At 43.2% G+C, this 257,323-nt stretch overlaps 1 protein-coding gene across 1 annotated transcript; it reads right to left on the minus strand.

Annotated features, from left to right (window-relative positions):
• Positions 1 to 23,982: 23,982 nt before the first annotated feature.
• Positions 23,983 to 239,995, minus strand: FBN1 (fibrillin 1). Its single transcript, XM_053366046.1, is given in 67 exon segments — positions 23,983 to 25,270; positions 28,996 to 29,173; positions 29,888 to 30,119; positions 33,112 to 33,231; positions 33,635 to 33,763; positions 36,238 to 36,354; positions 37,070 to 37,192; positions 38,300 to 38,425; positions 39,800 to 40,006; positions 40,555 to 40,680; positions 43,231 to 43,362; positions 44,250 to 44,372; positions 46,227 to 46,346; positions 46,753 to 46,869; positions 48,113 to 48,178; positions 49,170 to 49,319; positions 53,785 to 53,910; positions 55,326 to 55,445; positions 56,515 to 56,643; positions 60,202 to 60,318; positions 61,288 to 61,413; positions 63,918 to 64,040; positions 66,682 to 66,807; positions 67,562 to 67,633; positions 68,741 to 68,899; positions 71,533 to 71,655; positions 73,332 to 73,457; positions 73,581 to 73,649; positions 74,420 to 74,584; positions 75,675 to 75,797; positions 77,186 to 77,308; positions 78,839 to 78,964; positions 79,734 to 79,856; positions 80,637 to 80,759; positions 89,978 to 90,103; positions 92,418 to 92,543; positions 95,654 to 95,776; positions 96,729 to 96,854; positions 99,988 to 100,113; positions 101,817 to 101,945; positions 102,197 to 102,322; positions 103,922 to 104,149; positions 105,694 to 105,819; positions 109,357 to 109,407; positions 111,958 to 112,095; positions 113,276 to 113,395; positions 114,674 to 114,799; positions 117,746 to 117,871; positions 118,805 to 118,858; positions 121,386 to 121,538; positions 122,582 to 122,704; positions 129,723 to 129,845; positions 132,726 to 132,851; positions 137,236 to 137,355; positions 138,018 to 138,167; positions 139,643 to 139,801; positions 141,649 to 141,807; positions 147,996 to 148,121; positions 153,931 to 154,056; positions 157,923 to 158,120; positions 199,807 to 199,902; positions 202,404 to 202,499; positions 209,531 to 209,629; positions 212,091 to 212,173; positions 239,059 to 239,391; positions 239,393 to 239,454; positions 239,808 to 239,995. Coding segments are annotated over 67 exon segments (8,931 nt in total). The 5' UTR covers positions 239,901 to 239,995; the 3' UTR covers positions 23,983 to 24,880.
• Between the last annotated feature and the right edge of the window lie 17,328 nt (positions 239,996 to 257,323).

Raw genomic sequence — 257,323 nt, forward strand, 5'->3', positions numbered from 1 at the left:
CCCTCCGTGCTTTAGCACACAGACCATTCAATAGGCTGCCCTTGTGCTGGTCCTCTCATGGCTAGGTTTTCACTTTCCTAGCAGAGATTGTGCACTTAGGGGCCTCAAGGTGCAAAGTCTATGTGGATGTCAGAATACAAGGCATGGAAAGGTCTCTAGATGAATGAGCCTTCTGGGATGCACCATATTTGGTCTTCCAACAAGCACTTAGTACAGTGGATTGGTAGAAGACTGGTGGCTACGCTTTATGAGAAGCCCCTCTACTGTATTTTGCGGCCCCTCTAGCACTTGGAAAATATAATGCAGTGGGTTTCTCAGTCATTACAGGGTTCACAAAAAATAATAAAGACCTGGATACCTGGATATTTTTATTTAGTCTAGCTGCCTTGTAAAGTGCCTGCTCTGGAATTTTCCCTTGATTCAGGCACATCTGCAGTGGGAAATGGAATTTTCTCGGTGGCCTTGTCCTTTCAGATGGTCATGCAAGACCCATCTGTTTAGAAAGGGGTTTAGTTGAGAATGTGTGCAGTTACCTGGCTACAGTTGACTATTGATGCTACTGTTGTTTGCATTTAAAATTTGTTGATTCATTAGTGTGTTTTTTTCCATTGCTTAATTAGAATTAAAAACAATATACATTAAACAGTTCAAGAATCCTGGAACAGCATGATAAAAATGTCAGCAACTAAATGACCCAGTTAACAACTGAAGCTGGCATGTTTTGAAGTGAAGCAAATGTGTCTCTTGATTGCTGTTGATTGTGGTGAAATTGGACAAAACAAAATATAATGAAAACTGAACAATCATAAAAATCACTTCAGTGGATTCTTCTAACATGAGTATCTTGTGGTTTACAGATTTGTAGCCAGAGTAAAGAAGAAAAAGGAAAGGCTGTCTCTAATTGTGCAAGACAAAATAACCATGTGTCTTAGATGGATGAAAAGCTCTTCATTTCCTTTTCAGCCAGTCAGATTCAGCCAATGCACTTTAGACCCTACTGTGCCATCTGTGCTTGGACCATACCTCCACAAACCATTCTTGTGTCAGATTGTAGGGTAGTTTCTGATAATATAGGCATTTACTTCCAAGAAGAAAAAGAGACAGGCCATGGTGTGGATCTCACATTTTATTCCTTCACCCCTAGACCATCTGCCATATTCTCTGAATGGGAGGCAAGTTATTTATTGTCAAGCAAAAATCAAGATTGCCAACTAGCCGCAATTTCATCATCCTGACTAGATGCCAAACAGAAGGCCATAAAGCCATGGTTCCCTTACTTTTCTGGGCTGCCGCCGCCACCTTGGTTCCATAAACTCACCCCCAGTGCCCCCCACCCTACGAAAAGCGTTATTCAGAATAGCAGTTTGCATGACCCACTAAGAAAGATTAAACAATAAAATTCAAAACAGTAACAAGCTATTGAACATTTATTCAAAATCCAATTAAAGCTATTCAACAAAATTGATACACTTGATCCAGTGATACCAGCTTCTCAAAGTCTAATAGTCATTTACACCTCCAGCACCCCCTGTTACCCTTGCTTCTAAGTGCTCCACCCTGGTAATTCCACCACCTCCCCATGGGGCAGTACTCCATGCGTGTGTGTGTGTGTGTGTGTGTAAGTGTGTAAAAGAGAGAGTGTGTGTGTGTTGGAGCAGAAGAGGATGTCTGGCATTTTATTTCGTTTAAAATGTACCTTTCAGAGGAGCAAATTTACTCAGATGGTAAGGCTGTGGACATATGGAGGACAGAAGAAGGGAAGAATAAGGAATATACTGTATTTTTTGCTCTATAAGACTCACTTTTTCACTCCTAAAAAGTGAGGGGAAATGTGTGTGCATCTTATGGAGTGAATGCAGGCTGCGCAGCTATCCCAGAAGCCAGAACAGCAAGAGGGATTGCTGCTTTCACTGCACAGCGATCCCTCTTGCTGTTCTGGCTTTCGAGATTCAGAATATTATTTTTCTTGTTTTCCTCCTCCAAAAACTAGGTGCGTCCTGTGGTCTGGTGCGTCTTATAGAGCGAAAAATACGGTAACTAATGGGTTGGGGATGAGTTGGGAAACAGCAGTTCAGCTATTTCTATAAAATTTGAGATACATATTATTAATTGCTTTTTACATTAGTGTCAAGATGATTTGCAAACATTTAATAAAAACCTAGTTTGACAATATGCCCTTAGAGTTGGCAGAACTACCGTAGTTCAGTCATCAATCTTCTGGAAGCCAAAACGACCACCTCACCCACATACTCCACTTCCTTTAACTCTGTAAAATGTATTTCTATCAGTCTGACAGATTTGCAATGTCTGACCATATTATTTCAAATTGCATTGCAACAATACCGATTTATTTGTACATCTGTCTAATGAAATCCAGGGTTGCTAGAACAGATTAAATATGTAGTATGGAATATATGTGATGGACTGGAATGCAGTTGTGTCAGAGCTGCACTGAGGGCTGTTCCTGGCAGAGCTAGGCATGTTTATTTTCGTTTAACCTCTTTTCTCCAACTTAATGACTGCTGCAAGAGGTCATTCTCATGCTTTGTTCAACACTGCTGCTAAGCAATATCCCAGAGAGCGTACAGGACAATGATGCATCAGAGTTTGTTCTATCTGTGCCAAATTCTTGACATATGGGACACACCCAAGCAGTTTGGGAATTCTTCCAGAAACCAGAGTTCCCACATAACTACGTATTAGGCTGTGATCGGGTTTTGGGGTTAGCCACAATTCAATTAATATAATGTTCATAGATGTTAGTGGAGTTGAAAATGGAGTCTTAAATTTGCAAGAACGGGTGATTATCCTTCAGTGTTAATAATGCTTCAGCTAGCAACCATCTTTCTCCACACACTGAAAAAACGCTGTGGAATCCTCTGCAAAATAGCAAGAAAACCGTATTTTTGATAATGTGGATGTAGCTGTTAGGGTCCGCGGTTTATACGGGATTGGCAGAACATTGAATTAGAGTTGGGGATGCCTTAATATTAGCCTAAATGGAACCTTCATGTTCAGAGGCAGGGCAAAGAATTGGGGAAGGCTGTAACCTATATCTTGCTTATGAGTTCCCCAGATACATCTTACTAAGTACCAATGGAAACTACTGGATTGCATGGGCTTATGGCCTAATCCATGATGGTAGTGTTTGCATTACCAGGGCTAAGGAAGTGGCGATTCTCTGCTACAGACTCCCACCACTCCCACCTCCATAGAAACAGCAGTTTACTTAACAACAATTTTTAAATTCAATTGTTATTTGATAACATTTATATTTTCTATATCTCACCACACTTACAATTTTTCGGCAATTCTCAAAAAAGCCCTGTAGAGCAAGTCTCTACTAATATCCTTTTATTTATTTTAGATGGGAATCTGAGAGAATAGTGGTTTGTCAAAAGACTAGTGAATTTGTAGCTGAAGGGCAATTTAAACCATCCTCTTCCCAGTTTACACTCATGGCCCGGATATTGCACCAACCCCCACAGTAGTTTTCTTACCTTCAACGAAGAATCTAAGGAAAGGAGACTGTATTTGACTGGCACATGAAATGTTTCTGCTCACAGCTGGTCACTTCTCTAGTAAGGACCTAAGCTACTTTTCCATGGGATCATCAGCACCAATGGACGGATCACTTGGGGGAATCTAGGGTCACAGTTATGGGACTTTTTAACCTTCAGTTGAAGACCAGCCCTAAAAGCCCATGGGCAAGGCCAGAACTCCCTTGCAGTAAATTGAGAACATTCCTCTTTAGTAGATAATTTTTCTGTCAGCATTCAAGTCCAGGGAGAATTATTTCAGAGTAAAAGCAACAGTTTTAGAAGCGGAGGGTTCAGGATCTCAGCCCTTTAAGCAACGTGCAGGACAGTACTTTCTCCACTGGAATGTACTGTGCCAAAAGGACAGTATATCTCTCAGGGGGATATCTCCTTTTTGGGTTTCCCCCCTCCCCACAATATGCAGCTCCTCGTTGTATGTTGCCACCTCTCAGCCACCCGCTCCAATTTTCTCTGTTACTATAGAAGCCAGTTGTTGATCCTGGATTCATTCTCTGATTTTTATTCTCCCTCTGTCATCTTTCCCATGAACTAATAAGCCACAGTGGATTTGAAAGCATGAGCAAATGCGAATAATGCACCAAAAACTTTCATGTTCCATTGACATTTGCTTCCCACCCTAATAATTTAGAGTTGTTAACATACCAAAAAGAAAAGAAATTATTCTCCTTCCCATCACTTTCATTACAAAGTATGAACCAACAAGAACCATGAGTAATAGAGTTATTGTTTGCTGAATAACACATGGTCTCAATTATAGGGATAAGAAGCATATAAAGCAACGATGAGGTAGGGATGGGTTAGTTGTATGGGTTTTCCATTCAAAATGCACATTTTGCATTAGAATCATATATACATTCTGTACCATGATTTATCATTTCATTGATGGGGTTCCTTACAATTCAGCTTGAAGCCAGCCGGCATTCTTAGTGAGAGCTGAGTACATATTTTTGAAGGAAACATAGAAAACTGACAGCCCCATTTCCTATGGCTAATGGACACTTGAGAAAACTGTCCTGTGATAGCAAAAAATGATTGTTAGTCTGATTCCCAGTTGTCTGGCAGCAGGGATTTCAGGGAATGGAGTCATCACCACGCCTGCTAGAAGTGAAACATAATCAAGACCTTTTAATGCATGTGTTCTTTAATCTGAAGCAAGCTGATTGAAGTAAAATATATCCTATTCACCCAGCCTACCCCCATAATGGTAGCTGTATCAGCACAGCAGCATGCATAAAGAGTAAAAAAACCAACCTTGGTTCTTAACAGAGATTTCTTTTCATTGTGTTCAGAAGACACAATATCATATAGCCATCATCACGTCTAAACATGACAGATAGCAAACTTAGTACTAAACTGACATACCCCCAATAATTTGCAGCCAGCTGGCTTTAATATCACAACCCCTGCCAGGAATGTGCCATCTTTTTGAGTTATTTTCTTCGGGCTTTGTGACATTACATTTGACCTATATATTGAAATCAATGTCACTCTAGTGAGGAATTTGAGTGCATGAGATAGAGCCAGAAGATAATGTTGCAGTGGTCATGGAACTGTCACTGAAATTGATCTCAGTGACAACTGATTTCTCTCCCATTTATATGGTATAGAGCAGGAGTTGCCAACCTGGTGCCATCCAAATGGCTTAGACTACAGCTCCAATCATCACTGATAATTGACAACACGCATAGGCAAACTCGGCCCTCCAGATGTTTTGGGACTACAACTCCCATCATCCCTAGCTAACAGGACTAGTGATCAGGGATGATGGGAATTGTAGTCTCAAAACATCTGGAGGGCCAAGTTTGCCTATGCGTGGACAACACACTGCTTGGGGATAATAGGAGTTGCAATTCAAACCATCTCAACACCACCAGGTTGACTACCCCTGGTGTAAAATCATCACAAAACGTTGCAGAGTGCTTCTGATCAGGGTGCCAGCCAGAATGCTCCATTCTAGACTTTCCTTAACAGATTCCCAGTGATCCATGGCCACTAAGGATGCACAGTTGTCATATGACAGTTTTTGTGGGATAACCAGCTTCATACAGCTAACATGATTAAGTTAATGAATACACTAAGGGGTTAATACCACTGAGTAAGCCTATCCTGCTAGGCTTAGCTATGTTGACTTCCCTTACCTTGGGAGGAAAGGAGTAATCAAGCCTATTGTTCCTCTAAATCTACCTGATGGAGCTCAGCTGTGTGAAGAGGCTTCAGCTGCTTGCTCCAGCTTAGCTGCATGGCTCTCACAAACCTTTCTGGTGCTCCTATACCAATAAATTAAGGAGCTTTTGCCACTTTGCAACTAAACCAAGTTTTACTGCCTGTGCAGCTTGTCTGACTGATGCATGAACCGGACATCTGAAAAGTTTGTAAGTAAACAAATTTTTATCTTGCCAAACGTGGTCTTTCCATGCTAAGGGAAGTGGAAAACTTTGTAAGGAACTTGCAAGGCCTGTTTTAGAGGCCTAACAACCTATATTTTCATGCTTTACTTTGTTGCGTATTTTGTGATTTTTAATCTCTGCTAGGGTTGTCTCACCAAAGAGTACTTGCCCCAAACTTGGATCTTGGCAACCAGGAATTCCTTTTGCACTAACAGTTTTTGGGACCACCCCATTTAGGACCCCCCCCTAAAGCTTATTATATAGTTCAACAAACCTTAAGATTTCCCCAAACCTTCTGATACAAACTGTTTTGTGCAGGAATTGTGCATTTTGGCTACATAAGGATCAGCACTAGGAAAATGAGTTTCTCTTTGTTGTTGTTGTTGTTGTTTAGTCGTTTAGTCATGTCCGACTCTTCGTGACCCCATGGACCAGAGAACGCCAGACACTCCTGTCCTCCACTGCCTCCCGCAGTTTGGTCAAACTCATGCTGGTAGCTTCGAGAACACTATCCAACCATCTCTTCCTCTGTCGCCCCCTTCTCCTTGTGCCCTCCATCTTTCCCAACATCAGGGTCTTCTCCAGGGAGTCTTCTCTTCTCATGAGGTGGCCAAAGTACAAAGTTTCTCATTAGTATATACTATATAGCAGGAGTTGCTAACCCTGACCGTGGAACCCAACCTGGCACTCTAAGCAATGTTTTTCCACTTCCCCAGGACCCCACAGGTTTTGGGAGTGGCAAAAAGAAAGAAAAAATAGACACAGTACTGGGGTGCTCACTGCCTTGATGGAGGTTCAAACTGCCTGCTCCCCAGTCCTCAGATGAGCAGGGAGAGGGCCACCTCCTCAGCTGATCTGCAGAGATCAGCCTCTCCATGTTTACCTCTCTGTTTGGGTGTCTGTAGGCACACCTGTCTTTGATCAGAGTGTGAGGTGGCTACAGCTGGTGGGCCAGCCAAGGTGAATGCAGCTGAGCAACAGTTTATAGGCTATGAAGCTTTTTATTCAAGCCCACGTGATTTCTGGCACGTCAAATTGTGATGGCAATTGGTTTGGACACTGGTGGGTCCATGCTTTCAGCTTTATATATGAAATGCAAGGCAGATGATGACAGCAGGTTGAAAGCTGCACAAGTCATCAGATAGATGTCTCACTCAGGGCCAATTCACAGAAGACAAAAATTTCCTGCAGACACAATTTCAGTTTAGGAAAGAATTCTATGTGTAGTTGGCCACACGCGAGAGAATGCGCACAAGTCTATTTCCAAACATCTATCCAAGCTGCATGCAGGATTCATGCAAATTATTGCATGGGAATAATTTGCTGTAGGGAGTTAATTTCCCTTAGCTTTCTGGCGCCTGCTTTTGAGTTCATCGGGCCATTTTCCTTTCAGGTTTCAAACTCAAAAACCAAAGGGAAAACGCTGCCAACAACTCATTGGGTTCAGGCTGAAACTAAGCGAAGCCTCCAAGGCTTGTACTGTTTCTACCTCACAGCAAAAATATTTCCTGATTCACCTGAACTTTATTCAAAATTGACTCCAAGCTTGGCCCCATCTTTCCTGGAAAACAGTCCAATATTTATTGAAAATGAGCCCAGTTTCAAGAAGAGGTTCATGAACCTTGACAAAGCTGGCTATTCTGGTGGATTTGAATTGAAATCCAAAACTTGTTTTTGCCTGTTTTAGGTTACTGCTTTAGGGTTTTATGATGATTGACACACTTCAGGTTAACATATCTTCTTTCATACACTATACTAATGCGAAGTCAGTTTCCTGCTAGGCAAAGCTTGGCTTGCTATTATGAAATTTCATAGTTGTTTCATGCTCTAGCCTGATCCAGCGACAGAGGGCTATGTAGTATGGTGCCAGATTTTAGTAATAATTTTCATCACGTACTTAACGGTATTTGATAGGATCTCTTGACAATTTAAGAAGTGCTTTTGTCATACTTTCACATTATTTGGCAGGTTCGATTTTTAGCTTCTTTTCCCCCTAAAACACACCTGCATCCCATTGGCTGCGAATGATTGCCTTCCTTTTGAAAGTTAGATGTTTTAAGAGTAAGATGGAGAACCTCAAACTTACCATAGTCATATGTAGATTTCTAGGTAATATGGTGCCCCCAACAATCTCATTACCTTTTTCCAACTTTTCTCCATTTATAGGGAACTATCCTCTGTAAAATAAATTGGGTTTATGTTCCTGGATGCACTTCTCAGTTCCTATATACCAGTGGTGGTGAACCTTGGCACTCCAGATGTTTTGGAACAACAACTCCCATCATCCCTGACCCCTGGTCCTGTTAGCTAGGGATGATGGGAATTGTAGTTCCAAAACATCTGGGGTGCCAAGGTTTACCACCACTGCTATATACCCACCAGTCATCACATGTTCATGAGCTCAAAGCAGCCTTGGCAAAATAATCAGTGGAGGCTTTCCCTGGCCTGGGCTGGCTCCCTTCCAGAGTTCTGGAATAATTTGAGCCAATGGCTGCTGCTGTTCTAACTCTTAAGGTGTGTGTGTGTGTGTGTGTGTGTGTGTGTGTGCGCACGCGCGCTGATGTATGGACATGAGCCATAGGCATTACTTTCACTCTGGCTGATGTTTCAGCTACAGCAGCATTGTTCTGTTTTCATATTTTAATAGCAAGTTTTCAAAAGGAAGGAAGGAAGGAAAGTGGCGAGTTTTAGAAAATTTGGAGGTTTTGTGTTTTACACAAGCACATGCATTGTATCTCCAGGGAGCAGATAGAAAGGTGTAGCTCCCACAGTGCTGTGTCCCATAGTGTGGTTGGTTTGCGAAGTTAATGGCAGACATAGGAGCCAACTCCTAGGAACTGCGGTCCCTTTGCCCCCCCCCCCTAAAATATTTGAGGGCCTCCAAATTTATGGGCATTGGCATTCAAATGGTGTGTGCATTGTGTCTTGTGGTTGATTATGCAAGGCAGGGCTTACCTGGGTCCCCCCAATATTTTATTCAAGTTGGCACCCTTGATGGCAGATATAGCACACAGTGCTACCCCACATAAGTTACAACAGCAGATCAGGTGAATTGTGTACTGGCACCTCGGGGCTTGGGTATTGCTGGGATGGGAGCTACAGAAAAAGTAGTATAAACCAGCTACTGTTTAGGATTAGCCATGATCAGACAGATAAGAAATCTGGATGGGTTCTGCCTCAGCCCATGAGGAAGATGTTCCATAGGCTGTTATAAGGATGCTTATACCTAGATCCACAGACTAATTAATTAATGTGGAAGTGAGAAAAGTATCACACTTTGGCAACAATTTAACATGAAGCTATGTGCTCCTGCCAACCTAGCAGTTTGAAAGCACATCAAAGTGCAAGTAGATAAATAGGTACCGCTCCGGCGGGAAGGTAAACGGCGTTTCCGTGCGCTGCTCTGGTTCTCCAGAAGCGGCTTAGTCATGCTGGCCACATGACCCAGAAAAACTGTCTGCGGACAAACGCCAGCTCCCTTGGCCTGTAAAGCGAGATGAGCGCCGCAACCCCAGAGTCATTCGCAACTGGACTTAACTGCCAGGGGTCCTTTACCTTTATGTGTTCTGAAAATCAATGAACTTAATGACCGTAAGTGTGCCTCTGCACTGATTGTAGTTGCCGCCTTGATCTATTAAAAGGTATTGAAGATTTATTAAAACTTAATAAAATATTATTTTTTAAAAAAATTAAAAAATGAAGATTTAGCAGCCAGCAGCACTTTCAGATTCTCATGTGAATACAATTATTACATGATCATGCTGTGTAATCTCCAGTTAAAATGCAAGCATTAGCCTGTAGTTTAAGAAATAGAGATTGAACATGCTCTATGCAAACAAGTGGTAAATGTTAATATACTGAGGGTAAAACTAGTGAAGCATAATGTGTTGTCTTTTTAACCACAGGATTTTGTACTGCCACAATTTCTTTTCCTATTTGGGCTCTGTTTCATGCAGGTTCAGTAGTGGGAAGGTGTCAGTGGATGAACAGGACAATGGACAAAATTACCTTTTCACACTGTTCCACTGAAAGCCTGGATGTTAAAGGCTTGACTACTGTGCAGAAATTATATATTCATTTAAAAATAGTTTATTTGCCACAAACATTCTCGTAATCTTAAAAACCATAAAATAACGCATCATGTGCTCCAGTCTCATTGGAAAAAATACATTATATCTGCAACAAAGGTTAAAATGTATACTTCAAGAATTCCAAACTCTGTTACCCACCCCAAACACTACTCCCCAATATGCCTCACTACCTGTGTGTTCAATAAAATCGCCCCATACTGCATAGAAGTTATCGTTTTTCTTTTGGCCTCTTGCTACCTGCAGTTTCTATGTTAGCTTTTCCAACAAAGATGTCTGCCAGACTGCTTCATATCACTTATCCATAGTCAACAGTTGCAATGTTTTCCATGTTCTGGCTATGGTCATTCTCTCCAGGGTCAATAAATGGGTTATAAGATCTTTATTTCTAAGTCTTGGTGAGTCCTGAAAGTACAAATTAAGCAATGCCATTCCCGGGGACATAGGTACTGTCTGCCTTGTAATCATAGATATCTCTGCAAAGACATTTCCCCAGAATTTCACTCCCACCACATATGTGTGTATGTCCCAATAGTGGGACACCCTCTCTGATGCATAGGAGAGCTGTTGGGTTTTATATAAGCTAGGGGTCTAGGTGTTAAATACTGTGTGTTATTTGGAGGGCTTTTTCTTGTCATTTCCGAAATAGATTTATACGGGGCTTTAATCTACAGTCTATTCCATGCCTCTTCATCAATTTCTATATCCCAATTTGATTCCCATTCTCTCATATTATTCTGGGGAGGGAAATATGCCTCTATAGTTGGTTTATACAGGGATGATATTAATCCTTTCGTTGCTATAATTTTTTCTTCTATTATTTTTTCGTATGATGTTAATTGTTGGCTTTAGTTTTAATCTCAGAGTTTATTAGAAATGACATTAGTTGATGTCCTAATAGCCTTTTGAGGGTTTCCCAATTGGGTTTGTATCTCATTAATGGTCCGTTTTTGTAAAAATCTTTCAGGTAGTATAATTGTTTTTCTTTCCACCCTTCTATGTTATAGGTTTTATATTTATTTGTAAAGATTGGGTGCAACTGTATTGGCATTATGGGTGATGTGCCTGGGACAAAGAGCTTTGCCCATTTTGTCCAAATTTTAAAAGTTGTGTAAGTAAATGTGTTTTTGAATCTGTGTAGGGAATTTAGTTTATCTTTTAAAAGAGGTATTACTTTTATAGGGATACCGTCTATTTCCACATTCTCCAACTTCTTCTATTGCAGGCATAGGCAAACTCTGGCCCTCCAGATGTTTTGAGACTACAACTCCCATCATCCTGTTGGTTAGGGATGATGGGAGTTGTAGTCCCAAAACATTTGGAGGGCCGGAGTTTGCCTATGCCCATTCCATTGCATTCCTTCATTACCAGACATTAGGTCTATCGTATTGCTAAGCTGACACACATTGTAATAGCTGTTAATAATAATAGTAATAATAATAATTTATTATTTATTATTTATACGCCGCCCATCTGGCTGGGTTTCCCCAGCCACTCTGGGCTGCTTCTAACAAAATATTAAAATACAATAGTCTGTTAAACATTAAAAAGCTTCCCTAAACAGGGCTGCCTTCAGATGTCTTCTAAAAGTCTAGTAGTAGTTTTTCTCCTTGACATCTGGTGGAAGGGCGTTCCACAGGGCAGGTGCCACTACCAAGAAGGCCCTCTGCCTGGTTCCCTGTAACTTGGCTTCTCGCGACAAGGGAACCACCAGAAGGCCCTTGGCACTGGAGTTCAGTGTCTGGGCAGAACGATGGGGGTGGAGACGCTCCTTCAGGTATACTGGACCGAGGCCGTTTAAGTTTGCAAGTCCCTATCCTCAAGCAGTTGGGTGCTGATACAGCACGGATTTTGTAATGAGGGCTCTATCTGATTGAAATGTGAATTTATTAATTTTTCTTTGCCATTTAGACATGTGGGCTGGTGGGATCCACACTGGTAGGGTTTGGAATAAAAATAATAACTTTGGAACAATCATCATTTTGGTTGTGGCAACTTGGTGCAAGTTACATTTCCTCCCAGCTCCTCATATCCGTGTTTATTGTTTTCCATAATTTGCCGTAATTTGTCTGATATAACTTATTTAAATTGTGAGTAATCAGAACACCTAGGTATCTGAAGAAACTTCTTAGTTATTGGGATTTGTAACATTATAGAGAAGGTTTTTTTGAAGCTGGGGGGGACATATGAAAGAACATTACTTCTGAAATTTTGAAAATTTACTCTGTCCAGAAATATTGGAGAAGTTCTCCAATTCCAGACTCAGCAGTTTTCTGGTGTTGATTAGCTCTGATGTGCATAAAACAATATCATCTGCATACAGTCCCAGAATATATTCCTTTCCATTGATGATTATGCCCTATCGTGCCAGAATTTGGTGCAGTCTAATTGCCAAGGGTTCCAAGATTATATCAAATAATAAAGGCGACAGTGGGCATCCTTGCTTTGTCCCACAGTCAATTTGACATTTTTGTGAGTATGTATCATTTACCTTAATTGTAGTAAATGTGGTGCCATAAATGTTCTCTAACAGTCCAATGAATTTTGGGCCAAATCCAAACTTATCACTTCAATTAAATACCTGGGTTCTACACAATCAAATATATCCAATGACAAGCTAATGTTGAAGTTGCCTGCTTGCTGTGGTATATTAAGTTCAGTAATCTTCTAATTAGGTCTATAATTTTGCGTCCTGGAACAAACCCTGCTTGGTCCAGGTGGATGTATTTCCCAATAAATGTTTTCATTCTATTAACCACTATTGTTGTAAAGATTTTATAGTCAAGATTAAATAGAGAAAGTGGGCGATAAGATTCCACCAGAGAATGATCTTTGTGTGGTTTAGGAAATTATATATTGGCCAAGCTACGCTGTTATCAGCACCAGATATGCTTTCAAAACTCCAGGCACAAAATTCAATGCCCATTATATCCTTTATTGCCTTCCAGCAATTTCATTCCTTCCTCATAATCTCAGCCTTGTTTTCCAAACATTTCTCTCTAGATAGGTGCCTTCAAAATTTCTTTGAAATCTGTCTGTGCCTGATCACATTTTTTTTTATCACCTAAGGCACTCAGAAAATGAGAGAGGAGATAAAACTCTGAGCATCAGCAGAATGCCACTTCCTTTTAGTACCCCAATCACTTATGAAAATAAAATGACTTCTTAATCACAGAAGCAAGGCTTGAATGTTGCCTTCAACTGTCTGCAGGAGACCCCAGCCTTTTGGGGTCCGTGGGCACATTTGCAAATGGTAGAAACCGTTATGTGCACATTGCAATCAAGCACACACCATAACCTATTCCATTGGCTACAATAGAATACTTTCAGAGTTAATTTCAGCAGATGGAAGGACATGTACCTGTATGCTGTGTTGGCACCCACTGCCACACAGGAAATTACACTGGTTTACATTCATACTGTTACCACTTCCCCTGCCTTGCTCACCCCTGCCTCCATTATTTCCTCACTGTGAAGTTTGGATTGTAAGCTCCTTGGTGCAGAGACTGATCTTTCCAGCTTTCCGGGTCACAATTTTGCACCAGAGCATGGCCTCCCAAAACGGGATGCCTCAGTTAAATCAGGACAGTTGAAGGGTATGATGCCTCAGTCGGCCAGTAGAGCATGAGACTTTTTATCTCAGAGTCGTGGGTTCCAGCCGCACGTTGAGCAAAAGATTCCAGCATTTCTGGGGGTTGGACTAGATGACCCTACCATCCCAGTACGGGCCACATGATCTCCTGCAATGATTTTGCAAAGTTTTTTGCAGATAAAGTCGCTCAGATTCGGGAAGAGGTAGACTCCACCGTGGGAGCAGAGCCGGGGCGGGAGAGTGCTAGAGTCTTGTCTAGTCAAGTTGCATGGGATCAATTCCAATCTGTTACCTCCGAGGATGTGGACAGGCTGCTGGGACGAGTGAAACCAACCACCTGTCTCCTTGATCCTTGCCCATCCTGGCTTATAAAAGCTAGCCGGGAAGAGCTGGGCGATGGGCTTCGCGGGGTGGTGAATGCTTCTCTCTGTGAGGGAGCCTTCCTTGACCCGCTGAAAGAGGCGGTTATTAAACTGCTTCTTTAAAAACCACCTTTAGATGCGGCCACGATGGCCAACTATTGCCCAGTCTCAAATCTTTCATTCTTGGGCAAGGTGATTGAGTGAGTGGTTGCCGAACAACTCCAGGCACGCCTGGAAGAAGCGGACCATTTGGATCCCTTCCAGTCGGGATTCAGGTCTCATCATGGGACTGAAACTGCCTTGGTTGCAATGGTCGATGACTGGACTTAACTGTCAGGGGTCCTTTACCTTTACTTTTTAAGAAGAAAGTAAGCATCAGGAGTACGATTTCTCAACCTCAGCACAAGTGCGAGACATCCTTGCCTCTTTGCCAGATCTGGCTGCCAGTGGGCTTGTGGATGGCAGTTTCACTTGCATAAACTGGAGTTCAGTGAAGGGAAGAAACAGAAGTATTTATTTCTTATGCCTCAGTGCAATAGAGATAAATACTGTTTTTCTGCCAAGCCCTCTGCAATTTGTTTGAGGACTTGGGGAAAAGGTTGAGTTTTCTCTCACCCTGCAGAATATTAGTGTGAGAAACTTATGCTATGATTCCCCCCCCCAAAATCCTAATCAAGCTGCAATGTGAGTCTTTCCTGCTATTTCTGCCATTCACCAACTGCAGTGTAAATGCCTAGCTCTTCTGGAGATGGGAGCTTTACATTGAGATTTGAATAGGAAAAGAAACAGGAAATTTCTTATCTGAACCAGAGTTAAGGGAAAGCCCATAGGAAGCTACTGGGCATACTTCTGGCAAAAGGCACTTGCCCATGGTGAGTTGACAAGTAGATTTCTGGATGCCTAATATCAGAACATCTTAAAAATTGATCAGGAAGACAGAGTCACTTCATAAATTATTAGGTTTGGTGCCACGATCTAGCAATGCCCCCAAGCTTGTGCAAGTTTAACGCCCTCCCACCAGATGTCAAAGAGAACAACAACTACCAGACTTTTAGAAGACATCTGAAAGCAGCCCTCTTTAGGGAAGCTCTTAATGTTTAATAGATTATAGTATTTTAATATTCTGTTGGAAGCCACCCAGAGTTCCTGGGGAAACCCAGCAAGATGGGCGGGGTATAAAAAATTATTATTATTATTATTATTATTATTATTATTATTATTATTATTATTACTATTATTATTATTATTTATTACACAGTAGCATGAAAGGCAAACAAAATTTATCCACAGACGCTTATGCAGAACGCATTTCCAAAGCACAATCTTGTGAGACAGCTTCCTCAATGCTGATCAGCAGCCTTGGTGGCTTCTAGTGGATTAAAAGACAGAATAGAATTAATCATCATCGTCATCTTTTATTTATATCCCGCCCTTCCCGGCCAAAGTGGGGCTCAGGGCGGCTAACTTATATATAACATTAGTATAAAATCAAACAATAATTAAATTACCTCATAAAAACAGGGCAAATCAAAGTCTAATTAGATGGCTTTCCGCAGGGTTAGGGTTGGGAACTGTAAGTGCTCATCGGCCCAATTGTACTAAATAAATCTGTAGTGCTATTGGGATTGTAAAAAAAAAGACTGTGCAAAATAAATCAAGGAACAGCCATTAATTACAGAGGGAAGTTCTTTTTCCCCCCATACTGCAAGTATAACATATCAAAAATTCAGCACTATTGATAATTCCAACTGCCTGCACTGCTTCTCGAAACTGGTTCTGACAAAAGTATTTTATTATGACTTCAACTAAACCATTAAGTTGAAATGCCTTTGCCAAGCCATTTTCATATTTGTTTGAGCTTCAACTGCAAAACACTGGCTTTAAAAAATATATTGAACCCTATGCTTGGTGAGCAATTGTTAGATCTCATGAGACAGAATTTCATTTTACTTTGACAGTTAGCTATTTCACCTTCACGTGTATTGCTTTCTTAAACTTATATGATACATGTTAAGCTAACTTCTTTTGTTATAAACTAGCTTATGGGCCAGCAATAATATACCATTTGTGAGAAAATGATGTGTGTTCCTGTAAAGCCCACAGCAGGGATGCTGGAGCTCAAATAATGTTTTCTAGTATTGTCATATTATACCCATTTACTACATCTCATATAATTAAATGTAAATCATTGAGCGCTAAGCCAGTGTCACATGAGCCAGCTCTCTTGGTCATTCAGGCCTTAGTAACATCCAGATTAGCCTACTGTAATGCATTTACATGGGGCTGTCTTTGGAAAGTATACAGGAACCTCAGCACAGAATGTCATGCCAGATTACTAATGGGCTCCTCTGATCAAGCATATTACTTCCACATTATGTCAATTACACTGGTTGTCTGTTTATGCCCAAGTTCTAGTCAGAGTGTTCTACTTCCCACCAAAAAGCCAGGATGTCTTAAGCAGACTTTCTTCACATAAGTGCTGCTGCATGCTTAGAGCAATATCAAAGGGACTGCTTTGCGTTCCAATTGTCTGAAGTGCAGCAGGTGGTAGGTAAAGGGACCCCTGACCATTAGGTCCAGTCGTGGCCAACTCTGGGGTTGCGGCGCTCATCTCGCTTTATTGCCTGAGGGAGCCGGCATTCAGCTTCCGGGTCATGTGGCCAGCATGACTAAGCCGCTTCTGGCGAACCAGAGCAGCGCACGGAAACGCCGTTTACCTTCCCGCCGGAGCAGTACCTATTTATCTACTTGTACTTTGACGTGCTTTTGAACTGCTAGGTTGGCAGGAGCAGGGACTGAGCTGCGGGAACTGACCCCGTCGCAGGGATTCGAACCGTCAACCTTCTGATCGGCAAGTCCTAGGCTCTGTGGTTTAACCCACAGCGCCATGGGTAGGGAGAGGCAAAGCCTCTTCTGTCCCTAGAATCCACACACCCCCTGGAGGCCTGCCTGGTCCCTTCATTGCTCTGCTTTTGCCAGTTGGTGGAAATGTATGGGACTTCAGAATGGATCTGTAAGTCATCCACTTAGTTTCGCAGTCAGATTTGGCTTGGAAAGGGGGCGGGCTTTTCTTCATAGCTTCTGTGTAAACTCACATATACATTCTGCACATGTGCAGAGCCCCATTCAGGAAACATCTGAGGCTAGGTTAGAGTTTTGGCAGGTGTACTGTCCTCCCTTTAATGCACAGGCATCAAAGGGGCGTGGCTCAGGAATTATTTGAGCTCTATAGTAGTAGCAGGGACGTGGGTGGCGCTGTGGTCTAAACCACAGAGCCTAGGACTTGCCGATCATAAGGTCAGCAATTTGAATCCCTGCGACGGGGTGAGCTCCCATTGTTCGGTCCCTGCTCCTGCCAACCTAGCAGTTTGAAAGCACGTCACAGTACAAGTAGATAAATAGGTACCGCTCCAGCGGGAAGGTAAATGGCATTTCCGTGCGCTGCTCTGGTTCGCCAGAAGCGGCTTAGTCATGCTGGCCACATGACCCGGAAGCTGTACGCCAGCTCCCTTGGCCAATAAAGCGAGATGAGCGCCGCAACCCCAGAGTCGCTCGCAACTGGACCTAACAGTCGGGGGTCCTTTTACCTTTTTATAGTAGTAGCAACTTTGGCATATTCACTGCATGTGATGAGGGGATGGGGCTTTTTATCTGTTTCTTTTACTGTATCTTTTGCATTGGATTTTAAGTGGTTTTAGTGATATTGGTAGTGTTCTTACGTGATTTTTCAGTGTTTACTGTCTCTGATTTCCTTTTCATTAGAAAAGTGGGGTATACATATTCTAATAAGCATGTACATAAAACACAGCTTTATTAACATATCTCTACCATGGCTTTCCTTTCTTGACATATATTGGAGAGACAGCTGAAATGAAAGCACCATAAGTGGATCTGGGGGTTTCATAGGTTACGCTACATTACACATGGAGCTGTTATTTAATAATCCAAATGTTTGAAACTTAAAATTCACACAGCCAAATTTCCACCATAGCATCCAACAATGAAAGCTAAGCTGGGAGGCAAGTTAAAACGTACTGGGAGCCAATGCAGATCTCTCAGGACCAGTGTGATATGGTCTTGGCAGCCGCTCCCAGTCACCAGTCTAGCTGCCGTGTTCTGGATTAATTGCAGTTTCCGGGTCACCTTCAAAGGTAGCCCCATGTAGAGCGCATTGCAGTAGTCCAAGCGGGAGATAACTAGAGCATGCACCAATCTGGCAAGACAGACTGCGGGCAGATAGGGTCTCAGCCTGCATACCAGGTGGAGCTGGTACTATTTTCTATTGGTAGAAAAGATGATACAGCTCTCCATGTCAGCTTATTTTGTGCAGATATTGCAGGAGGATTTTTAGTGATGTACTATCATGCAAAAAAAGAGACAACGAGCTTGAAATAGTTTTCATGTTGATTCAGCATTTTTGTAATGTGTAATTCGGGATTCTTCCTAAAGGAGTGTTGTTTTTTAAGGACTATGTCTATAATTCCCACATGCATACTGCTGGGGCAACACCTTTTCCTGTAAATAACAGTGAGGCATCTTGGAAGAAGAAAATGCAAGTAGACAAGGACAAATAATCATGTGCAGAGTATGTGCTATACATTCAGTGTATATTTCAAAATTGTAAGTGGACAAAGTAGGTATTTTCTACGCCATCCATGTCAAATATTTAAAATTCAGGGGGCATGGCTCTGGCTGGCCATAGCTGTTTACTGACAATTTTCTTTGCCAATAATAATAGACCAACAGAAGCTGAAATTGCCAGTCATTGTAAAATATGGAAGGTCCATGTGCAGCACAGGAAGGAATTCATAATACATTTTAGACTTCCTCATGATGACTGAAGGGGTGCTCAGATGACGCTGTGTTTCAAGAAAATGTTCATGCACAAAGGCTTGCTGTATTCTGCAAGCACAAAGCATTCCTACCTTGGCAGAATGTGGCAGCCTTTGCACATGTACAATTCCTTAGTGTTTAAACTGGATCCCTCCTCCTCCCTTTGCAGCACTGGCTTTCAGATAGTGGCAGCCTGATGCATCACAAGGGCTTCTGAGGGCTGGCTCTCACACACTCCTCACTTTATGAGAGTTACATCAAGTGATGACTTGCATTTGAAAACGGGCCCTGGCTGATATAAAGACTGCATACAGAATTTACATCAGCTCTTCAACTCGAATGCCATGCTCTTCAATGGAGTTAGTTCCCACATCCATGAAATGTACAGTTAACAAGTACAGAGAAATCAAGTTATATGTATGCCGGTTTCATCATTAGGCAAACATGCCCTTTGACAAACGCAGTACAGTATAAGCAGTTAGAACCATATCAAAATAAGGTGTGCATACCTGTGAGACAAACATGTGCTAAATGACGCTCAGTTATTTCTCACTACCTGCTGCAATGATACAGGAAATTTTAATTTGTAAACATGGTATGGAAAATGTGTTTTTCACAGTTCTAGCATTATAACAAATACAAGCCACATATATCTATATATGCCTCCTGTATGTATATATTTTTATACTATACATATCTCCCAGATATAACAGATCCCCTTCATACTATCATATTTGTTACATCGAACAATACATTAAATAATATATTATTCTTGGAAATAATAGGCTGAATTATTAGAGAATATCTCCACACCACAAATTGCTGTGGAATGGAATTAATACAAGAACACTGCAATTTTATAGATTTGTTCTGATGTGGTTTGAGCAGTAAAATCTGATGCTTTGTTTGGGGATAACAAAATATTTTCCCTTTTGCATATCTCTTTCTTTAAAGACCTAAGTGCTGGCGCCATCACATTGCATAGTTCGCAGTAAGACAATGTTAGTTTGAAGTTGGTTTTAATATTAGATTATCCCTCCACAATCAGCCTCAGTGTATCAGGCAATAAATACTAGGCATAGAATGAACTGGAGCACCTTGAAAGCGGTTTTAATATGCAATTCATTTGAAATGAAATATGCATGCTTTTCAAAACATCTTCATCGTGTATCTTATTCATCTGAATTGTTGTTTCTCAGAGTTAATCAGTTTAAATAACTGAAATACCTCTGAAATTACCTATTCATTTCACATTATTCCACATCACTAAATCAAGCGGTGCTGCCATGTCTCCCTGTAGTCAAAATGAGTAATGCATACATTACAGTACATTAAAGTCTGTCTACTGTCTGTTATGATGACTTTTGGAAACTTTGAAATGTTTGTTTACAGAGACGGTAAATGATTAAAGCGAGTGAATGGTTGATAGAACTGGAATTCCCAACATCAGTGAAAAGCCATCACCAAATTCTGAACACACACATTGTTAACTTCTGAAATCACTTATCTGGAATCCATTTACATTATAAGGCCCACAATTACATTCATCCTAGGCTGTAGGAAGGCTTGCTTGGTGCCAACCATGTCTCCATTTCATTTTTGTTTTCTTGGACATTTGGGCGGTACCAATGATATTATATTGTTAATTTTAGTTTTATATACATTTCGGTAATTTTATTGTGTTTTTTACTTGTTTGTAAATCAGTCTTTACTGGGAAGTGACATATTAACTTACTAAAACTCAAAATCAATGTACCGTATTTTTTGCACCATAACACTCACTTTTTTCCTCCTAAAAAGTAAGGGGAAATGTCTGTGCGTGTTATGGAGGGAATGCCTACGGGTGGCATACCTACGGATTTTCCTCCTCTAAAAACTACGTGCGTGTTATGGTCGGGTGCGTGTTATAGAGCGAAAAATACGGTAAATGTCACAGCTTGATTATGATTCTGTTTATGTGCTTTGCCCAAAGTTAAGCTGTTTGGGTTTGGAAGACAATCTTGATTTTTCATTATTACAAATTATTCTTAAATGTTGATCTCATCTTTCCAATGTTAGGAGTACCTATATTTCGCTTTATGATGTTAGCGTATTTATAGAAAATACAGAATCATCTACTGAGGGAGACAATGATAACTTGGTTCATTAAAATGCCATTTAAAAGATGTGTCTGATTGATGTGGGAGATCTTAAGATTTATAACTAGAGGAGATATGGATAGATTGATATGTAGGTACCGTCTTTTTCGCTCTATAAGACGCACCAGACCACAAGACGCACCTAGTTTTTGGAGGAGGAAAACAAGAAAAAAATATTCTGACTCTCAGAAGCCAGAACAGCAAGAGGGATCACTGCGCAGTGAAAGCAGCAATCCCTCTTGCTGTTCTGGCTTCTGGGATAGCCGCGCAGCCTGCATTCGCTCCATAAGACGCACACACATTTCCCCTTACTTTTTAGGAGGGAAAAAGTGAGTCTTATAGAGCAAAAAATACGGTATATATACACTACTAGTGTTTATATTGCAAAGCAAAATGTACACTGGGCGTCTGTACAAATCAACCCCCCATTTAATTTCCAGCAATAGATTTGAGGCAAAAAAAAAAGTCTTCATCCTGACTTGTCTTGCTGTCCCTCCCCTAGACCAAGCACTTGTGAAGCAGCTGATCAGAGGGAAGAGCAAGCCAAATGACTAACAGTTGACTATCATTATTTGCAGACACCCCTCGATCTTCCCCAGTTCACACCAGACACAGAGGTGTGTCCCTGTTGGAGGGTGGGGAAATGAGCTTATGAGAGAAATTTTATCGGCATTTAGGAAGAAAGGCTGCTCATAAATACAAACCTCCCCATTTATAGTGGATCTCCTCATGCAGACAGATAGCCGTTACAAGAACAGAATACCGCAAAGGGTGCTGTATGCCCAATTCCCATGTAAGCACCCAAGTCCAGCCCCCAAAGCTTTAAGCCCAGTTCCAGTCACTGGACTGGGACCATCCAGTCAGTTCCAGCATAGATTTAGTGTTGCCAATTTTGGCAGTATCAGTCACCAATTTGGAGTGGGTGGTGAGCAGAATGAAAAAAAGGCTCTCTTCTCCTTTCAGCCGATAGCTGGTCTTGCAAACATTTTGCAAGATTTGATAAGCAGGTCTTGCAAAGCCCTTTGCTCAGACCTTTGAAAGCACCACTAATCAGCCTGGAAACTCCATTTGGCTGAGCCAGGCCTTTAGCCCCACATCTGATATCATATATGTAGGCATGGCTTGACTGATATGACTTCATGGGCCAAACGGGGAGGCCTGGTGGACCAAATTAGGCTTGCAGGCCAGATGTTCCCTACCACTGCAATGGGTGATTGTCCAATTGTTTGTCAGCTTTGATCATTCCAGAGACATTGGTGCAAATCCTTGCATGCTGTTGTATTTGAAGATTTTTTAGTTCAGGGATGAAGGAACAGACTGGTAAATTGCTCTTGTTGCAACTGAACCCTGGTAGATAGGAGGATGGAGAAGCAATATCCAAAAAACAGTTACTGATGATCTGGAATATTGCAACAAAATGAAAAAAAAAATCCTTCCAGTAGCACCTTAGAGACCGACTAAGTTTGTTATTGGTATGAGCTTTCGTGTGCATGCACACTTCTTCAGATACTTATCTGAACTACGGCAGACCAACACTGCTACCTACCTGTAACTGGAATATTGCAAGCATGATACTGTTTTGAGGGGGTCTTTTTTGGTGGGGGTTAGGCTATATGTCTGAGTCCCTCTTCTAATTCCTGGATCCAACACGGATTCCATTGCTGGAATACCCAGGCCAGTCTGGTAACACCTGCTAAGCATGGGTTGTTAAAGTAACAAATGGAGTGGCTCTGGGGCTAGAGGACAAATGGGTGGGTCTTCCCTCCCCTGTTATATGAGCTAGAAGTTGGAAACAAAACTGCAGGCTGCAAAGACAAGGAGAGAGCCATGTCTGATTTCTGCTGGATTCCAAGGCTGTGGCTATGGGAGAAGCAAGACTCTGTTGGGGTTCAGGTAGGTAGCCATGTTGGTCTGATGCAGTAGAAATATATGTAAAGAATAAAAAAATTGTCCAGTAGCACCTTAGAGACCAACTAAGTTTGTTATGAAAGCTCATACCAAGAACAAACTTAGTTGGTCTCTGCTCCTGCCAACCTAGCAGTTCGAAAGCACGTCAAAGTGCAAGTAGATAAATAGGTACCGCTCCGGCGGGAAGGTAAATGGCGTTTCCGTGTGTTGCTCTAGTTCACCAGAAGCGGTTTAGTCATGCTGGCCACATGACCTGGAAGCTGTACGCCGGCTCCCTTGGCCAATAAAGCGAGATGAGCGCCGCAACCCCAGAGTCGGCCACGACTGGACCTAATGGTCAGGGGTTACCTTTAAGGTGCTACTGGACAATTTTTTTATTCTTTACATATATTTCTATTGGGGTGTTAATGCTGTGAATTACTCCATCACAGGCTCAGGTTGTATATATGTGTAAAAAACACACACCATATATCCTAGATACCAGAGGCTCTGCTGTACCTCATTCCAAAGCAAACGTGAACCTGTCGTAAGAGCCTGGAACCCCTGGAATGTTGCACCACTCAGAGATTGGGGTAGCATGCGACCGTACAATTAGCAGCACATTTTACAGTTGGAGAAGGTACATCAGTTGACTTTAAACTCTTGTAGAAATAATAGAAATTATAATGTGATTGTCTCTAATGAACTTGAAATAGGCCAACCTCAATTATTTAAACTATGATGAGGATGAATAAGTTCTTAACATAATTGTTTTCTGGAGAGGGAAAACACTGGCATACACTTTGGAGCAACAAGGCTACCCTTGAATTTGTCTAAATATTTTTGGGATTAATAGTTATATTTATTCCAACTGCTAATGATTCAGTTCTAGAGATAAATGATTCTTTTGTACTTTTTAGAGAGATTATTGGTTTACAGGTTATTTTGGTAAATGCAGCATTCGCAGTACACTACTCTCCCCCACCAAACTGCAAACTGAATTGTCCATGTGGATTTTGTAGCTTTTATTAATAGTTGTCTTCAATTTAAACATAAAAATGAATATTAGGATGCACATGAATCTAGCTTTTCATATGGTTTTCTGTAACTTTAGCAAGAACATGAAGCCACAGAATGAACTAAAAAAAACTGTTTTATTGTGACATTTGACAATGAACCCTTGTTGATATGAATGATGGTAGGTACTCTTTGACATGTTACATTATGTCATGGTGTAACTATGGATGGCACTGTGTCATGTGACTTCTGAGAATGTTTAATGGTCGCCATTGACCCCAGTGCATTTTGATTGTCACAGAAATGTTATCACCAGATTTGTGTATACAGTTAAGTAGTTGATCTTATAAGCACCATTATAAACCCTCACATGAAGGGTGTTATTATTCTAGTTTACAAATGCTTCATGGATAAAAATAGCATGGTTACAGTATACACACACTTAATTTACATGTACTGTATTATAGGTATAACAGAGATAAACTACTGAGCTAAACTTTGGTTGATTGATGTATTTAGGTGGAATAATTGCAATTTCTTTGGCTTCTAAGTTGTGTATATATTACAGTGCATTTATAAAATCTAGGTTGGACATTTTCTAGCACCAATTTGATATCATAAACGGCTGACCTAGTAAGATGTAGCTGGAGAAGCGGATTTTAAGATTTTTTTAAAAACAAACAAAACATAAGAATCCGTTGATTGAGCTTGTTTTCTTGCATCGCTGCTGACAGGATATTGCCTCGGCATCAGTGGCCAACTTCCAACAGCAGTCCTGGTATTCAAGATTCAGCATATCAAGGTAAGTATACTTACTTACAAGAAGCCTGAGAAAGTGGTTGTTGTGAGCTACAGTTTTCTTCCTGTACCTTGCTTACATCAAAATGGAATAGTGCTCACATGTTCAAATGTATTCATGAGGGATTGTACCTGTGATATGGAGAACCTTATTGGGAAATAAAACATTCAAGTCTCACCTAGCTATCTTTGGCTTTAATTATTTGGTCTCTCGTGAATTAATGAAGCAAAATTTCAATTTTCATTTTCAGGTTGTCTCCTAGCTCACCGCTGAGGTAGTCTTTGTCATGTTTATCTTCAAGCTGATTGAGTTCCTTCTTTTTGTAGAGCGGAATACTACTGATATGTAATGAGTAGGTTCCAGGCACTGGCTTCTTCTTTGTTAAGTGAAGGAAGCTTACTCCTTCTTTCTGATTTATCCTAAAGAAACCACCTTCATTCCCATGGTCTATTAAATATCGGTTGTGATTTGTCAGTGTTGTGAGAGCAGGGATCAGTTTCAAGATGCGATCTTTGTTATTAAGATCGGAGATGTTGAAAGAAAGGGTGGCTGGTTTTTCAATATCCCAGCTGGCAAGGTTAACTGCTGTCTCCATCTCAGGCTGATCCTGTGAAAGAACAGAGTGCTTTAATATATTTCTTCTTGCTTTTCCATACATGCATAATAACATCCCAGCTATTCAGATAGCATGTGGGATGCCTACAATATTTTGCTACTCAGAATATTTCCTAGGGTACCGAGTCGGGCTTTGGCTCCACCTGCCGGACACCAAACTGTTCAGGAAGTAGGCGGCTCCTGGCAGGCCCATGCAGAGCTTGCCTGAGACTTGGGGCAGGAGTCTTGTTAGAATGAAGTTATAAACTGAAACATAAAATCAGGCTGTCCCTGATGGGGGTCTCAGGTATGGAGCTACTCACCACACACATGGGCCTCGCTCGCAGCCAGTTTTTTGCTTCTTCCTGAACAAAGCGGGCATGGCTCTCTTGCGAGTGCCTGCTTTCTTCTTCTACAGGCCATTATTTCCTTTTGTTTCAGCTTAATCATCTCTATTGCCTTCTCCTTTGTTCCTGAAGCCCCTCTCCCCCGAAGCAATAGCTTCTTCCTCCTTTCTCCTATGTCTAAGTCTACTCCCACCAGAGTGGTTAATAACCTCTTGAACATCCACAGCAAGATGGAATCCGCAAGATACTCCTTAAGCTGTCCAGATCAGCAGCCTTTGTTGCAGATGTTACCTTGCCCGCAACCGAGTTCACAGCACACACCATGCCAGCAGAAGTGGTTGCCTGCAGAATGTTATGGCTGAAACAGTGGAAAGCGGACACAGCATCTAAAATCAACCAAGCCACAGCAGGCTTCGGAGGACACCCTTAAGGATATCCTTGTTGAGTCAAAGCATAAATGGAAGGTCCTGCTCAAACAAGAAAAGGAAAAACACTGCTCAAGATGCTACTCCCACTACCAATCCACCGTTTCTTTTGGAACTATAGCTCCAAGGACAGATAACACAACTACTGACCAAAGTGGGACAAACTTTGTCATGCCTCTAAGTCCTTGCAAGGTAATAATTTTGGATCCTCCACCCCATCCCGCCATAACACCCATCAACAGAACCAATGACTACCTGGCTACCACCAGGCAAGTGGGGGGGGCAGATTAAAGTCCTCCTTTGCCTCCTGGAAAGAGACAATGACAGATTGCTGGACCCCAACACCACTTCTCAGGGATACTGGATAGAGTTCCTTGCCCTGCCACAATCCCACTTCGTTCCAGCCCCAGGGGCCAAACTAAGAACCAAATCGTATGGGAGAGTGTGCAACATCTTCTCAACATGTCCATTGAACCAGTTCTTTGACATCTACTGCATCTTTCATTGTGGTGCCAAAAAAGGACTGCAAAGCTTGGCAATGGTCCTGGACTTCAAATTCCCAAAGTGATGAGTGATTTACAAAAAAAATTCAGGATCAATCAGGGAATCCACCATGACAACTTCCTCACATCAGTCGACCTCTGGGTTGCCTATCTCCATCTTCATCCAGCCCGCCCACCATAAATACCTCAGCTTTCCAATAGGACCTCACCACTTTCAGTACAAGACTCTCCTGTTCAGCCTGATCCCTTCTCACAGAGTATTCACCAATATCATGCTTGCTGTGTTGACTCACCTCTGCCTCCAGGGTAACCATATCCACTTGTACCTTGATGAACCAACCCCATTTGGTCACCAAGCCTGGAAGAGGCACACCAGCACCTCTCCAACACCATGATGGTCCTAGAGACTAATGGTTTCATAATCCCAAGAGCCACCTTGTTCCAATGCCACAACTGATTTATCTTGTTACACTCATAGATACATATCACTGCCTGGCCTCTCTCTCACCCCAGATTGCATCACAAAGATAAAAGCAGCTGCCAAGCTACTAATGACTTCCGAAAAGTAAGACATCAAACTGATGACATGAATCCCAGGACTGTGCATGCCGACCTCCCCAATAACCACATGGTCCAAGCATCACACCCAGTCGTCACCACAGATGCAAGTCTGAAGGGCTCATGAGCCCACTGCAATCATCTTTAGCAAAAGCCCCAAAAGATAATCATCTTTAGCAAAAGCCCCAAAAGCATTAACTGGCTGGAAGTCCAGACAGCATGGCTGACCATCCAACATTTCACCATGCGCCTCCAGCTCACTCACACCCTCTTTGTGAACCGACAACACAAACATGAAGGCTTCAGATTTCCAGAACTGCCAGAGGAGCCCATAAGCAATTATACTTTTAAAGTGCTATGGTATTCTGCAATAGTTGTTGCATTTGTCACTTTTCTGTACCAGTTAGCACTTTCTGCTTCTTTGATCCCTCTTCATCGGAACAAGGATGAGATAATTTAGATCAGAGCAAAAGATGAGTCCCAAAGTACATATACAGTTCTTGAAATACAATTAAAGGAAATGCAGGCCTTTGGCTAATGGTTGTTAGAACAACTGGAGAAATACACCATCTTCCAACAGGCTGATTACTATGCTTGGTTCTCAGAAGCTGTGATAAGGATCAGTTTGAGGCGCCTGTAAAGTTTGCATCTGATTATATTGTTTAAAGAACTGGAAAGTCAGAAGAGCTTCCGCAGGAAAATCTCCCAAAAATTGCTTTATTCTGCAAAACTGTCAAATGATTTTTATTACTATCATTTGGCAAAATAAGATACTGGGGAGAAAAGGGAACTGCTTGAGTGCTGTAGCAGATTTTTCTCTACAGTATTTATTTTCTGATTCTAATTATTTGTCACCTAAACTCTGCTGCTCTTTCCAATTATCTCATGGTGAGTTCCTGCCGGTCTGAGCTTCCAGGCCATGCTGAGCTGAATTTGGTACTTGGCTTCCAGCCAAAATGCATCTTATTTGAGGAAGGAAATGTCTTTGGGGGACAGAAGAAGCACCCTCATTGCACATGCCCACGACAAAAACTATTTAAAAGACCAAACAGGTTGCTTGAATGCATGAGCTACATGCTAGTATCTCATACAATGGAGCTTTCTTGCTCCAAAGCTGGGTGGCACTTTTAGTGCTGACACTGCACAGGAAATGAGCATGTAAGTGAAAGCCTACGAAAGCTGACCCCTCTCAAAGCTGGCAACGACATCAGAAGACCCCCACTGATAGATGCAGCTGCCACAGCATCTGAGCTTCGTTTTCACATAAACATACCCCTTCCAAGTGTTTGGAAGTCATATTGGCTTAATGTGACATGAGCTTTTATAGACCACAGCAAAATCAGTGCATCCAAGGAACTAGGCTTCGGCTAATGAATTGTCACACAACAGCTAGCCAATTAGGCTGCACCTGTATAAACATGAATCTCAGGTTAGATGCACAACAACCCTGTGTTATCTACACTACATATCTAAGTGGCGAGAGGGACCAGTGGTATGACTCATATATGAGGCTCATGATTTCTTTTGCACTAAGAAACCACTGTTGCTAGCCTGCCTTAAACCATTGTTTGTTGTCAGCTTAGCAGTTGTGATGATCCAGGGAGGAAGGTATCATGCTAATGAACTATCTCCTTCATGGATCATGCTCATCCAAAGGGAGGAATGAAGGGTAGAGTGCTCAGCTTATGAGCACTAGCACGCATCCGTATGGCTTACTACACCAAGCATTATGTGTGAATATGACCATTGTGAAAGCAAATTCAAAACTTTAACCAGATGAACCTAAAGTGGTAAAGTCACCTCATGTGATAATGCTGAAAGGTTAATGAAGGAACTGGGCTCAGAAAGACTCTTCTGAAGTTACACAAACCCTACCCATCCCAGGAATGGTGAATGGTAAGTTACCTCTGCATCGACTGCATCCGTTTCATTTGTGCTTCGTCGCTTCCTTCCCCTCTTAGGATAGCCATTGATCTTACAGTCATAGCATGCTTCTGGAGAAAGTGAATTGTCATCTACTTCACTGCTGGCGGATAGATCCTGGCCGTGACCCTTACCTAGCCCCATTCCAGAAACACAATGTCTAAGAAATGGAAAGGACAGAAAGACGTCAGCCACAACACTTTCAGTACAATCTGTAGCAAAACATTAGGAACAAAATCTACACACACACACACTCATGGTTGGGGAAGGGGATTTGTAAACAGTGAGGTCAGACGACAATGAAATGAAGAAAAGTGGGGGCAGTGTGATGAACAGCAGCCAATGACAATGATGTATTGGTCACTGACTCTATATTCTTCTTGCATCTCCTTTCCCTCTGGCCTCACTGTTTACAACCCACTCAAATCCAGACCATGTATGGATGGATGTATATGCATGCATTGTGTGTGTGTGTGTGTGTGTACACACACACCTACATACACACACACACACACAGAGAGACATGATACACATGCAGAATAACACTTCATGCATCAACCATCTGCCAAAACATAGTTTTAAACAGAGGCAGCTCACACATTTACCTGCGAGTCATTAAGTGCTGAGTAATCAATTGATGAAAGATCATGCATACATTCGTGAACCAACCATATTATACAAATTCTTTTGTTTGCCTCATGACTGCTTCACCACTGCTGCGGATACAACTTTTGGAAAAGAATGGGAGCCTTATAGCCTCCTTGGCTCACTCACCCGCAGCATCTGCTGGTCTAAAATGAACTCAGATAAATGCTTATAGATCTCCTGCTACTGCATTTAGAACCTGTGCATTTCAAAGTAAGAATCCTCTTACCCTTGTCCTATTCGGAAATACCCAGGTGGGCATCCACAGACGTAACCACCTTCTGTGTTTGAGCAACCGTAGCTGCATGGGGCTTGTGAAGAGCCACACTCATTGACATCTTGGCAACCTCCACCGAACTGTTCAAACTGATATCCAGTAGGGCACATGCATTTATAGCTCCCCAGAGTGTTGTGACAAGATGCTCCACCACAGATATGGGCACTGAGGCATTCGTTTTCATCTGCAACCAAAGCAGATTAGACATTCAGATTTATATTATTGTGAAGCACATCTCTCTCACAAAGCAACTGTAGCCGATATGGAGTTTTCTGGTAAAGAAGGTGGAGCCAAAAATACTAGAAATCACAATGGTCTAGATTGGGTGGAGCAGCTAAATCATTACAGTGAACTAACATGTACTGTAATCCAAGCCTGAATTAAGAGTTTGCTATTCTAATTATTTACAAATTAATCTTATGTGCCAACTGATTCCAGTGCATACAAATATAATCTCTACACAACCGAACATGTTTTTAAGTCAACTTTTCAAATAGCACTTCATTAAAATTATTACGTCTTATGAAAAGAAAAAAATAATCAACCAATTCACCAATTAATTAAGGATGCAACCCAATGGCAGTTCAGCCATCATATCCAAAGCCCTGCTGAGCTTAAGCTGGCAGGGTGGACAGGTGGGCACAGTGTGTGGCAGAGGTATGATCTGAACCAGGGACTCTTTAGCTTAGACTCTAACCTACTACATCAGGCCTAGGCAAACTTGGCCCTCCAGATGTTTTGGGACTACAACTCCCATCATCCCTAGCTAACAGGACCAGTGGTCAGGGGTGATGTGAGTTGTAATCCTAAAACATCTGGAGGGCCGAGTTTGCCTATGCTTGTACTACATTATACTAGGTCTAATTCTAGATCAACATTCATGGGTAGCAAAAAGAGCACCAACAGCCACAGCAATCAGGGAAGCTAAATTCATTTTAATTTCCCTTGATTTTTATGACTTAAGTATATGTATTTGAGAGTGAAGGCAAATGTGAGCAAGGACAGAAAACTGAAAAAGATGATAGCAGTGAAGCTAACCATACAGATACATACTTGTATCTGATTTTAAAACTGACAAAAGCATCACCAACTTTTTTTTCAGCTACATAAAGGGTCTAACAGTACCATCCTGGAAAACATCAGGTTCATTTGAAAGAACAGAAGAATTTTGAACTTTCCAAAATAACTTGAGATACACACTATACCCGCTTGTCTTTGGGGCTACCCCATTCCCAACAATATTAAAATCAGAAAAGCTTGAAAGAGCAAATTAAATTTTTAATTTAAATCATATGTCCCCTCCTAATCCAATCTTTCCAGAATGAAAGCAACTTTTGAGTAATTGTCAAATTCCCTTGTTGGAGCTGAAACATCTACATTCCCAAATGGAAGATTGTGTAAAAATGTCAGCAAGTTTTCCTAAGCATAATTAAAACCAGAGACCTCCCTTAGAGCAGTGCAATGATAACAAGGAAAGGCATTTTTATATGCTTTTGAAAGCAAACAATGGCAGGCACATGGTTGATTCTCACAGTATGAGTCACCATACATATCTCCAGGAAAGAACTGCAACTCAGATGGACCAATTGAATTAGATACTAGAAATACCTCTAGATGGATTTCCTAATAAAAATTGGAATTAGAACATTCATGCTACACTGCAGTAATATAATGAAAATAAGAAAGTGGTTTCCCATGACTTTGAAAACACATAAAGACCCAACCCTCCCTCCCTACAACAGAAGTAATCAGTAACTTTCTCCATGAGCAATTTTACTGGCTGGGCTGCAGAGGCACAGATCACCACCAAAGGTTTCTTAAGGAACAAAAATGCCTTTGGTTTGAACAGATGAATTTGTTTGTTACCACAGTTTCTTTAAAAGCAAACCACACACACAATTCAAAGGGCATTTGGAAACAGCAATGGATTGTTTGTGAAGTCCATAGGAAGCTTTTCCTGACAGGTATTAATGCGTCTGTTGATCACTGACAGATCTACTTGCATTTATGCATAGCTGTCGAACGTCTCGCTTTTTTTTAAGGGAAATTCCCTTATTCCGAATAGGATTCCTCGCAAGAAAAGGGGAAAGTTGACAGCTATGCATTTACGTGATGTCAACATAAGATCCACAAAAATCAAGTTAACTTTTAAATGGAGACCTCACTCACGGTAAGCAATCCATCTATTGCCTTGAAGTGGTGGATTAATCAAAGTTGTTATTCACAAGAACACCAAAATGAAAAACATCAAGTCCTTAAAAATCATTTCATGATTGAATTCTGTCAACTAATTCTCCCTAGGGCCTGAGTGGGGAAGGGCCAAATGTCGCTTAGTAGCAGAGCATCAGTTTTGCATGCAGAACGTCCCAGCTTCAATTATGGTATCCCCAGGCAGGGCTGGAAAGCACTCTGTCTGAAACACTGGAGAGCCACTCTGCCAGTCAGTGTAGACAATGTAGAGTTAGATGGACCAATGGTCTGATTCGGTATAAGGAACCTTCCTAGGTGTATCTATATTACATTGGATGACCTTCACGGTGCCCACCGGCTGTATATTGGATGCACAAATAGCCTATGCAATCTAATGCAGATGAGCACCATTCTGGGCTGAAATTATGGCGCTTCTGTATGCACTCTGTCCGAAGCATTTTGGGGTTAGCTCATTGACAAATGTATGTACTGTCACCAAAATAGTTCCTCTAATGGCATCAATGGCAAAGTTCACATAAATGGCTAAGGAGTGAGTGACAGATAACTAATGGTGCACTGGGCTTTTCAGGTGAGTAAAGGAGCTTGTTCTGTAACATTCAACTACTCACAAGGACATGTAGACCCATTGTGGACTTTTATAGGACTGCACACAGCAAGGGTTGCCACAGATACACATGCACTAGCAGAGGGATTCCCTGGCACCCAGTGTCCCTCCCCAAAAATTATGCTTGAAAGAAGCATTCTGTTATAGGCAATAGAACAGGCTGCAGTGTGTGTGGGGGGGGGGTGCCCATGAGAGTTTCTTAATTTGCACATGTGCCCCTGGGCCCCCCAAAATTGCTGACCCACAGTGTGCAGAAATTTCATCTGAACCTACTAAATTAAGACGCAAACAACAATGAACAATACTGCAATCTAACATCATAACTATCTTGTCTCCTCTGACAATAAGAAAAGAGACTTGCCGACACACTGGTTCCACTGGTAATGCTGGAGATATCCTTGTGGGCAACTGCACCTGTATCCTCCAATTATGTTCTGGCAACCATGTTGGCATCGATGATTCCCATCACACTCATCAACATCTGTGAAATGAAAGTACATTTTTGAATTATTTCTCTAGTCACTAGGAAAACCTGTATCATAACCAACTCCACAAATATTTGCTTGTATCTGTGGGTATGCATTATAGCGTAAGAGTTACAGCTTTCCCCGCATGCATTGATTTAACTCACAATGGGCAGTATCATCCTTTAAATGGAAAACAGCTGTCATTTAATGACAGGGTGTCATGCCTTTCCCACTAAAGGCAACTTAACCAATTTTCTACAAGGGAAGCCCCTGCCGTGATTTCAAAATGTTTTGTGTAAGCCCAAGAGACCCCCAGTTGCTCTTAGGGATTACATCTACTGCCTATTTACATGGGACGCATTAATCACACAGTAACAGATAAAAGAATAGTAGACCACATGTGTCCAACATCTGTACCTTCACAGCTGGCTCCAGTCTGGTCAAGGGCAAAGCCACGCTGGCATTCACAACTAAAGCTTCCAGGTGTGTTTTGACAAACACCTTTAGACCCACAAAGATTGACATCCGTGGCACATTCATTGTTATCTAAAAGGAAAATAGGTGGAGAAATCAGCTGGTTTGCTCAATTTTTGTTCATCTTGAAAATGACTACAAAAGAACCTCTGTTGTGAAAAGCTCTCATCTCAGAATACAGACTCGTTATTCGTCTTTCATATTCAAACCATGGAAAACAAGGTAAGTGTACAAGATTTATAACAAGTATGATCTGAGAAGATATTTTCATTGGATCTTTACAATGACAGCAACACAAGCCAGATATATGTCACATATTTGAAGCACATTCAATGCACGTTTAAAGCACATGGTTCCCCCGAAGAATGTTGAGAACTGCAATTTATTAAAGGTGATAGAAATTGTTCTGTGAAGGAGGGACAGCTACAGTTCCCATAATTATTTTGTGGAAAGTCATGTGCTTTTAATGTGCATTGATTGTGTTTTAAATGCAGTGGGGAAATGTTTGGATCTGATGAGCATGAGGCTGGATTCAAGATCCATCTTAGAATATTGTGTGAAATTCAGGGAGAAACACCTGTGCATTATATTTAAGGGTATACATAGAAAACCAGTGTTTAGAATTCATATTTTACAAGTGGAATGCTGCACTTAAGTTGAAAAAAGTATGATAATATGTAAATGAAGATGTGGAATACTTAATGTATTGGATTTCCATCGGTTGAGTATCATTGCGATTATGTCTCTTTAAGAATGTTCAATTCTAATTGCCTGCAACTATATAAGCATAGTTTTAATGGTTATTGACATTGAGTGTCTTTGACTGGCAACTTCTGCGTTCCTGAGGACTACTTTCTACTTTTGGCTGAAAAACCCACTGAGGAATTTCCTGGAAACCTTGTCGCTGAGGAAGCCCAATGGGCAAAACAAAGGTGTATCCTGAGAACTATTCTACCATTAGCTGCCTTTTGTTACTAATTAGTTCCGTTTGTCACACTTTCAGACATAGGACGATGCAGAAGGTAGTTTTGCTTGTTACATTTTTAAGACGTAGGACGATGCAGAAGGAGGATATCAGCATGAAATGGCATTGCCAATAGGAACTGCATTGTAATCTTTGGACTTGACAATCCTTGGAGTTTACGATACCAATACATATAGAAGATATGATATGTTGCCATCAGGAACTGTGCTTTTTGATATGACGATTAAAATTACAGTTTTATTACATATCATGTTATGTTACTTTACAGCTAGTTATGTATGTGTTGTGGTGTTCAAAAGATGGTTCACGTAATGAGGCAATAGTGGTGTTTGTTGACTTATTCTATAAGTGGCAAATTACAAAATGTTGCAGCGTGCAGTGCTTCTGTTCAGGGTTCAGCCAGATGGCCATGTTTTTTCCCCATTTATCCCTTTCCCCAGTTTTCCACCCCCTCCCCCAACAGCATCCTGTGGCCAGTTGGGAGCCTGTGGTCAAATCTTCCCTGTGGACAACTGACAGTTGAATCATAGAACTAGCACGTCGGAAGGGGCATGGTGGGTCATTTAGTCCAAAACCCTGCAATGCAGGAATCTCAACCAAAGCATCCATGACAGGTGGCCATCCAAGGTCTGCTTAAAAACCTCCAAGGAAGGGGAGTCCACCATCTTCCAAAGGAGTCTGTTCCACTGCTGAACAGCTCTTACTGTCAGAAAGTTCTTCCTGATGTTTAGTCAAAATCTCCTTTCTTGTCCTACCCTCTGGAGCAGTAGAAAACAAGCTTGCTCCATCTTCCATGTGACAACTCCTTAGATATTTGAAGATGGCTATTATATCTCCTCTTGGTCTGCAATTCATCTATGACTAGGGTTTCTCAAATCAACTTGACATTCTGCCCATGGCAACTAACCATATCCTGGACTAAGCTCCTCTCCCATCCTCTGGATACTCAACACAGTGACAACAATTTGAGTTTTACAGAAGCCACTGGAGTGCATTGTTTCTGCCTCCCAACATAAAAGCAGATTATGCTTTCCATTTCGTACGTTCTCTGCAGTTCCCTGAGACTTTGTGGGGGAAGGTTTCCCCAAGTGCTCTGCATGTGCCACCAGAACTGGAGGTGGGACCACAAATTTGTGGTGACCACAAATAATGTCTGGCTACTTAGGCAAGCCCAAATTGTGGACCTCTGGCTATGCCTTTGCCTACAAAAAGTATAAATCCTCAATAGCATCCATTCAAGTGGCTGTAGGAAGTGAAAACTGTCAGATGCATTTGAGTTGTATCATCACAAACACTTCTTTCTTCCTTGATAGGTCAAGTGATGGAGAAAGATCCAGACCAGTAATCAGTCATGAATATATGAATATAATAGAGGAAATATGTAATGGGGAAATGCAGAAAGGTCTTGGCCTTTCAACCATGTAGTCTGCTCTAGATTGGTGTTGTAGCCAATCTAGTTGTCAGCCATTGTCATATATTATGATATTGTAGTGTGTGCAGCAGCAATGATTGCGAGACAGAAAAAAACCACAAATAAATCTCAATATTCTTTGTTACTCACCAATACACGCTGAATGATGTTGAGTAAATCCAGGGGGGCATTTACAAGTAAAGCCCCCGATGGTGTTGACACAAAGGAACTGGCAGTTGTGCTGCTTGGTTGCACACTCATCAAGATCTAAAAGGGAAATATACACTTTTCAATTTCTCTTCTTCATAAAGGCAAAGGAGCAGAGTGAACCATAAGATATAAATCCAGCCAAGCAGAAAGTATCAAGGAACATTGCCCTTGTCACTTTTGATGGAACATTCTTTCTATTCTTCTGGACCTGGTCGAATTTATTTATTTCTTTATATAACATTTTTGTGCCATTGTTCAACTCTAAAAAGAGCCCCCAGGGTGGTTTACAACAGTGAAGTATCAATACAATTGAACAGAAAATTCAAAGCCAAAGCAATTCACTGCCACATTTATCTCAGGAGTGTGCATTTGATTAGTTGCGAGTGCATTCACATTCAAGATTGCTTCATATTATCCTCTTAGAATGCACTCAACTATGAGCATGTTAGGGGAACAATTCTGTCTTTCACTAATGCAGAAAAGGTGTTTGTTTTCCACAACACAAATTCTGCATGTGCTTGGGTTGTTTCTTGTTTATGCTTAGGGCCTGCAACTGGGTAACCCAAGGTAAAATCGAGGCCAATGACAGGCTCTATCTGTTCCCTTACTTGCCAATTTAAGAAAAAAAGAGGCAAGGAAGCTGGCAAGAGAGCTTATGGTCAGCCACTTTATCCCTTTATTCCTTCTCAAAATAGCCTTGCAAGTAAACTAGCTCTTTACCACACATATAGATACACCTTTCAAATAATATCCACATACGGGCAACATTTACCTTTGCAGCTTCTCCCATCCTCCAGCAAAATGTACCCTTTTGGACATGAGCACTGATAACTGCCCTCTGTATTTTTGCAGATAAAATTGCAAGGCTTTGGAGACAGGTTGCACTCATTCAGATCTAAAGTAAAACAAGACAAACACTTTTCATTTATATTAATAGCGTTGTGGTATTAATAATTACTGCCCCACCCCAAGTGACTGATTAAATTTACCGGGTATATGCTGCACTTCAGTGTACTAGGAGGTCAATTTACAAAATATAAACAAGGATCATCAAAATACAGTAATAACTGCCAACATATGTCCAGATTTTCCTGGATATTTTCCCGATTTCTGCCCAGACACTGCTGCCAACTGCAGTATTCCGGATAAGTCTGGGAAAATCTGGACGTATGGCAACCCTACTTCTACTAATTCTTCTAGGATTTGCATTTTACCCCTCAGGAGCTGCATGGCGAAGTGATGATTGGATTGCATGAAACATTATTTTCATTACTTTTTCTTCCCTGCTTTGTAAATCACTACAAGTTCAGCTGCTACTGGCTTCTTCTGGGCTTTTCACTCTTTTTTTCTTGACTACTTTATATCCTCCTGCTATGTCACCTAGGCAGGATGCAACCTTCTAATTTGGGGTGGGAAGCTTCTGGTTCTCCAGATGTTGCTGGACCATAATGCTCATCATCCATCAATGGCAATGCTGCCTAGGACTGATAGCTACACCTGGAAGGACAGTCTTCCCCACCCTAATCTAGACAATTCCTTCTACTCCATAAAACACTTCTTTTATAGAGGCTTTTCTCAATCACCATTCTCGTGCATATTTTGAAAACAGCTATCAGCCCCTTTATCCTCATGATCCCCCATGTTGACTACACTACAGCTTTCTCGGGCCTTTAAGGCCATCACTTGAGAGCCACCTTAAAATTTAAGCATCTGTGAGGTTACCCACACAGATTTGAGCACGGCAAAAGTTGAGAGAACAGGTTTATGGTGGCTTGGTGAAAAGCACCTAAGCTACATGGCAAGGCCCTCAAAATTCATTTACCAAGGAACCTGTGACCTCCCAAAGGAGGTTGAATTCCAGCTTCCATCAGTCCCAGCCAGAATGGCCAATGATCGGGGTGATGGAAGTCACTGTACAGCAACATAGTTCCTCACCCGTCTTTAACAGAAAGGAAAGATAAATAAAATGATTATGTCTGCATATAAAATAAGAGAAACCTACCTATACAAAGTGTGCCTGTTATATCTGTAGTATAGCCCTCTTTGCAATTACAGCGGTATGATCCTCTCTCGTTGACGCATTCTCCATTCCGGCAAACATCATGAATAACCTTGCACTCGTCAATATCTGAAATTCAATAAATAGGACTATAGAGAAGGCAAAACAAAAGGGAAAAAACGGCATACCTGGGTTCAGTGCTACTCTTGTGCTTTTGCAGGAGACAAAAGTAACTTATCAGTGAAGAGAAAAACATTGATCCTACAATTTAGGAGGATTGTATATATAAAAAAAGGAAAACTGGCGATTTCATGCAATTTCACAATGAAGGAAGAAACCTCAAAATGAGATGGAACTAATGGAGCAACAGCAGACCTAGGAGTTGTCAATTAAAGTTTAGCAAATGCTGACCTTTCCACTTGGCTCGCGACCCAAGTACTGTATTGAGCCATAGTCATTACATTTCTTCTCCCAGCTAGATGTGGGAATCACATAGTGTGCTTTATGACCATGTTCTGACCCTTAGGTCATATTTTCACTTCCTCCTGCCAGTCTGAACAGCAGGAAGGCAGGGGAGGGGGAAATGTGCAAATAACATTATTGTAAGGGACATTCCTGCATAGACACTGTTGGACATACCAGTGGATAAACAGTCGAAGCAATAGAAAAGACCAACACCTATGTGAGCTAGATACCCCCAACACAAACACATGCACTTACTTTCTCAGCAATGGTCATCATCCCCCAAAGTCTGCTACTCTATCTGGCTCACACATACCCTCCTCTGCTACTCCTTCACGTTACACTGCCTATTGCTCGACTGTTTCTTTGTTTCTGCAGCACTGGATCTTCTATTTTTCCCTTGGCCTTTGCTGTTCCTGAACTACAACAGCATGTGGGAAGGGAAAGCTTTTTGGTTGGCTGCTTTGGTTGGTACATAACAGGGAGGCTAGATCCTGAAAGAGAAATTGCCATTTCCACGGTTTGTTTGGTTTGGGGGGGGGGGTTTCCCCCCCTAAGAACAGCTCGGATTGCATGGAAGAAGCAGTCTTGCGTCTGCCCCAATCCTCATTCACTTGAGTCTCAAATACCAGGGCTCATCTCTCAATGGGCAGGCAATGCTTAACCCCAGAAATTATTTCATGGCTTGTGTTTTGGTACTTTAGTCAATGAAACCTGCTACAACTTGGGCCAGCCTACATGTTACATACAAGTGTGTGGTGACCTTTCAATTAAATAAAAATAAATGAAAAGCCACTTCAGGAGGCAATTTAGGGTGGCTAAACTGCTGCCATGGGAAGGGTCAAGTGCACCCTTGGCTTCATTGTTCTCAGCTAGACCTTCTCAAAACAGTTGTTTTTTTTAAAAAAGGCTGATGTGCTACTGTCCTATGAACTTCAGGGCCCTATGAACTTCAGGCATGTGGTCCATGCCACCTAGCTACAAATTAAATGTCTAGTCGAATCGATATTTTTGGTGCTTAAGTTTCTTAAACAGTCATACCGTCGCCACTGGTTGTAAATCCACGGCCAAGAGGACAAAGTTTTTTAAAAGCTACAGTGCCCAGGAAGGGGCAGATCTCACAGTTGGGTCCCCATCCACGCCCGCCATCACAGCAGCATTCAGATTTGGTCACAGGGTTCCTGTTGCTCGATCCAATCTGGCACATGCTCTGTAAGACTTCAGTGAAGCAGTAGCCTTCTCTCTTGTCTGCAAAGCAAATGAACGTCTTTTGCAAAACGCAGACAAAGAGACTCTGATTTTGGGGAGCAGGACAGAGGGAGACAGGGACTGAAGCAGGAATATAAGAGAAAGAAGGGCATACTTAGCCATATTTAGCAACAGGGAGAATTAAAACCAGGCAGCAATAAGAAAGAGGACATTAAGTCTGGAAGAAAGAAAGAAAAGTCATTGAGTGAAGAATCCAAAGAAAGAAATAATCAGAGTTAGAATATTCCAAAGAATTGTTAGGTAACAACAGAACAATTCAATGCTTGATAACATAAAAACAGAAGCAGATTAATAGCTAGATTCACACAATTCTGGTGCTCCTAAAGTTGTGTAGATAAATATTTGAAGTAATGTACCCAGTAGTTCCCTATAATGACAGCTGAACAGCCAACACAGTAAATTTCAGCTGAATTGAACATGCTCAGTTAACAGATTTTGTGATAGTAGGAGATCTCACTAATAAGAGATAAAAAAATATTTACTGCTCTGACCCATTCTACTGCACTTTTATCTGGCCCCACACCTACCTATGCATTCATTCTGAGCTTCGTTGACGGTGAAACCATCATGGCATTCACATTTGTAACTTCCTTGTGTGTTTACGCATCGCCCATGTTCACACAATCCAGGTTTGGTTTGACATTCATTCTCATCTGTATATTTTTAAGAATATGCGACAAAATTATCACCATTAGTATTTCCACACCTACCTGAAGATGCACATAACTGTTAACTTGATTCGAAAGCAATATATATTTATAGGGAGATTTTTAAAATGCAACAAAAATACCAGACTTTTCATTTAAACTATATTCACCATGAGTGTTCAAAAATGGATCGAAATATACAATTACATTTGTTTCCTATGAGTTTCCGCAGGACAATATGTATTGATGCTTTATTATCTTAGGGTCAAACCAGATGAATTATTGACAATCTGTGGTCAGATCTCTTGTCTCTTTTAATTTATTTTAAAAGCAGATGGGTGGCGGCTGAACTGGATCAATCCAGTTGCAGGCCCAGATATCGTGCTCCCCAATTCCCCAACCCTCTGGAAATTAAAAGACAACTGAGACTTGTTTGGATCGAAACAGGCCACAACTTTATTGAATACAGATGAAAGAGGTTTGGCTTGGGCATGGGGCAATCAAAATACTTCTGGTCCGTCTGCCAGAAGTGACGCATAGGTCAATCTGAGCAGGGGTTCCCAAGGCTTACATCAAATAGGGTGACCCCCACAGGGACCACTGTCTAGGGGAGCATCATTGGCCATGGTCCCCAACTGGGTGTGAGGACATGGCAACTCCCCCCAGACCCCTTTAACAGGATACCCCAGCATGTGGAGGTGCAGGCAGAGAGTACAACCTCCCCTCCATCCATGACAAGGATTGCCCCAATGCACAACCTAGTTGTGATGATTCCCAGGAGGTAGGCAAAACCACTGGAGCCAATTTGCCTAGTGGACAAATTCCTACCCAAAATATGGCAACCACCGTAGCCACAGCAAGGTCATTGACCAGCAGCTTGAACCAAGGGAGGGTGGGGAAACTGACAAAGGTAAGGGCTCCAGGTGCGGGCCTGGAGGAGGAGCCAGGGAGCGGACCTGAAGGAAGCCTTCCTGCTCTGTCAGCTCTGCCCCTTGGTCCAGCCCGTATCCAAGCCTGCATCCCCATTTGCCAATCCTGAGTGCAGGCTAGGATCTGGCTCCTGACAGGTGGCGCAGGCTATGCCCACGCCTCCTATCCGGACAGGATGCTGATCCTGAGATCCCTCGCCGGGGCCTTGGAGGAGCCTTTGCTGTCCCGCAATGCCACAGCACCAAGAGGGTGAGCGGACTTAACACACTACCATATTATTCAAAGTAATATGAAGAGATATGGTAGATTCAGCTGCAGATTTCCAGCACTTAATCTAGTTTTGCCCTTGGATGGCTAAGGATCTTAACTTATTATCTGGTGCTTTCATGGCACATTACAATACATATTTTCTGCTCTTATGAGCTTTACTAGGCACTGCACTGTTGTGCTTTAAAATGCTTCTTTCCACACTGTAAGGACAATAAACTAAGCTAAGGGTTTATCCTACGCCTCCACTTTCCTTACTGCTTCCCCCCCAGGGAAATCCAATCTTTAGTGCTGAATCGGAACAAATGGCAATCGGGTTTTCCACAGACTGCTGTTTGTTCTGATTTAGTGCTAAAGAGCAGATTTTTTTGGAAGAAAGTGCAAACACACTGGGACCTGTGCCTAGAAAGCACAGAACAAGCAGAAAACCACTCAGGCCTGTGCTTTTTGGCAGGAGACAAGCAGAAGTATGGAAAAACCCTACGGTTCATGCTAAATGACAGATCACTCACATGGGAGAGGAAGTGTCACCCAAGCTCTGGGTACACTTTTCAATTGTGATTTCTTGAGCTGCCTGCTACCCAAGTATCAAAGGATGACATGTTCACAAGTATAGCAAGGAACAAATCAGAAATATGAACAAACCATACATAATATTTGCATTTACGAGGAATTATCCTCTGGAAATCCAATTACAGAAACTGGTCATTTAGGCTTCATTAAACATTAAACACTATGTGCTGTATTCCAGATGAAGTTAGTTGCTCTTAGTTCCCACTGAAATCACTGGGATAGGTAGTCATAACTTAAGTCCTGTTGCTTTAGTTAGTCTAACTATTTTAAAGGTAAAGGGACCCCTGACCATTAGGTCCAGTCATGACCGACTCTGGGGTTGCGACGCTCATCTCGCTTTATTGGCCGAGGGAGCCGGCGTACAGCTTCCAGGTCATGTGGCCAGCATGACTAAACCACTTCTGGCAAACCAGAGCAGCACACGGAAACGCCGTTTACCTTCCCGCTGGAGCGGTACCTATTTATCTACTTGCACTTTGACGTGCTTTCGAACTGCTAGGTTGGCAGGAGCAGGGACCGAGCAATGGGAGCTCACCCCGTCGCAGGGATTCGAACCGCCAACCTTCTGATCGGCAAGTCCTTGGCTCTGTGGTTTAACCCACAGCGCCACCTGCGTCCCTAATTTATTTTATTTTAACTATTTTTGCTTGGTTCTAATCCCTGTCTCTATATAGCCAGACAGAAAAAAAATTCCGGAATCTATTATAGTTGTCATGTTTCTACCTAGACATTAATCTGAAATCACCATCTGCCATTAGAATTTCTAGGAGATTCATCGTCACTTACCCATGCAGCCTTCACCATCTGGTCTGCGCTGAAATCCTGGCCCACATATGCACATGTATGTGCCTATCAGGTTTTTGCAGATCATTTGCTTCGAATCACAGTCGTGAATTCCATTTTCGCACTCATTCTGATCTGAAAGATATATGCATCGTTGGCAGAAGGTTGGTGAAAGATCAAAATAGCTCATTCTTACTTTTCAAAAAGCAAAAATGTAAGAACAACCAGTGACTCTGTCTCTGTAACCTTTTGGGAATACAGTGGTGCCTCGCAAGACGAAATTAATCCGTTCCGCGAGTCTCTTTGTCTTGCGGTTTTTTCGTCTTGCGAAGCACGGCTATTAGCGGCTTAGCGGCGCTTAGTGGCTATTAACGGCTTAGCGGCTTAGCGGCTATTAACGGCTTAGCGGCTTTAAGAAAAAGGAAACAAACTCGCAAGAACTTGCAAGACGTTTCGTCTTGCGAAGCAAGCCCATAGGGAAATTCGTCTTGCGGAACGACTCAAAAAACGGAAAACCCTTTCGTCTAGCGAGTTTTTCATCTTGCGAGGCATTCGTCTTGTGGGGCACCACTGTAAGTGTGTACATCAGAAAAAAGCGGATAATCTGTGTTCAAGCTCTGTGTTATCATTTTTATGCCGCTGAATCTGAATAGAGGTAGTTACACTCCTCTCTTTAGATCAGATTTATTTGTGGGATGTGGCCATCTCAAAGACACTTTCATAATATTTGTTTATCAGTGGTACTAATGATCCAGGTTTTTTGAAAACCGGGTGGGGGAGAAATATGTATACCACACTGAGCTTCTTGGAGGAAAGCTGGGATATAAACGAAATGTATGTATGTATGTATGTATGTATGTATGTAATGTATTAGTGTTCTACTCTCCTTTTAAGAAGAAACTTTTTATGATTATGCCAAAACAGGTCTGGAAGGTGAAAGTAATTAATCTTCACCCCCGCCCCCCGAGAGGAGACTTTGACTGACAGTATTGTATAATTAACAGAATTTCCAGGAATCCTACCTTTGCACATTCGCTTGTCTTCTCTGAGGATGTAGCCTGCAGGACATTTGCATTCATATGATCCAAACGTGTTCACACATCGGAAGGCACAAAGAAGAGGATTCTGTGCACATTCATTTACATCTGTATAAACAAACATAAAAACCAGATCCAAAATAAACAATTATTTTTTTTTAAAGCACCTAAAAATGGCTTTACTCCTTTATGCCTACTCTCCTGCAATTAAGAAACAAAACAGATTTTAATGTTTCTACCAAGGGACCTTAAGGGCTCCCTCTTCTTAATCCTTTTCAGAAAAGCATGGATTTGGGCTCATGCTGTTCCTTTCTCCTGGCTCAATGTGCCCTCTAGGGCACCCAGTAAGTTTTCAAACTTGCAAGGTATTGATGCTACTCATTTTTATTTTTTTCTGCATCTCTGCTTTCTTAAGATTGTCTTTGCCCAAACATTATATCTATCCTCACTCATCTCTCTCTCTCTCTCTCTCTCTCTCTCTCTCTCTCTCTCTCACACACACACACACACACACACACACACATAAATTCCTATGGTCATATCACCAGGCTCCTATTAAAGAACATGTAAAAACACATCACAATTTGAAAACTTATTAAGTCTAGCACCTTACTTTTCTAGAAAAAAGCACTGCATATTAGCATTTACAGTGGGATTGTCAGTTAGTGCAAGATTTTTGAGATTTAATTTTGACAGAAATGACAAATATGACTAAAGAAACTATTGCTTGTTGTCCAAAATTATTGCTACTGAATATTTTTGATGATACCAATGTAAATATATTGTCAAAAGAATTGGTCCTATATATGATCTTGGTTCTACTCGGAGTAGGACAAGTGCTGGATACAACCTCAAGTCATTTCCCCAAGGTGTTATTCTATGCCTCAGAAGATAAACCAAGATTTTGCATACTCATGGAAATCAGGTTCCTGGAAGTTTCATGTCCAAATTGGGATACTGATGTAAGCATGCATATTACAGCATCCCAGATACAAAGGAGCCTTGAGAGATGCCATTTCCAGGGTGACTGATGTTCCTGAGTACTCATGAATGCTGCTAAGCTGTATGTCTCAGAGTCCCTGCAGAAAGGCCCTAATTGCCACTGAAGAGTTTAGTTAGGGGTAAAAGGAAGAGACTGATGGGAGCTTGCAAGCGTGTTTGGGTGGTAACAGAGGATGTTTGGGGCTCATTATGCTGAGATCTCATCAGAAAGGCAATTGAGTTGTTGAATTTTGGAACTGGGCTCAGGGTGTGGGGGGGAAGGAGCTATTAACTGAGTCCAAATCCCAATCAAGCTCCTCAGAGTATGCCTATCAGTACCATTAAGGACTAAAACACTTCTCAACACTGGCTCCGGCCTGGTGGAAAGCTCTGCCTCATGAGACCAGGGCCCTGCAGGATCTGATCTCTTTCCGCAGGGCCTGTAAGACAGAGTTGTTCCACCTGGCCTTTGGCTTGGAGTCAATTTGATTCCCTCTCCCTCTTTCTTTTTCCTTTCTCCTCCTATGAAGAGATTGCTCCCTAATTGTTTTAATGTTGTATCTTAATCTTTTAAATTGTATTTTAATCAACTTGTTTTTATTATTGGTTGTTAGCCGCCCTGAGCCTGGTCTTGGCTGGGGAGGGCGGGGTATAAATAAATTATTATTATTATTATTATTATTATTATTATTATTATTATTATTATTAAAAATATGAAGAAATCCCAACACTCAGCTTGCACCTTTTCCTCTTTCCTCCTTTCAACTCATGAATCTGCTGTCTTTATTTCATTCTAAACTCAAGCAGCCGTGGCTTTGCCCTATGCCTAGAACAAAATATTGGACTTACTCACTACTTGGTTATCTCACTCCTTCTCACTAATGAGAACAACAGCCTACTGAAAAGCTTGGGTGTCAGGACTGAGCATGCCTTCTGAAGAAGTCCACTCAGTCCTTTCTGCAAGGAGTCAGTGGCACTCACCTTCGCATGTCACCATCGGTCCTGGCTCAAACCCTTCCTCGCAAGAACATTCGAAACTTCCAATAATATTCGTACAAGTTCCGTTTCCACATGGGTTTCCTACAGAGCATTCATCAGCATCTGGAAACATGAAAAACAAATTCACAGTATGTCATAAAATAGTCTGAAGCCTGCAACTCCAGCAACCTGCCAGATTTTGAGACTCACAGAGGACAGGATTCAATTAAGTTGTTATGCATGCAGAACTGGGTCTGTTGATGCAAGGGAACTTCTCTACCTCTCCTCCCACTGTGTCCCCTAAATCTGCTCTGGAGCGTTAGGAGGAAACTTAGAAAATATTGAGGGGAGTTTGTGGGGATGAGAAGAGGGAAAAGTCCTGATGCCCAAGTGGACCTCAATTCCCGCAAGCACACACCTACCCAAATATTCATTTGAGAACAGCAAAAGGCATTTTACATTGGATTTACTTGTGACCTGGCAGCTTAGGAATTCCAACAGCAGAATAAATACTTGTGCCATGACTTACCTATGCATTCAGTTCCTTGAAGGTTGTAACCAAATGGGCACTCGCAGCGGTAGGAGCCGTCTGTGTTGATACACTGCCCATTTTTACATCTATCTGGATCCTTACACTCATCCGCATCTTAGCCCCAAAATTAACCAAGCAGAAAAGGAAAAGAAACATTTACTGATGAATCCTGTACGGAATTGCATTCTATTTGTTAATAAATGCAAGGCAAGGAGTGGTTGATTTATCGTCCATAAATACAAGATGAAAAGATAGGCGCTTCTGCACTGTACATAGTTCAGAGTTATGGACAGAGTGGCAATAACATTTGACTCTTAACGTATGTAAACAATTTTTCTTTCTCTTATAAATTAAATACATCAAAAATTATTTAACGGTTTTTACTGTGAACAACCACCACTACCTTCCTGCACACAAATTATCCAACTTCAAGCCACCGTTGGTTATGTGGCACAACGTCAGTGAACATCAACTTCTGTAATGCTTCTTTTATGCTGCAATCCCATGTTCTCTTCCCTGGAAGTAAGTCACACTGAATGCAGTGGGGCTTACTCCAGAGTAAACAGGAACAGGACTATGCTACCACTTTTACAGTACTGTAAATTTATGTCCCTTTCCCTCCTTCTTTCAGGTATCTTGTCTATCCATTTTCTTCTCTTCTCCCTTCTCCTTCAGGTCTTCGTACAGTTCCTTCTCTTTTGTTCTCTTGCTCTCCCCCTCCAACTGCACACCCCTCCCCCAAGTTCCCTCAACTATCTGTTCTCCCTGCTGTTCCCCATGAGTCATTGTCTAGGTTGTAACACCCCTGGGGCAGGGACCTGTTCTTTCATTCACTACCAAGCGCCAGGCATAGGAACAGAGCTATACAGATAACAGGGGTGATATCCTATAACCAGTAGCAGCCGGTGGGGCAGCACAAGTAGTCTCTCCGTACTGGATGCCAAGGAGGCAATTTCCCCCCTGGCATTTGCTTGAAGTTCATTTCTCTCTTTTTTGAGAAGGGACTCTTTAGGGGTATCTTTTTAGAGCTGCTGCTGTTGTCACAGAGAGGAGAAAAGAATGGAGCAGAGAACTGCTCACTCCATCCTCTCATGACATTGTGCAGAGTGTCAAACGTTTCCTCTGGCAGAGAAAGGCCAGGAAAGCCAGCTCCAAAATGAGACTCTTAAAAGTTCACTGAGATTGCTTTGCAGAAACTGCATCTTGACCCAGAGGGATATACATTTTGAAAAATAAATAGAACTGCCACAGCAACTGCAAAGAACAGAGATTTTATCTGATGAAAAGGGACATTCTCAAACAAAAGCAGAGAGAAAACCTCTCAAATGCAATAATACTCCAAGCACTAATTACTTACCAATTGGTTCGCCAAGAGGGCCAACCAGCATGCCGGTTCCGAATGGGCAAATCTGACGATAAGCTTCTGTAAGTAAAATCAGAAGAACAAACCTGCTTAACGTGGCAACTTTTATTTGTCATCTGATACATTTAAATGTTCATAACCTTGATGAAAATCTTCTAAAGCAGGGAATTGGGAAGGCTCCCCCCCCAGGGGCAAATGTCCTACATCAAAGGTGGTGAAATGGATCTGACCAGCATGGATCCTTCCATGGGCCTTCCATGGGCCATCTTTGACATCATTATGACATCAGGTGACAGCTAGGAAGGGACTCTGGAAGCATGCCTATCAATTAATTGGCACTAAGAGAACACTTTCAAAGGTTCTTCTGTAACTTCCAAACAGGTGACAACAGGTGCAGGGAAGGTGGGCAATAGTTTGGGGGAGGAAATTCCCAGAGAAGTGGTGCAGAGAGCAAGACCAGACTCACATCGTGTGAAATTAATCAGGAGGCCCTATATAGCCCACAGGCCACTCGCCATTGTTCAGAAGACCTGGATCCAAAGATCCACAAATGTAAGAAAAACATTCTGTAGTACTATTCTGCAAATTGCCTACATAACAGTTTATGCAGCGCTATAACAGAATGGCTCTGTGACAGGTCTCATGCTTTCACTTGAGCAAGCAGACAACCACCTTTGACTTAACTTTTGTTTTTCTTACACAACACTCCACTGTGAGGTATAAAACAGATTTCACTGAGTGAAAAGCGCCTACCACATATGGAAGGGCATGTCTGGATTTAACCCACTATGTGAGGAGGCCCTAACTGTGTCTTTCTATGCATTCCAGAGGCACTGCCTATATCCAGATAGGAAAGTGAAAGCTGTTCTGCTAGTAAATGAGCTGCAGATATGAATTCAATGTTATCTTGTACCTAAAGACGAGGTAACAACTTTACAAATGTCTCCTATTTCCATTACTGTTCCATGTTTCTGTTGAAATCATTCATTTCTAATTTCTCTTATGAGTAGGCATTCCAACAACCATTGAGAAATGTTTATAATGTACATACCTTCTCCATCACCTGGACACAGTTCACATGGGTCACCCCACCCTTCTCCGTTCATATTGCAGCAACATTCTTGCTTAGAATGGTTTCTGGATTTAGGAGCCGAACATTTCCCATCTTCAAATTTAGTAAAGCAGAAGCTTACTCTCAAATCTAAACAAATAAAAACATGGTATATATTAAGGCATTTTTATTTTTTAAAAATCCAGTTGAAGGTGCTCAAAAAAGCCAGGCAAGTTGTTGATGAACACATAAATAGAACAGTAAGTTTTGATCAATACATAAGGTGGTGATCTTGGTACTATTGTGCACATACTATGTTTCTATGGCATTTATCTGACAGTCTTCTCGCTGCGGGACGACGACGACTGAGGAGGAGGCGGAGCTGGAGCCGCAGCATTAAGCTGCTAAACACGCCCCCCGGAGACACCTGGTTGGCTGCCTCCGGTGGGCGTGGGCGCCAGCCAGGTGAGGAGGGGCGGAGCTCGGGCTCCCGCCCACAACCACTCCCCTCTCTTCCAGGGAGGAGAGTCTTTCTCGTGATACCATACAGGAAATATATGGTAACGCTTTAATATAACTGAATTATCTATACTTACTGCTTGCAGTTATGGTACCTATAAATTAATGAAGTATATACCTCTGATTCCGTATTTGAGCAGAAAACAAGATGTGTGCAAGGCCTAAGGGCATTGACTAAATATTATTTATTATTTAGAATCTTTTCACTTGTACATAATTTATGATAAAATGGTATAAAAAGGCAAACAACGCATAGTGCTAAATCAATGAAAATAATTATCTGAAAAAGCATACTGTAAATATTAATTCCAAGATATGATGAAGGAACACCATTTAATTACATAATCAATCAACACATCTTAGCCAGTATTTTCTGGTTCTCATGAAGCTGTACTCTTTTTTCTTTTTTTGCAGCATTCCAGAATTTTAACAATCCATCTCCAACAGCTGGAACAGTATGAAGTTTCCAATTAAAAGCTGGTTCTAATTTTGCTGTAGTGACTGACATACCTGAAAGGTCCTTTCAATTGGAACATTCAACACACCAAACAGGAGAGAACTGCGGTATAAAATACTTTATATAAAGTAGAATCACAGTTTTACTTCTTGGGGCAGGCTATGTCCCTGGTCACCACAATGACTACAAATTTCCTCAAGGCAAACAAGGAGGCGAGTTGGGGTTTTTTTAATTTTAAGAGAACTGTTTCTTCTTTTTCAGGCTTTCAATGTACAGTCGTACCTTGGTTCTCAAACGGAATCCATTCCAGAAGTTTATTCGACTTCTGAAAACATTCAAAAACCAAGGCACTGCGTCAGATTGGCTGCAGGAGCTTCCTGCAGCCAATCGGAAGCCACAGAAGCCACCTCGGACATTCGGCTTCCAAAAAATGTTCGCAAACCGGAACACTCACTTCTGGGTTTGCAGCATTCGAGAGCCAAAACGGACGAGTACCAAGAACCAAGGTACAACTGTACTACTAAGGAGGCTCAATGAGCATTCCCACTTTGCCAAAGTCCCAAAATATGGAAACAGGGTCCATAACAAGGGTGCTGGAACCAGACGGAAGGCTGAATAGGAAGAGGAGTCATTGGGAGACAACAGCCCTGGTGTGGAAGTGGCTAATTCCTCTGAGTCAGAAGAGAAGCCTCTTCATGAGCAACAGCCTGTCTGTGACTAAAGGATTATTCACTAGCATGTCTAGAGAGGCAGAAAGAAGGTGTTATTGCATATAAATAACAGAGGATGGGAAATATATTCTGTAGCTCTCATTGGACAGGGAGAAGCAGCAGGGTCCAAGTAACTCCATTCCTCTTGGCTAAGGCACAGCAGACCATAAGGTAAAGGTAAAGGTACCCCTGCCCGTGCGGGCCAGTGTTGCCAGACTCTAGGGTTGTGCGCTCATCTCACTCTAGAGGCCGGGAGCCAGCGCTGTCCGCAGACACTTCCGGGTCACGTGGCCAGCGTGACAAGCTGCATCTGGCGAGCCAGCGCAGCACACGGAATGCTGTTTACCTTCCCGCTAGTAAGCGGTCCCTATTTATCTACTTGCACCCGGGGGTGCTTTCGAACTGCTAGGTTGGCAGGCGCTGGGACCGAGCAACGGGAGCGCACCCCGCCGCGGGGATTCGAACCGCCGACCTTTCGATCGGCAAGCCCTAGGCGCTGAGGCTTTTACCCACAGCGCCACCCGCGTCCCCAGCAGACCATACACAGCCTCAATATTATTATTATTATTATTATTATTATTATTATTATTATTATTATTTGGGGGGCACGTATTTGCAGAACTGACTTATGGAACACAAAAGGCAGGCACACGAAAGCATCCATCGATATCTCTTATTTAATTCCTTGCTATTTGTTTAATTTGTTCTCAGCCTATTCCCAGAGCAATGTTTTTTCTTAACCAAAGATCAGATCAAAGTAACCCAGAAAAAGAATATTGGAGTGGTCATTCTCAGACCTGTCCTTTTCTCCTTTCAGATGTGTTTGGACAACTGCCTGGCGTTCAGAAAAAGCATTATTGGTTTTGTATCACCACACTGTGTTATTCCAGCCGAGTAATCTAAGCACTGGAGCAGAACGGAAACCGCAAGCATCTAACAGACAGACAGCTGGCAGCTTCTCTTGCTGGCAAAAGAACAGTCTGAGTGTCAGCTGCAAAACCAGCTGCTCACCCAGTTTTGCTGGAGATTCACAGGAGCAACATCCCAGGATTTATAAAAAATATTTCAATAACGAAGGAAGAAAACCTCCATAACTATTTACCCTGAGACAATCAGCCACAATTATGTATTTTAAATTAACTAATGATTTTCCTGTTTAACAAAATAATTATCATTACTGCAAAGTGGCTTTTTTCAAGATACTGAAGGAAGTGTAAGGTAATTTAAAATTTATTAAACAAAGACTACCACTCATCTTCTCTCTCTCTCCACACACACACACACCTTTAAATTGGGTGGGTATTGCTTTTGTTTGTTACTATGTTATGTATTTTTGTGTTTTTATATTGTAAACTGCCCTGAGATTCTTGGATGAAGGGAGGTATAGAAATTTAATAAATAACAGAAATAAATTAATTAAAAGGCCATTCCATTTCCTAACCCAGGAACATACTACAGCCAAATATTTGCTAGCAATAATAAATCAATTAAAGGTAATTTGTACATCTATTGCAATCCCTTTGCTCTCTTAAGTTCAGAGGCAGAGACAATAACAAATTGGGGGTCTTTGTGGTTATTTATTGTTATTTTTGACTACTACAGCTAATGAAGACTGGAACTACTACAGTGGTACCTCGGGTTACATACGCTTCAGGTTACATACGCTTCAGGTTACAGACTCTGCTAACCCAGAAATAGTGCTTCAGGTTAAGAACTTTGCTTCAGGATGAGAACAGAAATCGTGTTCTGGTGGCACGGCAGCAGCAGGAGGCCCTATTAGCTAAAATGGCGCTTCAGGTTAAGAACGGTTTCAGGTTAAGTACGGACCTCCGGAACGAATTAAGTACTTAACCTGAGGTACCACTGTATCTACTTGCACTTTGACGTGCTTTTGAACTGCTAGGTTGGCAGAAGCAGGAACCGAGCAACAGGAGCTCACTGTTAAGAACAGACCTCCGGAACGAATTAAGTACTTAACCCGAGGTACCACTGTACTTGGCATGACAGCACTCTCAAACACTATTGCATAGAAGAGACCAAATTACACATTCAAATACAAAGAAGAGAACTTATGCAAGTTGTAGGCAGGTGGCTTTCAACAGAGCATGTGGGGAGGAATGTATTGATGTTAAGAGAAACTTTATGATGGAAACAATTACACAAAGGGGTGGAGTGCTCTTTTTTTTGCTGGAGGTCTTCAAGCAGAGGCTGGGCAGCCATCTCTTGGGGATGCCAGCTGTGGCTTTCCTGCCTTGAGCAATGGAGTTGGGTCAGTTGGCCTACAAGGCCTCTTCCAACTCTATACTCCAGTTGGTTCACTTCTTGCACATCATTCTTCCCATACTTCCACGGACTAAAACAGCAAGTCATATCAAGGGCCTCTGAATAAAAGAGGAAATCGCAGATTCCTTGAGCAAAGTTCCCATGAAGTTCTTTTTAACAACTTTCTTTAGGGGAGTAGCAGTTTCAACAGGGCAAGGCTAAAGCCGCAAGTATAAAAGATGTAAGACCTATCTAATTTATACAGCTACAAAAATTATACCACAAACACTCCTCCTCCTCTCTCTCTCTCTCTTTTTCACCCAAGCAAAGGAGGCCAAACCACAGAGTGGTTTTGGAATTCTGATAAATGCTTGTTCTAGGCAGAATTAATCATACTCTCTGTGGGAAGAAGGAATCAAAAGCAGCTAGCCCCAAGCATGGCTGCACTACTGCCAGAATTTTGAGGTGGAGTCAACAGTCCTGAAGTTCCTGGAAAGAGTTGTTGCTTTCCTTCTACTAGCTGCAAGTGCGAAAAGCAGAGGGAAGGCCCGGTTGCACTCTTCTTCCACAAAAGAGTTGTGACTAAACTCCAGAGTGTACAGGCCGCGTCAGAAGTGCAGCATCCGTTCTAAACAAAATATTCACTAAAGATAAGAGAGAAGCTTACCTTGACATCTGCGTCCTGTTGAGGACACTACAAACCCTTCAGGGCACTGGCAAGTGAAGCTTCCTGGAGTATTGTTGCATGTGCCCAAGACACAGATCTCTGCCTCTTCTGTACACTCATCAATATCTGCAAGGGATTTATATTTTAGTGCTACAAAACTGAGCCATGAACAACAAAATATATACCTAATAAAGCCAGTGTCTTGCACTACATAGCAAACCCCATTGTGGTGCTTCAGGAAGTTGATATAGGGGTCAGTAGTTGTTAGTATTTGTACTGGTACTGTATTTGTTAGAAAATGTATTTTACAAAGAATGAATTGTGCTGGGGAAAAGAAAACCTATGTAACATAATGTTGCAACAGCTGCAAAATCTTGTGAATCTGATTAAGGTCAGAGAAATGCTGAATCACTGACATGTCAATTTGTTAACTCCCTTTAACAGTGAGTGTGTGTGTGTCTTAGGTAGTGACAGGAGGAGTGGAAGTTGGAGGTTGTTTTGCTGTGTGGAAACTCTGTGACCAGAGGGGTTGGTGAGGACAGACAAGCTATAATTTATAGACTGCTTCAAAGGAGTTTTAGAAGCAAGAAGACCCTCTCTTGGGCTCAAGAGAGTGAAACACATTGCAGTGGACTGTAGGATACTGCTGATAATAGTTGCCATCCCACAAGTAAAGTGTCCTCTTCAAAGTCTTGTGTGCGGAGTCTACTTCATCACTAGGGCTTTGAGGGTGAAACCACTGTTTCACTCTTCATGACTCAGAAAATAGCCAACAGCAATAAGCCCCATTCACACACACGCATGGGAGTCACTTCTCTCCATGGTGCAATCTCATACTTCTGAGAAGCATGGGCATTTAGCATGTGGGCAGGGCACACTGGGTCCATTCACCAACCAGCAGTGTGATATCACAACACGATCTAGCAGTTCCCATGGCACTGTGGGTGGCATGTGAAGGGGACCATAGCTTATATCCCCTGGACTAGGAATAGTGAAGTGCAAAGCCCCCCACCCACCGACATTTTTCTGCCTTCTTTGCAGGTGGAAGCACAAAACTGATATAGGGAAAGAAGGAGGTGGCAAAACCCTCTGGAGGGAGCCCTAATCAGCCACTATCCAAACAAGTTACCTGAATCTGTTCTCACTTGGGCAATTAATTAAAACAAGGTTACCAGATTTTTTTCAAAGAATCCAGGGACACTTTTCATCTTCAATGCATTTTGTATGGCGACTGACTTATAAATCCGGGGACTGTCCCCAGGAAATGGGGACGTCTGGTAACCTTAAATTAAAAGACACTAAGGAAAATGCCATGGATTACCATAGAGCTCCTGGCCAACTTACGGTATCATGTTTTGGTTCCCCTCTCTCTATTTCTGATCTTTTATTATTATGTGAGAAAATATACCAATCATTTGTGACTCTCTTTGCTCATGATCCCTCCAAAAAATCTGCTGTAACTTTTTGCCCTACAAGGTATTTCACACTTGTCCTTTTTTTATCTAAAATTATATTGTGGTGAATGAATTATCTTCACATACCATTACAGTTGTCATCTTGTAAGATGTATCCAGGGGGGCAGATACATCTGTAAGAGCCATCCAGATTTTGACATGTACCAGGTGAACATTTGCCAGGATCCAATGCACATTCATTGATATCTGCAAGAAGATATAAACAAAGCAATCATTGGTTTTCATGTGTCCTAATCCTGCTCGTTTTATTAAAAACTGACATGAAATTTCAAAATTAAAACAAAGGAGAAGATTCAGTTTCTTAAACAGTGTATGTACTAGGGCAAGGGCCTAGTTACTATCAGGAAAGATGAGGGGTCATTAACTGCCATTAAGCAATTTGATCAAAGATGGTGATTGTGTCCTTTTTACCTCAACTTGATAAATGTCCTAAAGTGTTACGGTTAGAAGAGTTCCAGTTGCAAGATAATTGTAAAACTCAAAAAGAATTGATGATATTACAGTAGTACCTTGGTTCTCAAATGCCTTGGTACTCAAACAACTTGGAACCCAAACACTGCAAACCCAGAAGTAGGTGTTCTGGTTTGCGAACTTCTTTTGGAAGCCAAACATGCTCCATTTTGAGTGTTATGCTTCCGTTTTGAGTGCCACGCTTCCATTTTGAGTGTTACGCTGAGGTCTGTCTGTTTTTGTTATTTATTTTGCGTTTTTGTTTTTGCAGCTCTTTTTTTGTGACTGTGTGGAACCCAGTTCAGCTACTGATTGATTGATTGATTGATTGATTGTGTGACTACAGTACATTGTTTATTGCGTTCAGTTTATGAATTAATGGTCTTGTTAGATAGTAAAATTCATGTTAAATTGCTGCTTTAGGGGTTGTTTTTAAAAGTCTGGAACAGATTAATCCATTTTGCATTACTTTCTATGGAAAAGTGTGCCTTGGTTTTGGAACGCTTTGGTTTTGGAACGGACTTCCGGAATGGATTAAGTTTGAGAACCAAACATTCTTTATGACCAAATGCCCTAGTGTGCAAGTTTAACAAATAATACATATGTGCTTAATAACGTGAAGGGCACATTTCAAGAAGATTTCATTTCAACTGCATTCAACAGTGTACTGGTTTCTATAAAGATCTGGGATCTCAGCAGAAAATCCACTCTGTATGTCTTCCACACATAGAAACATTGCCAGCTAACTCCTACCATATAGAGCAAAACATGGCACTCAAATACTGCAGTTACGTTCATGACATACCAATACAGATCCTTCCATCTCTTGGCATCTCATAACCTTCATTGCAGATACACTGGAAAGACCCCACATTGTTGACACATTTGCCATTTCTGCACAGATTTCCATTTCCAGTGGCACATTCATCAATATCTAAAAGGAGAAAAAGGTAAGAAAGGCAAGAGTTAGGGGAGAGAAACAAAAAAAGGGGGAAGGGAACAGAACAGAATTTTCTACTACTTTATTGAATTGTATTATTGCTTTGATTAATCTGTTGTTGTTTGCTTTATATACTATTCAGTTTGATTACAATGTTCAAGGTTTTTTTAATGCTCAGTGATGCTTTTTGTGAGCTGCTTTGAGCTCAACATTTGTCGCTGGAAAAGCAGAATACCGATATTAAGTAAACTCAACTCAACTTTGGTTACTTACTGTAAATGTTCTTTCTGGGGAATGTGCAGAAATAAGACAGGGAGAATGAGTAGCTATTGGCCCCCACCATCCAGGCTAGCCTCTGCCCAACTTCTGCCCATAGCAGAGTTGGTCCCAGAGCATGAAGCAAGCATACAGAAATAGAAAACCTGAGTAAAGGGGGAAACATAAATTTCCTCCGAAGGCAGGCAGAAATGAATGCCAGGACTGGTGAAAAGGGCCTCAGCATTAGATAACAAAGCAGAAACTGCAGCAGCAACTAAAAGCACCTTAAGCCAATCCATCAGTTTGCAAGGTAGCATAGAACCTTTGAGCTGTCCAATAGTCTTATTTACTTGAAGAGGGAACACCCATTCAGATTTTGGCAGATCCTTGAATGAAATGGGAAAAGGCACCTCTCTTCTTGCAGTCTTAATCAAATAAAAAGCAGAGAGCCTAACCTCCAGGTGCCAGGTATATTCAGTGTGGGAGGGCAGGCACAAAAAAACACCTTTTGGTGCTTGCAAAATGCAATTGCCGCCAACGCCACCACCCAAATGACTATACCATATTTTGACAGAAAATCCAACTCTTCCAAAATGGCCATTATTACTGAATTAAGCTCCCACAGGCCCCCAATATCTAATGTCCAGCCCTTGGACATAATCTCCAGCCACTTGGACTACTGCAATGTGCTCTACGTGGGGCTACCATTGAAGGTGACCCGGAAACTGCAATTAATCCAGAATGCGGCAGCTAGACTGGTGACTGGGAGTGGCCGCCGGGACAACATAACACCAGTCCTGAGAGATCTGCATTGGCTCCCAGTACATTGCCGAGCACAATTCAAAGTGTTGGTGCTGACCTTTAAAGCCCTAAACGGCCTCGGTCCTGTATACCTGAAGGAGCATCTCCACCCCCATCGTTCAGCCCGGACACTGAGATCCAGTGCCGAGGACCTTCTGGCGGTTCCCTCATTGCGAGAAGTGAGGTCACAGGGAACCAGACAGAGGGCCTTCTCGGTAGTGGCGCCCACCCTGTGGAACATCCTCCCTTCAGATGTGAAGGAAATAAGCAGCTATCCTATCTTTAAAAGACATCTGAAGGCAGCCCTGTTCAGGGAAGTTTTTAATATTTAATGCTGTACTGTTTTTAACACTTGATTGGGAGCTGCCCAGAGTGGCTGGGGAAACTCAGCCAGATGGACGGGGTATAAATAATAATTAATAATTAATAATAATAATAATAATAATAATAATAATAATAAATGCTGCTTTTCTACATATCCATCTGAAGGACTGCAGTGCAAATTATGGCAGGCACTGAAATTTAAAGGTGGAGTCAAGTGTGCATACACTGACAAGCTGTGTTCCATTCCAGCCACAAGAGAACCCCAAAGGCAGCCAGTGTTAGCTTGCAATGGGAAGGGAGAGACCTCCTGCAATCTCCATAGTCCTGGGTCTCTCTTGGCCATGCCACGGCAACTGCTTATAATGCTGGCTGCTGGGGTGGCTGGGGAGCAAAGTGGATTCTCCCAGTCAGGGTGGGGCTCCTCAGAAAGTAGGGACTGGTCAGTGTTATTGCACTCCATAGAGGAATTATGAAAGGAGAGTTCATTAGAACTCCCCACCCCCACCCCTTTCTGCTTCTCCTTCTACAAATCCTTTCCCCCTATTGGCAGCTCAAGCAGACAGGGAAATGACAGAAACAGAAGGAGGCGAAAGGGAACGATTCAGAAAGGGATCTTAGAAAAACAAAAACGGACAAACAGGAGAAATACAAAAGAGATGAAGAAAAATGTAGAATCATAGAATCATAGAGTTGGAAGAGACCACAAGGGCCATCGAGTCCAACCCCCTGCCAAGCAGGAAACACCATCAGAGCACTCCTGACATATGGTTGTCAAGCCTCTGCTTAAAGACCTCCAAAGAAGGAGACTCCACCACACTCCTTGGCAGCAAATTCCACTGTCAAACAGCTCTTACTGTCAGGAAGTTCTTCCTAATGTTTAGGTGGAATCTTCTTTCCTGCAGTTTGGATCCATTGCTCCGTGTCCGCTTCTCTGGAGCAGCAGAAAACAACCTTTCTCCCTCCTCTATGTGACATCCTTTTATATATTTGAACATGGCTATCATATCACCCCTTAACCTCCTCTTCTCCAGGCTAAACATGCCCAGCTCCCTTAGCCGTTCCTCATAAGGCATCGTTTCCAGACCTTTGACCATTTTGGTTGCCCTCCTCTGGACACGTTCCAGTTTCTCAGTGTCCTTCTTGAACTGTGGTGCCCAGAACTGGACACAGTACTCCAGGTGAGGTCTGACCAGAGCAGAATACAATGTAAACAGGAGCTAGGGAAAAATAACTGGGAGCCAGTTTCCAACTAAGACAAAAGATCAAGAAAAGCAAGAGCAAATCAAGGCAGGAGAAAGGAACTAGGTCAGAGCCCCGGGAGCTGGCTAATGAAGTCCAATCTGTGTCACATGACTCTTCCTGTGACACATGATCACAATAATCCACTGCTTCTGGCTCACTCCTTCACACTCAAGGGAGCTAAATAATTTTCAGTATTAACATCCAGGAGACTGAAAACAGCCATACTTATTAAAAGAGGGCTTCCACCAACATCACACTTGCTATTTCTCCCTCTAGTACCAGACTCTCCAGATGCTGCCTCTGGCCCTCAAGAAAGGGATTCCTGATTCCAGTTTGAAGAGCTTGCAAATGTGTGCTTGCAAATGTGTGCACTTGTTTTTGTTACTAAATCATGTATATTATGCAATAAGAATTACAGTGCTATCTGGTATACTGGCCTGCGTGTTGCTTGTATTGTTTGTTGTGTTAAGTTTGCAACACAGGGGTTTGTTGTTCTATTGTGCGGGAGGCAATCCTCGAAGGATTGGAAATGCTACTGAAGACCTCAAGTATTTGTCTATTTTCTGGTGTATTATATCACGATATCTAGTAGCGCTCCAAGTTCGTTATACATAATTACACACGCAGGTAATCCTATGCAGGAGCCCACACAGCTGGTGTAATAGGGTCTACGCAGATTTAGCCGCCCAACTCTAGTTCCTTTCTCACCCAGTTCTGTGCTAGGTAAGTGAGGGAGCATGTGATGGGGGTTATTTCCAGCTTAGAAGCTGCATCTCAGTCTTTTCTGCCTGCTCACAAGGCCAATACAGCACCATAATATGACACCATCAATGTTGATTGCTGCCTTTCTCGCCCTTCTCAAGTGGCCTAGTGACTACTATGGTTGCAATGTGCAAAAACCCGAAGAGACTCAGTCGGCTTCCTTACCTATGCAGTCATTATTGTGAGAAAGGATGAATCCTGTGTGACAGCGGCAGTTGAAAGAACCAACTGTGTTCATACACGTGCCATTTCCACACGGGTCTCGTTCGCATTCGTTGATGTCTGTGAACAAAAATGAGGAAATTAGAAATGTAATGCTATGCTGGTTTTGATCTTTAAAGCCCTTTGTGGCTTAGGGCCCTCGTATTTACGGGACCGCATCTCCTGGTATGCCCCGCAGAGGACCTTAAGGTCCATGAATAATCATAGTTTAGAGGTCCCGGGCCCTAAGGAAGTCAGATTATCCTCCACCAGGGCCAGGACCTTCTCAGTGATGGCTTCGACCTGGTGGAATGCTCTGTCCCATGAGACCAGGGCCCTGCAGCATTTAACTTCCTACCGCAGGGCCTGGCTTTCAATTTGAACTTAGCATGATATTTTATTCCTCTTCCTTCCTTCCGCCTCCCCTTTTTATGAAGATTACCCGCTCTGGGATCCCACAGCTAATTCTCCCCTGGTCTCCTCGCTGGCCCAAATAGGACTAATTTAGCCAGCTAGCCCTGGTGATCATCTAATGTTTATTGGATGGATTTTCCCCCTAAATTGATTTTTGAATTCTGAATTTATTGTTATTCACATTTTATACTGTATTTTATGCTGTTTTTTGTTGCATCAATTAAGTGTTTTAAATTTGTTGTTAGCCGCCCTGAGCCCAGTTTTCTGAACCGGGAAGGGCGGGGTATAAATAAATTATTATTATTATTATTATTATTATTATTATTATTACTCCAGAACTCAAAAGAAACACAAAGCCACTAACAGCCACTATCCAAGTTAATACGAGGGGGTTGGGAAACAGAGCTATTCAGGACCACAGGGTTCCCCCCAAAATAGACTTCCTATGCTAGCAGTCAACACACTGTGCAGCCATCTCATAGCATCACAGAGTTGGAAGGGGCCCAAGAGTCATCCTCTGCACTGCAGGAGTGTAATGAACTGATATGGAGAAACTTGTTACCTTGATTAATTAGGGCCCAAAACAGAGCTTTCCTCTTACAACTCAGAAAGGTGAAAATGTAGTTTCATACGTACCCATACACATAGTTTGGTCTCCATTGGTTTTGAATCCAGTGTGGCAACGACAGATGTAACCTCCCTCTATGTCTTGGCATTCTCCATGACTACAAATATTGGGTACCTCTAGACACTCATTGCGGTCTGAAAATAACAGAAGTTTCAAAAATTACTGCTTAGAAACCACATAACTATATGAAGTTGCCCTAAACTAAACCTACCTATTCTTCTGTTTAGCTCAGTGTTTCCTCCTCTGATGGACAAATATTGGTCTTTTTCCAGTTCTCTCATCTGAGATACTTTAACTGGATGCATAAAATAACCGAATGTGGAATCAAGACCCTCCTTCAAAGGAGAAAGATTTGGACTTGCTACTATGGATGGCTGAATCTGTCAATTTTAATTTCTCTTAGTTTCTTATTTTTCCAAACTTGTCAGTTGTCCACATTTCCACATCAGTTTGCAAATTCTTTTTTTTTTTTTAGTCGTCATAAAAATTCATCAACATTTTAGTGTGAATTTCTGCTAATATATACATTTTATATGCAATATATACATTTTTTGCAAGCAACTTCCCCTAATAGAATGCTTTGTGTATATATTATTTTTATTAATATATGCACATTTTACCTAGCATGTGCAGTTTTGTACAAATTACTTGGTTGGAGAACAGGATTGCAGAATTCAGAGAAGTGTGAATTTGGAAGGTTAAGGATTTATGCAGCCACAAACAACGTATTATACCTTTTCCAGTGTGTGTTACTTAAAATGACTCTCTTATCAACTGGCAAACATTACATCTTATTTTCTCTTCCTATGAAAGCCAGAGCAAAATTCAGGGAAGTAATATTTGTGCCAACATACATTGGGGCATTGTTGCTCATATCAGCAGCTGCCCTGGATTTTCCTGTTTCTGTTTCTGTGAAGGCCTTTCAGGAACAATTATGTTAAGCACACTCTAAGTGACTGCATGTACCCAGGCAAAACAAGATATTTATTCTCAAAGTGAAATTTCACTTCTGTGTCTACACCCTTTCCCCACAAAGGCCTTACAAACAATGTAAACATGTACTTTAGGAAAAGGTGCTCTTCCAAAAACCCAACTATGTGGAACAAAAACAGGCCAGGAAAATACTGCTAAAGTCCTTTCTAATGGCGGTGTTATTCAGAAACGTACACCGATCTTTGTACACATAGGGTTGCATGTAGCTGAGTTCTACTTGAAATAGATCCATTTAAATTGATAGACCTAAGCTGGTCATGGCCATTAATTTCAATGGGTCACCTCTGGGTATGTTTAACATTCAATACAACTCATTTGGGGTTGGGAGGGGGCAGCACCAATGTCTCATATAATTGAAATTTCATTAATTCTACTTCATGTTGCTGTTATCTGAGATAAAAAGAGGTTGACAGCAGCCTTGGAGATTGCTGGTTGCCCTGAGAAAGAAAAGGGGCAGAAGAATTAGAAGTGGCCAGTCTGTTGGACTTTGAGGTCCGTCTCTGTGTTTGGATATATTTGGAGGGATACAACAATAAAACAGACCTTTTCTGTGGCATCCCTCTAATTATGGAATTCCCTTCACAAGGAAGCTTGCCTGGTGCCAACTCTGTCATATTTTCAGCACCAGGCAAAAATAGTTTTATTTTCCCAGGCATCTGAACAGCATTAATGGTGTGGCATTAAGCTGCTGTTTTGGCATTCCTTCTTTTTCTGGATGGGATGGATTATCCTTGTTTTTGGTGATTTTGGATGAACGCTTCTAGCACATTTGTACAGCTCTTATTGATCATTTATTATGAAATTTTGTATTTTACTTTTCTTGTAAATTGCTCTGAGACGCCTTTCTGTTGTCTGAAGTCGCAAATTTAATAAATTAAACTAAGCCTTCAAATGTGCAGGATCAAAGCACTTGTACAAAAGTCCCTAAAACTGCTTGCAGTAAAGAACGTGGTTGTAGTACACTTAGCAAAAGAAATAGCAACTGTAATGGCTAGGTTGTTCTTGAGGTTTCCAGAACAGAAAACACATGATTTTTTAAAAAAAGTTTCTCCGGCATCTTCATGAGAGAGAGAAAACTGCCCACTCGTGGTCAAAATATACGACATTGCATTTAAAGAAGATATTCTGGTACTCTTTGTTGTTGTTGTTTAGTCGTGTCCGACTCTTCGTGACCCCATGGACCAGAGCATGCCAGGCACTCCTGTCTTCCACTGCCTCCCGTAGTTTGGTCATACTCATGTTGGTAGCTTCGAGAACACTGTCCAACTATCTCGTCCTCTGTCATCCCCTTCTCCTTGTGCCCTCCATCTTTCCCAACATCAGGTTTTTTTCCAGAGAGTCTTCTCTTCTCATGAGGTGGCCAAAGTATTGGAGCCTCAGCTTCAGGATCTGTCCTTCCAGTGAGCACTCAGGACTGATTTCCTTCAGAATAGGTAAGTTTGATCTTCCTACAGTCCATGGGACTCTCAAGAGTCTCCTCCATCACATACTTTTAGTACATGTCTTTGCAAAAAGGCAAGTTTTGTAAGTCCCTTTAAATTGCCGTGGCAAAGAAAAAGTGACCAATGCATTTAATATTAACAATAAAAATAAATCAGTGTCGCCATGAATTTCGCAGTAAAGTACACTCGCTGGAAGTACTTACCAACACACCGGCCGACTGGTGTGAACCGATAACCAGGTTTGCAATCACAGCGGTAGCTACCTGGTGTGTTGATGCAATCTGCATTTTGTTGACACACATGCCCATTTTGGCATTCATCAATATCTGTTGGAAAGAACAAACAAAACCTTAGTACTTAGTACTTAGAAGTACAATTGTACCTACCTGAATGGCAGTTTTCCATTCCCATTGAAAGGTCAGCAGATTGGGTCTTGGTTCCACCCACAGGTTGAAGGCAGGCAAAAATGGGTGCAGGGCTCCCGGGATTCAGTTTGTGAACTCGCAAGCTCATGGAGGTTATGCCATTAAACCTTAATAAATCTAAGGACTATCACTAACATTACACACTGCACTTCTAGTATACTGTTTAAAAAAACCTGTAGGTATACACCTAAACATGCAAGCTGTGTGATTAGCAAGTTTGGAAACATTATCTATCATAAAGGAAGACTCAGCAGAGAGTCAGGATTGGATGCAGCTCCCTGCCAAGTATATAAAATGTTTTGTTTTGAGGTTGCACGTGCTTAGCTTGTTGGTTCTAAGGTAGTAGAAAATCTGTATTTGAGAGTACAGACTGGAAAAGACCCAGGTTTTCTTGTTTACCTTGAAATAAAGATGGATCCTCAATAGTACCATAGGGACCAAGGGAAGTACTGGAAAGATTGGGACCTCAGAGCCAAGTGGTACCATGACATTTGGCATTTCTGGGAGTTTTCCTCTAGAAATGTGGACTAGGGAGGCCTAGCCTGAACCTCAGCCACCACATTTTGCCACTGACAAATCACCTAGTAGAAAGCTGCAATGCTGTTCAATGTCTTTAGGGACTCTCAGCCTTTGGTGGCTTCAGAGGTTAGGTCCATCCAGGAAGCAACAACTGCAAGGCAGCACAGGTAAATGCTGTGCAGAAGATAGCTATCCGTGATGAAATGTGTGAGCACCACAAACATTTGACACTCGTGCTTCTTAATATAAAAAGTAATAGGCGCTCAAGTCACTTAGGGTCAACTCCATCTCTTCCTCGACTGCCCTCTCTGTAAATCAGCTTCCCCATATCTGGTGATTTGGGCTACACCAACATCGGTCAGCATGGCCAATGAGGGATAATGGGAGTTGAAGTCCAAAGCGTTTAGGGAGTACCTTGTTGGAGAGGGCAGTTGTAAACCACTCGGCTTGGCATGAAACTAATGAGCTAAATACCACAAAACAACTTTGTTCGATTAAATAATTTGCAAGTCTGTTATGCAATTATTTAAAATTCACAAATTCATTTTAACAAACTTATTATGCTACCTTCGTCTCAATTATTCAGAAGTGTAACTTTTTAGAATACACTTTCCTGATTTTTAAATTTTTAGTTCACAGCTCATTGTAAGTTCCCAATTAGCATTACTTTTATTTGACCTAGTTTTCTTTCCTACTGACTGGAAGCATAGCATATGACTGAACAGTACTTTTCCATCCGAAAGACTAGCCCACAGTGAGGCATTTTAGTAAAACTTCTCAGTTTATTACCACAGATGGAGGAGGCATGACCATTTAAAATAGTTGAACTCTCACACACTGAATTCCTACAAGCAAGCTTGAACTTGAAATCTGGTTTATGTGAAGAAGGGCATATTAGTCAATCACAAGGATGCTAATAAAACAATGGCTGCAAATCTGTAATAAGGTGACCAAATTAGAAGTTATTGGGCTTTGTTTCTAAATTTGTTACTGCCAACAAAGAATAATTATGACAAGGAAGAATTAGCACTCAGGTATAGACTGATGAAGAGAGTTAAGAAAAGGTACTGAAATGACTGTGGCCTTTGTCTGCAGTCTCTTGTTCCCACAGTGGTGTTCTCAAAATGGGGGGGGGGGGGAGAGAAGCACTGGGCCTCTGTCCACTGTGGGATGTAAAACTGCAGTCAAGTACAACATTCCTACAGTGGACATGTTAGGGGATATTTTGTACCACTCAGGAGAAGACTTCCTGCTTCCTCCTGAGCTGGGACAGACTTCCACTACATGTGACTTGAAGAGGGTTGGTCTGTTGAACTAGCATGGAGGAGCACATGGCCTCCATGTTCTGATCAGTGTGTGTTCTCTATTTTTGTATGTTGCTGTGTGTTTGGAGAAGTGACTCTTAGTCGCAGTCAACTGGGACTAACTTTTTTATGGAATAGTTCTAGTTGTTATGTAACCTAAGCCTGCCTTCAGGGATATGTCTGTGAACCTGAATGAATCTGTGAATAAACTACTTTAATATTAACGTTAATCAGCTTCTTGTGTTTATTCCTTTTAAGAGGGATTAGAAGGGATTTTACCAGGAAGGAATCTTTAAGAGTAAGACTCAGATGAGTCAGCAACAAGCTGATCTCTGGGGGATGTTTGGAACTCTGCTAGAATATGGAACTTGCTAGCTCAAGTTAGGAAGGATATCATTAAATAATATATCCTCTCCTGCCTCCCTAATCACCCCCACTTTCATACCTTACTGCCCTCTACTTTGTGGCTACAGCACATGTAACTGCACATATCAGCACCATCAGGGATTACGACAAATGCAAAAGACCTCTTATCTGAACATTAACATGTTTGCTGGCCGTCAGAATAATCCTGGGAAACACAAGAAGGCAGCAAGACCTGATGAAGCCTGGCTGTGCCCATGAACCTATCCCCTTACATGTGCCAGCATGCATGTTCAGCACGCCACTCTACTACCATATCTACACCACTGTCATAAGCTTGAGAGGAAGCCCCTCACCTTCACAGATCAGTAATTTTTCATTGTAGAAGAAGCCCCCTGGGCATTCGCACCGGAAACTGCCGATCAGGTTTATGCAGACTCCATTTTCACACACACCGGGGATCTCGCGGCATTCATCAATATCTGTATTAACAAAGGAATAAAGATTGGGACGTTTGAAGCAGAAGTTGGCCCAATTAAGAAAAACAAAAAGACTTCCTCTTAACCTCTGTTCCTGGGGCATATTGTACAATCCTGCTTTTTGCACCAGTTTGCTCTTCATGCAAATGAAAACAAGAAAAGGAAGAAGGGAATTCTGTCTAAAAATACTTGGCTCCTTCTCTATGAATTCCTTCCCCCACCCCCCTTTGGGTTTGAGTTTTTCAAACCTTGGCTATGAAACACCTACAGGCTTATAGTGTGTGAAAAACATTCATATTGAATCCTTTCCCTGCTCTCTCGTAAAGTATACACAAACATAAAGGATCCCGCCCCCCAGCGCTTAAATTCAATACCCAGAGGAAGTGATGTCAAAGGTCAGATAAAAATCTGCTTTAGCAAAAAGAAAAGACTCCCTTTCAAACCCATTGCCGATTGGCGCTCGTCCCAGAAGCTTTCCACCCTTCGGTACCTATGGTCCACAAACTAAGCCAAATGTCCTCAAACCTTTATGTTACCTTCATCCCAAGTAGCGGGGATGAAGTTAGCTGCAGGCTAAGAGGACCCAGGAAGAAGGGTGCCATAGTCTGACAAACTAAGGCATGGAGGTTGAGTTCTACCACATTGTTTAGTCTTCACTATTTCCCAGGAAAAGGCAAATCATAAAAACAAACACCCCCTTTCCCCTAATACATACCATATGAAATGAAAAGTAAATCTCAACAGAATTTTAACTCACCAACTGGTAATCCTGTAAAAATGTCTATGACGAAACCGGGCCTTTGACTTCCACAGAGAGTTGCAAATTCATCTAAAAAATGAAATAAAAGTGTAGGGAAAGTCCCACACTGAATAATTACATTTCCCTGAAGTCACAAAGTAAGATGATTGATTCAAACTTCAAGGAAATGCAGTCATTTTACAGAATTATTGATGATGAGGATGAGGATGAGGATGATGTAACCTGCTCTGGGAACTATGTAAATACTGTAAAAAGATTCAGAACACACAAATAATCAAACAACCTACCCTCAATTTTTAATCTATGCCTTTTAAAGGCAAGGTTTTCTAAATCTTCATCCCAAACTCACCAAATCCTTACATGAAGTATACACTAACCTGGTTATGCACACAACCAGTATCATATGTAGACAAAGCTGTGGATGGATGTTTAAAATTAAACTAGATAGATCAATGTAAACAACAAAGACATGACAAAATAAACCCTGGGCCAAATTGGAGATGTTAGGTTTGTTTAACATTTATGGTTATCACAACAGAAAACATGGTTATATGTGTGAATGCAGCTAGCAAATATTCTCCTAAATTAAGATAGCTAAATAAAATCCATGAGTGTTGTAATAACGGGGGGGTCGTAACTGTTATTATTATTATTATTATTATTATTATTATTATTATTATTATTATTATTTGTAGACCGCTTATAGACAACTGTAATAAAGCGGTATAAAAATTGTCAAAATAAATAATAAAATAATATCTACTTTGATACCATTTCCCTGATACTCTTGAAGGAAAGGGAGAATGAAGACAGAGCCCCAAAGACTACCTGCAGCTATATGGCAAGAGAAAGTGATGCTCTATGGAGGAAGTTTGGCCACAGGAGAGCCTACGCACACCAGGTGGTTGAGAATTGGGTTTTTGATCAAATCGCAGCTTGGACAATCGTCTACTAATCCTGCCTCTATACCCATGGGAGTTTCATCTACCTTGGCTAGATAAGGAAAAGCAGGTTATGTTGCATACAAAACCCAACATTAGCACAGCATTGGTGACTTTGCCGCAACATTTGTGCATGTGCACATGTAGCAGCCGAAACACCTTCCAGGCACGATGTTGAGATGTATAAAAGATTCTGCCAACAGCTTTGATATTTCTCTCCAGCAGAGATACAAACCAGTGCTTGGGAGGGGGCATTGTTCACAAGGTCGGTTCCAGGCTCGTCCAATGTTGTAGGAACAGCAGCACATTTTTTTGGTCATGTTAAAGAGCAGCTCTCCATCACAGGTCTGGTTGTCAGCATAATAGTTCCTGTAGCACAGACTCCTCCTCATATCTGCAATGAAGAAAAATGAGTTAGGTTAGGCTGAGTGACAGTGACGGACCTAAGGTCACCCAGTGTAATGGTGGGGGCAACTAGCTGGGGGACCCCCAAGGGACAAAGGCTAAGAGCCCAGGGTTTGCTGATGGGATGACAATGGGCGGTCAGAGGGAGAATCCTGGAGGGAAGAGGTGTCAGAGGCTGAAGAGGCAACAGGGCTTAGTGAGCAGAGAGAGTCTGTGGCAGAGAGGAGTCCAGAAGCAGAAGTGGTAGCAGGAGAGGAGGAAGGCCAAGAGGCAGAGATGAGTCAGGCTGGTGTCTCCACCTCCCCTCTGGTCTCCCAGATACAGAAGAGATATGAAGAGAGAGGAGCAAAGATAGAGGAGTTGGAAAAGTCTCAGATTGCTTGGGAAGGACTCAGGGGAGGAAGAGACTTAGGCAGAAGGCGGGGACCTTCTGTCTCCACAACTGCCTCATAGGACCAAGATCTACGGAGTAGAGTCACTGTGCACATTAGGCCTGGCACTCCTGGGCAGACCTTGTATCTTCTTATGAAGAGTTTACATACTCTTTGTCATTTATTGGTGACCTGCTCCTGGCACCCAGTCGGGATGTATCTCAGGTCCTGGTTTAACAACTATATGACACTAGCTTAGAAATTTGCACAGGACAACTTCCCAGTGGATTTTCAAGCATGTTAATTTGGGAGGAGGTGAACCGTTTGATTTCCCATTTTCCAGTTTTAAGGTACCAAAGCATATTTAGTTGCCCCTGCCTTAGAAGAGAAAATATACTACTCCCATGTTTTAGTAGTAAACTACTCGTGCCTTTTTTTCCTGGAAGGGTTTCTTGAAATCCAGTGTTGTTATGTTACATAGCTGACAGCTAAAGTGAAATTGCATCATCATCTATGGATAAACATCTTTCAGTATTGTCCAAAATCCCACGGATGACGCTTGGTTTCATAACTATAAAAACCAGCACTCCACTCATCAAAAGCTTTGGCAGCAGAGCACATGCTAACCTCAGCTAGTCATGGGTTCTTGCTTAAAACCTTGCTAAATCAGTGATTTCATATCCTTCTGGTGAAATTCTGGAAGACAGTACCCCGTATGTCTTTGGCTTAGTTGTACTTAAAGACATTTTGAGTTGATTTGAGTTTGGAACCTCAGCAACAATTCAGCAGAGGAACGGGATTGATCTGAGATGCGTTCAACTGACGGTAAACCCTGAAATGATGCGTCTACAAGGCAGCTGAGTTCACTGCGCTGCAGCCACTACAAAACTGTTCAAAATGCAGACTGCGCAGCCTTTAATATATGGTTTATTAAAGCCATATACCAATAACATTCAGTACAAAAATAAAACTTTCAACTCATTAAGCAAACAAACAAACAAACAAACAAACAAACAAGCATTTATTTATTTTTGTTTCTCAGGAAGCCTGAACAAAACTTGTCCTCATCTGGACTGAAGTCATTATTAATCTGGCAACCCTCTCCGTAATTAATACAGGAGGAAGCATCCCTTAAGCAGAGTACCAAATCTACAAAGCCTCTGGTGTTTTCTTTCTTTCTTTCGCCTTAGCTATGTACCAGTACTAAAGTTACAAAGCAAAAGGTGAATCGCCCTTTCTGGAAGTCTCCAACTTTGAAGTCTTCCCCCCTCCCCACTTGAGGCTGCTGCTTGGGTGCAGGAAACACATTCTGCATATGCTCAGAGTTACTCTTTGCTATTATTGCTTCAAGCCAGGATTATAGCTTCTTGTTTTATGAGAAACTGGAAAGCAAGTTATTGGCTTCCAAACAAAGCAGAATATTAAGCCAAATTTAAACATCAACATATTTTGGCTTGTTTGGAAGCCATTAACTACAGTTTCCGGGTAAGCGTGTAACAGGAAGCTATTATTAAGTGCAAGATCCTGGCTTGTTCAGCCACTCACACAAATGGTGGAGGAAAGCAGATTGCAGCTGCTGTGTGCTAGTGCACACCACACATACCTTTGCTGGATTAAGACAGGCTTTTTGGTTTAGCATAGCAGGCAATGCAGCCCACATTACTGAACCAGTTACATACCCTGAACTGCCACCATTTACTTAGTTACATCACCCTCTATCACTACATATCAAATTTCCTGACATTGTGCCCACTGAACATTACGGGAAGTTTGCTGCTAACATTACCAGAGCCCAATTCAGGATTTGATTTTGCCTTCCTTTGTTAAAAGCATTCTAGCCAGTCACAAACTTTTTCAGCAAGTAAGACTTTCCATTAATGAAGGGAAGGAAACTCTTGCATGTAGCCATGCTCTCTAATTAGATATGTTAAAAGTCTTATTGCAAATATAGTTATCAGTTTTGCTAATGAACATGAAGAAACAAGGCTAGGCTTTTGTTTTGCATATGCTACCTTTGCTCAAGTTAAGTTCAGCCAGGCTGCCAGTTCAGAAATGTTACAAGAAGGACTCTAAATAATATATATTTTATTTTCTCCCACAACCATATTTAGCTTATTATGTTGCTATGCTGTTGTTTCCATTGTGTTTGAGTTGCCATTGTTGTGATTTTGCGTTTGGATGTATGCCACCCTGAGTGCTTCATTTCAGTGTGGAAAGGTGGATGAGAAAACGTTGAAATAAATAAACTCACCCATACAATTGTTTCCGCCATTTACTTGCAAGTAGTCAGGAGGACAAATGCAAGTGTAGTTTCCTACGGTGTTGTAGCAAGTTCCAGGTCCACAGATGCCTTCATTCTTACATTCATCAATATCTGCAAAAACAAATATGAGAAGTTAATAGCAACTAGAGAAAGTTTTTTGTGCTGCATAAAAAACAGGTTCCCTAATCCTAGATAGATATGGGTTGAAAGTAGTTATTGAATGAAGAGGAAAAGCTCAACAGATGTTTCCCCCTCCCCCACTTCATTATCACACCTTTGGGCCGCACTTTGGTTAGCCCTGAATAAAAGAAGTATAATAGGTATTTTTATATATTTTATTGATTAAAACGCATGTATATATTGCTTAACTACAATATATATTGCCCTGGGCAACCCAAAGCAACAGACAGACACCCACTCCCCACCGCCCCCCCCCCACATAAGATACATTAAAACCAAGTGGAAAAGAGAAATACACTAAAAATACACTAAAAACATCCCACCCACTTCCAAAAGACCACAGATAGTTAAAGACCAAAGGCCTGGCTAGAAAAGTTTTTGCCTGGTGCCTAAAGACATACAGTAATATGATGGTGCTAGGCAAGCTTCCCAGGGGAGAGTATTTCAGAAGCGGGGAGCCACCACAGAAAAGGCCCAATCTCGTGTTGCCACCCTCTGGACTTCTCATGGAGGGGGATCACAAAGAAGGGCCTCAGATGATGATTGCAGGGTCCAGGTTGGTTCATACAGGGAGAGGCTGTCCTGAGGTTTTATAATCAAAAGTAGCCCTTTGCATTAGGCTCATAAACTAATTGGCAGGCAGTGAAGTTGGGCCAGGATTGATATTATATGCTTGAACCATCTTGACCTAGTGAGCAACCTGGTCACTGAATTCTGCAGCAGATGAAGTTTCTGGACCATCTTCAGAGGCAGCCCCAGGTATAACACATTGCAGTGTCTCTTAGTTAGCTTCCTCCTGTGTCGTCTTTGCAGAACTCATCATGGAAAAGGATGGGGGAATTGACTCTGCCTGCCATTAGTTCTGGCTGTGCCTAGCATTGGTTTCCATGCTTTCTACCCTACCTGTTCCAATGGGCTTGGGAAGATAAGTACCGTATTTTTCCATATATAGGTAAAGGTAAAGGGACCCCTGACCATTAGGTCCAGTCGTGGCTGACTCTGGGGTTGCAGCGCTCATCTCGCTTTATTGGCAGAGGGAGCCGGCGTGCAGCTTCCGGGTCATGTGGCCAGCATGACTAAGCCGCTTCTGGAAAACCAGAGCAGCGCATGGAAACGCCGTTTACCTTCCCGCTGGAGCGGTACCTATTTATCTACTTGCACTTTGATGTGCTTTCAAACTGCTAGGTTAGCAGGAGCAGGGACCGAGCATCGGGAGCTCACCCCGTCGCGGGGATTCAAACCGCCGACCTTCTGATCGGTAAGTCCTAGGCTCTGTGGTTTAACCCACAGTGCCACCCGTGTCCCCTATTTTTCCCCCCATGTATACTACTAGGTTTCCCCCCTAATAAATAGTGTCAAAAATTAGGGGGCATCTTATACACGGATAGTGCCGAGGCCATTTTCTTAAATCTGAGTCCCCCAAAATAGGGGGTGTCATATATGGGGGAGTCTTATAGATGGAAAAATACAGTAATCATGCACATAACCTTCAGTTAATTGTAACTTTCTACACCTAATTTTTCTGGAAAGAGACAATGTGGTTTGAGGAACATTCTTTTTCCGCACAGAATCAAAAGCAATACTGAATAAACCTGAGGCTTACTTACCCTCACAGACTCGAGTGTCTTCATTCAGATAGTAGCCAGTTGGACACTGACACTGAAAGCTGCCAAATGAATTTATGCATTTTCCTCCTTGGCAAAGTCCAGGTAGCTCTTGACACTCATCAATATCTAAAATCAAATGTAAATGCCGACAGTATCTTGTTAAAGAGGACTGCGAACAAACGAAGCTCATGAAATAATAATTCATTATGAAATGGTGATTAGTAGAGAGCCACCACAAATATGCATTACCCTCCAAAATAACTGTAATAGGATTTGGTCGGAATCCCTCTCCTCCAGGACATAGCAGCTTGTAGTCACCTGAAAAGGGAAATAAATTTCATGAGCCTGCAATACCCAAAGTTCTGCTGCAAAAATTATCACTCTAACTCTCCTTACGTCGGGCTGCAAGGAAGGGATAGGTGTTTCTACATCAAGTCCTACCAGCAAAACTGGCCTCCCATTGGCTGCCAAACATGCAGGTAAGGTGGGCCTCTGCTCAAATCCCCACTGATGAAGGCCAGCTGGAGCCCCCAAATGCTGCCTCCTAAGCCCATCCTACTTCCATCCCATGCCAGCATCAACCCCAATTTGGAGCCAATTGCCATGCCCCTTCCGTTTTTCTGCCCAGTCGTCATGAGCAGAAGAAGGCTGTGGATACAGCAGTGGTCATTCAGCCCAGAAAAGCCCCACCAGCAGGAGCGAGGAGTCTGGTTTGCACCCTTATTTTTCTTCTGCAATCTTCTTCCAACCAGAGATCAAGTTGGAGGTTCCCAGGATGAACTTAACATTGCAATGAAGTGGTCTATACGTAACCTCTCTCCTGAGAAGTATACGGGGCTTGATTCAGACTTCATTGACACCCAAAGCAAGCTGAGCTTTATTTTTTCAAAAACAAAATTTGAATTATTTAGCTCCGTGTGAGACAAGTTCAAAGCCAGTGGCTTTCTACACTATAGCGCAATCTCCTGGCAATTTAGCACATGACTGTGCCTTGTGGGTGATCCTACTTGGATTGACTTTTGCTCAAAGGGAGCAAATGGACCAAGACACAAATGAGTCACCGTCTTGTACTGCTCTGCCTCACTTACTTGAGTTCACAGCTGGGCACTGCTCGCAGGGAATCCCCCAGGCTTTACCAAGGGAACAGCAGCAAGAGGCCTTGGAAACTCCAACTCCGATTTCATTGCTGCAAGCTGTATCTCCATTATCTCCTCGAGGTTTAATTTCCAAGTAACAGAAGCCAGAGCGTGTATCTAGTGGGCAAAAGAAGATGTTTCAAGTACTGTAGTGCCTTTCCCCCAAGTAAGCCAAGCTGTGCTCCTGGTTATCTTTCCTGATGTGTCAGATTTCCATATCTTTATTTTTTTACCTCAATAGCCAATACGGTTCTGTAGTTCTACCATCAACACCTCAAAAATATCCATCCCAGTTTACCATTCCATGCCTTGATTACAGTGGTACCTCAGATGCGAAAGGGATCCATTCCGGAGCCCCGTTCACATCCAGAGCAGAACGCAACCCGCGTCTGTGGGTCGTGATTTGCCGCTTCTGCGCATGTGCATGACGTCATTTTTAGCATCTGCGCATGCGCGAGCGGCAAAACCCGGAAGTAACACATTCCATTACTTCTGGGTTGCCGTGGAGCACAACCTGAAAACGCTCAACCTGAGGTGACTTTAACCTGAGGTATGACTGTATATTTAACTGTAGAGTTGCTTCACTTAACCCTAAAGGTAAAGGGACCCCTGACCATTAGGTCCAGTTGTTGCCGACTCTGGGGTTGTGGCGCTCATCTCGTTTTACTAGCCGAGGGAGCCGGGGTACAGCTTCCGGGTCATGTGGCCAGCATGACTAAGCCGCTTCTGGAGAACCAGAGCAGCGCACGGAAACGCTGTTTACCTTCCCGCCAGAGCGGTACCTATTTATCTACTTGCACTTTGACGTGCTTTCAAACTGCTAGGTTGGCAGGAGCTGGGACCGAGCAATGGGAGCTCACCCCATCACGGGGATTCGAACCGCGACCTTCTGATCAGCAAGTCCTAGGCTCTGCGGTTTAACCCACAGCGCCACCCGCGTCCCTCACTTAAGCCTAGTTTCACTTAATTTTCAAGAATGCAGAAAGCCTCAGGTTCAATCCCTGGCATCTCCAGGTAGGATGGGAAAGTGTTTTTTTGTCCAAAACCTTGAAGAGCTGCTGCCCGTCAGTGTACACAACACTTAGCTTGATGGAACAATGGTCTGACTCAGCTTTCTATGCATCCTATGTGACCCAAACCATGAATAAAACACTTCAGAAGAGCTACATATGTTGACTCAGGAAGCCCCAAAAGAAATGATATTTACCAACACATCCAACACGAGTGGGGTTCAGTTCGAAATCTGGGGGGCACTCACAGGTATAACTGCCAGGCATATTGAGGCAAGTGCCGCTGATGCAAGTTGTGGGGTCTGCACACTCGTTGATATCTGGACAGGAAAAATCCAAGAAGAACCTAGGAGTGAGCAAACATCCAAAGGCTCCAAGCAAATCATACAAACAGCAGCAAGAAAACCAGGTATGCCCATTTTCATGGTTTGTCTACTAAACCTAAGAGAAAAATACAAGGCAATGCCCATTTAAGCCTGAATGGATTTCAGTGTTCTATTGAATGCACACATCCTATACCCATTCTGCAATCACTTTGAATTAATATCCTTGGTTCCCATAATCTACTATTCCCTTCCTTGCCAGCCAATTTAGTAAGCATTTTTTAGGTGCAAATTAAATATTCTTCATATTTCCTATGCATATTGTGGTTTTTTTGTTTGATTAAAGAATAAAAAAAAAATGCAATTCTGCAAAATCAGGCACGATGGCCCCAATCCCGAAAGTTGTACATGGAATTTTGGCGTGACTGGAATGATATTTGCTGAGTGCCCACTGTCGTTTGAGAGTAGAGACCTTGCAGATGTTTATTTGACTACATATCCAACCATCCCTGATCATTGGCCATGCTGGCTGTGACTGAGAGGAGCTGAAGTCCAAAGACACCTGCAAAGTCACAAGTTCCCCCATACCTGTTTTAGCAAGTAAATATAAAATGCTTTGCATCTATCCACAACAACAGCAAAGAAAGGTGCCTGTCAGATTACATTGATTTAAGACTGTAAGGCTGCATATACATCATACATTTAAAGCACATTCGCACCCACCCCCAAAGAATTCTGGGGACTGTAGGTTTTTTTTAAGCATACTGAGAATTGTAGCTCTGTGAAGGGCAAACTACAGCTCCCAGGATCATCAGGAGGCAAGTGATTTAAAGGTATGGTGTGAACCCAGTCGAAGCATAACATGTGGAAATGCCTACCTCCAAACTTATTTCATTTTCCCAATCCAGCAGAAATGGTAATATATTTGGTGGGTGGTATGACTGAATGTGGCCATCCTTTGTAAGATCAAACTCATAGCACCAGGATGTCTTTGCCACTGAAGATTAGTTAATCTGGACCATAGCTGTCAATTTACAGATTTGAAAATAAGGGACCAGCAGCCTTGAAAATAAGGGATCAGCAGCCAAAATAGGGGATTTTCCAGGCACAGGTATGTTCAACTTCTGAGCCCTTCCGAGCCAAAGGCAGAAAGCCCAGCCAGCAGCCAAACGAAGCCTCATCAATAAGGGACAGCAGCGGGACATGGCGCTGGGATAAGGGACTGTCCCACCAAATAAGGGACGCTTGTCAGCTATGATCTGGACATATTTCTGAGAAAACTTGTTTACATGAGCAGTTAAGTAAAGAGGCCTAACCCAAGACTATCTCTTCAATGAATCAGCCAAGTAATGCTAACAACTAGACTGGCCGAGTCACATACTTACCTGTGCAGTTCCCACCGCTTCGGTCCAATTCATATCCTGTCTCACAGTGGCACTGGAACAAGCCAGGCAGGTTTTGGCAAGTCCCAAAGACACATATGTTGGGAAGGGCACACTCATCGATATCTTGAAGGAAGGGGAAAAGAGGCAGGAGATGCCTTAATTATTTTGATATAAGCAAAAAGGCAACTTTCAGCTTTAAGTAATGAACACAATTCGAAAAGCAAAATACAAAAGTGGGTGAGAAAAACACCTGCATGTTCTTTAAAAGTAAAAAAATAAAAGGCTCAAAGGGCATTCCCCATAAAAATGTCAGAGAGAGCAGGAATAAATAAATATTTAGCAGGCAGCTCCGCCTTACAAGGGACCTAGACAGTGGGGTGAGGCAGTTGGAAACATTTGTCCTCTGATAGTTCCAGTGTAGTCTCTCCCCTTATGGGATGAGTCTCAGAGACACTGTGCTCACCAGCCATGAGATATCTCTTGGGGAGACAAGTCCATCAGTTTAGTTATAGAAAGGTAGACTAGGGACACCTAAGAGTGTCCCTACGTAAAGAATGTTCAGCTTTCTCCCTGAGAAATTCGTGAAGATTGTTCAATAATCTGGGAGAGAGTAAAGATGCGTACTCAAAACTATAAAGGTAAAGGTAAAGGTACCCCTGCCCGTACGGGCCAGTCTTGACAGACTCTGGGGTTGTGCGCCCATCTCACTTCAGAGGCCAGGGGCCAGCGCTGTCCGGAGACACTTCCGGGTCACGTGGCCAGCGTGACAAAGCTGCATCTGGCGAGCCAGCGCAGCACACGGAAACGCCGTTTACCTTCCCGCCAGTAAGCGGTCCCTATTTATCTACTTGCACCTGGGGGTGCTTTCGAACTGCTAGGTTGGCAGGCGCTGGGACCGAGCAACGGGAGCGCACCCCACCACGGGGATTCGAACCGCCGACCTTTCGATCGGCAAGCCCTAGGCGCTGAGGCTTTTACCCACAGCGCCACCCGCGTCCCGAAGCTAACCCTGTTTCTTGACCCTGCTTATGCCAGTTTCTAGGGCGATAGCTGGGTTTGCTCCCTGCATCAGTCTTGCTGATTACAACTTGTTCACTTTGTCCCATAGAACTTAATGCCACTAAGAACTATGGATTGTTTATGTATAATTGTTTTTAATACTTGCAAACCACTTGCAAGCCTGTTTTGACATTATGCAGTAAATAAATTAACAAATAATAATAATAATTACTACATCAATAATGAATGTAGCTGCTATATGTAAAACTTCATTTCATCATCTGCATAATCCCAACTAGGATTCACGATTGATTGCAATGTTTGTTTGTATAGGATACCATTCACAGAGGTTTAGCATTGGTATGAGCTGTTGATGCACTGTGATGGTGAAATCATCATTCATAACCAACTTACGTTTCTTACAATTTTATCTCAATATGTTTATAAACCATTTGATATTTCATAAATATATACTAAGATGAGACACTTCTGCTGAAACTCCCAAGTGGGCACTTCTTTTTTATCCCAGTGGCGATGTGCCTTTAAATTTCTTTCAAATTGAAAACTAAAAATTCAGGAGACCTGCGGTGATTGCCTAATTACACTGGCTTGCCAAATTCAGGTAACTACGGTTTTTATACGGCACTGAATTACCTGTGCAGGCTTTCCCATCTGGGGTAGGTAGAAACCCCATATCACATTCACAGCGATAACCTCCTGGAGCATTGAGGCACTGGCCGTTTTCACAGAGGTTCAAGTTTTCTGCACATTCATCAATATCTGAAAAGAAAAAGAAGTCACAGCTGAGTGAACACTTTCTTTTATTTATGCCAAGGAGCAACTATTGCCCAAGGCCGGAAATTCTACAACAGAAACTAAAGTATGGACATAATGAATGCTTGCAAAATGGAAAGGGAGAGAAGATTTTTTTCTGCTTTGGAAGACATAAAGGGGTGGAGCCATAGCTCAGTATAAGAGGGGGGTGCCTGTGGGTGGGTGGGTGTGATATATATTTCTCCTAAGTTTGCAATAGAGTTATTAGCTAAACAAAAAACCCCACAAAGCCTGAAAAATGCATAGTCTTGACTACTGTATTGTTATTTTGGAGGGGAAAGGTATTGTTCTAGGTTTAAATACATACACTGAGATAAAATACGTATTTTGTGATAAAATATTGTTCAAGTACGTACTTAAATATGAATTCCCATCTGGACTTTAAAAAACACATGTGAGATTCACATGGGTCAAAAATAGACTGAATCATCCCTAATTTAAACAGAACTCTTTGCACTTTTTTTTAAAATGTAGATTAATGTGGAGATGAAATGGAACAAAATTATGAATGAACCAGTGGAAACAACTGCAACAGAACAGAAATAGATCTGCCTGAGCTTTTTACACAGGCCCTATGTAGTTGTTTCTAACAACAGCCACATATTCATTCAAATGGGTAAGATGGCCAGGTACGTGTTCCTGAGGAACCATTTTATATTGTCAAACACTGGAGGAAAGGGACTCCCTAAATGTCCCCCCCCCCGAGAAAGCTCACCTGTACATGTGAATCCATCCCCAGAGTACCCTTCTTTACACAGGCAACGGTACGACCCCATAGTATTTTTGCAATCCGCATGAGGGCTGCACATGTGTGTCCCATTTGAGCATTCATCTAGGTCTGAAGGGAACAAAAATGGCATTAATAAAAACACAAATATTTTTCATTGCAAGCTGAAAGGGAAAGTCTTGCAACAGCAGAAGGTCTATGAAAAAAAATCAATGGCATGAAAATTCGCGGGACAAAATTCCCAGTTAATTTTTTTTAAAAAAAGTAAACCTCCATATACTCTATCTGCGGATTGACATAACCTTCCCAGGTCTAAGTAAATTCAGATAAGTACTTAAGATGAAAACTACCAATTGCTATACCAGGCAATTCATCACCAAAACATGTCGCTGTGCCAAATGCAGATGCTAAATTTGGCATACCAAGAATTTAAGTGCAACATACTTAAAAATAAGCCAAGTTTTGATAGGTGAAGAAATAGTTGCTGAGGTACACTTTACTACTTTGCAGATTGTTATAAAAATGCCAGAATAAAGACTGACAGCAATTGTTTATACTCCCGGGAAGAGAAACAAATGTAATTTTAAGCTGATTATTTGAAGCGGTGGAGAGGGAATGCTTATTTCAAAATCATCTGGGCAACAGTAGAAGAGGCCTAAGGAAAGCAGCAAACTTTCCTTCTCTCCAAGTTTTTAAGGAGCAGTTAGAAAAACACCTGCAAGGGGTTCATGAGATCTCTGCACTGGCACAGAGAGTTGGATTTGATAACTATAAAGTCACTTTCAGAGCAAACGAAGCCAAAGGATGCCCAAATGATTACTTTCAACACTGACATATAAATATTTCGAGATTTAAAAACAACAGCACCTGACCAGAGTTCCTCTAACTCACCTTTACACTTGATACCATCGCCAAGCCAACCTGGGCTGCAACTGCATTTGAAACTTCCAGCTGTGTTCGTACAGATAGCATTCCGATCACAATTATGGGCTCCAATTTCACACTCATTAATATCTGCAGGGGGGAACAATAAAATGTAAGCGAAGCAAATGTAAATCACTTTCTCAAATTTCTTCGGGCAAACACTTTCCCCCCTTAACTGCTTTATTTTCTGATAAGCAGCTGGCAAATCTTTGAGTACAGTATTCAAGAGGTAAAGGGAAAGGACCCCTGACAGTTAAGTCCAGTTGCAAATGACTCTGGCGTTGCGGTGCTCATCTCACTTTACTAGCCAAGGGAGCCGACGTTTGTCCGCAGACAGTTTTTCCCGGTCATGCGGCCAGCATGACTAAGCCACTTCTGGCGAAACCAGAGCAGCGCACGGAAACGCTGTTTACCTTCCCACCGGAGCAGTACCTATTTATCTACTTGCACTTTTTGGTGTGCTTTCGAACTGCTAGGTTGGCAGGAGCTGAGACTGAGGAATGGAAGCTCACCCCGTCGAGGGGATTCAAACCGCTAACCTTCCGATCGACAAGCCCACGAGGCTCAGTGGTTTTAGACCACAGCGCCACTATATTTCCAACAGGTGGAAAGATTCTGCAGAGAGCACCACCTTGGCATTACGTTGTTTAATTATGCATAGGTGATTGAATCTGATTTTGATTGCTTACATGGCTTCCTTATAGCTTCATTTTAAAGCCAGCTTTCAAACTACCAGATGACTGCAATACAGAAGACAGTGAGAGATGCTTCACGAATTTGATTTCTGTGACTTCTAATGCTAGGTAAGATGATCCACACTTCCCAGGCTAACATGCAGATCCAAATGCATTCATTTTTCAGATTTTGTACTTTTCTGAAGTTTGCAGTGTAAGTAATTGGCTCAAAAATATACCCCAAAATGCTGAAGTGCACATTTTGGGATAAAATGTGTTTAGAAATGTGTACAATGAGATAAAATAAGTATTTAAATATGTATTTCAAGATAAAATATTTATATGAATAAGAATTTTTGTACAGGTTAAAAAATATATTACACATTAATCTGGTAACTGGATGAAACTGACTTGCACGGTTGGCATAGACTAGGAACTGCCTGTTAGTCGTAATAGCAAGTGGACCCACTTAAATTAAATGCCATGGCAATTTCAGTGGGTCTACTCTGAGTGGGATGTAGCTGGCTGCAACTCCTTATTGCTTTCTTTTTTTAAAGAAAGGCACCAAAAGAGTGGTTAGGGCAGGAGAAGGGTGACAAAGTAACTGTTTTTTGGGAGGGCATTTCACATCCTTCAAAAGCAATCATTTTGTGCCCTGAACTAAAGCAGAGACATCACCTTGCCGACAAAGGTCCATATACTTAAAGCCATGGTTTTCCCAGTAGTGATGTATGGAAGTGAGAGCTGGACCATAAAGAAGGCTGATGGCCGAAGAGTTGATACTTTTGAATTATGGTGCTGGAGGAGACTCTTGAGAGTCCCACGGACTGCAAGAAGATCTAACCTATCCATTCTGAAGGAAATCAGCCCTGAGTCTCACTGGAAGGTCAGATCTTGAAGCTGAGGCTCCAAGACTTTGGCCACCTCGTGAGAAGAGAAGGCTCCTGGAAAAGACCCTGATGTTGGGAAAGATGGAGGGCACAAGGAGAAGGGGACGACAGAGCATGAGATGGTTGGACAGTGTTCTCAAAGCTACCAACATGAGTTTGACCAAACTGCGGGAGGCAGTGGAAGACAGGAGTGCCTGGCGTGCTCTGGTCTATGGTGTCACGAAGAGTCGGACACGACTAAACGACTAAACAACAACAAAAGTTTCAGTCAGAGGAAAGGAGGTGCCTTAACACAGTGGTTTTCAAACTGTGTTGGTTTGGTTCCCTGATTATGAAACCAAAATAAAATTATCTTCCAGCTTTCCAGTAACACAAAGAGATCGGGCTCTGTTGCCCTATCAAGTCTCTTACGATTCCTGCAGAACCACTGTGAAGCAGGCTGCTACTCAGCATGACTAAAGATACCCAACACAGCCTCTAAAAACGAAGAGCAAAATATTCATTGACTTTACTAAAAGTAAGAGCACAGTGTCGAGACTGTATAAACATTTTCTCTATCTATCCCCCCCTCTCCAGATCTTGTTTCCTTGCAAAGTTTCCCTTTGAGCGTAAAACTCTGGCAGGCCAATAAAAACAAACATTCCGGCCCAAGGATGACCCTACATCCTCAGCCCGCCCCACTGCTTCTTCCTACTGGAGCACATGTCTTCTTATCTTTGTAAGGAACGTCGATTAACGTGATGTGAGGGTTCTGCTTTATTTTCCAGGCCAGTTTGCGTCACACACATAGGAAGCAAAGTTGCCTCGAATGATTTGCTGCTAGCACAAAACACAGTCGATTTCCATCTAGGAAAGTCTGCGGCAGCCTGCACTGCTCTCAACGAACAGTTGAGTGTGGGGCAAGCCAATGTTTTTTGAATATTGTATTCTGTCCAAGTCTATACAAAGTAAAAGCAAAAACAAGGCTGTAATAAAGGGCCGCAACACACCAAGAGGCCATGTGAACCGGTCCCAAGACTCCAGCGCTTGAGAGCAAGCACAGAAAAACAACCACATCCCAGCTCTCACACTAAACTTATACTGTCCCACTGAACTAAAACAGAACATAAATTGCTCTGCCACCAGCCCAGCAGCAGCCATCAACTTGGCCTCTGTACAAGAGTCATATTGTTGTGAGCCACCCTGCGAATATTTGTGTTGAAGGAAGGCATGCAGATAAATAAAACGTACACAGTGGAAACAGGCCATGGTGCATATGACATCAATTAAAGCAATGTACATAATGCAAACTAATGCATTGTTTAAAGTGAAAGAGACCTTAAAGGTTAACGTAAAGGGACCCCTGACCATTAGGCTCAGTTGCGGACGACTCTGGGGTTTTGGCGCTCATCTCGCTTTACTGGCCAAGGGAGCCGGCGTACAGCTTCCGGGTCATGTGGCCAGCATGACTAAGCCGCTTCTGGAGAACCAGAGCAGTGCACGGAAACGCCGTTTACCTTCCCGCCGGAGCGGTACCTATTTATCTACTTGCACTTTGAGGTGTTTTCGAACTGCTAGGTTGGCAGCAGCAGGGACCAAGCAACGGGAGCTCACCCCGTCGTGGGGATTCGAACCGCCAACCTTCTGATCGGCAAGCCCTAGGCTCTGTGGTTTAACCCACAGTGCCACCCACGTCCCGAAAGGGACCTTACACTGGCCCATATCCTAAGTCCTCACCCGCTTTGTGACTTCTAGGTCATATTCCTGCCACTATGTGGATGTGCTGAGAGCTGCTCCCAACCTTCTACAGATGCAACAAGAGAGAAAGTGGATAGCAACTTTCCTTTCCATTTCTCCCCAGCCCTGGGTCTTGGGCAAAGTAGCGGCTGGTGGGGCTGTACAGGCAGAGTTGTTCATCTGGCTCCCAGTGCCATGTGTCACTGCTGAGAAGGGGCGAAATAGCAAGGGCTTCAGTGCGAGCACAGTGGCAAGAGCAATGGACTGGCTCCACTGCTATGCCTACACCACGTCAAGCTCCACCGCTGTGCCCCTCTCCATCATGCAGCAACATGCATCGTTGGGGAGCCAGGTGGGCAACATGGCTCCACCCACCGCTACTGGGGAGAACATGCATCTTTGTAAGGTTGTGCATTTTGTCCCCATGTCAACTCTTGTTTCCCACTTGACCTAGGATGAAACGTCGCATGATGTGCAGTTTCTCTCCCTCTCCAGGTTTATTTTTGAAAATATGCACTTTAAAAACAAGCAAATGCATTTCTCAAGCGGTAGAGAGGTGACAGGGTGCGGGTACAGGCTTTTCTCCTGCTCACAGAAGCACGTGAGCGGCTTCAAACAGGGCTTTTGAGAAGCGCTTCAAGGCAGCTTCAGTGGCCCCATTTCAGCTGAAACAGGATTGTGGGGGGCACATTAAAGTGCTTCTCAAAAGGGCTGTTTGAAGAACCCACCCCTTCTTTAAATGATGGGGGAGAGGGATGCTTCAATAAATGTTTAAGAAGCTCTTTAAGACAGCTCCTGCTCATCCTGTTTCAGCTGAAACAGGATCACGGGAACTGCTATTAGACTGCCTCTCAAAAGTGCTGTTTGCCTTGTCAGTTTTGTCAGCTGATGGGCATGCTTGGAGGAAATGACCTCACGGACCAAACTGGACCCCCTGGTAGGCCAAGACTGGTCTGCAGGCCAAAGGTTCCACATAAAGGAACATGCAAAGGTTCTAATGACTAATTAGGCTACATGGGTTATGGTCCATCCAAAAGCTACTGTGATGGGAGGTATGCTTTAAACTAATATTGTTTCCTATGATTTCTTTTGCACTGGCACTGCACATTGCCCAGAGAAAAGCTAAAATAGATATGATAGTTCCAGGGCATGTGCAGAGTTTAGATGGACCAAGCTCCTTGGTGACAGGCATTGTAAGGACTGCTTCGTCATTTGCTAGTGGAGGATTTGATAAATGCATTGACCATCAGATGTACTGAATACAAGAAATGTGAAGCTTTGATGAAGTATAGGAAGTTGGAATTAGGGCTGGGTTTCATAAAGTAGTTTCTGACTCCCTGCTTCCAAACACTTTCTGTGTTGTGTTCCTCACTGAAGCAAGATATACACGTAGCTCAGCTGACTCAACTCACTTTCATTTTCTGATAATTAAAAATGATGGCATGAATCCCGCCCAGATTTCTGTCACAGGTAATATATATCTTTGCATATAACCAAATATTTCTATGAACTCTGCCCACATTCTTACTAAGAACTGAAGTGAAAACAGATTAACATCTGTATAGAATGGGACTGAATGTCCGTGGGTGGATTGCAAACAAAGTTAAATGATTGGGGGTGAAGGGGGAAAACATGTTTACTTGTTAAAATGGAAACAATCAGTCATGACTAAAGAGATGAAATATGTAGATGCAACTGTAATAGAACTCAGAGGACATTATGTGGCTGTTCTCATGAACAAAGAGACTACTCTTGAAAGTTGTATTCACATTTTTGCAATTCTCATAACAAAGATTGTGTTGGTGTCTTTGGCATGTCAACACAAAGAAGAGAATGCATCCTCCATTGTCAAGCTGTTCAACCCAAATGCACACATTTTTAATGCTGTCACCAAATGCTGTGTCACTGGGGTGAGCGGGGGGGGAGGTCTCCTCTCTGGGAATAGGAAGCAAAGCACTTGGCTCCAGGTCTGAGCAATAAAATAGGCTACAGACATTTTTAACAAAGGAATTTGGACAGTTGGGACAAAAAGAGGACCCCTGTTCATCTTCCAAGGGCAGCTGCAAATACTGTGTTCACATTCGAGTGAGCAGTAAAAGGAACACATACTTCACACTGGCTGCCAGAGTGCTAAACTTATGATAAACACAATGCACAAATGTTCGGGGGACACATTCTCACAACTGAGACCACCCCCTTCGTCCTACCCCTTTGAATCTCATTACACTACTGCTGCAAGCTCCCCCTTGCATTGCAGCTGGCTACACATGCACTGTATTCATTGCTTTATTTATTTATTTATTTATTTATTTATTTATTTATACTTTGCAAGTTTATACATTTACATTCATTTTGACATTTCCAAACTTGACTTCCATCCCCCCCTTTCTGCGGTTCCTTAAATTTTGTCTTTATTATCTTCTGCATATCCAAACTAACTGAATTTGCTCATTTATTCATCTTCTTCAAATATACGTGTACTCTTATAAAACTGCAGGTTGTTACAATACTCCTGCCAATGTTTTTATCTGTTTATAATTTATCTGTAAATATTCAATAAACCGTTTCCATTCTTTTATTAAAAAATAGTTATCTTGATTTCTTATTCTTCCGGTAAGTTTCGCCCAGCACTGTATTCATTGCTGGTCCTTCCTTAGGTTCCTGGAATCCCCTGCCGTTTTTCTGAGCCCTCCTTCTATCAACAGACGCTCTCTTCTTCCTGTATCTTGCTGCTCCTCATCAGCAGCAGCAGAAGCAACTGCACCATGGCAGTAGGAGGAATGCAGAGAGGCAATGCCACCAGCATCTTCAGCTGAAGCAACCCAAGGTTGCAAGTTCCCATCCCCCATGGCAAAACATTCCTACCCCTAGAAAGCTAACATACAGAAAGGCTCCTTGCATGCTATTCTCCCCAACATGCTAATTTTTCTATGGCGGTCTTAACACATCACAGTAAACCATAGCTAAGATTTGTTCTTTGCTTAGCGTAGTTTGTTCAGAGCAAAATGAACCACAATCCCTGGTTTGGACACAACACTAAAGCCCCATCAGCACTAAACATTTAGAGCACTATGACGCCACTTTAAACAGTCATGGCTTCTGTAAAGGGAATTGGGGTTGCTTGTGCGTAAAGGGTGCTGCAGCTCTAGGCAGCGTTGCCTGGATAAACCTTTCCCTGGCTGGACAGCTCTTTCTCCATGACTGTCTCAGTCACTGGCAGAATCCGTCAGTGGGCGTTTTCTGAACTTCTTCCAACATAAAAATTCTTTGACCCCAAGTCTCCGCCTAGCCTCTCTGCGCGGAAGTCTCCTGCGCAGAGCGGGCGTGCCCAACGGAGGTCCTGGTCTCTCCCTGCTGCTCTCTGTGGAAGAGTCTCGGAGCCCTCCCTCCGCAGCCTCCTCTTTCTTCCTGGTGTCCCTCCTATTTCCTTCCTCCAAGGAAGCTTGCTCTCTCTCCCTGCTGGTTTCTTCTCCTGCATCGTCAGGGAGCCTTACCTCCACCCTAGGCTCCGATGGCAGTTCCCTAACAGCTTCCCTCAAAGAATTCTTGGAACTGCAATTTGTTACGGATGCTGAAAGTTGTTAGGAGACCTACAATCCTCAGAGTGGGAACTGCAGCTCTGTGAAGGCATGATAGGGGTCTCCTGGTAATTCTCATGCCTGTTTGAAGTGGTATGGTACTGATTTCAATGCATAGTGCCGATGGCTCCTAAGCTGGATGTCATCACTTTTTGCTCCTGCTGGTGAGAGACTAGGAGCAAAGTGTGATAGATCTCAGTGTTCACTGCAAACTATGCTTACCCATGAAGTGGGCTTTTGTGTACGAAGCTTTCTCCGGAGGGTGGGGTAGATTCGAACGTGGGATTCCCACATCTATACTAAGAAGTGGTACCAACCCCAAAGGACTTTTTGAAATCTATATATCTATCTACAGCAGGCATCCCCAACCTTTGGACTACAAGTCCCATCATCCCTGACCACTGGTCCTGTTAGCTAGGAATCATGGGAGTTGTAGGCCAAAACATCTGGAGGGCCGCAGGTTGGGGATGCCTGATCTACAGAATGCTGGAAGGTTGGTCCAAGAGGGAAAAAGCAATTATTGCTTAGATTCACATTCATGCATGTGTATTCATGGCAGAAGACAGCTGTTACTAATGAACAGGGATACATGATGTTCCCACACTGCTCTCACCTAGAATCATTTTCAAATATTTTTGATGCCTGTTTTACAACATTAATTTCAGTTTCCTAGCAGAAGTGACTTATTGGCTGATGTATTTGTCCCACTCTGAGACTGCAAGAGTAGTGTTTGTTCTAAACCTGCATTAAAAAAATTAAATTAACCATATGCTTGTGTTTATATTTTAGGCAATAGCTATGATTTGGAACCCCACTGCTCAAATACCAACATCCTGTGTTATTAATGCAACTGGCCTCTGAGCTTGTAAGTTTGAACTTCAGTGCTTTTGGCTGGTGAACGAAATGAAAATCATGTATGTTTTGGTTTTGCTGACATATCTTGATATAATTCACTTAAAATCAAGAATCTGTACTGCTGTCACTTTGAAAGCACAAGGAGAGAGGGAAAGAAAGCTATTTAAACACATACTATTCGCCAAAACATTTGGAAAAGAGGGTCTGCTGTTTGCATACAAAGTGTAGACTTTCCAAATCTAAATCCAATATGGTCTTGTTGACATGGTCCTTGGTGGTCTTGTCACGATGCAGTGAATTACATGCTGTGTTAGTTGGTCCAGTCTTGCTCACAACATGGAACTTTGCCAATAACTTAGGTGGAATAAAACTTAGTATAAAAGATTTTGCTGGAGTAAAGGTCAGTTCTCATGTTTCATCTTCCAGACACAGGAGACATTCCTAAATCTGTATGCATAGTGACCTAGTTAGGCAAAACACAGCCCTGACTCAATGGCCCACTTCACATGTAACATTAAATCCCAGTCAAAAAGTCAGGAGTATGGGAGAAGTGAAGCAGGGACTTTTGAGCACCGTGCACTTACAGACTGCTTGTTCAAATATATCCATAGTTAAATTTTAACTATGGTTTAACGTTACATGAACAGCAGGCTAATATATGAAATCCAGGATTACAAAATAGGCTTGGGGTTTTATGGATTTCTTATGGCGCTTAATCTATTAACTGCAAAATCACCCACTGGTTCCAAGCCAAAGGCACCCAGGAGTTCTGGTGTGTACATGGTGGTCCTGTTTATCCATGAACACCTTTAGTCATGTTAACTACAGAGGAATTGAGTCGTACCTGTGTGCTACCCATTCACACAGAGCATGTGGACAGATACAGGAGTGTTTCCTGCTTTTACAGATCTGCGACTTGAGAGCTCACCCTCAAAATCCGCAATCTGAGATGCCATTGAGCACAGGCAAACCTCAACAATTTTGATAGGAATTAAATGTAACTGGATGAAGGATCATGGAAAACCCATACTTCCTTTGCTGGACCACAAGCGTTTTAAATTAGTAGCCTTTAGAACGAGGGCCTACTGCTATCCCCAACCTAGAATGTGGGTTTTAAAAAAATCATATAGGTCCATCCTTCTCCGTCCTTTAAAAATAATTAACCAGAAAAATAACAAAAAGAAAGTGTGCAGCCCACCCTAGAGCAAGCAATGATATACCAACTGAGCTTTTTATATTTATTCTTAGCTATTATTTTGAAGATGAGAGAAGCAAAGCACTCTCCTTGTGCCAGATGGCATAAAACAACTGGCAGCTTTCAAATCACTCCACGGCTATAAAATTAACCACGGATGTATTATGAAAGTGGCCAGTTTGTTGAGTAACTGACCAGCTAAGCGCCTGCCAGCAAAGCCCAGGAGATTTCTCATTATTTCTCTCTCACGTCAACTAATCTTAAATTTGTGTCCGAGAAAGAGACATGGCATTCTGCTTTACCAAACAAATGGGCAACTATTCTGTTGACAAATATTTGTATATAGTTGTAAATGGGGAAAAACTACCTATTTACATATAATCATAAGACATATACATACCTGTGCAACCCGTTGTTCCTTTCTTGCCAGAATAACCCATATCACAGTGACAGATAAAGGAGCCTCTTGTATTCTCACAGCTTCCACTCAGACAGATGTTCGGGTTCAGCTCACATTCATTAACATCTGTAGGGGGGAAGGGGTTATAGTTGTAAAAATCTTAAGAAACTGCTACTCACATTTCACTCTAGATACAAGTATTGTTATAAACTATTACAAAAAGGGAGGAAGTAGCTATGACATTTTTGGCAGGGGAATGATATGGTTTTGGAAACAGATCCATGCAGCGCTGTGAAAAGATTGGAGCCAAAGGATAGTATTCAACTGACTTCCACACATCGCGGTGAGCCATTGAGATGAATGGCCATGACTGTTTAGGCCCATTAACGTCAATGGGTCTACCCTGAGTAAAAGTGAGTTGAAAACAACCCAAAGTCTTAAGCCATTTAGGAAGCTGAGGATAGTCTTGTTTCTAGCTTCTTGTAAAGGGTAAAGGGGACCCCTGACCATTAGGTCCAGTCGTGGCCGACTTTGGGGTTGCGGCGCTCATCTCGCTTTATTGGCCGAGGGAGCCGGCGTACAGCTTCCGGGTCATGTGGCCAGCATGACTAAGCCGCTTCTGGTGAACCAGAGCAGCACACGGAAACGCCGTTTACCTTCCCGCCGGAGTGGTACCTATTTATCTACTTGCACTTTGATGTGCTTTCGAACTGCTAGGTGGGCAGGAGCAGGGACTGAGCAATGGGAGCTCACCCCGTCGCGGGGATTCGAACTGCCGACCTTCTGATCAGCAAGTCCTAGGCTCTGTGGTTTAACCCACAGCGTCACCCACTTCTTGTAGGTAAACTCAAAAGAAGTAACCTGGAAGTTTTCCTCCTTAGAGTTGTGATGGGAACAGAAACAAGCCCTGGAAATCTTCAGAGAGAGTTATCTACCTCAACCCTCTGATGGCTGTTCCTATTCATTTGAATATGAGCATTCACTTCTACTTCTCTCCCCTCCCCCCATTGGCTCCTAGTTTGTTATTACCATTTTCATGAGCCCAGAATCTCTAAGAGTGAATATATCTGGCCTATGTTTTCTTATTATATTCTGAATGTTCCTCCACCACTGGTATTAAAAAGTGCAGTCACCTACCAAGGTCTTAATGTTCTCCACTATCTTCTTGTGTGGAACATTTCCCCCTCCTTAGGGTAATTTCAATCCTAAAAGGTCTGGAATCATTCCACTGGAATCCCAACCCTGCTTATAAAGGCTTCACTTCTGAAGATCTGTACTTCAACTGAGGCTTCCTTAGCCTGTTTTACATTAGACACTTTATCAAAATGCTCCAGAAGCTCACAGAAAGGATTTTTCACTCTTGATAGGGATAACATGCATGAAACTTATAGCAAGTGTGCTAGCTCTGCCCCTCATCCCAGCCATCATCAGCTTCTGCCAGCTCCAAGACAACTGTGTACAGCAGGGCTGCCTCCTATACTCAAGAGAAGCTCTCACACATTTTGGAACTCTGGAAAACCAAAGTTCCACACAAATGGAAGAATCCACAAGGATAGGAGACAGACCTCAGCAACTCATCATTTTGGCTAATCTACTTTATTTACATATAAACACACATGGAGCACTGCAAGATGGCTCCCTCTCTCTCTAGCATCAGACAGCAAAGAGAAAAAGAACAAAGGACAATAGCTCCACTTCACGGAACACAGTAACACAAACATCCTGTCTCTGTCACTTCCCACTTTGTGGAGTCAAAATATACACCGTCGTGTGATAGACAAAAATCCCATGACTGCAATCATGGAGCAGGAATTCTAACAGACTCCCCTGCTGCAGACAGTCACCCTGGAAGATGCAGAGGGCCAGAGCAATGCGGAGGTGCATGGGTGGAGAGGGTGCACTCACGAAATTACTCTTTGCTCCTCAAGTGTTTAGTTAAGGCCTGCTCAGAATGTCAGAACGGGGTTTGTGTTCCCTTTTCAGCAGATAATCTTAGAGAAAACAGACTACCATATTTTTCCATGTATGAGATGCCCCCATGTATAAGGCAACCCCCAATTTTAAACTTGAAAATTTTGGGGGAAATATCATCTTATCCACGAAAAAATACGGTATGTTTTAAACATTTTCCTTTATTTATTTTTTTAAAAACCAAACAGAAACATTTCTGTGTTCCCCATCTTTGAAAAACAGGAGTCTTTCGAAGGCACTTTTATAAAGTTTCATCTGCAGCCAACATCTTCCAAATGATGTGAAAATGAAACAAATGACATTAAGCGATCTTGACAAGTAGTGGCAAACAATTGCCATCTATCATCCACATTAGTAACAATGATGAAGAGTTACTGCTTCCTTGCAAATTTCAAACAAATCACCATCTCCTTTATTTTCATCACAGGCAGGTTACTAACAGGATTAGGGTAACATATTTTTTACTTACCTAAACAAGACTTCATGTCATCGGATGTCATGAATCCATCATAGCAAAGACACCTGTATTCTCCAGGTATGTTGGTGCACTGGCCCCCATCACAGATGTTATGATTGTCTTCACACTCATCAATATCTGTAAGAGAAAATGACAAATTCTTAACCAGTTCACACCCAAATCTATCCTTTCTGTCTTAGTTAAGTGATACTTATTTCTGGAAGCGAAAGTACAGAATTGCCACATTACATCTATTAAAGCTAAAGAAGTCCACATATAGATTTCTTTTGCAGAATAATCTTTTATTATAATATAATATTTTGCATCTGCTCTCTCTGCTGGAAAAAAGCTTTGCAATATTTAGCATTTAAAATTTAACACTTATCCATACCCCTGTTTACTACCAGTGGCCAGGAAACTGATCTAAGATGCTGGAAATTCCTCTTTTCTTGCAGCTACCAAGCTATTTAAACTTATTGGGTGATATCCAACATCAGCCATACTCAGAGTAGATCCACTAAAAATCAATTTGTGTGATGTTAATGGGTTTACTCTGAGTATAACTTATTCTTTTAGGGGGGAAACCCTCCGTGTTGTATAATTGCAAACTTTTATAAGTTCTCATGATTTTTTTCCTTGACGATAACGCCACATACTAGCTTAAGATCCAAAACTTTGCTTGGTTACTCAAAGGAAATGTTTGCAAAACAAAGAGCTGAGCTGAGAACCCCCTCTCTTCGGAGAGAAAGGGTGTAACTCACAAGGAGATGAGTCCATTGTGTATGTTAGGAATTATGCAGCTGCAGAAAACTTAACTCATTTTAACTACTGGGTCCAAGAGTTTTCGGACCATTATTCATTTTCTGCGCAGCCAACACAAAACAAACAGATACTGTTCTAACTGTTGTTTTTGTAAGGAGATGCAACCTGGAAGACATCTCTTGCTGGCTACTGCTTTTCTTATTAATCACATGACGCTATCACACTCATCAGCTGTTTGGAACTACATCCTTAGCTGAACTGGCATGGGGGAAAAACCACTTATTTGTAAGCCACATAAAAATAATTTATTTCAAGCCTGTACATGGAAAATCTGCCCCACCTATTTCTTCCCCCTTGCACTTCACGGCCTTCAGACACTGCTGACTGCTGGGGGGGCACCCTTCATCTCTGTACTGATGTATACGTAACTGTCAAACTAGAATAAAGGTAAAGGGACCCTGAACATTAGGTCCAGTTGTGGCCGACTCTGGGGTTGCAGCGCTCATCTCGCTTTATTGGCCGAGGGAGCTGGCGTACAGCTTCCGGGTCATGTGGCCAGCATGACTAAGCCGCTTCTGGCAAACCAGAGCAGCACAAGGAAACGCCATTTACCTTCCTGCCAGAGCAGTGCCTATTTATCTACTTGCACTTTGACATGCTTTCAAACTGCTAGGTTGGCAGGAGCAGCGACCGAGCAACGGGAGCTCACCCTGTTGCAGGGATTCGAACCGCCAACCTTCTGATCGGCAAGTCCTAGGCTCTGTAGTTTAACCCACAGTGCCACCCATGTTCCTCTTTCAAACTAGGATACCTCTGAGGAAATGGGATCTATTCCACAAAACCTTAAGCCGCAATCAGTGGCTTTCTCAACAGGGGTACAAAGATTGTTGAAGCTTCCTCCCGGATCAAAAAATAATTAAAAGCTAGCTGTATTATAAATGCCATCATTTATTAGAGGCATTTATAATACAGCTAGCTTTTAATTAGAGGCATTTATAGTCCTTCAAGAGGTGTTGGGCACTGTATATGGTCTTTCCCTTTTTCTTCTCATAGCTACTCAGTGAGGTATGCAAGGAAGCATATCAGATTTTCTTGGTCTGCGTCTAGCCACTGTTCCAAAGACGGCATGTTCCCTTTTCTCCTTTTCCCTCCGCCTTGCCTCTACCATACTGCCTCTCTTTTATTAAGGGACAGAAACATAACACTCAGAGAACCATGACTCTTTGACAGCCAGAAACCCAATCTTCAATAAGTGCTTGTGCCAGAAGAACTTGTGTTTAAACAAGCATTTCCCCACTGAAGGAAGCGGGCACCTTAAAATTAAAGCACTCTGGTAGAATATCTTTGTGGATCGTGGTTTCCTGTTCCTAATACGTGGATGCTGTCACATCTGTGAAAAGAGGCCACTGCAAGAAGTTGGAAAACTGTACTTCAATACTGAATACAGATAACCTTTTAAAATAAGAAAGCTGTGTGTGCAGAGGATTATGGCCAGCCCACATCCTTCCTGCAGAATCTTTGGCCTTCGAAGTAATACGCCTGTGCCCTTATTGCATAATTCCTGTGACTGTAATTTGTTTTAACTGTTTTAGTTCTGAATTTTAAATTGTGGTAACCCACCCTATGGCTAATACAACAACGACAAGTTCCTTGCTGAAACAAAAGGCAGAGTTGTTTAATTTGAAATTGTTGTAAGATTTCACACTCTACTTCCCTAACATCCAAAGCGGCCTGATGCAGCAATTTATTTATTTTTCATTTGCTTATAAAATACATCCCTTTTTTGGGGTGTAGCCCATCCACGGCATCCCACGGAATAACAAGAACACAAAATTAAGATCAGCAGAGGGCGCCATCTTGGTCCACCTCCCTCAGTTGGTGGGAGTGGCCCAGGAAAGGACACTCTCTGTGGCAGCGCCATAGCTGTGGAATTCCCTTCCCACAGAGATGTGCCTGGCATCTTCACTATATAGCTTTCAGAAAATGCTGAAGATGCACCTCTTTGCCCAGGCTTTAGACACCTGAGACGGGTGTTATCAGGACTCACCCTATTCTTGTGTCTGTACTATGCTTTAACTGTTTTAAATTCTCAATTTTTAATTGTTGCAACATACCCCACGACCTGCTGGTGAAGGGCAAGTGGTAATAATAACAATGCAATGATCTGAAATAATCAGCATTTTAACGAAGTCTGCAGCATTAACAGTTATTTAAACATCCCATTAAAACAGCTACAGAGACGAATAAGGCTATTAATCCTGCTACATGTGGCTCCCAAATCTGATAGTTAGGGCAGCAATCCATTGCATAAATGTGTGGAAATACCACTGATCTCGATGGAACTTCTAAGTAAACATGCAAAGGATTGGGTTGCAAAAATGGCAATGACGAATACATAAAGTGAGAATAAGGCAACAGATACGGCCAAAGAACCAGAAGCAGCTTGGCAGTGGTTGTCAGTATAAATGTTCACAAATTGACTTTACCAGTGCAAGTTCTGTGGTCTGGCATTAGTGCATATCCTGGTCTGCAGCTACACTCATAGCTGCCTTCCGAATTTGTACAGAACGTGTCGCAGCCACCGTTCATAATGTCGCATTCGTTAATATCTAGAAAGAAAGAAATGACAATGTAAAGCACAAAATATTTTCTATTCCTTTAAAAAAAAAAATACTGCCTGTGAGGTTGTGGGAGTTTGAAGGTTCTCAGTGTGCTTTTAAACTGACACTAAGCTGATTAGTATTATCTTAGGACACTCTAAAGTTTTCATTCCAATATGTTGCGGGGGTGGGGGGAATATGTTCAGACAGGAAAATCAAATAGTGGAATGTCCAACTGTCGGGCTTAAATTATAAAAGGGGGGAAACTGATTCCACACTTTGAATTGTATGTTGATGTAGGTTGCATCTCTGTAGATTTCCTTCCCCCAAGGGGCTTACAACCTAGAAGGGGGGGGTGGCAGCATTGTGCAGCTTCACACTCGTTTTACATCTGAAGATATGATGGGCTAACTCACATGAATCTTGGGGGTGGGGCAAGATTCTTTTTCAAGGAAGATTCAAAAAGACGATTGGTTGAAGTGGCCCACCCTCCAGTTCTATCTACCTCCTTCTGAAGCTGCTCAGTAATATAGTTTCTTGCTTGGGAGCACGGGAATTGAACTTTTCTCTGAATACTGAACTTAATTGGGAAGCAGAAGAAGTTACAAATCCCATGCTCCACAGCAGAAACTACATGCACACGAAAGGTTATACCAAGAACAAACTTAGTTGGTCTCTAAGATGCTACTGGACAATTTTATTTTATATATATATATATATTTCACTATTCTTAACTATGTTTTGTTTGCTGGTGCTCACAAATGGATTCCTTCTTGTAAGTTATAGTGTTTGTGTTGTGTGTGCGCGTGCGTGCGTGTGTGTATGTACACATATACATACTGTTTGTAATACCAGTGATTTTTTTGTCAACACCACAAGAACACACACACACACACACACACACACACGCACACACACACACCCCTCTACTACTGACCCATGAGGAAAACAAAGCTCTTACCAACACAGAACAATTTGTCAGGCGTGGACTGATATCCAGGGTTGCAGGCACACTGGTATTTTCCAATGAGGTTGACACAATGCCCATTTCTGCACAGATTTACACTCAGGTCGCATTCATTAATGTCTATTTGAAAAGGGGGAAAAGAAAGACACAACATTTTAAGTTCCTATGAACGATCTTTGTCTTCTACCTGCCCCTCACCACCACCCCAGCTGAATAGTTCATATAATTTATTTCATTTGTATTCCACTTTCTTCTTCCAAGAAGCTCATGGTGGCATATATGGTGCTGCCCCTCCTCATTTAATCCCCAGAGCAGCCCTGTGATGTAGGCTGAGAGGCAGGGACTGGCCATGGGTCACCCAGCGAGCTTCATGGACGAGTGTGGATTTGAACCCTGGTCTCCCAGGTTCTCGTCCAACACTCAAAACCACTACACCACACTGGCTCTCTATGTTGATGGTAGCACTGAGGACAAATATGAAGACCTGGTAACCATAGTGAAAATAGAATATGAAGTTGAAGAAGAAAGGGCTGTGCACTGTGCCCTAGGTTATGAAATCTGCCCAAGCGCCAGCAGCTGAGTTTTGGCTGCACAAAGCTATATTCCTGCCAAGAATAGAAGAAGTCGCCAGGGATTTTAAGCCAAACTCCAGCCTGAGATCTACTCTCAGAAAGGCGAAAAGGAAAGAAGAACAGAAGAACTGCATTTCACCTGAATTTCAGCTTTGTGCATTTCCGGTTAAGTGGAAGGATCCGCCGCACATGGGCGGAAGTTAAACATGCACTATGGAAATTAATATAGATGAGTTTTAAACAACTCTGAAACTGGGGGAACCACAGAATCTGTAATCAGGTGGGGAGGGATCCTCCAGCTCAACTGAAACCAGGTTTTACTTCCTCACTAACTAGTTCCACTAGTGGTTAACATAAGCTTTGCCATCTGAAACATCACAACAAAACCTTAATTTTGTAACGGGGTGGGGTGGGGGTGGGAATCCACCTAAACTTTCATTTAGAGACAGGGGCTTAAAGCAAGAGATGGAAGATTTCAGTTTTAACAGCAGTGAGCCCCAGAGTTGTGTGGGTGGGTTGCCCAAGTTTCTGCGCTCACAGAAAGCTAGTTTGTCAGGGAATGGGTTCGGACCCAGACTTTGCCCAAAACACTTAGGTTTCTTTAATATGAGAGCAGTGTTTTGTTTTGGGGAAGGATTCAAACATACTGGAGCCTTATACCAAGTCAGACCTTTGGTCCATCTAGTTCAGTACTGTCTAAACTGACTGGCAGCAACTGTCCATGGTTTCAGGCAAGGGACATTATCTACTGCACCTGGAGCTGATGGGCAGTGAACTTTGAACCTTATGCATGCAAAGCAGATGCTCTAACATTGAACAGTGGTCCCTTTTGTTATTATTACTAGCAGTAGTAGTAGTAGTAGTAACAGTAGTATTTTGATCCTATAATTGCAGTCTGAACTGCAAGAGGAAAAAGCTGCAGCACATTAATTCTGCTAAGCATGTTCCTTACAACAGGTTTCAGAAACAAAGCACCTATGGGCAAGCATCTTGCTCCCAATGAGATGATCATTCAAACCAGGAAAACATAACTAACAGATACAGGAGTGACTCTGGACCAGGGAACAGTCCACAGCCCTAGGTTTTTGGATCACTCATGGTGATGAGTTGTAATGCTCAAACTGTTCTGTAGATGGCTTCAGGCAAGCAGTTTCAGGCTGTAGTTTGTGTCACCCTTGCCAAGGCACTCTGACTACAATCCTGTTCCAACCGTAACATAAGGACTCTCCTCCCTAGAAGAGAGGGGAGTGGTTGTGGGCGGGAGCCCGAGCTCCGCCCCTAGCGGGGGGCGTTAGCCCCCCTGCTACCTTACTCACCTGGCTGGCGCTCACGCCCCCTCGGAGGGCACCCAACCAGGTGCCTCCGGGGGGGCGTGTTAGCCAGCCTTTATATTGCAGTGCCAGCCCCTCCTCGGCCTTCTTCCTCGTCGTCCCGTCGCGAGTCACCCACCCTCCACTCCCTTAGAGCTCAGGGCCTTAGTCTTTCTTGGCCTTGCTATGGACCTTAGGTTGGTCGCCCCGGTTGTCTGGGGGGCCTGGTAGGAATTTTTCCATTTGGCATTAGGCCTTTTGGTTTTTTCGCCTACCTCGTAGCAATCGTCACAAAGTGTTGTGGTGTGTCGAAGGGCTAGGTGTGGCTATCGCCTATGCCTTCAATTTTTGGGTATTCCGTTAAAGGAATCTGGCGGTCGTGTATTCTGTCCGATGCCTGCTTGGCGGGAGGCCATGGCACGACCCTCGGTGACATCAGGGGTGAGCCTATAGTTGGATGAGCATCAATAGGCTCCACCTACTGGTGAATACACCCACCTTGTTTGTGACCTCCAATGCCTAAGCCAATACCTTTTCACTGCTGTAATCAATAAAGTTGTGGCCTTTTCTTGCCCATTAACCTAAATCACGTGTCCTTGTCTGTTTATTTCACATCGCGGGGGTCGGGTCCTCGAACCACAACTACAGTGAGATGGTAGGGATATCTGTCCTGGGCATACCCCCAAAAGAGGTGCAAAAATGGCTTTCGAAAGACAGCTGTTACAATTATGTAATGTCATCTTATGTAGTAGGCCACGCCAAGCAGCACTGTATATTTTCTCATTGGCCCTGAGTCTGCAGCCTAACACAGTAAATCACATTCAATCGATAAGAACCGGACACTGATGCTGAACTGCATCAGTATTTTGCACAGGAATTTCTGCCATATGGGGGATAATAAAACTGATTTACTTTACAAGTTGCTGAATGGATTACGATCAAGTAATACAAGTGGAAACATTTGAACACTTGAAACCACCATACAAATGTTAAATATTATTATTAATAACTATTACTACAACTACAACATTAATAATTTTAATAAACACAAGTGGGCTGCTTGAACAGCAATGCCCATAGAGAATCTGTATCACTCTTTTCTTAAATCTAGCCCCATTCTGAACTCATCCCTGTACCATTTCCAGGAATGGGATGGAGAAAGGGGCCTAAATTTGAGGAGCCTTTCCTCTGTATGTGTAATAATGGGTCTGTTGAGAGGCACAATGATATCAGATCAGACACTGTGCAGATCTAATGCCAGCTGGATAATGCCACTCCCACAGAGCAGGAACAAAGGTGAGAAAATGTAAAAAAGCAAAATCTGGGAACTGCAGTGAACTTTCATGCAAGGGCTATTCCCCCCCACCTTACCTATGCAGGCAGAGATGTTCTGAGCCAACTGATGACCTGGAGGACAATCACATTTGAAGCTTCCTTCGGTGTTTATGCAAACACCACCTCTGCACAACAGAGGATTCCTCTCACATTCATCGATGTCTGAGAAAGCAGAACAAAAATGGGGGAAAGAATGCATGTTAGAGCCGAAAGTCTTCAGCATACCAGAGAGACTGAAGTGGTGGCGCTAAGCCAAGAGTTTGCTTGGCCTTTGGAATTCCTCCTGAAAACCCATGCATCTCCTCCCCACATGTCCCTTCCTCTCCTGCCAGTAACTGTTCTAACCATCTTCCAGCTGCTGTTTCCTTCTCTCTCCATGCCACATGAGACACTGTCTCTTCCCAAATACCTCAGCCCAACTCCCACAGAGATCACTCATGACTGGGATTCCTCCCCTGCCTAGTGGGTGGTTTCTTCATTTCCCTCTTGTCTGCTTCTCTGCTTTCTGCTGAACATTTCTCTGTTCGCTCAAAGGAGATGTCTTGCCCAACCCAATCTGTTGACTTGGCCAACATGCTGCAGTCAGCTCTGATCTGAACCACAGCAGTAGAGAGAGACCAGATAGTTGAGTTTTTGGTAGGAATCTGGGCAAGTATCTAGGATTTTGAGTGTGTGATAGGAATCTGAACAGAGATCTAATATATCTCCATCAATCTTGTCTATCTATATACGAAGGCAAGGCAAAGGGAAATGATCACACATTATACACCGTCTGTATAGAAAATATTTCAGTGTATAAAATCCACAATGAGCAGATGTCCCAACGGGTAGTGAAAACACACAAGAAGCCTGAAGAGTTGTGTGTCTGTGGGCGTGCGTGACAGAGTGGGGCGATTCAAATTATTTTCAGAAATGTATGCACTTGTTTTAAGAGTAATCATCACAGCAGGACCTATCTTTCATTTGGCTTTGGCTGGCATCCTGGATGGCTTTTATGTGGGAGAGACAGGTTAAATCTTCAACTGTGAGTCAGCCTTTGGGTGACAACTCTCAGAGTAATCTACCTCCCAGGTTTTCAAAAAAAAAAAAAAGAATACGAAAATGAATGGATGTGTAAAGAGAGCAATATTATTTTGATGAGAGAGAACAAAGACATTGTGTCTTATTTAAAGCCTGGAGTGATAGTGAACTCTGTGGCCAGACATACATTTTACACCTATAATACCTTCAGAAACTATCATAGCTCAAGGTGATATCGTGTAGCATTATAAAATCTGTTACTAATCAGAGCTAATCAAATTTGGGGGGAGGGGAGAAGTAATGCTGAAATATTGAGGATGAGCTAAAAGAAACCCTAGACTTTGTGAGCTGGCATTATTAAAAGCCATCAGTTTCGTATTGGGGGTGAAACCAAAGCTCTCACTTACGGACCAGCCTTTGATCCAAGCAAAATAACAATGCTTGCTTTTCATTATTTTAAAATGAAAAGTCCCGAGCACAAAACCCTACGAATCCATATTGTGCTGGGATAACAATCTTTGGAGCGGATTCAGAACAAGAACTAGCATCTTTTTAACCACACTCTATTCCCCAACCCAACTTTTGAATTTAGGTGGTTCAAGAAAAACTCACAAGATCCAACAGAGCTGGCTATTTTGCAAATCCAAACCAGCCTGAATTCCCTCATTAAATTTAGGAAACAAAGACTTTGGATGCCTAAAGTGACACTTCTTCCCCACACCCTGCTTTTTCACAACTGTTCCAAAAAAAATGGAGTCCAGATGCAAACCAGCAGTTACCGGAACAACAATGATCTCATAAGGTTTGGTGAGCGCCCCAATGCAAATATGCCTTGAGTAACATACCCATGCAGTTTTTCATCATCATAAATCCACTTTCATAGCCTTCAAAGCATTCACAGTGGAAATCTCCAGGGGTGTTGACACAGAGTCCTTGGCCACACAGATCAGGGGAGATGCGGCATTCATCAATATCTGCCATTTCAAACAAAACCAAGTTATTTCAAATGCAAACATATGCTGTATTGCCGTTTTAGAAATGAATTTTAATGGTCAACAAATATTTCATTTTTATTGTATTTAACAAAATGTGCATATCGCTTGCTTGTAATAAAACCTCAGAAATGCACTGAAATCAATAAAACACATATTTTGGATGTGCAAGTTGCAATGTTACATTTACATTTTCAGCCACTACTGGACACAATGAAAACTAAGGAATTTACCTGTACAGTTCCTCTCTTCAGAATCAAGTGCAAACCCACTGTCACATTTACAACGGAAACTGCCAATGGTGTTTCTGCATTTTCCATAGGTGCAAAGGCTTGGAATCATTTTGCATTCATTGATATCTAAGACAGAGACATAGCCATTGTTAAAAGCAGTAGTTAAATCTAGTTAATTCTCATTTCATGAGAATGGCATCAGTGAAGCCCAGGTATAAATGACCAGGCTCAAAGTCTTTTAACAGTTGTAGTTCACTGAATGCAACGCCCACATCTGAGTGTTCAAATTACAGCAGTAGTTCACACTCCTGTAACACTTCTGTACATATGAAGCTGAACTCCCATTCATTTGATGCTACTCTTACAAAGCGTATTACATTTTCTTTATTTCTTCTGTGTCTGTGGTAGAAATGGGCTTTATGCTCTGTACCTCTGATCACTAGCAGTGATGCCTGACTAGATTCTCAGCAATTAGCACACCTCTTATTGAGTTTTAATTTAATCTATGACCATGAGGGCTAGACACATAGATGGTCACCCAAAACACAATTTACTAGGTAGCAGATCTCACTGAATACAATGGGACTTCTGACTAAACATTCACTGGATTCTACTAGCAGCGACCTTCCCCCCTCTTTTTGCCTCATGTCTTAACATCCCTTCAGGTCATATCCACCACCTCTTCTAGGAATTCTTCCTCAATGATTTGCTAATTCGATTAATTCAGTGAGGAAAGTTAATATCCACGGTGGTCACAATTACTGGTTCTTTAAAGCATTTATTAGCAGCTAAAGAATTCTAATAACATTCCATCTTTATAAAAGAGTGCATTAACACTCATTCCAGATCAACACTCCTCTTTCAGGCCACAGGGAAGCCATTATTCACAGACCTCTCATCCTTCACCCTTATTATTCCCAATTCCCTTCCAGATCCCTGACATGCTGAGCTCTACAAATACAGGTCCAGGGGGACCACAAGCAAAACCACTGCAACAAGCAAGAATACACATACTTCCCTTAAAGGTAAAGGGACCCCTGACCATTAGGTCCAGTCGTGACCAACTCTGGGGTTGCGGTGCTCATCTCGCTTTATTGGCCAAGGGAGCCGGTGTACAGCTTCCAGGTCATGTGGCCAGCATGACTAAGCCGCTTCTGGCGAACCAGAGCAGCACACAGAAACGCTATTTACCTTCCTGCCGGAGGGGTACCTATTTATCTACTTGAACTTTGACGTGCTTTCGAACTGCTAGGTTGGCAGGAGCAGGGACCGAGCAACGGGAGCTCACCCCGTCGCGGGGATTCTAACCACCGACCTTCTGATCGGCAAGTGCTAGGCTCTGTGGTTTAGCCCACAGCGTCACCCGCGTCCCTTGTGCTTCCCTTACTTCTGTGTAAACTATGGGGTTGTAAAGGAAAGCCAGTATCTGTGCTTAGTGTTTCTTCCCATGCCCAGCCACTCTATACAGAAGGAAGGAAGGCAGAAGCAGCAATACAAAAAGGTACAATAGCCACTGTGCCATGGTCATGTTGCTCAAGGAATACGACCCCTGGTAGTGTTACATCTGTGTTGCAACTCTCGGGTAAGAAGCACGTGGTCTGGAGCTTCACTAAACCCCGATTCCTGCCCATGTTGTGTGAGTTTACTCTGAGAAAGGAAAGAAGGAGTAACTAAATAAATCAGTTCCTCGGAACATTTTCCAGTACCGTCGGTGGCTTTGCATACCTTTGAAAAATGGTTTTCCGTTTATAATCTCTCCTCTGGTAGAAAACCCAGGTCCTCTTGGGCAAAGGGCTTCATATTCAGGCGTTCCCTTCTCAGGGCATTCATCACATTCGGGGCCCCAGGCTGCACCAACAGAACAGCAGCAGGCATCCTGACGATGCCGCCCTCCTATTGGTTTTGTGCAGTCTTCGTCATCGTGATCCAAGTAGCACGACTCCAAGCGGATATCTGTTGAGGGTGGTTTTTTTAAAAAAGCCATCAATAGATGGAAAATAAGCAGTTGCAGCATCAGCGCAGCAGAGCCCAACCACTAAGGAAATGTTACAACACGGAAACCCAGCCTCATTGTCATATGGAGAGAGAAACAGGGAGTCCATATAAGGAGAGAAACAGGGAGTCCATATAGAACCAGACTGCCCTGGAGGGATGTCTCAATTTTCCTTCCACCATGGGATCCCTCTTCATAGAGGCTGAACCACACAGTGATACAAGTATGTCACCCTTTCAGCATGACAGTCTTCCCTTTCTAGTATTTTCCTTTTCTCATGAGAGGAAATAGCTGCCATCGACCGTACTGAAAAAGCAAACGGGTGCACTCAACGGCAGTGTTCTGTGTCTACAAGTGGTTGGGTTCTCGTGCAAGTGCAAGGGTGCGTATTCATGTTGCACAACAGACGAATCCAATGCAACAGTTGCCCCATTGCGCAACGGATTGTGTCATTTATTACTCAACAGAGGAACCAGCAGAACAATTCCATCCCTAAGTGACTTAAACACTGGATACAACCCACAAAGCCTCCCTTCTACCCCAATTGAACCCAGTTTCCTAAGGCTGAGTCATCTTTCCCTTCCGAAATCCTCGCCTGGTGGCCAATGGGACCCTGGGAAGGCAAGTATCACATTCCAAGAACTCTTGGGATGCGCTGCTAGGCGTGTTCAAAATGAAATGCACTCATCTCGTGGCTTCATAGCACCCAGCAGTCAAGGGGTCTATGTCATTCAAGATCAGGGCCCTGCGGGATTTGACATCTTTCTGCAAGGCCTGCAAGACGGAGCTGTTCCGCCTGGCCTTTGGGCTGGACTCAGTCTAACCCCTCCTCTCATTTATTTAGATTTTGATTTTGAAGGAACCCCTTATATGGGATTTGTATATAAATTTTCCCTCGGCTCTTTTTGCTGACCCATGTAGGACCAGCATGGATAGTTGGCCCCGGTGAATATTTGACGTTTTCTCCCCTCATGGCTTTGATCTATAGGCTACCACTAAAACGAGGCTGCATTTTAAACTGTATTCTAACTTATATCTTAATCAACTGTTTTGTTTTGTTTTTTAAATGTTTTTACTGTATTTATATTCAGTGTTAGCCGCCCAGAGCCTGGTCTTGGCTGGGGAGGGCGGGGTATAAATATATTATTATTATTATTATTATTATTATTATTATTATTATTATTATTATTATTTTATTATTGTTATTGTTATTGTTATTGTTATTGTTATTAACACATTCAAGCCATTAAAAAGCCATAGAGGGCTCAAAGCAGGGCAGATGGGGGGACTGGAGGGCCACATTTGGCCCCAAGTGTGAGGGTCCCCACCCATTGGTCTTTTCCTTATATCTGTGATTACAAAATAATTGTCCCAGGGGAGTATTCCCTGGTTTGCAGAAGAGAATGAACATGTCCCTGCCCAAGCTGAAATCCTGACTAAGCTTTGGAGCCCAGGGTTTCATTCACAGCCTACTAGATTGGAGCAAAAGTCCTCTCATGCTTACCAATACATCTCCGTCCAGTTGCATCCAGAGTCATACCACTGGGACATTGGCAGACAAAGGATCCCAGAGTATTTACACATACTCCATTTGTGCACACTCCAAGGAACACTTCACACTCATTGATATCTATTTAAACAAAAAGCCGGAAACATATGCTTTAAAAATGTCTACAAGGCAGAGGAGTGCAATACTTCCATCATACTAAACAGTCTCTTCAAGCATGAGAATAACATATTAATTTTGGTTTTGAAGCAGTACATTTTGGTTAGAAGTGGCTTGATCCAGCTATATCCAAAGCCAAAGGGGAACCGCAAGCCTTACTCTATGGGATGCACCGTCTCTAAGCAGAGTGATTCACAGAGGCAGGAGGAGATTCAGAAAACTTGGGACAGCGGGCACCCCAAGAACCTATGGAATATTCGCATGTGGAAATGATTTGCCTTTCAAGAACTTTAAAATTAACCACGTTTTCCCATAGTTAGAATTAACTTCATTTCCCTGCATCTAAGGGATTGCTTTGTCTTAAAAAACAAACGTCAACCGCAGTAGACAGAAGGTTGCAGGTGGCCACAGGAAGGATAACACTTAAAAAAGAAAAAAATTAAGTAAGGAAGAGCTTCGTTATTGGACACAGTGACTCTGGAGAAAGAATACATAGGAAGTTGCCTTATACTGAGTCAGACCATTGGGTCCATCTAGCTCAACATTTCCAGGGCTTCAGCCAGAAGACACTTCTAGCCCTACCTGGTGGGATCAGAGAATGAACCTGGGACCTTTAGCATGCAAAGCAAATTGCCTAGCACTCAACTATGGCCATTTTCCATTCTGCAGTCAAAGGTACCAAGGTTGATAGATAATGACATGGTCAGGTGCTGCGTAACCAAGCCATTGGGATGATGGTGAAATAGTTTTGTGTTTTTTTAAATAAAAGCTTAGGCAATAGTAGAGTGTTTATAAGACAGCTTCTTAAAAAGTAGAGACATCGCCTTGCCAACAAAGGTCTGTATAGTTAAAGCTATGGTTTTCCCAGTAGTGATGTATGGAAGTGAGAGCTGGACCATAAAGAATGCTGATCGCCAAAGAATTGATGCTTTTGAATTATGGTGCTGGAGGAGACTCTTGAGAGTCCCATGGACTGCAAGAAGATCAAACCTATCCATTCTGAAGGAAATCAGCCCTGAGTGCTCACTGGAAGGACAGATCCTGAAGCTGAGGCTCCAATACTTTGGCTACCTCATGAGAAGAGAAGACTCCCTGGAAAAGACCCTGATGTTGGGAAAGATGGAGGGCACAAGGAGAAGGGGATGACAGAGGACGAGATGGTTGGATAGTGTTCTCAAAGCTACCAGCATGAGTTTGACCGAACTGCGGGAGGCAGTGGAAGACAGGAGTGCCTGATGTGCTCTGGTCCATGGGGTCACGAAGAGTCGGACATGACTCAACGACTAAACAACAACAACAATAGTAGAGTTGTTGACTTTTCAACCCACAACTATAATTTTGATGTGCAGATATTAGCAAGGGACAATACAAACAAGCAGGTTGAAAGCACTACCTGTTGCTCCCGAGCATCAAGCTGCTGTTAAAAGAACAACAGCAGGACAAGTCAAGTTTGGGTTTTTTTGCACAGCAGGCAAGCCATAGGAACCAGCAGCCTTGAGGGAAGATCTTCTTGAATCGCCTCCTCTGAAAAAATGCTTATACTGATTGAAATACTATGGGGTTCCATCCACATGTCAGAAAGTAGTGGAAATTGAATCAAATATATTTGGGTGCTGGAAAATATGCTGGATCGATCAATATGAAGTTACTGCAAGTTATATGTGAGAAAATCCTGTGGCCACTATCTTGGAAAAATAACTTTCCATCTCTCAGCACTCAAACATGTTCTTGTGATTTGGAATAGGTGGGGCAACATCTCTCTTGAGATCATATAAGCTATGTACAGTGGATCTGTGGTAGAAACGTTTCCAAGATATTTGGTAATTATTTGGAGAGAGAGAAGGGACAAGTTTGAGGGAGGGAGATAAATTTGTTCCTCCTTGCTTTTCTTTAAAATAAAATAAAAGCTATTAGAAGACACATATGGGAATAATTTGTTTTTCAAATATTTCAGCTGCTCTGTCATGTCAGGTTGCACTAGTCACCATGACCCAATACAGTATGAAACCACTGGAACTTCAAGAAGAGGAATAATGGGCAAGATTCTTGCTGTCACTGAGATACCTTGTGCTCAACCAGTAGCTATGGGTACTTATCACAGTCTCCAACAGTGATGGCGCAAGTAAGGGAAAGGTGCCATAGGTGATGACAAAGAGCTCCACCAAAGGGGAAGACATCATGGAGGAGACATGTATACAGCATCTCTTTAACTGCCTTAGACATCCACCTCTCATCACAGCTGATGGAAGGGGGTCTGGGCTTAATCCTGCTGCTTTGAGGGACATGCTAGCAAAGCAGACAGCTACAAAGAGCAGTATGGAAGCCTCCACTCATCAGCTGGTGAGTGGAGAGTTCAATCCTGTGGGGAATGCGCTGGCAAAGCAGACCCCTAGCCCTAGCCCACAGGGCAACCTTGACAGGTGGGTGGCCCACTTGACAGGTGGATGGGACAACCCACCTTTTCAGTCACCTGAGATGAGTGGTGCTACCCACCTGACAAATTCGCCCTGTGGGGTGCAGGGAATTAAAGTTCTGGCTTGCAGGACCATACAAGGTTCCCCACCAGCGCCTTCTTAGCCTTTCTCATGACTGCTTTCCATGCCTCTATCACATCGGTCTTTTTATCAGTTCACTTCTTCAGTGAGCATTTCCGCTTCATCTCCTATTCCCCCAACCGCTGGTGTAACTGCCATGGACCTTGTTCACCTTGGTGCCTTCTCCTAGATCCCAGTGCATATCTGTTTTTCATAGATCTCAAGGGTTATTTGCCAGCTCTCCTCCACTTCTCTCCCCAACTCCCAGTGCAGTAATACTTTCATATCACATGCATTAGGCGAAGGGCAGTCTACAGCCTGATTCTATGTGTGCGTGCAAACCATTGGTCACACAACACACCCTAGATATTTTTGCAGCCCTAGGTGTCACACCACAACTTCTCACATCAAACCCTTCTCCTCTGAAGCTACTTGAGAAATGGATGGTTGCTACTCTTGCAGGAAGAGAGGGGCATGGAGGTGTGCATGATCACATCTTTATGGAGATTGCATGGCCATCAGTTTCATTTCCATGCTAGTATTCATTGATGTCAATGGGGTTTAAGCAGCCTTTGTAAACCTGAAAAGTTTCTAAGTAGGGTTGTGTGTTGCAGGTCCTGTACCATGCATGCAAAAGAATATGAGGATCACGCACATGGGCATATACAAGTCCCAACAACTAGCTGATTGCTGGAGCTCCCATAGCTCCATGAGGGGCGCTTTGCCCAATTATCATCTGAAGGGACAAAACCAGGTAATTGCAGCGTTAGGCTGCCCACTTGTCAAATTTGGTTCACAGGAGAGCTGGACAAGATAAGGATCCTGCCTACCAGGCCAGATCTAATTCCTCATCCTAGCTCTAAAGATTTGTTAGGCACTGTGATCTTCCGTAGCAATGTGAGAAATGGCACCGGAATTTTTTGTTTCTCCACTAACATGTTTCCAGTTCCAGAGCAATAATACATACCTTCACACTGTGTTCCTCTTACCCTGGAGAATCCCCTCGGACAGTTTGGATCTATAAAAGAGAAGCAAAGAACATTGTAGTCCAAAGCTCAAATTTCTTTCACTGAACATGAAACTGCATCTGAGACACAGATCAGACCTTTTCTGCATGGAAACTTCCAAAATAACAACAATTAAATGAGCAATAACAGTTAAAGGAAGGGGCTGCAGCATGAATAAGGGACACAACAGTGATTCTTGGTGCAATATTAAGCATATATACTCATAAGTAAGTCTCACTTTGTTCTCTTTTGACAATTAGTGCTCTAATAAAAAGTTAAGACTAAACCCACTTATTACACAGTATTTATGTGGTATGTTTGCTTAAGGCCCCTTTGTACATTACAAAATTATCATGTATGCAATGTATATGTAAGTTGAGCAGGTAATGTGTATAACAACCTGTCACAGTACACATCCACCCATGGAAAACTGTGCACACTTCCTGGATAAATATACATAATCTCCCACTGGTCTTTGGGAATGTGCAAGACCCTTGGAGTCCCTTCCAACTCTACAATCCTATGAATATTCTACATTCTGCAGCCATTCTGCATAATGTGCACCATTCACTCTTCCTGGAGAGATAATGTGCACATTTTCTGCAAGGCCTGTTGAATGTGCACAAGGGCTGGTTGTTAGGCACATTTAACCACTCGACTTACATTACCCTTAACATATTGCTGTAAGTTTTGTTTGCCAGAGTTTGTGGGTGCAAGGTACCCATAATTTCCAGTTTTAGTAACTGTTAGAATTTAATCTAGGTTTAGGGAGTTAAAATGCAAACACTCAACTCCCAGATCCAGTAGGGGTTGAAGCTGTAAATACCACAGGACAGCTTCCTCATGAGGTAATCTCCTGAAGATGGCCGAGTCATTAATCTAACAAAAAATGAGCCATCAAGACATTCAGTGCCAGACAGCAAGGAGGGAGCCCTTTCTCCAGCTGTGTGTTAGTGGACAGAGACAAAAAGGGTTTAAGATTTCCGTTTGGATTATGTAGGCTAGAGAGGAATAGTTTCACTGGGCTAGTGGCAACAAGGAGGAAGAAGGAGAACAAACAGCACCATGTGGGCTCAGGGGAACAGGTGGTAACAAAGAGACAAGAGACCACGACTGATTTCTCTGTCTTAGACCCAAGTCTGCTGCACCTATGGGAGAAGCAAGTGAGCCTCTTGGAGTATAATGTGTTGAATTTCTCCATCTAGACTCAGGCTGCATATATGTGTAAATAAACCATTTATCATAAAGACACCACAGTCTCCACTTTGCCTCATCATCCAAAAGAAAACACAGGCCCTTCTGCAACAATATATACTAAATATCGCAGTGTATTCTGTAAAGTGTGACAGTAATGCACATCCCCTTTTAATCACAATTAATATAATCATGCTAGGAATTAATATAGACCCTTAGAGAGAGATCTCTCAATCAAGCTGCAGTTTAAGCATTGAGTTGAGCCACTAAAATGAAAGAGGCAGAGCTGGAAGGTTCCAAGCTTCCTAGTACTTTCCTGCTAAGCAAACATTTGTAAAACGCTTTGAGGTGTTTTACAATCAAGCAGTGTATAAGTTTTATGAAATAAATAATGCATTTTGTTGTTGTTTAGTCGTTTAGTCGTGTCCGACTCTTCGTGACCCCATGGACCAGAGAACGCCAGGCACCTCTGTCCTCCACTGCCTCCCGCATTTAGCATGCACTATATAATGCATTTAGCATGCACTATATCAGGCCATGATCACAACATCTGACCCAGACTCTTACGGGATCTTCCAAGGGAGATATTAAAGCACCCAGGGTTTCTTGGAAGATTATCAATAGCAGAAAACAAGCTTTCTTGAAAGACAGCCCAACATTACCATACTTCTCCAGAAATGTGCAGCTGCAAGAGGGTGTGATTTAGAATGCACACTCAGTTCAAACAGATCAATAGTGCCCTGAATGAAGCATAGTATATGTACCCAAACTCCTCTGGAATGTACCTGGGTTCCATGATAAGCAGACATTCCAGGGACTGAGGCAGATGAGCTGATCAGAAAAGGGTACTTCATCAGCAGAAAGTTTCAGCACGACTCAGCATTTCTAATGAGGCATATGCTGGGGTTCTAGTTGCATACCCTCACCTGGCAATCCTTTCTTCTAAACCAAGATTTCTTGGGTGATTTTGCCAGAGTTCATAATCAAAGTGTTAAGAATACTAACTTGTGCAGTTCATATTGCTCAAGTGCATCCCACTCACCCCCAAAAGACTTGTCTGAAAAAGCTTGTAAAAACAATTCCAAAACAAGCAGACAGGAGCAAGGTCATCATTAGATGCAGTGCTGACTTTTAAGTGATGAGGGAAAGATATTCTGTGTAAGCTCAAAGCCATTACTGCTATCATATTTTCTAGGGCTTTGTCACGTCACGAAAGTGAGGGCTCAATTTGAACCCCGCCTGGCAAATGATCATCCAGCTGTGCCGCCCCTTTAAAACACCCAGAGGTGATTTTGCCCTTTCTATTGGATGCTTTCTTCTAATGTTCCAAATAATAATTTGCCAAGGACACAGCAAAATGGTCTTACCTCGTTCACATGGAACACAGGGACTACCCCAGGCAGCACCCAGCGAGGAACAACACTGAGATTTCAGAGTGGCCCCATTGATATTGATCTCACACCTGCCGTTCACTATGGTCTGCCAACACGTGCCTTTAACAGTCTCTGCAAAGGTAAATAAAAATAAAAGATGTTGCCATTTAGCAATGTATCATGTACGACTATTCAAATATCTTTACCCAGGGTGAGTGAATACTCATGAAAACTAACAGTTATCCTCATAAAAACCAACCCAGGAAGACAGGTCGAGCTGGTGCCAAACATTTTCCTCTGCTTTCCTTTGGACCACATCAGCAAGACAGAGATAGGGGTCTTGTCATCTGGGCAGCCCAGGACCTTCATGCACACTGCCCAGGCTTGCACCCCGGGGAGTTCACTTCGGTGCTACTAATGCAGCAGTCTGATTTCACCCCTTGAGGCTCACTCCATTGTCTCTGAAGACAGACGGGTGCCAACATTGTTGCCAACACCCTCCAGTCTTTTAGTCTGGAGCTTCCTTATTGTTTTTCAGAAGATAAAATCAGTTCCTGTCTTCAGAGCCGTCTTTCCCATAGGGCTTAGTGGTGCGTTGCGCCAGGGTGCCGGCCGCTCTGGAAGAGCGATCCCCGCCAACCATATGGCTGGCGGGTACACAGCTTCCCTCCCAAGCCTCTGCGGGGATTGCTCTCCCACAGCGGTATGGGGCAGAGTTGCGCCACCTCCATGTCTGGCAGTGCGCAGCTTCACCCCTCCGTGGTAATTTGGGGGCACTGGGTGGATATTTGCACCCTGGCGCCGCATCTGCTAAAGACGGCCCTGTCTGTCTTTTCCCATCTTCCTCCCGTACCACAGGCAGGATGCCTCTGAATACCAGGTGCTGGGGATTATGAGCAAGGAGTCTGTTATTTCACTCAGGTCTGCCTGTGGGTTGCTAGACTAGGGGGACCTTTGTCCTGATGCCACCACACTCAGCTACCTGCCATCTATTCCCAAACCACAGCAACTTTATAAAGTTACCACCTCTTCTCCTTCCAGCTCAGAATGTCAGGTCAGTCTTTCATTATCTGCTGGTTCACTACACTACCTCCTCTACAATTTTTAATGCAATGTGAAAGGATACTCTATAGACACTTTTTGATATGCTCAAGTAAACAGTGAAGCAATGATTGAAATACTCTTGAATTTATTTCACTTTTATTTCATGGTTATTCTCAAAAGCTTCCTGAAAACTGAATAAGATATATGTATGTCAATTATAAGAAAAATATTTTCTAGCCAATAAAGACAGCTCAGAAGAAGAAATTACCAATGCAGATGGTTTTTGTTTGATCCAAAGTACTTTCAGGGGAACATTCACAGGCAAAAGAGCCAGGAATATTTTTGCACACGCCATTAATACAGGGGCTGGATTCACACTCATCAATATCTAGAAGAGAAACAGTGAGAATTAGTGACCAGCAAAGCTTCAGATTGCTCCTTTCTGTCTGGTCATCTAGAAACAAAAGGATTCTCTTGCTGAATCAGAGGTTTGTAGATTGCGGCTATGAATCCACAATCCACCTGTGGCAAACCCACCATCTGTCATAGAATGACAGATCACCGATCCCAAAATTTTCTGCCTTTGGAATGTATTTGTCTCCTGCACCCTCAAGCCGCATTTATTTATTTCACAACATTTGATTCTAAGGAAACCTCTAGGTGGTTTATAAAAATATAAAAGCTTTAAAATGATCAATAAAAGACATTTAAAAGCTGACATTCAAAAATGATCAAATGTAGCAAAAAGAATGCCAGCCCTCTATGTGCATGTATAGGCTTGCTTATACAAAAAAATGTTTTAAGCAGGTGCCAAAAAGAATACATCAAAGGCTTCTGCCTGGTGTCAATAGGCAGGGAGTTCCAATGTGCAGGTGCTGACATACTAAAATATTGATTTCTTACAAGAGCAGAACAAGTATTGTGAGGCTCCAGTAGGAGTTACAGTTCTGCAAATTGAACTGAGCATACATGAGGGTAAGGTAATCCTGCAAGTAAAATGGTCCCATTGCTTCAATTTACTGTACAGGTTTCAACTTGTACTTAGGATAGCCTGAAAACACAGACGCGCCATGCACATGCCAAGGTACACGTAGGACCAAGGCACCTGTGTACTATAAAAAATAACCCTATAAATTCAAACTTTACTTTATGCATACAGTAAAAATGCAAATCTATGCACTCTTCACACACAGTCCACTGTCTACCCCAAAGTTTCAAGGGACCTTGCTTTAGTCGTTCCAGCAACAATCCTATAAAGCTGGTCACAGCTGTTCTCATTTAAAACTGGGGAGCCAAGGCTGAAGGACAGCAATGTGCTCATTGGTGCCCACTGAGTCCTATAGTCCTCTGGGATGTGAAACCAGATCTTCCCATTCCCCGGGATCACTGCACACCTAGCTGCAGCTAAATTCCCACCCGAAATATCCTTTGGGAATGCAGATTATATATGCCCACGCCCGAGTGTAATACACAAAGTCAAAAGTCTCCTGGCATACATATAAAAATACAGCAGTTCCAGTCTGCCTTAAATGGAATTCATCCCTAATGTTGGCAAATAAGCCCACATTTTATTTGATCCAAATATAACTCCAGAGATAGGGTGATTTTAAAAAATAATAATCCGATGCTCAGAATAGCTATAACATAAAGGGATGTTTTCAATTACCTTCACATGTTTGTTGATCAGGCTTGTACACATATCCCTTGGGGCATGTGCAAGTGAAGCTTCCAGGGGTGTTTCTGCATTGCCCGTTGTCACAAAGCAGCGGGTTCAAGGAGCACTCATCGATGTCTGCAAAAACAATTAAGAGTGTCATCAGAGAGACTAAATAAGATTTTGTTCTCATGGGAAGCCATAAAAGAAAACTTTGTTTTTACAAGCAGATATGTTTCACTGATAGGGATGTTTCCCTTTGTTCTGTAAGAGAAAGTTGAATATTAAATCACCGGAAAAGCAACAAGTATCAGTACTTTTAGTGGTTTACAGCACTAGTTCCCAAACTTCCCACCTCTGGCAGGAAAATTTATATTTCCCTGTAACAAAAAGCAGCGACAAGAAACTCTGTGCCATCAAAAGGGAATTGCATAATAAGTGTATTTTTCTTTTCCAGTGTCATCACGCTTTCTAACACCATGTGGATGATATGCAATCATTGGGTCAGCTGAACATTGGAATATAGTCTTCCCAAGGCCAAATCAATCTCTGCCCCCTATCAAAGTAGGATGTTTATAGTTCCACCTGAACAGGTGAGGGATGGCATTCTACTCTACTTCAGGCACCAAGTTTAAATTAAATGGAACATATGGTTCTCTTCAGTCTACACCACCCTGTTTGCTGTTGTATTCCAAGTCCCATCAGACCCAGCCAGCACGCCGCACGGTCAAGGATGGCAGGAGTTGCAAGTCAAAACATCTGGAGGGCCAAAGGTTCCCAATACCTGCTCTAGATGTTTCTGACTACATCTCCCCTCATTCCTGACTTGGCCATGTGGGTTGGAGCTGATGGGAGTTGGAATCTAAAACATCTGGAGGGCCCTAGGTTGGGTAACACTGGGCTACACTAACTTCTGTTTTGAAGCAAATACATCCACGTGGACAGACACTGAAAAACACACAGAGAAAGAAACATCTAAAGGGGTACATAATGATTACATTGGTGCTAGTTCACTATTTCTTGTATTTAAGAATGGGGGGGGGCGTTTCTTTATTTGCTGTATTCAAGCAAGACACACGAGAACTTCCGGGCAACATCCGTGTGAATAAAACAGACTAGGTGATGGGGGCGGAGTGACCAGATGCATCTGGCTCAGGAAGAGTTGTCTCTGAGAGGCTCAGTTAATGGATAAAAAATCAATGGGACCGACAATGAGGAGAAATCAGAATATTTAAGGCTGTGGTTCCCAACATGGGGCATACGCCCCACAGGGAGACAATTTGATTTTTAAAGGGGGCTATTTGAGTTAGACCAAGTGAATGACCTTTTAGACTTCCTCCATGTGAATAGGAGTTCACTTTTTGAATAATAAGAATTATATGTCACGGGGTGGGGAGATCAGGATTTTAGAGATGCTTAGGTGGGGCATGGCCAAAAAAGGTTGGGAACCACTGATCTAAAGAGACCACATTCCTTTGTCTTTCACTGTGATGATTGAATAAACTAATTGGTAAGAACTTTTTCTTTAAATCTGCTTCATTGCTGCAGATTGTGAACCACTGATTTAAAGCATAAATGCTAGCTTGTAGGGTAGTCAGCAATCAGTTTGGGAAGAGTGTAGCCATAACATCACAGGTGCTGCAAAAAAAGCATTAAACCAAAACAGAAGAAATGGAAAGGGGAACAACAGGATGACCAATCCAACACACTATCCAAGAACAGGACATAACAGCCTGCATCTCCTTTTCCAAGTCAGTCCATGCAATTCACAGTGTGGCTTCAGGAAAAGAGCAGGTGCACCGCAGAAAAGGGCCTGCAAATGTAACAGCAACAGGAGGCTGAAGCAAGAGTCTAAACCAGGAACCCCCAAACTTGGCCCTCCGGATGTTTTGGGACAACAATTCCCATCATCCCTGACCACTGGTCCTGTTAGCTAGGGATGATGGGAGCTGTAGTCCCAAAACATCTGGAGGGCTGAGTTTGGGGATGCCTGAGTCTAAACCAGGGGTCAGCAAATTTACCATGCCTCAGGCTGCTGTCTCCAGCGCCAATCGCGCGGTGGGCCGGAGGGCGGGCGAGCGTGTACCCATACGTGTGCGCACATGCTATTTCCGGGTCGGAGGAGCACCGAAAAAAGCTTGTGCGCATGTGCACACGCTTCCTCTGACCCAGATGTGCACCGGAAATAACGCCTGCGCATGTGCAAATAACGTGCATGTGCAAATAACGCTTGCGCATGCGCACAAGCTATTTCCGGTGCTCCTCCAACCTGGAAGTGGGCAGCCGTGCAGCACAACGCCGGTAAGAGCGGGCAGCAGCATCGGGTGGTAGGGGTCGCCGCAGGCCGGATAAACGAGTCCCTCGGGCCTTATCTGGCCCGCAGACCTTAGTTTGGGGACCTGTGATCAAAACCATAGGGATCTGCCATATGCTGAATCAGACCCACCAGTTCATCTAGCTCTGTGCTGCTCACACGGACTGTCAGCAGCTCTTTATTAAACATATTTCACAAAATTATACAACAATATACCATATTACAATTTATATCCCATCCCATACAAACAATTTTTTAAAAAAAAAGAATTTAAAAAGACCTAAAGTAGACTTCTGAATGTTCTCAAAAAAACTGAATTACACTTGTTATATTTTACACATTATCATACTATTATATTATTTTCATAAATCTCTTTGATAAAGAAATAAAAAAGAGAAAGAAAAATTGGCTCTCCAGGGTTTCACAAAGTGAATGTCTCTCAGCCCTACCTGGAGATGGAAGGGGTTGACCCTGAGACTGTCTGCATGAAGCAAAAATGCTCTACCACTGAGATACACCCTTCCCCACCACTCAGAATCTCTCCAGCCTATTTTACATGGGTTTGGGGGGAACCCTCCAAAATATGGCGATTGAATTAGTATCTGGCTGTCTGATAACTAGGAAGACAGGATTACAAAGATGGAAAAGAAGCTAGCTAAAATACCAGGAAGAAACAAGACGAACAAATCAGAAACACTAGATGGAACTAAAGCAGAACAATGAGGCACCATACAGGAATGTGTTAGATAGTAAGATAGGAAACTTCATACCTAAGCAGTTTTTCCCGGATGAATCCACTTCGTACCCAAAATTACAGATGCACTTGTAGGTTCCGCGCAGGTTTTCACATATTCCATTGGGGCAAATGTCAGGATCCAGTGCGCATTCGTTGATATCTAGGAAACGGAAGGTGTCAAGATTATTATTTTTCACCCTGATGGAAGATCATTTTCTTTAGTCCATATTTTTAAGCAAACTGGCCCTAATTTGTATTTCACTCTACTCCCACCCGAACCAACATATGGCTCAGAATTCACACTTCTCCAAATTTTGTGCTCCATTTCTTGGCTCAAAACAGATATCAAGGTGGCACACATACTTCTCCCCCTTTCTTTTTTTTAGCCTCACAACAACCCTGTGATGTAGGTTAGGCTGAGAGACATTGACCGGCCCAAAGTCACCCACTGGACTTCATGGCAGAGTGGGGATTTGAATCCTGGTCTACAGATCCTACTCCAGCACCCTAACCACTAAATAAATTTAAAAAGGTAATTAAATATGAAGTTTCATGTGTTCTTTAATTCTTAAAAAGCCACAGATTAATACAAAAAAGGCAAAGGACTTATGAATAAACCCATGTGAAATTGTGCACATACCCAGAAATAACAGATGACTCTGTCCATCCCTAATTTTTTATCCTTTCAGAACAGTAGGAACATAGGAAGCTGCCTTATACTGAGTCATCTAGTCCATTATTGTCTATGCCAGGGTTTCCTAAACTTGGGCCTCCAGCTGTTTTTGGACTGCAATTCCCAGGATCCCTAGCTAGCAGGACCAATGGTCAGGGATGATGGGAATTGTAGTCCAAAACAGATGGAGACCCAAGTTTGGGAAACCCTGGTCTATGCAAACTGGCAGCAGCTCTCCAGAGATGTTTCCCAGCCCTTCGTGAAGAGGCTGAGGATTGAACCTGGGACCTTCTGCATGCAAAACAAATTATCTACCACTGAGCTACAGTCCTTCCCTATTACAATTATTAGTAATTATGTTAGTCTATACAATCCTTTCCTCAAATAATGCCAATACCCACTGGTTTTGCACAACCATACCTGTTCCTGCTGCTGTGATGCCTGGGCCACTGCTACAAAGCGCACGGTACTCCTCTGGGGAGAAAAATAAATCAAATCAAACAACTTATCTTTAACACTTTAATACAGGCTTCCTCAAACTCGGTCCTCCAGATGTTTTGAGACTACAATTCCCATCATCCCTGACCACTGGGCTAGGGATCATGGGAGTTGTAGGCCAAAAAAATATGGAGGGCTGAGTTTGAGGAAGCTTGCTTTAATAGATGCATTCAGCTCTTTCCAAACAACCATGTCAGAACAGAGCTTTTATAATGCCAATAATCCTTGCTTGACATTGGAACTGGTGACCCGGTCTGAAGATACATTGCTGCTCCCACCTAAATTGAAATCAGTCTAGAACAGGTGTGGGAAACCTTTGGCCCGTGGGCCAAATTAGGCCAGCTGGGCCTGCCAGCTGTTTTGGACAAAACCACGTCCACCATTCCCACACCTCATGTCTAGCCGGACAGACCCACACTGTACATTCAAAGAACATGGCTCCCTGCCCATCAAAGAATCCTGGGAACTGTAGTTTGTTAAGGGCGCTGAAAATTGCAGCTCTGAGAGGGGAAATATAGTTCCCAGGATTCTTTTTAAAAATATTTATATATGCAATTGAAAGTTTTACAATAAAGTAAATAGAAAAAGAAAACAGAGAATAGCAGCAATAACAAAGTAACGTTAAAATGTAATTAGAGTTACAAAACTATATGTTAATAGATATCCCTCATGTATACATCAGTTCACGAGTCACTGTGGTTTCAGTAAATATTTTCCAAATATCATTAAATTTGTCTATACATTATCTTCGCCTGAAAGTGATCTGTTCATAGGTTGCAAGAGCTGTCATGTCATCCGTCTAGTTCCCAGGATTCATAGGGGAAGTCATGTGTTTTAAATGCATGGCCCAATTTATTCAGAGCAGACATATGAAGTCTTCCTTCTGAGAGCTGCAAGTTCACACCACAATATGCATTTCCTGAAAAAAGCAACTCTTCCAACCCCCTGCCCCACACCCACAACCTGAAAATCAAAAGCTGAAAGCTGTCCTATATTTTACCCTCAATGAGCTGGCATCTTTAACAATAGGAGAGGTGCGCAGAACAGCCCAGAATAAATTGTTTCCACATGTGCAAATGTTCTGTTAAATTAATTCAAATACAAAACAGAAGTTAATGGCATTGGGCCATTTACATTTACAAAACGTTTCAGCTCTACTGTGTAAGTTACAAAGGGGGAGCCGATAGCAGCAGACGGTGCTGTAAAGACCTTTTCCTGGTCTGATAACTTCCCAGCATTTTTGCTGGTATTTTAACTAACGTGGCCTACAGTGAAACGGTGGACAACAATTCCTCCTTAAAGCTTGCACATCAGCTAAAGCCAGCTTAATTGGTTTCAAGTGATCTTTATTCTCTGTCTCTGTCTTAAAACTGCCAATTAAAATAAAGGTTAAAAATGCACAAGCTTCTCAAGGTAACTTTTCCTCAGAACCAGGGAGCCAATTTCAGTGCTAGACATTCCAGGATACTGTTTTTCTGAGATATTTGGCCAAGTGGCTACAGTGGGTTTTTTCTATTTTAAAAAATGCATTCAATCTGAACAGAGCTTCCCTTTTTTGTGTGAGAGAGATATCTATAGAGATAGATAGATAGATAGATAGATAGATAGATAGATGATAGATAGATAGATAGATAGATAGATAGATAGATAGATAGATAGACAGACAGGTAGATAGATGATAGATAGATAGATATAATGCATCCATAACTTACAAGCATAAATATTGTAAATTATTTGGCTTGTTCCATGTTCTGAAAAGAAATTGCAATACCTTGCAATACATTTTTGTTTCTCCCCCTTCCTCTGTTCTCTGATGCATCTAATTTTAGACTGCAAAATCCCTGAGACAGGGTATTGAGAAGCTTACAATATCTAATCCTTCATAAAATGCCACACAAATTTATGGAGTATTATTATTATTATTATTATTATCTGCTATTGGAACAAGGTTTGTTGGAAATCTTGCCTAGCGCAATTTGTGGTAACAGAAAAGACTCTTGTCACATATCAGGTTGTGATTTCTCTCCAAAATGAGGCACATATCAGGTTGAGATTTCTCTTCAAACACAGTGAATAAGCAGGCCATAAGCTGGAGAGGTGCACACATTTTGTGCACCTTTAAGTTAATGCCAAATTTTATGTCATGAAGATACACAAATTTGAAAGTAAAGAAAAAATATATAAACCACAAAATATGTAGAAATGTACCAAAATAGAATCTGCAATTGACTTTCACTATAGGAATTCATACGACCAAATTCTAAGGAATATTCACTAGAAAAAATCATTGATCATGACTCATGACCTATGCAGTTTCACAAGCAAACAGCTTTCCCCCTTAGCTGCTCAATACACCAAGTAGAGGTTTTTAAAAGTGCACAGCAGTATATAAGACATGTAAGATTTTTTAAAGGTACCTACTATTAAGACATTATTAGAGTGTGGCAATTTTGAACACTTTTAAAATTATGACAGAAAGACGCAAATCTAAATCATGTTGTACCTGAACTTTGTGCGGGACAAGGACGGCAAGGTTCTCCAAATGCATAGTCAGTGTTGGCACAACAACATTCTGATTTAGTGACAGCTCCAGACAATGGTTTAACACATTGACCTCTCCTGTATTCACCATAGCATGTGCTTCGCATATGTGTATCTAAAAGAGAGAGAGAGAGAGAAATAGCCAATAACCAATTCAACAACAATAATGCCACAAAGATGTAGAAAAACGCCATACTGCTAAGGCTAGGTTTCATATACTGTTCTACACCCCCCCAGCTTCTCCTCTTCTGCACCCCCATTTCTTTTATTGTCTAAATGCTGAGCTATGGAAAACATTCATTACTGCCAAGCAAATAGGGTTGTTTTTTTAAATATATATATAAAATCCCTCACTGGTCTTAGTTATAATACATATGTCCTTGAAAAGTATTACTCCAAATGTAACAAGGCAAGTCTGACCAACTTTGGATAATCCCAGCTGCAGAACAAATGAAAAGGCTGTCAAGTAATTTAGCTTAACTTTAGATGCTTCAACCTCTTTGAGATACAACCTCCCTGAAGACTTCACACTCTGCTTAATAAAACAATTCAGCTTCCTCTCTTTGCACTTTTTAGTCAAGGACTTAAAATGCAGAGGAAAGTCAGTTTTGCTTGGCTAGGGTGTGGTCTGAAGGCGTATGAAGCCACCACCTTGCTGAAATAGAAAGAGGTCTTGATCTGGCCAGGGTCTCAATGATTTTCTGCTGGGGAACCACACAAATGCCTCCTCGGGTTCTACGATGAGCAAAAGGCAGGATATAACATGTCAAAAATTATGTTGCATAGTACCTATCTTGTTCTGTGTTTGTTAGGAAAGCAGGAGCACATGGTCTTGATCAGGCTTCCTCAACCTCGGCCCTCCAGATGTTTTGGTACTACAGTTCCCATCATCCCTGACCACTGGTCCTCCTAGCTAGGGATCATGGGAGTTGTAGGCCAAAAACATCTAGAGGGCCAAGGTTGAGGAAGCCTGGTCTTGATGGTCCCCTCATTGTAGAGACTCTCTTCTCATGGAGACTTACCAAAGACATATCCTAGCGTAACACTTTTCTACCTGAGCTAGTTTATGAGTCACAGACAGATGGCATGTTCTACAACTATTTGTGGTTTTTAATCTAGAACTGAATTGTAGCTGCCGGCATAACGAGCTTATCTTACCAACACATACACGCCCATCCAGTCCAACGGCAAGGCCAGGGAGACATTCACATCGGAAGGAGCCTTCGGTATTCACACAGTGTCCATTCATGCATATTCCAGATGTCTCACACTCGTCAATGTCTGCCAAAGAACAGAACAGGTTACATAAGAAATTAAAAATTAAAGCAGTTTTCATTTACTTGAGCTGATATGTGCATATTCCATTTTGCTTATTCATAGTGCATCCAGATAAAAGAGAAAAGGGAATTCATTCAATAACTTGTTACTTAGCAAAAGTAACTTAAAACAACATTAGCTCATCCCAGGAAACAAAAGCATAATTCAGAGGAAGCTTTCTCATTCTCTGAGTGGGATAATTATAAAACCTCTGAATTGAATGTTCCTCCTTCACAAAGGATATATTTTCATACAATCCCAGGAGAACAATAATCCAAAAACGAATGATACATATGCAAGAAAACTATGGGAGGGAGGAATAAAAACCATTTGGATAGTGTTTCACAAGAGGGCAAAAATTCTTAATTGCCAAATCTCTTTTCTATCAGGCTTAAATTGATGCTTGGTTCTCCCAGGACCTGGGAGTCACTTTGGGGAAGTGCCTGGAAGACAACACAGGCAGGATCCAACAGGGAGAAGCCCAGGAAGGACGTACAGTCCCCTCCTTCGAGGTTTTAGAAATAAGGTTGAAACCTGACAGGAGTTACGCTGAAGTAGGCCTATAATGTGAAGGAATAAACGTGTACCCTGGCCAAAAAGAACTTTGGCCAATAAAACCCTCAACAGCTATTGAAATATGGCAACCCTATATATACTCTATTGATCACTGTGCTCTAAAGGAGATACCATCTTATCAGAAGGTCCATTTTGAATGCTATAGGAATTGGGCCTTTAGTGTTGTGGCACCAACCCACCTAGTGGATATACCGGTACTTATCTCAGTCTGCATTGGAAGTATTTTTAAACGTTTATATATACGGAATTGTTTTCCATTGCATATTTTATTGTTGTAAGCTGCCCTGGGACCTAATAGTAAAAGTGGGGCAAGAAATGGAATGAATGGAATCAACAAACAAAAATCAGAAGCTGCAGAGGAGAGGGGTCAGGTTATGCCCAAAAGTATCTGAGTCAGTTTTATTCACTGATCTAAGACTCTCCTCCTGGAAGAGAGGGGAGTGGTTGTGGGCGGGAAACCGAGCTCCACCTCTAGCAGGGGGCATTAGCCCCCTGCCTTCCACTCACCTGGCTGGCGCCCACGCTGATCGGCAAGCACCCAACCAGCTGCCTCCGAGGGGGCGTGTACAGCAGCCTATATGCTGTGGCGCCAGCCCCTCCTCGGCCTCACTCTTCGTCGTCCCGTCGCGAGTCACCCACCCTCCACTCCCTTTTAGCTCAGGGTCTTAGTTTTCCTTGGCCTTGCTATGGACCTTAGGTTGGTCGCCCTGGTTGTCCGGGGGGCCTGGTAGGAATTTTTCCATTTGGCATTAGGCTTTTTGGTTTTTTCGCCTACCTCGTAGCAATCGTCACAACTTTCGTGGTATTGGTGGGTAGGTTAGGCATTGGAATAATGTGGTGTGGTGTCGAAGAGCTAGGTGTGGCCATCGCCTATGCCTTCAATTTTTGGGTATTCCGTTAAAGGAATCTGGCGGTCGTGTATTCAGTCTGATGCCTGCTTGGCAGGAGGCCATGGCACATCCCTCGGTGACATCAGGGGAGAGCCTATAGTTGGATTAGCATCAACAGGCTCCACCTACTGGTGAATAACTTGTTTCAGACTCACCCCTCTCTGAGGGGGTGGAGTCAGTCAGCTGACGTAATCCAATGCCTAAGCCAATACCTTTTCACTTGCTGTAATCAATAAAGTTGTGGCCTTTTCTTGCCCATTAACCTTATATCACGTGTCCTTGTGTATTCATTCCACTTTGGGGGAATCGGGTCCTCGAACCACAACTACTGTGTGATTTCTCCTGCTGGATTTAAACTAATTTTATTACATTGTTTTACTCTGTATTGCTTTTTAAAGTGCTTATTTGTGTTATACAGTCATACCACGGCTCCCAAACGCCTTGGGAGTCGAATGTTCCGGCTCCCAAACAACTGAAAACTGGAAGTGAGTGTTCTGGTTTTCGAACGTTCTTTTGGAAGCCAAACATCCGACGGGGCTTCTGCGGCTTCCGATTGGCTGCAGGAAGTTCCTGCAGCCAATCGGAAGCTGCACTTTGGAAGTCGAACGTTTTGGAAGTCGAACGGATTTCCAGAACGGATTCTGTTCGACTTCCGAGGTATGACTGTAATATTATTGCCGCAAGCAACACTTTTCAGGGATCTAAGCTCAATGGACTGGTAAGTGCTCTATGAAGCTGTTCCTTCCGATGGTTGTGGACCACCTCTGCCTTGCCTACAACTTGGGTGGCTGGGTCTCATTGTGTCTGTCATAGACAGCAAGCTGGTGCAACCTTTTTGGTGCAGTGCCAAAGTTCAGACATAGGAAGTTTCCTTGGAAAGAGTGAGCCCTCTTGCCAGTCCTACTTGGGAGATGCTGAGGTTGAACCTGAGACTTTCTGCATGTAAAGCAGACGCTCCATGACTGAGCTATGGGCCTTTCCACCAAAGATACTAAGTTTAATCCCTGGCACTTCCAAGTAGGGCTGTCAGAAACCCTGGATAGTTGCTGCCAGTCAATATAGACAATACTAGCTAGAGGGACCAATAAAAAGGCACTTTCCTCCATTCCTATGGCAAATATGTAGGATATTCTGTTTGGGGCAGGCGGTTAGGCCAACCAACACTGTGCCTTTCAGGTGTTGTGGAATACAATTCCCATCAGCCTCAGCCAGCATGACCAACATCCATGGATGAACAGAATTGTAGTCTGAAACATCTGCAGGGCATAACATTGGCTGCTCCTGTGTTTGATGTCTTCCAACTTCACATAATTTTGCCTTTGTTCTGCAACACTGTACCGCACAGCATGCCCCCCAGCACTTACCAAATTGGAAAACGATTTGGTACCAATCACTCTTTGAATTTGTATGCCAAATTACTCAAGCTTTTGTAAAAACAAAAACACAAAACCTGTGTCCCAGCAGGAAGCAAACAAAATGTTCCCCCCTGCTATGGTGATCATCTACTTTTCTTAAAAAAAACCCTAAGGATTAAAGAAGGGGATATTTTTGAAATATTGTGTGGGAGGATGTGTAACATTTCACAATGTAATCACATCGTAACAGCTCGCCTTAATATACACAAAAATCGGCATGTGTGACATTTTCTTCTTTTCACCCCTCAACCTTAAAAGGGCAAGTACAGAGCAAAACACCTCTGTGTTTTACCTAGCTTGTGTTGTTTGGCACCAAGTATGGTGTTGCTGATCCAAGAGTTGGTGTTCTGATTGTATTTTAATATATGTATGCCTAAGACACATTAGCATCCAACCTCCCGCCTTGGGCCAGAAAGGTGAACAAATTAAGTCTTTCTGCAGTTTCCAAATTGGCCATTATCTTAACGTTTTATTTGCCTCTGTTCAAACAAAATAGGGATTTTAAAAGGTGAGCCCTAGGGCCAAACTGCAAAGGCCTTTTTTATTTTATCAAGCTTTCAGCGTTGGTTAAAATTGTGTCCCTGTTTTTCATGCTGCGTTGTTTCATCCTACTCGTGGTTTTACTGTAGTACAAGCACCCCCTGATTCGTGTGAGGATTGCATTCCTGGCCCCTGCACACGTCAGCAAAGCACGCATAAGCCCACCCTGCCCCATTCTGGGTCCAAAAGGACCCACGAGTCAGCAGTCATGCATCAATTGAACACACACAAAATGGTCGCTGCCTGTATATTGATTACCACCCTTACACATATGGCTCTCAATTGTAAACTATATGCTGATCTCCGTCAGCAATTTCTAGATCAACTCTGTATCCCCAAATGGAAACCAGAGTCGGAGGTCATACATTTTCTATTACTGGGGAATGATCAAAAGCTCACCAAGTTAGTGGCTAAATATCTCTATTTGGTTTTTCATCATTGAAATACACTGCAGACGTCTGATCTCCCTGGAGACCAAGAGATGTGACGATAGACTGCTCTGCCTCCTTTCTTTTAGCAAATGTTTTGTGCCACTGGGGAAGTGGTAATTCTGTATTGATTTGTTTTAGATGCTTGTATGTGATGCCAATAAAAGGTTTGATGATGATGATGATTACAGCAATTTGAACTGTTTCTATTGTGTTTTCTTTGTTTTGTGAACTTTTTCTGTATGCCACTTTGAGTTTATTTTATACAGAAAAAGTGGGATATAAATTCCTGTATTAAAAATGCTTGGACAAAATGTGGTCCCAAGAAGGTAGAAACCTTAGCTGTTGCTTATCTTCAAGCATAGCAGAATCCCACTACTCACAAATCTGGGGACGGGTTTTTTAAAAAAATTAAAATAAATGAGAAGGATAGTAGTATGAAGTATCTCTCAAATCTTGGCTCTTCAAATCTCTGGAGACAGAATGGCCTAACTGATCCAGAAGTCTAGACTTGAACACATTTACGTGCTTAACACTTTGACTATAAGGCTTTCTACAAGCGTTGAAAGGTATAAGAAGGGGGAAGCACTATAAAACAGTTCCAGTTTTCAACAGGAATTATTAGCTGAACAGCTTGCCATTTTGGGAAAAAATCAAAATACTTCTCATTTGATGCACTGCTGCTAGGCACACCTTTTTGGAAGAATACTCGCTCCCATTTGGCTTTGAGACACAGAACTGAACACGGGAGTTTCTTTCTATGAGTGTGATGTCTTTTTATGTTTAATGGTTTCAGTGCTTTCACATGTTTGCTTGTTTCAAATCCAAACAAATTCACTCATTGTTTAAATCCCAAACTAAATGCTTATGAAACACATCCACAGTGGCATCATCCGCCAGAAACTGTGTAGCTTGTACTATATATTTACAAAGGTAAAAATACATGAACAACTTTCTGACCCAAAGGTGTTAGTTAACCCTTTTACCAATATACTAGCACTGCAGTATCAGATCTGAAAATGCGGGGATAAAAATACTGCCCTACATTACAGGCCCGCTGCACTGAAATCAAGTGCTTTCAATGTTTGAAGCATGCTGCTATTCATAGTAGTCATCTTTTTTATTATGTGCCAGACTTATGACAATATTAAAAATCAGAAAGTAACAGCAAACAACAAGCAATGTTTTATTTGCTATTATTATTACCAAACTATTTTTAGACCATTATGTGAGGGACTAAAACTCACTGAGCTGGGGACTATTCACTAGTTGACCTGCTATGGCTCCATAGATTCCGCAGCAGAGAGTGACAGCTGGAACATCTGTGAGCCAGGAGGGGGGGCTTGTAACATCTTTGCTCCAGCTCACTTCCTGCATCTGCCACCAGAGAAAGGGGTTCTGAGAGACAGCGGCAACAGCCAACCAGCGAGGAAGTCTTGGTTAGTGTGGGACTAACACCTAGCTGCTTCAACAGTCAGTTCTAGGCTCCAGAATAGCATCCATTGGCACACTGGAGAACAGGGATGGTGGAGAGTGAAACCTTATATACACCTTTGCCCTGCTGTAATGACTATTGCATCATTGTCTGTTTTACTGTGTTTTAAATATATTGTAAGACGCCTTAAGAACTTTGTTTAGCGGGTGGGGTATAAAAACAGCTAAATAACTAAATTACTCATTCAAAAACATATCTCAGTAGTTATGATTTAAAACAATGATATGCACCTTTCAAACATTCACTATAAATCTTTTAAGTGTCAATATTAAGTCTATTTGCTGTCTGGATCCTAGACACAGATCCTCACTGCCAGATGCAATAGGCAATGTGGTTTAGACTGAGTTAAGGTGCAATCCTATGCATGTTTATTCAGATGTTTTTCACTGTGTTCAATGAAATTTGCAACACATTTTTCCTTAGGAGTAGGTATCAGTGGGATTTACTCCCACAGAAGCGGGTATAAGAATTTAGCCACTCAGGCAAGGGTGCAGAAGACTTCAGATGAGTAATGCAATTCCATGCATGTTTACTCAGAAGCAAGTCCCACTGTTTTTAATGCTGTTCCCAGGTAGGTGTGCCAAATACTGCAACTTTAATTGTTCTTTTTCAAACCAGGCTAACAAAGCCATTACATCCTGTTGGTTCCTTGCAACTCTCTGGGGAATGAAGTGTCAAGTGTGATACAGGCTAGCTTACCTGGGGGATTTCAAACCTCTCATATTGTCAACAAAGCTTTCTGCTGATCCCTGAAGCTAAAACATTTGTATTTTATGAAAAGAAAAATCTGTTGAAAAATTGGCTCATATTTTAATATATATATTTACTACTTGCTCCTGTTTCTGGTTTGTGCTTACAAAGCCTGCTGAAAATGGGACAATTTAGAATTATAAACGCTCGATTCCTTACGGCATAAGAATGAAAGTACAGTGTAATGGCATCGTGTAGCGTTTATTTGCTGGTTCTCTAGTCCACTGTGGGGGAATACATAGCTGCTATAGCAAAATGAGAGCAAGCTATTGCGATGTGATCCCTTGCTTGGAGCTAGAAATGAGTCTCTTAAGCAAAGAAATATACCACTTGAAAAGTCGTGGTTTACATCACAGGATCCTGGGAACTGGCGTTTGTTAAGGATCTGACAGTTGTTAGGAGACCCCGATCCTCCTTCACAGAGCTATAATTTCCATAGTGGTTTAACAGTCAAACTCTCTTCCTAGGGAAATTTGGGGGTCGTAGCTCTGAGAGAATTTCTAGCATTCATTATTACAACCTTATTTAGGCACATGAGATAAAGCAGGGGGAGAAACAAGATTAATAACCTTTTTCTTTGTCAGCTGCTAGACACTGTAATGCGCCATCGGGAACACAGGAAATGCCCTGGGAAAATAAGGGTCCTACTGGCCAGGCTATCCCTGTAATCAACATGGGAATCCATCTATGTGGACTAAATATCAGGCACTGGTCTGATGTCAAGTCATATGGATAGATAGAAACCAGCCTTGGCTAAAGTACCTTACTGAAGGGGACAGGTCGGGACACCAGAAATGCTCATGCTATAACCAACACCACCACATCATAGCATCATATATCTCATCACAAATATATAGCACATGGTACCATTTGCAATTGGGTTCTTACCTCTGCAGTAACGTCCATCTGAAGCTAGCTGAAAGCCAGGTTTGCAAATGCACTTGAAACTTCCATCTTCATTGATGCACATACCATTAAGACACATATTCCGTATGCTACATTCATCCATATCTACAAAATCATGGACAAAAGCAGACATTCATCATGTTGATTCGACATGCACGAAAGTGTTAACCTGAGCCCTGAACTGAAGTTACCAGAGTGGGTGCAGCTGGGCAGGTCCACAGCATCCTCTCTATCTCTTTATTCTTGCTGGAACAAGCAATGCTATAAGCCATGCAACATGGCTCCTCACAAGTGAACTTAATCTCTCTAAAACGATATTTTAAAGCCTGTATCTTTGCTAACCCAAAGATTGTACGGTCCTTTTTGCAAGGAAACCAAGTTTCTTTTAAAGTTATTTGGAACCTTTTTTTTCATCTTTGTTTAACTGCCAGCAGATGGAGATTTGTTTGCTGTAACTTCTGGAAACTGTGATTAAAATATTCACTTATTTGCAAAGCCAAGTATCTGTGATTTATTCTAGCCTAAGTATTTTCATGGGGACCATTTGTTCAAAGGTGGATGAGGACAGATGTAAATCTAAGCAAGTTTTTAATGTGTTTGCAGCAATCACCATTGTCCTTAACTCTGCTGCAGCAGGTTTACCAAACCTCTCTCTTCAACAGTCAGTGCCTGGATTTAACAAGTACTTCCATTCTTCTGGTAATTACATAGCAGGAAGGGGCTTAATGGGCATGGTTTCTATTACCACCCAACTTGCCAAACCTTCCCTTGCCTTGCAAAGAGACTTTTATACACATAATATCCTGAAATGGAATGCTGTATAGCACATTGGCTATCAAAGATGAGGTCAACCAGGAGTGCTATTGCACAACAACAGAAAAGAAGTTACAAGAATACAAGATATATGGCCTGATCCTCTGCACACTTACTTAGAAGAAACTCACAATGAATTCAACATGCTTACTCAATGTAAATTTGCATAGGATTGTAGCCCCTGTTGGCAGAGTTTCCCATCTTTCTATTTGGTCCTTCAATTTTAAACAACAGATAGATGAAATACAGAATCATGTTTGGCCAAAAGAAATCCAAGTTCAGAGTGTAAATCAAATTCACAGCCAAAAAGACTTAACTCTTAATATCTTCATTTATGTACTGCGTGGCTTTAGACAGGTATATGATTGAATTTGGGCATGGAAACTGGGCCATTATAGTGTAACAGAGACAATTACTTCAGAAGCTGACGCAATTCAATATGCTCACAGACATTTTGGCAGCGTTCTTAGTGGAATGAAAAATGTTTTAGCAGATTGTTCTCTGCATTTCGCTGGTTCTCATTACAGTTAACACATGGGATTTGGTGGGGTGGGGCAGATGTTAGACTGAAAGGCTATGATGGGTTTCCAGATATATATTTCAGTGATATGGATATCCAGATATGATACCCAAAAGCAGCCTGAACTTTTGATCGTTCCCCCACAAAAGCAGGATGAAATACAGATTTCTAAAAGGTCTGTCTCTACCAAGGATTAACAAAAATTACTACTAGCAGTTACCTCTAGATCATAATGACATTAGAACTATATTTGAGACCAAGATACTTCTCTTAATACTGCAGCTGTCTTGGATTGAAATTACTCCTCTAGACATGGCATGTTTACTTTTCACTTACATTCTAAATCAGACAAAAATAATTTATGATTTTTTAAAATGTGTATCTATCCCAAGTAGGAATGTTGGCATTAAATCTTCAAGCTGAATCACTAAGATAATATTCTGCCAAAAATGTTTCTACAACCAGTGCCTGAAATTCTTTTTAATGTATGAACAGATCATTGGAAACTCTCCCAAGAACCTTGGGAAATATGATAAAAGAACATTCTCTTTTCTTCTTTTAAAGGTTAAGGGTCTAGGAGGTAAGAACACATCAAATTATGTTTACATTTCCTAAAAGAGAGGCAACTCTTTAAAGCTCAGGAAATGTTGCAATAAGATCCCATCAGGCATGTTAATTACTCAATATAGCTACAAGTTCATGATACGGCTAGTACAGACCTCTCAAGAGCAGACTGTCCATGACAGGCTAGAGCACAGTTTCAAACTTAGGTCTCCAGCTGTTGTTGGACTGCAGTTCCCATCATCCCTAGCTAGCAGGACCAGTGGTCAGGGGTGATGGGAATTGTAGTCTAAAAAAAAATCTGGAGACCCAAGTTTGGGAAACACTGGGCTAGAGGGATGTACTATTTGTCTTGCAGAAACCACGTCAGGCATTGCTAATGGGGCTCTATAACTGGGCATGCAAAGTTGTTCACGGGAGGTTGTATCCAATGTTAGTTCTACTTGAAGTAATCCCACTAAACTTAATGGTTTACACACTTAGCTGTTTTCTTGGGCTTTCCAGGCACAGGCCTGTGCTTTAAAGCTCTGTGTCCAAGCACTAAGTATTTATTTATGTATTTATTTAGCCAAAGACTATTCCCCACAAAAACCCGGCTCTTTTTGAAAGCTGAAGCACAACAAATGGCAATTGGGGTTTTCAGTGGGTTTGCTCCATTCAGAGGTAAAGAGGGAGTTTTCACGGGGAAAGCTAAAGAGCAAAACAAAAAAACAGGAGAACCACCATGCCAACAAGGAAGTCCTCCGAGTCTTATAAAAGCTTATAGTTCCAGTGTGTTCCTTGGCCTGAGTCATGTGGAGACCACACTCATAGGAGCCTGGCCAGACAATGCTTTGCTGGCTATCCCTTTCTGAACTCTTCCTTAGCTACTCACCTATGAAACAGTTGTGAAACTTCTGGAAAATATTGCTAGGAGTTGGAAAGAGGATATAGGGCCTCTATACAAGACTATGATTTCAGACACTATATAGATTGTACTGATAAGCTGCCTACTTGCCCAGCAATGGGACAGCCCGTGTACACATTCACACAAAGGCAGTTATTACACGGATAGAGGGAAGAATGCTCTTAAGAAATTAGATGACCCTAACCTTCACAGTTTCTCCCATCAGCCGACACATGAAAGCCAGCGTTGCAAACACAGTGGAAGCTGCCGTCTGTGTTTATGCACCGACCATTGTTACATATCCGGCCATTCTGCAAGCATTCATCAATATCTGGAACAGAAGAAAATGAAGATGTAAATCTAACAATGGTGCTTATTTACATGTGTGTGTGTGTGTAGAGAGAGGGAGGGAGAGAGAGAGAGAGAGAGAGAGCGCTTAGATAGGCTTAATTGACTGAGTTGCCTAGAAGCTACAAAAGCAATCAAACCAAAGTCGAGCACATTTAAATTTTGCTGCCTTTTATGGATGAGATTCGAACACATGCTTTGAATCTTTACCACTTGAATCAATGGTTCTTTTAAGTGTAACATGCACACTGTGGTGGTAGAAATCAGGTCTGCCCATCCAGTTAGGAACAGTACACTTGTTCTGTTTTCGCTACATCTAAGGCGGCATGAAATCAAAAGTTTCCCAAAAGTGACTCCCCCTGACTCCATTAAGAGACAGCATTCCAGGCCATCCCACCAGGCTATGGACAGGAAGCACTCTTTACTTGTGTTGCAATAATCTGCTTATCACGTTCGTACTGCACCCTTCCTCCAAGTTGTTTAGGGCAGCACTGACGGGACTATTCCCTATAATCGCAAAATGCAATCCCAGGGTCTATAATCACTAGCTCCAGATCACTGAACAGAAAGAACAGGATGAAACTGCCAAGTCCAGTTTCTCTCCAGCAACACTCATATTGCTTGTGGTGGGAAAGTTTCATTAAATCATACATTTAAAGTGAATAATGCCAGGTAGGTGGGGGGAGGGAACCCCACTATTTAATAATTGGTGAGAGATGTACCGTATTTTTTGTTCTATAAGATGCACTTTTCCCCTCCTAAAAAGTAAGGGGAAATGTGTGTGCGTCTTATGGGGCGAATGCAGGCTGTGCAGCTTTCGCTGAAGCCAGGAGAGGAAGAGGGATCGGTGCACACCGATCCCTCTTGCTCTCCTAGCTTCAGGAATAGCCGCCCGAAGCCTCCTGAGCGCAGCAGGAGCACTCCTGCTTCGCTGAAGGGGTGCTGCGCAGAGAGGGAAAGCTGCGCAGCGCCCCTTCAGCGAAGCGGCAGGAGAAACAGAGCCCCTTCCGTTTCTCCTCCTGCTCTGCTGGAGAGGCACTGAGCAGAGAGGGAGACAATATATATTTTTTTCTTGTTCTCCTCCTCTAAAACTAGGTGCGTCTTATGGTCGGGTGCGTCTTATGGAGCGGAAAATACATAATGTTTTTAAAGCAGTGGGGCATTCATTGACCCAAACATCTCTTGCATCTCCAGCGTCAAACTCTGAAACAAACAGTTTTGCATGTTTGTTGCATAAAACAGCTGTGGATGGCACGAGTAATTTTGCACTTTAAATAATAAAGAAAGAGGAATGCATGGCTAAATTGATTGATATACAGACAGTGCTTATATTTTTTAAGTCTGCTAGAGCATATGGGGGTAAGAAAGACATCTCCATGAATTTTCCTAATCTTCTTTTAAGACCATCCAAGTTAGTGGCCATCACTGCCTCCTGCAGAAGTGAGTTCCATAGTTTATGCACTGTGTGAATAAGTACCTTCTTTTATCTGTCCTGAATCTTCCTACATTCATCTTCGTTAGATGGGCTCGAATTCAAGTGTTATGAGAAAGGGAGAAAGACTTTTCTCTATCCATTTCCTCCACGCCATGCATAATTTTATAAACTTCTATCATGTCACCTCTTGCTTGCCTTTTTGCTAAACTAAAAAGTGTGTGCTTTCCTCATAGGTGAGTTGCTTCATCCCTTCGATCATTTTGGCTGCCCTTCTCTGAACCTTTTCCAATTGTACAATATCCTTTTTCAGCTGAGGTGACCGGAACTGTACACGGTATTCCCAAAGCGGTCTCGCCATTGATTTGCATAACAGCATTATGATATTGGTAGTTTTCTTTTCCTTTCCTAATGAACCCTAGCATGGAATCTTCCTTTTTCACGGCGGCCACACACTGAGTCGACTGCGGAGCGATGAGGATTAGAGGGACATACACAGGGACACAAGACAAGCTGCAGCTGATATGACTGGGGGGAGGGAATTGCATAATTTTGCCCTTAAAGAAGCGTTTGGATTTGATATCCCGCTGTATCACTACCCTAAGGAGTCTCAAAGCGGCTAGCATTCTCCTTTCCCTTCCTCCCCCACAACAAACACTCTATGAGGTAAGTGGGGCTGAGAGACTTCCAAGAAGTGTGACTAGCCTAAGGTCACCCAGCAGCTGCATGTGGAGGAGCGGAGACGCGAACCCGGTTCCCCAGATTATGAGTCTATCGCTCTTAACCACTACACCACACTGGCTCTCTTAAACACACATAAAATAGATATGCATGGATGGAAACCATTGCCAGGTTCTGGGTCTTCTTCCTTCCTTTCCTCTTTTGGCCCTTACAATTAATCCAAAGTGGCCATTCGTATACTATTGTGCCTTTTCTGAATGTTCCACTGTACAACAATTTGCATGGCTGCTGCTCTTTTCATATAGCAAACAATTTGACTTCAGTGCTAGCAGTTTTCCTATCGGGCTTTTTGGTAAAATGGCATGTCATTGTTGAGCCTCTCTCCTTCACTAGCAGCCAATAGTGCTTAAGGTTGTTTTCTCTAGGCTTCGTCTTTTAATTCTTTGTTTCTCTTTCATAACTCTTTAATCCCGCAGATATTTCTAGATCTGTGCTTTCCCTCTGCATGCCTACAATATTGTTATTTTTCTAAGCCAATCGTATGGTTCCCCCTAATTACATCTCCAAGCTTCAAACATAAAGTCAACAGGAGATAGTTTCATTCTGACTTCGCTCATATTTTCACAGTATGGCCACCCCATTCTTTTGCCACATACATGGTATAAAATAAACTAGTACTTTCTCTCTCATATATAGCAGCAGAGATTTGAATCGTCTGGACACCGTAATCATCATGAGGCACTTCTTCGACTGCCATCTCGAGAGGTCCAGAGGGTGACAAGCAAAGTACAGGCCTTTTCTGCAGTGGCTCCCTGTTGTGGAATGCTCTCCACAGGGAGGCTTGTCTAGCAACTTTGTTACATATCTTTAGGTGCTAGGCAAAAATGTTTCCTGATAACCAGGCATTTGGCTGATTAAACCATCTATGGCCTTTTGAATGTGTTTCTGGAAGGGTTGTTTTTAAAAAAATGTATTTTGTGTTCTCATTTCGTATTTTGTGAACCACCCTGTGGTCTTCAGATGAAGCGTGGCATACAAATTTAATAAAAAAATAAAATAAAAAGGATACCCAGCCCTTGTCTCCTTAAATGTCTCCAGGAAGCTGAAATGACCTAAGCACCACATATTGCTTAGAGATGGATGCCCCAATCCCAAGGATAAAGCAACAACTAAAGAAGGGTGTGTTTTTTTATTCTGTGCTGAAGAAATCTGTTCTAAGGTATCCTTCTATGGCTCGTTTTGATCTCAACACTTAATCCCAAGAGTCTAACCTTCCTAGCCAAGAAAGCAAAGTTCTCAAGGATGGACTGGATTTTCCAGTTCCACTGATTCTCATGCTCTCAATGGTTGATACATTATTGATAATGAAGTGGTGACAGGAACAAGGAGTGGGGATGTCCTGTTTTGTAGAAGTTCTGCTCCAGTTTTGCAGACAGGTTCCAGAAAGGTTCTATCTCCCATGCTATTTAACAGTCAAAAGGGCAACCACAACTATCAAGGGGATGGAGCAACTCAACCCATAAGGAATGATTACTTGGGTTTGTCAGCTTACAGAAAAGGAGACTAAGATGAGACATGATGCAGCTGTATAAAATTATTAATGGTATGGAGAAGGTGGATAGAGAAAAGCTTGCCTTCCCCTCTCTCATAACACTAGAATATAGAAGCTGAATGTTGGAAGACGAAGGGCAGACAAAAATAAGTGCTTCTTCACACAGCACATAGTTAAACCACAGAATTCACTTCCACAAGAGTAAAAGAGCCTGCAAGATCAGGCAAATGGCCTATCTAGTCCAGCAGTTCTTATGCACTTGTGTAAGATCTGCATTAAACTGCAGAGAGGAGAAGTCCAGGGATTTGGGTTCAAGTGTCACCAGTATGCAAACTGATAATTCAGTTGACCCAGGTGTAGCAGTTAAGTCACTGAGTACCTGGCGTGGACTAGATGAGGGTGAATAAACAAACTCAATACAGAGATGGAGTTGATTATGGAGAGTGGGGGACCCAACTAATTGTGCATCTATCCGACTTAAATGAAGTGCCCTCGAAACAGAAGGTTTGCAGCTTGGAAGTGCTCCTGAATCTGGCCTTGCCTCCTAGATTCTGAGATGGCAGTCCTCTGTGGTTGATTATGTTGCTTTGGACATTGTATAGTTGAAAAGTAACATCTAAATGGAAATTTGGGGAAAGCAGCAAACGACTACAAAAGGATAGCGAACCATTTCCCGCCTTGATATGTCTATGGTATCTCTACCTCGGCATTCTGTCCTCATCAGGGTGCTTTGATATCCAGCACGGCACTGACATACGTAGGATCCTGGCGTATTTGAACAATCTCCACCAATACAAGGATTTCTCTCACACTCGTCAACATCTGAAAGATACAGAGAGTACATTTAGTAAGCTTTCGTCAGGCAAGTATTCAGGCCTGGAATTTTCTTTCGAAAGTTTGTTTTACGTATGCTAAACAACTTTTTAGAAAATAAAATAATAAACTGTGCTATGCAATACTCGAACTTTAAGAACTCTTTTTTTCATCGGCAATATAATTCTATGTTATGCAGCATTCCCACTGGAAAATTCCATATGCCACATTTGGAAAGTATACTAGTTTTTCCCTCCTAAGTGAATTAAGGTTTATCCAGATAAACTTTCAAAGCATGCCTCAAAGCACACTGTTTTCTTTTACACAACCTTCCCAAATGTCCCTTCCAGACCTATATCTAACCCCCACAGAAAAGGATATGGATTCACACATTTCTGAGCAGGCATTTTCCAGTTGCACTTTCTAGCTTCATATGTACTAAAAGAGATTGCACTACTGCCTTTGAGAGGGTGAGCACACAACCTCCTAAAACAATTTAAATGAAATGGGGAAATATGGACAAGTTCATGATATGGCATACATAACTAGTCAATAATTTCTGTTTTTAAATATCAACGACCAACATTTTCCTGAATGCAAAGGGGAAAGGTATTTTAGCAAAATGCTATTTTTGACACTATAGAAAGGACAAAAAAAAATAAATCACATACCAATGCACTCTCCTCTAATGTCCAGTTCAAATCCTTTCTTACATTCACAGCGATAACTTCCTCCAGGAGTTGGGACACAGCGTCCATTAAGGCAGAGATTTTGATATCTCTGGCATACATTAATACCAGTGACATTAAGTGATATAGTATCTAGAAAGTTAAAACAAAAACAAAAACTTAAAATCCTACACAATTTATGTGCCAAGTATATTAATTTTAATTTTAATCTACATGCACCAGCAGTTACAATTTGTGTATATTTTTCACTAATGCAATGCATTGCCCTTTACTAATGCAAGCGCTCAACAGGATAACTCCTCCTATTTAACTCCACCTCCTATTTAAGCAACTGGCTCTGCCTCCCTGCAATGCTGATTGGCTAACTGAGGTTTGGCGGGAACCTCCAATGACTAGCACAGGGAGGCAGGCCAGCCCAACCAGCTGGTGGATCCCACATGGCCCAAGGTGCTGCGTGTGGGCCCACAAAGGGCAACCACAAAGGAAGGTGTGAATGCTCATTAAAGAAAAACAGTTGCTTTTCCTTCGGCAAATGTATACAGCACCCTTTTCACCACAACTTGAACTCTCACTGTCATTCTCACAGTGAATGATTTATTTGCAACATGTCACATATAACTGCATTGGAGGATGGGAGGGTAAATTACATTTCTTCCAGATGAAACACATTGAGCCTGCATTGAATCCCATAAACACATGGCCTTTGAGCCACGGTCATTCCACCAAAGTTTTTTGCCTTAGCCCCAGTCATCAAAGTCTCCTTGGTTTCTCAACAAACCCCAAAAGAGGCAGAGGAAGATTGTATGGAGGTGGGATATCTTAAAATCTTTCAAATTCCTAAGCACAGTATCAGAGACTAGGTGAAAACATTAAAGTTCTAGGGACCAGCCCTGTGCAGGTACAAAGAGAATACAATTATTCAAAACCTTAGGTGCCACTATCTAATGGTTAACACCTTGGATAAGTAGGCACCTGGGACTTTTTCTGATGCAAAGGACAAGGAAATACCGTATTTTTCACTCCATAAGACACACTTTTCTCCTCCTAAAAAGTAAGGGGAAATATGTGTGTGTCTTATGGAGCGAATGGCGCTGCGCAGCTCTCCCTTTCTGCGCAGTGCCCCTTCAGCGAAGAGGCGCTGTGCAGAGAGGGCCACCTTAACCTCACTAGGTTGTTGTGAGGTTGTTGGGTGATAGTCCTTGTTTAGCTGCCTGAGCAACTTGACAAACAGACAGGAGAACATTATTCTTGTTTTCCATCTTCAGTCAGTCTTGGATTCCATCACTGCCCAAACCATGTGCCTCTGTCTCTCCAAACGGCCAGATGATCCCATTGTTTTTTTTCTGGGGCTTTCTGTGAGATAATGAAATCCAACCACTAATGCATGTTAAAATGCTTCTCCTGTTCACTTGCAAAATCAAGCTTTTGAAAAGAGGCTCTACAAAAATAAAAGATTCAGAATATTTTTTTTCTTGTTTTCCTCCTCTAAAAACTAGGTGCGTCTTATGGTTGGGTGCATCTTATAGAGCGAAAAATATGGTACATCACTGCAGGCAGACAAATGCAGAAAATAAGAAAAGAAAATAAAGGTTTCTGTTTCAATTTACCTGGTCCTGGTCTACGAGATGGCACAACGGCATCTGGTGGTGGGTAAACCGGATGAGGAGGATACACAGGTGGATAGACAGGAGGAAAAACAGGCCCACCAGGGACATCTGGTCTCCCAGGCAACAGGCTGGCATACACACATAACTTGCGGAACTCCTCTAAAAGAAAACACCGTGTTATCAAATGAAAAGTGACTTTACAGCCAGTTTGGGATTTACAATGGTGCTTATGAAATACAGTTGTCAAGCAGTCCTTAATGAATTAAGTAGGCTAAGTAAAACCATCTGTTAAGTTTGTGCAGGGCCCTGGGCATGAGTCTTTTCTTGCTAGAGAAGAATTTCACTCAACTGGCCGTCCAAAGTGAACCAATCTAATTCATATTTCCAGGACTAATACACACAGTGGTATGCAATTATCTTTTGGATTGTGCACCTCTGAATTTTGTGATGCGCTTTCAGTTCAAAAATGCATTTTAAGAAGCGTATTTCAGGAGGGAAAGTGTACATATTGTGCATTCCGTTCAGGAGGCGTATACAAAAGCATACAAAATGCCCATCTTAGGTGAAAAAGCATACAAAAAGGTACGTTTTAGGGGAAATGTGAACAATTTATATACAATTTCTTTCAAAAATTGCAGAAAACAGGTATGTCGATAAAGGGCCTGGAAACCAAGCCTTATGAGGAACAGGTGAGGGAGTTAGGTATGTTTAGCCTGGAAAAGAGGAGACTGCAGGGAGATATGATGGCCATCTTCACGTATCTAATGGGCTGTCACATGGAAGGGCGAGAAAGCTTGTACTCTCTGGCTCCAGAAGGCAGGACCTGAACCAATGGCTTCAAGTTACAGGGAAGGAGATTCCAGCTAAACTTCAGGAAGAACTTTCTGACAGTAAGAGCTGTTTGACAGTGGAATTGACTCCCTCTTTCACTTGAGGTTTTTAAGCAGAGGTTGAATGACCATCTTTCATGGGTGATTTAGTTGAGAGTCCTGCATTACAGGGAGTTGAACTAGATGACCCTCTGGGTCCCTTCCAACTATGATTCTGTGATCCTATGTCTGAACACAATGAATTTCAATAAAACCTTAATAACTCCATGACAGCAGGAGCTATTCAAAAGTGAAACAGACCAGAAGGATTTTCCTTCACTAGAGGTTTTTAAACAGAAATGGGCTGGCCACCTATCAAAGATGCTATGGATTTCTTGCATTGACAGGGGGGTGGACTGAATGATATTTATTATCATTTTTGTCCCTTCCAACTCTATGAATCTAACTGAGGAGCAGCCACTGAAAACACACCTTTGAATGCCCTTGTAGTCTTAGTGTGGCTTGCATTATGGTAATTTTTTTGAGCTTTTGTATCATGAATTGCGGGCTACTTGAGAACATAATGGGATAGGAATATGAGAGATAAAAAATACCCAGTAAATAAATAAATGAAACAAAGGAAGAAACTTCTTTACTTCAAAACAACATGGTGAAGGGAGCAGGAATTCCATCAGGGCTTTTGCTTTTTTCACCCTTTCTCCCATGCTGTTTCCCCAACCAAAATCAGCTCACAAAGCTGCCATAGGCAGTGATGTGAGGAGGGAGAATATATTCCCCCCCCCAATTTGTTTGGGGGTACTTCTTGAGCTCCTCAAATTCATTGATTTGCCATTCTCACTTAAATACTTCTCTGTCAGGCAGACCGCTTGAATGGCTGAGTTTTGATTTCACTTAGCACTGCTACCAGTAACAATAACCAAGCTATACTGGCTACTTTGCAATTTAAAGTAGGCAACTCAACTATCACAGAGAAAATTCATTCTCTCATGAGAGCTGGCAACCATTAAAAAAGAGCCTCCCCAAAAATATTTCCTCAACCACTTGAGAAGGCCTGAGCTCCCTTCAGTCATTAAAATGCCATTCATTCAAAGTTATTATTATTCCCATAAGATTTCCACAGTCTTCAGTGCAAAAATTCTGAAGAGCTACATGCTTGGCATATGATGGGTTCCATACCAGTTGCTCGAATGGGACACATTTCCGGGGCACTGGTTGCGCCAGGAGACCAGCATCGTCCAGTGTCACAACAGCACTGCGTTTTGGTCAACACCTGCTGGAGCTGGTTACCACAGCGGCCATTGATGAGAGAAGAAAAGCAGTATCCTGGACGTACATCTGTTATAGGGGAAGAAACGGGCACATCTTTCAGCTTTTTAGAACACTCCATCAGTTTATAAAGAATACATCTCTTTTGACACCGAATACAAGCAGTTCTAGCTATTCTAACACTTGCTGTATGAAAATTCACTTATCCAAACATGAGGAATTAGTGCCTAAACCTCACTATACACACCACAGAGTCAAATAACCAAGCAGCTGGACCTGTGAGTAGTATTGTAAACAAATAAACAGCCTTAAACAATCCCACTCCTATCAACAAACTCCCATCATCCCTAGCTAGCAGGGCCAGTGGCAAGGGATGATGGGAATCGTAGTCCAAAAACAGATGGAGACCCAAGTTTGGGGAACCCTGCTTAAGAGTAAGGACCAGTAAATGAGCTGGCAACCCCTATCAATGTCTCCCCAGCAACAATAGAATAAGAAAGATATGGAAGTGAGAGGAGGATATGATTTTTAAAATATTGCAATGCAACCGCCGCAGCCACCATAGAATGCTTAAAAGCTGCCCTTCTGTGAGATGCGAGATGATATCTGTCTTGTAGGTTCTTAAGAACCTCACAAGAATACCAGTGAATGCCATTCAGTACTCTCGTTTTTATTTTATTTTTAAGGTTGGAGGGAAGATGCTGGGGCTCAACTCTGCCAGACAGCCATGAACGAGAATAGAATTAATGCCAGGAAGTCAGAGTGGTTCCTGGAAAGGAAGCTAGACATTTTCTTTCCTTTTCTAGAAGGAAAATCCGTAGCTTGCTGTTATGGCTATCGGGTGGTTGCTCGAGAGCAATCAGGCAAGGTGCCTCACTGGTCTGTTCTAAAGCTTTATTATTGGTGCTAAAAAACCTTTTCCACATCTTGCTCATTCACTAGCAGAATCTGAGAGTGGGCAGTCCTTAAATCTTCCCCAGCAGAGTAGTCTCTTGACCCCCAGCCTACGCCTCCCCTCTCTGTGCAAAAGCCTACTGCGCAAGGAAGGCGTGGGTAAAGGAGGACCTCCCTCCTCCCCGCTCTGCTCAGGCAAGGTGTCCTGGCACCGCCTTGCATCCTCCGAGCCCTGCATCTCCTCCCCACTAGAGGCGTGGCTTCCTTCTTCCGCTGAGGAAGTGCTGCTTCCCACGATCTTTGGGGGCTCTCTGTAATCCATCTGCCTTTCCCCCCCTCGCCCCTGAGCCGATGGCAGTTCCCTGACACTTATCATGCACATTGCTCTAAAGAAGCAACACAACGATGCATGCATTAGGCCAGGCCACCCTCCCTTGCACTAAGCTGTGACAGAGGCACCGAATGCAAGGGGTTCACTCTTATCAAGTGCAACAGGAAAGCAACCTTTTTCCACAGGGCCAGCTATGCCATGCAGGAAAGTGAAGCAAACTTCCTCAGGCGACAGCTTTCAGGGGTTAGTGTGTTGACTGAACGGTACAGCAAAACTTTCAAAGCTTTTGCCCTCGGAGATTGGGGAGAAGGAAGATGAAGGTATCCATCAGATTTTACACTTCTCCAAATAAGTATTACATGTACAGTGGTACCTCGCGTTACGTACTGTCCCCCTTACGTATGCTTCAGGTTATGAGCTCCACTAACCCGGAAGTAGATGCTTCCGGTTGCGACCTTTGCCCCGGGATGTGAACGGAAGTCGGCCGCTGGCAGCGTGGCACAGCCAGGAGTACCATTAGTGAAAGCATGCTTCAAGTTACAAGCGGTTTCGGGTTACAAACGGACCTCCGGAATGGATTAAGTATGTAACACAGGGAACCACTGTACACTATAGGCATTTATGCCTCTATCCCACCACCTCGATTTGGTCCAGGAAGGAGATTTTTCCAAGGTTCTTCAGGGAGAATGGCTTTCCCCTCTGCCCACCCCCGCCAAACAAAAAAGGATGCTAGGAGGGCCATTTGGAAGGGACTTATCAGCTGAGAATCTTGCCAGTGTGGAACAGGAAAAGGAAGAGAGCCATTTTTAAATCTAACATGCATCTAAGCCAACATGAGCATTGCAGCTGAATTACAGGCACAGAAAGTGCAATAAATATATCAGTATTATCTTGTGAAAACTGCTGCTAGCATCATACTGAAACTAATTCCAGACTAGCTATTTCGCCCAGTTCCATGTGTTTTGGCTAGCATCATTTTTATATTGCAAATGTGCAGTTTACAAATCCAAACTATCTGTGGATAATTAATAGTGTTCTGCATGTAGCACGTTTTGTCTTGAAAATAATGTTGAAAGTTAATAATAGCTTAGGGCCTGGATTACCACTTTCACTCTGCTCCTTATCATCACTTAAAACACCCAATCATTAAATTAAAATACTTTCAATCTGGAGATGTAGGTAGAAATGAAACCAAGTTTTAAATCTGTAAGAGTTCATATTGCAGGGGCCCAATGAGTGCAATTAAAACATACTGATTTGATGTTAGAGCTGAAGCTTGACCAATACATGTTGCTGCCCTAAGCTGGTAAAGTATGCAGAGAATTGCATCTCAGAATCCTCTGCAATATCATAGACAATGCTGGGGGTGGGGGCACAATCTTCTTCATTTGTACATAGCCTTATATGATCTGAGAACAGTGTCCAGAATTATCAGCAACATTGCAAAGGATTCTGGGAGAACCTCTCAGCTCATGCACTTCTTCAATGGATGTTCTAAGTCAGGGGTCAGCAAACGAAGGCCCATGGGCCGGATCCAGCCCAATTGCCCTCTAGATCTGGCCCACAAACGGTTCTGCAATCGCCGCTTGGATCGGTGCAATCGCCTCCCCCCCATTTGGGGGGGCACCATTTTTTGCAATTTTCCCCCTCCCTCCCTCACCGCGGTGTCGGCATCTCCTCCCTCCCTCTTCCTCATTTCTCCCTGCCCTGCAGAGGAAGGGGGCTGGGCTTTGATAGGAAGCCTCGCCATCTGCCTGCCGGCCTCTCCCCATGGCCGCGCTGTGGGGTAGGTGCTGGCCCTGCGCCTGGCACCCGGGAAAGCTGGCCTGAAAAGGAGAGCTGCTACCGCCAGCTCCCAACTGCAAGCAGAGCGGTGGAGGAGATAGGCAGGGGGAGGGACTGGGGGACAGAGGGGGAGAGAGAGAAGTCCCCTTCACTGCGTGCTTTCCCTCCCGCTCATGCAGTCCAGCCCGCCACTAGGTCTGGGGGACGGTGAACTGGCCCTCTCCAAAAAAAGTTTGCCAACCTCTGTTCTAAGTAACTACTTGAGTTGTTCATGCAATTGTGCTGAATGTGGAAGGGAAAGAAAGGAACAGAGAGACAGACCAAATATGTCTAATGCTTCATTTAAAGAAGGGATGGGAAACCTGTGGCCCTCCAGATGTTGTTGGACACCAACTCTTTTCAGCACCAGCCAGCACAGCTAATGGTCAGGAATGATGTGCTCGGTCAAACAAAACTTCAAGGGCTACATTCCCCACTCTTGCTTTAAAGTAAGGGGCTTCGATGAATACTATAAAAAATAGTATTGCTGGTGTATAAAACATAGACTAGGAAGGAGTACACAGTCACCAAGGTATACCCAATGGGATTGTACTTTTGGGCAGGAAAGAGTTTGTATATCCCCATGAAACTGCTAGCCTGACCTTCAAGAATGGGGTAGAAATGCAATTCAGTTCACATTTAAAGGCCAACTTACCTAATTCACAATTTCTGAAACAATACAAGAACCAAAACACAGCCACCCTTTGAAATTAGCACTTCTCTGAATTTTGCAGTGGAGCTCTCCAACAAAATAATGTTTATAAAAAGGCATTATATTAGGAGAAAGTGAGCATAAAAATGGATGTATTAGTGAAGATAAGCAATTTTAAGAAGAAATTGCTTGCAAAAAGGTGTACTTTAGTCAAAAACTGCATACAAAAATGTGCTTAAGCAGCAGAAATTCGAACTATACCTCTGATGAATTTTCATGAGGATTTCTTTATTACTGCTATTTATTGCAGAAATTTGGAAAGCTGAAATTAAGTTTGGAAAAATGAGAAACTGAGAGAACTGAAATGGACAGATCCATCCATCCTTAATTACCTTACAGAAGGTTGTGCTACATTTTCAGAACTATAGATAAACAATAGTGTGATGTGGTTGAGCAGGACCTACAACAACAGAATTTTGACTATAGCAGTTCTATTTCTGTGGTCTAGAAATCCAAACATCAACAGCCTCCAATGTTAGTAACAGAAAAATGTGCATATTTTATATCACAGATTGAAGAGCAAATTTTCATGGTATAAAATATATTAAATTTTACTTAGGGAAATCAGCAAAGAAAATAAGTTGTAATAGTCTCAGTGATGTCTAAACTACACCACTGAAAGCAGCCTTCGACGTATTTTTTAAAAAAAATCCCAAATGAATCACCTCCCAAATTAAATCCATTCCAGATTTCTAAGGGGAAAGTATGTTTTACAACATTGGTTCTAATTCCATGTCCGTTTTGCTCTGCCTTTTCCCCTCGAATGAACCCATTTCACATGGAGTGCTATGCAGAGTTTGCATTTGGGATTGTGTGCATATCGTATTTCAAACAGACACACACAGAGAGAGAAACTGTCCAGACTTAACAAAAAAAAGATGTTAAGTCACAAGAGAGGGATTGTTATAATCCCTTCTTTTTTTCTAAAGGGAGTGGTTATTACTTCCTGCCTTCTCCTCCCATGAATACTTCTCTTCTCTTCCTCCTCATATTATGTCTGTTAGTATACCCCAGTGTAAGACAGCCAAAACTAATGCATGAGTATGCATCCTTATTCATACCGGCTGCTATGTATGACTATGTGAACTTTTAAAAATGCATATGCTTTTGAATAGGATCAACATGCTTGTGAAACTCAAGGCTCTTTATTTCAGGAACAAATGGGTTGAGCGTAAGTAGCACTACAGTTGTGGGAATGGCATCCTCACTGTCCTGTGCATAGACTGGTTCTCTCCCCTCCCTTGTCCCATGTTGCATGTGTAAGTAGGATTTTGCTGGGTCGGCTCCCCCCACCCAATGTTTATTGTGCTTTTTTTTTGCCGTTCATCACTCTAACTTTTAGCTGTCTCCATTACACTTCCATTACTTAAGGAACAATCTTCAAGCAGTGCCTGTTTTAATAATTACTCCTTAAAAAGAGGAGGGTGGGTTAAACCAGTTTCTTTTGTGAAGTAGACAGCCTGACACATTCCCTTTCCTTGGGATAATGGACCTCTGCATAACTAGAGCTGGCCAAGAACAGGTGATTTGTTGCCATAATAGCTAATAGTCAGAGATGTCCTTTGGAAGCAGTAGCTTCAGTATAATGTACTCTACATTGCTATGTTCTAAATAAAAAACAACTCTTTATGAAACCAAAAACACAGCCATTAATTTTCCACATAAACTGATGTAATGGCTGTTAATTCCAGAGTGGATTTTTCAGGTACTGGGCCACCTCCAAACTAATGCATAAATGTGAATTTGGAGAATTTTTCTGACATCCCTGGATGACACTTCCATTAGTGAGATTTCTACCTGTTGTAGGATGATGACAAAAATATCTGAAGCATTTTTAAAAAATAAAAAAATGGGTCACATTCTAAATATGTGAAAATTACAGCGGGAAGTCAGATGATAACATTCCAGGAAACACTTTAAATGATAGGGCAATATTCAACTAAATAATTTTGTGAGCACTAGGATTACTGCTACTACAGCAGGACTTCGCTCCCTCATGCACTCCCCACGACATCCCCAAGTCTACTCTGGAGGGTTGTGGAAAACCCCATAACATTTAGAGAAGAGTTTCCCAAACTTGGATCTCCAGCTGTTTTTGGACATGATCTTGGGATTCAAAATTGAAGGTCAATGAGCATCACATTAAAAAAAGAAAAAAATATGCCAATTCCTCTGTTCACTTCTATGTGCATTTAGAGGAGGGGGGACTACAAGAAGGAAGCACGATAACCGAAATCCTGGCCCAAATCTTGCAGCACGTAAAAATGAGGAGGGATACTAATAAATATGCACAGCCATTTTGTGAAGGCTCCCATTGGGCACACACACACAAAAATAAACAATTCAGTCTCCCAACCTTTCTTTTAAAATTAAAATAAAGATCTAGCCCATTAGCCCAAACAATAAGTTTGGTTCCATGTACTTCTTTTCACAGATTTTTTCGTTGCATTTCCATATCTACCATGTCTATATTTGCATTTTTATTTTTTTACTCACCTATACACCTGGAGCCATCTGGGGATGTATAATATCCAGAGGGGCATTTGCAAAAGTAACTGCTAACTGTGTTGGAACATTCTCCCCCATCACAGATTCCAGGAATGGTATTGCACTCATCGATATCTACAGGTTTTTAAAAAGAAAAAGAAGGTTCAATCACGTTAGAACAATACCATCAAAACAGCAACTTTATTGAGAATTGTACGGATGGGAATATTAATGACCCTTAATATTTATAGTCACATCAATTAAATCTATTGCAATGAAAACTAGCTCCACACATTGGGAAATAAATGCATCATGTGAGTAAAACTTGTGTATCCTACAAAACCTCATGTCCCTTGACCGTAATACCAGGCATAAAATAAAGAAATTCCAAATTCAACAATCTTTGCTTTCAATTCCTAATTTCTTAATGTATGTTGATAATACCAAGGTTGCAAGTTATTGCCAAGGTTGCTGAAACAGTCAGAAAGGAGATTAAGCATAGTTAGCAAAAAAAAGCTCAGTTTACATTCCAAATGCCTGGGGTGAACAAAAAAGGTTTTAACCTTATGCCTAAATGAGACCAATTATGACAAGTGCTGATGGTGCCTCCAGAAGCAGGGCACAACTGAATACCACTATTATTGACCTCATGCCCTTCTTAAAGGCTTCCTGAAAGCATATGACGGGCTATGGGAGGTCAGGGGTGGGGTGGAAATGGGACTCTAGGCTAGATGCAGGTTTTGGTCTGATCCAGACGAGCTCTTATATTCACATCACAGGCTCCACTCACACTTTCTGAATACTTCACATATTCGAAGCAGCAGTTGAACTAGGCTTAATTTGTGCCAGGGTTCAACCCCAGAAGAATAGGCAAACATGGGACTCAGCTACATTTGTAAAGATAAAGCACTTTACATCCATCATAACACTGTGACACCAGCTGGCGCTATGGAGTCCCATCTTTCACCAATGGGATTTCCCTGTATGACGTTTACAATGCGTTTAACTTAATTGTTGTTGTTTTTTATGTGTGTAGATCCAGCCATGGTCTGAACAAATGCTAAGTATATTTTCTTCACCTGTGAGTAAAAAGAGAGACTTCACAGATCATGAATTGCGGTGAGGGGGATTTACCAGATCAGAGGGTAGCATTTCCTAACAGTTGTCGATAAATCTAATAGTTTTCTTTTTCTAGGAATCAAGCCCTGAGCAAGAGAGTCGTCATGTCATGGGAGTAACCATAGTGCTGCAGACAATACACAAGATAGATTTCAGTCTCTTTTTAAAAAGCACATAATGTTTTTAATGGGCTTACTTTTTGTCTCCTATTGCTAATGTCTGGAAAGTCATCAGCCATATTTGCCGTTACCTCAGTGAAACCAAAGTGCTTAAACTGATGACAATGGTATTTATATTAATGTCAACAGCACTATAAACAGTGAAAGGCTGTTTGGGTTAGGCTCAGCCTTAAAATAAAACCTGGAGATTTTGCTTTCAATAAGACCAGACCCTCTGTAAACAGAGGCAACACTAGCTTGAAGATAAACAGTAGGAACTTAAGTCAGAAAATACTTGAATCTAATCCATTTGCAACTAACCCCTCCCCCCCCCATGCCTCAATGAATCAGGACTCAGTTCATACCAAAAATTTTAGTTGCTACACTGGATTCCTATTTTAGTTGCTAAGATTTTAGGAACACCTAGAGGGTTAGAATCTGTTTGAGGAGCCGAAATCCACCCAGCACTGCACTCAGGAAGAAAGCAGCAAGTGATCTTGCCTCCATATGTGCACAGCCATTGGTGAACTAAGGTCAATTGTTATAGTGGATTGTCCAAATCAGAGGCAAATAATAATAGTGTCAAGGTCAGCAGAGGTTACCCGTCAGGAATTCAATACCATAAGCTTCTGGTAAATACTACCAGTGAAGCAACACATTTGAAGAGTCAAAGGCAACAGGGAGAGCCAATGAGCACCTCATTCAAAATGGAACCAGCCTGTGTTTTGTGCTGAGATGCACAGCATTCAAATTACAGGAAAGCTATTTCCTGTTCCTGTGGAAATGTCATTGAGAGCTGGGAGCAAGCCCTCCCCAAGCGCCCAGGGCAGGATTGCCCCTGCACCATTGAATGGTCCTCAGCCACGTCACCCTTAGGCCATCCAATTCGGACAGTCCGGGGGCATGGCAAGGGCTATTTAAACTGCCCACGGCCAAGGACTCGCCCCTGTTTTTCTCCCTGCTTGGCCAGTTCTCGGGCCCCCTCTCCCTTAGGTTAGACTCTTTTATTTCTTGACTTTGCTATAGACCTCGGTTGGTCGCCTTGGTTGTCCAAGGGGCCTGGTAGGAATTTTTCCACTTGGCCAATTGGCACCGGCCATTTGGTTTTTTCCGCCTACCTCGTAGCAAATTGTCACAACTTTGTAAGGTTTGGTGGTTAGGCATTGGAGTATTAGGTTGAAAGGGAGGTGAGGTAGTAGCAATCACCTACCCCTCCTAATTGAAGGGTATTCCATTAAAGGAATCCAGGGGGCGTGGTCTCTGTCCGAAGCCCCAGACGGAGCGCTAGGGCCATGGCACGACCCCTAGCCATGACCCTGGGGGAGTCCCTAGTTGATGTGAATCAGCAGGGCTCCCTCTACTGGTGGTTAACCCTTCCAAGGCTCCTGCAGACAGGCAGGAGTCAGATATAGCCGTGTGGTTTCCAATACCTAAGCCAATACATCTCACATTCTGTAACCAACAAAGTTGTGGCCTTTTTCGCCCATTAACCAAAAATACTGTTTCATGTGTCTTTATTCCACTTCCTGGGAGGGTTTGGGACTTTGCCATGCAAGAGCAGATGAGATCCAGGGCTTGTTCACATTTCACTATTAGTTGATAATCCACTCCTCCCTCCCCCATTCAAATTAGACTGGAGTAGTCCAAAACCTGCACATAATTGATTTAATATATGAGGAGCAACTTTGATTTTTCCCCATTCATACCAACAGGTGTTCCCTTTTTTGCTTGTCCCTGTTTTCTAATTTGTTGATTCTATTGTACCAGGTAAGTAAAGACAGGGCATACGCGCAAATAGGTGCTGGTGTGGCCTGCATTTTAAAAAAAAATTCCCCACCCAGGAAGTGCACAAAAGCACACAGTCAGTGAGTTATAAACTCTCAGCACACTGTTTTTAATGTGGTTTGCTTGTGCAGTTTTCTGGTTTTTGCAAATCTGTAGGAGATATATATATATATATAGATAAGTTCCATTCAGGAGTGCACCATAAATAGTTATGAACACAGCCAAGAACAGAAATGAAAGTACTACTGAGAAAGTAGTGGCCATGAGAGTAGCAGAAAGTGACAACTGATCTAGCCACTGAACAAATAATCTGTTACCCTGAGTAGATCAGTTTCGAGCCTGATTCCCCCTAAATTATCAGATTATCCTCATATTGGCTTAACATGAAATTATAGAAGGAAACCCTCACAATTGGTGTTGCTTGAAAGTAACTGTATTCTTATATAAGTTGCATAGTCCCCATGACAAAAAGCTGCAAACACATAGCAAACTCCCATGTGATCAAGTCCCCAGTCCCTTTAACTTTAGTGAGAGTCCTTAAGGTCCTGATTTTGGAAGGCTAGAGGAAAAGCATGATTTGGGTAAAACTGGAAGGAAGCATGGTGTGGCAGTTACAGGCTTCATCACAGTTCCCTCTGTCTTCCCCCCTCTCCCCACAATTCAGGTATTGAGGATACAGCATCCATGTCTTGAATTGCACTTGCACTGACTTAACATTAGTCTTTATGCTCCTATAAGACCAACAAGCTTTTAAAGGGGTGCTAAAGAAAAGTTCAACATCTTCTCAAACTACAGTTCTATCTGCTAAGCTTATGAATGGAGTACTGACCAAGACAGGTATAAAGCGCCTGATTGAATGAATGACTCTTCATTGTTGTCCCAACATACCAACATCTTAATAAGGGTTTTCAAACAGAACATCCATTCATTCCAGCTGATGTTCTGCTACATCATGTACCTATCAAAAGTGGTGGGTTCTCCCCTATATTATCCAGCCTATGAGACCTTAAATATAACTGCAGCACTGTATACACACTTTGTGGCATGCAGGATTACAGTTTTGTAAGCGTGAATGTTTTAAGGAAGATCCAAGTTTAGCATCCCACTGAGGCTACATTCGTCACAATCATACGTTTTGAATGCGTTATAAACATCCCAACACCAGATGGTGCCAGAGGGCAAAAAGGAGTTTATATGGATTTTTACATAGGCTTTTTTGTTGTTGTAACGATTTAATTTCTGACTTACTCCGTTTCTAACCTGTGTCTAGATCCACCCTTCCTCTCCAAATCCTGACAGTCCTATCCACAACCCATTAAATAAGAGAATCTAGATTTAAACAGATTTAAACCAATGGGGCTAAATTGCGGTATCTCAATTCCACATAATCCAGTCTAACTGGTTTTTGAATCAAGATGTCACTGAATTTAACTCTAGAAACACTACCAGTGATTCCTGTGTTTGAGAAGTTGCAACTTCTACCTTTGGCTGCCTTTTTGCCAACAGCACTGGCAGACAGAATGAAAACCGTATTTGTCTGGAGCAAATTCTTTGCAAATTGGTTTACATAAGATAAAATAAAAATGACAAAGGAGTTGTTGTATAAATATTATTATTATACCTAGATTTATATTTCCTCTGTTATATGGCACCCAATTTGCAGAGTCTTAAAGGGGTCTTACATTCAGGATGAGCTGTGTGATATTACAAGGGTTTATGCTTTACTTATGTATAGTTCCCATTGACCTTCATGAATAATTTACCAAAGGGAACACTTTCCTTCCTTCCTTCTAAATAAATCCATTGAAACACATGTACACTGCTGAATGAGCTATGATGTTAAATAAGCTACAAAGCACAGCCCATGCGAAATGTTACTTTATTGGGATGGAGGAGTATAGTAAGATCTGTGGGTTTTCAGAAAGAATGGGATTGATTTAAATTAGAGAGATACTTGTCTGATAATATGCATGTGCATTTATGTGGATGCGGGTGGAGCTGTGGTCTAAACCACTAAGCCTCTTGGACCTGGTGATCAGAAGGTTGGCAATTTGAATTCGTGCAACGGGGTGAGCTCCCGTTGATCTGTCCCAGGTTCTGCCAAGCTAGCAGTTCAAAAGCACGCCAGTGCAAGTAGATAAATAGGCACTGCTGTGCTGGGAAGGTAAATGAGATTTCTGTGCACTCTAGCACTTTTCACAGTGTTCCATTGCGCCAGAAGCAGTTTAGTCCTGCTGGCCACATGACCCAGAAAGCTGTCTGTGGACAAACACCGGCTCCCTCTGCCTGAAAGCGAGATGAGCGCCGCAACCCCATTGTTGCCTTTGACTGGACTCAACTGTCCAGAGGTCCTTTACTTTTTTACCTAAATTTATGTGATTCGGAGTGGGCAAGAGAAGGCAGAGAAAGTATCATTTGCATGGCCCTTCCTTTATGTACAATAATGTCCAAGGATAAAGTGCAATATGGGGAGAGCAATGGGGATATAAAAAGCTTCAGCATAGCTTTCTCCTGTTCCAACCTTTCACATAGTTATAAATCAAAATATTGTCAAAATATGTTCCCCTTTCATTTAATTCTGACCTACTGCCACAGTTATACTAGTCTAGATGTTGTGGTGGTGGTGGTGGTGGTTGTATTTATACCCCACCCATTTGGCTGGGTTTCCCCAGCCACTCACATAAAAATACTGGTGGGGAAATGGAAGTGTCACGAAAGGCTAGAAATGAAACAGATTTTATGCACAGAGAGAGATAATACTGAAATGCCCTTTGTGTAATTTATATTTGCATACTTGTGTGAAGAAATATTTGAAATACTGTTTGCTTCAAATGTGAAAACATTTCCCCTTATTTTCAGACGAAGGTTCTGAAAGGACTTACCATCACATTTCTGTGTCACTTCATTAAACTTGTGTCCAGCTGGGCATTTGCACTCAAAAGATCCAACAGTATTAATGCAATTTCCCCCTTGACAGATTCCAGGGATAGCTTGGCACTCATCCACATCTATCATGCAAAAGGGGTGGGGGAGAAAAACCACACACACAAAAAGAACTGTTAACAATTTGACCACTCAAAAATTAAAAACAAATTCACTGTTGCCACATCATCTTGTAAGGTTTCTTGACTGGAAGAAAGTACAACTTTTTTGGAAATTATTAAGGTGTTTTTTTTAAGATTAATTTAGTACAGTCTCCCTAAGTACTTTCTATTTTAAAAAGTAACACAAAGAAATTTCGGCCATTGTCGTATTTAAGTTTATACCTTCAAACTACATGGGGTACAAAATATATGAGGCTAGGCCCCTTGCTTAGCATCCTATGGTCAGTATTCCATCAAGCATGTAAAGAAAAGTAAAACCCAATGTCATCCTTAATTATAGAGCCAGTTCATACTTAACATTTTGTCCTCAGGTACAAAAAGTACCTGTATGGATAATGTCACCCAATTGTTAATGGTGCATGGCCAGTTTCTCCACAAAACCAGGGCACAAAACTCTACTCTTGATTGTTGCTTCCATGTTGACTATGCATACATAAATACAATGTGCTTATATAACTCCCAATTAAAATTGCTGTTTGTGCATATTCCATTTATTTATTTTTTTCACATGAAGATTGGCTCTGTAAGTAAAAGGCGTTGTTGGCTATTCCAGGACACGGCAATTATTGACTGGGCAATGCTCTCAATATGCTAGACTTTGGGCCCTATCTACACTAAACATTTGCGTGGCAAGTTTCCTCCCCCAATGAAATGAAGACTCAGACACATTGTGTTAAGGTTAATGGGCGTAAAAGGCCACAACTTTATTGATTACGGAATTGAAGGTATTGGCCTTAGGCATTGGCTCCTATCGACTACCCGGCACGGTGACCGGGAAGGGTTGAACACAAACCGCGGGAGTCCTGTTGAAGTACGCCAACTAGGATCCCACGGGTGTCACCGCTCGGGGGCGTGCCGGCGGCCCTACCTCTCCAGGCTTCGGACAAGGCCACGCCCCCCCTGGGAGTCCTCTACCGGACTACCCCTTCTTCTTGGGGGAAGGTGATGGCGCTCCCTTCCCCCCTCCTTCTTCCTCAAATTGCCCCATGCCAATGCCTAGCCGCCAATACCGCGAAAGTTGTGACGGTTGCTACGAGGTAGGCGAAAAAACCAAAAGGCAGGAAGTGCGCCAACTTGGAAAAAGTCCTACCAGGCCCCTTGCGGCGACCAACCGGAGTCCATAGCAAAGTCAATTCTAGCTAAACCTAAGGGTGGGTGGGATGGGAAAACCGCTCAGCTGCTGGGCGAGGGGGAAAAGAGGGCGGTCCCTGGGCGTGCCTGGCCTTAAGTAGCCCAGGCTGCGCCTCCCCTCACCCGCCGATTGGCGAGCTGGGTTGCAGGCACGCCCAGGGATTCCCCCAGCTCTCGCGGGGGCAAGGGAAGCCCCCGCGAATGTGGGAGGGCCCTGCCCGCAACACCCTCTCCTCTGCAGGCTCGGAAAGGGCTTTGCGTGGCAAGTTTCCTCCCCCAATGAAATGAAGACTCAGACACATTGTGTTAAGGTTAATGGGCGTAAAAGGCCACAACTTTATTGATTACGGAATTGAAGGTATTGGCCTTAGGCATTGGCTCCTATCGACTACCCGGCACGGTGACCGGGAAGGGTTGAACACAAACCGCGGGAGTCCTGTTGAAGTACGCCAACTAGGATCCCACGGGTGTCACCGCTCGGGGGCGTGCCGGCGGCCCTACCTCTCCAGGCTTCGGACAAGGCCACGCCCCCCCTGGGAGTCCTCTACCGGACTACCCCTTCTTCTTGGGGGAAGGTGATGGCGCTCCCTTCCCCCCTCCTTCTTCCTCAAATTGCCCCATGCCAATGCCTAGCCGCCACACGAGCAAAGCTCGCCGCCAATACCTTCAGGCCCGTAACCAGCCCCTAATCCCTGCTATGATGTCCCCCAACCAAATGTCATTTCCTGCATCTGAAAGATGCACGCCATCCCATCTGTAGAGGGCCTCATTGCTGTACTGGATGCCTGGGTGGCCGATGACACACCCGCCCAGATCCGCCACTCTACGCGCAACAGCCCGCTCCAAAACCTTTCTTGCTTTATTGATTCCTGCCGGGCTCACACAATCTCTCCATGTCCTCCTCTCAAGCAGCGAGGACCACAAAATGGTAATGTTTGGGTAAACCGCCCTCAAATCAGACAAATCATCAAAAATGCTCCATCTCAAATCGATAGCTTTGCGGTACGCCAAATCATTTTCCCCCAACTGAATTAATAATGCGTCGGGCGGCCCCTCAGCGGCAGCTCTCGCCATAACAGCTGGTTTAAATTCATTCCAGCGCATTCCTCTACGCGCAATCCACGCCAGTTCAACATTCGACGGCAGGTTCAAATTATGCCCAATTCCGGAACTCATAGCACGGTTTTTGGCCCAGTACACTATGCTGTGGCCCACTGGGTTGCAGGCACGCCCAGGGATTCCCCCAGCTCTCGCGGGGGCAAGGGAAGCCCCCGCGAATGTGGGAGGGCCCTGCCCGCAACACCCTCTCCTCTGCAGGCTCGGAAAGGGCTTTATAGCATTATCATGCCAATTTAAGCATACTCAGAATACTGTGTACTGTAGTTCGTAAAGGATGCTGAGCTGTGTTAGGGGAACCTATTCCCTTGAAAGAGTATCATACCACTTTAAACAGTCAAGACTTCCACCAAGAATCCTGAGGAGCTCCTCATAGGCCTACAATTCTTAGAGAGATTTAACAGTCAATCCTTTTTTCCTGGGAACTCTGAATATTGTAGCTCTGTGATGGGATTCCCATGATTCTTTGTGGGAAGCCATGACTGTTTACTGCTATTAGACAGGGGCCATTAGACAGGAGAATATGCTAGTTTAGGACAATGAAAGGTTAGAACATAACCACACAAATTGTATGGAAGTTGTTTCTGCAGTTTATAGAGCATTCCCAGCTGTTTAAAGATATGAGAAAGGGCTTGGTTTTTTGCTAAACCATATCCAAATTTTCTAAAACAATAGACTGCCTTCAGTTCATCATGGGAATCTTTAGATTATAAATCAGATACTACTTTGGTTAATCTTTATCTCTTCTAGACCCACTAGCTACTGTACGTCATTAGACAATATTTTAGAGAATGGTCTAAAACAAATCCTCCCAAAGATGCAGTCCTGGGAATATTAAATCCACACCAATTTAGTGTATAGCAACTGTCCCTTTTAACTTTCTCCTGCTTCCTGCCAGACATCCAGACAATAAAAGAATTTATACAGCTGTATATGTATAACAATAAAAGCCAAAAGCAGTGTAAGGGCTTTTGTTTGTGAGGCATGCTAAAGAATAAAGAAAGAAATATCTTGATGGAGTGGTATTCAACTAAGCATTACTAAAAGTAGACCTGCTGAAGTTAATGGACATAACCAACTTAGGTTTATTTACTATATTACTTAAAATACATAGCAAGCTGTACATAACAGCGCAACCTAAGAGCCGTCCCATATTAGAGGAATCTCTCTACAGAGAAATATCAACGAGTTCCGGTTGCAACATGTTAAAATAAACAATTTTATTGTGGCTGTGCTATCGCCAAAATCTGTTCTACCTTCCTGTAGCATTGCAGAATGGAGCTACTTTCCTTATGAAAGAACCTTTTGGCACCAAAGAAATTCAGTAAGATCCCTGCCTCTCTCTCTTGCAAGTTTTACAAATGCCTTTGCAATTTACAAGAGCATCCAGCACTCCGTAGATGCTTTAACGAATATATCTGACACTCCTTTCCATGGCTCTCTCTACAATTTCAGACAGCAGATGAAGCCCGGTTGCAATCATTCTGTTAATAAAAATTTCAGCAGCTCCTACTGTACCGTACCTTGACAGGCTCCTGTCCGTATGTTTGGAATGAAGCCCCGGCGACAAGGATGAGGCTGAGCTGGACACATTTCACAGGGGTGGCCCCACGCTCTCCCGACCGTCGCACAGCAGAGGGTCTTTGTGCAGACTATCCCGCTGAGCTGCCCCTGGCACATCTGATTGGTTACCAAAGTGAAGCACGGGCCTGTCCTGTAATCTGGATCAGAACAAGGAAACATCATCAGTGTTAAATCAAGGGGTGAATTTCATTGATGTGAACTCAATTGATGCAAGAATATAAGAACTTGGCAGATAACTCTGCACACTCCCCTCATCCCCTCTGCCCCGGCACACAGAAGCAGGCATCCTTTCAACTCTGGTCCTGCTAATTCTGTGTTTTTATAGCGTGATTTTACCCTGTGAAACGCCTTGAGTCCTGCAGGTATGGGACAGTATACAAACAAACTTCCACACTGCAGTACAGAAGCAAGTGTACAGCAAAAATGAGAGAAAGGGAAGTCAATAAATTATGTCCCTAAAATTGAAGGAAGGGAAGGAGCACTTCCTGATAAATGGACTTCCGAGTGTCATTGCCTCTTATTCCAAAAGGGGGGGAACAGGCCTGAGACAGAGGCTTAAATGAGGTTCCGGCAGCCATATTTAATCACAGCCCTGTGTAGCTTCGCAGTCTCGTTCTGTGCTTTGTGTTGTGTACATCCCCCAAACTGCGTATATGAGGACTCCTCACATTTCGTATGATAAGGAAGCAAACTCTTTCTGATCTGTGGGGAACTGTAAAGGATCCTAACCCAACGGGGAAAACAGTAGCACTCTCCCCTTAGCGGCAAGTTTGCCTAACCCTACCCTGATTAATCTTGCCTAGAGCACAATACTTTTATTAATTATTTTTCCTACCACGGAATTTAACCGATCCTAACGGGCTGTAGCTTACAAGCAAGTTAATTAGAGGCAACTTTCAGTGATACGCAGGCACAAAGCACACCCATTTAACTGTGGGTAACCTTTGTCTGCAGCTAAACGAGAGGGCATGTGGAACACGTCTGATTTGGTTTGTTTATGGTACGACAAACTATTTATCTGAGAGACAAAATTAAACTAGGCCGTTAATAAAATATTCACTTGTATTTTGTTCCATTCTCCCACGGCAACAACAAAACAGTGGCATGGCAAGCTCCCCTGCACGCACATACACACTCTCACACACAAGCTCTCTTTTTTCCTCAAACGAACATTTGTCACCTTCTCTGCTTCTTTTCTGCGCCTTCCTTTATTCCAGGCTTCCCCAACCTCAGCCCTCCAGATGTTTGGAGACTACATTTCCCATCATCCCTGACCACTGGTCCTGCTAGCTAGGGGTCATGGGAGATGTAGGCCAAAAACATCTGGAGGGCCGAGGTTGAGAAAGCCTCCTTTATTCACCACCCTCACAAAGAACAGATATTTTCCCTTAAAATGTTTTTCACACGCTAGTACACAGGGCAAACACAAGCATCCCCCCTCCAAGCCCAAATCCTTCACAAGTGCACCTATGTAGTTGCCAAATATTCCGTATTTTTTGCTCTATAAGACTCACTTTTTCCCTCCTAAAAAGTAAGGGGAAATGTGTGTGCGTCTTATGGAGCGAATGCAGGCTGCGCAGCTATCACAGAAGCCAGAACAGCTTTCACTGCGCAGCGATCCCTCTTGCTGTTCTGGCTTCTGAGATTCAGAATATTTCTTTTCTTGTTCACCTCCTCCAAAAACTAGGTGCATCTTGTGGTCTGGTGCATCTTATAGAGCGAAAAATACGGTAACTCTTACATTCTCACTTTACATCAGGGGTTCCCAAACTTCTGAGCCCACGACCTCGAAATGAGCTTATAAAGTTGCTATAGACCCCAACCCAAATGACTGGGAATGTATATGAGATAAAGCAAAGAAATGTCAATATATAATTAAGATTTATTTATCATCAATCACCATTACTAAGAATAAAATAAATAAGGGTGTAAAATCAAATTAGGAAATGCATTAGCAAGGAAGGTAACCTCTGTACATGCCTGTGCCTTTTTTTAAGGCTCATATTTCCTAATTATTATTTTTATTATTATTGGCATTGTACCTCATAATAGGCTTGCCATACATCCGGAAAATTCCAGACATGTACATTAATCAGATGCCTAAAATGATGTGGGGGTGGGGTGGGTTGAATTTTAAGAGATTTCCAGAATTTCCTGGACGTATGGTGGTGGGTGGGATATTTCACACACAGCCCCTGTGTCATATCGAACAGCCTCAAACTACTAGCACCTCTCTCTGTCTGTCTCCAGGGCTGCCCTGAAGGGCACCAATGACAAAGGGGGGGCGGGCCCAGGAGGAGAGAGAGCGTGTTGCTGAGGGTGGACGGCAGGTGGCAAACGGGGGCCCCATCTGTGTGTGCCCATACTTCCCCCTTCCTCAACTGCCATTTTCTGCTCATGCCACCTTTGCCTTCTCCAAGTTGCCCACGCAGAGGCACGAGGGGCAGGGAAAGGGAGCCCTGGCACAGTCACAGTCACACACACACACACACACACACACACGGTTCTGCATGCAGAGCTCCCCAAGCAAATAATAAAAGGAACAGGAGAAAGATAAGCTTTGTTTTCTCCTCTGGCCTCAGTCAACCTCAATAACCTATTTTCACGTTGATACAAAATAAAAAAATTCCTTCCAGTAGCACCTTAGAGACCAACTAAGTTTGTAATTGATGTGAGCTTTCGTGTACATGCACATTTATTCAGATACACTGAAACAGAAGTCACCAGACCGTTATATATAGTGAGAGGGTGGGGAGGGATATTACTCAGAAGGGTGGTGGGAATGGGTGATTGGCTGATAGGTGTGGTAAACCTGTTGATGACTGTTAACAATTGCAATTGGTCTTACAGGAAAAAGTGAGGGGTGAGATGGCTAAAAATAGCTATATTATGTATAACGAGATAAGAATCCAATGTCTCTATTCAGACCAGGTCTCTCCATGGTTTTAAGTTTGGTAATAAGTTGCAATTCAGCAACTTCTCTTTCCAGTCTATTTCTGAAATTCTTTTGTAATAAGACAGCTGCTTTGAGATCTTGTATAGAATGTCCTGGGAGACTGAAGTGTTCTCTTACTGGTTTCTCTATCTTGTGATTCCTGATATCAGATTTGTGTCCATTTATCCTTTGGCGTAGGATATTTTCATGTGGCTTCACTGCCTCCTCTTTCTTTAATTCAGCTTCCTCGCTCAACAATTTCAACACAAAGCTCAACAACTTTGGGGGCGGGGGGGTGTGTGTCAGGAATTTTACTTCTTGAAATATGGCAAGCCTACCTGTACAGTCCCACTGACTGACCTCAATATCAAACACTTTGAGAAACCATGCCACTTTAAAGTGTACAGTGTAGGAGGCCCTTAGCAGAGGCTCAGTTGGTCTCAATGAACTATACAGTAGGACTGCATATTGTGGGGGGGTTAGATTCCAGGGGCTGTGTGTAAAGCCACCCCCATGTGGGCAATCTCACCTTCCAGAGATTGCACAAGATCTCGCAGGGCTTTCTGAGATCTTGCAAAGGCCTCCAGAACCTGTGCGAGAACTTCCCACAGCCCAATAAGCAAGGCAGAGAACTTAAAAGATAATTCTGTGTCGAGTTTTCCCACCATGGAAAGAGCTTTGAAGATCTCTGTCCTTGCTTACTCAGCTCTGAAGGCCTTTGAGAGACTTTTTTTGGCAATGGCTTTTTCCTGTTCTCCTGCCCCCTTTAAAAAATATCAGGCAAGACGTGTGTGTGTGTGTGTGCTGTTTAATGTAAACTTCTTAATTTCATTATTAAGTGGCCTATAAATTTAGTTGCATAAAATAAATTTGGATCAACTGAATTTCCAGATGCAAGCTTTTGAGTGTCATAAATTTCAGTTAGTATTTGAGATTAGGTCACACACAGTCTCTCTCTCCAGGAATTTAAGCACTAGTTGGTTCAAATAAAGGTTATGCTCTTTCTTGCTGTGTTTTCTCCCACCCTTTATCCAATCTTCAGTTTTACTTAGACTTGTTTATAGTTACTTGCCCCCAGTGGCAAGTTAAAATTTCCTCCAAATGTAAAAGCACAAAATCTTTACAAAATTTGTCCCAGCCTCTCACCCTGTCACCTGTCAGGCCACACAACAAAAATAAGTATGGACATATTGGCTAGTGGGGTTTTTTTTTGTTTTTGAAAGTGGGCTGGTGACTTCTTTGCACATCCTTCCAACTGGTTCAAAAGAAAGGGGAATCACTATGCAAAATACTTTGCAGAATGCTAGATTGAACACTTTCATTGAGTTCCATTTTCAAACTATAAACACACCAAATCTTTGGTTGAGTTGTGATATATCAGTTTGCCTATGTACAGTGCTTTCCCCCCCTTAAATAAATGTTTAGGGGTACTCTCATTTTCCTACTCATTTTCCTACTCATATTGTCCTTCGATGAGGCCAAACTTAGACTCACAAAATGTTTAAGGGTATGCGTCCCCCTGCATCGCCCCAGAGAAAAAAACCACTGCCTATGTATATTTTCTTTTACACTAGTCTCTACACCCCAATGCTTATGTACCTACCTATTAAAACTTTGAAACATCTCCCTTGTGATTATGATGTGCTATAGAGCAATACATTCCCATTTTACCACATTATTATGTATTTATTTATATCCCGCCTTTTTCCCTGACGGGGACTCAAGGTGGCTTACAGATAAAAATAGGAACAGCTAAAAATATTTTTTTAGAAAAACAATCATTAAAAAACAATGAAACATTTACACAAAATAGATGTAGTTGAGACCCAAGCTCTCGGATACATTCCTCTGCTAGGGTACATTTGTGGAAAGTCTGACAGTATATATTAAGTAACAATAAACCTGTCACATCCACTTGATCAGGGTTTCATTTGTTCTTGAATATAAAAATTCCCCATGGTAGCTAGAAATATCACACTGATCTCTTGTTTTCAGAGGGGAAGGGGCCAGTGGTTCCCAAGTTGTGGTTTGTAGACCCCAGGGGGTCCATGTCACATATCCGTCAACTGCCAGGGACATCGCGTTTTGAGGGACCATGCCCTCATGCTAGAACACAACATTAAAAAATGTGAGAGACTGTGGTCGGACATGTGTCTCGCACGAGATTGTGTCACCTAAAACCATGTGTTTGTGGGTGTTGCGTTCTCGGGCGGGTTATGCGACTCATGCAGGAGTGAAGCCTAGAAGACCCGTGGGCCCAGTTTTGTGATGGGACATGTTGGAGGGTATGGCAGCACTCTTCCATAACAAAAACTACTACAGAAATATCAACATTTACAAAAGTAGGGGGTCCATGGCTTGGCTTTTGAGAAAACAGGGGGTCCGCACTCTGCAGCACTTAGCTAATTGGAACCACTCCTCTAGGCCTCTCCATCTGGCTCCTAAGAATGTCCCCTAGACTGTAGCCCGCTCTCCACAGGCTACGCTGCTCACCAGGCCCTGCTCCAAGCCCTTGTTGAGCATTTTGCCTGCAAAATGTTCCTTGAACTATAATAATGCTTCTCGCTTGTCTGTAGAGGGTATATAGAAGAGAAGGTTGGTGGGTGTAGAAAACTGGCTTTTGCACAGCTGGAATGCAGCCTACTGTGGAAAGGTCATCCATTGCTCCACAAGCTTTTGCATCTGTCCCCATCTACTTTTCTGCCTGTGGCTCCACCTACAATTGGTATGCGGCCCCTTAAAGGTTACTCATGAAGAAATGTGGTCCCTGGGCTGAACAAATGTGCCCCGTCCCAGTATCAATCAATGCCTTCTAATACAGATGTGCCTTCAAAGAGTTCTCATATATTGGCCTCTTTCTGGATCTATTTTCACCTGAACTAATTTTAGAGAATTGTTGCCCACAACTGCCTGAAACCAATACAAAAACATGTGGCCTTATTTACTTCTATAAATACCAAAACTGAGAAAAAATATGTGTGTCTCTAAGTCTCAAGCTATTAAAGCCACAACTGAAACAAGTTCCTTTGACATTAACTACTGAGACCAGTGGAAAAGTGGAAGTAGCCTAAAACAACTGTAGATTGTTGAACCTCAGACTATTGGCAGGTTTTTATCTAAACTAGGCACAGTGCTAATGAACAACAATTGCTCCAAAGTAATCTATGGAACAGATTGAGCTAGCGAAGCCATTCGCAGGAATCATGACCCTGGAAATATTAGATTCTGGCATTTGTGAGTTTATTTTTTCAGCCAACCTTTTCGGCAGCAAGGGCAGATTCTCCAACAGGCTGCAGAAGAGAGGAGAGAAGGCAAAACAGCACTATTCCATTGCCTGTGCTAAGAGACCAGCTGCTTTTCAGTCTCCCGAGCAGTCATGTGGCAACTGGCTTTCCACCAGGCGGCAGGGCAGAGGGAGAGGTGAGAAGCAGGGCTATTTGTTGGTCCTCCTTCACATGGCAGCAAACTACCTGAACTGCTCCCATTCATTTTAAGAACTGTAATCTGAAGAACTGGTGGCTGAGCTTACTTTCCCCCCTTCTCCTTCCTTCCTTTTTCCTTGGGTATCCTGAGGGTAGGGACTGAGGTACTATTGGTATTTGTAAGCTACATGGCCAGAACCATCCTCAACAGCAATATAACCAGGAGGGTCAAAAGGATCAGCTGATTTCTCCAAACAAACAATCCCAGGATTTGAGCATTTCATGAACCCCTTGGAATGTGATTTTCTTAGCTCCTATAGGAAACTCCCTCAGGAAGAGCAACAAAAAGTCATCAATATTCTTGACTCTATGAGCCACATATTGAAAGGGGTCAAAGAATTGGAGGTAGAAACTGATAATAGATCCAATATCCGCAACCATTTGACATCTATAGAAGTTCCTCAGGGCCAAGCAAAATCAGTGGAGAAGAAAGGGAGGGAGGTTTACCTTCCTGTGCTCCAAAAATGAACCTAGTGGATCTACCAATACAACCCCTACCCCAAGCTGCAGGAAACGGTTGTATTTGTGTAGAACAAAATTCTTCTCTGAATCTAATAATGGAACTTGATTGGATACAAGCATATAATACTGATTTAGATAAGATACACTCAAGTTTCTTGAGTCGTATCCTGGGGCTCCCCAGTTCAATCAAGTATGAGACGATGTGTGCAGAACTAGGTACAGAACTAGGTGTACACACAAAGGAATATTGGATGTGGGCTAGAACTATAAAACACTGGTTGAATTGCCATTTTCTTTGCCAACCTTCAAGTCTGATATCTGACTTACTTAAGGACACTTACAAAACCAGACGGTTCCAACACTTACATAGCAAAATCAGATCTATTTGTATTGACTTGGAACTCTTGCATAATTCAAGTGAGCAATATATTTATCATAATACTGTATTCAGATCAGGTTAAGGAACAAAATATCAAGTCAGCGGTAAATAAAGTTTGCTCCCCCAGGTTTCATGGTTTAAATCCAACAGATAACAGGGTCACTTATATTTCAAAATTATTAATTCCAGTCCAATGCAGGGCCTTTATGTTAGCCCGACTATTTTCCAGGGACAGTCCAAGAATTATGAAAACCACCCTGGCTTCTGATTTGATCCCAGAATGTCCCTATTTCCCCTGCCAGTGCCACCACCGAGCTCAAGGAGGAGGAGGAGCTGGCGCTTGTCCTGAGTGCTGGTGGCAGTGGCGCCTGCAAGGAGGCATCCCATTGCCTCTCCATAGCCACCGCTACTGGCCTCCTCCCTTGGGCAGTTCATAGGGGAGGCTGGAGAGCAGGTGAGAAGGCGGAAGAGAGGCTGCCACCACTGAGGCCCAGCCTTGCAAGATGCACTGGCTCTGAAGGGCAGGCAGAGGGCAGGGCCACCCTGGGAGGGAAGAAGAAGAGGAGTTTGGATTTGATATCCCGCTTTATCACTACCTGAAGGAGTCTCAAAGCGGCTAACATTCTCCTTTCCCTTCCTCCCCCACAACAAACACTCTGTGAGGTGAATGAGGCTGAGAGACTTCAGAGAAGTGTGACTGGCCCAAGGTCAGCCAGCAGCTGCATGTGGAGGAGCGGGGAAGTGAACCCGGTTCACCAGATTACAAATCTACCGCTCTTAACCACTACACCACATTGGCTCTCTGGCACACTGGAAGAACAGCAGAGTGGGGTGGAGCAAAGGGAATCCTGGATTTATAAGTATGTTGCATTTTTTCATAGATGTTCAAATTTCCTGAACTTCCAAATGACAGCTGAAACACCCACATAACAAAATACCATTTAACTATCCAAACTTCAAGCTTTCAGAACAGACTACTTCATTCCCCACCCCCAAAAAAGGCATTGGTGGAAAATAAAACTATTATGTCCAAATCATGTCAGAATTTTTTCTAAAATTGTTGAGAATGGTGGGTATTACAGCACTTAAAATCAGCAGCAAGTTTTAGGTGTAATACGTAAAAAATATAAAATGTACTTGATTTCGTAAATTGCTTGGAAAAGACACAAGCTTCAAGGCAGGTTGCCAAAATCAATGAAAGCCCCAGACACATGATCTGGACTTGAAATTTTAAGTATTTGCCATTTCCAAAGACTAAAATACAACTCAGTTTTAACCCCCCCCCCAGCAATAATCTCCTTTTTCTTAACTATGAATTTCCTAAAAGGTCTGACAATTGAAACTAGAATATATATGTGCCTACTTGAATCTGCCTTTATGAATGCTAAATGTTCATGGCAACATAAATCTAACCCCTGTGACCTTCCCAGCATCACATGCTTCCTACATGGAATTCATTATGTTCAGCAATGCAGCAGTCCACATAATTTTTTTTAAAAAAAAAATTAAATCAGGCACTGTAAAAAAAAAAGCTTGTTATTAAGAATATTTTTCAGTACATTAAACAGGCATACACATAAGGCTTCTAATATCTAACTCTTCACCTAGGATCCTTGCAGTCCTCCAGGTCAGGAACATATTAATTTTATTTAATAGATAGGGAAACCTAGGCTGAAAGACAGCATCTTGCAAAATATTATTTTGAACTGTAGCTAGTTCCTTTTTGGACAGGATGAACTTCAACTACATCTAGTTCCTTATAAAAGTTACTTTCCAAGCACTGCTGATAGCAGACTATTCTGGTCCAGGTATGCATAAAATTATGCTGTAGAAGCAACTAACTTTAGCTGCATCATGTCCAGTAAATTAAATTAAATTAGCACCAAAATGCAGAATTCTGCACTTTTTAATAAAGCAAAAGACAGGCTCGGCATAATGCCAAATTGCTATTTGCTGCTTTGCTTATTTTAAAACCTTGCTCAGCAGATATACCTGTATCATAGTTAAAATTATCTACAATTATTGTACACTAGTTGAAGTACAAGGTGTTTTTTTTAATGAGACTCCTAAGCCAACTCCTAAATGTTTTGCCCAAGAGGATTAATCAACATAGCTGCCTTTCCACTGGAGCACCTCCTGACCAGGGATTTCACTGGGCTTGCATTTCTTGGTGCATCACCATCTAATATCTGGAGCCTGGAAACTTATTCACAGGAGTCCAAATGCCTGACTCACCATTTGGAAATCATTATCCTCATTTGGGCCTGTGCAACCTGTGACCCACTTAGCTGAACACAACCCAACAGGCAAGTTTAATGGCCTGCCAGGCCCTTATCTCTCCCCTTTCCCAGGTTTTGCAGTCCCCAACAGACAGCAAAACAATAGGGGTTATTGAGAACCTGCTGAGCTGCCATACTCAGCTTGTGGTCTGCATTTGAGCTGGCAAATCACATGTTGCATAGGCTTGTCCTAAGGGCTCTTCTTATCAGCCATATTTAATGTAAAGTATATTAAGGGACACGGGTGGCACTGTGGGTTAAACCACAGAGCCTAGGACTTGCTGATCAGAAGGTTGGCGGTTCGAATCCCCGCGACGGGGTGAGCTCCCGTTGCTTGGTCCCTGCTCCTGCCAACCTAGCAGTTCGAAAGCACGTTAAAGTGCAAGTAGATAAATAGGTACCACTCCAGCGGGAAAGTAAACGGTGTTTCCGTGCGCTGCTCTGGTTCGCCAGAAGCGGCTTAGTCATGCTGGCCACATGACCCGGAAGCTGTACGCCGGCTCCCTTGGCCAATAAAGCGAGATGAGCGCCGCAACCCCAGAGTCGGTCAAGACTGGACCTAATGGTCAGGGGTACCTTTACCTTTTATATGAAAATTGGCCAAGCCAAGGTCGCCAGTACCAGTAACCTAAACTTGATGGTCATTCCTTTGCCTTTAACACAGGTGAGATATGGCTCTTTTTCCCAGTTTAGCAAACAATCACAGAAGATGCTCCTTCTGAATCTCCTTCTGCCAAGCAACTTTGCGAGAAGCCAAGGAGCCCCTCTGAATTGGGCACTGATCTCCCTTATGCTTTTGAAAAGTACCTGAAAACCCACATTCGAGAACAAAAAACCTGAATCTTTTCAAAACCTATTTTGTTCTTGCAATTGACCCATTTTTCCTGTAGCTGGAAAGTAATCAAACAACAACAAAGTAATGTTCAAGAATTGTTTCTGGAGTAATTTATTATGCACACTCAAATCCAAACCCATAACAAGGGGGTGGGGTGAGTATTTAGTTTTGTTCTTCACAATTGCAATTAGCAGTCCAAAAAAATTCAGCATTTTTTTTTATTTTCCAGAATGAAGAAAAAGAATAAAAAGGCAGCAAAATGAAGAAGTTTCCGTTGATGTAGCACTGCTTTCCAAACTGACACATTTCTGTACAGATTAGTGGCTTAAAACGTTGCAAGGTAATTTCTCCCTACTGTGTTTCAAGTTGCATTTGCTGTGCACACCAGAGATGGGGGCCACGGATTTCTTCTCCCAATGCGCATTACCTGTCTACAACACACAGGCACCACAAATCCCATTAAGCAAGCTGTCATCTGTGCAAGCTCAATGGCTGACTCAAATATACGCAACTCAGCTGAACTGCAAAGTGAACGTGGCTTACGTTCTCAGATCAGATGAAAGCTGGTTTGAGGGAAAGCACATTGTATGCTGCAGTATTTGTCATGAAACTGCAGGACAGATGTGGATCGTGCCTAACATCATCTGCACAGGCCGTCAAACACCAGAAATGGGAGCATGCTGCAGCCAAGTATATGGTAATAAGTACGCAACCTAAGACTTCTGCTAATGCAAGATTCACATGAAGTCATGAAACACAACACAATTGCTTTCTGCTTCTGTGAGTAGTTTTACAAAATAAAACCAGTACGACAAGGGATTCTGATGATGGATTTGTTTGTTACACTTTCTAATCCAGAGATCAAAGCCACCCTTCTTATATTCAGACAGAAGAGGATGTAAATGCTCAGAAATGAATGAATAAATCTCTGGCACCATCCACTAAAAAACACTAAAAAACACATGAAACCTCTAGATTAATCTCACAATGAGTGCCACCTGTCAAGAAGGGTGGGTGGTCCTTTTACAAAACTGTTGGAAGTTCCACGTGGTTCCTCAGGTCTCATCTGAAATCATGGTTTCTCTCTCTATATTTCTATCTGAAGCTAACAACTAGTTTACTATTTGAGAGTAGTGTAGCATAGCGTCTTAAAGGCCAAACAAGATACAATAGGGCAGGGATGGGGAGCAATTCTGCACAGGCCAGGTCCTTATCAGGATCAACCTCATGAGCCAAATTTGACAAGCCCACCCACGTATTAAATGCATGGCATTGCAAGTCTCCCCTCCTCTCCCTTTCATCCCCAATCTCAAAAGTTTACAAGAGGAACACAATGAGATTCGCGAAAGTTTTAGGACAACTCCCATGCTCCCATTTTAGCACTGGGGCCATCTTAAAGACTTTTGCAAAAGTGCTTTTGAAGCATACACACACACACACCCCTTCTCCTTTAAACGAAAGAGGGGTGTGGCTGCTTCAAACAGCACTTTTGAGAAGCATTTTAAGGCAGGCCCTGTGCTCCCATTTCAGCTGAAACAGGAGCATGGGGGCTATCTCACATCACTCATAGAAGCACATTTGCTGCTTCAAACACTGCTTTGGATTAGCACTTTAATCCCTGTTCATCTGCTTTATATATTCTGCTGCCTTGGCTGCATGACCCTGTTCCCTGATGGGAAGACGGCACACAGCCAATGCAAAATTAAACCTTGTTCTCCCACCCATCAGCTGACATCACCAATGATGATGGACAGGTGGGCATGGGTTTGGGGGAAAATGGCCTTGCAAGCCAAACTGGATACTTTGGCAGGCTAAGATTGCAGCGCGGGCCAGAGATTCCCCACCCTTGCAAACAGGACAATGGCACACACTTGTAAGAAGGTCCACTTTTGATATGAAAAGCAGCGTGCAGAGGAAGGAAGCCTTGCCTTGCTGAGCTCTGCTGCTTGAAGAGAAAAGCGAGGAACCTTTAGCCCTCCAGATATTGCTGAGTTACTGTTAAGTTGTGGGTGAACATATCAGACGACACAGCGATTCTCCAAACAGCTCTTGTTTATTCACCGGTCAGAACAGAACTGAACTGAAGGGTTCAGCCAGCCTGCTTATATAGAGCTCCAGTACAACGTAACTGTAACAACTTTCTGTAACTATCCAATCACTGAATGTCACTTTCGATCCCTTATTTGCATATGTGGACCTGAGTGAAAACTATCTACAGTATCCCCTTGCTGGGCCAGGGTGAGAACTTCAGTACATAACAGTTACAAGTGCCAACATCCCTAGGAAGCATGGGCAAGGACCATGGGATAATCAACAGTAGACAGGATGTAGGCAGAAAGAAGACTGTAAACAGATCACAAGAAGGGATGGCGGAGGACTTGGGTTTCATTTTCCTCCCCTGCATGTTGTTTTTCATATTAAAAAGGTAGAAACCCCACCCCCATGTTCTATGGAAACAGGGCAGACATGGGCATAATTTATAGATGTGGCTTCCCCACATGTCTAGGTTGGCTCTAAATGGCTGAACTGTGTTCAGTGCTCACCAGAAATAGATACTTCTGGCACGCAGCTACCTCTCAGTCTTAGCCTACCTCACAGGATAGTTTTATTGAGACAATTTGAGGAAGGATCAAAAAAACCCTCATGAACACACAAACGCACAGTAAATTTGGCAAGATATTCAGGGGTATTGTCATTTTGGTGGGTTTTTTGTGGAGTGTGAAAGCTTGCAATCATTTTGGGGACCTTGCTGTCTGACTTGGGGGCAGGCGTTTTTGTTATTTACTTGTTAAATGTAATTTCTTGTTAAATGTAGCTTCACCCCCCCCCCCTTTTCACCCCTTGCTCTTCAAATTTTGAGCCTGAAGTTCACAAAGTCAAACTTTCCGCTCAGCCCTACTTTTAAACACTGCAAAGTGTTAGTGCTAAGCAATATTATTGCTTTCAGTAATAGGCCGTATACTTTTTCACTTTTAAGAGGCCATGTTGGCAAGGGTTTCACGTCCCTGTTGGTTTTTGCTCACCTTTTAAAAGCTATTCACAAAACATTAAAAATGTAAACACAGATTAAACCGTCAGTATCCGTCACATACACACTTATCCCAGAGCATATTGTGAAAGAGTAGCGCGTTCCAACACAGCCCATTCTACAGCCAGTTTTGCGCTGGAGCCAAAATCTGAAGTCAACTCAATTGGCAGAATTTATCCCAGTATTTATCCCAGTGTCTATGAGATCAGAATGCAGCCTGCTATTGCTATACCCAGCCAAGGTTCCCAGGGGGCAAACAAACTCATCTATGAGAATCAGCTTTGCCCCATATGTCATGCTTGTGGGAAGAGGGCTAACAACTTTGCCAGAAATAAGAAGCTGCTAGTTACAGGACAAGAAAGTCAAGTAAGGGTGGACTTGAGAACCTCCTTGCTCCAAAATCCATATTCGAACAATATCTTCATTAGGCAAAACAAAATATCACAAAATAGGTATCACAAAAGTGATTTCTCCAACCACCCTCCTTCTGGTCCAAAACAGCTATATTTACTTTTTGTGTCATTTCTCCAACTTTCTCAACAAGCTTGGTTTTTTCCACAATGTATCACACTCATGTCGTAAGGACAGACTGCATTCTTAGATTAGCCCTAGAATTTAAAAACCTTAAAAGGTGATAAAATTAGCAATGCATAGAGTGCTTGCAGTGTCCTGGCTCCTACTTGCTGAAGAACAAAAACTCAAAAGAGGAGACTTTACAAAGGATTTGGTGTTTAGATTGCTGTGATATACAGTATATGCAAATTAATGGCTTAATGCACAACAGGCAATACACATAAGTAATCCTAGGTACAGCTACACAAAGGCAAGTGATATAGCTCCCAAAACTTAGCCATTGATCGGACAATGACAAACACCCATCTCCCACAAAACCTAGTTGGCAACATCACCATCATTCTTTGGTACCTCTTGGATTGAGGTGGTGTAGGAGGTTGTCTCCACTGTCTGAGGAGTGGGCAGAGCCAGAGAAACAACCTCCTCTAGAGAGGCAGGGCTGCTCCCAGTATCTGAGGTACACACCATGGAAGGCTCAGGGATAGGCTCTTACAGCTGTAGAGAGGGAACTGGAGCTTGTGGCTCTTAGCATGGTGACTGGTGAGGTGAGAGAGTTGGTTGAAGGAACCCACCCACACATCAGCCTCAGGCTGTCCAACTCTGGTAGACACATCCCCATTGTGCTGCAACTCCTGGGGTCTTCAGCAAAGCATCACCTCGGCATGCTCACTAGCCACAAAACGTTTGGAGTGGGAGACAGAAAAACAGCAGGAGATGGAATGGAGTATTCTGAAAGCATGCATGGAACCATGACAAATGCTCCCATAACTGCACTCATTTTTTTGCAATTCAAAAGCTTGAATACATGCAAAAACAACCCTTTCAGTAACTGATTCCTCCCACCCTACTCCCAAGATCCAAAATGGCACCCATGCATAAAACTCCCAGTTTTAAATATCTATTTCAGCCTCCAGAGACTTGTTGGCCTTCTCAGCTATATGTGGACCAGAATGTCAGGAAATCATGAAGTCAGATATGTCAGTAAAGCCTCTTAGGCAAACTTAGATATTTTGGCGGGGTGTGACTAACGGTGGAGCCAACTAGCGACAGTTCCATTGCGTTGGGCTTCCAAATGACATTTTGGAGAATACATTGAAAAACAACAACGCAGACCCCTTGCTCCTCTCAGAACTATGCATGTGTCATCCCATCAAAAGGTGAATGTTTTTCATCTGTTGCCATGACAATTATTTCAGTGTATCAGTACAAATACAGACAACATCTGGAACTAATGGGATAATGAAGCCACTCAAGAACAGTGTTCCATTCAGCATGAACATTAAGAGAAGCCATAAATACAGCCATTCTGGCTGAAGAGCGATGGCAGTTTTGATGCATTTAAAAGCACTCACGTATCTGTATATGTTCTGTTCTTCACGCGTTATTTGTTGTCTCTGTATTCTTATGGCATTGGTCATAACAGTAACATAATTAGACACAATGGATGTCAAAATGTCTAAATCTGTAGAGTCATGAGTGATTGAACCTGGTTCCTTCATGGGATATCTGCCTTGAACAATGTCTCTTATGCTCCTAATGAAGAAGTATTCCATACCCCAAAGTTCTCTGGATGTTAGCATGCCTTCCTCTGAAATTTGTCTATTTCTTTGCTCGGGGTCATTCAGTTGGGGGGTGGGGTTGATGTTCTGCCTATTCAAGTATGATGTCTAATGGCTGATGCATTGTGGTTTTTACCAAAAGCAAACATTTAAAAATTCAAAGCATGAAAACTACTGAAAATCTGTAAAGGAGAGAATCTAACTTTCTATCATCACAGTTCAAAGCAATATTTATCACCTGCCCCTATATTTTTGCTGATTACCTTTAAGAAAGCATACATTTTTCTTTCCTTCTCAAGTCAAAGCCATTTTAATATTGGGGTCAGGCCATTAAACCAGAACATATTACATTGGTTTGTATCTCAGCCAGGTTTCTACAGTTAATATACATATGCTGTTTTCAAGCAAAGCACAGTACAAGGAAGAGGATTTCCTAGCATCTTGGAATCTTAAGAACCAAAATAGAAGGTATACCATATATGTGATTAGGCCAGGCTTCCTCAACCTGGTGCCCTCCAGTAGTTCTTGGACTTCCATCAGTCCCAACAGCATGACCAATGGTCATTTATGATGGAGGGTGACAGGTTTTCCACCCCTGTAGTAAGGATTGCTAAATCAAAATATATGAAATGCTTTGGGCATTCTAAGGTGCTATATAAAGGTGAGGTATCATTATTAAGTACTATGCTCAATTAGATGCTCTGTCCCTAGCTAAATACCCCAGTACTACCATCAGAATAACAAAAAAATCTGAGGCACTAGAACAAGTAGGTAACATTGCTGGAGCTAAAATTACCATTTGCCATATGATGTCTGAAAGCATCCTCAGGGAGGAGAAGGCTATGCAACCTGCAGTACCAGAGGCAGTATGTCTCTGAATACTGGTTGCTAGAGATAACGAGTGGAAAGAGGGCTGTTCTGCTCATGCTATGCTTGTGGGCTTCCCAGGGGTGGGGTCAACAATTTTTGTATCCTGATTTTTCCCCTTTTTTTCCTATGGACTTATCCACACTTACCTTTTGCTCCACTAGTTACAGGCACGGGGTGTGTGTGTGTGTGTGTCTGTTTTTGCCTCAGGGCTTTCCTCATGAAATAATAATAATAATAATAATTTATTATTTATACCCCACCCATCTGGCTGGGTTTCCCCAGCCACTCTGGGCGGCTTCCAACTGAATATTAAAAACAATACAGCATTAGACATTAAAAACTTCCCTAAAGAGGGCTGCCTTCAGTTGTCTTTTAAAAGTAAAATAGTTGTTTATTGCCTTGACATCTGCTGGGAGGGCATTCCACAGGGCAGGCACCACTACCGAGAAGGCCCTCTGCCTGGTTCCCTGTAACCTTACTTCTCGCAATGAGGGAACCGCCAGAAGGCCCTCGGCGCTGGATCTCACTCAGTGTCCAGGCTGAACAACACTGAAAGCATGCTATTTAGCACTCAATAGGAGCAAACATCAAACTGAGTTTTCCATGGATTGATGTTTGCTCCGATTGAGCTTTAAAGAGTGGGTTTTCATGGGGAAAGCTCTGGAGCAAGAAAAGGGGGAGGGGTGCTTTAAAGTGCGCACCATCACTAGAAAGAGAGGAGGAAAGGTAAGTTTGCATAAGCCCTAGGTTTAAATTTCATCTCTACTTGTTGTAGCAGATCATGAATAATGGCACAACCATGAAACCTTTTCTCCTACTAATATCCCACCCACACCACTTCTCACCCTATTTTTCAGTGCATTGTTTGGTTGTCAATTTCTAGCCAAAACCCCCGAGAATTTTTCTCTGGGATTTTGTATGTTGTGCAAGCCGTAGTGTCGGCGATGCAGCACATTCCCTGGAGGAGCTCATGCGAAATCAATTAGATAGCCTAATTAGTTTTCCAGCTCACTGCAATTTTGTCAGATGCAGAGGTGTACCATATCTAGGTGTTTTATGCAAAGGAAACACAGAGACCAGAAACCATGCTTCTCTGTCGCAGTCTGGGTTAGAGCTTTGCAATATACGTAGGGTTACCAGACGTCCCCATTTCCCGGGGACAGTCCCCAGATTTGCGAGTAAGTCCCTGGACAAACTCCATCCCCAGGACGTCCCCGGATTTCATCTAATGTCCCCGGGAAACACAGCAGCGGCAGTCTCAGCAGCCCGGAGCAGTTGGCTCTGGCTGGCTTCAGGAGCCGCTCAGAAGTCCCCATATGATGGTGGTGCAGGGGCTCTAAGATGCAGCTTCCGGGCTGCCTCCACCTTCCCTGACCCCAGCAACTAAGCTGTGAAGGGAGGCTTCATGCTGCCTATCAGAGCTTGCGTGCAAGCAGGAGGGGGCAGGGATCTCCCAGTTAGGCATTGGGAAGCCTCCCTTCCCAGCTGAGGGATCCCTGTCCCCTCCTGCTTGCACGCAAGTACAAATGGGATTGGGGCTGCTCCGATGAGAAGGGAGGCATTGCGCAGTGTGAAGCTTCGCTTCCCAGCTGAGGGATCCCTGTCCCCTCCTGCTTGCATGAAAGTAGGAATGGGATTGGAGCTGCTCTGATCGGAAGGGAGGCATCGTGCTGCCCAAGCCTTACCACCACCACTGCCGCTCTCGGCCCTCCTTCTCCGCCTTCCATGCCTGACGCACTGCGCACCGCTTCCCCACCTGCCACTGCCATTGCTGCAGCATCAACACCCCGAACGTGTGATATTTATTTATTTATTTATTTATTTATTTATTTATTTATTTAAAGTGTCCCCGGATTCATTGAAAAAAATCTGGTAACCTTACAGTATAGAAACTAAAGACCAACTAAGTTAGTTCTTGGTATGAGCTTTCGTGTGCATGCACACTTCTTCAGATACTTCAGCAGTGTATCTGAAGAAGTGTGCATGCACACGAAAGCTCATACCAAGAACTAACTTAGTTGGTCTTTAAGGTGCTACTGGAAGGGGAAAAAAAATTTTGTTTTGACTATGGCAGACCAACACGGCTACCTATCTGTAACTGGAAGTATAGGAACTGTAAAGGTACAAGGGACATGGGAGAATTAATTAGACCCAATTGGTACTGAGAACTCCATCAGCACTAACTGTTCTTCATTATGAGCTGTCAGCTTTATACCATTTCCATGAAAGGGGAGAAAAACAGAGCCCCTGCAAGTGTAATGTATTGATATTATTATACCCAATAAAAAGGGTCTCAGAAAAGTTCGCTGTTGGGAATGCCATGCATGCAGGAAGTTATGTCATCGTCCTCAGCTTATTTCTTTGTAGCCAGCTACAGTAAATGCATACTCAAAAGTACAATACAATAAAAATATAAAACAACCACCACCCAGGCACACCATGAATCACACTTTATGCATTCATGAGTCGCATTTGTGCTCTCACAACAAACACAGCTGTCAAACCACAAACAACTGTTCACACAACAGGCTTTTCCCTGGAAACAGCTACAGCTGTGCCAGAGTTCTTACAATTGTTTTCCAGGGTGGGGCTCGTTGGCTCAGCCCTCTGGCTCCTCAATAGGCAGAAGTTCCCCAGGTGCAGGAGCAGTAAAACAGGGCTGGCGAGGCTCAAAGTGGTATTCAACTCCAAGCCAGCAATGTCCCTATTACTGCTGGGACATTCCCAAAATGAGAGCAGCACTAGGCTTTGGAGCTCTCCAATCCTGCCCACTTGTCCTCTTTCTCCCTACCAGTTGCAACCTACTTGGCCTCACAAGTTGTTATTCTGGGTACATCCTAATGCTTCTGCCACACTAGCTAACTAACCCAGAAGCATGCCACTTCTGCATAGCCAAGAGGCGCAAGCTGGCATGAAACCTCTTTTCAGGGCTGAAAAACTGTTTTTGACCAACACTACACATTTCCTTGTCTCTCCATTTTGAGTAGTGCCCTCTCCTTTTTCTCCAGGCCCATTTTGCTTTTGAGTAGTAGCAGCAGTTGATATTTACAACCAGCTTTCTTGTAGTCAGTAATAAGACCAAAGGCTTGGACCACCCAGCTGCCAGCAGTGATCCTCCACTTCACTCATGGCTAGGGCTGCCATACGTCTGGATTTTCCCGGACACAACTGGGATGCGGACAGCAGAATGGCATCCAGGTGAATTTTTACCAGACGTATGGCAATGGGGGTAATTTTTTTAAAATCCATAAAGATTACAAAAAAAAAAAATCTCCAAAACTTAATATTCCAGGGGAGATGTGTGTGTGTGTCCCCCAACAACAACAAAAAACACTCAACAACTTTGTCTGGATTTTCACTTTTGGGAATATGGCAACTCTGGTCATGGCTGGGCGATGGCCAGTAGGTGGGAGGGATTACATGCTTGAGTTCCCCTTCCATGCCTTAAGAGCAAGAGATCTTTCTTGTAATATTTCCCATGAGAAAGAGTTTCTCGGGTAGCGCTGTGGGTTAAACCACAGAGCCTAGGACTTGCCGATCAGAAGGTTGGTGGTTCGAATCCCCGCGACAGGGTGAGCTCCCGTTGCTCGGTCCCTGCTCCTGCCAACCTAGCAGTTCGAAAGCACATCAAAGTGCAAGTAGATAAATAGGTACCGCTCCAGCGGGAAGGTAAACGGCGTTTCCATGCGCTGCTCTGGTTTGCCAGAAGTGGCTTGGTCATCCTGCCACATGACCCGGAAGCTGTACACCAGCTCCCTTGGCCAATAAAGCAAGATGGGCGCCGCAACCCCAGAGTCGGTCACGACTGGACCTAATGGTCAAGGGTCCCTTTACCTTATATTCACTGTTCTCCTCCTAAGTGTGGGGAAACTTTGCCCCCCGCAGATGTTGCTGAACTACAACTCGCATCGATGCTTGCAAGCATGGATGAGGCAGTTGTACTTCCAAAACAACTGGCAGGCCAAAACTTCCCCACACCTACCTATACTATAAACTGAATAATTTTCCATTCTCCCGCAGGTACACACACACGCACACCCCGTCCATCTTTCTATTAGCGTCAATTTTCAATCATTTCTAGCAGGGCAAAAAGTGGGAATTCTACTTTAAAACACCAAGGCTAAATTCACACCATTCCTTTAAAGCTCTATGATACCATTTTAAGCAGTCATGGCTTCCTGCAAAGAATTATGGGATCTATAGTTTCCTATGGGTGCTGCGAGCCGTTGGGAGACCCCAACTCTCCTCCCAGTGCTACAATTCCCCAGGAGTTCCCTGTTAAGAAGGATTGTGAAACCATTCTGGGAATAGTCACTCCATGAGGGGACCAGGGGTCTCCTAGCAACTCTCAGCGCCCTTAACAAACCACACTTCCCATAATTCTTTGAGGGAAGCCATGACTGTTGGAGGTGGTGTCATAATGATTTGAATGTATGGTATGAATGTGGCCTGTTGTGGAAGTACCTAAAAAGTCAAAACAGATGAAAAGGCCTTTATTTCGTGGCAAAATCTGCAGGGGTGGGCCGTAGCAGACTGCCAAAATCATTGGAAGAAACAATCACCAGGTGTCAGCTGCAAGGCTACAAGTTTTTATCAGACCAATGATGAGACTAAAGTGGCAATTATCCTATACTTACTTACTTGGAAGCAAGTTCCTACTTCTGAGTAGGAATAAGCAAATTTCTTCATTTCTCATTTCTCCAGTCTTAAGCCCAGTTCTCCACACTTCCACATCAGTTTACAAAAATATATTATATATAGCAAAAGTTCTCGTGAAAATTCATTAGCAAATCTCTCCTAAAATGTACATGTTTGTGTGCAATTCTGTGTGCAATCTTCCCATATATTTTAAAATGTTGTTTTCTCTAATGTATACATATATGAGCACATTTTTTTGCTGAAGGGAATGCAACCTTCAGCTAAAAAGGGTTCCTCACTCCTGCAATAGCATTTATAAACAGGGTTGTGAGGGGAAGATATCACCCTCTGTATGTTGTTCAACTCTAAACTCACAACAGCCCCAGCCGGCATGGTCAATGGTGCCACTGGCTCCAACTGCACAGGGGCCCAGGCACCCACAATTTTTTTGCTGTGAGTGCCCAGCTTCTGCCCAACGCCACCGCATGTCACCGCCCACTGCCTTACCTCTGGTACTTTGGCACCACAGTAGCAACTAGGCCGCAGCCTGCACTTCTGCCGTGGGGCCTCTGTTGGGACCTACTGTGGCCGTGGGTGCAGCCGCAGTGGGCCCCAACAGAGGCCCCACTGCGAAGTCTCAGGCCGCAGCCCAGTTGCCAACACTGCGCACCTGTGCCATCATGATGCACCTCGATGTCATGACGGCACAACACACACACACACACACTGGGCACCCACAGTCTGGGGCCCACGTTGGCGCCACTGGTCAGGGATGAAGAAACTGTGGTCCAGCAACACGTGGTTCTGCGCCAATGAGCACTGTAATGTAAACTATGTATTTAAAAAAAGAAAACAGTTTCTTCCAAAATGAACTATGCTAAATGGGATGGATAGTTCGTGTTTTATTACATTATTCAGATTACACTAAATATTATTCTTATACATCTCTTGCCCAAAGGACAATTTAAATCACTGTGCCCATGTCCCTTTACGTCTTTAGAGTTAAAGAGAAGAAATTACAGAATTATACAACAAATTATATATATTGTCAAAAGTTTCCCTGCAGGAGTTCTGGCCTTGCAAGACTTAGTGCTATCTTTGCCAATTTAAACGTTTGCTTAGGGGGAAATTGTTTTTTTAAAAAAACTTTATATAGAGAAAGGATATTTGGAGACCTAGAACAGCGATTCCCAAAGAGAGGGTCAGGCCTCTGTGTTGATCACAGGCACTTGACACGATATGGAGAAAGTTTGATATGCTTATGTTCCATTTAAATAAATTTTAAAAATGTTATGATCCTAGGACATTACAGTAGTGTAATATAAACCTACGTACTGTAAATGGCATAACTGCAGAATGGAGACTTTAGCTTGGCGTGAGGACTTGGTTTCGGTCAGATGGATGAAACAGGGACTGAAACTTGGGAAGAGATGTGGGTTTTCAGAGCAACAGAGAAAGTATGTGAATCTGGGTTGGTTTTTTCAAGCATATTCCATGGAGTGCTGAACTCAGGAAAGATTCATGGGCGGCTTCTATAATTTTAGGGATAGGGTGGCATGAGGAACAATCAGGAACTCTCCTTCCTGACAAAATCCTATTCCCATTTCACATAATTGGGCCCCGCGACACCTCTTCACTGCGTTGGCTACCTCTAGAAGGTCAGAAGGTCGGTGGTTCAAATCCCCGCGATGGGGTGAGCTCCCGTTGCTCGGTCCCTGCTCCTGGCAACCTAGCAGTTTGAAAGCACGTCAAAGTGCAAGTAGATAAATAGGTACCGCTCCAGTGGGAAGGTAAACAACGTTTCCATGCGCTGCCCTGGTTCACCAGAAGTGGTTTAGTCATGCTGACCACATGACCCAGAAGCTGTACGCCAGCTCCTTCAGCCAATAAAGCGAGATGAGCACTGCGACCCCAGAGCCGCCTGCGACTGGACCTAATGGTCAGGGGTCCCTTTAGCTTTATTTTATTGTATTCTAGTTGTTGACTGTTCTTCTCATTAAATTAGGAACACAGGAAGATGGCTTATACTGAGGTGGAATCCAGAAACATAAAAAATGATGTGAAAATGCTTTTTTAAAAAAAGTTTTGAAAAAGTATATTGAATTTGCCATAGCTCACCATCGCCATCTCATGTCACATTTGTATAATGCACTTTACAAAACACTTTAAATGTTTTATTTGCAACTGTATAGCTGAGTCCTGAGTCAGACCATTGGGTCCATTTAGCTCAGTAGTGTCTACATAGACTGGAAGCGGCTCCCCAGGATTACAGACAGGGATGTCTGCTTTACCTAGAGATGCCAGAGATTTAACCTGGAAACTTCTGCAAAGCAATGCTGAACCATAGCCCTTCCCCATTTGTGATGTTTCAATGGAGTTTTATCATTTTCTGTACCTTGCCCTGTGGATTATGTAATTGATGAATGATGGAATATAACTGCAAATAATTAAGAAATAAATGATAATGTTATATAATTTTTAAGCACCTAAGAGAATGCTTGTGTGTCTGTGTGTGTGTGTGTGCTGTATATATGGAACAGCAGCCCTGCCTGAAGGCTCACAATGTATGCAGTGCTTGTAGCAAATCATTTCATAGAATCATAGAGCTGGAGGTTTCTGCTCCTTTTCAGGCTCTGGGCTGGGGCTTAAGCCACAAGTTTGCTTTTGAACGATTCTGCTTTTCTTTCTTCATTTGATTACAGTAAGCTGTGTAATAGAGGGCGGAGGCCTTTGCTTGGTGTCCAAAGAAAGTGAGTAATAATTGACCTAATGTACAGAGCATATGAATAAACTATTCTTTTGGTTAAGAAATTTATGCTTTACAGGGTGTGCTGGAGTTCACATCCCTCTTCCACCACCCCCCTCCCCATCTTCCAAAATTGCTTAAAATGCTCAGCTGCTCTATTAAATTTCTAATTCAACAAAAGAGTCAAATGCAAAGAATGCATGAGATAAAAACAGTTTGATTTGAATCCAATCACTGGGGAAAGGAACTGGTCTGTCTTGAAACAGCTGTTTAGAAAATTTGATCGAAATAACTGTCTCCCTTCATGGTAGTTCATATCAGGCCCCAAATTACAGAACACTTTACTTGGCGGAACTGACAAGAAGACACTGCAGAGGTTCAGATTGTCCCCTAGATATACAAGGTGTTATGATTTGCTGTGAGGAGGGGAGGTGGTTTTTGTCTCCTTCTCAGCTGACCTCCTGAGTAAATTCAGGACCTCTCCTCTACATAGTTATTAGAGCTGGCGTTGCTGCAGAACATTTTCTCTGCCTGAAATACTTTTTTTAAAAAAAATAGCAAATCAGCTGTTCTCTAGGAATTCTAAGAAATGACAAGGTGCATTGTATCGCACGTCTGAAACAAAATTTAATGCTGCTTAAAATCCAATTGCTGTTGACCAGCAGCTCAGCCAAGGCCCGGCTGTTGCACCTGCTTTCTTCCTCTCTACCTTTACACGCACAAAAAAATACCTGCAGGGAATAAGCAGCTTACATCCAGGCAACAGAAAAGCCAGCTTTCATTGCCCAGAGGCTCGCCTGAAGGATAGCTGTTGTGCCTGGCCTCTTCCTCTCACCATTAGACCATAAAACACCTGCTGGCTGAAGTTGATGGAAGTTGAGACTCCAACAACATCTGAAGGGCCCTAGGCTCCCATCACTCATTATAAAAGCTGCTATGCATCTCTACATAGACCCGCAAATGCATGGATGCAGTTTTATGTCCAGCTTACTGGGTTGGGGAATGCAATAGTATCGAAGAGGGAATTAGAATATAGGCATGGCTCTGTGCCCTAGTGAAGCACATATGGGTATGCCACAAATGCACTCTTCCCGTTGCCTCTGACATCTGTGCAAGGGGTTGACCACCTTATATTTTAGCCGAGGGATCAAGAAGCTGTGGCTCTCCAGATGTTGGACTCCAAATCCCATCAGCCCTGACCAGCATGGTCAATGCTCAGGAATGATGAGAGTTGGAGTCTAACAGCATCTGGAGGGGTATAAGTTACTCTACCTCATTTAAGTCTGGTATTTTTATCTTTCATTTCCCCCAGTGAGCTTAAGGAAGTGCACATGGTTTGCTCTCCTCCAAATTAAAATTTGCAATGGCTCTGCAACTGAGAAAGAGTGACTGGCTGAAGGCCTCTCAGTGGGCTACATAGCTGAGCAGGTATGTGAACGTATGAGTTGGAATCTGCATTTTGCCCAGTAGAGCTGCCATAAAGGTAAAGGGACCCTTGACCATTAGGTCCAGTCGTGGTCCACTTTGGGGTTGTGGCGCTCATCTCGCTTTATTGGCCGAGGGAGCCGGCGTACAGCTTCCGGGTCATGTGGCCAGCATGACTAAGCCGCTTCTGGTGAAGCAGAGCAGCGCACGGAAACGCTGTTTACCTTCCCGCCGGAGTGGTACCAATTTATCTACTTGCACTTGACGTGCTTTTGAAGTGCTAGGTTGGCAGGGGCAGGGACCAAGCAACAGGAGCTCACCCCGTCACAGGGATTCGAACCACCGACCTTCTAATCAGCAAGTCCTGGGCTTTGTGGTCTAACCCACAGCGCCACCCATGTCCAGAGCTGGCATACATCCGGTTTAAAAGAAAAGCTTTAAAAATCAAAGAAAAGCCCCAAAACATTTAGGAATATGGCAACCCCAAGGTAGAGGCAAATTTTAACTCAGTGACACTCTTTGGTTCTGTTGGGGTTTTTTGGGTGGGGGTACAACTAAAGCTTTGTTTATATTTGCAGGTAACCTTCAGAAAGCCGCTTGTTCTGTTGTGTTACTAAAGGTAGTCTTCCCTTCTAACATGACAATGTTTTTGCACGAATGGGTTAACAACTTCTAAATGCACCACCACAAACAGTTACTTGGCTCATTTCTGATGAAGAACTAGATCAAGATACAACAGAACCCAACTTGGCTTAAAGTACAAGCAAAGCATTTAAATAAATCAAAAGTAACCATAGACGTTAAAACAACATATACAAGATAATAGTGACATTAGATAAAACAAGTCTGTTTGCATCCCATGATTCTGCACAAAACTTAGGAAAAGCATGTAGTTTGGAAATGACTGAAGAATTCTGTTTTCTGAGAATTATTTGCTTTAGTTAAGACACACAGAGAGTTCCCAGTTCTCTTGGCTATCGCTATAGGTTTCAAGGTGTGGGAGGGGGGGAATGCTTTATGAATTTGGGGGGGAAGGAAGACTGAGCAGAATTTGCTGCAGTCATGGTTTCAAATGCCTTAAATAACTCATTGACTCTCCCATATTAGCAGAAATGAAACAAATTAGCAAGTCTCTGCTATCTAGTTTGCAGAATGGATACAGACTGCACAATTCAGCTTCCCTTGGCATAGACTGAGGTTAATGGCCGGGAAATTTGGGGAGGCACTTTTATCAGTGCAGATGCATATTGGCCAAGTGTGTAAACACACCTCTGGGATGCTCTTCCCAGATAATCTCAGGTACCATTTGACAAGACGAGATATGTTCCATTCATGCTGTAGCCATACTCCTGAGACAGCTCCCAAAAGGATGGTTTTAGTGCGCTGCACTGATGTTCATAGCTGTGCCTCAACACACGATGGCAGGAACTGCTGGCATGGGAGCATGACACATGCAAAGGAGAAAATATGGCTGTGTGGAGACCAGGCAGCCTCACTCACTGTCGCAAATCAACACTGGCTCAGGATGAAATTACTAGCCTGCAGCATGAAATGGCAGACTACCAGCTTCAGCGCAGGCGAAATACATCTGGGAAGCTGCAGAGTTGGGCATGCGGCTGGTAGCCTCTAGTCAGTATTCCTTATAAAGTGCGCCTCCTACTGACTCAGAAGGAGCAGCAATGGCATTAAGGAACATATGGAGAACAGCAAGTTTGTTTGCTTATTTATTTCAAGTTAAGATTTGAATAGGAGAAAAATGAAGACTGTACAGTGGTACCTCGGGTTAAGTACTTAATTCATTCTGGAGGTCCATTCTTAACCTGAAACTGTTCTTAACCTGAAGCACCACTTTAGCTACTAGGGCCTCCTGCTACTGCCATGCCGCCGGAGCACAATTTCTGTTCTCATCCTGAAGCAAAGTTCTTAACCGCGGTAATATTTCTGGGTTAGCGGAGTCTGTAACCTGAAGTGTATGTAACCTGAAGCGTATGTAAACCAAGGTACCACTGTATCTAGCTTGGAAAACCTGCAACGTAATCTCTGGTGGCAGGGCAAGCTTTGTGGGTACACTGCTGTTGTCGAAAACAGATTCTGCAGTGACTATGTAAGTAAAGAAGTGCAAGCCCACGAAATATTTTGATGCCTGATATTACTTGCCATATCTTTTCTAGTGGCCCACTGATCTCCTCTTCAGCTCCCAATTGCTTTTTCTGCCTTTGAGTCCCAAAGCAAAATTGGCATGCAGCCTAATTCTACATGTTTACTCAGAAGGAAGTCCCATTCAGCTGACTGAAACTTACTCATTGATTGAGACTTACTCCCTGGTGTGTTTAGGTTTGCAACCATAAGGTGCAATTTTACACACACCTACTTAAAAGTAAATGCATTGAACTCAAATGCACTTAATTCCAAGTAAGGAATTGAATCTTTAGGGAGATACATACATTTTCACAGTGATTTTTTTTTTTAAGGGTTTCTGAAGCAAAACACTTTACTGTCTGTAACTGCTGTCGTGCTGTAAAATATCATTCAGGCATTTTTATAAAACAAGAAGAAGGCCTTTTGCCTTGCATGAGATTGCTGAGGATGGGACTGACTGCAAGGTAAAAAGGCAAGATGAGGTCATTCTTGAAGTTGTAGCTGGGAGGGTTAGGGAGTTCCCCAAACCCAAGCCAGCAAAACACACAAGTATGTCCAGCCAATACAGTAAGAATCTTGGTACAGGCTTTTAAGACACAAACAACAAATAGCTAGACAATATAAACATTTGAGAGGCTGTTCTTTGGGGGGGGGAGCTAATGTTCCCACCGAGCTGATCTTTCCATCCTTCTTAGCTGTTTTAATACCTTGGCACAAATATTTTTCTTCCTTGCTTTAATGCACACAGCATTGCAACTTGGGCCAGCTAGGATCCAAACTAATGCCCACATGGAGGGAGGGGGATCAGAAAGGTGATTTAAAACCAAACCGTCTCTATCCCTAGAACTGTAGCTGAGTGTTAGTTCAGAACAAGAGAATGAAGCCCCCAAATTTAGGGTGTTTTGTGCCTGCACAGCAATTCAGGATTTTCCAGACTCCTGTAGTGTAGGTTCATCTCTCGCTCTCTCCTGGTGGAGAGAATAAAAAACTTTCCTCGTGTATAAGATGAATTCTGCAGAAGACGAAATAAATCTGCCTTACGTAGTAGATGTTGATGGTTAGGAGTTTACTCTCCAAGAACTCAGTAAAATTTGTTCCAGAAAACACTTTCGCCAAATGCCGTCCCAACATACACCCAAAATTTTAACCAATAGTTAAACACTCTGCCTGTAAGTGTTTAACTATTGGTTAAAATGTTTGGGCATGTTGTAGCATCATTTCCATAAACTTAAGGAAGGGGCTCCCTTTCCAAATGTAAGTACAGTGAAATGAAAAATTTAAGTGTCCCTAATAGAGTTCTTAAGGGACGCGGGTGGTGCTGTGGATTAAACCACAGAGCCTAGGACTTGCCGATCAGAAGGTCAGTGGTTCGAATCCCCGCGACGGGGTGAGCTCCCGTTGCTCGGTCCCTGCTCCTGCCAACCTAGCAGTTCAAAAGCACATCAAAGTGCAAGTAGATAAATAGGTACCACTCCAGCGGGAAGGTAAACGGCGTTTCCGTGCGCTGCTCTGGTTCACCAGAAGCAGCTTAGTCATGCTGGCCACATGACCCGGAAGCTGTATGCCGGCTCCCTTGGCCAATAAAGCGAGATGAGCGCCGCAACCCCAGAGTTGGCCACGACTGGACCTAATGGTCAGGGATCCTTTAATAGAGTTCTTAACACTCTACTCTGAATATCTGGACAAAGCATTCCTAAACACGGATCTGTACTGCCAGGCAGGGGGTTAGGATGGGGCAAAGATTTTTCTTCACCCGCTCCACCAGCAGCAGAGGCTCCACCCACTAGTGGCTGTTGTCCATGGGGATTGGTAGGGTAGAAGACTGGGAGGCCAACAGTAGGTGGAGTCAATGACAAGTGGCTTTGGAATGTGGCTCCACTGTTGTATTCAGTCTGACTGCTCTCTGGCCATAAGGTAAGTTTGCTCTCCAAATCAGGGATGAGGAACCTGTGAACCTCCAGATGACGCTGAACACGAACCCTGTCATTCCTGACCATTGTTCATGGTGGGTGAGGTGGCTGTGGGTTGTGAGTCCAAGAACATCTGGAAAGCCGCAACTTCCTTATCCCTTCGTCTAAGTTCCCTAATGTTTGGATGCCCAAAGATCTGAGTCTTATGTTCCCTCCTCAACATTTCACCAGAAGTGTTCAATTGGGATTGTCTGTCTAACATATGCTTTTTCTTGGCAGCAGAACATGACTCATCGGCAGCACACAGACTCAACAGACGCCACATGCAGTAAAGAACGAACACAAAATGTTCAGTATTGGGAGCACTTTGACAATCTAAGCATTAGATCATTTTCAGATGGCTGACGTTCTAGAAGTGACACGGTTTACTGATGTCACAAACCAACCCGGAAGTAACTGCAAGGGTGGCTGAGTTTTTATAAATAGCATCTCTTAAGAGTGGTGAATGGCACAATTTAGCAGGAAGAAACTCCAATGAAAATCCTCATTATTAGATATCTCTACATGCCTATTTATTTGTATATATTTTAAATTTTTATATACGGATGTTTTATGGTGGCCTATATTTGTAAAGCTTTGGCAAAGTAAGTAAAGAGCCAGTTTTTGAAAACTTGCTGCTTAGAATTAACCATCTTTTCTGACACGCTTTCTGGAAATGGATAAACATTATTCACATCTTTATGGTAAATATTTTGTCAACTGAGCTGATATTGACAGATTTCCACCACCTGCTTTTAAAAAAATCTATTTCCCCCCCAATGTTTTCAAATATAACACTAAGGTTTCTTGTTAGTTTACAGCTCTTGGTTTGTCTAGAGAAGACAAACCATAGGCCCAAGTGGAGACAACACAGTATGTCAAATACACAATACAATTTCATGGCTTCACCACACAACACATAGTACTACAGTGGTACCTCGGGTTACAAACATTTCAGGTTACATACGCTTCAGGTTACAGACTCCGCTAACCCAGAAATACTACCTCGGGTTAAGAACTTTGCTTCAGGATGAGAATAGAAATCATGCTCCGGCGGCGCGGCGGCAGCAGGAGGCCCCATTAGCTAAAGTGGTGCTTCGGGTTAAGAACAGTTTCAGGTTAAGTACGGACCTCCGGGACGAATTAAGTACTTAACCCAAGGTACCACTGTACTGGTTTCAACCACATACTTCTCCATTCTCCTTCTGAGAAGCACAGCCCAGATCAGGAACGGGGGTGGAGGAAGAATCTGCCATAATAAAATAAAACTGGAAGGTAATTCTATTAACCTATTTGATTTCTCCTACACACAACATGTCAAAGCAAGTAAGCGATCTAGGAGCCCACCACAATCACCACAAAGTCCTCATTATTTTTTTCTGCAAGTGAATTGATTTTTTGCTTTCTGAAAATTCCAATTTACCCCTCTGCCATCACAAGAATTCAGTTTCCTCTCTGGCAAAACATTGCCTTGGTCAAACAGATGCTGAATTCTATACAAGACCCAACTCTTCTGCTCTTTAAACTGTGCATATTTATCTGCATTCATGAAGTCTGGGTGTCCCAAAAGGGAAGAAGCATCAAGCGGGATGATGAAAACCTCTTAACCCAGCATTTCCAAATTCCAAGAGCAATCTGGAGGCCTGGATTCAAAGTTCCCTTCATAATTACACAAGAACTTGGCAGACTAGCATGGCTCATATCTCGGATATCTTGGGACAAATTCCATTGACACCCACATGATATCATGGTCACATTTGGCTATATGAATATGCGATGTCTTGAGTTAAAATGCCTCCCACTATAACGTTAAATGTGGCATGCCAAATCCTTCTTTTCTACCCTTTCTGGTTTTTTATTGTTTTGTTTTTTAAAAAAATAATATTTATTGTTTTTAAAGATTACAGCAAAAGAAGAAAAGAGAAAATTTAAAGACAAACGAAGAAAGAGAAGAAAAAAAGTGAAAAAACACCACGATACAATACAGTATACAAATAATATAAACCCAAACCCAATCCCATTAAGCTAAACACATAAATAAATCTAAACAAAACATTTTAAAATACATCTCTCCTTTTCCATATTCTATCCTTCATTTCCTTGTTTCCTCGACTTCCGCACATCTCCCTTTTTGTATTCCCATTCTTCTAATTATTTCAGCAAATCCTTTCCATCTTTCTCTGTTTTTTATCATCTTGTAAATAACATATTTTTTAACCTTATTTCCCTTTAAAACTAAATTACTTATCTATTCTTAACTTCTTCTAACATTTCTACTAAATCCATATAATAACATTCCACGATTTTTCTAACAGTCATTAATTTTGCAAAATTTCTAAATAAAGCTTTAGCTTCCCAATCTTCCTCCACCCTCTCCTCTCCCTGGTTTCGGATTCTGCCAGTCCTTTCCGTCAAATCCATATATTCCATCAACCTGGAGATCTTATGTCCGAGGCTCTTAATTCTTTTCCAAGTCCCTTCTGCGGATCTTCTTCATATTCTTTTATGCTCAGGAGCAATTCTCGGGAAAACTCCAACCAAACAGAACTTTTGTTCCTTCTGAACAGCTCAGCCAAATTTCCATACTTGAAACTAAGGTCCATAGGGTATTTCAGAACGTATTTCAGGATTCCTCCAAGTCCATAGGCCCCCACAGCTTCAAGCTCCTCCAGGCCCCAACCCATGTCCCAGATGTCAGTTAATCCCTGGATGAAGGGGTCTTTCCAACTTTCGTTCTTCAGTCCAAGCCAGGGTCCCATCCTCAAGCTCTGGTTTTTGCTAAAATCAATCATGCAGGGCCTCCATTTGTAATCCTCGATTTGCCTCTGTAGAACTGAGGATCCTTCTTGAGTTACTTTAAGTTTCACAACGGCATCTTTCTCCTTTTCCTCCACCATTTGTCTTGCCAAGATATTTTCCTGTACCAAGTCCATGTTGTTGCTTACTTTTTGATTCAAGTTGGTCACTTTCTGTTCCAGGCTGTCAAGTTTGAAGATCATGTCATCTACATTTTTGTGCAGCTGTTCAAGTGAATGATTTATTTTGAATAATGCAGTCACAATACCTTCTCCTATCAGCATTTTGAATAGTCCAAGGTCAATCTCTGATTCTCAGAAACTTTATCTTGCAGCTGGAGTTTACCCTGTTACACTCCTGTAAGAGTTTCACATGCTCCCTCTAGAGGGAAGCAGTTTCAAATTGTATCAGTTCTTTCAGTCACAGAAACAGTTTCGATTTTCAGTTATTTTTCACCCTTTAATAAACTCAGAAGAGAGCAATGGAAACAGTATCTTTCTAATTTTAAGTATCTGTCAAATCCGTTCTGTCAGTGAACCTTCCTCAAACGTCATCAGGCAGACCGTCCCCAGGTAGTTTACTTTTCCCTCTCTCCTGCAGGTTCTCCCTAGGTCCATGACTTCCCCCCTCTTCTCCTGCTTCCAAGGGGGGTTTGATATTTTTAACCAGTGGAATTTTAATCCTTTATCCAAAAACTTTCAGAGACTTTAGTTTGTAACGCCTTTGCTTCATTCTATTTACAAAAACGGGAGGCGGACTTCCTGTTTAGAGCCTTCCCGCTACTTTGCCAAATTAGAATATTTGAAGATCCAAATTTTCCAGTCTACTCACGGGTAGTTGTTTAAAGTCCAATTGTCCACAGGAAAAAGTCAGCGCTCTCCGGCAACAGCAATGCGGCTTCACTCCGTGAAAGAAGCAGTCGATTCAAAGCACTGCGCCACTCACCCAACGTCGCTCTGGATCCCCAAAACAGGGTTTCCCTGCGAGTAGGGGAGGCGCAAGAGGTGCCAGCCGAATCCCAAGTTCACAGGCTTCTCCCGCCTGTGATTTCTGTGGGTCTCCGCCTTTGCCGTGGCGGTCAGACCCTGCTTTTCACGGAGCAAGTTCCTCCCGATCGGAGGAGCTCCGCCATTGCCGGAGGCGTCAACCCGGAAGTCCTTTTCTACCCTTTCTGGACAAAGTTGCACTATTTAAGCAATCTTGAACTCTAATATGACATAGTTCAATGTCAACCTAAGGTTTTGCAAGGAACCTGAAAAAAATGTTAGATTTGGGCTTTCTAGCAGCTAAGGTTTAGCAAAGCTTCAAAACCCCAAGGATGCATATTGTTGCTTTTATAAAACGTTTAGAAATATAATGTAAATGAGTGCAGAAATCTGCATCGGGGTATTTGGGGTGTACGCAACTACATCCTACTCAGAGAATACTTGCTAAAATTACTGGACCTAGTGTGTCTTATCCTGAATATGGCTAGCATTGGATACAACTCTTTGCAATGACAGAGGCTAGAGATTTGAAAACAGAAGGGAAAACCCCCACTGCCTAATTCTAAACCCATTTACTTATATGGAAGACCCAGTTAGATTAATTGATCCAAGTAAAAGTGCTTGGGTTCACAGGCCAAGAGCAACTCTACTGAGAAATAAAAGCCATGGAGTTCAGTCAGGAATACTCCTAGCAGAGACAGGCCCTGGTGGGGAGTACAAAAATGTAGTAATTTCTAATGCAGCTATTGCAGTAAAGTAATTGGGGGGGCGATATACAGTGGTACCTCGGGTTAAGTACTTAATTCGTTCTGGAGGTCCGTTCTTAACCTGAAACTGTTCTTAACCTGAAGCACCACTTTAGCTAATGGGGCCTCCTGCTGCCGCCGCACCGCCGGGGCCAAATTTCTGTTCTTATCCTGAAGCAAAGTTCTTAACCTGAAGCACTATTTCTGGGTTAGCTGAGTGTGTAACCTGAAGCGTATGTAACCTGAAGCGTATGTAACCCGAGGTACCACTGTAGCTCCTTGCCAAGGGTGCAAGGGATTCCCAGGTAACTGCATATAGAGCGACAGCCTAGATCTCCCTTTCTGAGATTTTTCAAAGAATCTTTTAGTTTTTATTCAAACAAAAGATCCCAAAGCAGATCTTCGCCTCCATATAGCACATTCAATACAAATTCTGCATTCTCTGTTTAACAGTTTGCAATCAGATTGTTCTCTTATATCATCTACTTCATTCCGTATACCTTATTTAGGCCTCTTTCCCTACAATCCTATTCCAGTGCCAAATAGAACAAGCAGACACAAAAGAAATACAGGAAAGCTACTTGTTTCTTACAAAACTTCCAGAGATCAGCTGGAAGTGTGAACATATCTATTGCAAATGTTATTAATCATTGTTGATTAGTCATTTCCTCCCTTTCACACACACATACCCCATCATTGCAACTGCAAATTCAAGCTTAACACAACATTAATTATATTTCCGAACAGAAAATCATAATCAAGCAGTATTTTCAAATTCAAGATCTGTTATTTCTGATACCCCAAAGAGAGATAAATTATGAAGTGGATGCCGAAACTCTCGAATTTGGGTTTCCTCATAGACAAATCAAATAGACAATTCAGAATTTAACCATGATTGCTTTTTTTAAATAACCATGTCTACTTAAGATTAATGGGACGCGGGTGGCGCTGTGGTCTAAACCACAGAGCCTAGGGGTTGCCGATCAGAAGGTTGGTGGTTCAAATCCCCGCAACAGGGTGAGTTCCCGTTGCTTGGTCCCTGCTCCTGCCCACCTAGCAGTTTGAAAGCACTTCAAAGTGCAAGTAGATAAATAGGTACCGCTCCGGTGGGAAGATAAATGGCATTTAGGTGTGCTGCTCTGGTTTGCCAGAAGCAGCTAAGTCATGCTGGCCACATGACCCGGAAGCTGTATCCCAGCTCCTTTGGCCAATAAAGCGAGATGAGCGCCGCAACCCCAGAGTTGTCTGCGACTGGACCAAACGGTCAGGGGTCCCTTTACCTTTACTTAAGGTTACAGTCCTAGCTACCCATAATGCACCAGGGAAAAAGAACATCTATGGGCAGAGATCTTTTGATCACCAGGCAGAACAAACAAACAGGTTTTAAACTGGGAACACTCTGACAGTTGAAATAAATAAATAAATAATCATACCACCACTGGTTGTGTGTACACTTCTTCCCTGGGTAGTCTATGAATTATCTAGTATTATGCTCTTAGTGGCTGTGTTCGGATGTCACAATTAACCATGGTTTATCATTACAGGAATGAGTCTAGGTAAGCTTTGGGCTCACAAAGTCTACCTACTTGCATGGAGGAGTTCTGATGTTTTCCTTTTTAAAATTAACCACAGCTTGTTACATTGTCCAAATCCAAGAAACTGGAGTTAATCTTAACTATGGCTTGTTTGAAAGAAGCCAACTTTAAGCCATTGGTTATAAAGCGGGTTTATTTTGATAAGCCATGATTAACATTAACCGCAGTTTAGGTGGGCATAATGCTAAACTTTGGTTATGAAAGTTCCATTTGAATGAGCAGCAAAAGCTTTCAGTCTCCTCAGTCACAGCAAGAAGGGAGGGAGGGGTTTGCCAAAGCTCATTCAATTAATGGAAAACCATAGTTCATTATGACACCCAAATGTAGTCAATGGCCTGATTTAGATTATCATCCAAGGATTCAAATGGTCAAAGGCCTGGAAACGATGCCTTATGAGGAACGGCTAAGGGAGCTGGGCATGTTTAGCCTGGAGAAGAGGAGGTTAAGGGGTGATATGATAGCCATGTTCAAATATATAAAAGGATGTCACATAGAGGAGGGAGAAAGGTTGTTTTCTGCTGCTCCAGAGAAGCGGACACAATGGATCCAAACTACAAGAAAGAAGATTCCACCTAAACATTAGAAAGAACTTCCTGACAGTAAGAGCTGTTTGACAGTGGAATTTGCTGCCAAGGAGTGTGGTGGAGTCTCCTTCTTTGGAGGTCTTTAAGCAGAGGCTTGACAACCATATGTCAGGAGTGCTCTGATGGTGTTTCCTGCTTGGCAGGGGGTTGGACTCGATGGCCCTTGTGGTCTCTTCCAACTCTATGATTCTATGATTCAATCGTCCAAACAAAGCCATTCTCTGTTTTGAAGGTGAATGTTCCGCTAATGACTTACTTAATTGAATTGATTTATTCAGAAATACTCTCAATTGTTTTATCTAGAAATACACTATTTCTAAACAGAGAAAATAACAACTATCTGTGAAGTTAACAATCAGTGTGCATTAACTATCTGTGTAGTCATGAAATACTACTGTGAAAGCTTTATATTTTAGAACCTCTCTCACAAAAATATGAAGCCGTTTACACTATACTAGTGTGGCCCTATTGTTCAGGTATCTTAAGAGCTATGCTAGATAAATGTTTATGTCTTTTATTTATATTGAAGTCCAGGAAAGAAATGCAGCGTCACAAGTGTATGTCTTTGTCATCAAATGTACTGCTTAGAAGACAGTTCCAAAAAGGGTTTTCTTGAGGGAGGGGGAATACCAGTAATTATAGGTTATAATACTAGTTTAAATGCAACAAATGTTTTCGGGAAATGACTTGTACTTTTATCTATAATTTTTCTGCAAATTATACCAGTTATATAAGAACACAGTAGTAAAGTTGCATTGCTTCAATATTGCCCAATTTGCATTTTTGCCAAAGTTCTTTGGACTTTTTTTATGAGGGCTGCAGACTTTAGTAGATGTAACTGGTAGGATATGCAAATATATATTTAAATCAATAAAATAAAAAGCAATGAGATATTCAGCTGAAATGGTTTGGCAGCCCTGATTTTTACCCTTTGACTTGCTAGACTCACAGGGTGATCAAAATTCTGAAATATATATCCTGCTGCAGAGGAGAGAGCTGAACAGGACCGATGCCGTGAAGGAAAGCCAGACATTGTTTGCACATGCAGTACGTACACAAGGGAGGTACATGCTACAATCTTAATACTTGAAGTGACTGGAGTCCAAGCCTGCTGTCGTCTGACTCAAAAGGAAACTCTGGGTGGGAGCATGATTCTGCCTGTACTTTCCACTGCATTTAGAAACAGACATATAGGAATCACCAAAGGTCTGAACCTGTGGAGAGCTGCTGGCACTCAGTGTAGATAATGCTAAGCTCAATAGACCAAATGTCTGCCTTGGTACAAATCAACTTCCTATGTATGTACTTATAACAACTCCCAAATGTTACTAGAAATGCCTTAATACTCTCTCATTTCAGTTTACATCCCTGTGTGGAGCTTCAGTTTGTAATATAATTTCTTCTACAGTTTGATAGGACTAGATGTCCCTTGAAGTCTCTTCCATCTCTGCAGTTTTCAATGTATCAGCATTAAGTCAGCCTTGCAATCAACAACTTGGCTGGCACCTGAAGGCAACCAGGAATTCCACGCAGATGTGTGAATGGGCTGAGCCAGGAGCAACAAATCTCTCCTTTCCTCTGCCATCAGTGCACTTGATTTCCATGTTGGCTGAGGAGGAAGAGGTGGTGGCCGAGGACCATTGGGTATGCTAGGGCGGAAGGCAGGGTGACCAACCATAGGGAGAGCCAGAGGCAAGGACAGGCAGAGTCAACTAATTTTGTCTCCATCCTCTTCCCTGTTCAGGGCGTGACTGAGACTAAGGTGGAAGGTGGCTGGCAGTGCCACCCCCTGGACCGGATTTAAGAAAGCAGGTAGGCAATCTGCTGGCTGAGGACAGACTGCATTGGGTGGGGTGGTACCCCATTTGCCCTAACAGAGAGGGCTCCACTAGGAGCCAAGATCCTCTTCTATCTGCCTGTTTGGTAGAAGGCTTATTATTTTTATTATTAATTTTTATTGAATTTTTCAAAAAATAGAAATTAAACAAAGAAAAACAAAGAACAATACATAAAACTGTAAACACACTTATACACATATTTTCCAAAATGAAAACTAATAAAAATAAAAAGAAAGAAAAGGAAAAATGAAAAATATAAAGACAAAAGAAAAGATACTTTTCATAACCTGGAATATTACCAAATTCTTGCTTCAAATATATAAATCTTAGTTAAAATATTATAAAAGACTTCCACCGTATTCACCACACTTCTCTTGGTGGAAGGCTTCTTAAATAGCCTAAGAGGCTTGACTTCTGCGTTTCCATGCTGACTCCCACTAACTTTTGTGCGCCTATTTACAAGGCTGTATGCAATAGGCTTGGAATTACTTCCATCCAGTAGCCGATGATGTGATACACAGATATCCCCATAAGTTTTTGTAATAAAGCAGAAATGCTATTTGCCCAATTTTACTACATTAAGGACTTAATATCTAAAGGTGGGCTATAACTATTGTAAACAAATAAAAACATGATGGAATAAAAATACATTAAGTTTAACAACATGTTTGGAACACAGGCCATCTGAGAGCCATGAAGAGTGAATGAAATGTTTTTAATGAGTTGCAGAGGTAATAGATTCCCATTTCAAAATAGTCCATTGGCTCAAATTGATGAGTACTTGTGACTAATGATGGCATCTGTCAACAGGCTGGCTGCTCTGGAGCTATCAAAACTAAGGTTACCAGATTTTTATCAATGAATCCGAGGACACTTTTCAACTTCCTACTAAATAGATGGATTTTGTCAGGGGACTGATTTGTAAATCCAGGGACTGTCCCCGGGAAGCGGGGACGTCTGGTAACCTTAATCAAAATCTTTTTAGTGTTTAGGTTGCCTACTCTATACTCACAAAAATCAGCTGCTGTGTCTTGAACAAACACTGATTTGTTACTCCCTGTTACACTGGTTGGGAAAATGAGCCAGTTGGCTTTGGCAGAAAAAAAAACTGTACACAATCCCAATCAAGGTATAAACACCACAAGTCAGATTCCTCCAGATCCTAGAAATCCCAAAGTGACAATCCCATGTGACCACGTGTATTTGGGATTTTTAGAAACGTATAAATAGAAAAGTGGTATGCATCCTTAAGTCTGGCAGTTGTTGATTCAGATTTAATCCCAAAACTGTTTCTGTGTTGCATCTTCAGTACCAATATCACAAAGGGAAGGTCCACAGTTCAGTGGTAGAGTATCTGCTTTGCAATCCCTGGCATCACCCCGTAGAGCTGAGAGGGGATCCTGTCTGAAAACCTGGAGAGCTGCTGCCAGTCAGTGTAGACAATACTGAGCTAGATGGACCAGTGGTCTGACTCAGCATTGATTCCCATGAAGTCCCCCTTCCCCTTCACAGAGCTACAGTATGGGAGGGGGGATTAGCTGAATGCAAAAACTGACCTTAGCAGTCAAAATAAGTCAGCATGGGCGTGATCATGTCTCATTCAGCATTTTTTAAGCCTTGCTAATTTCTATGCAGCGACGTGGGTGGCACTGTGGGTTAAACCACAGAGCCTAGGACTTGCCGATCAGAAGGTCGGCAGTTCGAATCCCCGTGGTGGGGTGAGCTCCCGTTGCTCGGTCCCTGCTCCTGCCAACCTAGCAGTTCGAAAGCACCTCAAAGTGCAAGTAGATAAATAGGTACCGCTCTAGCGGGAAGGTAAACGGTGTTTCCGTGCGCTGCTCTGGTTCTCCAGAAGCGGCTTATTCATGCTGGCCACATGACCCGGAAGCTGTACACCGGCTCCCTCGGCCAATAAAGCGAGATGAGCGCCGCAACCCCAGAGTTGGCCACGACTGGACCTAATGGTCAGGGGTCCCTTTACTAACTTTTATGCAATAAGTTTAGCATGGGGTTAAGACTCGGACGTCTGGCTCAAGTACACCCCATCATTTTAATGCTGGGTTTAAACAACAAACATGGGGTGCACGGATTTGTTCAAACTTTGTAAGTATACGGACAACTCTGCTCAGTGCCAAATGCATGAGACCTCTCTCTGCTGTTTTCCTCTCTGTGGCTGAACACAGTATAAACAGTCCTTCCACTGCTCCTAACATTTGGCTGCTCTCTGTAACCACCTATTTTTCCTGTGTGGAAGAGTTAACCGTAATGCTGGATCCAATCCTACCCTGGCTTGTAACAGTTTGCATTCAAACTGCTCTCTGTAGCTACTGGAGTTTCTCCCAGGTTTAGGCTTGAACAGAGCCTACATACATATGAGAGAGAAAGGTGGACTTGCTTGACTGAGTATATAATAGTCTGCTTTATATGTAACCCATCGTATGAATTTTCCAGACACCAAGTTAGCCCATTTGTTCAAATTAAAACATACGTTATCTGCAAAAATACAAAAACAGCCAAACGATAACTACAGTTAAACAGCTATTGCTGTCATCTCTCTCCAGAATGCTCTTAAACTTGATTTAATTTCCTTGAACTACTTTGGGCACAGCAGATAAGTAGGGCTGTGTTCTCATCTGGAAACAGCTGTGTGTGTTGCTATGGCTACCCAAGCAAAAAAAAAGTTAACAAAACTGATAACAAACTCATACAAGTTTTACAGAAGAAGAACTCTGCAAAGCTAGTCAAAACAAAGCACGAGACTTGAGGCAGGACATAGTATAACTCCAATACTTAAGTGTAGCTCCAATTGCCAAAACATTGCCCAAGACATTCTGTGTATATTAAACAGCAAGCTAAAATGTACGTGATTGCATTCATTTTACTGGCCAGCTTTTACAGCTAAAAATGAAAAATGAAACAAAATGAACTCCCAAGTTTTCCTTGCCTTTCATCCTCATCCCCATCTTTAAATAAAAAGTATGCAGACCTCCAACACATCTAAATTCCAGCAGGGGTGGCCAAAATTCAGCCCTAAAAGTGCACGTATAGCACTGAATCTCTAAAGTCCTGCACCTCAAATTCTGTACAGGTTCAAAGTGGGTCATCCCTTCATCAACATCACAGTCGTAAATAAAACCTCACACACATACTGAACCATACGATACTGTGGAAACAAAGGCACAACCATTGCTGTGTCCTAAGTACACCAGTGCCTTGCTCCACATAACAGAAAGTGTTGCCATCTTCTTCCTGACAATAGGAAATGAAGCTGCTGAGAAGGAGCTATATTGATAGATAACAAATGCTGCACCTGTTGAATTTCTGCCTCTCGGGCAGCTGATTAAAAGCACAGAAGCTTCATCAGAGAGGGAAACGGCAGCCTGACTGTGAGGCGAAACAGGGAAACTTGGTTGCTTAGCGATCATGGAACAGGCCTTTGCGCCAAGAAGCAATAGAGAAGTAAGGATAACGTCCACACATTGCAAAAAACAACAACCTGGAGAATATACCAAAAGGATCTTATGGGAGTAAGGAACACAGACTGCACCTCTCCACTGGCCTCTTCTAAGATTTGAAATAATTGCTCTGTGTGGATTCACCAGAGGGTTATAGTGTCAGAGTAGGTAAGGACATGCTATCCTGGAACTGCAATAAGAGGAAGTACAAATAACACAAATTTATTTCTTCCCCTGCTTTGTTTTAACATACAATGCTGCCCTGAATCCTGTTGGTAATAAGGAGCTATTTCCTCACTCCATCACCTGCCACAGTTTCATTTGCCTTCTTTAATAAGATTTTCTAAAAAAAAATAAGTCTTCCAGAAACATATTGTTCCTTCATCTTAATTCATCACACTCGGCAAACAATAAAAAAACCCCAGAAACTTAACTCATACTGACTCATTCAGAAGCTTAACTCATACACAACACATCAAAGTCTGGTTTTTTCTAATGGTGGGGGGGGCGGGAATCCCACCTACCTCTTTCACACTGAGGTCCAGTAAAGCCATAAGTGCAGGCACATCTGTTTGGGGCGACACATCTCCCTCCATTAAGGCACCCACTTTCGCAGACAGCTGTAAGTGAAATGAGCAACAGAGTTACTTGGATGCCCCCATGTTTCCATGGCTTTACCCAGGCCTGTAGCTTGTCTTGCTCCAGACAAACCACACACTGTAACCAAAGTTTGGTCCTGGGTTTACAGCTCATGGCCTGTTTGGAGAAGACAAACTATGAGCCTGGGTTCAGGCAACAGCATAGTTTAGCTTAAAGCACCCTAGCAGCAGCAGAGCTAAGAGAGAAGTTCAGGGGCTGTGAATCTTCTCTTCAGAGGCCTTCACACTCTCACACTAACCCACAGTTTGGTTTAGTGTTATGTGAGAACCAGCTCTGTGGTTTCAATTGTGTTTTGATAATTGTTTGATCGTTGTATTGTATTTTGGCTATTTTGCTAACTACCCTCCTCCAGGAGGAAGCATAGTCTCAAAACCGCAAATAAAATAAAATAATAATGGAAATATTAAGGTTTAGTGTAGAAGCACCCAACCAGCTGTGTAAGAAATTACTATTTGGGTCTTTGTCCTCAAGCTGTACCTGCAGCTGGGTCCAAGCAATGGTAGCTCTGTACCAGGGTGGAAGAGGTCACCTGTCTGAAAGAGCTATACAAGGTAAAGGTAAAGGGACCCCTGACCATTAGGTCTAGTCATGGCTGACTCTGGGGTTGCGGTGCTCATCTCACTTTATTGGCTGAGGAAGCCAGCGTACAGCTTCCGGGTCATGTGGTCAGCATGACTAAGCCGCTTCTGGCAAACCAGAGCAGCGCACGGAAATGCCATTTACCTTCCCGCTGGAGCGGTACCTATTTATCTACTTGCACTTTGACGTGCTTTCGAACTGCTAGGTGGGCAGGAGCAGGGACCGAGCAATGGAAGCTCACCCCGTTGTGGGGATTCAAACCGCCGACCTTCTGATCGGCAAGTCCTAGGCTCTGTGGTTTAACCCACAGTGCCACCCGCGTCCCTTTACAAGGACATACCCTTACTTAAAAGACAAAAACTTTCTATTTCCCCCTTCTTTCTCTCCACGAAACCTCACACACATCTGCCCAACTGAATTACAGGCCTCTTTCTAAGAACATGATTTGCAGTTAAACACATTATTACAAATCCACATTGCTTGGCAAAACCACTTGTTGGAATATCGATGGCCTGGGACTCTCACAGTCTTACTCATTTTGACCAGCAAGCAAGCCTTTGCTGGCGAATGCCAAACTCTATGAACTACTTATCAAATGCAGTCATGTATTTCAAAACAGCCAAACATCAAGCTCAGCTATGACTTTATTTGAAAAGCCAAAGATTTAGCATATGTAATCCAATTCCCTGATATGTCACAATTTCAACAGAGCAAGATATGGGCACAATCCAGCCATTTCTGCGCATGAAAAGGAGTTGCTAATAGAATGCATTATAAGTGTATCCTTTCCATCCCTTTGCCAGCCTTGCAGCAGTGCACCACAGTTCACAATCTAGTAATTTCTGGTCAACCAAGGCTCTCCTAGACCTCACTTACCTGCCTCTAGTGCCTGTTACTCCCCAAGCAAGACATATAACATTTGCTTCTGCTGGAAGCAGCATGGATGCATGTAAATTAGATGTGGGAAGACCTCACCTTACCTGGAAAGGCTGAGTGCATTTCAGTGTACCCAGTCATGCAGCAGTACAAGCAGCATGAAGCGAGCATGGCGTGGGGGTGAACATTAGAATGCATTCTGATAGGAGCCACCTTGCAGTCTGCTCCACATTTGCAAAGGGGCCAGACAGCACCCACAGTTGAAGTTCTAACTAATCAGATCCTACATGCATAAAACCTTTCAAGTCTTGATAATTGATAATTCTAAGAACGCAATAACTGTTTTAAGCAACGCGGTTGATGTGCTGTGAGTTACGTTGTTTTAATTGTGATGTGGAAAATGGAAATTAATTTTTTAAAAAATTAATGCATAGAACTGCAACATCAGGCAATATCCAATTATTATGAATTTGTCTGATGCTTACTTTAATTGTTCCAGTCAGAAAGAATTCTCCTGGCATCTATTGCAAAGTCACGTGCTAGCTTGAAAAATTCCACAGCAGTTAACCAGCAGCCCAGAATTTGTTGATTACAATGGATTTGTTAGTCTTCTTGTGGCTGAGCTCTACATTTTAATTAACCAGTGCAGAGTCAAATGTCAGATGAGAATTTTTAGCTCAAAACTGGGCCACTTCTCTCAGTTTCACAACAGAAGTCTCAACCAAAAGAACACTTCCCAGTGACTGCCATTGTCACCCTTTCCCTAAAGAAACCTGGAAGCAACACTGCATGATGACATAGTATCACTGCCTGATTACTTGGCAGCTTCCAGTTGGTGGCTTCCAATAAGAACTCTTCCTGCAACCACAGGTGCTGGCAAAGCCCCCATTTCACCCACAATTTCTCCATTTCTCCTCTGCCTCCAAAAGTCACTAAAATGCACCCCGTATCACTTAGTACACATAGGACAGGACCCCTAGTTAAATGTTAGATTACGTTTACTTACGCTGCCCGCAGTGTGTTCCTGTGTATCCTTTCTGACAGAGACAATGGTCATCACTGCATGTACCTCCATTCATACACCTGATGTTGCAATGTTGCACTGGAAAGGAAAGACAATTACTTAACTGTGTAGTCTAGAGAAGCTAAACAGCAGATGGCAACCATTTTAAATGTTTAATTCTGTGAAGCGCTGACCACAACCACCATCAAATAGAAATGCAGAATGCCTCATTGTATTTTGTGGCTTTTTGTGGACCTATGCCATGGGGGAAACCCCACGGCAGAACAGCAGAAAAGCAAAGACTCGGAAAATGTGGGTCGTTGGAAGAATATGCAGCCAAGCTTTCTGAAATCAATGGAGCACAGGAAGTATCAAGAAAGTCCTTGAATACAGTGCTCTTCCACCTTGGGACCACACTTATTGTTGGGCTACAACTCCCTTCATCCCAAGCAGACCTGGTGCAAAAAGAGCTTTTAAATTCTCTGCCTTGGAAGGAGGGCAAGGCCCTCCCAACACGCTGGTTTGGGGCTGCCTCTGTGAGACCCCATGGGGCTGTTCAAGTTCCCATAAGCTCCTACAAAAGCATCCCTACTCATCTTCCAGAGCCAGCACATCAAGAATACCTTGCCTGGAAAGCAAGGTAGAAAGCTGAAAAGTTTTTTTGCGATGGTTTTTGGAAGGCTACGGGTGCTCATGCAAGATCTCATGGGAGCTCGGACAGACCTGCAAGATCTTGTGAAAGCACCCCAGAGCTCTTGGCCTTGCCTCCAAGCAAGATGCAGAACTTAAAAGCTTTCGTTCCACTTTGCTTGTATTTAACTTGCAAAATTTCAACCAGCTGGTCTTCAGTTGTGTGTGGTTGAAATCACACAAGTTAAATGTGCATAAGATGTGATTGTTTGCTACATTTTAAAACATTGTGGCAGCAACTTTATACTCTGACTCTATGGAAAACCGTAGAAACAATTGGCTACTTTCAACTACTGTAATTGATATTCAGAGTATACTTATTGAATCAATGGACTTGATCAACTTAAATCCATTGATTTCAGTTGGTCTACTCCGAATATGACAGCTAGGACACCATCCAATGCTATTATTTTCCAACCAAAGTGAAAGGGCACAATTTAGAGGGAAAAATGAGCAATTGTATTTGCTGACTTCCACAGAGGAATCACCCAGCTCTCTACCACTGAAATCATTGAGGTTTGGAGCCAAACTATATAGGATGCTAAATGTGTCTTTGCATGTAAAGGTTTTTCTGAAATTGCTGTCAGTGGAGGGATTCTTCCCAACATAAATAGCAGCTTTGAAGGAGCATTTTTATTTTTTTGTCACAACCACAGCAAGTGAGGAAAGGGTGAAATTGCCTACCCACCTGTCTGCCTCAGTGGCATTAATTTGAGGCCCTCCCAGTGGCTGCTATTTAGGATTTAGGAAAAGAAAACCTACATGCTAGATGCAAAGACTCATATAAGGTCACATCTAGTTCAAAAGCTAGATTCTGTGCAAGGCATCTGCAAATCTGCAGCCGACTATAATTGGTGGAGCCTTATTCACACCCTCCTAAGTAGGTCTGAAAAAGGTGGGCAGTGGTTTCAAAATGTATGGTCGGACTTTGCTTTATAAAACCTTAGGAAAACAGAAGGGATTAGAAAACACATAGGAAATGATATCATCTGTCAGGCGGAGTAGGAACTTAAACCACAAACTGATTTCAATTAGAGTAAAGCAAGCCAAAAGCTAGCTTCCATTCCCACATTTATTACCAAAGGCATTTAAATGCTTTGAGATAATAAGTTTAACGGTAGCTTAAGTGCAGAGCTGTTGTTGTTTTACCTTACTTTTTTCCCCAAGCTACAGGCTGATAATATTTCTTCATCTTAGTCTTATACGCAACTCTGCAAAGCGGGACTGCAGGTGAGAGGGTACCCTATTCTGCCTTAATTCATTTTCCAAAGGAAATTATTTCTCATGCAGTCTTAATTATCTGGCAGACTAGGAATGCAAATCATCGTTTTTATTGGAATTGTTTTTAAGGCCTGAGTGGGGCTGCATGGACTCACCATTGTTGTAGCTTTTTGCAACTTTCTTTTTTTTTTTTTACATTGTGGCAGTGGGAGGGAACCTAGGGTTCAAGGGTGAAATGTGCCCCCCCTCGGGCCTCTTTATCAGGCCCCTGGGACTCTGCCCAGGCCACACAAACCTCCCTCAGCCACGTCCCCTTTCCCTAAGCAACGCCCCACCCAGCTTTGTTTCAAACTCTCCTTGAGTGGTTTTGCTTCCTTCATTGGCACACTACATTTCCAGGCCAGCTGTGGAAGAACAAGTTCCTCCCTGGCCAGCATGGAAACCAGGCAGTCTGGAAGAGGAGTGACGGCAACCCTTCCTCTGCCAGCCCATCCACTCACCCACATGGAATTCCCTGAACCCACCTGCCTGGAAAGCCACTTCCGAGCTGGAGAGGAGATGGGGTTGTGGGCCCACGCCCTCCCCACACACACGGGAGCTGGCTTCCAGCCCCCGCGAGAATGAGGGAATCCTCGGGCGCGTCAGCTCCCTTCCTAGCCAATCGGCTGGGCAGGGGGGCGTGGCCCGGGCTATTTATGCCCGGCGTGCCCAAGGACTGCCCTCTCTTCGCCTTCCAGCTGATCAGGTTTCCCACCCTGCCTGCCCTTTAGTTGCTCCTCTGACCTTGCTATGGACTTTGGTTGGTCGCCGTCAAGGGGCCTGGTAGGAATTTTTTCCACTTGGTGAATTGGCACCAGCCATTTGGTTTTTTGCCTACCTCGTAGCAAACGTCACAACTTTCCCAGTATTGGCGGTTAGGCATTGGTAAGGGTATTGTTATGCAAATGAAGGGGGGAAAGGAAGCGTCATCTCCTTCCCCCAAAGCAAAGGGTAGTCCGGTAAAGGATTCAGCAGGACTCCCCCCGTTGGTGGTTAACCCTCACCGGTCTTCATGCAATTGGGCTGAAGCCGGTTAGTCGATAGGAACCAATGCCTAAGCCAATACCTCTCAATTCCTGTGATCAATAAAGTTGTGGCCTTTTACACCCATTAACCTTAAATAAAGTGTCCTGTGTCTTTATTTCACAAGGGGGGAGGGGGACTTGCCATGCAATTCATGCCACCTTTGATGTTACACACAAGGCTGCATGAACAGATCTAAACTAGGTCCAACAATCATAGATGTATCCAACAATGGTATGGATGATGACTGTTTACGTAACTAAAAGCAAAAGAGAAAAAAAAAGAGTAGGTGCAATGGAATTGATGCGAGTATTCTGCATTCAGCCATCTGTACGGAAATTTGGGCAATTCTTCAACAGCAACGCATTGCGTTTGCTGTCAAAACTGCTTGCAACCCAATCCAATGCATGGCTATTCAGAAGTAAGTCGCATTGTTTTCAACAAGGCTTAAGATATTTAAGGACTGCGTCCTTAAATATCGAAAGGCAGCTGAGAGTACTCTATAGAATGGTACCTTGGTTCTAAAACGCCTTGGTACTAAAACCCCTTGGTTGGTTCCCAAACACCAAAAACCCAGAAATAAATGTTCTGGTTTGTGAACGTTTTTCGGAAGCTGAACATCCGATGCGGCTGTTGCCTATTGTTTCCAGGGCGCCTGCACCAATCAGAAGCCACGCCTTGGTTTTCGAACATTTCGGAAGTCAAACGGACTTCCGGAATGGATTAAGTTTGGCGCTTTTGTTTTTGCTATTGATTTTGCATTTTTGTGGCTTTTTTGGTTAATTTGTTTTGTGACTGTATGGAACCCAGTTCAGCTACTGATTGACTGACTGTGTGACTATCATCAGTAAAGATAAGATTTTTTTTTAATTTTTATCATCTACAATACTGTGTTATTTATTTTATAGTACAGTACATTGATTGTTGCTTTCATTTTATGGCTTAATGGTCTCATTAGATAGTAAAATTCATGTTATATTGCTCTTTTAGGGGTTGTTTTTAAATGTCTGGAATGGATTAAGCATTTTGCATTACTTTCTATGGGAAAGAGCACCTTGGTTTTGGAATGCTTTGGTTTTGGAACAGACTTCCGGAACGGATTAAGTTTGAGAACCAAGGTACCACTGTATTTGCAAATGAAAGCATCGATTGGTCAGAAAGAACATGAATGTTCAGGTGTGTTCTTCCAATAAGATGGCTTCAGAAGGCTTTAAATGGAAAATGGATAAATTCACTGAAGGCAGGTCTATAAATAGGTAATGGCAGCTGTAAATGGATCACTGAGGGGCAGAGGCAGTATACCTCTGAATACGAGCTGTTGGGAGCAACTACAGAGGTGAGTAGGTAAAAAGGTAAAGAAACCCCTGGACGGTTAAGTCCAGTCAAAGGTGACTATGGGGTAGCGGCACTCATCTCGCTTTCAGGCCAAGGGAGCCAGCGTTTGTCCACAGACAGCTTTTCGGATCATGTGGCCAGCATGACTAAACCGCTTCTGGCACAACAGAACACCGTGACGGAAACCAGAGTGCACAGAAACGCTGTTTAACCTTCCCGCCACAGTGGTACCTATTTATGTACTTGCACTGGCGCTTTTGAACTGCTAGGTTAGCAGGAGCTGGGACAGAGCAACGGGAGCTCACCGCATCGCAGGGATTCAAGCCACCAACCTATTGCCTTCATGCCCTGGTTGTGGTCTTTCTGGAAATGTTTAATTCGCCACTGCTGAAAACAGGATGCTAGAATAGATGGACCTTTGGCCTGATCTAGCAGGGTTCTTCTAACTTTCAAGGGAGGGTGCCTCCACAATCTCTTTGAAAAGCTTCAGGAAGAACCAAATTGCCAGAAAACATCTGTGAGGTCTAAGGATATGCAGAGGAGGGTCCGGAATGTTTTAAGGCATCCAAAACTGTCTTCGCCAGCCATGTCTCAGAGTTGAGATTCAAGGAAAGAACAGATGTGAAGTTTTAAGCAGCTTGGGCTGTTGCTTAGTTTAAGGACGGGGGGTGGTATTTCTACTACGTTTTATTTATCAATGAATCGCTGGAGAGGTCTGTGATTGAATAACAAAGTAGAAGAAATGCTTCATTCTGCCAGAAGCATTCATACATGGGGCCGTTCTGACAATAACAAGAATGGAGCAAATGAGATTTCAGAGGACTTGCACTTACAAGTTTCAGTCTAGTCCAGAGGTTCTCAACCTGTGTGTCCCCAGATGTTGTTGGACTACAACTCCCATCATCCCTGAGCTCTGGCCTTGCTAGCTAGGGGTGATGAGAGTTGTAGTTCAACAACATCTGGGGACCCACAGGTTGAGAAAGGCTGGTCTAGTCACTCTTGAGAGGAAAGCGTTATCATGAACCCCCAAGGAGATGTCCTGGATAGGCTGGTCAGATCAAGAAGCTGAGTGGGAGGAGTTTGAGGGGCTGGAATCAGATGATCCCTAGGAAGGGCCTATTGGGCTGGGCCTCATCTGGTCTTCAGGAAGTTTCAGAGATGTCTGGGAAGGCAGGAGCCCAGGGAGCATGTCAGTCATTGGATCAATGTCTTAGTCATGCATAGCATCCACTGTGCCTTCACCCAGGTGATATGCAATAACAATGTAAGGCAGTAACATTGGACGGCTGAGCTCAGTGCAGTGTGGGAATAAAAAAGGCTAGGCAGGAGAAAAGTATATGAACTCTCCTCTCCAAGGGCTCGCACGTTTGCACAGTCCCAGAAAGCAACAGTTTGGCTTCCAGCATTGTGCAAACCATGCCAGTATCGCAGTTCATTACATCTTGAGAAATTTTTGGAATTGTGGTTTTATTCAAGGACACAGTGAGCTCTAATCTCAGCTTTTGTTGGAGAACTATCAAAACTAGTTGCCTGATTAAAAAAAGAAAAGAAAATGCTGCTAGTACCCCAAAACAATTAAAGGGCTTTAAAGGGAACCTTGGTTTCCTGGTTTTCATTTTTGCCGGTGGATATCTCACAAAGGGTAGGAGCATTGCATAGGCCCATCTAATATGCCTTGCAAATGAATAAATGAAGAAAGCAAGTAGCCTACACAATGCTTGAAACAAAAGACACTGCCTTATAGTGAGTCAGATCATTATTCAGGTTTTCCTTCACTGACTGACAGTGGCTCTTTGGGATTTCAGAAAAAAGTATCTCCCAGCTCTACCTAGAGATCCCAGGGATTGAACTTGGAACATTTTGCATGCAAAGCAGGTTCTCTGCCACTGAGCTATGGCCCTTCCCTTTCAAACTGTCAATCACTGCTGGTGTGAGGTCTGGTAATAGACACAACCCATGTTGCCTATAAATGGGGATGAGTTCTGCCCTGAATGATTCTGCTATTATTTTACTTGTTACAAATGTTGACCCTGATTTTTACTCCCTAATCTCATGCTATTTTATGAACCCACTAAAAATAATATAGGCCAATTCCAAAAGAGCAATGCCACTGAGAAGGAAGGAAGGAAGGAAGGAAGGAAGGAAGGAAGGAAGGAAGGAAGGGCAATTAATACCAAATATCTAAATGCCAGGTCATTTAACTCCCACAAAAAGCCATCCTTGTCTGCCTTTCCTGGTGGTTTCCTACAAGGGCATTCACAGAAAAAGCAAGAAGGAAATATCTAGCAACTCTTGTTTGTCTCAATAATTTAGACTTCTGTTGCAAGCACGACCAATTTTTCAAAAAGCATATAGCGTCTGGCGAGCCAAATGCAATTGCCAATACTTGTATAGTATTTGTTACTTTTTAAAAATGGCCATAAGGAATGTCTGCAATAGCTAGAACCCAAGATTCCTTTAGTTGTGGTAAATGATTAATACTCTCTCTCTCTCTCAACCATACACAGCACTCCTACTCCTAACACACCCCACACACACTGTGCTAGCAATCCCTAGATAACAGAGTTGAGTGCTGGTCGTTAACCAATCAGAGTAAGTAGTTTCTAGGTCAAGCTGACCTTGGCTTTCTGCCAAGAGTAAATTGACACTGCCTTGAGTTAATTGTGTGAAGCCAGAATCTGTAAGTTTCCCATGAGAACCAATTAACAGAAACTCAACAGAGTCAGTGTTTAGTTGTCTGAACTACCAAGTTACTTTCAAGTTAAAACACACCACACTGCCAATTCAAGAGCATAAGAATAATCTAGCCCTAGAAAACATACCTGACTTTGAGCCGCAGGACGGGGCGATCTGGCCACTTGGACATGTGCACATGTTCGGTCTTGAGCAAAATCCATCTCCACAGGAATGTCTACAGATTGCTGTAAGGGAAGAGAGAAAAAACCCGAAAGAGGTATAAGCAGAAAAACAGATTTTTTAAGCAGGTTAGCATGCACTCTGATGGTTTTTAGGCACTAATGTTGAATGGTTTACAGCTACTTATCTGTCCTTGGGTGACTGAGGCTCAAGACTACACCTTCAAAGTGCATACAAAGCAGAGATTTCCCCACAGAGAATTCGGGCCACTTTAGTTTTTTAAGTGTTGGTGGGAACTGTAGCTTTGCTAGGGATAAACTACAGAGCCCAGAATTCTATGGGAAGGGCAGAGAAATGTGCCTTAATGGCATAGTGTGTGTGTGGAGCTTGACATTCAATGGCACTTCATTGGTCCTAGGGTCAATCCCCACATATCTGCAGTTTCACATATCTGCAGTTCTGTACACTTCAGTAAAAAGAAAGGGGTCTTGTGCAGTGTAGAAACGATCATGGTGGGGTTGTTTTTGTTCCAGACCTGATATGCTAAACTAACTCTTACGTCCATTTTGAAAAGTTTTGCCATTTCCCCTTACCCCTATGTGCCATCATATACAAAAGCATGGTCTGAAAACTATAAGCAGGATAATTAACCCCTAGGAAGTTTGTATAGCTGAAATATACTTGGAGTTGAGTGTGAATTTCATGCTCTTTATTCAGCTCATAGTAGCAATGAATGAAACTTTCCCCAAAACGTCTAGCTATATATAAATTATTTACACAATGGCCCCCGCGTGATTGGCTAATTCTGGGCTGCTCCTGTAGGCCAATCAGGTCACGGATTCACTTCCACCTGGAGCTGGATTGGGTGGCTCCTGCGAACCAATCAGGCTGCTGCATTCTGGATCCTATTGTTCTAGGATTCAGCTCAGTACATAACAATAGCGGAACTTCAACAGTGTTTTATAAGAATGCCCTATGGAACAGTTGAACATGCCTTTTGGTTGTGCAGTGGACGACTATATACTGTTGTGGTTGCTGGCTGATCGCTCCTTTATTACCTGGTTCAGCTAATTGGCTTTGACTGAGAAAAACATGGTCAGGTGTGCCCTTTTAATGAAATTCAAATACTCATCATTCCACTGAGGTGTCATTACAAGCCGGAGGATATGTAGTATTAATGGCGAAGAAGGCACTTTTGCAGAGGTGCTTACTAGAGGATCAATCGGGGTGGGTGAACATGGCTAACCCTTTTGAGTGTTAGTGTTACCCTTTTCTGAACCTTTTCCAGCTCCTCAGCATACTTCCTGAGGTGCCAGACCCAAGGGCGACACTGATAAAGCTAAGTTGCACTTGCAGTGGATTCCCAGAGGGGAGAACGTAAGGGATAAATGCCAATGTTGGGAAAGGCTGCGTTATGTTTAACACTTTCAGTGTGAGAGCCCTTACACAAAGGATAGAAGTGTTGGGAATGGTGTGCTACGTTTGCCCACTCTTGACTGACCCATCAGTGAGCACTTCCTTACCCGAGCTCCTATCTAACCATTAATGCCACAGATTGTGTGGGTTGCAATAACACAGCAGAAGTATAACGCTGAGAAACAGCTCTGAAAAAATGTTTCTTGTAAAGCAGGGCAAATGGCTGAGTGTTGCATGTTTTTGTTGGATCGCAAAGAGTTCTTCTTGGCCTCCTCCTTATGCTCTTATGTGTGTAGCTGCAATTGCCATGCTGAGGCTGTTTGAAGCACCTTCCATATGACAACCAGCAGGAAACAGACTAGACCACAGACCAGGGGTGGGGAGCCTAAGGCCTGAGGGCCAAATACAGCCTCTTCCAGGCCTATCTCACCCTCAGGACTCTCTCCAGGTCTGCTTTCACGTGGTTAGAATGTACCCTACTTTACAAAGGTAAGAATCACATATAATTTGTTGTAACCCAACCTGGCACCTTAGGCCTTTGTTAACAATGGCCTGTTACCTCGCCAACTTTTGCCTCTGGCCTCACCCAACACTAGCATGTGGCCCCCTGAGGTTCCTCATAAGTATATGTGGCCCTCAGGCTGAAAAAGGCTCCCCACCCCTGCCATAGAATGGAGAGAGAGAAATGAAAGCATATTGGAATGGCACTGAAATGACAGGAGGGATTTAGCTATGCTTGGGGCAAAACAATAGCAAGCATTTCTTCTATTATGGACTCATTGTTAAAACCGTGTTTATGGAAGACAATCTTACTCGGCTACGAGTGATCGCCAAAGAAGAAGAAGAAGAGTTTGGATTTGATATCCCGCTTTATCACTACCCGAAGGAGTCTCAAAGCGGCTAACATTCTCCTTTCCCTTCCTCCCCCACAACAAACACTCTGTGAGGTGAGTGGGGCTGAGAGACTTCAAAGTGTGACTAGCCCAAGGTCACCCAGCAGCTGCATGTGGAGGAGCGGAGACGCGAACCCAGTTCACCAGATTACGAGTCTACTGCTCTTAACCACTACACCACACTGGTATCTGAAATAAAGAGCAAAGAATGACTTACGGACTATGCACTGGTTTCCACCTGGTAATGTTTTCCATCCAGGACAACAGTAGGCATTGTAACGTGATCCACATACGTTGGGTCTACAAGATGGATACAAATGAGATTAGCTCTCTGTCATTGCTACGACAAGCATTAAGCATCTCTGCTAACAAATGGCAGGCTTAGAGGAAGGGCAAATGTGTTAGTAAGGCTACAGGTGCACCTCAAATGCTATCATATAATGTTCATGGTGATGTTTCATATGTTTTTACATCTGCCTGACAGCTTACCTTCCCTTCTCCTCCTGAATCACTTTGATGGAGGAGAGGAGGAGAGGCACCACTGAAGAGAGAAAAAACCTGAGAGGGAAGGGAAGCAGTTTTTCAACAGGGACAAAACTCTTCCTCCTGTTGTTGTTGTTACACATGCATCCACCTCCACGGAAACCACAGAGGGAATATCAGCAGACCCCAAAAAAATCATATTAAATGTGCAGACCATTTTAATAGGTCCACCCACAGTCATTAGCTTAGATGGCTTTTTTTTTAAAAAGGAAAATTATCATTATTAATTCCATTTATGAATCGCTTCCTATGAAGCATTGCAAAGCAATTTCACAGCACAATAAAAACATACATAAAAACCATTCAGATACAATGCAGACCTTGGCTGAGATAATTAAAAAAATCTCCACTCAGAAGGCTTGTTGAAAGAGAAAAGGTCTTCAACAGGCATGGGAAGAAAATAGAGGTGGTGCCTGTCTCAGATGTAATGAGAGGGAGCTCCCATGGGTAGGTGCCACCACAGTAAAGGCCCTGTTCCTACACTGAGCAGAACGGACCTCCTGGTAAGATGATATCTTCAAGATGCCCTCTCCTATGGAACACAGGGATCAGTTGGGTATTTTGTATGGGACTTTGTATACTAGTGCCGTCACCTTGAACTTAGTACAGCAGCTAATTGGCAGACAGTGCAATTCTTTCAGAGATGGTGTAATATGATAGCAATATTCTGCCCCTAGGAACAGCTGAACTGCCACTTTTTGCACCAGCTACAGTTTCTGCATCAGCCTGAAGAAAACTCCTACACAGAATGCAATCCAATCTGAGAGCTACCAGCACACAGAGGATAGTGGTCAAACTATCCTGGTCCAGAAATTGCCATATTGGCTCCCAGTACTTTTCCAAGCACAATTCAAAGTGTTGATGCTGACCTTTAAAGCCCTAAATGGCCTCAGCTCTGTATACCTGAAGGAGCGTTTCCACCCCCGTTGTTCAGCCTGGACACTGAGGTCCCGCTCCAAGGGTTTTCTGGCAGTTCACTCACTGTGGGAAGTGAAGTTACAGTGAACCAGGCAAAGGGCCTTCTTGGTAGTGGCACCCACCCTGTGGAACGCCCTCCCATCAGATGTCAAGGAACTATACAACCTTTAGAAGACATCTGAAGACAGCCCTGTATAGGGAAGTTTTTAATGTTTAATGTTTTGTTATGTTTTTATACATACTGGAAGCTACCCAGGGTGGCTTGGGTACAAATATTATTATTATTTGGTCCTCTACCTTACAGAGACAGTTCCAAGAGCACCCCCATACTATGAATCTGTTCCTTCGGGGGGGGGGAGATGATGCCATCCAAAGCAGGAAATTGACCAATTATCAGGATTTGGGGACTGCTCACCATCGTGCCAGAATTTGGCCCTCACCCAGCCAACAGACACCAGCCCATGGCTTCCAAGGCCTCTTCCAATTCAGATGTTACTGATAAATTATGAAACTTCATCCCAAATCTCCTGCTCCCAAGAGCTTAATGTAGATGGTTAAACAGCACTGGGGCCAGGACAGTATTCTGCAACACCCCACACAGCACAACTTCCAGGAGGCCAAGAGATAAATACCCAAAGCTTGTCTCTGAAACCGACTCTGGAGATAGGACCAAAACCACTGTAAGACGCTGTCCCTGGACAGTACAAAAGAACTCCATGTGATAGCTACTTGAACATTCAGTGGAGGTGGAGAAGTGGACCTTCTTTAAGGAGAACAGTTTTATCAACAGCTGTTAGCAATTACAACTCAATGGAACTTCCATGTGCAGAATAAAAAAGGTAAAGGGACCCTTGACCATTAGGTCCGGTCGCGGCCGACTCTGGGGTTGCGGTGCTCATCTCAGTTTATTGGCCAAGGGAGCCAGCGTACAGCTTCCGGGTCATGTGGCCAGCATGACTAAGCTGCTTCTGGTGAACCAGAGCAGGGCACAGAAACGCCGTTTACCTTCCCACTGGAGCGGTACCTATTTATCTACTTGCACTTTGACGTGCTTTCGAACTGCTAGGTTGGCAGGAGCAGGGACCGAGCAACGGGAGCTCACCCCGTCGCGGGGATTCAAACTGCCGACCTTCTGATCGGCAAGCCCTAGGCTCTGTGGTTTAACCCACAGCACCACCCGCGTCCCTATGTGCAGAATACCTCTGAATAAATTGTGGAAGCTAATGGGGTGGGCGGCTGGCTGCCTCCACCAGTCTCAGTTGGCATGCTTACCAAAGTCACCTGACTATCCAGTTTTGGAAACAGAGGGCTAACCTAGATGGATCTTTGTTCTGAACCAGCCTGTCAAGAGTGTGACAGCCAAGATCCATAGCTCAGCTGTAGAGCACCTGCCTTGCAAGCAGAAGGTCCAGTCCCCAACGGCATCCCCAGTTAGGGTTAGGAGAGATTCCTGAATGAAATCCTGGAGAGCCAAGGCCATTCAGTGTAGATAATATTGTGTAGATGGACCAGATGGTCTGACTCAGTATAACGCAGCCTGAACCTAGCAAGAGCCACTCTTAGATTCTAGTGGCAGCAGGCTGAATGAGTGAGTGAAGAGCTTATTTCTATTCGGTCCATCTGTGTCCACCTTTCCTGCATCATCTGCATCCACCCTGATCACAGTTCAGAGGATCAGGGTGCTAGCCATAAACATAGTCCATTGTGTTTCAGCCACTATCCCTCAGAGCTACAGAGCTTTCTAAAGTTACCCCTCTTATCAGCGCCAAACACTTGCCGATAAGGTAAAGCAAAGGTTTTGTTCCCTTGTTCCCTGAGGAAGCAAGATTTTATAAATACAGATAACAGCACTGGATGCTGGCTGCCGTGGAAGGAATGCAATTTGCAATGAACATGTGGTGCTGGTTTTACATAGAGGAGACCCACCGAACTTAGTGGGCAAGACAGACTTGAGCCCATTAATTTTAATGCGTTCAGAAGTTCTGTTGGTACGGAATGCTGCGTTGCTCTCACACCATCTTGTGTTCTGGGTGACTGTTTGTTTCCAGGAACAGTTTAAGGTGCTGCTTCTGAATTCAGTGCAAAACACCACCCACCAAAGCCTTAAGAAGTGGTGGACTTTGGGCTTCAGAATTTCAGTGGTGCCCTGTGCGATGCCAAAAATTGATGGCCTTCCATTGTTCATCATTGTTGTGGCACCATCTCAGCTCAGCGCCCAGAGCAGGTGAACCAGTCAAGCTCCCCTAAATCCTCCTCTGCCTTTAAGGACCAGCTCCCAGAATCCTGCCCATCCCTGGAATCATTTGGAGAGGCCATCTCTGTAGTAGCACTCAGACTGCGGAACTCCATGCCCCATGAGACTCATCCTGGCCTGTCTTTTTTGGCCTTTCACTGCCAAGTCAAGACAGTTTTTGTTTTATTAAGGCAAGCATTTGCCTTGCCTTCTCCTTGCCGGTTTCCTAGCTTATTGTTTTGTTCCGCTGTAGTTTACCTTCATGAATGAATTATTATGAAAGCTCTTTAAAAAAATTATTCTTTGATAAGTGATCTGTTAAAAGTGGAAAGGTAATAAATCACTGAGCTGTCTGGACCTGTGATTAGGGTCAGTTCATCCCCCACTCAAAAGTTTTAGAGCAGTGTTCCCCAAACTTGGGTCTCCAGCTGTTTTCAGACTACAATTCCCATCATCCCTGACCGCTGGTCTTGCTAGCTAGGGATGATGGGAGTTGTAGACCAAAAACAGCTGGAGACCCAAGTTTGGGAAACACTGGTTTCTAACAACTGGCCAACAGCTGCAGCAGCAATTTTTTCCCCATAAGGGAAGGGAAGGGAAGGGAAGGGAAAGGTACTGGTGCAATGGCTTTAAGGTAAAGGTAAAGGGACCCCTGACCATTAGGTCCACTCGTAGCCGACTCTGGGGTTGCGGCGCTCATCTTGCTTTATTGGCCGAGGAAGCCGGCGTACAGCTTCCGGGTCATGTGGCCAGCATGACTAAGCCGCTTCTGGCGAACCAGAGCAGTGCACGGAAACGCCATTTACCTTCCCGCCGGAGTGGTACCTATTTATCTACTTGCACTTTGATGTGCTTTCGAACTGCTAGGTTGGCAGGAGCAGGGACCGAGCAACGGGAGCTCACCCCGTTGCGGGGATTCGAACTGCCAACCTTCTGATCGGCAAGTCCTAGGCTCTGTGGTTTAACCCACAGCGCCACCCGTGTCCAATGGCTTTAGCAAGCCCCATTTTCCCATGGGTTATGGTTGTTCTGCTCAGGAGGGGGGCAACTTCCCAGCAGCCTTTTACTCTGTGGCCAGTCCTAAAACTCTGTCCATTATCATAATAATTAGAATATTTTCTTCTCTCTTCTAGAGGACTGCTCCCCCCTACTGCCATTTGCTGGACCACTTATATGCCAGCATTGCACTGTTTAACCCTACAGAACCCCACAGAACTACAGTGGTCCAAATATGTTGTGATTTCTGTGTTTTTGGCAGGGTGAGGAAGGATGACTAGCAAGCCCAAATGTCACTCTATGGTGCCAGCTAAAATGACATAAGGATAGCTCTGCTGGATCAGACCAAAGGCCCATCTAGTCGAAGATTCTGTTCTCACAGTAGCCAACCAGATGCTTATGAGAAGCCCAAAAGGACTACACGAGACTCAGCAACTGTTTATTGCCTTCTTTCTTTCTCTCTCTGTCTCTGACGTGTTTGGGCTTACTCTCTCTGCTTTCTCCCTCAGCTGTTAGCCAACGCTTCCAGTTCTTCTCTGCACAAATTCCATTCAGAAAAACCAGGGAGCTGCAGAGGGCACAACTGTTGCCGAATCCACAACAAGTGAGAACAATGGCCAGCTGTCAACTCAGATAAGCTTGCCCCTGAAAGGCGACGACAGGAAGGCCCTGCAAATGAACGCTGCCATGTCAAAACGCCACTGCCCCATCGTTAGGGTTTGATGATCACTACAACAGACTATAGGGAAGAAAGGGCCTCGTGGGCAAAGGCGCTGCTTGAAGACAGCACAGAGCAGCCAAAGATCTCATTATCATTCTGTTTCATCAAGAGATAACAAGCCAGGAAAACGCATCCCTTGTTACTTTGCATCATCCTCTAGAAACCAGTCTGGTAGCAACTTCCACGCATCAAGTTGCCTGCCAGAGAATCCCTCGCCTCCCAGGGAGGGAACCCCTCTGGACTACAAAGGATTCTGGGACATGTTCTAGGACACAAACACTCACTCCGTCCATGTGGGACATTGTTGAGAGTCACCTCACATGTAGTGATAAGGTGCAGAAAAACACACAAAATACGCCCCCGTTTGTCTACTGTAGCAGGAAGGAACTGTGGTGGGCATGTTTATCTTGGAGTCCTCCAGAAGAGGAAAGCGATAAGCCTTAGGGAGCGGCCCAGGAGGATGAAAGAGGTAAAAAAAAGGACCCCAGTTAAGGGTCTGAGCCTGGGGCAGGGGGCAGCAGTCTAGAGCATGGGTAGGCAAACTAAGGCCCGGGGGCTGGATCCGGCCCAACCGCCTTCTAAATCCGGCCCACGGATGGTCCAGGAATACGCGTGGCTTTACATGAGTAGACTATGTCCTTTTATTTAAAATGCATCTCTGAGTTATTTGTGGGGCCTGTTTGGTGTTTATACATGAGTAGAATGTGTGCTTTTATTTAAAATGCATCTCTGGGTTATTTGTGGGGCATAGGAATTCATTCATTATTATTTTTCAAAATATAGTCCGGCCCCACACAAGGTCTGAGGGACAGTGGACCGGCCCCCTGCTGAAAGCGTTTGCTGAACCCTGGTCTAGAGGATGGAGAGCTAAGCAAGCAGGTTAGCGGAGGATTGTTCCACCCTTGTGATACAAGACACCTGTAGCCAGATGCCTCCTACTGCAGAGTCACCTCAGGTGCCTCCTGTCAGTGAAGAGACTCCCCCTTCTGTAGAGGCCACTAAGAGTAAACTGGATGCTGAGCTGGCTCCAACACCACCTCCATCTCCAAGGACATGGAGGCACCAGCAATGGTGTGAAGAAACCTTGTAGGCCCAACTCATTCAAAGGAGTGCCTGTTTACTTGCCCAGTCCTATGACCCTGGCCACTTGCTGCGCTAAGAGCTGTGCCCACCCTGGTCTTCAAAAGGAAAGTGCAAGGGACGTATCACTTCTTGGATCAATGTCTTAGCTTACTTTTAGTCATGGACCTATAACTCTTATGCACCTGCTGCAGTCTTGTAACCTGTGCCTTGCCTATGTACCTTAAAGTCTATGCATTAAAGTCTTTAGCAGAAATAAAGCTGGGAGTTACGAGTTCTTTGTCCAGCCATGAGAGCCAGGACACAAGGAAGCCAATCTAGTATGACAATGTATATTATTACAAAAGACTAGGGATGGAAGGATCTGTCTACAGTGGTACCTCGGGTTACAAACTTAATTCGTTCTGGAGGTCCGTTCTTAACCTGAAACCGTTCTTAACCTGAGGCGTGCTTTCGCTAATGGGGCCTCCCGCTGTCACCGTGTCGCCACCACGCAATTTCTGTTCTCATCCTGGGGCAAAGTTCTCAACCCAAGGTACTACTTCCGGGTTAGCGGAGTTTGTAACCCGAGGTACAACTGTACTGTGGTTCTCTCCCTTTTTCATTTTTCCAATCTCCACATTTCTGCAGAAATCTGAGAATTGTTTTCCCCACCTCACACAAAAAAATCCTCATGAACACTTATCAGCACTTCTCCCCCCCTTTAAAAACCGTATTTGTGTAGTTTGGTATCGAGTTCACCTTTTTGCAAGCAATTTCCCCCAGTATAATGCATTTGGTGTGTTATGTTCACCAATGTATTAATTTTTACACACACTTTCCCCCTAATATATGCATTATTGTTAACACTGGTTGGTGAACTGCATCGCAAAATTTGGTTAAGTGCAAATTGTGTATTGGTTCTCACATTGTTATGGACAGCGCAAATTTGGTAAGATTCCCCCCTTTAATCAATGGGACCTGAATTGAATTTGTTTACCTATCCCAAACAAAACACCCACTGCTAGGATTTTAGGGAACCCCAGAACACAGTTCGAAAGCTACAGCCTGGTTCAGCCATGCTTATCTGCAATACACAAAAACAAAAGTCAGCCCAAGAGATTAGAATAGCCGTAAAAAGCCTCCTTGCAGCACAGGAAGTGCTGAATTAGACTGTCCCGCAACTGCCCCTGCAATGACCCTTCCCAAACAAGCAGAAACCCAATTGTGGGCAAGAGACACCGTGCCCATCTATCAGCTCCCTGAGGAGCAACAACGCTGATCACCAGCAGGGCTACAAACACTGCCCGAGGCAAAAGCATTCCATCAGAAGTTCTGGCACTTGCTGGCTAAGGCTGGCAAAAGTGTGGGAGTTGAATAAATTAAGGCTGGGAGGCTAGACAGAGTGGGAAGTGCAAGTCTGAGAACTCAGCAGAGAGAGAGAGAGAGAGAGAGAGAGAGAGAGAGAGAGAGAGAGAGAGAGAGAGAGAGAGAGAGAGAGAGTTAACTGATAGATGCGGAAAGGATACAGTGAAAGTGGTTTGTCATAGAGTATGCAAGAAGGAGGTGTCTGTAGGGGGATCTAAAAGGGTATACATACACAGACACACAAATGCGCATTTGGAATATTTAAGAGGAAATCGCTGCTAACTGGGAACTCTAAGATTACGAAACAACACATTCCCCCCTCCCCACTCTGCCAGCAACCCCTGGCCAGCTTCCACTCTTCAAATAATCACAATTTTGAAACAACTCAAACATCTAACTGGCTGTTAGTTGCAGCCACTCGGCTGCCTTCTTTAAACCAGGCAAATGGCCATGAATTTATTTCTAAGAACTAAAGAAAAGGGAAGAGCTTGCCCTTTGCCTGGAATCTGACTTGGAAGACTTCTCCAGTTACCTGCTCGATGCAGGCACACACAGGAGCATATAAACCACCTCATATTGAGTCAGACCATTGGTTCCATCTTGCTCTTAGGATCATAGGTTTGAGTCCCACATTGGGCAAAAGAGTCCAGCATTGCAGGGAGCTGGACTAGACGGCCCTCTTGGTCCCTCCCAGCTCTACAGTTCTATGGAATCTCAAAGCTACAAAATTCAAAAATAGTGGTCATACCACGTCTCCTGTCATGACACCCAGTCCAAAGTGGGTTTTGCAAGTTTAATGCATGGGGTTTCCATATTCACTCAAAGCTAGAGTTAAGGCGGATCAACAGGATGCAACAGCTTCAGGCAGCAGATCCCAGAGGAGACAAATTCCCTGCTTCCATAGAATCTTTGTTTGCCTAGAACTGACTGGCAAGGGTTCTCCACTGCTTCAGACAGGAGGTGCTTGGAATGAACCTGAGACTTTCATAGAATCATAAAGTTAGAAGGGGTCCCAAGGGTCATCTAGTCCAACCCCCTGCGATGCAGGAATCTCAGCTAAAGCATCCATGACATGGCAAAGCAGATGAATCACCACTGAGCTATAACCCTTACATCTCTGTGCCATTAAAGAGAGAGAGCAGGAACAGGTTATAAAAGTGTCTAAGTACAGTACTGAATTCGCTGTATTATAGTAACATAGTAAGCTGCCTTATACCGGATCAGATCATTGGTCCATCTTGCTCTATATTGACTACTCTCCAGGGTTCCAGGCAGGAGGCTCTCCCAGCCTTACCTGGAGATAACAGGGACTGGACTCTTAGGACTTTCTGCATGCAAGGCAGATGTTCTACCACTGAGCAATGTCCCTTCCCATTATCACAGTCAGCACTGCAACAATGTCCTTGTGGAAAACAGAGCTCTGATGCAGACACAGGAGTTTCTGGTAAAGCACAATTTTTCCCACTCTCTGGAAAGTCAGGGAAAGTTCCATATGCGCTTTTATTGCATTGGTGGTGTTGACCCCAAAACTATAGCAAAGAGCAAAACCATTTCAACACACACAAGTTATTCTGGGCCAAGACGTGAGAGCTGGCATGTACGCAGTGATGAACTTTTCTTGCTTACATTTAAGTAAAAGCAAACTGTACATTTAATCAAAACAAATTGTCTCCTTTTAATCTTGTTTCTGCGAATTACAACTGTAAAACCAGCTTTTTTATATAATTGCGGTAATTGCACTTGATTATGGGATGAAATTTGGCTCTCACATTATTATGACATAGAGTAATGATATTCTGGAGGGTTTGAGAACCACTTTTTATAGACAACATTATATAAGATAAAAACAACTTATATGATTCTTTGGACAAGCAAACTAAACCAAGTGCCCACCCAGAGTTAAACAAATGTTTATCTTATAAAGGAGGTGGTGATTGCTTCTACGTCTCCTAAACCTTATCCTTTGAACACACACACACACACACACACACACAAACACACAGAAAACACCAAAGTGTATATTTCCCATGTGAAATTGGTTTTTTCTATGGTTTATCACTTCCCTTTCTCTGTTACTCCTTTGCCTATGCAAATTTGGCTTGAAATTTCTGTGGCATGCTTCATTTCAACTTTTGTGATTTTATTGTGCTTGTTGTAATGTAGGAGAGGTGGAATAAACAGACTGTGATTAGTTAGTTAGTTAGTTAGTTAGTTAGTTAGTTAGTTAGTTAAACTTTACAGAAAATTCATTTTAACATATTGGCCCAGTATACACTTAAGGCTTAACCACAGAATTATGATTGGCAGTACAATGGTACCTTGGGTTAAGTACTTAATTCGTTCTGGAGGTCCGTACTTAACCTGAAACTGTTCTTAACCTGAAGCACCACTTTAGCTAATGGGGCCTCCAGCTGCCGCCACGCCGCCGGAGCACAATTTCTGTTCTCATCCTGAAGCAAAGTTCTTAACCCGAGGTACTATTTCCGGGTTAGCGGAGTCTGTAACCTGAAGCGTATGTAACCCGAGGTACCACTGTAACTGTAGTTTGATGCCTTTATTCTGTTAAGATCGCAAACATGCAATGAAAACCATAGTTTAGCATGTCAAGCAAAGGTTGTGCTCTCAGAGGATGGGTATAAGGAGGCCAGAGAGACGGTAGAGGGACAGGGAAATTTTCTTAGCCATGGTTTGCTTTGTTCAGATGTAACACTTAATGCAAACCATGATTTGCAAGCCCATTTACATAAAGGGGAGGAATTTAGACAGGTACATTCTGTGCAAAACACCCAAGGCTCAATTCCTGCCAACTCCATTCTAAAGGTTGGGAAACTGGTGAGACACTGGAGAGCTGTTGCCTTAAGAGAACTTAAGAGCTGTTGCCTTAAGAGAGTGTGAGGAAAGCGTCCCATCCAAAGCAAAACCTTAAGATACATCAGAGAATCCATAATGAAGAGAGAGACCATCAATACGCTTTGGAATGTGAAGGGAAAGTCAGTCAGAAGTGAACCTCCATCAAACATTTTAAAAAACACATGCTGGAAAGAAATTGCATGTGTTTATAGCCACTTTGGGAGAATTCTGTACACAAGAAGCTGGCGAAACGCAAGCTGATTTAAGCAGAGCCGATGTAAAGTTACACCAAATGCAAACCCTGTTCAGGAGCGAGGTTACTGCCAGCTGAGCTGCCCCAAATCTGTCAGAGAGGAAATAAGCCTTTGAAATAGTGTTCGACTTACCATACCCCTTTTTGCCAGGTCTCATGACTGAGCAGAACAGGGTTAGGATCCAGCTTAAGTTTCCCCTGCCTCCGCCACACCTCAGTTAGCATCAGCTGAGCCCTGACTGAAGCAGGAAATGCAAGTTACACCAGATTATCTTCAGCTGAGCCAGGATCATCACCTCAATCCACCTGAGCTTGCAATGTCCCAACTCAGCTGAAGATCTACTACACCCTTTGGTTGCCATACATTTAGAATTTCCAGGACATAACTGTCCGGAAATCGCTGCAACATCTGGGAAAATCTGGACGTATGGCAACCCCTTTGGCAGTGTCGTTTTTGACACCCCTACTTCACTCTAAATTGCTCATCCCTGTGAATCTTGCAATAGGTTTAACCCCTCACCTCTCTGTTATTTGTTGAATTTATTGTGATATTGTTGAGCTATCATTCTGAAATGGAACAATTAAACACGTCTGATTAGACATGTCGCAAGATCTTGGTGATTTTATGCATTTCGACACCTGAAAGTATATAAGGAAACAAAATACCGCATTTTTCGCTCTATAGGACTCACCCGACCATAGGACGCACCTTGTTTTAGAGGGGGAGAAAAAGAAAAAGAAAATCTCCCCCTCTCTGCTCAGCGCCCCTTCAGCGAAGCAGCAGGAGAAACGGAGCCCCTTCCATTTCTCCTCCCGCTTGGCTGAAGGGGCGCTGCGCTGCTCTCCCTCTCTGCTGAAGCCAGGAGAGTCTTGCAGGGATAGCCACCTGAAGCCTTTGGAGCACAGCGGGACCTCACGCTGTGCTCCAAAGGTTTCAGGTTCCTTTTGCTGAAGCCAGGAGAGTCTTGCTCTCCCAGCTTCAGCAAAAGGAACCTGAAGCCTGGAGAGCGCAGCGTGACTTCCCGCTGCGCTCCAAGGGCTTCAGGCGGCTATCCCTGAAGCCTGAAGAGCGAGAGGGGTTGGTGCTTCGGAGGCTTCGCGTTGCTATCGCTGATGCCAAGGAGCCTGCATTCGCTCCATAGGAGGCACACACATTTCCCCTTAATTTTTGGAGGGGGGAAAGTGCGTCCTATAGAGCAAAAAATACAGTAATAGCAAGATGTTATGTCATTTGAAACAGTGTTCCCTAATCTTACGCTTTTGTGCAAGAGGCCCAGGGGGAGGGCTTTTTTCCTGCTATGAAAGTGAGCCGGAAAACATTTCAGATAAAATAAATAAAATATAAAGTTCAAATTGTGGACACTGATCTGCCTGTAACAGTATGACGAGACATTTCTGGTGTGCATTAATATTGTTCTACAAGTCATTAGTAAGGTCACTTTTGGAACCCTTTGCCTAGTTTCCATCAGTTGCGTTCCGTACAGATTAATTCAAATAAGCAATGACACAAGAAATGCAGAAAATACAAGCTGTTGAGAGAATTTCTAGCCTGTCCTATTGAAATACACACAGGTGTTGGGCAGGCCAGAACAACAGGATTCCAACAGCCTTGTTCATTTCAATGGATCTCAAAGTAGATTGCTTCTGTTAGCAGTGTTGATTCAGCTTTCTCCAGTTACACAGTGCAAGTGAATGGTGAGCCGGGGCCAATAATATAATGGTCCTTCTATTTGACAGTCAGAAGTAAATGGCCATCCCATAACCATTGCTGCCTGCCTCCTCCCTTGTCCTCACTCACCCCCTCTCTGTTCCTCTTGTGCCCTTAATCCCTCCTTATTTACCTTTTTGCTCCATTAATAACAAACAGGCCCAAGAAGTAACACTCAAGCCCTTGACTAAGAATATATTTATTTCAGCATCCTGCCTTAATTCAGCAGGAGGAGAGAGGGGGGAAAATAAGAAGCAGAACAGCTTTGCAGATGGACTGGGGATTCTGCAGCTGTGAGGCCTGGATAAAAGTCAGGAATTCAAAATGACATGCAGCAACGCCAAACACTTTACTGACCTCAGTTTCGATCACACTGAGAATGGCCAAATACGGTAACTGATCTTACTCAACACAGGGGGACCTCTGCAAAATATTACAGAAGCTTCCCAACATTGCTGGAACGGGAAGATTTCGTACAATCTGACAGAGGGGTGCCATTCTCACTTTAAGTGAGAAACAAACAGCACAATTCCTAGGGGCGAGTTCCTTTGTTACTCCATGCGCCAATACAACAATCAGTTCCATGTTTGACACTATGCCACTGTGAGAAGAAAATGCTGGACTAGATGTGTTTTTCATCTGATCTGACAGGGCTTTTCCGGGCAGCTTTTGATGACTAAATCTTGGACCATCCTAGGCTTACCATGCCATCTTCCGATAAGTGAAGAATTTCCTCATCAAGAGATTAAATAGAAGGTACCTCATTTTCACAGACAAAGGCTGGATCTAGACACATCAAAAAAGCGCTTCCAGAAAACCTCATAAGAGGGAAATCACGTTGGCGACAGGAAGGACTCCACAGCGCCATCTGGTGTCACACGCATATAAAATGAATTTTCTTTACTAACGTAGATGAATCCAGGGATCCTTATGATCTTTGCAAAACATATCCCTATATGAACCTGCCCCAGATGATAAGATCCTTGAGCGAGCACTTTCTCTTGGTTGCATCAACATCAGAAGCACAGTCGGTGGTGACACAAGGAAGAGCCTTTTTGGTGGCTGCTCCCATATTGTGGGATTCCCTCCCAAGAGAGGTTAGATTGGCTCCCTCTTTTCTACCCTTCTGCAGTCAAACTAAAACCATCCTGTTCAGACAGGCCTTTGGAAATCAAGGTGCAGACAATGCTGATCACTGACAACGCTACCAGGGCAAACGGTTTTAACTGGTGGTTCTAAACACGTTCTGATGTATTTTAACTATTGGTTTTAACTAGTTTGTGTTTATTAGTTTGTATTTTAGAATTACGCTTTTAAACCATAAAATCCCAGCTTGGGAGAAAGGTGGGAAACAAATACCGGTACATTAAATAAATAATAACAAAAACAATAAAGTGAGGGGTATAATCCTCTGCAGTGTTGGATGTGCATATTGGATGTGCACAGAAAGCAGCCTTATACCAGGAATCTTCCACATGCAAAACATGTGTTCTACCACTGAACTATGCCCCTCCATGCTCATCTTCCAAATCAGTTTCTACAGATTAAATGCACAGAAATTTTAAGCAAGCACATCACACTCACTAAGGTAAGTTATATGCAGTTGAGACTTTCCTTGAAGATTGGGCTTTAATTATAGATCAGGTATGGTGGGGGGAGAGCCCTTGGCCCCCGTGATGTTGTTAAAGTACGTCCTATCAGCCCCAAGAAGAATAGTCAATAGCCATGGATGGTGAAAGCTGTAGTTCAACAACATCTGGAGGGCCAAAGGTTACTCACATCCGTTACAGATGATTGGAAAGAAATAAGTGGATATATAGGGACATGCATTAGCAGAAAGGAACTTGTCATTCCACTACAGCTCCCCACCCATTCAAAATCAGATCCTGATTGTTGTGGAGACCCTCCAAAGATGATTTAGGGGGCCACAGGAGGAGGAGGAGGAGAAGAAATTAAAGTGTCACTGTGCCAGATGAACTCCACTGGTACTGCTTGGGTACAACCCATAGATTTACCGTATTTTTTGCTCTATAAGACTCACTTTTTCCCTCCTAAAAAGTAAGGGGAAATGTGTGTGCGTCTTATGGAGCAAATGCACGCTGCACAGCTATCCCAGAAGCCAGAATAGCAAGAGGGATTGCTGCTTTCACTGTGCAGCGATTCCTCTTGCTGTTCTGGCTTCTGAGATTCAGAATATTTTTTTCTTGTTTTCCTCCTCCAAAAACTAGGGGCGTCTTATGGTCTGGTGTGTCTTATAGAGCGAAAAATACGGTATTTTTTTTATACACACACAATAAATGCAACTATTGACTATTATATAACCACCAGTTAGACAATATCTCTGACAAATTTGTGACAGTTGAAGGATAAACATGCTTGTGTTGCTCTTCTCTCTCTCCTTTCTGTTTTCATTTGTCATTTATGTCCATTAATAATACCTGCTGACACTGAGAATAGGTTTAGTAAGAGTAAGCCACACTCAGTGGGATATATGTATTGGTAGACATAACATTCCCTCAAACACTTACAAGGAAGTAAGTCCCACTGAATGCAGTTGGATTACTTCCAGGTAAACATCCATAGGATTGTGCCACGTTTTTATTTTAATGGGCTGTGTTCCAAGCTCCTGAAGGAATCACCTCCCCTACCATTTAGCTATGCATACGCGCTCTCTCTCTATATATATATATTTCTAGTGATCCCAGATAGCTATAAAGCATAGAGCTTTTATTGGCTTTGATGTTGAAGCAGATGACCAAACTCTGTAGCTCCGCTACACGAAATAGACATAATAGTGGCCAGATTTAGCTTGACAGAACTCTGCTTCCTAGCTGCACCCACAAAGATGCTCAAAGTGAGATGTATGCAACACAAACAAGCAGCAAGTCACAATTTGTACTAAGTGAACACGAGGGTTAAAAGAAACATGTTGCTGAAGGGCCTGCTGCCAAGGACAGAACAAAAAGATCCTGATTCATAAATAGTGGTTTTGAATGTTGCTCAATGGCAGCAATCGTAAAATCGAGGCAGGCTAGAAAGGCAGTATTGCAAAAATCAAAACTGTATTGTATTGCACTAAGCCTCACTGGAGAAAATAAGACATAGCCATCCTTCTTGGTCTGCTAGTGCAAGAGCCCTTGCGCTAAGGGATGTCAGAGTTTAAAGGTTGAACAACAAAGGAATCAAATGCCACCTGCACTAGCGGAAGCGTGTTGTGAAACATCTGTAAATGTACTTGTTTTCCCTTGTGCAGCAACATTCTGCCAGCACAACCAGTACCACTACCTGACTTTACCTCAAGAGCGTTGGATGAAGGTACGTTTTTTGTTGAAATTGCTTTTAGGTGTTTTTGATTTGTATGTTTGGCTCTGTTTTAGAATGCTTTTGCTTTGTTTTCATTTTTAAATTGTAGACCGTTTGCCACCTGGGCTCCTTTGGGAAGGAAAGGCAGGATATACATTCAATAAATAAATAAAATTTAACTTGGCACTACATGAGATGCAACCCAATGGTCCCAGGACATGGGCTTGAAGGAACATGATGCAATTACCCTGCAAAAGCTAAGTAACGGTATGTCTGGGTGTGGTCAGGACCGGAATGCGAGACAGTATGGAACCTTGCCCCTGAAGTATCACGAGGAATTTATCTAAAACAAGGAAAGGAAGTTTGAGCCTCCAGAAATGGAACAATGGAGAGAGCCTTCTCGGTGGCTGCTCCCAGACTTTGGAACTCCCTTCCTGAAAAAGCTAGACTGGCTCACTCTTTCCTGTCCTTGCACCGGCTACTGAAGACTGTTATATTTCGACAGGCATTTGGGTACTGGCTGTTTTTAAGTAGTGCTGTGCTGTTTTTACTATCTTTATTTATTTTCATTATTGTTTATATCATTATAGTTAAATATAATTTTACAGTTAAAAAGTAGTTAAACTATGACCTTTCATATGTTTTTAGCCTTCTGTATTTTACCTGTGTTGTTTTAATTTGTGTAAGCCACTTTAAGTCCCAATCTGGATATAAATCAATATAATAAAAATAAATACTTGACCTTGACCCCCAGGATCTCTGATCCTATATACAATTGCCTCAGTAAGACCCAGTCTACTACAAAATGCACATAATATAAAAACCCAGTTATCCAAACATTCTAGTTATCCAAACACAGTATGCACCCCTAGCAAATATGTGACTATTTGATTATCCATAAGGCAATTTCAAGGAGTCGACGTTTATTTCTTTTCTTTTTTTCTGCTGGATTTTTTGAGCTGATGTTCTCTTGAATTCTTGTTTTCCTTCTGCCTGCTGGAAGCACATGTCATAAAAGGCAGGCTACTTCCTAATAAGCTGCCCACTGACAACACGCAGAAGTCGCATTAGAAAGTGCACCTTTCTGGCATTCATCTGACTTCACATGTTGCTCCCAGTTTCAAAGGCATCCTGCCATCTAACTCTGCCTGGGTACATAGCATGGCACTGTCAGCAATGAAAACAGCCAGCCAGGTGTGCCAGCCAGAAGCTGAACGAAAAGAGCATTTGAGGTTTTTCCCGCCTAAACCAATATTTACCAGTATGGTAAGTCTGATTTTCTCAAGCAGGCTTTTAGTGGTAAATATTGGTTGGAAATGAAAAAACCCATAAGCCTTAATTATAAACTGGGATATTAGAGTTACCACTGAGATATTTGAGAGACTAGCCCTTAACAAATCAAGTGGGATTTGAACCACAGAAGGGAGAGGAGCTTGCATTTCAAATTGCATTTCTGGAGAGAAAAGTGGGATAACTATGAATTTTAGAATCGTAGTATGAATGATACTTTCTTAATTTGCATTTTTGATTAGCCTTAATTGCAAATCATAGGAAAGGTAAGAAGCTATGAAGGGGATTGAAGAAGAGCCTGTCACCACTGGATGAGACTCGCCTCTGACTTCAGAAATTTCACAACACACTCCAAGTCTTTTTGGCAGACATGGGGATAGTAAATTTGTGTAATTACTCACTCACTCACTCACTCACTCACTCACACACACACAATTCCTGAAATGCTGAATATGCCATCAAAATCCAGGCTTTATCTAGAGTTGGAGGCAGCTGAGGAAGACTTAAAAGCCCCTTCCTCCACAACCAGACTGGAAAAGTTACCGTATTTTTCGCTCTATAAGACGCACCAGAACATAAGACGCACCTAGTTTTTGGAGGAGGAAAACAAGAAAAAAAATATTCTGAATCTCAGAAGCCAGAACAGCAAGAGGGATTGCTGCGCAGCAAAAGCAGAGATCCCTCTTCCTGTTCTGGCTTCTGGGATAGCTGCGCAGCCTGCATTCGCCCCATAAGGCGCATACACATTTCCCCTTACTTTTTAGGAGGGAAAAAGTGAGTCTTATAGAGCAAAAAATACGGTAACAGGCTAGCACAAGAGGGACAGGTTAGTCTGTTCCTCCTCCTCCAGTCTGCTGATAGAAGGCAATTCTTTTAGTCCGAATGAAATAACATGACCTACAAGACTTTTAGAAGGCTAGTAAGAAATCCTCAAAGCAAGTAACATCTGTGGGCTCATTCACAAGCCAGGATTAGAGTGATGAACCAGAAAGATACACATTCAAATTCACAGCCATGAAGCGCACTGGCTGATCCTCACATGGTTGTTGTGAGGATAAAATGGAGAAGGGGAATGATGTACTTACTATGCCTTGAGCTCCATGGTGTAAAAATGGAATAGAAATAAAAACAGAGTCAGGAGTTCTCATTTTACTGCATCACATTTCATGATATCAGCCCACTTATTCCAAATATCCTGCAAGATAATTCAGTAGCAACTTCTGGATAATCATGGAGTTAAACTAAACATGAGGCCTTGTTTCAGTAGGCAATACATGGAAGGAAATATTGAAACAAAAAATAAATTTGGAATCTAGCCCATATGCTGCAAGAATCTTCCTTATCTAACCATGACTATGCACATTGGTGATGAAGAACCTGTGGCCCTTCAAATCTTGTTGGGACTACGGCTCCCATCAGCCCCTGCCAGCACGGCCAATAGTCATGGTAATGATTGGGAGATAAGTCCAGCAACAACCTGCCTCACGTGGACAAGAGGTTCAAACAACATCACCTCTACAGATTCTACAGTACACTTCTATGAAATACTGCAATCCAGTCAGCACTGCACATCATCAGGAAGCAACAAACCTGCTATTCTTGCCACAATTATATTAGGATAATCAATAATGAGAACAAGCTGAGATCTCCACAACGGTTCCAGGGTGATGTTGTTATACAGTGGTACCTCGGGTTACATACGCTTCAGGTTACATATGCTTCAGGTTACAGACTCTGCTAACCCAGAAATAGTACCTTGGGTTAAGAACTTTGCTTCAGGATGAGAACAGAAATTGTGCAGTGGCGGTGCGGCGGCAGCAGGAGGCCCCATTAGCTAAAATGGTGCTTCAGGTTAAGAACAGTTTCAGGTTAAGAACGGACCTCCGGAACAAATTAAGTACGTAACCAGAGGTACCTCTGTACTCACATATCTCCTCCCCATCTTCCTTTCACACATAGGTGCCAACCCCCTGGGGCCCTGGACACCCACAGAATTCCCCATGAAGGGGCTGGGCGAGCACCCACAAATTTTTGTGCAAGGGCCATGCATGCTGCATGGCACCCATGGCCCTGGGCACCCACGGCTGCAGGGCCAAGCTGGCACCCCTGCATACAAAGCTAAACCCTGTATCAGGGTGGTTTTTCAGCCCATACCATCTAGAAGACCCTGCTTCAAAGCAGGGCTTTAAATGCTGGGTCATGAAATCTCAACATTCAAATGAACACCAGTTCAGTAATTCTGCACTACACAAAGCAAGGTGATTTAAAAAACCTGACCAGATTTGACAAAGTTTTTTTAAAAAAAGCACAAACAACAATCATGAGATTTAAACTCTTTTATTCTTCTGAAATGTTTCAAGAAGCTCTTTCTGTTCATATGCTTGAGAGTCAAGTCAGAAAACTTTCTAAAAACAGATGGAGTCTACTCTCCCCCCCCCAATCCACCCGCTGCTCTTTCTATCCAAACTACAGTTACATGAAAACAAAAGTCTACCCGCATCTGCTAATGATTTATACTGTAATTCTTAGGTCTCGGAATATATTTGTACTTTGGAGAAGAATGGACTGGGGCGGGGGGGGGGGGAGTTGTATGCATTTTCTTGCAAAATCTGAGGAGGATACAAAGTCAAAACATTTTTTAAAGACCCACAGATTTCAGTGGGGAGGGGGGATTAAGCGCACTCTCAAAACTGCCCTCCCCACCGCCCTTTGAAAAGTGTAGGGCCTTAGATATGATGGGTTTGGCCAAATTGTACCCTGTGCTTTCTCATCTTGTTTTAACTTTGATTTATGCAACACATCCTCACTGTATCTGTAACTGCTAATATTGTTCATTCGTGATATTTCTCGCCGGTTTCAATATTGGATTATGGCAACGAGCTCTATGTGAGATTTCCCTTGTACTTGGTCGAGAAAGTGGCGTTTGAGCAGAATTCAGCAGCAGCGCAGTTGTTGACAGGAGTCAGGCACACCAAATCCTTGTTTACACGGGGTGCCAATTTGTTAGCAGGTCAAATTCAAAGTGTTAGAATTAGTATATAAAGCCCTTAACAGCTTGGGACCAGTTTACCTAAAGGATCACCGCACCCCATATTTGACCACTCAACCATTTTGGTTGGCAGAACTGCCATTTCTAAAAGCACCACATAATGTTCTCTCTACACTCATAAGGACCCAATATTTAGTGTAGCCAGCTTCTACATTCTGGATCTCTGCACACACACACACACCTGCCCAATGGTCAATAGCCAGGTGTATTCTCTGCATTCTTTCCAGCATCCAATAAAAACTTTTCCATTTGAGCAACCCTACTCAAGCCATAGGGACACGGGTGATGCTGTGGTCTAAACCACAGAGCCTTGGGCTTGCTGATCAGAAGGTCGGCAGTTCAAATCCCCGCAACAGGGTGAGTTCCCTTTGCTCGGTCCCTGCTCCTGCCCACCTAGCAGTTCGAAAGCACATCAAAGTGCAAGTAGATATATAGGTACCACTCCAGTGGGAAGGTAAATGGCATTTCCGTTCACTGCTCTGGTTCGCCAGAAGCGGCTTAGTCATGCTAGCCACATGACCTGGAAGCTGTCTGTGGACAAACACCGGCTCCCTCGGCCTATAGAGTGAGATGAGCCCCGCAACCCCAGAGTTGTGCACGACTGGAGCTAATGGTCAGGGGTACCTTTACCTTTTACTCAAGACATACAAAGGTTGATGTGGATTTTAATCTGTAGTTTTACCTTACAATGTGTACCTTTACTGGTTGATTTTATTCATTTTGCTTTTCCATTAACTTTTTTTTTAACGTTGATTAAACAGTTGCTTCTACTTTAAAAGACAGCTGAAGTAGAATAAAGCAATCCCAAAATATTATTAAATATAACTGGGCAGTCAGTTTCAACTAAAATCATTACAAATTACCTCCAGCTTTGTTCAGTCAGATAAGATAATCTCTAGTAAGTATTTAGGGCTTCTGTTAAGATTGTGGAAATTTTAATGATATCATCTAATACTGTTAAGTAGCTCCCGCCAAGGAGGTTACTAAGTTGAAATGTATTTCAAAGTTAGTATTCCAAGCCCAGTTAAAAAGTAGTAATGGCTATTTTAGCTTCATTAATTTGAACAGGTTTACTCAGAGTAGGATTAGCACTGAATACAGCTCAATGTCTAATCCAGAAAACACAGTCAGTTAACAATGGCTACGTTCTGCCTCACTGTCAGAGACATTATGCCCCTGAATACCTGTTGCTATAAACTGCAGGTGGGCAGTTGTGCTAGGAGGCTTCCCACAGGCCACTATGAGAAGAGGAGTAGATGGGCCATTGGTTCATTTTATGTTCTCAATTCTAACCTGCCAATGAATGTGCCCAAACACAGGCTCATCTTCTCTGGGAGGACTAACAACAGACAAGCCTTAAAAGGGGACAGGAGGTTACAATAGACCTGGGAGTCAAGCCTGTTGCTTGTCCTCAACATTATCTCTAGTGTCCACCTAGACCATGAAATAAAGAGGCACAGAGTGCCTCCTGACACTGATTCCATCAGGCCACTCAATCCCAGGATCTCCAGAGACAAGCAACCAGCAATGGCATGGCTTGGATAGCTCAGCTGGCTAGAGCGTGGTGCTGATAACACCAAGGTTGCAGGTTTGATCCCCATAAGAGACAGTTGCATATTCCTGCACTGCAGGGAGTAGGACTAGATGATACCAAGGGTCGCTTCCAACTCTATGGTCCTTTCTAAGGCAACTAGACCAAGGATATGGAATCTGCAACACTGCAGCCCACATCAGCCCTGGGTAGTCTGTCAAATGGTCAGGGATGAGGCGAGTTGTAGTCAGGCAACATCTGTTGGGCCACAGGGTTCACCATCCCTATCGTGTGTGTGTGTGTGTGTGTGTGTGTGTGTGTGTGTGTAATTTTCTGTTTTACAATTTAGAACATTCATTTAACCAACCTTAAAATATCAATGACTTCCCTTCTCCTTCCATGGTTCCTTTTGCATAACAAAAATCCCTGCATATTTTATATAAACCAAGCCATTCAGTATTCCATTATTACATCCATCAAAACTTATTTACACTGCTGAATTTATCTTAATGCTGCCAACATTTTCAAGCGTACACTATTTCCCCCCATATATTCAATAAACATTTTCCAGTCTTCTTTAAACGTATGTTCTTCTTGTTCTCTTATTCTATATATTAGATCCACAAGCTGTGCATATTCCATCAGTTTAAGTTGCCATTCTTCTTTAGTTGGGACCTCGCTCATTTTTCATTTTTGGGCTAACAAAACACAGGCCGCAGTAGTGGCATGCCATAAATAACCTTTTCTGAAACCTAGTAATTTCCATCTGAATTATCCCCAACAAAAAGGACTCTGGGTTTTTTGGGGGGTAAAGTGCTTTGCCATTCCTATGTTAAGCCTTCACCAGGACCATGTGCCAATAAGACTTGCTGCTGGAAGCCAAGAGAGCATCTCAGGCTAAGAAGATGTTGCTTCTTCAAGGAATGGAGTCAGAAAGAGATATGGCTGCCTCCCCTGTGCTGTTTTGTTACCTGCCCAGGTGAGGTCACGCCCACCTCTGGTCACATGCAGAGGAAGTCTGTCCCAGCCCAGGAGGAAACAGGAAGTTCTGACTGGCCGGTCCAGACACCCCCTTTTTATGTCCACTCTAGGAATGTTGTATTTGACTGCTCTGTGTTCCACATCCCACAATATGGAGCCCAGCATCCTAGGTTCAACACTCCAACAACTACGTCATACTTGTTCTATTTCCTTGCTTGATCAATGCAAGTATTCTTAAATTGATCTAAAAGAAACCCACAAAATAATAGAGGACATACACAAAGGAAAAGAAAAGGAGCAAAAAGAAGAGACAGGGAAACCTAAAATTACGTTGTAACTAACCTATTACCTATAATATCAAACCTATTACCTATAATCCTGTCAAGCTCCATTAAAATTAGTGTGCGAAAGGCAGATTTAAATTAATTCAGGCATCCCTGCAAAGCTTACTTCAACCAAGGACCATAGGATATTTAGCAACTGCCTCTTTGCAAAGTAAACAACTAAAGAATATAACCTTCCTGGCTTTGTTTCCTCTTGCTTAAAGGAGGCTTAAAGCATTTTTCACATTCACTTAAGGTGGCTTCCTCTTGCCAGAGTTTTGACAACTTTGGAGTCAAAAGGAATGGCACTGGGAAGGCAGCCCAGGGACTCATGTGAAACATCACATCATGGACATACCAAATATTAGCCTGTGCAGCCGTGTAACACTGCAAAACAGTTTGGTAAGGCAAAACCAAAAGATGAGCACAAAACACTGGAAGAATGCAATTCCTGCAGTCATCATAGGCTTATATACAGTGGATGCTTGGGTTGCTAATGAGATCCATGCGGGATGCACATTCTCAACACGCAGCATTCGCAACCCGCAGTGGCGCGTCTGCACATGCGCGGGTTGCGATTCTGTGCTTCTGCACATGCGCAAAGTGTGATTTAGAGCTTCTGCACATGCGCAACTGCTGAAACCCAGAAGTAACCCGTTCCGGTACTTTCAGGTTTCGGCGGGTCCGTAACCCGAAAAAATGCAACCTTAAAGCGTCTGTAACTCGAGGTATGACTGTACTATGAAAAGGAGTAAAATGAAACAGGAGTGGGGGAACCTGTGGCCCTTCAGATGTTGGACTTCCACCAGCTCCGCCCTTCACAGTCAATGCACAGGGATGATGAGAATTGCAATCCAGGGTCACAGGAGCCTGCATAACTCAGTTGGTTAGAGCATGATGCTGATAACGCCAAGGTTGCATGTTTGATCCCTCTATGGGACAGCTGCATATTCCTGCATTGCAGGGGGTTGGACTAGATCAGCCATGGCCAAACTTGGCCCTCCAACTGTTTTTGGGACTACAATTCCCATCATCCCTGACCACTGGTCCTGTTAGCTACGGATGATGGGAGTTGTAGTCCCAAAACAGCTGGAAGGCCAAGTTTGGCCATCACTGGACTAGATGATCCGTGGGGTCCCTTGCAACTCTACAGTTCTATGATTTCTACAGTTCCCCAGTCCTGTGCTAAACTGATCCCTAAAACATTTTTATAGGAGATCAGCAAAGGTGTTATCCAGAAGATAGCAAGCAACCTTCAGAAGGCAACGCTAATCGATTTCCATGCACTCTAACTTTGTATATGCTCGCACCACATCGCAGCCTCCCCAGCAACAGAAAAATCCAAAATTCACAATTCTGATCAAACTGGAAAGTCTTATGAGGTCACAAGGCTAGTCAAGACTGTATTATTTAGAAATTTTACATGAAACACACATTGAACATTCTCTCACACACACACACATACAGACATTCCTCCCCTCTTCAAAAAGCCATCTCTGCTTTGAGTTAGCTTGTCAAATTTGCAAAACAAACAAACAAACAATTAGCACCCACTGATGCTCTGCAAGATCTTACTTCCCTGTTCTGGCATTGCAAATAAAGCAAGTCAACCCCTTCCTCTCTTGCCTCCAAACACAGAACAATGAGGATGCACCCACCAACTGCCACCAATCTAGATGTTCCACATGCAAGCCACTTACAGCATGCATCCATTCATACATAAGTCACTCTGAGTTTAATGGGGCCTTATCCCAGTCCAGGCGAGTTTGCATAGGATTGCAACTGTACAGTTTAAGCAAGATAAACAAGAGGGCAAATTAACAGAATGAGATGCCAAAGCTGCTGGCAGAACAGTTAACTGTAGCTGACTCTAGCAAGTGAGCCCAGGCACATTCTGAAGGAGAAAGAAGGGATAAAAGAACACCCACCATGGTGGGGCACTGACACTCACCTGACCTCTGGGTTGGTTGCACCACTACAGCTTACCAGGAGGTAGAGGGGGAAGGAAGAGAGTGAGGTTGGCAGGTGCAAAAATACTGTGGAGCCACTCCTGGCACTCTTGCCAGTAGGTTTCCACAGCACCGAACTGCCCACTCCCTTGCCTGCTACCTCCCAGTATGCAGCAGGTCAGATGAGCAGCATCTGCAACTGAACACCCACCCTAGGATCAGTAGCTACCCCAATTTGGAGGAAGATTAATTCCCAATGCAAGGGCACAATCCACCTGGATGGAGGAAGGTTTGCACGAGGTCACTCATATGCAGCTGAGGTGCATATTAAAATGACTGCGGAACTGACAAGCTTAGAACTACTCAAAGGATACAACGTATCCCACACAACCAATACATCTGCACTTTGTGTCAAGCTGCCCTGCTCCTGTCCCATCTAGAAGCAGCGTTCGCACGTAATGCCAAGCTAAACCGTGGTTTAGAACGAAAGCATTGGCTTCCAGGGTGGCGACTACAGCCACTTTGCTCTTCCCCAGCTCTTTTAGCTCACTGCAGTTTGGCAGCTAAGCCAAAGCTGTAGTCCTTGTAGTTCTTGGCTTGTGGTTTAGGAGAGAGATTAACCACGATTCCAGGTTGAGGCAACATGCAAAGTTAAACTTGGCTAAGGTGCCATGCTGTGCTGAGATAAAAGGGCCAGGGAGGAGCAAAGTGGTCATAAGCCAGTAGTTTGGTCACAGAGTAGCTTGTTGGTAGGTGTGGAGGGAGTTACTTAGGCAAAACCATCTATCTGAGCTATCATGTCCCCAATTAAGCCAACAGAGCAATTTATAATATCACTGCACCAGTGCATTAAGCATTCACACATACATACCCTGCTCCGCCCTCAAATATATTTGCTGGCAAAGCAGGTATCTGAATTAGGCTGTGTATGTCCATAGGCTAGAGTGGGGAAATGAGTTAATGTTGTGGGGAGCTAAACTCCTGCTTTAAACCAAGAGTTCTCTACGGATTTCAAAAGCAAGGGAAGGTGGCATGACTTAACAACACACCAGGTGGGCCAGATACCAGTCAACCTCTCCCCACACTATCCACCCAAAAGGTGCACCAGGATCTGCTTTCTCCAGCAATCCCCCAACCTTCACAGTCCTTGTGAATAAAGCCCATTCCCTAATCAACACAGGAAACTCCATTATACCAAGTCAGACTATGTAGCCCAATATTTTTTGGCAATGGTCACCTCTCATGTTGCCAGCTACCTGATCCTTTTGAAGTGGACGTTCCAGGGGTTGAACATGGTTCCCTTCTGCCTGCAAAGCACGTCCCTGAGCTACAGTTCCTTAATTACTGGAACGTAGGGACAACTCTACAACACAACAGTGGGACAGAGAAAGCAAGAACCTGTACCTGCCCAGGGAACTTTAATCATTTTTTGCTAGGTTGTATTTCCAGGGTTCAGCTCAGGCAAACCAACAGAAACCTGTCACATCCATTGGGTTCATTCTAAGAAGGAAGTCCAACTTCCACCAGTTCTAGTTTGCATGGCCAATGGTCAAGAATGATGGGAGCTGTAGTACAGCAGTCACCCCTGCTCTAGCCTATGTCAGCTCATGTCAGAAAAAAATAGAAGAAGAAGAAGATGAAGAAGAAGAGGAGGAGGAGGAGGAGGAGGAGGAGGAATGCTGCCAAGCTCACTTTTGCATTCCATGGGAATCTGACCATCTAGCGCAGAGGAACTCTGCCAAAGGTCTTTCCCACCATGGCTAACATCCTTTGTGGTAAAGCTGCCTGGAATCGAACCCTTCTGGATGCAAAGCATGTGTTCTAATGCAAGGCAAGGAGTGAACCCGGAGCAGTCTTGGAACTCTGGCATCCTAGCAGAGGAGCCGCATGCAGAAGAAAGCCCCAGGTTCAAACCCAGTTTTAAGAAGATCGGTGAGCTGATGGTGGGGAAAGACCTCTGGAGAGTAGCTGCCAGCCAGAGCAGACGGTACCGGGCTAGGTTGGCAAACAGTCTGACCTGGATATCAGGCAACTCCTTCCCCCGTCCCCTTCCCCTCCCTCCCCGCGTACCGGCCGGGCACCCGTCCCGCGCGTCATTCCAGGCAATTACCCTTTGAGCGCATCGTGCCCCGCGGCGCCTCCCGCCTGCCCTCTCCTCTTGGACCGGCTGGCTCGGCTGTTGGTTTCCTTCGCGGCGGCGGCGGCGGCGACCACGTCCGTTTCCAAACTGCCTTCGGCAGCCCCTCCGCCCGGAGGGGAAGAGCAGGCGACCAGCAGCACAATAAATCCCAGCGTGAACCTCAAGAGCAGCAGCCCGGCCGGCCGCATCTTGCCGGTGGTGGTGGCGACGACGGCGACCGCTCCTCTCCTCGTCCTCCAAGCTTCCCACCCGCCCTCCTTGCACTCGGATCGCGCCCGCGCCGCTGCAAGGGGGCTCGCCCGCTGCCTGCCTGCCTCCTCCGCTCCCGGGGCAGCTCGGCTTCAGCAGAGACTCTCCACTGGCTAGCTTAGGAAAGAGGGAGAGAGGAGAAGGAACCGTTATTAGATGGGGGAAAGAAGCGGCAGCATCGCCCCGGCGCCACCGGCAACAGGCTCGCTCCCACAACCGCCACCCTTTCCTGGCTGTCCCTCTCTGGCCATGCTCCCCGGGGGAGCGCCGAGCCGGGCGCCCTTCTCCTCAGTTGAGCTCGCCTCGCCGGGGCACCAGAGCAGCTGCCCTCGGAGCCTCCCCGCGCCAAAAGTTCTCCTCAGGCAGCCAGCGTCTTCCAGGAGGCGCCTGTCACTTGTGGGACACCTCGGGGGAAGCCTCGAAGCTCCCCGCTTCCCACCCCCGTTTTATTTCAAAGAGGTTTGAAGGACCTGCGCCCACGGGAGAGCCTCCTGCTGAGGCTGCTGCTGCTGCCGGCCGAGGTGGTGCGAGGAGGGCTGCTCTGCCAGCCGTGGCCGCTGCATCCAGCACTGCTTGTGCTGCCTGCCGTCTCCTTCTTCCTTGCTTGCTCTCCTCCGTCTGCCTTCTCCTCCTTCGCCTCCTTCTCCTCCTCCTTTTCCCCTCCCCTCTTTTTTCCTCTCCTCTATTCCCTTCTCTCTCCCCCCCCCCCCACCTCTTCAAGTATCGTCTGCGCGGCGTCTTTACAGCCCCCCTCCCTCTTTCCTTTCTCGCGAGAGGGAAGTGGGGGGAAATTTAGCCAAAACAAAACCCGGTTGGAAAAAACACACAGGGAGAGAGAGAGAGACGCGAGTTCCCTCTTCGCGCGCACGACGCGTCTCCTCGCGTTCCTCTCGCCTCACAACTTTTTTTTGCTTCGGTTTCTTTTGCGCGCCTTTTAGCAGAACGCAGCGCAAACCAAAGCGGCGCGAGTGGGGGGGGGGGAGAGGGAGAAAGGGGAGGATGTTGGCGCAAGCGCCGCTCTCTCCCCCCCCCCCCGACCTCCGGCTTGGCACTGCCGCCTTGCGCTCCTTCAGGGCGGCGCGGGCAAGGACGGGCACCCAAGGGCTTGGCAAAGTCGTCTAGACGGCAGATTAACCTTTCCTGTGATCCCGAAAGGCTGACCCACGAAGCGAAGGACACCCTGGTGCCAAGAGCTTGTGCCCGCCTGACCGCAGGGAAGCCATGGCAGCAGGTTCTAACCCACACTCTTCACCTCCTCCACTGACGGGCTGAAGGAACCTGAAGGGTAGATAGTTGGCGATTCCTGGCTTATATAACGCCTCATCTGCACTATACATTTAAAGCAGTATCATCATGCCACTTTAACACAGCCAAGGCTTCCCCCACAAAGAATGCTGGGAAATGTAGTTCATTAGGCGTTAAAAAGGGAAAGGGACCCCTGACCATTAGGTCCAGTCGCGGACATCTCTGGGTTTGCGGCGCTCATCTTGCTTTACTGGCAGAGGGCATAGCTGTCAACCTTCCCTTTTTTTGCGGGAAATTCCCTTATTCCAGCGTCGTTTCCCACTGCTATCCTGGATTGTTAGATATCCCGTGGACTGTCCCTGGGACAGGTGAGGCTGCTGATCCCTTATTTTCGAGGCTGCTGATTCCTTATTTTCAAATCTGAAAGTTGACAGCTATGGCAGAGGGAGCCAACATTTGTGCACAGACAGTTTTTCCAGGTCATGTGGCCAGCATGACTAAGCCGCTTCTGGTAAACCAGAGCAGAGCACGGAAACACTGTTTACCTTCACGCCGGAGTGGTACCTATTTATCTATTTGCACTTTGACGTGCTTTCGAACTGCTAGGTTGGCAGGAGCAGGGACCGAGCAACGGGAGCTCACCCCGTCGCCAGGATTCGAACCGCCAACCTTCTGATGGGCAAGCCCTAGGCTCTGTGGTTTAGACCACAGTGCCACCCATGCTGAGAGGCGTTAGGACACTCCCATTCCCCAATTGACCCCTATTCCCCTATTGACCAATCTGCGGGAGGCAGTGGAAGACAGGAGTGCCTGGCGTGCTCTGGTCCATGGGGTCACAAAGAGTTGGACACGACTGAAGGACTAAACAACATTCCCCCCCCACAGCTACCATTCTCAGACTAGTTTAGCAGCCCACCCCTCTTTCCCCAAGGACTCTGGGAATTGTGGCTCTGTAAGGGGGACAAGGGTCTTCTCCTGACAGCTATCAGCACCTTTATCAAACTACAGCTCCCAGAATTCTTTGAGGGAGAGAAGCTGTGACTGTACAGTGTGGCACTATACTGCTTCAAATGCAGTGTCAGGACAGAGAACACAAGAGTTCATGTCTAGTTTAACCTATGGTTACCAGACGTCCCCTTTCTCAGGGACAGTCCCTGGATTTAGAAATCTGTCCCTGGACAAAATCCGTCCCCGGAATGTCCCCGGATTTCATTTAATGTCCCCGGATTTATATTTTAAGTGTTGTAGATTTATTAGTAGGGAATGAATGTTTCATGATTGGTTCAATGGCACAAGACACATCATATGGGGACTTCTGGCAAGGCAAAATGGCGGGTGCCATGGCAGCGAGCAGCTCCTGATGCCAGCCAGAGCCAGCTGTGCTGCCAGGCTGGCTCCAGGCTGCTGAGACTGTTGCTGCTGCAGCCACTGCCAAGGCGGAACCAGAGGTGCCTACTGCATCAACTTGGGGAACCGCTGACACACACACACCCCATGACCCAAATTGATCCGGGTGCAAGAGCGCCCAGCTCCCTGGCCGACTGCTCAGCAGCGCTCCAGGACCAGGAAAACCCTGGAGCTGACTCAGGGGGGAGAGGAGAAGGAGAAGGAAGAGAGAGAAAGAGGAAGGAGAAAAAAGAAGGGAGCCCTGACCTTGCCGCACTGCTGCCACCGCTGAGGAAGAGAGGTAGGAGAACACCGGGAGGGCAAGGACACGTGGCCGAGCTCAGGCCCGACCTAAGCCTACTTCACAGCAGCTAGCACTCCAAGAGAGCGGGCCAGGGTCCAGAGGAAGGAGGACAGAAGGAGACCACAGAAGAGAAGATATTACTTCTTAATATTACTTTTTAAATAACTTTTTAAACAACTTTTTTTTTCTCTCTTAAAAAAAAAAGTGTCCCTGGATTCTTTGAAAAAAATCTGGTACCCTTAGTTTAACCCAAATGATTAAAAGTCCTCTGTCACTTCTTTGGCAAAGTGCAAAAAGAGTAGACTTTTCAAAGGCAGCCTCTTTTAAACCCTGGCAAGTGATGGGCAGGATAGTTGTTCACTGCAACTATATTCTTTGTCTGTTTATTTGCATCCCACTTTTCCTCCAAAAATGATATAGCAATATAGCAAACGAACAATAAGTATAGCAATTGGGGGAGGGGGGAATCAAGACAATTAGAAATAGTATACATCTTGGATACATCCAGTATTCTCTATCTAGCAGTATAAGGGCTGTTATGCTAGCAGACTTGTGGATTTTAATGTTGCACAAAGAGCAATTCGATGCAACAATTGCACTAGTGGAGACTCATAGTGCAACAGATTGCAGACTCTACTGCACAGCAGAGTTGCCAGCAAGCTGCTTTTACACAGTGTTCCACCAGCGCAAAACATTTTGCCCACAAAACAAGCAAGTTGAGCTTACTGTTACACTGGATACAACACAATATCAACAGTGACCACCACCACAAAATCAACCCTTTCATCTCTCACCTTTCCGCCAAGGAGCTACGGGTGACATACATGGCTCCTTCTGTCCCCTCAACTGTATCTTTACAACAACCCTGTGAGGTAGATTGCGCCAAGTCACGACCAGTGACTCCAAGTCACCAAGCGAGCTTTAGGCATATGCCTTCATTCTTTAAGCCACTGTGTTTATTTATTTAAAAGGCAGACACTGCTTGGCTGTAAAAACAAAACAAAGCAAAGTGGTTTACAAGAAAATATAAAACAATAACATTATCAATAAGAAAAAATTAACAATAATTTAAATCTTTCAAAAGTTAAAAGGGGAATAGACTGAAAAAGAAATTAAAACTGACACCAGCTTTCCAAGCATCTGGCTTGTCTAAATAAAAATGTGCTGCAAAGGGTACAGGGAGCTTCGAAGTGTTGGTGCTGCCACACTAATAGATCAAGTTCTTACAGTGCTAGTTCTGCTGAACGAAAAGGGGTGAGGCGATCTCATAGGTAAACTGGTCCCTAGTTGCTAATGGATTTACCGTATTTGGCCACCTCAGGAGAAGAGAAGACTCCCTGGAAAAGACCCTGATGTTGGGAAAGATGGAGGGCACAAGGAGAAGGGGACGACAGAGGACGAGATGGTTGGACAGTGTTCTCGAAGCTACCAACATGAGTTTGACCAAACTGGGAGGCAGTGGAAGATAGGAGTGCCTGGCGTGCTCTGGTCCATGGGGTCACGAAGAGTCGGACATGACTAAATGACTAAACAACAACAACTAACAGTAACAACACCTTGAACCTGACGCAGTAGCAAATCGGCAGCCAGTACAGATCTTTGAGCACAGGGGTTACAGGGTGACAACGCTTCACCTGTCAGTAATTGTGCTGCAGCACTCTGCACTAACTGCAGCTTCCGGTTACTTAATGTTACTAAATGCGTCCCCCTGGAAAGACTGGAGAAAAGTGAAGGAGGGTCTCCCGGTCACCACCAGTGCCTTCCTAATGCCAGGCCAGGGGTCAGGGGTCAGCAAACTTTTTCAGCAGGGGGCTGGTCCACTGTCTCTCAGACCATGTGGAGGGCCCGACTATATTTTTTTTGGGGGGGGGGAATGAACGAATTCCTATGCCCCACAAATAACCCAGAGATGCATTTTAAATAAAAGTACCATTCTACTCATATAAAAACACACTGATTCCCGGACCATTTGCAGGCCAGATATAGAAGGTGATTGGGCTGTATCCGGCCCCCGGGCCTTAGTTTGCCTACCCATGCGCTAGGCAGTACTAGCCAATTTGACTTTTTAACATAGGGTGCCGCTTAAAATTATTTGTTAGCGCTGCCAATATAAAACCACCATGTTCACCTTTGCTTCTCTCTGCCTCGCAAGGGTCCTGTGCATTTAGCCTAATGGTGGAGAAATTGCTGAGCGACTACTGGGCTTTATTTATTTCAATTTTTAAATTCCAAAATCAGTAAGTCAACAAATAGCTAAGCCAGGGGTGGGGAACCTCCAGACTGCAGGTCAAATGCAGTTTTCCAGGCCTCGTATCTAGCCCCTCAGGACTCTCTCATGCACGCTGCACAACCTCCCCACCCCTGTTGAATGCTTTTGCCTGGCTGGTATGTGTCCTTGGCTTACCAGTATGGAGAGAATCATAGAATGGAAGAGTTGGAAGGGACCACGAGGCTCCAACCCTCTGCAATGCAGGAATCTTTTGCCCGTTATTGATGGCATCTACCGTATTTTTTCGCTCTATAAGACGCACCAGACCACAAGATGCACCTAGTTTTTGGAGGAGGAAAACAAGAGAAAAAAAATTCTGAATCTCAGAAGCCAGAACAGCAAGAGGGATCGCTGCGCAGTGAAAGCAGCAATCCCTCTTGCTGTTCTGGCTTCTGGGATAGCTGCGCAGCCTCCATTCGCTCCATAAGACGCACACACATTTCCCCTTACTTTTTAGGAGGGAAAAAGGGAGTCTTATAGAGCAAAAAATACTGTATCTGCCTCCTGCTGCCCACACGATTCTTGACCAACAATTATTATGACTGCAAGTAGTAAGAACATGCACCGCCATTTCTCAGGTAAAATTAACCATTTAACAGGTCTTCCGCATTTTGAATTTGTCCCTGTTCGCGCTCATGACGACATCGTCACTGTAGGAACAAGCCGAAGCTGAATTTGAAGCAGTTTGTGGATTCCAATTGTGGCAAGGCCTGTTAGAGGGCAAATTAGGGACATGCTTCAACTGTTTCTCCCCCCCCCAAAAAAAAGAAGGAAGAGATGCAGATGCATTAATGAAAACTGCCACACGAACATGGGTTAAAACTAAAGCACTGGCAATGTGGTGATTGCACATTAAACGTGTATGAACATACTCCGAACTTCTTCGTAGAATGCGAATCCAGCCCAATGCAACCACATTTAAGTCCCACTAATGTAGAGATTTAATAATTTAATCAGGTACATAATTAAGGGACCTAAAGCAGGTATCTTCAACCTTTGCAGATTCAGAACCCATGTATTTGGGGACCAATTTCTTAACCTTTTATCATATATTTGCATGGTGGTAGCACGCCTATTGTGACCCACATTGGATCAGGCTGCAACTCACTAGTGGGTTGTCCACCCCACCAGCTGAAGACCAGTGACCTAAACAACTTTGGCCCATAGTACCTGTCAGGGAACTGCCATCGGAACGAGAGGAGGAGGAGGGGCTCCACGACGATGCTGGAGAGGGGCCAAGTAGGGAGAGAGGCAGGTCTCCTGTTGGGGAAGAAATTCAGCGCGACACCAGGGATGGGGGGGGGGCCAATGGGGGAAGCGGAGAGCAGGCTCAGAGACTCTTCACTGGACACCAGTGGAGAGAGCACAGGTCCTCCGCTACCCACGTCCACCCTGCGCAGAAGGCTTCCGCGCAGGGAGGCTAGGAGGAGACTGGGCGTCAAACAACTTTTATGTTGGAAAAGGTTGAAGAAATGCCCACTGTCGGATTCTGCCAGCGACTGAGCAGCCACGAAGTGAGGGGCTGTCCAGCCAGGAAAGGTTTAACCAGGCCACCTACCCAGGAGTGGCGGCAACTTACGCACGAGCAACCCCATAACCATTAGAGCACCTTTTTAAATAAATAAATAAATAAATAAATAAAACTTCTATACCACTTTATATTTTTAATAAAAATCTCAAAGCGGTTTACCTTAAGCGCTGCCTGATCCCTCATGTTCCACCTCAGTTGCTGGAGTCTTCTTGTGGGTCATTTTTAGTGGCCCCACATGACCCTGAAGTTCAGCTAGCCTTTTACCAGGGCCGGAGCTTTTACTGCCTTGTGACCCTGCCCTGCGGAACTCCTTGCCAATAGAAGTTCGCCAGGAGTCGGCGCTGCTCATTTTCGGGCATCTTCTAAAAACTCTTATTATTCAGGCAGAATTTTCAAACCAGAGATGCTTCAGCAACCAGCGTTTACTGATGTCTGACATTCTTAAAAAGTGTGGTTTATATATATTTATTTAAATAAATAAATAGCTGTCCCATTTAAATCAACGGGAATTTAAAATGCCTTAACTTGGATCCTGCCCGTAGCACCATAATTGTACACGGCGCTTTACCTATTAACATAAGCGAAATTCAAGTCCCTGCCCCAGGGAGCTTACAAAGTGCTGGTTTTATTCCATATGTATGTGAACAATGGGCCCCCATGGAGGTTTAACTTTTGGATATTCGAAACCCTTGGTCAGTCCCAATTATCTCACTTGCATAACAGACTTCAATTTTCCATGAATATTTACTGCACAACACAGTTCATGGGTTCCCACCCTGATTTGGGGGCCTAGGCATGTATTGAACTCGGTCCCCTGAGATCAATCTTTCAACAGACTGCAATTAGCTCAGTCTTGTGAACAAGGCCACCTTCCCCATGGGACCAGGAGGCGCCCAAGAGATCAGAGCCAACAATTTATTGGAAGCATGAGGGAAGATATTGTTACATTCTTCCAGTATTTGAAATGGTATCATCTTGGCTTTTCAGCAAAGGGTGGTGAGTTTTGCATAAAACTGTCCTACAGTCAAGCCCATAGATTGTAAATTGGGGCAGGGAACCCGTTTTGCCCCGAGTGCCATTCTGGGCAACCTTCTGGAGGTGCGTGTTTGTATTTACATACACATATAAGTATAATAATAATAATAATAATAATAATAATAATAATAATAATAATTTATTTATACCCTGCCCAATGTGGCTGGGCTTCCCCAGCCACTCTGGACAGCTTCCAACAGAATTTTAAAAACACAGTAAAACATCAAACATTAAAAACTTCCCTAAACAGGGCAGCCTTCAGATGCCTTCTAAAAGTCAGGTACTTGTTTATTTCCTTGACATCTGATGAGAGGGCATTCGACAGGGCAGGCACCACTACAGAGAAGGCCCTCTGTCTGGTTCCCTGTAACCTTGCTTCTCGCAGTGAGGGAACCGCCAGAAGGCCCTCAGAGCTGGACCTCAGTGTCTGGGCTGAACAGCGGGAGTGGAGACGCTCCTTCAGGTATACTGGGCCGAGGCCATTCTCTCAGGGTTGCCAGGAACAGATATTTCATCCATCAAATGCCTGGGTAAACAGGAATGTCTTAAAATTCCTCCTAAAAGTTAATAAGGAAGGAGACAGACACACCTCACTAGGAAGGGCATCCCACAATCAGGGAACTGCCACTGAAAAGGCCCTGACACAGGTCAATGCCAACCAGGCATCTACTAGTGGAGCCACCAGCAAAAAGACTTTCTGACACTCTTAGTGGAACTATGGAACTTCTCATAGTTGTGAAGGTAGTAAAAATGTGGCATGAGTGGAGTGTGAACTTGTAAAGAAGAATAAGTTGATAGGAGTAGGGATGCTTTTTATTTCCCAATGTCACAGTCTGATCTAATGTGGGTCACAATGGTAGCACTATTGCAGGTATGGTAGAAAAATTAAGGAAAAATCCCCCTGTGTTAAGTTTTACGTTACGGTAGGTCCTGGGTCTGAAAAATCGGAAACTAGATGCTCTGGAAACAGAAGCATTAGGCAGAAAGATCCTGTGATCTTTCCAATGACCAGCAGTGTGATCATAAACAAGTCCCTGCAATGTGAACTTCCAACTTCTTTTCAAAAATCATGCTCTCCTATGATGGGACAGGCTTTTGAAAAAGTTTGTGTGCATGGGCTGAGTTTCTGTGTCTGTCTAGCAGTTAATATATCACTTGATCGTAGAAAACCTCAAAGTAATTTACAAAAAAACAAAACAGAGGTACTTTTAAAATATTGGGGGTCAACATGGGGTTCTCAGCTGATGCATCATTTAGGAACATAGGTAAAGGTAAAGGGACCCCTGACCATTAGGTCCAGTCGTGGCCGATTTTTTTCCGGGTCATGTGGCCAGCATGACTAAGCCGCTTCTGGCAAACCAGAGCAGCACACGAAAATGCTGTTTACCTTCCCCCCCGGAATGGTACCTATTTATCTACTTGCACTTTGATGTGCTTTCGAACTGCTGGGTTGGCAGGAGCAGGGACCGAGCAACGGGAGCTCACCCCGTCACGGGGATTCGAACCGCCGACCTTCTGATCGGCAAGTCCTAGGCTCTGTGGTTTAACGCACAGCGCCACTCATAGGAAGTGCCTTATATTGAGTCAGTCCATTCATCTATCTCACTCAGTATGGTCTGCAATGACAGAAAGTGGCTTTCAATGGTTTCAGGCAGGGGACTCAATCTCCCTACCTGGAGATGAAGGAGACACAACCTTTTGCATGTAACGCAGTTGTACTGCCCCATGGATCTACAGCCCTTTCCCCATAACCAAGAGCTGGTCTTGAGTGTCTGCTTCTGTTCCATGCTTTTTGGTGGAGAGCAAGCGTAGGACACAGAATTCTGCCGTGCGTTTAATAGCACCAGATGTGCACCTAATTTCTGTGCCACATCTTCACCAGCCCCAGAGCCAAACCTGAATCATAGCTAGAGTCTTTGTTCTGGGATTTGAGAGACTCTCACCATGCCCAAAGAAAGACTGCAAAACCTCACTTGCAGATGTAAGCCTTAATATTTGCTGTTCGGCTTGTACGCAATTCGTTACATTTCAAAATACTGAAAACTCTCAAAAGGTCCTGTATTATAAATGTCTAGAGTCAAAAGAAGCCAGTTCAGGTTTTTTAAAAGTCCTTGTGTTGCAAAACTGACATTCCAAAGTTTGCTGCTCAATTTTATAGACAAGAAGCAACACTTCCCACACACTATCCGTTGCCAAGATGCCCTGCCCTATGTAGGCGAAATATATACAGCAAAGGCCTACATGATTTGTGACCCACCAAGTTGAACACACAGCCCACCAGCCACGTCTGGCACTGAACCAGGGGGTGCTTCCTAAATCCCATGTTCTGCTGTTGCTCTTCCTGCTTGGAGGGCACTGCAAAAACAAGTGAGGTTGTCAAGCACCTGTTAGCATGCAAAGGACATTGTAGTGGACTATATTCAGATTAGCAAGTTGCACAAGCATGATAGCGCATGGGGAGGGGCCAACACTTAGCATCCTGTTATGTACTGAGTTGAATAGGATCCAAACTGCAGCAGTCTGATTGGTCCTAGAACAATAGGATCCAAAAGGCAGCAGTCTGATTGGTCCTAGAACAATAGGATTCAGAATGCAGCAGTCTGATTGGTTGGCAGGAACTACCCAATCATGCTCCAGATAGAAGTGAATCCACAACCTGACTGGCTTACAGTAGAATTCCGGAATTAGCCAGTCATGTGCAGCCCATTGTGTAAATAATGTATATAAAGCAGATACTTTGAGGGGACTTTCATTCATTCCTCCTCACCACTATGAGCTGAATAAAGAGCATGAAATCACTTTGCGACTCTGAGTATATTTCACATCCTTAGTTAGATGGAAGGATCTTATGATACCTGAACCACAATTCTATGTAAAAATCAGCTATGAATATAATAATAAATATGAATATAATATATACAGTATTATTGTACAGTGTTCTGAAATGAATGAGTGAACAACTCCTATCATCCCTGCCCATTGACCATGATGGGAATTAGAACCCAGCAGCACCTGCATGGGTCATAGGCTTTCCTATCCCCTAGATCAGGCATGGCCAAACTTGGCCCTCCAGCTGTTTGGGGACTACAATTCCCACCATCCCTGACCACTGGCCCTGTTAGCTAGGGATGATGGGAGTTGTAGTCCCAAAACATCTGGAGGGCCAAGTTTGGCTGTGCCTGCCCTAGACGGAAGCTGACAGTGAAGAACGGGGTGGGGGACCTTTTGGACCACCAGATGTTGCTTAACTACAACTCCCATGAGCCCCAGCCAGCATGGCCAATGGCCAGGGATGGTGAGAGCTACCATTCAGCAACTTCTGGAAGGCCAAATATTCCCCATGGATGGTTAAGAATATCACTTGAGTAGGAGGACACCAACAGCTAAGACTGAACAAAACTATGGGATGCATTCAATATTAGTTGTACACAAAGTAGGCCTGCTAAAGTTCATGAACATAACTAACTTAAGGCCCATTCATTTCGGTGGGTCAGCTTCAATTAATTTCAATTTGCACAGCTACTACTGGTGCTTATTTATTTAGTTGACCATGGTGGCCAACATCCATTTTTTCTGTGAGATCAGTTTTAGGTTTCGTGTTTCATTAATAGCTTTACCCTTGGGAATCAAGAACTAGTCTTGCTATTTAATAAAACTTCTTTAGATTATATTATATATAACTACCTGTCCCACAAGATCACTCCTTTGGTACTTACTTATATTTCTTTTGGCCAACTTTCTGTTCTAATCGGATTTAAAACTGTGTGAGACGTACAGTTGTAGCCAAAGTTAGGCCTACTCAGAATAGGCCCACTGAAATTAATGGACTTTAGGTATATTTGCTGAGTAATAATTAGCTGGATACAAGCCAAAATTTTGTGGCACCTTAAAGGCCAGCACTTTCGTTATGGTAAGCTTTTGTGGACGACATACCCTAAGTTGGCAATCATACATACAGTACATCTGGTTACTGGAGAGCAGAGAGGGAATGCAGTGAGTGGAGAGGGGAAAATTTGAGGGAATGCTGGAAGAATCAAAACAGCAACTCCTTAATACATCTGTCGGAATGACAGAAAGCATTTGCATTGCGCAATCTAAGTTACCCGGTGGCCTCAAGAAGCAAGACATCTGGAAGAATGGTTTTTCTTGGGCAACTTGGATTCCTCCCTAATCCATTTAGAAAAGGCTGGGTAATAGTGGAAGTTGGCAGTTTAGGTCCAGGGGGGCATGCGCCACTAATTTAAGCCAGCCCCTACTTGCCTGCCTTCTTAGAAGGGAACATAAGGGCAATGCTAGTATTAGATGCCTGCCATTAGCTCTGACTCCACTCTTGTCTGGTCTCACTTCCTTCCACCCTACCAAGCACCAATGGGCACCAGCCATCACTGGTGGGAAGGACTGGACAACTTTGAGAGCGACTCCTGCAGCCTGCCAACTGACAGAGCCTCTTCTCTCTTCTCCCTCAACTCCACATTTTAACTTATGAATAAATTACACGTCCTGCAGAGCAGTCATGTAGATACAAGGAGAGTTTCTCCTTTGCACACACAGGACGTTTTGCTTTTAACCCACAGAACAAATGTGATGCAGTACATTATGTTTACCCTTGCGGAGGCAGACATTCCATTCATGTTATTTTGATAAACAAGTTTGTCAAGGAGATGAATGGATTTTTATGTTTGTAGAAAACTCCTTTCAGCCCTTTGAGTCAAGCACGCATTATGAATTTCTGCAGGTTTCAGTAGAGGGAAAACATCCACTTACCGGACAAGTGTTCACTTATAACAAAAAAGCAAACAAACAAATAAAATACCTGTCAGTGGAAAAGGAACGGTTATGCATTAATAATATATCTTAAAACAAACACATTGCACACTACAGGATTCTTTCTGAAGCTGAGAGGAGATTGAAGGTGTACGATCGGCCGCTGATGATTGCACCATCATGTGGCAGGCTGGATGCATGAATACGCCATATTCACATAGCAGACGCGGGTGGTGCTGTGGTCTAAACCACAGAGCCTAGGGCTTGCTGATCAGAAAGTTGGCAGTTTGAATCCCCGCGACGGGGGTGAGCTCCTGTTGTTCAGTCCCAGCTCTTGCCCACCTAGCAGTTTGAAAGCACGTCAAGTGCAAGTAGATAAGTAGGTACCACTCTGGTGGGAAGGTAAATGGTGTTTCCATGTGATGCTCTTGTTCACTAGAAGTGGCTTAGTCATGCTGGCCACATGACCCGGAAGCTGTCTGTGGACAAATGCCAGCACCCTCGGGCTATAGAGCAAGATGAGCGCACAACCCCAGAGTCGTCCATGACTGGACCTAACGGTCAGGAGTACCTTTACCTTTAAGATACAACTTGCATATCACCCATGTCAACTCAAACACAACGGGCTGTATCCAACATGCTCTGCCCACAAGGCACAAGGGTTCAGCAGTTACTAGCAACCTTGAGACTGGATTGTACTGGAATGTGCTCTAAGCGGAGTTGCCCTTGAGCCTGGCCCAGAAGCTCCAACTGGTGCAGAATGCTGCAGCGAGACAGTTGATGGGGGCACCTGTCTGACAACATGCGACTCCATTGTTAAAACATCTGCATTGGCTGCCCATCTACTATCAAGCCAGGTTCAAGGTCCTTGTATTAATTTACAAAGGTCCACAGTACCTTAGGGACCACCTGAACCCTTGTGTCCCAGCTTGATGACTGAGATCACCTGCAGGAGAAGAAGAGGAGTTTGGATTTGATATCCCGCTTTATCACTACCTGAAGGAGTCTCAAAGCGGCTAACATTCTCCTTTCCCTTCCTCCTCCTCTACAACAAACACTCTGAAGATACTAGTGTATCTGAAGAAGTGTGCATGCACACGAAAGCTCATACCAAGAACTAACTTAGTTGGTCTTTAAGGTGCTACTGGAAGGAAAAAAATTTTTTGTTTTGACTATGGCAGACCAACATGGCTACCTTTCTGTAACAAACACTCTGTGAGGTGAGTGGGGCTGAGAGACTTCAGAGAAGTATGACTGGCCCAAGGTCACCCAGCAGCTGCATGTGGAGGAGCGGAGACGCGAACCCGGTTCCCCAGATTACGAGTCCACCGCTCTTAACCACTACACCACACAGGAGGTCATTGGCCATTTGCTGAGTTGGCAAGGCTTATTTGGCAGCAACAAGGAACCACATCTTCAGTGTGGATCAGCCTACTTTTGTGGAATAGAGATTCAGCAGATGTCTTCTGTTTCAACTTCCCCTAATAGTCAGCTGATTTCAGACTTTTAAACTTTTTGTATGGTTTCATTGCCTTACGTATAACCACTGTAAATTGCTTTTATCATGTTTTTTTTATGAAGAGCGGTACATAAATATTTTTTATAAACAAATACATAAATCTGCTTGTGCATTCCCTCGCACAACAACATTCTGCTGGCACAAACCATTTCGCCTGCGGAGAAAGCATACTGTTAAATGACTTTTAACTTAGCCCTACATGGGATACAACACACTGCTTCTAAATTCGAGTCCACACATCCGGCTTTGAGTCAGCAAGGCTGGCTACAAAGTCCTGCCCTGAGCGTACCACTTGGTAAATTGCCGGGAAGTTGTCCAGTGGAAACCTTAATTAAGTGGATTGGAATTGCAGAAGAGCACTACATAGAAAAACATAGTGGAAACATTCAAATGGGCACAATGGAGAGTTTAAGTAGAATTGTTGGGAAATCTGCCTGGGGGCAGGACACATGCTTGTGTTCAATGAGACACACTCCCAAGTAAATGTGCACACCACTGCACACTTAGGGTGTGTTTGTGTGGTGTACTTTAAAGGAGACTTCTATTAATTTAGGCTAACACTTCTCAAATCTGTGCCAGAACCTTCCTTCAGCTGCTGAAGAGTTATCCAACCTTAATTAGAATCGCATGACTTTTTTTTATGTCTAGTGGGACAATTGTGATTATGTATTTAGCTGGTTCCTTACCTCATTGCTGCAGCAATGTGGATTACAATATATGAGATAATGCTGAGGACGTGTAGACCGCCCATCAATTAATATGGTGAACTATGCAACACCTCATCAATTTCTTTTGTACGTTAAAAAATAAAATAAAAAGAAGGGTCATCAGTTTATACGCTGAAAGGGAATATTAAAATTTAATTGTTTTAAGCTATTGTGCAGCCATCATTTAGTATCTACAGCACAAAGCTTTACTTGTCTGCTCAGAAGTTAGTCAGGGTAAGTGGGTATAGGGTTGCAGCCTGAATTATTTTCACCATTTAAAAAACCACCATCACCCAAGATTATATCAAACAAAAAGACAAGCTCAGAAAATCTTTTCTGTCAAAGAGGATTTATGATAGTTGCGATAGCCATGGAATACAGGGTTGTTGTTGTTGTTTTTGTGAGGTGATTTATTTTTAAAAAGCAGCTTCTCAAGGCTAGTCCTTATTTATATATAGTTATATTTATACATCCAGGGACGTGGGTGGCGCTGTGGGTTAAACCACAGAGCCTAGGACTTGCCGATCAGAAAGTTGGCTGTTTGAATCCCCGTGACGGGGTGAGCTCCCATTGCTCGGTCCCTGCTCCTACCAACCTAGCAGTTCGAAAGCACGTCAAAGTGCAAGTAGATAAATAGGGACCGCTCTGGCGGGAAGGTAAACGGCGTTTCTGTGCGCTGCTCTGGTTCGCCAGAAGCAGCTTAGTCATGCTGGCCACATGACCCGGAAGCTGTACGCCGGCTCCCTCGGCCAGTAAAGCGAGATGAGCGCCGCAACCCCAGTCAGCCACGACTGGACCTAATGGTCAGGGGTACCTTTACCTTTACATACATACATTTTAAAAAACACATTTAAATAGAGATAACAGGCTATCCAGCAACCAAGGTAACTAATGGAAAAGATGAAATTGGACTAAAAAGAAGGGCTAACAGTTTGGCTGGTTTATTCATGTCTCTGAGGATTTACATGGGCTGTAGCTCAGTGACAGAAGATCTGGTTTGCCTGCAGAAAGTCACAGGTTCACTGTCCGGCCTCTCCAATTAGGGCTGGGAAAGACTCACATCAGTCTGTATATAGATAATACTGAGTTGGTATGGCTCAGCATAAGGCAGCTTCTCATAATCAGATTTTCACTGTTGTCAAAGCAGAGAGCAATATCAAAGACAATATGCACATAACATTCGAGGAGGAAAGTGTAATAACAAGGCAGCAATGTCTCAACAGCAGGGAGAATGCAAGCCAAGCTTGGTTTCAGCCCAGCTATACTTTAAATCTGCTTTAGACCTGTCCCTCCTCCAGCTGGCGGTTCACCTCATTCTTTACCTGCTATGTAATGCACCTGAACTCTAGCTCATTACAGGGGTTAGCATGGGAGAAACTGTATTGACATTGTCTCTCTGTCCAAGATTTTAAAGGAAGATTTTCCACATTAGACCTTACCTGCCAGGTGGGCGGTCATCAGACACAGCAGGTCATGATACCTAAATAGGACGTGGTCTTCTATCAGGCCGGATCATCCATCCTCCCAGCACAGCACTCTCCTGTAATCTGGCAAGCAGTGGCTCTCCAGAATCTGTTAAATCTATTATCTTTCCAGCACCTGCTGAAGACCTTCCTCTCTCAACAAGCCTTCTAAGTGGAGACATTTATCACAGCTGGTAGCCGTACTGGATTTGAATTGATTTGCTGTGTGTGTTGCTACAGTTTTAACTTGTGATATAAAATGATAGATGGCTTTATAATATGCAAATGTTTTTGCTGGTTTTTAAATATTTATTTAGAAAAAAATGTAATACCACTATATCATAAAAAAACTTCAAGTAGTTTACAACATCTGTATTCAATAAAACCACTTAAAATTAAAATAAGAAACCATAAGCTATTATGGAACTGTGTTTTCTTAACTGCCTGTCTAAGCTTGGTAGTATAGGAATGTTTTGGGCAAGCGTTTCAAGTTTAAAACAGAAGGCACTTTCTGCAGAAGGTAGATGAAAAGAGATGTGAACCTCAAGCTAGTACAGATATTTATTCCCTAATGCAGGCATGGCCAAGCTTGGCCCTCCAGCTGTTTGGGGACTACAATTCCCATCATCCCTGACCACTGGTCCCGTTAGCTAGGGATGATGGGAGTTGTAGTCCCAAAACAGCCTTATGGCAGCGTGTGGGGTGTCCGTGGGGGTGCATGTGTATGCATATCCCAACCATGTTTCAATAAAAGTCTAAAATGAAGTAAGTTCAAAGCTCAAGCCTACACTAATCTTAGCCACTGTTATGAGTTCATGACTAAGACAAGCTATTGTTATCTAATCCTTTTGTGAAGGAAAAGGCTCCATCTGCACTACAGTATACACATAAAGCTGCATCATATCACTTTAAATCTCTGTGGCTTCCCTCAAATAATCCAGGGAACTCTAGTATCTTAAGGGTGCTGGCGGTTGTTAGGAGACCCCCATTTCCCTCTCAGAGCGTCGGTTTCCAGAGTGGGTTATCAATCAACCCCTCTGCCCAGGGAACTCTGGAGCTTGTAACCAGTCAAATTCTGAGCCCTCTGCAGTGATTTTCAGAAGTTAAAACAAAAAGGCAGTAGAGCCAGCCCTGGATCTTCTTCATCCTGTGTGGTACGGCCCTAAGCTTAATAAGATCAGGAATTTGAAGCTAGGTCACCCACATTAAACCCCAAAATCTATCTGCTATCCCACAAAGCTAATCCCAATAAGCCCATTTATACTGGAGACGTCTAGGCAAGGAGCATGTACTTCCTCTATTATGTAAAAGATTTTTAGTCTGCTTCCACTGTGTATTTGCTGTTACTAATTTTCAGAGAAGCAGTCATGTGGCAGCAAAAGTGAAAAACTGGGGCAACTCAAAAAGACTAGCAATTTTTTTACGTTCCTTAAGACACTCATTGCTTTTGCTGTGAGTGACATTTTCCGGAAAGACAAGCAATTACCCCCACCAATTTTGATTTCTCTGAGTTCAAAATCTGATCATTTTGAATAATCTAGATAATTCAGATTTCCTTTCCTCAATTACCACTGCACGATCGTACATAAAAGTAATGTCTGTATTCCAAGTCAACCATTTAAAATTTGCACTGGCATACAGAAATCACAGTGCCCATATCTTTCAGAGCAAGACAACTGTTAAGTTTGATAAATTGCTTGTTGCTGGGTTGGTGCACTGAGCAATCTGGAATTCTTCTCTCCCCCCCCCCCAAAATGGATGTA

This window comes from Podarcis raffonei, chromosome 14, assembly GCF_027172205.1.
Source record: "Podarcis raffonei isolate rPodRaf1 chromosome 14, rPodRaf1.pri, whole genome shotgun sequence".
NCBI classification, from domain to species: domain Eukaryota; kingdom Metazoa; phylum Chordata; class Lepidosauria; order Squamata; family Lacertidae; genus Podarcis; species Podarcis raffonei.